Here is a 288,358-nt window from a genome sequence, read left to right as displayed (position 1 = left end):
CCCCATTTCAACATTGTGTCAAAGATGGGCTCTTGGGCAGCATCCAAGGGTTTTTGCTTATTTGTCTTTTGTAAAAAAGGACAACTATCCGAGCTGTGCCAAAGCACCCCAGGGCCTTAGATATGTGAAGGGCTGCTCTCCTCTCAGCTTGTACACAGATGTGTGTGCTGAGGGAGTCCGCTGTCTGAACCGAGCACAGATTAGTGATCCTTTTTTTCTATTCCTAATAAAGAAAGCTCATTGTGTGTGTGTCGGTGTGCGTGCATGTGTGTGTGGCATGTGTGAGGGGAAAATAACACCGCCCACCCGCTGATCAGAAGTGAATGGGGGAGCTTGGTGGCCACATATAATGCTGCTCTTATCATAAAATAACAGAACGTTTCATTTTAATTGTGGTTTACGTCTTAGGGTTTTGCCGAGGAGTTCAAAAAAAATAGTAGTGTTTTTCATATTTTTGACTTTTTCTGAATGTTTGGAGTTAGGTGCTTTAAATAGAGTTTCAATTATGGTCAACCACTTTCTTTCAGCAAATGTTTCCAGATATACAGTTTATTGTTCCAGTCTCACCAGAAAATATTAAAACAACCAATTTACCAGAGGGAGGAATGACAGCTAATGATGAAGTGGTGGCAGCGGATCCATTTCTCTTAAGTTGTTTTTGTACAGTAAAGTGCTTGTGTGTGTGTTTCTGTGTTTGTGTAATGGTGGTGTGTGTGTGTGTGTGTGTGTGTGTGTGTGTGTGTGTGTGTGTGTGTGTGTGTGTGTGTGTGTGTGTGTGTGTGTGTCTGTGTGTGTGTGTGTGTGTGTGTGTGTGTGTGTGTGTGTGTGTGTGTGTGTGTGTGTGTGTGTGTGTGTGTGTGTGTGTGTGTGTGTGTGCGCGCGTGCGTGTGTGTGTGTGACCTTGAACGGTCAGACATTGAGGACAGAGTAAGGAAACAGCTGTGTGAGAGAGGTGATAACTTCATAGGCAGGGCCAGGGGTGAGCAGGGAGGTGCCAGGAGTACCCCACACAGCCAGTCTCACTTGAGTGCAGCGAGCCCTAAACACCTTCTGATTAGATATTTCCCAGAGGGTAAAGAGGACAGCTGTGTATTTCAACTGTACCCACTGTACCCACAAGCCCAGTACTAATGTCTTCTGATGTCTCCTGAAGTGGGTCATAGGCTGCATCCCAAATTACACCCTATTCCATTTATAGTTCACTACTTTTGCCCAGGACGTATAGGGCTCTGATCAAAAGTAGTGCACTATATAGGGAATAGGGCATCATTTGAGACACAAGAGTATATTCATAGGTAGAATCACCACTGTGAGATGTTCTCTGGTACAGTAGGATGATGGCCTGCTATAAGATTTCCTCTGAAAGTTGAGGGGAAAAGCCATGATGAAAGGACCAGCCAATGAGATGACACGCCCTGTCTTGATAATTCACTGCTTCACTGTGAACAGAGGTATTAGTCATCTGTTTTTCACTTAGGAATCATACAATTCTCACCAGACAATAATGTTACGTGCATCACTCTCCTCAGGTGTTTCACACCCACATCAACAAGGACTTGGAAACATTATGAAATAGGAACATACTGTACTCTAGAACAGTGGTTCACAAACTGTGGGGCATGCCCCGTGGGGGTGGGGGGGGGGGGGGGTGGGGGGTGGGGGGCTTTCAACTTACTCTTGAAAGTTATAATAGTAAAATGCACAAGGTGCAATTTCGAAATTGGGTAGTGCATCATCAGTTTCTCTTGTCATATCAGTCATTGCATACCTTAGAGAGCTATTTATAACTCAGCTAACATTTTTTAGGCTTTAGGCTATAGATTTTGTTGTAATGTTTGAGTCACTTAAATATCACATGAATACACATTAGCCATGGCAAAATGTATTGAATTTCAAGAAAATTAGCTTTAAAACGGCAACAATTTCTCTCCACCAACAAGAGGGGTGTGAACAGTTTGTGTCATGAACAGTGACTGTGCCACAGAAATAGACGTGGCACGTGCACGCAGGGGGGGGAGAGGGTACCAACAGTGGTGTGCAGAAAGTAATCTCGGAGCGCACAACTCATCAGTCCTTGTCACGGATGGGCTATTGCAGCGACCACACCGGGTTCAACTCCTATCAGCTAAACACAAGAAGAAGCAGCTCTAGTGGGCACTCAATCACCAATATTGGACAATTGAGGAGTGGAAAAACATTGCCTGGCCCGACGAATACCGGTTCCTGTTGCATCATGCTGATAGCAGAATCAGTGTTTTGCGTAAGCACCATGAGTCCATGGCCTCATCCTGCCTGGTGTCAACAGTGCAGGCTGGTGGTGGTGTAATGGTGTGGGGAATGTTTTCCTGGCACACGTTAGGTTCCTTGATGCCAAATGAACAACGTTTGACCACCACACGTTGTAGAATCCATGCCCCAAAGAATTTGGCTGTTCTGGAGACAAAGGTGGTTCGACCCAGTACTAGATGGGTGTACCTAATAAACTGGCCACTGGGTGTATCTTGGTAAAATAGGTCATGTATGTCATGGTATGGAGTCATTTCTTCAATTTGCTTTCTATATATTGCAACTGTAGACATAATAATCTCCTGACCAACATTCTATAGTAAACGTATGGTTATGTTTATTATAGATCTGCAGTTTTAAAAAGAGCACACCCACCGTGACCCTTTTCTGGCATCTGACCCAAGTTTCTACATTCTCTATTTTAAATCAACAAGTCATTAAAAGAGCAAGAGAAGCAGTTATTCCAAACATAGAACCACAAAAGCATCAGACAGTGATTTGAGGGGAATCCCAACGCCTTTAGCTGCTAGTAATTAGTCACAGATAGAACATAAAATGTGATTGGGGATGAGAAAATAACACATAGATTGCAGACTGTGGTTTTGAATCCCAGATTCCTCAGGGAGACAGGAGTCTGTCAGGGAAGGAAACACTTGATTTAAGGCGTTGTTTCAGTAAATTACCTCTCTGAGAAAGACAGCACGGGAGTTTTTAATTGCTCACATGAAATTACAGAGCGAAAATGGTGGCGTTTATGTATTTAGGTAGAGACAGACGCTCACAGTTGTATTTTTAGTTCTGATATAGCTACACATGTGTTGCTATTATCGAGGTCTCTACTCTGGGCTTTTCTTGCTCTTTGGGGTCAAGACCGGATTACTATAAAAGCACATTGTGACAACTGCTGATTTAATAAGGGCACAATTCATTTTGATTGATGTACATTTTTAGCTGATCACTGATGAGTTCTTGCCAATCAGTTGTTCAGTAATATTTCTTATTGCTTCACGTTAGTACAGAAACCTTGTGAAATAGCTGACTCTCAATTTCCATTCAGTGAAACAATGATTCAGCGAACAGGTTTCTTCAGCACAACACCCATGAGAATGTTTGATTTATCCTGTTTAGACAAAGGCCTCACTGACAGATGTGAAATAAGACCCTGCTTATGATTTCCAATCAAATCCTTTTGTCTAGTTCATATTTTTTCTATGCTAAATGGGATCACCGAAGGACAGTTGGTATGTCTGAACAACATCTGACAAATAGCTGTATCAATTCCAATTTGAATCCATTTATTTGTCATTCGATTGCTTCTTTCGTAATCATGAAGGGTGACATTTTATCACTCAACTCCCATCCAAAACGACTCTGCATCAGTTTTTCTCCCCTGTTTGTAGATGATGGTGATGTGTTTGTCTGTTTGGACGTTATGGTGGTCGTGCTCATCATTCAGTGGCACCAAACAGACGACAGGATTTCTGTTCCTGCTCGCCTGGTGGTAGCTCCAGGGCCTGTGCTGATGATTCTGTGGACAGCTGTATGTGTGTGTGGTGTAGAGGGTGTGTGTGGTGTAGAGGGTGTGTGTGGTGTAGAGGGTGTGTGTGGTTTAGAGGGTGTGTGTGACAACTAACCAGCCCTGTTGTGGGGACAGGCTACGTAATGTCAACAAACAGCAACAACAACAGAAGTAGTGCTGCCTGCCTGCCTGCTGGTCTCTGAGCCTCAGCTATGTTGTAATTAGAATGGGATGCGAACACAGAGCCAAGGGTGATGGGCTCTAACCAGAACCAAACTGTTTCTCTGTACTGAGGCACTCTGAGGATTACATACAGTATATCAGAATGGGAATGTGGTCTCTGTGCATTCCCCCACTGACTGCCCTGTCATTGTATGCATCCCAAATGGCACCCTATTGCCTATGGGCCCTCGTAAAAAATAGTGCACTGTATAGGGAATAGGGTACCATTTGGGACACAACCTCTATCTCTGCCATGGCTCTGCTTTCTGCCTGGCCACTGGCCTCAGCCTGGTCACTGATCCACTGGCCTCAGCCTGGTCACTGATCCACTGGTCTTAGCCTGGTCACTGATCCACTTGCCTCAGCCTGGTCACTGATCCACTGGCCTCAGCCTGGTCACTGATCCACTGGTCTTAGCCTGGTCACTGATCCACTGGTCTTAGCCTGGTCACTGATCCACTGGCCTCAGCCTGGTCACTGATCCACTGGCCTCAGCCTGGTCACTGATCCACTGGTCTCAGTCTGCATGCTTCTCCTCCTCTCTGCCACTGGCCATCTGATCTGCTCTAATCTGGACTCCAGATGTGTCCTGTATTTCTCTTTAGTCACCCTGCTCAACCACTGCTTAGCTGGCCCTGCGTGTGGAAGTGTGTGTGTTGGTGTATGTGTGTGCATGTTTTTATGTACATGTGTTTGGGAGGAAGAAAGGAAGGGAGTGTATGTGTGTATGTATGTGTGTGTGTGTGTGTGTCCTTTTTCAAACCACATTATCTGCCAGTCTATGCTGCCTCCTACTGGTTGGGTGTGATATTACTAGACATGTTGGCCAGGGTTTTAGGAATACTTTCCCTGGATGCTCTAACAACAACGGAGACTCCTTTGACACTCAATACAGAGAAACCTAGAAGATATACAATTACAAGGACTTTGGATGTGAATATTTTTTCACTCATCAACTCTGGTCGATGTGTCCCTAGTCACAGGCGATGACAAACCTTTCAATAAATGGTTGTTCAGTTATGGGCTCCGCCACCATCTCCAGCTATGAGAGTATGCGTCCCAAATGGCACCCTATTCCCTATATAGTGCACTACTTTTGACAAGGGAATAGGATGCCGTTTGGGACACACACAAACACTACAACAGAGACATCTCTTGTAAACAGCAGACCATAATCATATGTAGCCTAAACTGAGACACGATTAATGGAAATTCCCCTGCCAGAATACACAAGAAATGCCTATGTTTTGGAAAGTGATCAAGATGGGTTTGTCTATGTGGAGTCTGGATATACATTGCACTAGCTAACTGCCCAATTATGTATAGAAGCACAGACCGGTTTCATCTAATTTGCAGAGTTGCTCAAGTTTCAATGAAACCATGCTCTGTTTATCCCCTGTAAAGCTCTATACAGGGGATTATAGTGACCTGTTAATTGTCCTCCTATACTCGTTTTCCCTCCCAGCACATCATGGATCTGACCTCTGTGTAACATCTTGATGATAGATATTTAACAGTTTCATTGGCTGCTATAAAACAAAACAAAGCCCTGCTTTGTTTTTCAGACACCCTGGCCAAATAAGAGAGAATGCTGCCAGATCAGCCAGCATTGTGAGCTGTGCTTGCTGTGACTCTGGGCTATGCTCCCCACAGGCAGGGAGGAGAGGGGGCTCCAGCTCTGGGAGCCTTACTCCTCTTCTCTTCTCCTCCCCTTGTCTCCCCCATCCAGCTCCCCTCCACCCCTCTCCATGTCCCCCTGTTCCACAGCCTCCCCAGGGGGTGGGTCAGGTGGGGAAGCATCCCCTCCCTTGCCCCAGAGGGAGGAGGGGGGTTTTCTATGCGGACAGAATGGTTTTGTCAGCAGCCTGTTGGTTAGGTTTGTTTGGAGCTTGTGGTCCCTGCTGGAATATGTAACCAAATTCCTTCTCCCGGTCCCACAATCGGAGTGTGCTGCCAGATTCCCTTGCAAAAAGGCCCTGAATTAGGGCCAGACCTCCTGCTCATCCCACAAACCCTTTCATGTTCCCAAACCACAGCCTGAGCGAGGCGCCTCGGTTTCAACAGCAGCAGACCAGCATATGTTTGCCTAATTCCTGAGACATGATGACAGTGGTCTCCCAGCCACGAAAAGATGGCTTCAGTTGTTTTTTTGTTTTTTTTACCATTGAATTATTAGTTTCTGTTGTTGATGACTTCCAATAGTCACTCGACGCCACATGTTTTCTCATTACATATGTTTTTATATGCCGACCCCACTCTTACCCCACACCCTCACATCCCCACCCTCCCTCAACATACCCACAATGCCTAGCCCCATGACCTGAGACCAGGGGAGTGGAAAAACCAGAGCCCAGTGGGTGAGGCTTTTCATTGGCCAATGGGAGATGGAATTATTGTTGGATATTACCCACAGGCCTCTACAGGGTGCTGGACAGGCTCAGTCTGCTGAGAGGTGGACACGGTTAGCCTTCCTGCCGCAGGTCCCGCTATATTACCCATAACCACCCCTGATGGTACAGACAGGGTGTCAGTCAGAGGAACCGTACCCAAAACATCACGCCATGATGCCTACAGTATATGACCTCTAGTTCACACTTGACTACCACTTCCTACAAGACTGTACAGTATCCTGGTAAAGGCTTATGTCAACTTCCGAAATGGCACCCTATTCCATTTATAATGCATTACTTTTGACCTGTGCTCATAGGGCTCTGGTCAAAAGTATTGCACCCTATAGGGAACCACCATAGTGAATAGGGTTCCATTTCGGATGCACATTTGTCTTTGGCTGGTGTGGGAATTCCAATGATAGTGTGAAGACCACAGCAGCCAGAGTTAAGTAGTCTTCTCTGGTCGACGTTGTTCATTGTGTGTTCACAATCTAGTGAGCCTTCTAATATAAACCTCAGGTCAGTCAGTCGGCAACCTACCTATTAGCTAGCTAGGCAGAACGACTCAGTCAGTAAGCTTGGTGGAGTCAGAGTAGAGATACTATTCAGCCAAGAGAAATAAGCAACAGTGTACATAGAAAATAATCTGAATTTAGTGGTACATCATGGTTTGCTCTGAAGGGGAAGGTATTGCTATATCTCTGTTGCTTTATTCCAGGTATCAGAAGCCCTGTAGCTCTCCCCCTTCAGGCTGGTGTTTGGGAGTTAAGACTCTTTGGCTGGCGTGGACTGCCTGTGGCTGTCATTGCATGTGTTTAGTTTCACCACCAGTTCCTATGGCTTATACTGCACCCCTGCTAGTCTCTGAGATGGCGTGTGACACACACTTATCCAAGGCAAATCTGCTCGTCCCGCTCTGCCAACTCAAACAGCTCTCTGTATATTACTGACGTCCAACCCAATATCTTTGGACTTTTAAAGGCGTGTTCTTTCTTGCTTTTTCATGTACAAATCTGACCATAGTTTCAAATACTCAATCATTAAATCCTCAGTGCCACTTGCTGAAACATTCAGAGTTTATTTTATTCCTGGATGTACAGACAGCCGCAATACATTTTTAGAAGCTGTGGCAGGAGCCATGTGTATTTTAACACGCTGGCCATATGCGGAACACTGACCCCTTCCATAAACACAACTGTCTGTCTGCTGCGGCCTGCACACCATAGGTCCACTTCACCACTCTGACAGGAGGGCTGGGGGTTTGTGTGTGTGCGTGTGCGTTTGTGTTATGCTGTAGCACGTTCCCTTTGTGGAGAGGTGGGCAGCTTGTTCCCTTTGTGGAGAGGTGGGCAGCACATTCCCTTTGTGGAGAGGTGGGCAGCTCGTTCTCTTTGTGGAGAGGTGGGCAGCACGTTCCCTTTGTGGAGAGGTGGGCAGCACGTTCCCTTTGTGGAGAGGTGGGCAGCACGTTCCCTTTGAGGAGAGGTGGGCAGCTCGTTCTCTTGGTGGAGGTGGGCAGCACGTTCCCTTTGTGGAGAGGTGGGCAGTACGTTCCCTTTGTGGAGAGGTGGGCAGCACGTTCTCTTTGTGGAGAGGTGGGCAGCACGTTCCCTTTGTGGAGAGGTGGGCAGATCCTTCTCTTTGTGGAGAGGTGGGCAGCACGTTCCCTTTGTGGAGAGGTGGGCAGCTTGTTCCCTTTGTGGAGAGGTGGGCAGCTTGTTCCCTTTGTGGAGAGGTGGGCAGCTTGTTCCCTTTGTGGAGAGGTGGGCAGCTCGTTCCCTTTGTGGAGAGGTGGGCAGCTTGTTCCCTTTGTGGAGAGGTGGGCAGCTTGTTCCCTTTGTGGAGAGGTGGGCAGCTTGTTCCCTTTGTGGAGAGGTGGGCAGCTTGTTCCCTTTGTGGCGAGTTGGGCAGCTTGTTCCCTTTGTGGAGTGGTGGGCAGCTCGTTCTCTTTGTGGAGAGGTGGGCAGCACATTCCCTTTGTGGAGAGGTGGGCAGCTCGTTCTCTTTGTGGAGAGGTGGGCAGCACATTCCCTTTGTGGAGAGGTGGGGAGCACTTTCCCTTTGTGGAGAGGTGGGAAGCACTTTCCCTTTGTGGAGAGGTGGGCAGCTCGTTCTCTTTGTGGAGAGGTGGGGAGCACTTTCCCTTTGTGGAGAGGTGGGCAGCACGTTCCCTTTGTGGAGAGGTGGGCAGCACTTTCTCTTTGTGGAGAGTTAGACAGCACTTTCTCTTTGTGGAGAGGTGGACAGCACTTTCTCTTTGTGGAGAGGTGCACAGCACTTTCTCTTTGTGGAGAGGTGGGCAGCACCTTCTCTTTGTGGAGAGCTGGGTAGCACTTTCTCTTTGTGGAGAGGTGGGCAGCTTGTTCCCTTTGTGGAGAGGTGGGCAGCACGTTCCCTTTGTGGAGAGGTGGGCAGCTTGTTCCCTTTGTGGAGAGGTGGGCAACTTGTTCCCTTTGTGGAGAGGTGGGCAACTTGTTCCCTTTGTGGAGAGGTGAGGAAGCACTTTCCCTTTGTGGAGAGGTGGGCAGCACTTTCTCTTTGTGGAGAGGTGGGCAGCTTGTTCCCTTTGTGGAGAGGTGGGCAGCTTGTTCCCTTTGTGGAGAGGTGGGCAGCTTGTTCCCTTTGTGGAGAGGTGGGCAACTTGTTCCCTTTGTGGAGAGGTGGGCAGCTTGTTCCCTTTGTGGAGAGGTGGGCAACTTGTTCCCTTTGTGGAGAGGTGAGGAAGCACTTTCCCTTTGTGGAGAGGTGGGCAGCACTTTCTCTTTGTGGAGAGGTGGGCAGCACCTTCTCTTTGTGGAGAGCTGGGTAGCACTTTCTCTTTGTGGAGAGGTGGGCAGCTTGTTCCCTTTGTGGAGAGGTGGGCAGCTTGTTCCCTTTGTGGAGAGGTGGGCAGCACGTTCCCTTTGTGGAGAGGTGGGCAGCTTGTTCCCTTTGTGGAGAGGTGGGCAACTTGTTCCCTTTGTGGAGAGGTGGGCAACTTGTTCCCTTTGTGGAGAGGTGAGGAAGCACTTTCCCTTTGTGGAGAGGTGGGCAGCACTTTCTCTTTGTGGAGAGGTGGGCAGCTTGTTCCCTTTGTGGAGAGGTGGGCAGCTTGTTCCCTTTGTGGAGAGGTGGGCAGCTTGTTCCCTTTGTGGAGAGGTGGGCAACTTGTTCCCTTTGTGGAGAGGTGGGCAGCTTGTTCCCTTTGTGGAGAGGTGGGCAGCTTGTTCCCTTTGTGGAGAGCTGGGTAGCACTTTCTCTTTGTGGAGAGGTGGGCAGCTTGTTCCCTTTGTGGAGAGGTGGGCAGCTTGTTCCCTTTGTGGAGAGGTGGGCAGCTTGTTCCCTTTGTGGAGAGGTGGGCAGCTTGTTCCCTTTGTGGAGAGGTGGGCAACTTGTTCCCTTTGTGGAGAGGTGAGGAAGCACTTTCCCTTTGTGGAGAGGTGCACAGCACTTTCTCTTTGTGGAGAGGTGGGCAGCACCTTCTCTTTGTGGAGAGCTGGGTAGCACTTTCTCTTTGTGGAGAGGTGGGCAGCTTGTTCCCTTTGTGGAGAGGTGGGCAGCTTGTTCCCTTTGTGGAGAGGTGGGCAGAACGTTCCCTTTGTGGAGAGGTGGGCAGCTTGTTCCCTTTGTGGAGAGGTGGGCAACTTGTTCCCTTTGTGGAGAGGTGGGCAACTTGTTCCCTTTGTGGAGAGGTGAGGAAGCACTTTCCCTTTGTGGAGAGGTGGGCAGCACTTTCTCTTTGTGGAGAGGTGGGCAGCTTGTTCCCTTTGTGGAGAGGTGGGCAGCTTGTTCCCTTTGTGGAGAGGTGGGCAGCTTGTTCCCTTTGTGGAGAGGTGGGCAACTTGTTCCCTTTGTGGAGAGGTGGGCAGCTTGTTCCCTTTGTGGAGAGGTGGGCAGCTTGTTCCCTTTGTGGAGAGCTGGGTAGCACTTTCTCTTTGTGGAGAGGTGGGCAGCTTGTTCCCTTTGTGGAGAGGTGGGCAGCTTGTTCCCTTTGTGGAGAGGTGGGCAGCTTGTTCCCTTTGTGGAGAGGTGGGCAACTTGTTCCCTTTGTGGAGAGGTGAGGAAGCACTTTCCCTTTGTGGAGAGGTGGGCAGCACTTTCCCATTGTGGAGAGGTGGGCAGCACTTTCTCTTTGTGGAGAGGTGGGCAGCACCTTCTCTTTGTGGAGAGGTGGGCAGCACTTTCTCTTTGTGGAGAGGTGGGCAGCACTTTCCCATTGTGGAGAGGTGGGCAGCACCTTCTCTTTGTGGAGAGGTGGGCAGCACTTTCTCTTTGTGGAGAGGTGGGCAGTACTTTTTCTTTGTGGAGAAGTGGGCAGCACTTTCTCTTTGTGGAGAGGTGGGCAGCACCTTCTCTTTGTGGAGAGGTGGGCAGCACTTTCTCTTTGTGGAGAGGTGGGCAGCACTTTCCCATTGTGGAGAGGTGGGCAGCACCTTCTCTTTGTGGAGAGGTGGGCAGCACTTTCTCTTTCTGGAGAGGTGGGCAGTACTTTTTCTTTGTGGAGAAGTGGGCAGCACTTTCCCTTTGTGGAGAGTTGGGCAGCACTTTTTCTTTGTGGAGAGCTGGGCAGCACTTTCTCTTTGTGGAGAGGTGGACAGCATTTTCCCATTGTGGAGAGGCGGGCAGCACTTTCTCTTTGTGGAGAGGTGGACAGCATTTTCCCATTGTGGAGAGGTGGGCAGCACTTTCTCTTTGTGGAGAAGTGGGCAGCACTTTCTCTTTGTGGAGAGGTGGGCAGCACCTTCTCTTTGTGGAGAGGTGGGCAGCACTTTCTCTTTCTGGAGAGGTGGGCAGCACTTTCCCATTGTGGAGAGATGGCCAGCACTTGAGTTGAAACTCTTGCTCATTTTGACTGAGACCTAGATATTCATTTTTATTAGAAGAGCCAGAGATCTCATCCTTATGTTCACCAGAAGATTGCTAGAATTAACTTTAAAAGGCTGTTCTCGTCCTTGGAACAACCACACATCATCCAAAACTAAACTATGACTGTTGCAATTTCAATCTTACATTCCCATAACCTCTCCTGTCAGGTGAAAGACTATAACAGCATTTAACTAACCTTGGGTTTTGTATGAGTAAATGGTTTTAAATGGTTTTATTAAAGGGAGTCCTTCATTCATGCACTGTAGAAAGTAATTAGTTCTGCAAAAATATAAAATAATTGTAAACCCGTTGCCTAGAACTTTTTGAGTAACCCAAATAAAAGTATGTCAGTGTTCAATACTTAAAGTAATAAAGAGACATCATTACCCATATGGTTATCTTTTTAAGTTGTTAATACCTTGACACTAAATTTATTATGTATTCTGAACTAGAACAATTTAAGTTACTTGAACATTAATATTTGTTCTAGGGAACATAAAAATGTACTTAAATTATTATCCTTCATTACAACTCTTTTTCAAGTGTAAGTATTTCTGATTAGTCATTTTCAGTGGTCATGTCTTAATGTTTAACGTTTTATGTATTTGACGATTTGTCATTTTAGCCCACCTTGACAGGCATTGTTGAGCACAGTGCTCATTCCTGTAGCAGTAAAGGGAGGTAGAGCTGTAACCAGGCATTGTTGAACACAGTGCCCATTCCTCTAGCAGTAAAGGGAGGCAGAGCTGTAACCAGGCGTTGTTGAACACAGTGCCCATTCCTCTAGCAGTAAAGGGAGGCAGAGCTGTAACCAGGCATTGTTGAACACAGTGCCCATTCCTCTAGCAGTAAAGGGAGGTAGAGCTGTAACCAGGCGTTGTTGAACACAGTGCCCATTCCTCTAGCAGTAAAGGGAGGTAGAGCTGTAACCAGGCATTGTTGAACACAGTGCCCATTCCTCTAGCAGTAAAGGGAGGCAGAGCTGTAACCAGGCATTGTTGAACACAGTGCCCATTCCTCTAGCAGTAAAGGGAGGTAGAGCTATAACCAGGCATTGTTGAGCACAGTGATCATTCCTCTAGCAGTAAAGGGAGGCAGAGCTGTAACCAGGCATTGTTGAACACAGTGCCCATTCCTCTAGCAGTAAAGGGAGGTAGAGCTGTAACCAGGCGTTGTTGAACACAGTGCCCATTCCTCTAGCAGTAAAGGGAGGTAGAGCTGTAACCAGGCATTGTTAAACACAGTGCCCATTCCTATAGCAGTAAAGGGAGGCAGAGCTGTAACCAGGCATTGTTGAACACAGTGCCCATTCCTCTAGCAGTAAAGGGAGGTAGAGCTATAACCAGGCATTGTTGAGCACAGTGATCATTCCTCTAGCAGTAAAGGGAGGCAGAGCTGTAACCAGGCATTGTTGAACACAGTGCCCATTCCTCTAGCAGTAAAGGGAGGCAGAGCTGTAACCAGGCGTTGTTGAACACAGTGCCCATTCCTCTAGCAGTAAAGGGAGGTAGAGCTGTAACCAGGCATTGTTGAGCACAGTGATCATTCCTCTAGCAGTAAATAGAGGTAGAGCTGTAAGCATTGCAGGATGCTGCATTAGCCTCTGTCATTAAGAGTGGAGTGCACAACTTTGTTCATGGTGGGAATGGCTTGTCTCATATTTGAAACTCACTTTACCCGCCGGTTTTGATATCCGTTAATCATGATCCATTACACCTTAATAGCACAACAATTTGCTTAATATTATTTTAGAGATATACTTTTCTTTCTTCAAACATGCATAATACATTGTGTAAAAGAATAATACAGTTCTAATATGTTGAATTACCCAGAAATAAAAACAGAGCCACGTGGCACTATTAAGTATTCATAACTTGCAAAAACGTAATAATCCTATATCAGCACAACACAGAAAAATGAAGTGTTTTTTACTCAAAGAGCAGTATGTCTGACTACTACTTTATTATTTCAAGTAAAGATGTGAAACATAATAGAATCAAGTAAGAACAACTTATTTATCAAAGATTAGATTGGCTTTAAAATATGAAATCATCATAACTTGCAAAAACTCAATAACTTTAGATTAGCTGAACACAAGTAAATAAAGTTATATTTACTTAATAACCTAATATTTGTTAACAGTGCTCAAAAACATTAAGTGATAAGAAATCTTATCGACATCTGAGTACCACTTTTATGATTTGAGTTCTACTGACCATTGGAGATGTTTGAGTAGTGACTTTTTAGAGTTTGTGGGTGGCCAGAGTTGAAAGGCGGCCGGTCAGTCTGAAAGGGGCCAAAGGGCCAGGGCCCAAGGGGTCTGGTCGGTGGAGTGTCCCCACTGGGCTGCTCTACCTGTGGGTATCAGGTGTTGTGGGGGTCTGGAGGTTGGGGTCTGGACGCTGGGCAGGCCTGGGGGGTAGGAGGGTAATGACGCATGCATGTGAGGGGAGGCTCTAAGGGTAATGAGGTTTGGAGGATGCCGCCATCTCTGCAGGTGGTCCTTCCCTTCTCTCTGACACTGATCCCCCTAACTCTCTGTCTGTGTGTGCTCACGCGAAACGCCTTGTGTCCACGTCCCCTCCCTCTCCTCCAGCCAGGGACAATTGGATAGGCTCAAGTGGGGCCTTGGAGTGGCGCCCGCCCTGGTTGGCTATCGCCCTCCCGCCTTCCACCCGACCTAGCCAAGCACTCCCGGAGTCCTGGACCACTCAGGGCTTTTCATCACATTACATCAGATCAAAAGCAATAAGCTAATTACAAAGGACTGTGGGCACACAAGCAGTAAATACAGAATCAACATCATTGATTTAATCCTCTCAGAGGCTAAGTGAAAAACTTTGTCAATGCCGATGTAAAAAATTACAGCTGTTTTCCGGAGCAACAGCGACAATCGGATGGAATAAAAGATCACATGGAGTTCATTCATGTGAGTCATGTGATGTGATGATGCTCGGCACAAAATGGAAGAAGATGAGAGACATTTAATCATAGGCCTTGGCTTGGTGTTACACTGAGCTGAGGACACATCTAGAGTTACTTGTTTATTTGTTCATCTCTGTTTCTTCAATCATTCATTGTGGCGGTTGGAGAAACAAATGTTTTATGCATGCAGCAATATGCATCTTAAAAGCAGAAGCATTAGGAAAGATACTGAAAATGTTAAAGGTTTCGTACAACGATGACTTATTCATGATGTTCTGAGAAAAGCAGCAGCATGTTTTAGAGCAAATCCATGTTATCATTGAAAAACCTCTCTCGTCTCTCTCAGTCCCATAATTCATTTCTCCACCTGAGAACAGGGTCTGTAATGACAGCTGGAGGTGGGGCTGCTATAACGCTTTTATACCCCTAACCTACACTTACATAAAAGGGTTCCAAAAGAGTTCTTTGGCTGTCTCTACAGGAAAACCATTTTTGGTTCTACTGTAGGTACAATCCTCTTTTCCAGGTAGATCCCTTTTTGGTTCCAGGTAGATCCCTTTTTGGTTCCATGTAGAGCCCTCTGTGTAAAAACCCAAAAGGGTTACACCTGGAACCAAAAATATTTATTCAAAGGGCTCTCCTACGAGGACAGCGGAATAACCCTTTAAAGTTCTAGATAGCACTTGTTTTTCTCAGAGTGAACATGCTCATAACATGTGTGATATCAAAGCATGGAAGGAAGGGGAGGAGCCTTTTCTCTCTATTTCTCAAGAAAGTTCTGCTGTAATAAGGCAATAAGTAATACAGCAATTCAAGCAGCCTGGTTTCCCTGTATCATAACCTGACCTAAGACATGCGTGCATGTGTGGGTTTGCGTGCGATCTGTGCGATGTTGGCTTGCCCCCTATTGTCTGTAGCTCTGTCTCTATGGTGTCAGCCCTCTCTCTGACCTCTCATATGTCACATATTGCTCCCATCCAGCAGCAGTGTTTCTCTGGAATATGTAGGCTAAGGCCTCATCTTGAACTTCACCCCAAACCCATCGTAGAAAGCAGTGTTTGTTGTGCAAGTAAGCCATCTAATGGACAACAATAGAACATGTTCTGGTATAATTCACCAATACTCTCCCATGAGCTCCAGAGATATGAGGGCATGTGTGTTTGTCTACCAGTTGTCAGCTTGTTTTTATCTAAGATTCATGATGTGGTTAGTTCAGTGACATTTGGCTAAGTCTCCCCAATATCATTTTTTCCAATCTGACCACAGACAATACTACAATACAGTGTTCTGAGTTCTGACTTTTCAAGTTGACAGTCTCAGTAGGATTAATACTCTGGAGTAGTGTAAATAGAGTGGGGTGTCTGTCCTGTACTCACTCCTCAGCAGGGATAACTGGCCCTTGTTACAGCCTCATTTCTCCTGTGTAAATAACCTCAAACGGGATGCATTTCCCCCAGTTCATCTGGCTCTGATGAATGTTTTACGGCATTCAATTAAATGTGCTGGAGACACAAACCGTGCATGGATAGGGCCCGGCTTCGCTAGAGAGAGAGCTGTAGCTGCTCATGGGAACATTCTATATTTCTTAACATGTCATCCACATAGTCCTATAACGGCTTCCATGTGTCATTGATCAGTATGGCTCTGTGGTGCGAGCGAGGTGGCAACAGATAATAACACAAATGAAACGCATGGCAGTTGGGGGACACTGTGCATGAGGCTGGAGAGAGACAGGCAGGGGTGCATGGTGATCTTACTGTACAACAGTCTCATTTGTAAGCACTGTGACTGTACACAAAGAGCATTTGACTGTAGGCTGACACTGGCCTTGACCGGACTGTTCTAGTTCTAGTTCTTGTAATCAGAATTTTATATCCACCTATCATATCAGTGTTTCTTTCTAACACCCAGTAGCAGGTGGCTAATGTCATCATTCAGGTTATTCAACACTAGAGTCCATTATAGTCGCTGAGCCGTGAGAAGACGGGGGAAGCGTTTTTTTAATGGAATCTTTAATTTCACAGAGCTCTCTTTCACAGATATCCCACAGCACTGGAGATTGTGTAACAGAAAATAGGAATCAAGCTCTTTTGAAAGCACATTAAGCAGAAAGCAATTAACTAACACACAGTAGTTAGTTTCTGTATTAATACTTCAACAGCTGGTGCAGATTGGTTCGTCATTTTATCCCCTCTCCAGCTGTTACTTTACTGACAAGAACATTAAAGAGGATTTGTCCGTTAATAAAGTAGAGCCATATATAGATACCTCTCTTAGAATGGAACCCCGAGGGAGACTAGATTTACATATGGAAAACTAAACTCAGGAAAACGAGAATGAACGTACATCTTTGAAATACCCTGCCGGTCAGGCATCTTTTCAGCACGGCGATCTGATGGGAGCGGTTTCAAAGGACTTTTTTCTTGTGTAGCAGAATGTTGTCGTTGGTGTACATTTCAAAGTGCTTTATTGGCTCTCTCCTCAGATGTGCTGCCTTCTCGCTCAGAGGAACATTTGTTATGTTGTGAATTGGGGACTAAAGGGTAGGCCCGGGAATGTTTGATGACCACTCGCTTCGCCTTCTACATCTGGCTAGACTGAATCCAATCAGACTGCGGTGTTCTGAGCTGTTGACTATCTCTGTTCTATTTCATAAAGCCGGAAGGCAAAAACTAAGGAAAAAAATCTAATTGAAGTTGTTGTGTTGTGTTTTTTCATATTCTAAAATGTATTTGGGCAACAGTTTTCCATATTTAAGGGATAATGTGGCTTCTATTTGTAGTTTCTGTAAACCAAATGTATTTTGTTATTGGATCAGCCCGATGCTAGTGCCAGTGCCTGCCCTCCGGGGTCGTAGCCGACTGTCAAAACAAACATACCAAGAACAACTTGAGAGAATCTGCCACTGGGGCCACATCCGTCCTGCCTTAAACCAGCTTAGACCACCAGACATGTACTTATGTGCCCAGGCAGTTGCCACACCATGCCACATGCCTGCTTGATTAAGTGAGTGTTGGGTACGGCTCATTGACTGACAAGCCCTGGGCTGCTGGGATGGGGAAGAGAAGCGAAAAGAACTCTCTCTCTCACTAGTGTTCAGTGGGCCCTCTAGGATGTCAGGCCCATGTCTACCAGTTTAAAGAGGTAAACCAGGATAGATTGGAAGCAGGTGGTTGCAACTTCTGAAGGGGCAGCAGAGTCTTTTAGTCCCTGATCCAGTCACTGGTCTCTGTTTGATGTGAGAGCCTAGATATAGATAAATGGAGAATATCTACACATCTATAATTAGAAATATCTCCATTCATTCCAAACTGAAAAGATTGAGGATATCTAAAAACATATATATATATATATATATATATATATATATATATATTTTTTTTTTTTTTTTTTTTTTTTTTAATACATGAAGCACAGTATACTGTAGGGCAGGGGTTCTTAAACTTTTTCAGCCTGGGACCCAAATTAGAAATTCTGTGTTTTCCTGGGACCCAAACCTATATGCAACTATACGTAAATATCGGAACATTTAATTTTCATTATGCCTAAAAGAAAATGCAATAGACAAAAACAAATAACAATGAAATACCCATAAATATCTTTTCATGTTTATTTTTTCCCATTAAAAACACTCTTACATACCTGACTAGGTTGGAACTGTTGCTGTTAAAATACAATAAATAATTTCATTCTGAACTGGAATAAACGGATTGATCACATCACACAGATGTATAACAGAACACACACACACACAGGCTTTTTGATCATGCAAACCTCTGTAACAGTACAGATTTGAAAATGGCCTACACTACATCTTACTGTATACATTGTTGTTGATAGAACGTCTAGGTTGGAACTGTTGCTGTTAAAATGCATATTTCTTATTCTGAACTGGAATAAACTGATTGATCACATCACACAGATGTAGCCCAGAAAACACACACACACACACACAGTCCTAATGCGGGGTGTGTGGCTGGTTGAAGTTTTCAAGAAGCATGTCTATTCTGGGCTCAGTTTTTGACAGTACAACACTGAGGTCTGGCTCAGCATTCTCACTGTTTCTGTATTAGGTATGTGGTGCCAAACTGGATCAGAACATCTACTGCTCAGTCAGGCAGGAGATGGCTTCCTGCTGCAGATGAGCAACCCAGAACTGTGTGAGTGTTTGTCTCAAAAAGCATCTTGCTTCATCAATCAGTTTATTCCAGTTCAGAATAACAAGTATTACTTGTAACAGCAACAGTTCCAACCTTTACTGTAGAAACAATAATTTCGACAGTAAAATGTACAGTAGGCCTGATCATTTTTCATCTTCATCTGTACTGTTTCTTAGGGTTGCACTCTCAGTAGCTAGTTAGCTTGCTTTGGCTAACGTTAGTTATTAGCTGTGTAACGCTACAAAGCCAGGGGATTATTTTAAAGAGAAACTCACATCTACTACTATGAGAGATAGTACTCCCTTATTTCTGCGTATCACCACCTGTTATAAAATGACAATGCCTTGCTAGTTGACTTACTTTTCCACGGTCGAAGCACTGTTTCCTGAAGCTTTCTACCCTGTTCTGAAAGAACTCTCTGGGTTTACCATCATGCTGTGGATGTTTGGATCAGGACGTGTCATTTTATTAATTTGTTCGTTTCAATAGACACATTACTAAGCACTTCCCCACACAAAACAGATTGTGGGCGCTCCTCGTTATATCTCAAAGTTTGTATGAAAGAGATAAAAAGTCATCACTGTATTTGCGTTTCATGAAGACTGAGCTCAGTCAGAACTTGTGGCTAGCAGGAGTCCATTTCATGACAGCGGTGAGTGCTGGCGAGCGGGAATAACAAGTCAGTGGCTTGAACGACAGCGCTGCAGCGTGTGGGTCGCGGAGTGATCTTCTAGAAAACTGCAGAAAAAAGATCCGGTAAACAGCGAAGCACACGGGCATCTCCCTCTACAACCTCTCCCCAAACTGAGACCGCTGATAAGCAGAGAGCGCACTGAACCGAGAACGCAGTTGCACTTGGCCAAATGAATTCAATTAATGAAATAATTATACATTTACGTCGCGACCAACCATTAACAGGTCCGCGACCCACTTTAAGAAACGCTGCTGCAGGGACTTTAGTGTGGCTCAAAGGATGACAATTAATATGATTTCAGGTAAAGTTTCCTGAATGTGAAGTCGACTAAAACAAAGGTATTGACTGAGCTCTGTTCCTCTCAGTTAATCCAGATGTGTATGAATGAAAGTCTAACAGATCTTATTACTTCGTCAGGTGGAATTTACATTTTTTTTAAACAGCTTTAAAAATCACTGCAGCATTTAGTCCAATTATAATCTAATCAAGTTTATTTGTCACGTTACAGTGAAATGCTTACTTACTGGATCTAACCAATTGTGCAAAAAAGGTATTAGGTGAACAATAGGTAAGTAAAGAAATAAAACAGTAAAAAGACAGTGAAAAATAACAGTAGCGAGGCTACATACAGTAGTGAGGCTACATACAGTAGTGAGGCTACATACAGTAGTGAGGCTATATACAGTAGTGAGGCTACATACAGTAGTGAGGCTATATACAGTAGTGAGGCTACATACAGACACCGGTTAGTCGGGCTGATTGATGTAATATGTACATGTAGATATGGTTAAAGTGATTATTACTATTCAATGTTATAAGCAGGAAAAAACAAATGCTTTTCACAACCCCATCCCACCCTATACCATATGTGTTTTGTTGCTTGGATACTTATTGTTAAAAAGAGATGGAGCGGTTTGAGGGGGGGTAGGAGAGAAAATCAAATGCATCACAGTTTGCAGCCAAAAAATAAGTGGCAAACATTATGAGTGAAAACCATTAAAACAAAACTCTTAATTTATGATTCTGGTCTGTTTGTCATTTGGCTTGGCTACTGCACTGTTCCGTAAGCCCATAAGAGTGGAATAATTACAGTATATTCATGGACACAGCTAGATGGGATTTATAATGGGCTGGTGGAAGAGAGGGAGGAGAAGGCTGAGGAACAACTGTGGCCCTTTGCTGCAGCCAGCGCCATGGCTCTCTCTCTGCTCTGGTCCAGATGTGATGTGAGGATGGGGCCATGGCCCTACGTGGTTCTACTTTATCACAGTGAGATAGGGAGGGACTAGGGAGAGGACAGGAGGAGAGGGAGAGGGATAGGGGGAGAGGGAGAGGAATAGGGAGAGAGAGAGGAAGAGGACAGGAGGAGAGGAATAGGGTGAGGAGAGAAGGAGAGGGATAGGGAGAGAGAGAGGAAGAGGACAGGAGGAGAGGGATAGGGTGAGGAGAGAAAGAGAGGGATAGGGAGAGAGAGGAATGGCCATGTTCTGTTATAATTCTGTTATAATCTCCACCCGGCACAGCCAGAAGAGGACTGGCCACCCCACATAGCCTGGTTCCTCTCTAGGTTTCTTCCTAGGTTTTGGCCTTTCTAGGGAGTTTTTCCTAGCCACCGTGCTTCTACACCTGCATTGCTTGCTGTTTGGGGTTTTAGGCTGGGTTTCTGTACAGCACTTTGAGATATCAGCTGATGTACGAAGGGCTATATAAATAAATTTGATTTGATTTGATTTTGATTTGATTTGAAGAGGACAGGAGGAGAGGGATAGGGAGAGAGAGAGGAAGAGGACAGGAGGAGAGGGATAGGGAGAGAGAGAGGAAGAGGACAGGAGGAGAGAGATAGGGAGAGAGAGAGGAAGAGGACAAGAGGAGAGGGATAGGGTGAGAGAGGAAGAGGACAGGAGGTGAGGGAGATGGATAGGGAGACAGAGAGGAAGAGGACAGGAGGAGAGAGAGAGGAAGAGGACAGGAGGAGAGGGAGAGAGAGAGGAAGAGGACAGGAGGAGAGAGAGAGGGAGAGAGCGAGAGAGGAAGAGGGAGAGGACAGGAGGAGAGAGAGAGGAAGAGGACAGGAGGAGAGAGGGAGAGAGAGAGAGGAAGAGGGAGAGGACAGGAGGAGAGAGAGAGGGATAGGGAGAGAGAGAGAGGGATAGGAAGAGGACAGAAGGAGATAGAGAGAGGGGAAGAGGGATAGGGAGAGAGAGAGGGAGAGGAGAGGAAGAGGGAGATGGTTAGGGAGAGGACATGAGGAGAGAGAGAGGGGAAGAAGACAGGAGGAGAGAGAGAGAGAGAGAGAGGAAGAGAGATAGGAAGAGAGAGAGGGAGAGGGATAGGGAGAGGAGAGGTAGAGGGATAGGGAGAGGAGAGGAAGAGGGGCTGCAGGCTGCCTGTGAAGTTACTCCAACATGTCCAGCTACAGAGGGTCATGCCATCTCATAATCGCAACGTGTCATGATCAAACACTTGGCCCGCGTTGTGTCCTATGTGTTGCAGAGCATATGTTGACCAAAGTGTGTGTGTATGTGCGTGAGTCGTGTGGATGATGATATGTTTATGGGGACAGCCACATGAGGATGGAGACAGTCAGGATATCTATGGAACATGTGGGAAGAGTTGTCATGATTTGTGGTTGACATATTACCTGATTTCACCCTGCCTTTACACAGACACACACACCCCTCACCAGTAGAGGCATTTGAACTGCTGCTGATATCATTGCTGTGACTCTGAAACCCTGTAAGATCCTCCATAGAGTCTGGCTAAGACTGCCCTCCTCAGCTGGCTGGGCTGTTTAAACACCTTCATACAGTACAGTCCTCCTGTACAGGATATCCTGCCTGCCTCGACTGCTGGGGTCCATGGGGCTCAGGGGAACAAGGTGTTACTTCCTCCAAACTCTTTCTTCTCCGTTTCCTCTCTCTTTATTCTCCCATTCCCCTCTCTTTATTCTCCCTTTCCTCTCTCTTTCTTCTCCCTTCCTCTCTCTTTCTTCTCCCTTTCCTCTCTCTTTATTCTCCCTTTCCTCTCTCTTTATTCTCCCTTTCCTCTCTCTTTCTTCTCCCTTTCCTCTCTCTTTCTTCTCCCTTTCCTCTCTCTTTATTCTCCCTTTCCTCTCTTTCTTCTCCCTTTCCTCTCTCTTTCTTCTCCCTTTCCTCTCTCTTTCTTCTCCATTTCCTCTCTCTTTATTCTCCCTTTCCTCTCTCTTTCTTCTCCCTTTCCTCTCTCTTTATTCTCCCTTTCCTCTCTTTCTTCTCCCTTTCCTCTCTCTTTCTTCTCCGTTTCCTCTCTCTTTATTCTCCCTTTCCTCTCTCTTTATTCTCCCTTTCCTCTCTCTTTCTTCTCCCTTTCCTCTCTCTTTATTCTCCCTTTCCTCTCTTTCTTCTCCATTTCCTCTCTCTTTCTTCTCCATTTCCTCTCTCTTTCTTCTCCCTTTCCTCTCTCTTTCTTCTCCATTTCCTCTCTTTCTTCTCCATTTCCTCTCTCTTTCTTCTCCATTTCCTCTCTCTTTCTTCTCCCTTTCCTCTCTCTTTCTTCTCCCTTTCCTCTCTCTTTCTTCTCCCTTTCCTCTCTCTTTCTTCTCCATTTCCTCTCTCTTTCTTCTCCCTTTCCTCTCTCTTTCTTCTCCATTTCCTCACTTTCTTCTCCATTTCCTCTCTCTTTCTTCTCCCTTTCCTCTCTCTTTCTTCACCCTTTCCTCTCTTTCTTCTCCCTTTCCTCTCTCTTTCTTCTCCATTTCCTCTCTCTTTCTTCTCCCTTTCCTCTCTCTTTCTTCTCCCTTTCCTCTCTCTTTCTTCTCCCTTTCCTCTCTCTTTCTTCTCCCTTTCATCTCTCTTTCTTCTCCCTTTCCTCTCTTTCTTCTCCCTTTCCTCTCTCTTTCTTCTCCCTTTCCTCTCTTTCTTCTCCCTTTCCTCTCTCTTTCTTCTCCCTTTCCTCTCTTTATTCTCCCTTTCCTCTCTCTTTCTTCTCCCTTTCCTCTCTCTTTCTTCTCCCTTTCCTCTCTCTTTATTCTCCCTTTCCTCTCTTTCTTCTCCCTTTCCTCTCTCTTTCTTCTCCCTTTCCTCTCTCTTTCTTCTCCATTTCCTTTCTCTTTATTCTCCCTTTCCTCTCTCTTTATTCTCCCTTTCCTCTCTCTTTCTTCTCCCTTTCCTCTCTCTTTATTCTCCCTTTCCTCTCTTTCTTCTCCCTTTCCTCTCTCTTTCTTCTCCGTTTCCTCTCTCTTTATTCTCCTTTTCTCTCTCTTTATTCTCCCTTTCCTCTCTCTTTCTTCTCCTTTCCTCTCTCTTTATTCTCCCTTTCCTCTCTTTCTTCTCCATTTCCTCTCTCTTTCTTCTCCATTTCCTCTCTCTTTCTTCTCCCTTTCCTCTCTCTTTCTTCTCCATTTCCTCTCTTTCTTCTCCATTTCCTCTCTCTTTCTTCTCCATTTCCTCTCTCTTTCTTCTCCCTTTCCTCTCTCTTTCTTCTCCCTTTCCTCTCTCTTTCTTCTCCCTTTCCTCTCTCTTTCTTCTCCATTTCCTCTCTCTTTCTTCCCCTTTCCTCTCTCTTTCTTCTCCATTTCCTCACTTTCTTCTCCATTTCCTCTCTCTTTCTTCTCCCTTTCCTCTCTCTTTCTTCACCCTTTCCTCTCTTTCTTCTCCCTTTCCTCTCTCTTTCTTCTCCATTTCCTCTCTCTTTCTTCTCCCTTTCCTCTCTCTTTCTTCTCCCTTTCCTCTCTCTTTCTTCTCCCTTTCCTCTCTCTTTCTTCTCCCTTTCATCTCTCTTTCTTCTCCCTTTCCTCTCTTTCTTCTCCCTTTCCTCTCTCTTTCTTCTCTCCATCAGGTTGGAGGTGGAAGCTGCTGTGGCCCAGAGGATGGAAGGCATTAAGGCTGCGCACATATGTGCACAGACACACACACACACACACACACACACACACACACACACACACACACACACACACACACACACACACACACACACACACACACACACACACACACACACACACACACACAAACATTAAAGCCGGTATGCCGGCTGAAACTTGACCGATTTGCCCAGCTGGTGGACATGAGAGCGCAACACGGCAAAACTTTTGATATTCTGGAAGTTATATCAAAAGCATAGCAACACATTTATTATGGCTATTCCCCTCCACACAAAAAAGAAACCACACTCAATTTAAACTGAAATAGTTGACCCTGTTGAGCACATGAAAGCCGTTGTTTATTTCGAAGTGTGAGTATTTAAATCCATAAGTACCAAAAAACGCTGATGGTTATGATAGTGATGGTACTGTTCCTTTACTGTCACCTATATAGTTGTTTCATGTCACTTTCATTGGCTGTATGGTTTTTATAAATCCTTTTATTAGCTCCCTTGTGCCAGTCAGTTCTCACATGCTAGCTCTTCTGAAACTAATAATAAAATGTAGGCATTGTGTTGTTGTGTGCTCCTGGGAAGTATCTCTGACACTGGTTACTGGTTACAAGGCACGACACACAACACAACACACAGGCATGTTGGGTATTCAGTTTACTGATGTCCCACTGCTTCATGTGAAGTATTGTGTTTTGGCTCCTTGCAACAAGGTAGAAATAAATCAAACAATGCAACATAATCCTGGCATCCATGAAGTGGGGTGAGAGTGGTGCAGCCACCCATACCACCCACCCACCTATACCACCCACCCATACCACCCATACCACCCATACTACCTATACCACCCACCCATATCACCCACCCAACTATACCACCCACCCATACCACCCATACTACCTATACCACCCACCCACCCACCCATACCACCCACCCACCTATACCACCCATACTACCTATAACACCCACCCATACCACCCACCCACCTATACCACCTACCCACCCATACCACCCACCCATACCACCCATACTACCTTTACCACCCACCCACCCATACCACCCACCCACCTATACCACCCACCGACCCATACCACCCACCCATACCACCCATACTACCTATACCACCCAACCATACCACCCACCCACCTATACCACCCACTCATACCACCCACCTATACCACCCCTCTCTCCCAGTCACTACCTAACTCTCTCTATCAGTCACTACCTAACTCTCTCTATCAGTCTCTACCTAACTATATCAGTCACTACTTCTCTCTCTCACAGTCACTACCTAACTCTCTCTCGCCTCCAGTCTCTACCTAACTCTCTCTCCCAGTCACTACCTAACTATCTCTCCCAGTCACTACCTAACGCTCTCTCTCCTCCAGTCTCTACCTAACTCTCTCTCCCAGTCACTACCTAACTCTCTCTCTCCCAGTCACTACCTAACTCTCTTTCCCAGTCACTACCTAACTCTCTCTCTCTCTCCCAGTCACTACCTAACTCTCTCTCCCAGTCACTACCTAACTCTCTCTCTCTCTCCCAGTCACTACCTAACTCTCTCTCACAGTCACTACCTAACTCTCTCTCTCTCTCTCTCTCCCAGTCACTACCTAACTCTCTCTCCCAGTCACTACCTAACTATCTCTCCCAGTCACTACTTAACACTCTCTCCCAGTCATTACCTATCTCTCTCTCCTAGTTACTATCTAACTATTTCTATCAGTCACTACCCAACTATCTCTCCCAGTCACTACCTAACTATCTCTCCCAGTCACTACCTAACTCTCTCTCTCTCTCCCAGTCACTACCTAACTCTCTCTCACAGTCACTACCTAACTCTCTCTCTCTCTCCCAGTCACTACCTAACTCTCTCTCCCAGTCACTACCTAACTATCTCTCCCAGTTACTACTTAACACTCTCTCCCAGTCATTACCTATCTCTCTCTCCTAGTTACTACCTAACTATTTCTATCAGTCACTACCCAACTATCTCTCCCAGTCACTACCCAACTATCTCTCCCAGTCACTACCCAACTATCTCTCCCAGTCATTACCTATCTCTCTCTCCCAGTCACTACCTAACTCTTTCTATCAGTCACTACCCAACTCTCTCTCCAGTCACTACATGCTGGTTCTCCTCACTCCAACATGGCACAGGACTATAATAATGTAATAATGCAAAGGAATCTTTGATGGGCCAAATCCCCACCAGTTGAAAAGGTCATTTATGTTCTAAGAGGCAGAACATGAAGTAAGAAATGAGAAACAAAGGACAGAGAGAAAGCTGAACATTTTGTTAGAAAAGGCTTTTCTTTGATTTTCCCATTTGGAAGTCTGGTATCATAAATAGACAAAGGGAGGGATGATGTACTCCTCTAGTTTATACATGCTGCTCTCATCAATGAAAAAGGCCCATATCCATAATAACTAGCACATGTCTTGCTTTTGTCTTTGTGGTTTTCATTCAGCTATAAATTGAATGTAGACACAATTTTTTCCCTCTACTTTTGGGTGACGTGTAAGACAGGTTTAAATGGGTGTAATTTGGCTTTGAAGAGACTGTGTGACTCATTAAATGGTGCCCGTTTGCGTGTACACAGTGGTTTTGGAATGGTGTGAGGGCCCTGTAAGTCACCCACCGCTTTCAGCCTGTGTCCTCGGCCCACAAAAGACATCTGGCGCCCATTCCCATAGAAACGGACGCGCGCCAACACGAACACATTAGGCGTTAGACCAAACACTTTCTTTCAACCCTCGTCTAGCACGGAGCGCATGACAGCCCAAAATCTAAACCTTTCGGAGAGGTTCAACATTTGCACTTCATTTCTTATTTCTTCTCACCAGAAAAAAAGAAATCTCTTCCTAGTCGCCAGTTCAACTCTCTGGAGCGAAATGGATCCTTATTGAATTCTGAATTAGACATCACATGACCATGTTGCACAGCCACTCTTAAATCCGCTGTGGTAGGGATAAAGGAAACAGTTCATTTTTTACAGCACACAGACTAGAGGTGACTTAGTGAGTGGCATATTGTCACTACTTCCCAACTGACCCGTATAACGACTTAGAAGTATGTTTCTCATTGGAACAACATCCCTTCCATACATAGTATCACAGAGTGGCTGCCCAATATAATTAAATAGAACAGTATTATACTCCATATCTCTCTGGGTCGCCATATATACATTGAATCTACATTCCCTAATGTTACAGTATATTACAGTAGATCAAAATAATAAGTATTTGCCTAATACTCCCACAGGCACGTTCCTGTTCCTGGGATATGTGTTTGTCATTCTCCTTACCTTGCAGAAGTTGTCTTGTTAACATTTACATGTTGTAGGTCTTCCTGGGGGAACAACATTCTCCCTATTCCCTACATAGTGCACTACTTTTGACCAGGCCCTAGTCAAATGTAGTGCATTATATAGGGAATAGTGGGCCATTTGAGATGCAGACTGACTATTAATTAGCTCCCTCACCACAGAAAACTGTAGCCAGTCCTTCCAGAACAGTTTGTGGTCCTGGACATTGCCATGTAGGGGGGACAGACTGTTTATAGAAAAGTATAATCCCTCATAAACCCTGGCTCCTCACATTCTGCTCATTGCCATCAAACACTTTCACTTTTTTGTTGAGACCATTAACTTTCCATTAGTTTATTATTTGAAAAGGCTAAATGGCTGTAGGAATACAACTGGTACATGGAGAGAATTCACACCAGAGGGAATTTCAGACCAGGGCTGTTTAAGCTGTAGCCCTCATTTTTGGGGCAGATTTTTAGTCCATGGTTCTGGTCAATAGACCGAATGGGTAATAGGGATGTTGGCATTTACAGGACGTCTCAAATGTTGTACTGTAGGGCAGATATAATGGACATAAGTCTGTACAGTCACAAGTCATAACCTTAACACAGTTTTAGATATTGTAATCTTCTTGGAATCAATATTTCCATTAAAAGACCATGTCTAGATATGACCAGGGGCAAACACTAATCCTCTGGGCCTGTACTGGAGTTTTACTGCTGTCATAAAAGCATTTAGTTGAAACTGGTGCATCTGGCAGTCACAGTTCTTCAACAGAGATGCTGTTACATCATGGCTGCTTCTCTTTGAGATCTAACTCAAGTAGAGGGACTCATTTTTGATAAACATCTGCGCCATAAAAGAGTGGCCTTGCTCCCCTCTCCTCAGTAATGATACTTTGAATATCAGTAATGCAACCAAGCCATTTGTCTGAGGAATATGAGGGAGAAGATCAAAAGCATATTGTACTGTAGTGTGATGTATTGGGTGCAGACTGGGTGAGCTCATTCACAGTTTCCATGTTGTACTATGTACTGATTAGTAATATCATTGTAATGATCTAATGTCCCTAATTGTTATTGTCTTCAGACCCATATTAGTATGGAGCAAGTTGGATTCTTGGTATTGATCTGAAGGCCAAACTACATTTTGGCCAAAGCAACATGGCCAAAGGGCCACAGTAACATGGCCAAAGCAACATGGCCAAAGTAACATGGCCAAAGCAACATGGCCAATGGGCCACAGTAACATGGCCAAAGCAACATGGCCAAAGCAACATGGCCAAAGTAACATGGCCAAAGCAACATGGCCAAAGTAACATGGCCAAAGCAACATGGCCAAAGCAACATGGCCAAAGCAACATGGCCAAAGCAACATGGCCAAAGTAACATGGCCAAAGCAACATGGCCAAAGCAACATGGCCAAAGCAACATGGCCAAAGCAACATGGCCAAAAGGCCAACATGGCCAAAGGGCCACAGTAACATGGCCAAAGGGCCACAGTAACATTCAAGCACTGTAACATGGCCAAAGGGCCACAGTAACATGGCCAAAGGGCCACAGTAACATTCAAGCAATATGGCTAAAAGGCCAATGCACTGTTACAAGTTGACAGTCACAAAAGAAGACTGCGAAGAACAGTTGATAATAGTTTTTATTTGTAGGCCTCTGTGTGTCTTTCAACATGTTCTTTCTCTCTAAGAGGTGGGTTTGATTAAAGCAAAAGAAAAGTACACCGTGTAAAGAACAGAGCCCCACATTTCACTGTCTGTTCTCTGTAGAGGAACTAAGATAAATTCCCCTCAGGAAATGAAAGGGCTTATAGCATTACGGGAACCCTTGGTGATTTTTTCCAGATCAATCCAGGCTAAAAAGGTTTAGTTAGATTGAGAAGTCAATAACATTACTTAAATGATGTTTGTTAAATGGGGATTGCATTGCAGCAGACCAATACAAACCACTGTGTCCTTCTCCCTCCAACCTCCACGACCCCAAATCTCTTACAGAACCATAATGACACACACATTTCCAAAACACTGTTCTCGCCAAAACCATTATCAATATCTGTCAACTTCTTTGTTTATTTATTTGTTTGTTTGTTCGTTAGTTGTTGCTCAGATGAATTTACAGTGCAGAATGTTTTTTTCAGGGATGTTTTGTGGTGTGGAGAGAGGTTGCTGCCTGGTTTAACTCAGTATTTAATAACCCAGAAGTCCCTGCGGAATTCTCTTAATGACGGTCCCAATGTGGAGCACTGCCGAGCTCGGTGCCGAGCCGACAACTCTCCTCCTCCGCCTTGCTCCTCCGCTCGCTGCTAGGAAAAGCTGCCTGTCTCTCTCTCTATTGCCAGCCAAGGCTGTTGTTTTACAAGTGGAAACCCCACTGCAATTAAGCCCCACTGGTTTGGTTTGGCTGAGCAAGATGGCAGAAGCTCTCTCCTGGCATTCTCCCCTCTGCTTGTGGCTTTCCACGATTAAACAAGAAAACAAACAAACAAAAACTTACACAAACCAGAGGTCTGAAATCTGAAACCCCATATAACAGCATGGAGACATGGGTGAAAGTTCCCATGACCGTCCGTCAGTCAGTTCGTCTGTCTGTCCGTCCTTCCGTCCTTCAGTCACTGGTTCCCCAGATCCAGCTATAACAGGTAAACAGCAGTGTTAGTGGCCGACCTTGGGAACACATGTGTGAAGGTGCAGGGAGCAGCAGTAGTGATGAAAGCTTGGCCCGTGCAGCAGCTGTGCGGTTGTAGGCACTGTTAGTCTCTTTGATCTTCTGTACTCAGGTGTGACAGTGCTTTGGCAGCTTGCGGTTGGTTCTGGCTTCAACTAGGGCCTCTCCTGGACAGGCCCATATGCTCACAGTGAGAGCGTGAGAAAGGGCACCTGCCATAGGCAAAAAGACGCTAAACAAAGTGCCGAAATTATTCCTCAAAGACTTTGAGGTAACTTTCCCATTACCACCTCTGGATATTTTATTTTCTGACTGATTTTAGATGACTATAGACTAGAGGCTATTATAATCATACTACTATTATTAAGGGCTACAGGCCCTTGTGAAAGTCATAACCGTCAGAGTTTCATATTCTGACCCTTCCATTGCCAATGACCAGTTAAGCTTCAAAGAACCGTAATATACCATGGTCTAAAACACATAGAGCCATCACCAACTCAGTCAGCAAATTTACAGATCGTCTGGAGAACCCTCCTTATGGTTTTTCAATAAATCAGTTCAAGCATGGATTTATGAAAATGAATGCTTGAGTGAACCCGGAGGTCAAACCCAAATTAATTTGGTCTTGGCAATAAATCTGGACCATTTCTATAATTGCTGTTGAATGTGCCTTTACAGTTGTAGAATAATACCGCAAGAATACAAGCTTATTCTGGTGATACATTAAAGGAAACCAAATATCATTTTTATGGCACTGTCTGCTGGACACACCTATTTTTAATAAAAGCGTATGTTTGATTTCGTCCCATAAACCTAAGTCTGCAAAATAGGAAATTAGCCTATTACCTCAATGGTTAATGAGTTGAGTATTTTTCAGGAATCCAGAGTGAAACTGTTATTTAGCCATTTTCTCATATTTTGGCGTCATGTGGTCATAGCTGTGTTGTATTATTTCTTATGGCCTAATTAAGACATTAGCCATTATAGAAATTCCTCCAACACTCCCAGTGGATTCAAGCCCTTGTCTTTTGTGTTGTTCCAACTCCCTGGTTGGTGCATCTGTGCTCACTGCTCAGGCCCAAGGGTTTGTTACATTACATTACAGATCGCTTTCTTTCTGAGATCTTTGGAAGAGAGACAGGAGCAAGTGACCTTTGTGAACTGTTTACCCCCATCAGCTTCCAATGCAGACAGCTAGCTTGCATGTCAGACAGTGCTTGACCCAGAGTCCATATCACCTTCATAACAGGTTGAGTTCTTTCAGTAAATATATTTTTTTAGATAACTGTATTTTATTTGAAAATGTTGATATCAGACAGGTAAAGGGAAAAAACACAACTGACCCTCCACCATCCCGTCTCTTTACAGTGAAACCTCAGCAAGGTATAGACCAGTAGAGCTTTATCACTAGCTTCCTTTCATCACTTCCTCTCTTCTCCAGCTTCTTCCTGACTAGAGTTGGTTCAGTCTCTAATTTGCTGTATGACTTTACAAAGGTCGCTGTCTGTGTATATTTCATTAGTATCTCTGCAGCGCTCGTTCTCCCGGAGTGGATAATGAGAACCATATAATGAGAACCACTGTAAAGAGCCTCCTCTCCTCAGCAGAGCTCAGAGCCCAGAAAGAAACATTCTAGTGTCAGCCAATGTCGCAGCTTGATGGCATATAAATGTAATTTATCAGCGTGTTTATGTTGCCGTTTTAGTAGGACATTTTTATGCCTCACTGGAGCAGGGATGCTGTGTCAGTGTATAATGACAATGTCACTTCTAATAACACACAGATCTGGTATTGGTATGGCGTCATTCTCGTAAACTAAACTCAATGCCATCTGAGGACTGTGATAACTTTATGGTTGTATTTTACTTTCTTTAGCATCACTTTTTGACTTTCACAAACTACTGCAATGACAGATTGAAGGATGTTGAACGTGGACATTTTTTGCTTGACCATTATGTTCGGTGTATCGGTGTATCTGATCTATCTGATGCCTTATTTCCAAGCTAGGTATGAGAGCATCTGTATCCATGATTGTAGCTCTTCCTTGCCATACTTGTTATGTGCCAGACCACAAATCACACAAGATGAGCTCAGATGCACCAACTGTCATGTGGAATGTACATGGTGAGGTAGATAGGGAGTGGTCCCTCTACATCATCTGTCTCATGTCATTTTTAGGCCTGGTTTGAGATGTGCTCTATAAATTCAATGTAGTTTAATTGATTGTGATGCTGATTATGTGGAAATACTACTTGTGTGTTTGGGTCAGTGTTTCTTGTTGTGTGTGTGTGCGCATGCGTGTGTCTGCATGTGTGTATGTGTTTGGGTCAGTGTTTCTTGTTGTGTGTGTGTGTGTGTGCACATGCGTGTGCCTGCACGTGTGTATGTGTTTGGGTCAGTGTTTCTTGTTGTGTGTGTGTGCGCATGCGTGTGCCTGCACGTGTGCATGTGTTTGGGTCAGTGTTTCTTGTTGTGTGTGTGTGCGCATGCGTGTGTCTGCACGTGTGTATGTGTTTGGGTCAGTGTTTCTTGTTGTGTGTGTGTGCGCATGCGTGTGCCTGCACGTGTGTATGTGTTTGGGTCAGTGTTTCTTGTTGTGTGTGTGTGCGCATGCGTGTGCCTGCATGTGTGTATGTGTTTGGGTCAGTGTTTCTTGTTGTGTGTGTGTGCGCATGCGTGTGTCTGCACGTGTGTATGTGTTTGGGTACATGTACAGATGTGTTAAGTGGTGGGAGATCATCAGCATTATCTCATAAATCAATCTGGGAACAGTCACCTCTCACATTCCTGCATCTCTCCTCTCCAACATGGCCGTGTATTCTGTTGTTGTTTGCAGTTTTCAGCGTTTATTGCTCCAGCTTTTAACAATGTGTTTCTGTGAAGGTTCTGAACTCTCCCCCTCCCACGTAATGACCGTGTGAGGAGAGAGTCTTGTTTTTATGGCAACTTTAAAACATGTTGGCTGTGCTTCTTCCATATCTTACCCTCCCAGAAAGAAACACATGGAATGCTTTGATACGATGTGGCTCAACATAACAGCTGCTATCACCAAGTTATTGTCAGACTTGATTCTTGTGTCTTTTAACCTAAAACCAAACCCCGGTAAATGACTGATTTCCAGTTTTCCTCGTTAATGTGATGTCCCCCGTTTAGATAGTAGGCCAAAAGAGCCCCCGTCAATGATGACACAGACTGACAGCCATGAAGAGTTAGCTAGGTGGATCCTCCTGTAACCCTACTTGTAAGTAGGGTTACAATTTGGCAAATGAGAATAGAAGAATTCATGTGGCCATAGTGAGCTAGATTGATGACATTGCTATTGGCTAATATTGACCAAAAGATCTGAGACACAGCACAGAGCCTCCATCTTTATCTGTGCTTGATTGACCTTGCCTGGCTACATTTATTAATAGAATAGGCCCAAAACTGTAAACCCGCCCATCTGGCAGTCCATGCAGGCTAGAGCAAACGCTACCAGTATTTGAATGATTTCACATATTATTTGAACCCAACTCTGTTGGCTAGTCACCATGGAAGAGCTAATATGATAAGAGGGCTAATTTGAATCTTCTCTCTCTTCTCGACTCCCATCAGGTTTTTCATGCCAGGTTATACATGAAGTATGCGTTTCCATTCTCTGTTGTCATCCTTGGTGTTAGGTGTCTTTCACATGGATGATTATATCAATATCAAAAACAGATTGCTCTAGAAATTATCACTTGCCTCTCCCAGTATCTGAAACGCACCAGAGGCCCACTAAAGAAAGGGGAAGGTGTGCTGTTTTGGGTGAAGACTCAAGACTTTAAACAGCTAACAATAATCCAGACGGATCATGAAGGGGTGGTGTGGGGAAAACATTTTGACTTCAGTCTTCTGTAGGTTTTGGATTTTCTTATTGAGGATTATTGTGTAACACAGGAGGGTCGGTTGTTTGATTCATCCCATATCTTAATATTATTTTTTTCCAATAATATTTGCACAATGTTGTCAATGGAAAAGAATAAAAGAAAAAACATGAATTTCAACCTCATAAACATATTGTTACACCACCACTAGATTTGCATGTTGTCGAGTAATGACAATATCAGACAATACCACTTTAGAAGACTAGCTAGGCTTGAGGTCGGAGCTCGACCACTGTCAGACAGATGTCCACTGTGAATAAGAATAGGCTCAACTCACAGGCTGTGTCCTAAATAGCACCCTATTCCATATGCAGTGCACTACTTTGACCAGGGTCCATAGGGCACTATACAGAGAATAGGGTGCCATTTGGGACACCATTTGGGACACAACTTCAGAGTCCAGCAGCAATTTGTTTGTGTCAACAAGTTCCTCTCAAACCACCAACCAGCAGCTCATAGCCAAGTCCTCTCCAGTCCTCTCCAACCTTCTCTAGTGACCAAGACAGCATGACCTCAAGTGGATGACATATTTCTAATGGCAGACCTTCACAGAGGAACAATATTTTCGTACAAGGGTGTAACTTCTAACCAGAGATCTACCATTCACCTAGGACTCCCTCTAAACCATCAATCATCATATTTACGAAGCTAACCTTTACTCTGACATCAGCTTGCTCCATACTGACTGTAATAATACATTGCTATGTTGATCAAATCTATTGTTCAGCTTGATTTTTACAAAGTTCTGTCATGTTGGCTATGAACTTTGTTGCCTGACCCCTGGTGTTAGAAATCCCCTGCCTCCATAACTTTGCCATGGTAAAATGTTACTGTCTGTTTCTGAAGTCGACTGTTTAGCTCAGGACAACAATCGCCAGAGCTTACGTTGGCCAGCCTCATACAAGCTGTCTGCTTTCAAGCTCGGCTGTAACACACATCTCTCATGTGCCTGCAGCGGTGTTCCCAGGCAGCAGCTAATGGATCAAAAAGACAGGAAATAGCAGGCTGGTTCAGGATTCTTCCTCTGATGGTGAAGATGCTCTGGCAACAACTGAGCTGGATAAATCAATACTCTCCATCTGCCAACACTGGCCCATTCACATTGGGCTGCCCCATGCCAGGTGGGTTACCGCAGTGGTTTGGGGTGGATGAACCAACAAATGTTTTAAGAGCATATTGTTTCAGACAACATAAAACGTGAAGGTATTTTGGGGTTAAGTGGAAGCACAACTCCTTGTTTATATCAACTTGTTTGTGTTTGTGCCTGAATGAAGACAGATACATTGATAAAGTATAGTGAGCCCCATTGCGTATATTACCTTGCCCAAAATGCTCAACACCCTATAAATAATGTATAACAGCAGTGGAAGTTCTGCTTAGCCTACCTGTGTACTCACACTCATAGAGAGCTGTGATAATACATGCAGTCGTAACAATGTGTTCTGTTGGAGATGAATCTTAACTAAGTGCTAAGAATTCATCAGTCCCTAGAGAAACGTCTCTCCACAATGAGAGAGACAGAAAGAGAGGTAACACAGAGGACAGAATGTTCTAGAGATTGTACTATTTGTCTAAATAGTGTATTTTTATCACTGCATTTTCATGTAGTTAAGTATTTCTTAGAATCCTTCATCTCTTTGTTGCACTTCTAAGAAAGATGCAAAACAGTTCCTGATGTTGCCTTTTGTACCTCTTGATACCAGTTGATGTTTACCATAGTAATACATGAATACACACCAGATACTACCAAAGGCACACTTGTATCCCTAGAAAGAATACAGATAGGTGTCTATTCTGTGTTGTGTTAGTACTGTTTTTAGTGATATTCATATGGGCTTTTAAACCCTAACTCCTATTGTTGCTACTTTAGATGAGAGAGTCTGAATGCTGACACCGTCTGGGATTCCATGTGATGTACCTTGTCACCTTTTGAACATATGAGTTGAGGCCTGCTGCTTTGGAGATTGATTGACCAACCAGGTGGAATGGTCATAAATGAGGACATCAAGCCCTGGGATAAAGGACAAGGGAATATTATTACCAAAGTAAAGGATATGTTCAAATTTGGTCAATGTTTTGAGATCAAAGACACATGTGTTTGGTGTCATGTTGATGTAACATGGCTTCCATATTCAGGTCATTTGCTCTCTGTAACTTTAGCTGTAATGGTGGCCACCCCACTGCTATGTACAGATACCTGTGGAGGTGGTTCACGGATCTCATTGCTCTTCTCAGTGTTGACCTATGATGACCAGAATAAATATCAGATGTGCCAGCCAGGTGTGTTCATTGCTAGCTTAGCCAGTCAGGGTTGATTTCTCAACTCCTCCTCTTGCACTTGTAGCTGTGTGGATATCCTCTGATGTATTTATTCATAATTCAGTGGATTTCAGTCATCATCTTCAGTGTCTATATTCTAACCTATCAAGACTGACGTCTCAGTTAGTTTCTGTTGGAGGATGTCTAGGTGATTCTGATGGCTTCTCTCTGATGAGCGATCAGTACACAGCTTCATAATGTATTTGATGTGTCTGTGTATGGCGGCTCCATGCTAGCCAATGACCAATCACCTGTAACAATAAACGAATGTGCTGCAGGCGTGACGGCGGCGTGGGGAGAGATGCAGCGGCAGCGAGCACGGCCACTCGCTGGACTAATTAACCAGGCGTATAGACAGGGCTCGGTGCCGCAACCCAAGACAATTCCAATCTGAAGAGCTGTAATTGAAGTGACAAGTTAATTACAGCCTGATTATTATCATGCTTTCATTGTAGCCCCCCTTCTCCCCCTTTCCCCCTCTTTTCCCTCTCTCTCATATCTCTCTGGATCTCCCCCTCTTTTACCCACTCTTCTGTTTTCTCTTTTTCCCACAGTCTCTCTCTCTCATTCCCCATTCTCTCTCTCTCTCTCTTTCCATGTCTCTTTGTATCTCTCTATCTCTTCTACTACTCTCTCCCTCTCTCTCTGGATCTCTCTTTCCATGTCTCTTTGTATCTCTATCTCTCTCTTCTACTACTCTCACCCTCTCTCTCTGGATCTCTCTTTCCATGTCTCTTTGTATCTCAATCTCTCTCTTCTACTACTCTCTCCCTCTCTCTCTGGATCTCTCTTTCCATGTCTCTTTGTATCTCTCTATCTCTTCTACTACTCTCTCCCTCTCTCTCTGGATCTCTCTTTCCATGTCTCTTTGTATCTCTATCTCTCTCTTCTACTACTCTCTCCCTCTCTCTCTGGATCTCTCTTTCCATTTCTCTTTGTATCTCTCTATCTCTTCTACTACTCTCTCCCTCTCTCTCTGGATCTCTCTTTCCATGTCTCTTTGTATCTCAATCTCTCTCTTCTACTACTCTCTCCCTCTCTCTCTGGATCTCTCTTTCCATGTCTCTTTGTATCTCTATCTCTCTCTTCTACTACTCTCTCCCTCTCTCTCTGGATCTCTCTTTCCATGTCTCTTTGTATCTCTCTATCTCTTCTACTACTCTCTCCCTCTCTCTCTGGATCTCTCTTTCCATTTCTCTTTGTATCTCTCTATCTCTTCTACTACTCTCTCCCTCTCTCTCTGGATCTCTCTTTCCATGTCTCTTTGTATCTCAATCTCTCTCTTCTACTACTCTCTCCCTCTCTCTCTGGATCTCTCTTTCCATGTCTCTTTGTATCTCTATCTCTCTCTTCTACTACTCTCTCCCTCTCTCTCTGGATCTCTCTTTCCATGTCTCTTTGTATCTCTCTATCTCTTCTACTACTCTCTCCCTCTCTCTCTGGATCTCTCTTTCCATGTCTCTTTGTATCTCTATCTCTCTCTTCTACTACTCTCTCCCTCTCTCTCTGGATCTCTTTCCATTTCTCTTTGTATCTCTCTATCTCTTCTACTACTCTCTCCCTCTCTCTCTGGATCTCTCTTTCCATGTCTCTTTGTATCTCTCTATCTCTTCTACTACTCTCTCCCTCTCTCTCTGGATCTCTCTTTCCATTTCTCTTTGTATCTCTATCTCTCTCTTCTACTACTCTCTCCCTCTCTCTCTGGATCTCTCTTTCCATTTCTCTTTGTATCTCAATCTCTCTCTTCTACTACTCTCTCCCTCTCTCTCTGGATCTCTCTTTCCATGTCTCTTTGTATCTCTATCTCTTCTACTACTCTTTCTCTCTTCCTGTGAGTTAATTGAAGATGATCACCCAATAGGTTCTGAGTCTGCGTATGTACACCCCCCCCCCCTCACCTTTTCACCGATGTTGGATGTATAATTAAACTGAGATAAGTTCACTTTGTCTCATTTCCATTTACAACATTTATGAGCTGTATTTTTAGAGTCGAAACATCCTTGCCCCCCCATCACCAGCACTCCCACCCTCCGACCCACCCAATCTCACCCAACCCCTCTCTCTCCCAGTCTCTGTAATTAGTGTAAGCATATTTCTTTAAACAAGCTACATAAAGTTTAGTGGCAGGATTAAATCGCATCATTACCATAATATGGCTGTGCGATTTGCCCCTATCTCTCTGCTTTTCCGCCACATCAAAGCTGGATGGAGCTCTGGTGTAATTGGGCCATGCCGCCTTGTCAAGATGATTCAGGCTGATGGCTGCTCCTCTCCTCTCCCTGCTCTCCCTGAAAACCTCCTGGGCATGATAATTAATGGAGAAAAAAAGTCAAGTTAACGTGAAGAAGAGAAGAGAAGAAATAAAAAACTTTGGACAGCTCTGCATGAATATTTTACATATTCAAGTTATCTAAAGTTAACATTAGTAATTTGATGTATAATGCATTGATTAAGAAAGAGCTCCCCTAGTTCCTGTTTCACGACATCAAAAATGGACATTTGTTTTGTCCTGGAGCTAGCTAGGCTTTTCTTTTCTCCTCCATCCAGATGTGTGTTTTCTTCTGATTATCACATTTCCATACCTTGGCCTTATGAGGGAGTCTTATCATGTACAGGCAAAGGTACAGTATATACGTTGGTGTTGGTTCAGTGCATTCTTTTTAAATTCATGTCATTGTTGACGATGTTCTTAACTAGGACAGGTGTCAGTCAAGGTGCTCAGATGTAGTGAAAGGTGAAGCCTCTTTCCCTGTAGACCTCCTATAACAAACACTGTCTAATGTTCCTGTAATCAGATCATCTCCCCCCATTGTCTCAAGAGACCTGGACCAGGGGCATAATCATAACCTCATCTTCATAGCGGAAATCACTTACTTTCCCTGATGAGTATTATGACACTAGGATTACAAAGAAACATCCATTTTCATTTGTTGGTTATTGTTCTGTGACACACTTTGGTAATGAATAAGGCAATAATAGTTGAAGTGCAGACAGATGCCAAGTGTCTCGCATCCTTCACAATGGATATCGTTGAGTGAAGTTTGCCTGGGTCACCGATGATTTGTTGGAAATGAGTCCCATATGTTTTATCTTTGTGTTTACATATGAATGAATCATAATGACAGAGAACACATAAGGGAAGGTTGGGGGGCGGGTGGAGTGGGTGATGGGCTGAATATCGATGAATGCTCTGTATTGGCGGAGCGAGAGAGCGGGCGGAGAGAAAGAAAGGGACATGCCATTCATCTGTCCATCATCTGTTCATCCAGCGGAGGAGAGCAGACAATGGCGGTGACAGGGGGTGACAGAGGCTGTCTCCCAAATGGCATCCTATTTCCTACATAGTGCACTATGTTTGACCAGAGCTCTATGGGTCCTGGTCATAAGTAGTGCACTATATAAGGAATATGGTATAATTTGGGACACACCCAGAGAGACAGCTGGCCGTCCCACTACTCCCACATGTGATTCGCCCGCCGCTCAGGGCGGTGACACCTCGCTAAAGGAGTGCTTGACTAATCAAAACAACAAGCCAGACGCCCTACCTGCACCGCGCCGGGAGAGAGGGGGGACGACGTGCCAGTAAGACGCCAGCGAGTGGCACGTCAGACAATACCTTCTCCATCACCACCCCCCTCTCCTCCTATCGCTCCTCTACCCCTTACCCGCCAATGTAGGGCACTGGGGGTTGTCAGCTAAACCAAGTAACCTTTCCTCCTTTTCATTTCTTTCTCCCCACATTTGAATATGAAAAGCCTTCTTTTCTTACGCAGTCAAAGGACCATCACTTTAATGACATTTGGCAGTCATTTGATTTATTATGTTTTTAGAAGGGAGAGAAATCCACTAAATATTTCATATGCCATGCTAATCCTTGTAATATTGCGGGCTGAAGCCATGTACCTGCATGGCAGTGGAGTGTGGCGCATGGATTTCTACCTCTGTCAGATGACTCTACTGAATAATACAACAGCCTTATTGAAATATTTAGACTTTGATTCCCATTAAAAGAATCTTTAAAACATGAGATTTACGTACATGTACAGTTTCCAGAAGAAAGGAACAGGGAGATAGTGTAGACAGCAATCACAACACACTCACACATGGAGCCTAGCGCCAGTCTGAGTACCTGGGTTTTCCTCTGCGCTCCTCTCTAAAGTGGGTGTGGGTAGAAAACATTGGGGATTCTTTAAAACAAAGGGCTTGCTAGCTACCCAGGCAGAACGAATGTCTCACAAGGAGTCGCTAGTTTGCATGAGGGCATGTGTTGTGTTTTTATGCGATGTGGAGGCAAAAGTACAAGCAATGAAAGACACATGTATGAAACATTGTGACACAAGTGGCTTAAGAAATCAAAAGAAATGGGAATCTAGTTTCAGCAGTTTTATCCTTTCCTCGACACGCCACTCAGCTCAACACTGACATTTACGGCCATGTTTGGCATCCAACAGCTAGACACCTAACACCATACTGAGCACGCCTGTCTTTGCCCTTTTTCCTTCAAAAGTCTGTACTGTCAATACCTGTATGATTGTACTGTAAAACATGTTTTATAATGTTCTCATGTTCCTTGACTGCATCCATTCTATTCACAAACTGGAAATCTAGAATTATAACGCTTGTTATTGAGACAGTGCTCTGTACTCAGGCCTATGGCCACTCCACAGGGCCTACTGAAGGCCTATGTTCAGGCTCTGTGGGCGTGTCAGCCTGTGTGTGCCACATGGTGTCTAGCTGCTTGCACTCTCAGGGCATAGCTGAGGTAAATGTGTTTCTTCCCACAAGCCTCTTGGCAGCCATCTTGCCTTCTCTTTCATATCCTTATATGTATAGCTTGACCCCACTGTGACATCATCCCTCTGGGCAGAGAGGCATCGTTGAGAGATAAGATGAAAGCATCCAGCCTGGGCCACCATGACAGCACACATAACAAAACCATCTTTGAACTCTCTCTGCCTCCCTTTGTTTGGTACAGCTAAAGGCCAGGGGTGGTCCGAGCAGAGAGCTGCTGCTCATCGTAATGTGGGTAACCCACGTGGCCACAGTCTGAGTAATGCTGCCTCTACAATTGGACTATGTCAAGAACCACAACTATCCAAAGACTGAAACAACAACAGCAACAGTAAAACAGTAAACAGCAGGAGATCTTACATTTTGAGCTAACCAACCCAATCCAGCTAGTATGTACAGTCCCAGATAATACACCACCATAGTCTTTATGCAGTACACCAATACACTAGAAACATGATACAGTAAATACCAGAGGCATTGTTAAACCTGTGATTGAGCGTCTCTTGACTGTACACTTCTCTCCAGAGAGACACTATGATCTACCATTTCCTTCTCCTACTCTTTACACTGAGAACAGTGGATATACTGTATCACAGTGGCACTTGTCATATCAGTGTGTATGATCACGAACGTATGCACTCAGAGTCAGGATCAACAAGTTCATGTACAGTGTGTGCTTAGGGATGCATATGCTGTGCATAGGAAACGGCAGAAACCCAGCAGAGAGTCTACACTCTAAAAATAACAGGTTCCTGGGGTATCCTTTAGGGGTCCTTCAAATTGAAACTGCGGGGGAACCCCTATAAGTTCTTCCAATAGAGCTCAAAGAACCCCTTTTAATGGATCCTCAAATAACCTTTTGAAGAACCTTTTGGGGCTAATTTTTTTTATCCCCCCCCTCCCATATTATGATTCATAATAATATGCATAACAATAACAATAACACTATATTTTAGTTCTCAGTGTTTATTATGATTTAAATGTCAAAGCAGAATAAAAAAATCTAAATATGAGGCAAACTCCCAGCAGAGCCCCAAGTCCAATGGGTATATCCTCTGATGTGTTGATGTTAATGTGTTGATGTTCTCCGTATCCACAGCCACAATGATTTTGCAGTACATGGTGATCAAACAGGTTTCCTGTTATACTCAGAGGTGTAGGGAGGGTGAAGTCTGTGGATCCAAAAAAAATAGTAATTATAAAGATGATTAACAAAATATGCACATGACAGTATTCATACCTTGGATTTTGTTCAGATACCTGCAGACAAAAAAGTAAGCAGTTCAGTCATCTGCACCCAATACAGCTAGCCTTCAACACATTCTTCTAGCCTACAGTACATAGTCTTACCTCTTTGTTGATTGATATCCATTGAATTGTGTCCATTTGCTGTTTTAGTGTCCATTTTCTGTATCATTATAAAACAATATAAATTTAGATCATAAACCTTACCTTAAAATTGAGGAGATCTTTACATGTTTCAGTTAAGTGCCTGCTCCTGCTGTCCTTTCAAATTCAAATCCAAATGTTTCAGTTGGGCAACAACTAAGGAGGTTCCTCGATGAACCTACTATGGGGTTCTTGGAAAAACCTTTGGGGGCAATTTTCAGTGCCAAGAACCCTAAGGTACTTCAAAGAACTCTGAGAATCTTAGATGAACCCTTGTTGAACCCCTAATTTTTTGAGTGTAGGTAAGTGGGCCCTATCAGCAGAGAGAGACAGAGAGAGAGAGACACAGAGAGAGAGAGACACCAAGAGAGACACAGAGATAGAGAGAGAGAGAGAGAGAGAGAGAGAAAGAGAAAGAGAGTGCAGGTAGTCTAAGTTGGAGGAAGCTGATCAGAGCTGCTGGGAGTCTAATTGGACATAACAGGCGTCAGTTGAGCGGGGTGGGTGGGGAGGAGGGGCCTCCTTGAAGGCGCAGGCAGGTAATTTGCACACAGTGATATTCACGCTTGACAACTGGAGGCAAACAAATGAGCCTGGGGAAGGAAGGGAGACAGGATGGGAGGCAGCCACCAGACACCAACCACCAGCCACGCTCAGTACCACTCTCTGTCTGTGTTTCAAATGACACCCTATTCCCTACATAGTACACTACTCTCTACCCAGGGCACATAGGGCTCTGATCAAAAGTAGTGCACTCTATAGGGAGTAGGGTGCAATTTGGAATGTAGCCTCTGCCTGCCCCACTTGATTTGCCAGCAGGGCTCAGTGAGCAGCCAGCCCAGGTAGCAGCAGCACCACAATTAGGCCTGTACACCCTGGCTCGGCTGTACCGCTCCCCAAATTGTGAAGAGGAGAGGAAGTGACACTCATAAGGCTGCACATTACCGTAATCCAATGTAAATGAAGGGCTATGCAGAACCAGGGAACCAGAGATCCCACCTGAGACAGGCTGGGAGGGATGTGACCGAGCGTGCCAGGCTGTCAGGATTGTGTCAACACGGCTGTTGGCTGTTCAGACCTGTTCAGTCCAACTCTGCATGCATAATGGGACAAATCATTACAATGTCAATGGTGATCATGTAAATAGGACAAGTGTGATGGTGGAGACTGGGGAGGACAGTGACGTGTATTCATGGATGCCAAGGGAAGCCAGGCTTCCCCAAAAAATGTACAAAGAAAAAAACAAAATAAAGTGGCTGAAAGTATCTCACCGGAGAAAGCATCCAAGCGTGTGAAACAGCGCCCCTCTGTCTCTGTATGTGTAGTCCATCTATCTGATCCAGTCTGGACAACAATAGTATGATATTGTTGCCGCCCATAGCATTGAAGCAGCGAGCATTTGGCCTCCCTTGATAAAAAATAAAATCAGTGTTGCGCTAAACTGAGCGAGCTCAACTGTGAATGGCCCTGGTGCACCAAAGAAAAGTGTTAAGGGAAGTCAGTTTGGATTTGGCTTCACACGAAATACATCAAAAGCTATATGTCATTGACAGAAGAACATTGAATTGTTGCATCTCGTTGTGTTGTTGTCCTCCAGTGGCTAGCTAGCTAAAATGGTCTCTTTCCTAAATTAGCCATGGATGGAGATAGTTATTTGGATGTGGTTTTACTTAATTATCCATAGGCCTACTGGCCAATGATTATAATGGCTATTCTGATCCAACCATTGTATCCCTTGGCTGAGAGGATGGAAGTTCAATGTGTAGCTAGAAGTAGTAGGCCAATGTTAACTAGCTGGCTCATCGTTGCCTATGAAAGGAAGTCAAGGTAGCAAGCAAGTATTTTAGCCAGGTAGCCTAGGACAACAAAAACTAAAAGCTTGTACTGCATGACAGAGTCATAGAAGGTTTCGGCAACATGAAAGAGAGGAGGATGGCAATGGCGTTTCTCTACAAGTAGAGTGAATCAACAACATGTTTTTTCTATTTGCAAGCACACACATTTAAAATACAAAAAAAGGCATAACAAGACAAATCTGAACTATAAGCATCAGATAAAGATAATTGTTCTGAACCGGCACGGCCATAAATTCCAAGCCCTTTTCTCAAAACATTTGAAAAGTCAAATAAGAAAACGGGGTTGTACAGACAGAATTCCGTACCATCGTCAGCCACATCATATTTAGCTTATGATAATTGGACTAAATTGTTTTTGGTATCTTTTAGTTGTCACTGTAATAGACTAAGCATAGGTGATTTGATGATGTTGAAATGGTACATTTGAAATGGTGCTGGAATAGTGGAGGCATCTTCTGTTTTCTTTGTGACTTGTGGTAGCCTAACTCTCCGTGGTTCTAAATCCATAGTTGTTTATTAGTCCGAAAATTTCTGCAACATTAACTTGCTTGACCATGCTGTAGGTCATGTAACCGTTGTTACATACAATATGCTTTGTGGACTTCACAGGACAGAGGTTGCTCTCTGGTTTTGTGATAAAACAAAGGTGTGGTTGAATTTATGCTGCCACTGTCTACTTATTGTCTCGGCCTTAGGCCTATATATCACGGTCACAAGGCATATATAACTATCAGGTTATAGACCAAACAACGCAATTATCACAACACAAAGGTTGTAATATGGCTATTTGTCCTGGCTTGGCTTCCCCAGTGATTTTACCAACACACCACTACTGGGGGAGGAGGGGAGGAGAGAGGAGACGAGAGGGAGGGATGGGAGGAAGAGTTAGCAGATAATGGTGGTGATGATGAAGACGACGACGAGGGTGAAGACATGGAGTATATTGGTGATCTAGATGATTGTGATTACAATACATTAAGACTTACTGAGACAAGTTGGACAAATGTGGTCACATACAGCGGCTTGCGAAGGTATTCACCCCCTTGGAATTTTTCATATTTCGTTGCCTTACAACCGGGAATTAAAATAGATTTTTGGGCGGTTATATAATTTTAGTTACACAACATGCCTACCACTTTGAAGATGCAAAACATGTTTTATTGTGAAACAAACAAGAAATAATTTTAAAAAACTGAAACTTGAGCGTGCATAACTATTCACCCCCCAAAGTCACTTTGTAGAGCCACCTTTTGCAGCAATTACAGCTGCAAGTTTCTTGGGATATGTCTCTATAAGCTTGGCACATCTAGCCACTGGGATTTTTGCCCATTCTTCAACACAAACCTGCTCCAGCTCCTTCAAGTTGGATGCGTTCCGCTGGTGTACAGCAATCTTTAAGTCCTACCACAGATTCACAATTGAATTGAGGTCTTGGAATTGACTAGGCCATTCCAAAACATTTCAAATGTTTCACCTTAAACCACTCAAGTGTTGCTTTAGCAGTATGCTTAGGGTCCTGCTGGAAGGTGAACCTCCGTTCCAGTATCAAATCTCTGGAAGACTGGAACAGGTTTCCCTCAAGCATTTCCCTGTATTTAGCACCATCCATCATTCCTTCAATTCTGAACAACAAATGTGTTTGCTTATTTTCTTCTTTAAGCAATGGCTTTTTTCTGGACACTCTTCCGTAAAGCCCAGCTCTGTGGAGTGTGTGGCTTAAAATGGTCCTATGGACAGATACTCCAATCGCTGCTGTGGAGCTTTGCAGCTCCTTCAGGGTTATCTTCGGTCTCTTTGTTGCCTCTCTGATTAATGCACTCCTTGTCTGGTTTGTGAGTTTTATTGGGCGGTCATCTCTTGGCAGGTTTGTGTGGTGCCATATTCTTTCCATTTTTTAATAATGGATTAAAATGCTCCTTGGGATGTTCAAAGTTTCTGGTATTTTTTATAACCCAACCCTGATCTGTACTTCTCTACAACTTTGTCCCTGACCTGTTTGGAGAGCTCCTTGGTCTTCATGGTGCCACTTGCTTGGTGGTGCCCCTTTCTTAGCGGTTTTGCAGATTATGGGGCCTTTCAGAACAGGTGTATATATACTGAGATCATGTGACACTTAGATTGCACACAGATGGACTTTATTGAACTAATTATGTGACTTCTGAAGGTAATTGGTTGCACCAGATCTTATTTAGGGGCTTCATAGTAAAGGGGTAAATACATATGCACACACCACTTTTCCGGGTTTTTTATTTGTAATAATTATTTGAAACAAGTTATTTAGTGTATGTCCATTACATGAAATCCAAATAAAAATACATTTAAATTACAGGTTGTAATGCAACAAAATAGGAAAAACGCCAAGGAGGATGAATACTTTTGCAAGGCACTGTAGGCCCACAGTCAGACAAACAGATTACCGGTCCCTTTCTCCCAGGTCTCAGGTCTCAGTCCATCAGCCTGGGCTAATGTCATAAGGAATGGCTGCTGTTATTTGGCTAATGGAAATTAATCCACCCTGGGGTTTATCAACAAGTATCTCTTTCTTTCTCTCTCTCTCTTTCTCTTTTGGTGGTTTCCTCTGTGTGTCAGGAGGGTATAATCAGTCATGTCTTGGTGGTGTGATTCAGGTTGAATAGCAGAATATTATCTTTGATAAAAATGAGATTTACCTGAAGGGCGGCCTGCGGTATAATTAATAGAGTGGCAGGGTTGAGCCGTGACTGTACACAACAAAGATGATGATAGAGCCGATGAGAGGGAGAACTTAATCATTCTGCTAAATCCATCGCTTATTGTCATGTCTTCAGCTGAAACTCTATACTCAGATATTTTGCAACATAATTAGTATGTATTTTTTGGAGGGTCCTATTTGCATATGTCAGCTCTGATTAAATCTATGAAGATGTCGCAGGGATTACGATGACTGCTCTCTTTCTCTGTTGATGTCATTTCTCATTACCTGCATCAGTAGTTTGTAACATGTGATGTAACATCACATTTGTGTTGTTCATAACACACAGCACTAACATCAGACTCATTAATCCTGCAGAGGGACAGTGAGGTTCCTTATTAAGTTTGAAACTGTGGAGGGATAGACATAGCCATTGTCAGTGATGTTCAACCCCAGAGCACAAGGTTCAGTGTTACAGTAAGCTCAGAGTCATATCAGCTATACTTGTACTCTTGGCTGGGAGGAGATGACACAGTGACACAGATAATCCCCACTGCCCATGTTGGCTCGTCATGTGTAACACATGTCAGTGGTACAGTGGCTCACTGTGGCGGGAGTTTGTGTGTGTTTGTGTTTGTAGCAGGGGGTTAAATCATCACTGCAGTCAGAGGACACGTGCTCCCTGCCACCCAGCATCATTATCAGAGCCTCCTGGTGCCAAAGGCATTAAACCCTCTCCACCACCCTGCACACATACACCCTCCCCCACCACAGCGATTGAGACTGCCACTGTCATTAACCTGAGCTGACATTTCTGCAGGCCACTCAGCCCGCCACCCCAGATCCCCACTGACAGACAGCAATACACTGCAAACCTGCTAGCGACATAGACGTCCACCTACATGGATCTTAAACCAGCCTTTTTCTGTCACCGCTAGGCTAGCTAGCCTTAGTGTTTCCCTGGCTATACTAGCAGGCTCAGAGTGGTAGGGTTTGGGAGGGGGCGAGTAAGGTGGTGAAGTTGGGTATCGAGAGGGAAATTGTTGGGGCTTTTGTTATATGTAATTTCCGTAACCCTACACTGGCCTGCTCATGAACTCTTTCTTTCTAAATAGCTCCTGCGGTACAGTCATACTGGCCTGGATGTCACCTCTGAGTGAGCAGTTTCTTTCCCTCCCTGTCACAGATGCTGCCAGAGGAAATAAAAGACCAGCGGCGTCTCTTTCTCTCTCTGAGAACGGTGGTGACACCCTTTTTAATGAAGCCATGTAACTTTGTACTGTAGGAGTGTAACACATGATTTACAGTACAGACAGTGATGTTTATTACAGGCTAGTTCCACAGTCTCGGGTCTGATGAAGTGGTGGTTGATGGGTAGTAGGAAGGAGAGCCAGTCTCCTGGGGCTCTGACCAGACATGTTGTCCCTCTTTTTTCCTCTTTATTTAGCCCAACAATTAGAAGAACCCATATTCTCCCAATCGTCTGATGGTTCCCTCATCTCTGCAGAGATATATTTATCTGAGGATAATTGGCCATTAAATCTTCACTTGACAACTGTGAAAATGCCACCCCTAGCTGCCAGAAAATGACAACGGTTGGCAGGGCTGTCGAGTCAACTGCTGCCGGCGAGCCACATCAGGCCTGGGCTGGCTGGATGGATCTATTCCAAGCATGCACACATACACACACACACACCATGCTTAGTTATATTAAACAGGCTATTACTAATCTGTTTCCACCATTCAGACCTGTTCACAACCTTGTGATTTCTGATGGAAGGAAACCTATTTATCTTGACTATGATCCTGATTAAAAAGACATATCAATGCTATAAAACAGTGTAACAGCATCATTTGAGATGTTTTTTGTCAGTACTAATGACAAATATGAATTTTGTTTAATTTATTTCCATTAACGTTACAAGCACAGGGCTTTAATAGTTGTATAGTTATATATTAAATTACTGGAAGAGAGAGTTCTTTGAGGGCTGTTATGTACAATTCGATTCCACTTAGCCTAGTGTCTGACTGATTCGGTCTCAACCTTTAAGTCTTTACTGAAGACTCATCTCTTCAGTGGGTCATATGATTGAGCGTAGTCTGGCCCAGGAGTGTGAAGGTGAACGGAAAGGCTCTGGAGCAACGAACCGCCCTTGCGGTCTATGCCTGGCCGGTTCCCCTCTTTCCACTGGGATTATCTGCCTCTAACCCTATTACAGAGGCTGTGTCACTGGCTTATTGGTGCTCTTTCATGCCGTCCCTAGGAGGGGTGCGTCACTTGAGTGGGTTGAGTCACTGATGTGATCTTCCTGTCTGGGTTGGCACCCCCCCTTGGGTTGTGCCGTGGCGGAGATCTTTGTGGGCTATACTCGGCCTTGTCTCAGGATGGTAAGTTGGTGGTTGAAGATATCCCTCTAGTGGAGTGGGGGCTGTGCTTTGGCAAAGTGGGTGGGGTTATATCCTTCCCATTTGGCCCTGTCTGAGGGTATCATCGGATGGGGCCACAGTGTCTCCTGACCCCTCCTGTCTCAGCCTCCAGTATTTATGCTGCAGTAGTTCATGTTTTGGGGGGCTAGGGTCAGTTTGTTATATCTGGAGTACTTCTCCTGTCTTATCCGGTGTCCTGTGTGAATTTAAGTATGCTCTCTCTAATTCTCTATATCTCTCTCTCGGAGGACCTGAGCCCTAGGACCATGCCTCAGGACTACCTAGCATGATGACTCCTTGCTGTCCCCAGTCCACCTGGCCGTGCTGCTGCTCCAGTTTCAACTGTTCTGCCTGCGGCTATGGAATCCTGAACTGTTCACCGGACGTGCTACCTGTCCCAGACCTATTATTTGACCATGCTGGTCATTTATGAACATTTGAACATCTTGACCTTGTTCTGTTATAATCTCCACCCGGCACAGCCAGAAGAGGACTGGCCACCCCTCATAGCCTGGTTCCTCTCTAGGTTTCTTCCTAGGTTTTGGCCTTTCTAGGGAGTTTTTCCTAGCCAACGTGCTTCAACACCTGCATTGCTTGCTGTTTGGGGTTTTAGACTGGGTTTCTGTACAGCACTTTGAGACATCAGCTGATGTACAAAGGGATATATAAATAAATTTGATTTTTGATTTTTGACTTAAGTTGATCCTTATCTGGAGGCTGAAAGCGTCAGAGCTTATCCACGTTTCCACGCTGTTGGAACCCCGGCCAAGGCATGTCAAAAGACGAGCACTTTGCAGTACATTTTTGGTCCTTTAGTCTGTTCAAGTGCCTTGACTATCGCTCAAGCTGCTAATGCACATCAGACAGAGTAGATAGCTGTAATTATACACAAAACGACAGAAAGGAAAACAGAGCTTGGATATGGTTTGAAATATCCAGCCCATTGTTTGCCCCCTGGGTGAACATTTTCCTTTATCACTATTTTTTCTTCTTTTAGTAAATTTGTACCAGATTTTTTATTTCAGTTGTAGGTTTAACAAGGGAGAGAGGGGATGAAAAAGATGGGATCACGGCGAAGCATTTGTGATTTATCCATTGAGAATGGAATGGTAGTGGTGGGTGGTGTTGTCGATTTGTTTTTGACGTTTTGGATGGGGTTGAGCCAAGCTAAGGTGTTTTTCTGGCTGCATTCAAAGTGATGACCGTGACAGAGTGATTACCATTGGAATGTGAACACTCATCACTCATCAAATCAAATCCAATTTTATTTGTCACATACACATGGTTAGCAGATGTTAATGCGAGTGTAGCAAAATGCTTGTGCTTCTAGTTCCGACAATGCAGTAATAACCAACGAGTAATCTAACCTAACAATTCCACAACAGCTACCTTATACACACAAGTGTATAGGGATGAAGAATATGTACATAAAGATATATGAATGAGTAATGGCACGATGCAGTAGATGGTATCGAGTACAGTATATACATATGAGATGAGTAATGTAGGGTATGTAAACATATAAAAGTGCCATTGTTTAAAGTGGCTAGTGATACATGTATTACATAAAGATGGCAAGATGCAGTAGATGATATAGAGTACAGTATATACATATGAGATGAGTAATATAGGGTATGTAAACATATAAAAGTGGCATTGTTTAAAGTGGCTAGTGATACATGTATTACATAAAGATGCAGTAGATGATATAGAGTACAGTATATACATATGAGATGAGTAATATAGGGTATGTAAACATTATATTAAGTGGCATTGTTTAAAGTCGCTAGTGATACATTTTTTACATGTATGGCAGCAGCCACTCATTGTTAGTGGTGGCTGTTTAGCAGTCTGATGGCCTTGAGATAGAAGCTGTTTTTCAGTCTCTCTGTCCCAGCTTTGATGCACCTGTACTGACCTCACCTTCTGGATGATAGTGTGGTGAACATGCAGTGGCTCGGGTGGTTGATGTCCTTGATGATCTTTATGGCCTTCCTGTGACATCGGGTGGTGTAGGTGTCCTGGAGGGCAGGTAGTTTGCCCCCGGTGATGCGTTGTGCAGACCTCACTACCTTCTGGAGAGCCTTACGGTTGTGGGCGGAGCAGTTGCCGTACCAGGCCGACAGGATGCTCTCGATTGTGCATCTGTAAAAGTTGCTTTTGGTGACAAGCTGAATTTCTTCATCCTCCTGAGGTTGAAGAGGCGCTGCTGCGCCTTCTTCACCACGCTGTCTGTGTGGGTGGACCAATTCAGTTTGTCCGTGATGTGTACGCCAAAGAACTTAAAACTTACTTCCCTCTCCACTACTGTCCCGTTGATGTGGATAGGGGGGTGCTCCCTCTGCTGTTTCCTGAAGTCAATGATCATCTCCTTTGTTTTGTTGACGTTGAGTGCGAGGTTATTTTCCTGACACCACACTCCGAGGGCCCTCACCTCCTCCCTGTAGGCCGTCTCATCGTTGTTGGTAATCAAGCCTACCACTGTAGTGTCTTCTGCAAACTTGATGATTGAGTTGGAGGCGTGCATGGCCACGCAGTCGTGGGTGAACAGGGAGTACAGGAGAGGGCTCAGAACGCACCCTTGTGGGGCCCCAGTGTTGAGGATCAGCGGGGTGGAGTTGTTTTCACCTACCCTCACCACCTGGGGGCGGCCCGTCAGGAAATCCAGTACCCAATTGCACAGGGCGGGGTCGAGACCCAGGGTCTCAAGCTTGATGACGAGTTTGGAGGGTACTATGGTGTTAAATGCTGAGCTATAGTCGATGAACAGCATTCTCACATAGGTATTCCTCTTGTCCAAATGGGTTAGGGCAGTGTACAGTGTGGTTGCGATTGCGTCATCTGTGGACCTATTGGGGCGGTAAGCAAATTGGAGTGGGTCTAGGGTGTCAGGTAGGGTGGAGGTGATATGCTCCTTGACTAGTCTCTCAAAGCACTTCATAATGACGGAAGTGAGTGCTACGGGGCGGTAGTTGTTTAGCTCAGTTACCTTAGCTTTTTTGGGAACAGAAACACTGGTGGCTCTCTTGAAGCATGTGGGGACAGCAGACTGGGATAAGGATTGATTGAATATGTCTGTAAACACATCAGCCAGCTGGTCTGCGCATGCTCAGAGGACACAGCTGGGGATGCCGTCTGGGCCTGCAGCCCTGCGAGGGTTAACACGTTTAAATGTTTTACTCACGTCGGCTGCAGTGAAGGAGAGTCTGCAGGTTTTGGTAGAGGGCCGTGTCAGTGGCACTGAATTGTCCTCAAAGTGAGCAAAGAAGTTGTTTAGGCTGTCTGGGAGCAAGACATCCTGGTCCGCGACGGGGCTGGTTTTCTTTTTGTAATCCGTGATTGACTGTAGACCCTGCCACATGCCTCTTGTGTCTGAGCCGTTGAGTTGCGACTTTACTTTGTCTCTATACTGACGCTTAGCTTGTTTGAAGGTGGAGGTCTAGGGTCTCTCCTGTTCCTCTTAAGCTCATTGTCTGTTTCACATGTGTGTGAATGGTCTGTACTGTAGATAGACGACTGAGGTGTTTGTCACTGTCAGCAGAGTGGGAGCATTTAGGGACAAGACGGCCACCATGTTGATCAGGGCCTGTATTCACAAAGCGTCTCGGAGTAGCAGTGCTGATCTAGGATCAGGCCCCCCTTCTTATTCATTATAGTTTAAAAGTGCTCATGTCCAGCCACTGGGTCTATTTTCATGACCATCCTAATAAAATACTTAAAGATATGTAAGATATGAATACACCTCAATGGCATGCTGTGGTGATCCCGTCCCTCGAGGGTAAAGTGCTGACTTCCACACTTCCAGACAGAGTTATGCATAGGTAAGGTTTAAAATCACTCAGGATGTGTTCCCTGTCTGTTCACATGTCATCTGTGTTGCCTTCCAAAGGTCACTTAAGCCACAACATCCTTCTAAAAAAAGTTTTTTGTAGAAGCACTCAGCCCAGGACCAGTCAGGAGGAGTTGAGAGCTCTCTGTCCCTAGTGTTGGTCTATATGCTGTGTGTGATCAGGGATGTCAGTGACAACTCCTCAAGATTAAATAGTAATAATACTGTTCTAATAATGTGTGCCCCAAAAAGGGAGATTCACTCTAAAAAGCTCCAGACTGTTGTTTATTCATTCAGAAACAGTGTTTCATTTTCACAATCCATGTAATAAAGAATTCCTGACATTGTCTTGAGTGCAATCTCATGTAGGAGCAATAATGGCACAGGGAGGATCGAGGAGGTGAATGGAAGGTATAACATAAAGTATTCACCGGAGAGGAAGATGGGGGGTATTTCTGTACTTCTACCTGGTGACAACAGCCCACTCACTGTAAGTACGTTTTAACAGTTTGTTGAAAGAAGGAGCTCGTTTGTTCATTCTCTTGTCCCCTCCCCCAGTTCTCCTCTCCGGAGGCTTCCTCCCTTCTCACAAACAACATCTCCCTCCTCTTCCCAGTCGAGTCTCTCTGTTTGATGACCTACATATTACATTCTCTTAGCATGGAGGTACACCAAGGCTTACATGTTGTGTGTGCATAAAATGTGGTGTAAATGACTAGAACAAAAGGGAAGAGCGTCTGTGTTGGGAAGGGAAATGAAAGCGTGTACCATTGTGGGGGACATGTTGCATCATGAGACGCTGCGTGTCGTCTAAACACCACCATGGAGGGATTTCCTGTTATTGAAGTTGGATCGTAGCATGGGTGGTGTGCTGCTGCTGCGTGCGTGATAGTGATGACTCTGTCCCTCGCACATGAAACACATCCCGCACCCCTCAGGGACCTCCCAGCCGTCACTTTCTGCTCGATCCTCTCCTCAACACCACAAACACATGAGCATGTCTCACTGGTAGAGCATTGAAGAGCACTGATCTACTGCTGCTGTCCCATCTCTACAACGGCATCCGCAGCAAATCGATGAAATGAGTCTCATCTGTGTGTCTCGTGGTGAGCAGAGTAAGAATACGTAGCTGCTCTTGGACAGCCCTACTGTACTTCATGTAGGCCTACCAGTCTTCACTTACTCGCTTCTGTACTCAACAATGCACTGAGCCTTTCCACAAGACCAACACAACAACCACAGATGTTAGCAGCGTGCACAGTATGGCAAACCTACTCCAGAGTGTTCTTCTGTTACACCGACCACATCTCAGTTTCCCTAAGCAGCAGATAGACCATCTGAATCTGGTGCCTTCACGTCTCAGCCACAGCTACAGCTACGAACCTTCAGCATGTCCCACATCACTCACTCCTGTACCACTTGTGTAATGTGTCATGTGAACGTCTGTTCATTTCTAATAAAACCTTGCTTTTCAAAGAGTCAGAAGAGGAATTAAGCCCTTCGTTCCCCTTCCTAAAAACTAAAAGTTTGGCGTTATCCCTGTAAGCGGAGCTAAATGAGAACGCCAGTTAAACCCCATTAGGGGCCTGTGTGGCTGTGACCATCTCATTGGAAGGAGCTGGATGAAAATTGCCTGGATTAATGTGTTAATCCAACTCTTTAAAATGCTAATGTCCATTTTATGCCCATTAAATCTCAGTGTGCGTTTTCTTTGATGCGTGCAATTTCTATCAATTAAATACAGAGCAGTGAAACAGGCAGAAGGGAGATTAGTTCCTTTGCTTCAAGCATGAATTTCTCCATTTGGATGGTTTCATATTTATCTGGAATGGAAGTATAGAGAACAGAGGGGGGATGTTTAGAATGGGTCGTGTGGAATATGACTGAGTAATGCTGTGATTTTATTACACTCTGTTTTGGGATTTCTGCTTTCCTCAGTTGAAAGACAAACACTGAAAATAATGTATCAGTAAATATAGTACAACATAGACTAATGTTTTATATGATTGATCAACTTCCTCCTTGTATGTGAGAACCGTACTGTATGGTAAATTCATTTTGATGTTGACTACAGCAGTATACCACCCGGTTTCATTTTAAATGTCATGTATTTGACAAATGGATTTCAATTCAGTTTTATGGTTTTACAAACACTGGATTTGTCTTTATTTTATGCAGTGCTATGCAATATCACCGCTAATACATTTGACTAAAGTTCTGCAGCAGAGCTGTTATGAAGAAAATAAAGATACTGTACATCATATCAACATCACAATATCAAATTCACTTTATTCTTTGATTCTATTTCTCAAATACATTTCTTAAGAAAATAACAATTCTTGACAATGCACCACAGTCACATTGCCAGACACATTAAATAGGAATATGTGATATAGAGATATCTTCTTATCGTTTAAATAATCAATTTCCAGATGATTGTGTTTGTCTGGGGTTAGCGCCAGTACAGTAAGTCACAGATATTGATAATGTATACCGCCACAGTCACGAATTAACCAGACCTTTCATGTGTCTGACTATAGCAGGCAGCAGGGAGAGAAAGAATAAGTACTTGGAGAGAAGTGAATGGTGTGATGGATGCTGTGGAATGTTACCGTCCCACAGATGGAACAATGGAACTCACAGATGGAACAATAGAACGTCGGAACCATGACTCTCGGATGCCCTCCATGTTGTGCAGTCCTAGGATTGACACAGTTTGTCAAATCACAGAGTGTGGTGTGGCTAGCCATAAACTGCTTCCAGATTTGTCACACACACTCACAGTACACACACAAACACACACAGACACACACAGTCTCATTGTTCACAGTTCAACTAGGTTCCAGTAAACTGGGAGCGTTTATCATGTGAGCGCTATTTTGAGTTGGAACATGAAGAATGATTTATGAAGGCATTTCTACTTCTCTCTACCTCACCCTCCATCATAAGGAAAATATATTGTCATAAAAGTAAAATGCACTTTGCATTACATGTTGAAAACGCACCAAATCATCTTTTATTTACTGTGTGCTATTTTGACATGAGTGTTCCACTGTGTTCCAACTTAGAGGGGGGGTGGGTTTGGGAGGGCAGGGGGTTATATACGGAATTTCAACCAGATAAACTCCTAAAAGTAATAGTCCATACAAGCCATTGAGAAGACTGAAGCAAACCCCATTGCTTAAATTGTCCCTCCATTGCTTATGAAGACACACCCGGCACCAAACAGAAGCATATCAGGCACTTCTATCAAGTTGTTTCCTGGGGGGTTTGCTGACTGTTGTCCCTCTAAACCCTCCTCAACCCTATCTTCTAACACGCATGTTAAAATAGCCCGCCCTCCCCATTGGCACATCCCCTCCTCCATGGTAAGCATATGTGGGCTATTCAACAGGATGGGTCATTTATTAAAATCAACCTAATTTTCCATGATATATTAAATCTCTGCCTCAGTAATCATGGCCAATTTCATTGTAGTGAATTAGGCGCTCGCTGCTTTGTGAGATCAGAGGCCTGGAAAATGAAGCCTGCGTCTCGTATTAGTGAGTGTTCACAGGCTGCTAATGGTCAGGAGACTGAATAGATCACCAGAAAATTCATTACAGTTCACTGGCAAAACTGAGCACCCAAATACAGTATGTGTGCATGGTCAGAGTGCCATCTGTGTAACAGCCTCCACACATATGAGGGCTCTGGAGGTCTCCATCATCTCCATCCCAATATTGATGTGTTGATGTACTGGGAGGGAGAAGGATAGTGTCTAGGCGACAATCTACCAAGGTGAGTGTTGACACTTTTCTAATTTGTATCTTTTTAAACTAGGTATGCACTAGGTGTACCTACAGAATAACATCAGTGTTAGTGCTATGACAATCCTACAACCCTAGCAGAACAGTACACTGGCAAACTTGTCCATGGTAAATCTAGTGAACAATATCTTGTTTGATACAGTTGAATAGAACTGGCATATCCCATCCCAGCCCTCTAAAGTGTGGCCAAGCCCAGCTTTCTCTATCTGACTGTCTTTTTCCTCATTCGATGTCTTTAAGCTAGACCCTAGACTGAGGAAGTCGGGATAAAGGCTGTCAAAAGCCAAACCTAGCGCCATCCTGCTGTCTGCACCCCAACATGTAAGGTACAAAAGAAGACAAAGTTGCTCCAAATAAATGCACATTCATGGACATATTACATCCAGTTTATTCTCATAACTACATTCTTATATTCCATCCAGTTTATTCTCATAACTACATTCTTATATTACATCCAGTTTATTCTCATAACTACATTCTTATATTACATCCAGTTTATTCTCATAACTACATTCTTATATTACATCCAGTTTATTTTCATAACTACATTCTTATATTACATCCAGTTTATTCTCATAACTACATTCTTATATTACATCCAGTTTATTCTCATAACTACATTCTTATATTACATCCAGTTTATTCTCATAACTACATTCTTATATTACATCCAGTTTATTTTCATAACTACATTCTTATATTACATCCAGTTTATTCTCATAACTACATTCTTATATTACATCCAGTTTATTCTCATAACTACATTCTTATATTACATCCAGTTTATTCTCATAACTACATTCTTATATTACATCCAGTTTATTCTCATAACTACATTCTTCTATTACATCCAGTTTATTCTCGTAACTACATTCTTCTATTACATCCAGTTTATTCTCGTAACTACATTCTTATATTACATCCAGTTTATTCTCATAACTACATTCTTATATTATATCCAGTTTATTCTCATAACTACATTCTTATATTATATCCAGTTTATTCTCATAACTACATTCTTATATTACATCCAGTTTATTCTCATAACTGCTCGACAATAACGGAACATAGAGTGGATAAGTATAAATCTGCAGTCTCTCAGAGTGAGCCAAACCCCTGAGACCATTTCGTGTGGAGACAGACAAAGCCTGGTCATTGTCATGTTGTTCAGCTTGTTTTGGGTTGAAACAAAATTAGCAGCTTCAGAGTTTTGAGGTCTAGGGAGTGGCAGGGACAGCACCCTCTCACGTAGTTCTGGGGCCGCCATTTGTAATTATGTAATTTGTCTGTGCTGTTTTCCAGCAAACAGGAAGTCCCCTAAACCAGTGGAGGATGTGGCGAGGGCCGGGTCTCCTCAGGAAGGATAATGGGTAACGGTTGATGCGATTGGACAGATCCAAGCTGGTGTGGTTATCTTACGGTCGGGAGGGATATTTTCTCTCTCTCTCTCTCACTCCTCTGTTTCTCTCTCTCGCTGATTGTACTATGCAACTGGCTTGGACAGCCTGCCAGAGATCCTAACCAGTCAAAGACATATCCCACAGAAACATTTTCATACCTGTAGTTCTTTGCCTCTGATTTCTCTTCTGAAACATGAATCTTGGTCTTGTTTTTTCTGGTTTAATAGCAGTGAGAGAAATGACATTTGGTGTATTACTGCTGCCATGTGTAGATAGTGTGATGGAGGCAATGAATGAGGTGATCCTAATATTGAGGCCATTCAACATTATTGACAAATGTCATACAGACAATGGTTCAAGACTCATTTTCATATGGTCCAAGATGTCCACAAACCCCTATGACTCCTCTCAGACTTTCTTACTTAGTAGACTGTATTGCATGGTGATAATGCTCAATATGTGCTATACCCCAACTACCAGTGAGAGTATTTGATCATAAAGTTCTCTATCCATATCAAGTAGAAGCCATGATAGCTGTCAGTATATGATGTGCCATGACACCACCATCTAGCAACATAATGTCACATAATGATACATTTGTTACAGAGCTTTACGTCATAGATATATGGTGGGGAAAAGACCATTATCCGCAGTATACACAAGTGTCAGAACTCCCAGTTGGCATGAAGATGATTAAGGGCTGAATGGTGTCCCTCATGCCTTGGCATCATAGGCCTATTTCTATAAATGACTCAATAATATCTTAGTGTCCTTTACACCAAGCCCCTACTCTTCTCTATCCTAACTCTGACAGCCATGGCTTACCTGACTCTCTCTTTGGGTAGCATACAGTAGGTCGTCCATGAACTTCCACGAGTGGACTCAGGGTTGTGTGATTTTCTTCACTTATTTCCTGGATGTTGTGACAGCCATGCTAGGGGCTTATCAGGTCCTGGCCCCTGTTAAATACTCCGGCTCCTAGTCACTACTGTGGACTGACAAAATAAGAGTATAAGTCAATGTAACACATTAAGTACATGTGGAATCATATCTGTGAGCTAGTGGACAGCCAAATGTGAGTTGGGGTTTTATGATGATGGGAAAGCAAAAATTTGACTTTTGGCTGCCAAAACAATGTAGTTAACCCTGTGTTCCAGCCATCTAACCATTTACCCTGCTCTGTCTACAACTCCCTCTATAACAGCACTCAAAATGACATTAGTATTCTTTGAGACAGACAGACCATCAGGCTCGGTTCCAGCACTCAGTGTTTGTAAGCATCAGATCTGAGATGACACAGCAATATCAATAAAATACCTAATTTCAACCTTAACAAGAACAACTGTACTTCTTTCAACCTACACTGTGGTGGGTATCAACTGTGTACTGAATAATGAAAGGTAATTATGTAGCTATACAAGCCCCATGGTAATGGGCCTTTGTTTTATTTTTGTAACTTGAAATGAAAATACATTTTGTGGCTGAGCAGCGTGTCTGTCTGTGTTCTTTTTCTGGTTCCTCTGTGGGTCATGCTCAGTACACATCACCACCACCACCACCAGCAGCCTTCCCTGTCTTTTTATTGTGATTATTCCCATCCAAATGAATTAGACACAAGGTGTATGTATGAATGATGTGAACAGAACAGAACAGTGCAGCCAGACAATACAGAACAGAACAGTGCAGCCAGACAATCCTGCTAAAACCTGGAGGAAAGGAAACAGGAGCAGGCTGCTCAGATTGTGTCTGTGGATTAATTATTCACAGCGTTGGGTTCTCTATCCAATGACCCCAGTAAAGAAGCACAAATTATTTAGCGAGCTGCCAGATCGGCGTTTGGTGTGAGGGCATGAAGCATCCGTTCCCACTGACTGAGGTATCAGAGGAGGCATGTGAGCCCTGCTTAAGGCAGACACACACACAGGCAAGCAGACACACACACACACACACACACATTGAGCTGCTGCATGACAAAGAGAGTGCATTCATGGTAGGATCAGATCAGGGTACAAGGATATGGTTTCCCTCCCTGGCCAATGTCCAAACACACACACAGACACACACACCAAATTAGATGAGATGAGTAGGGCATAATTGAACCGCTTGTTTGTTAGCAACAGTGACTAAATTAGTGTTTTTAGAAACCAGAATCCAGATGCAACAAGCTGAGACCTCGAAAGACCTGCTCTGTGATGGATGCTGACCTTATAACCTTTGCCACTGAGTTCAGATAGTAGTGTGACTTTTACTGATTACCTGTTACTTTTAAGAGGTGGAAAAGCTGCATGTAGGTGTTTTCCATTAGGTTCATTAGGTCACTATGTTTCTAAACACCAGACTAATTTGTGAGGTAAACAGGTGGAGTAAGACAGACCAACATTGTGTGTGTTGTTGACTAGTAATAACACATCATTTTAGTCCGTTTCTGCTTTCGATGTAGCAATCATTGCTTAGAACTTCAAGTGACAAAAGGGTGAAATCAGATGCCATTTCTAGAGAAGTATAATAGTCACCCGTCTGTGATGTTATTTATGCAGCACACAGTGACTTGAACCAAGCTGTATATTTTTCACAGCCACTCAAAAGGTGTCATAATTTCAGAGTGTTCCCATGAGAGAGAGAGCGAGAGAGAGAGAAAGAGAGAGGGGGAGAAAGAGAGAGAGAGTGGGAGCAAAAGAGAGAGCGAGAGAGAGGTGTTGGGGAGAGGAGAGTGAGTGTTACCCTTGATCTTGTTAGTGGTGATTGGGGTCTCTCAGACCTCACACTGGGCTGTGGGTGTAATTGCCTCTGGCAGGCCTTTAACATGGGTTAGGGGAGGAGGAGAGTGCCATGCCTTTGTTTGCGGCAGTCACCACATGTCTGCCTGTGTGGCACTGTACTGCCTGCCTGCCTGCATTCCCAGGCTTGGGAAACAGGGAGATGATCGTTATAGCACTGGTGTTGGCTTTTAAAGGGCCTTTTAAATGGGAATGCATTTTACAGGCGAGAGCAGCAAGGTTTCAGGAAACCAACATCACAGCACCACTGGGGCACAGGAGTTCCGCTCAGACTGAAGGAGCCTCCAACCGTGGATAAAGCCTGCCACCTACTGGTGATTGAGAGGATTATCAGGAGAGGCATTTGTTGACTCTATAATTATCACCATTAGCACATTTCAGTGCATTGTTATATTATAGTTCATTATAGATATTATATAATTGTGTATCTGTTGCATGGCAAAGTATTTCTAGTAGTCTATTACAGACCTATGTAAAACAGTTATTGTATGCTATAGGATAATGTCCATGTACCCACTGAAAGTAGATGTTATTTCCTCTTCTGTTTGAAAGAAATGACTTTGCTCTGACAGTATTGTATTCTAAAAATCACAATTTCTATGTTATGTTGTTTTAAGTCAGTCAACCACTGTTACCTCTCAGGGGCAGTGTAATTACACTGTTATGTTCCTGTTGTTTATAAGGCATTGGCCTAATTTTATATTTAAAAATGCTATATAGCCTCATACACAAACAACACATTGGCCATGTCGTCTGCGTGTAAACATGGTTGTAAAGTAATTACTAAAGTTCCCTTCAACACGTGACCTTTCTGTTTACCTATAGGCTCTTTCTTAATGAATGAATTATGGAGTAGCCTCTACAGATGAAAAGCATTTGCTGCCTAATGTGTTTGCCTAAATCATACTCAAGAGTAGGCCTACCTTTAAGTGGATAGTGTAGCCCTGTTCCGCCTGCGGTAAGTGTCTGGTTTAATTTAATTCAATAATCCCAATAGGCCTAGATGAAATAAATCCCTTATGGGACACTCATTTCTTGAGTAGTGAGATCATGTGAAATGAGGTTCACATAGAAAATATTAGGACATTATGGTTGATTGGGCTTTAACAAAAAGCACTATTATTAATACTGAGGTATTCTTTATGTTTATAAATTTGCTTTAATGAATGAAGGCAACCATGTGGAAAACAATCAGCCACCAAAATGGATGAGAATGATTGTGGGGCTTAGTGAGGGAATGAATTAGCATTTCACCCACTCCCAATGCAAATTGTTTCACTTAAACTTTTTAAATACCATTTTGTGTTCTGACTTAATTTTAATAAAACAGTTTTTAGATAAGAAGCATGAGGCGTGAAGTTAATGGGCAGACTGTCTGTATCCGCAACAGACGTACTTGTGATATATTGATTCAAGAGAGACAATGAGCTAATTAAAAAATAAAGAACAGTGTTATGATCTCCTCAGTAAAATAAGAATAGAGTTTGTGCTGAATTGATATTATTTCAACTATAGAAATAGCCTTATCAACCGGATACTTCAATCATGGATTTTATTTATGCATGGATTTTCTGTCACATGTTTCCTTTATTTAACCAGGCAAGTCAGTTAAGAACAAATTCTTATTTTCAATGACGGCCTAGGAACAGTGGGGTAACTGCCTTGTTCAGGGTATTGTCCAAACTCATCCTTCTCTTAACATCGATTTAAACAAGTGCATGCATATAACAATGTAAAAACATGTATGAAAGAAACACATTTCATTTTGAATTAAATAGCCCAATTAAAAAGGCCAGTTTGTGGTATTTTAATTTTAGTAAATTACATTGTAAAACATGGCCATTTGTAAATTAGGCCTATAAACAGAGATGTGAGAATATGGGCCTACTTGATTTATTTCTGACTCATTTAAAGGCGATCGGTCCACTCTCTACTATCCTCTGTTCACTATAGCTGACAACTGGGTATTTATGGAACTGGGTATGTTTTTATCATAACTGCAGCTTTGCATATCGTTGTCTTAGGGCGCCCTCCAGTGATATTGGATATTGCTACATTTCATAAAATGGCTTGATTATCAAAATAGAAACTGTCCACCACTAGGCACAGGTTGATATATCAAATTATATCTTGATAATCTGTGTGTTATTATAATATTTGATATGAGTCGCTCTCTCGCTCTCTCCGGTGTTCTCTATATTGGCACCAGTCACTACTCACTCTTAACTGAGTCAAATGGAATGAGTTGTCCTTCAACATCTGCTGTTCAGCCAACCCTCAAAGGTAATCACAGTAATGGACTTCTAAGTTATCGACATACACATATAAATAAATGTTTCCAAAGAGAATAGCTCAATGACTTGCCTGCTGCTGCTAACTAATCAATCGTAGTGGCTGCATCTGTTGATGAAAGTTTGTGGAAGTGCAGAGTAAGATATCGATGCCTGGCAGTTCGACTGCCCGTATAATGAGTGACAGTCACCGCTCCACCGGGACACAACTATTACCCACACAGACTAGCAGACTTCTTGGCAGTTGAAAGCATAGCGTGCGCAACATCACAAACAGATGTCACTCAATTTCCCCATGACACACAAGCAAGGAAATACATTGACAGAATGTCCATCCAACACAGCGAGGAGAAGCAGGTTTCATGCCACTGGAATAGACTGATAATTACAGGTCAAAGGTATGATCTAATTGATAAAAAGTCTTCTGGAAATGTCTTGTTCATCTCCTGTTCACCCAGCTGTCTTCCAGGATTGGAAATGAAAAGACCATAGCCTAATGACAGTAAAAATAACAGTGATCTTGGACTATAGACCATTATTCTACATTGACACATGTGTTTAGAACATGCCGTATTGCACTTTTTCTTTGGATGCATATTCTTGTGACTTGGCCTGTAGTGAAAGGTTCTGTCCAGACAGATCTACATTGTTTATGACATGAAAACAGCTAGTCCACAGGTATGGCTTTTCTTTATAAACCTCATATTAGAGTAAATGTATGATTTCGGAGAATCTCAGACATTACTTTTTTTTCTGAATCTCAACAGACACTCAAACTCAAATATTTTTAGTGCCTGGGCTTATGACAGCACAAGAACTGTCTGCATTGGAGATGACAGACCACTGAAGCTGGGCTTTTTGGATCACTCCTGCTGCCGAGCAATATTCATAAATTTAATTTCCAATCCGCTCTCCTTTTATTAGTTTGGGTGTTATTAAATGAGATTGCTTCATCTTAATATATTTCTAGGGCCGAGGAATGTGGCTGGGAGCTGATATTCAAATCCAATAACACGGCCTGTACTTAGTGCATGGCACTAATAAATGCCAGCCTAGCTGTGATGCATATGCAGTAGGTTCTCACTCGCTTGAGTCACAGCAAGCAATAATACTCATGGTGTCCTTCAGAGTGATCGTACTGGGCTGATGTCTCCCTCCACCCCTTTACATCTCTGCCCCCCTCTCCTATAGGTCTGAGGAAGCCCAGGTGACCTGAACAGGAAAAGCAGGTGTCTACACAGAAGTAGAGTCTATTTCCCATATTGATTTGGCTGGATTTGGCTCTGGACATGGTTTTTACACCCAGAGAGAAGACAGTGGCTTTGATCCTCTCCTTTTCAATATATGTCTGCTGACCTTTGAGACCTGCTATATTGGCATTTGGAAAAACAACACTGAGTGGATCATTCATTTCAGGACAATAAAATTGGCACTATGTGCCTCTGCTCTGTACTGAGTGGCATCAACTGAACATCAGTAGGCCTACTGCTTGCTAAGGTGAGACATATACCCCCCTCAGAGCAAAGAAAGCAGGACTGTAGAATGTTGGCTCTCCTCTTTGCCCCTTCAGGGTTAAAGCATTGACATGCTTCTCCCCCTCCCATTTTACCAGAGGAATCAAACAACTGCTCATGTAAAGGTTGCAGCTTAGGAAGCTTAGCAGTTTCACAGTGACCTTTACCTTTATTATGGATATCTATTTCATTATTATATAGTGTCATCTATGCACATGATCAGCACAATGGATTTCTTTTCATTATTATATAGTGTCATCTATGCACATGATCAGCACAATGGATTTCTTTTCATTATTATATAGTGTCATCTATGCACATGATCAGCACAATGGATTTCTTTTCATTATTATATAGTGTCATCTATGCACATGATCAGCACAATGGATTTCTTTTCATTATTATATAGTGTCATCTATGCACATGATCAGCACAATGGATTTCTTTTCATTATTATATAGTGTCATCTATGCACATGATCAGCACAATGGATTTCTTTTCATTATTATATAGTGTCATCTATGCACATGATCAGCACAATGGATTTCTTTTCATTATTATATAGTGTCATCTATGCACATGATCAGCACAATGGATTTCTTTTTCATTAGTTGTGTAAAATGCCAGTCAGTGAGTGTTAGGTATCAGGGGTTGACCCAGCAGATTACACTAACCCCCTTCCCCCATCTCTCCCCCACTGTCACGGCAGGATCTGACAATTGGAATTAATATGCATGGAGATCCTTCTCCTTCGTTTGCTGGCTGAGGCTCTTGCTGCCTGGGCAACTTTATCAGGGGTAACATTATCGAGAGCTTTGCCGGGAGCTTCTTCATCATGCTCACATCCGTGTCTGCCCAACACTTGTCACTGTCAATCACAAGGTGATAATACACAGATGATTCTCTCATTTGGTTTAATAAAATCTCCAGGCTTATTTGAACTGCAGTCATTACAGCAGATAATTGCTGCATTGAGATGTTAGCCTGGCCCTAGCCTGAGGGATAAGACAAGACTATTGCTATATGAAGGATCTGGTAGATTTTTTTGTGTGTGTGTGCCTTTTCCGCTCACCTTCCTAAAATGAATATTGCATTTGAATCCAGCTCTGGCTTTTCTTATTTAAACTAACATTGTTATTACTTATTATCTGGACGTGGAGTCATCCGTTCTCACTTTTTTATGTCTGTGCTGTCAAGGCAAATTTCACCGGTGGCTGACTATTGCAATTTTTAACTGTCATTTAAACCAAATTGCAGATCTGAATTGGCGGGTCTCAAACTCTCTGAAGGAATGGACTGACAGGAGGCATAACTACAGGACATATTTCACCTCGGTTCAAATTCAGGGGCTTACTTATTATACTGTTCCTCCTCTTATTGGAAGTTTATGTATATAGACTGACCATGACCATGTTAACACTAAATGTTTTATAAAAACACAATTAATAGATTCCTAAATAGAACCAATTATGTTTGTAAAATTTGACAAATAGTTACTGACACTTGCCAATGGACCTGTCTCAAACAGCTGTATTGAATAGTCCGATTTAAATGGTTCTGTGATGTTGGGTCGTCAGATCTGATGCATGTCTTTGCACTGTGTGTCTGTAGCCTAACTCACAGCTGCCCTTTAAACCACTGTGAAAAGGGGATCAGAATAGGCTACTCATGGTTGCCACAGTAGACAGGGGGATTTCATGGTACTTGATTAATGAATCACTAATGTGAAAGGATAACATTAGCTCTACAGACTAACTTTAGATTCATTGTTTTGTTGCTGTAATTGTTTCTTCCATAAGACTGAAAGGAAAATAATGTGTTAAAGTGATGTTGAAATCTATATCTGTAGTCAAGATTCATTTGATATCAAAGTAGTAGACAGGTCAAAGGACTAATCATTGTGTAACCATTTTCAATCTATCAAATGTCATCTAAATAACACTGACCATAGCAGCACTCTCCAGTCTTTCATGTCCTTACTAATGAAGGGCAACAGTTCTAGAGAATAACCATCGACCTGGTAGTGAGGGTCGGTTTGAGATAATTACGCAATGACTATTACCATACACATTATTATCAGTCGGGGAGATGCTGTCGTACTTTTAAGGGACATTTCAGGAAATGATTAAGCCCAATCTTTCTTCTCTGATTGTTTTAATGTGTTTGTCTAACCATGCAAAGGTCACAATAGTTGACTATAAAAAAGAATCAATGCCAAAGACAAAAAAGTCATTAGGAAATCAGTGGGGTAGATGTGCGACTTTCTCCATGTCTGAGATTATCTCAATGTTGGGTGATGGCGAAACAGACATCAAGTTATTTATGTAGTTGCTCTGGTCTTTGATTTGTATGAGTCAAAGGAGTCAGTGACCTTGTGTTGTTGACTGCCCCAATAAAGAAATTGAACGCTAATTGCCTTTGGCACTGAAGTGAACTTGAGGACAAAATAGAATCAGATAATATAGCAATAATGAAGTCAATAATTCGTTTTTAGTTTCAAACTTGGACAATGTAATTTCCTCTAATTAATTCAATCGGTGATGCATTAAATTTGTTTTTTTCTTCTGAATCATAATTAAGCTTAATTGTCAGCAAATCAATCAATCATCATCATGCAGCAATGGCTACTGAAGCGTGGACTAAAAATAAAACAATGTGATTACAAGCAAGAGGCTTGGATGTGTCAACCTCTCTGGACCAAGTCTGTGCATCACACTAGGACAAAATACTTTCTCCTATGGACTTTTATTTAATTTGTTTGTTTCATTTTTGGAAGCATGAATTTGTCCCTGTCCGATTCCACACTCAATGTCAGTTGTCAATCACTGTGACTTCATTAAAGGATTTAACAGGAGAAAAATGCACATACTGAATACCGGACAGGTGCAGTGAAATGTGCTCCAAATGTTAAATGTGAAATTAAATTAAGTGAAATGTGGGCAGCAGAGTGTTGGGCCAGTAACAGAAAGGTATCTGGTTTGATTACCCAAGCTGACACGGTGAAACATCTTTCGATGGGCTCTTGAGCAAGGCACTAATTTGCTCCAGGGGTGCCATACTACTATGGCTGACCTGTAAAACAACCCATTCAATTATCCTGTAGTCCATCAAAAGGTCAATGATACAGAAAGATCCATTCTGGGGGGCAATGGACTGTTGGAGTCACATAGGCAAAGATAGTAGGACTACAGTCTAGGTTCCTCATCACAAGAGACTTGGCCTTATGGACATAAACCAGCTAGCTAGCTAAACAACAATGTCTGCTCCTCTACTTTGTCAAACAAATCAAAATGCAAAATGAGCTATTCTCGTGTTATCTGTGCAGAGTTCTCTCACTTATCAACAGATTAATTTGAGATTATGTACACTAGCCACATTTATATTTTTTGCATTACATTGTTTAGAATTTACCTAGCTATGCCCTGCCACAACGTTTGCTAACTAACATTAGGTTAGCTAGCTTCTCACATTCAGCTAAACCAAATATTATGTAAACTCTCTGGCTAAATAAACTGGTTGACATCAATACATGTTCAATTCCTTTGTTGTTTCTAAAAATGTGTTTTTTATTGAGCTAGTGTAGTAGTACAATAATACTTTGGTTGGTTTCTACTTACACTGCCTAACTGCTGCCACTGTCTAACTGCTGCCACTGTCTAACTGCTGCCACTGCCTAACTGCTGCCACTGCCAAACTGCTGCCACTGTCTAACTGCTGCCACTGCCTAACTGCTGCCACTGCCTAACTGCTGCCACTGTCTAACTGCTGCCACTGCCTAACTGCAGCCACTGCCTAACTGCTGCCCCTGTCTAACTGCTGCCCCTGTCTAACTGCTGCCCCTGTCTAACTGCTGCCACTGCCTAACTGCTGCCCCTGTCTAACTGCTGCCCCTGCCTAACTGCTGCCCCTGCCTAACTGCTGCCCCTGCCTAACTGCTGCCACTGCCTAACTGCTGCCACTGTCTAACTGCTGCCACTGTCTAACTGCTGCCACTGCCTAACTGCTGCCCCTGCCTAACTGCTGCCCCTGCCTAACTGCTGCCACTGCCTAACTGCTGCCACTGCCTAACTGCTGCCCCTGCCTAACTGCTGCCCCTGTCTAACTGCTGCCCCTGCCTAACTGCTGCCACTGCCTAACTGCTGCCACTGCCTAACTGCTGCCACTGCCTAACTGCTGCCCCTGTCTAACTGCTGCCCCTGCCTAACTGCTGCCACTGCCTAACTGCTGCCACTGCCTAACTGCTGCCCCTGCCTAACTGCTGCCACTGTCTAACTGCTGCCCCTGCCTAACTGCTGCCACTGCCTAACTGCTGCCACTGCCTAACTGCTGCCCCTGTCTAACTGCTGCCACTGCCTAACTGCTGCCACTGTCTAACTGCTGCCACTGCCTAACTGCTGCCACTGCCTAACTGCTGCCACTGCCTAACTGCTGCCCCTGTCTAACTGCTGCCACTGCCTAACTGCTGCCAATGTCTAACTGCTGCCCCTGTCTAACTGCTGCCCCTGTCAAACTGCTGCCCCTGTCTAACTGCTGCCCCTGTCTAACTGCTGCCTCTGTCTAACTGCTGCCACTGCCTAACTGCTGCCCCTGTCTAACTGCTGCCCCTGTCTAACTGCTGCCCCTGTCTAACTGCTGCCCCTGTCTAACTGCTGCCACTGCCTAACTGCTGCCCCTGTCTAACTGCTGCCCCTGCCTAACTGCTGCCCCTGCCTAACTGCTGCCCCTGCCTAACTGCTGCCACTGCCTAACTGCTGCCACTGCCTAACTGCTGCCACTGCCTAACTGCTGCCACTGCCTAACTGCTGCCCCTGCCTAACTGCTGCCACTGCCTAACTGCTGCCCCTGCCTAACTGCTGCCCCTGCCTAACTGCTGCCACTGCCTAACTGCTGCCCCTGTCTAACTGCTGCCACTGCCTAACTGCTGCCACTGCCTAACTGCTGCCCCTGCCTAACTGCTGCCACTGCCTAACTGCTTCCACTGCCTAACTGCTGCCACTGCCTAACTGCTGCCACTGCCTAACTGCTTCCACTGCCTAACTGCTGCCACTGCCTAACTGCTGCCACTGCCTAACTGCTGCCCCTGCCTAACTGCTGCCACTGCCTAACTGCTGACTGCTGCCACTGCCTAACTGCTGCCGCTGCCTAACTGCTGCCACTGCCTAACTGCTGCCACTGCCTAACTGCTGACTGCTGCCACTGCCTAACTGCTGCCACTGCCTAACTGCTGCCCCTGCCTAACTGCTGCCCCTGCCTAACTGCTGCCACTGCCTAACTGCTGCCACTGCCTAACTGCTGCCACTGCTTAACTGCTGCCCCTGTCTAACTGCTGCCACTGCCTAACTGCTGCCACTGCCTAACTGCTGCCCCTGCCTAACTGCTGCCCCTGCCTAACTGCTGCCACTGCCTAACTGCTGCCCCTGTCTAACTGCTGCCACTGCCTAACTGCTGCCACTGCCTAACTGCTGCCCCTGCCTAACTGCTGCCACTGCCTAACTGCTGCCACTGCCTAACTGCTGCCACTGCCTAACTGCTGCCACTGCCTAACTGCTGACTGCTGCCACTGCCTAACTGCTGCCACTGCCTAACTGCTGCCCCTGCCTAACTGCTGCCACTGCCTAACTGCTGCCACTGCCTAACTGCTGACTGCTGCCACTGCCTAACTGCTGCCACTGCCTAACTGCTGCCACTGCCTAACTGCTGACTGCTGCCCCTGCCTAACTGCTGCCCCTGCCTAACTGCTGCCACTGCCTAACTGCTGCCACTGCCTAACTGCTGCCACTGCCTAACTGCTGCCCCTGTCTAACTGCTGCCACTGCCTAACTGCTGCCACTGCCTAACTGCTGCCCCTGCCTAACTGCTGCCCCTGCCTAACTGCTGCCACTGCCTAACTGCTGCCCCTGTCTAACTGCTGCCACTGCCTAACTGCTGCCACTGCCTAACTGCTGCCCCTGCCTAACTGCTGCCCCTGCCTAACTGCTGCCACTGCCTAACTGCTGCCCCTGTCTAACTGCTGCCACTGCCTAACTGCTGCCACTGCCTAACTGCTGCCCCTGCCTAACTGCTGCCACTGCCTAACTGCTGCCACTGCCTAACTGCTGCCACTGCCTAACTGCTGCCCCTGCCTAACTGCTGCCACTGCCTAACTGCTGCCACTGCCTAACTGCTGCCCCTGCCTAACTGCTGCCACTGCCTAACTGCTGCCACTGCCTAACTGCTGCCACTGCCTAACTGCTGCCACTGCCTAACTGCTGACTGCTGCCACTGCCTAACTGCTGCCACTGCCTAACTGCTGCCACTGCCTAACTGCTGACTGCTGCCACTGCCTAACTGCTGCCAGTGCCTAACTGCTGCCACTGCCTAACTGCTGACTGCTGCCACTGCCTAACTGCTGCCACTGCCTAACTGCTGCCACTGTCTAACTGCTGCCACTGACTAACTGCTGCCACTGCCTAACTGCTGCCACTGCCTAACTGCTGCCACTGCCTAACTGCTGCCACTGCTTAACTGCTGCCACTGCCTAACTGCTGCCACTGCCTAACTGCTGCCACTGCCTAACTGCTGCCACTGCCTAACTGCTGCCACTGCCTAACTGCTGCCACTGCCTAACTGCTGCCACTGTCTAACTGCTGCCCCTGCCTAACTGCTGCCACTGCCTAACTGCTGCCACTGCCTAACTGCTGCCACTGCCTAACTGCTGCCACTGCCTAACTGCTGCCACTGTCTAACTGCTGCCCCGCCTTTCTCCGCCATTATTTCATAAAGTTGGATCACGTGACCCTCAGGGCCCAGGTCAAGGCAGGCAGGGGTCAGTAAACCAGAGGTGGGGCAACGGTACCGGATGGCAGGCAGGGGATAATGGGGAAGATGGGCGACACCTGGAGGGGGGTGGAGACAATCACAAAGACAGGTGAAACAGATCAGGGTGTGACACAAATGTTTTGGTTGTAGAGCCTTTCTCCTTTCTAAATCCACCCTGAATGCACCCTTCCAGTGCGATCAAGATAATCCAGATTTTCAGGATCAAAACTATCCTTATTCACCTTTGAAAAACGCAAACACAACATTTGATCCTGATTAAAGGTCAGACAGTTTTCAATGGTGCTAACATAATTGCAAAAGGGTTTTCTAATGGTCAATTAGCCTTTTAAAATTATAAACTTGGATGAGCTAACACAACGTGCCATTGGAACATAGGAGTGATGGTTGCTGATAATGGGCCTCTGTGCGCCTATGTAGATATTCCATAAAAAATCTGCCGATTCCATTTACAATAGTCATTTACAACATTAACAATGTTTACACTGTATTTCTGATCAATTTGATGTTATTTTAACATTCAACATTTTTTGCTTTTCTTAAAAAAACAAGTACATTTCTAAGTGACCCCAAACTTTTGAACGGTAGTGTATATGGAAAACATATTGCATAAGTCAATATGCATTCCATAGAAAGTGATTCTCATTGTGGCCAATTGAATGGGTAGAGTAAAGGGCTAGCAACACTCCATACTATTCAGTGCCTCATGAAAAGACATCATATACAGTATACATTCTACAGAACCTATGGAGTATTCCATACAATACTTTTACTGCGGCACCTAGAATAGTTTTTGCTCTATAAGCCAATATGTAATCGATATACAGTGATTTGCATTGTGGCCAATGGAATGGGTGGAGTAAAAGGCCAGCAACACTCAGTGTTATTCAGTACCCCATGAAATGACACCATATACAAAGCCTTCGGAAAGTATTCAGACTCCTTGACTTTTCCACATTTTGTTACGTTACAGCCTTATTCTAAATTAGAACTCCTCAGCAATCTACACACAATACCCCATTATGACAAAAGAAAAACAGGTTTTTAGAAATGTTTGCAAATGTATTAAATAAAAACAGAAATACCTTATTTACATAAGTATTTAGACCCTTTGCCAAGAGACTCGAAATTGAGCTCAGGTACATTCTGTTTCCATTGATAATCCTTGAAATGTGTCTACAACTTGATTGGAGGCCACCTGTAGTAAATCAAATTGATTGGACATGATTTGGAAAGGCACACACATGTCTATATAAGGCCCCACAGTTCATGTCAGAGCAAAAACCAAGCCATGAGATCGAAGGAATTGTCCGTAGGGCGCCGAGACAGGATTGTGTCGAGGCACACATCTGGGGAAAGGTACCAAAAAATATTCTGCCGCATTGAAGGTCCATAGTGGCCTCCATCATTCTTAAAGGGAAGACGTTTGGAACCACAAAGACTCTTCCTAGAGCTGGCCGCCTGGCCAAACTGAGCAATCAGGGGAGAATGGCCTTGGTCAGGGAGGTGACTAAGAACCCGATGGTCACTAACATAGCTCTAGAGTTCCTCTGTAGAGATGGGAGAACCTTCCAGAAGGACAACCATGTCTGCAGCACTCCACCAATTAGGCCTTTACGGTAGAGTGGCCAGTGGCAGCATCATGCTGTGGGGATGTTTTTCAGTGGTAGGGACTGGGAGACTAGTCAGGATCGAGGCAGATATGAACAGAGCAAAGTACACAGAGATCCTCAATGAAAACCAACTCAGGACCTCAGATTGGGGCGAAGGTTCACCTTCCAACAGGACAACGACCCTAAGCACACAGCCAAGATAATGCAGGAGTGGCTTTGTGACAAGTCTCTGAATGTCCTTGAGTGGCCCAGCCAGAGCCGGGACTTGAACTCAATCGAACATCTCTGGAGAGACCTGAAAATAGCTGTGCAGCCACACTCCCCATCCAACCTGACAGAGCTTAAGATGATCTGTTGAGAAGAATGGGAGAAACTCCCCAAATACAGGTGTGCCAAGCTTGTAGCGTCATACCCAAGAAGACTCAATGCTGAAATCGCAGACAAGGTGCTTCAACAAAGTACTGAGTAAAAAGTCTGAATACTTATGTTAATGTCATATTTCCCTTTTTTTTTATAAGTAAGCAAATATGTATTTAAAAAAATGTGCTTTGTCTATTGTGTGTAGATTGATGAGGGGGAAAAAACAATTTAATCAATTTTAGAATAAGACTGTAACATAACAAAATACTTTCTGAAGGCACTGTATATATATTACACAAAACCTACTGAGTATTCCCTACAATAATTTTGCTGCTGCACCTAAAATAGTTTTGGGCTCTATAAGCCCAGCCTGGTCTCATAGACTAAATGTAACATAGTAGATGTAAATCAGGGGCAGTCAAATTTGTATGATATGTTAAGTTTGGTATGGTTACATAAAACAAGTGGTTACTTAAGGCAAAAATGAAAGAAGGTTGGTTAAACCTAACATATTATACTAAACGTAGCGTCTCCGATTATACATACAGAATAATACAAAATGCTCTGAGACCAGTTTGGGCTACTGCATAGCAACCAACCGTTTATATATACACTAGATAACAGACAGAGGGTGCTGTTTGGAAGCTAACACACCTCCATCTTGGCACTCCCCCACCATTGTAAAACATATTTTGGAAGCTATAGAAATGCATGTACTAATTTTAACATTTGTATTAGCCATAATGCATACTTAAATTATATTATGTGAGCTAAACACAAAAATAAAATATTTTTTTAAATCCTTAAAGTATAATTTTTAGAAAGTACTAATGCTACTGTCCCCACTACCGTTGTGAACTACAACACAAAAAAATACTTAAATACATGTAATTTTGTCCTTGAAACATCTAAAGGAAATACTGTAAAATACTGTAAAATTCCACTGCTTTTCTGATGAATGGCAACATGGTCGACCGGTGGCTTCAAAACCTCTCTTTGGCCAAAACATATCATCTGCAATCCAGGGTCTATTACGTCATAGGTAGCGACCTAGTAATACAAGAAGCAGACCTTGTTTTTTAGCATGTATACTGGTATTTCTGCAATAAAAAATAAAATATGAACGAGCTTACCATGAATACCTTACCCAGGTCTGTCCTAGAAAGCCTACATAAACTTTGATCGCCTGAAAGGCCAAAAATTTTTTTTTTAGATGTTTGGGCTCTAAAATGTGTTTATTAAGATCAAGTTTGATCCCCACTGTGAAATATTTTAAAGTTCACTACAAATCTAAATATTTAAATAAACTGTGATCCATTCTGACTACTGCATTTGTCATCACACAGGACCACGTGCTGACACCTCCAGCAGGCTATAACGATGCTCCCGGGTTGACTCTTTCATGCACGATGAAAACGACGACATTGACCACGAACCTTTGTTAGTTGCGGCCACTGTCTCCCTGTAGCAGGTGTTTTTCTTTTTGTTCTTTCACCCCCCAAGCAAGGAATTTTTGTATGGAGGTCAATGAGTGTCGAATTTGGTCAACAACTAAAAATATGGCTTATTTGCAACTTGAGGTTTATTTGATCGAATAGAAGTTTCATAATTCTTAAGTTAAGAGTGTACTGATTTAAGTAGGACAAGTGACATCCAGGCTACTTTGATAAAAACACTTTATATCGGAGTTGTCTCGAGGTGGCTATGCATATTCATGGCTCCCGAGTGGTGCAGCGGTCTAATGCACTGCTTCTCAGTGCTAGAGGCATCACTAAAGACCCTGGTTCGATTCCAGGCTGTGATTGGGAGTCCCAATGGGCGGCATGCAATTGGCCCAGCGTTGTCCAGGTTAGGGTTTGGCTGGGTTAAGCCGTCATTGTAAAGAATTAGTTCTTAACGGACTTGCCTAGTTAAATGACTAGTAGCATATCTTTTTTTATTTTAAGAAGCATATCTCTTGCCATTGAATACAGGCCGGTGACGTCAACAACCCTCATTGAATATTCAAAATACATTACCACAATGAGATGTATCCACCAATCCAAAGAAAGGATAGACAGGCGCGAGACAGCCCCCTGTGCCACTTTGTGGTCAACGACTCCCATTGTCAATATATCCGTAATCTTTGGTGCCATTCAGCAATATGGCACAATTGGGAATTTTACGTAGGAATTGTGGATGATGTCATAATCACGATCTACTGGTTTTAATGTCTAATGTTATACCTCAGAAATAAATATGTTTTGGATACCTTTACTAGGGCTTTTCTTTGTGATGATAGCCAAAGGGTTTCACTGGGTTGATATCTCTGGTCTGTTACTAGTGCCGTTTCAACTAGTTTTATCTTGTTCTTGATACCATGTCTTGTTTTGATGTGTTTTGACTGATGTCACTTCTGTGCTAATATGGCAAAAATTCACTAACTAACCAACAACGGTACAATGTATTTAACCCTTGTTTACCCTCGCAAGGCTTCTGGCCCAGATGGCATCCCTAGTCACGTCCACAGATCATGTGCAGACCAGCTGGCTGGAGTGTTTACGGACTTATTCAATCTCTCCCTATTCCAGTCTGCTGTCCCCACATGCTTCAAAATGTCCACCATTGTTCCTGTACCCAAGAAAGCAAAGGTAACTGAACTAAATGACTATCGCCCCATAGCACTCACTTCTGTCATCATTAAGTGCTTTGAGAGACTAGGAGCATATCACCATTACCTTATCTGACACACTAGAGCCACTTCAATTTGCTTACCACCCCAATAGGTCCACAGACGATGCAATTGCTATTGCACTGCACACTGCCCTATCCCATCTGGACAAGAGGAATAACTATGGAAGAGTGCTGTTCATTGACTATGGCTCAGCATTCAACACCATCGTACCCTCCAAGTTCATCATTAAACTTGGGGCCCTGGATCCTGTCGTGGCATTTTTCTGAATGACCAAATGGAGAGAGAGAGAGAGAAACTTCACACACCAGTCAGAGTTATACTTAAACTACATCTTTAATAACAATTAAGCTTTGCAATAGCATTTGACTTTCAACAATTCACTACCTTTAATGAACTGTTGAGAGTGCCACCAGAAAAGTACAAAAATCTTTTATAGCCAAGATACACCCCTCTCAACTTACATGATGACTCACATATCTTAGGAACAGTTCACAAATGTTAAGATTTTTATGAAAGATATCTATAAAACATAGCAGACTGTTACTACTGTGTCAACAGTTCTCATTGTAAAGACTAGTGTCTGGCCCCCTCCTACCCCAAACTGGAACCCGTCTCGCCCTGGTACGGTATAGCACAAAAACATTACCTTTGCTATCTGGAATGCTCTTTAGGCTTTATTACCCAAAGACATCATAAATCTCCTCTGTCAGTGCTATCTCATAAAAGCACATCCTCAGTGGAACACACACACAATACTCTATTCTGTCGAATGTAACAACTATTATAATGTAATACAAGCATTATAACAATCTTACAAGCACGAAAACATAATCTTGCAATTTTCCACGATAGTCCCGTCCTGTGAAACTGGTTCCTGGACTTCCTGACGGGCCGCCTACAGGTGGTGAAGGTAGGAAACAACAACTCCACTTCGCTAATCCTCAACACAGGGGCCCCACAAGGGTGTGTGCTCAGCCCCCTCCTGTACTCCCTGTTCACCCATGACTGCGTGGCCATGCACGCCTCCAACTCAATCATCAAGTTTGCAGATGACACAACAGTAGTAGGCCTGATTACCAACAATGACGGGACAGCCTACAGGGAGGAGGTGAGGGCCCTGGGAGTGTGGTGCCAGGAAAATAACCTCTCACCCAACATCAACAAATGAAAGGAGCTGATCGTGGACTTCTGGAAACCGCAGTGTGAGCACCCCCCCTATCCACATCAAAGGGACCGCAATGGAGAAGCTGGAAAGCTTCAAGTTTCTCGGTGTACACCTCACACAGACAGGGTGGTGAAGAAGGCGTAACAGTGCCTCTTCAACCTCAGGAGGCTGAAGAAATGTGTCTTAGCACCTAAAACCCTCACAAACTTTGACAGATGCACAATTGAGAGAATCCTGTTGGGCTGTATCACTTCCTGGTACGGTAACTGCACCGCCCGCAACCACAGGGCTCTCCAGAGGGTAGTGAGGTCTGCCCAACGCATCACCGGGGGCAAACTACCTGCCCTCCAGGACACCTACAGCAACCAATGTCTCAGGAAGGCCAAAAAGATCATCAAGGACAACACCCACCCGAGCCACTGCCTGTTCACCAGAAGGCGAGGTCAGTACAGGTGCATCAAAGCTGGGACCGAGAGACTGAAAAACAGCTTCTATCTCAAGGCCATCACACTGTTAAATAGCCATCACTAGCACCTTAGAGGCTGCTGCCCTATACACATAGACTTGAAATCACTGGCCACTTTAATAATTGGAGCACTAGTCACTTTAATAATGTTTACATATTTTGCACTACTCATCTCATATGCATATACTGTATTCTATTTTACTCTATTTTAGTCTATGCCACTTTGACATTGCTCATCTTAATATTTATATACTCCATTCCTTTGCTTTAAATGTGTGTGTATTGTTGTTAAATTGTTGGACATTACTTGTTAGATATTACTACACTGTTGGAGCTAGAAACACAATAATTTCGCTACACCTGCAATAACATCTGCTAAACATGTGTATGTGACCAATACAATTACATTTGTATTTGAGAGACCACAAGTGTTCATTGACCACATGTATTTATGTTTTTAATAAGCATTGGAGACGAAATATAGTTTACATGTTGTCAACAATCGAAGCCCGTAGTTGCGCATGCGTCGATGTTGTTACTAAACTAACCAACCCATCTCAACATGTTCTACAATCAGCAAGTCGGACATTTCTGAGTTTCCTATTTCCGACTAGTACATGAACGCGGCATAACAGCATGACTTAAGTGATAGAACGTCAGCGAATCATACTTTATCCACCCTTTTGTTATAAGCCAATAGAAATATCCCGCGGTGAATAGGAAACGCCCATCATGAGGTTTTTGATTGATTTCCGGTGTCTGTGAAATTACTTAGCTAGCCAGTTGCGGTACACCTTTTTTGTTTTGACCAGTGGTGATTGCAACGTCTTTAAAACGCACATTTTGAAATTGTTCACATAAATGGGCAATTTTTGAACAGGTACTTGTCTGAATTTTCGTTCAGGGAAGGTAAGTTGGCAACTGGATAGTAGCTAGCTAGCTACCTTTGGCTTTCAAGCTAGGTAACGTTAGCTGGTTAGCTTGCAAGCTAGCAGATCTGGTTGGTTTGCTAAGTTTGTGTTGTGAACGTTCTTGTCGTTCGTTTATCGAGTCGTAAAGTATACCTATTTCATTATGGATAATAAGCAACAATGCTAGATTCCATCGCAAATTATTATGTATACTTGATTTGTAATTGCAAACCTGGCGTCCAGCTAACGAACTGGACGTCTGGACGTATCTTGTTAACAATCTAACTAGCTACTGTAACGTAACTAAAATATCTTAACTAACTAGCTATGTGTTAAGTCATTTTGCAGAATTAGTTGCCTGCATAGGAACACGTGACCCAGCACGGATACAATGTCAACATTGCTAGTTGCCATAGTAGTTAGCTAAACAAAGATCTTAGTTAACTAACTTGTCAACTACTGTAGCCAACGGCAATAACAATGCCTTTTGGTAGTATGCGAAGTAAATAATTAATCTAACTGTGCTAACACTCAACCTCTATGTTAAACAACCATTAAACACCAGACATCACAAATGTGTATGTCTGGATTATTTCCCGGTGGGGTTGAAAGTGCTTGGCCTGGCAGAGACGTAAATTATACCTGTTTGACGTCATGACATGAATGAGGCACGACTGTCTGAGCAGCAGCATGGTCAGCAGATCAGCGATTCAGCAGTTGTCATTGAGGTCAGGTTGCCCCATTGTGTGTGTGCTCAGTAGAGGGCCTCATCAGTCATTTGGTCTCGTGTGGCTGTTGGTAGAGCATGGTGCTTTCAGCGTCAGAGTTTTGGGTTTGATTGTCATGGGGGACCAGTATGAAAATGGCTCTAAATGAATAAAAATGTAACATTTGTTCTGTCAATTGTATCCCCAGTGATGCCAGTGAATGGCACAGGCAACACTTGTTGTGGGACTGACCTAGACGGCGAAGTTGCACCTCCATGAGTAATGAACCTGAACCCTTTCTGGAGCATGTCTACCAATACTGTTCGTAAGGTAAGGGAGCGCTCTTCCTTTTCTGCACTGAAAGCCAACTTCTGTCAAGTTCACCCAACACACAAGCGAGAAGAGAGACAAAAAAACAGGATCTTCAAACGTTCCCAAAGAGACTCCCACACACTGAAAGTAAGGCTTGTGTGGTCTGTCTCCCTAACGTTTTCCCACAAAGACGGCATGGCTTCCTTGAAGCTTCATGCATTTTACTGCTGTTACCACCTGTCTTTTGTTTGAGAGGAATCTTGGAGGTCTGAAATTGTGGCATGGGAATGTCTAACTTAAGGTGTGTGGTGTCCTCTAATAACGCATTAGGCCTACTCATGCCTTTTCGCCAACTCCTTGCAAGGGACACTCCTTTGCAATCTCGTCCTGAAAGAGGGCAGTTTCAGGGTTGCCTTGTACTACCTAATGCTCTTTAAGACTATGACAATACTAGTATTGCAATATTTGACATGAAGCACACCTAACTCTATGGTCCTTTAATAACCTGCTGTATGTAAAATATTGTGCTTGGAAAATATATTTGTCTGGATGACAACTGATTGTTTCCAACGTTATGGCTGTTTTTCCTAAAAGTTTAATCTGTTTTGTTTCCTTGCCACTATACTAACACGTATCGTCCCAGCCTTAGTGCTCTGGAGGTTGCAGCTGCAACTATAGTCCAACATGACTTGTCACAACACATGTTTGTGGTTGTTGCAGGAGGAGCCTGTTGCTCCTGGGAAATCCACTTGGATTTGATGTTAAACTTCTCAACTTTTTTGTTTGCTAATTGCTAAGATTCAGTTGGGTGAAAGCTGTTTGCCATGTCTGCTGTTGCCATTCAGTGTGTTGCCTACGTACCTCAATGACTTCTGGGAGAAAGGGAGGCACCAACTTCCAGTTTAGCATACAGGCGTCACATTGCCGAAGTAGCTCTGCCAGTAGTAACATAGTTGTGACCACTCTCTGTCCTGCCTTGTCAGATGAATGGTTCACTCATTGCTCTGTGCCTCCTAAAAACATTCATTCTACAACATGGATTGTTTAATGGCACTCACTGTGTGCTGTCCGTTAACCTGAATTATTTCCTTAGTTGCAGATGGATAGGCCTTGAGGGTTTGTTGCTAATCTATTCCTTAGCTTACTGGCATCTCTCCTGCTTTGAACTAGCCTATCCTCCTCCCCTGTGCTTCCCACTGAGCTAGCATTGGTGGGATATGATGCGGGCTGTGTTTAGGGATGCTCTCTATTGGTGCTCTCACCTCCCATGGAACAAGGAAACTGATGCCAGACCAGAGTCTCTGAAACCTGTGAGGTTGTCACCACATGCCTATTGCCCAGGGCTCAACATGTGCTCCCACTGCTGTCTGTGTTGCCTTGTAGTTCGACAACAGAGCTTGCCGCTGTTTATGCAGGTAGATGTAACAGACTGGCTTGAAATTGGTCGTCTGCATTCTCTGCAACATGGTGAATAGTGTTTTGCTAAGTGGGTTAAATCTAGGCATACTCCCCTCTTGTAATAATCAATGCTACCAGTTTTTACTTCCTAGACATAGATATTGAGTTGTTAAATGCCTTTTGTTCACTCTTCTGCTGAGCAGAGATCTGACGGTGAGGAACAGAGTGGAGAGCAGCAGCAACCAAGAGCCAGTCCAGCCCGTCCTAGCTTTGGGAAGAAGCAGCTTCCCTCTATCCCCAAGAATGCAGTCCCCATCACCAAGCCTGCCTCTCCTGCCGCCATGGCCCAGTTGGCCAACGGAACACATGCCTCCTACGGTCCATTCTACCTGGAGTACTCGCTGCTGGCTGAGTTGTAAGTACTGGCCCCAGATCAAACTTTATTTTGGGTAGTGGATGTAGTAGATGCACTGGCTCTGTTTTGAATACCTTTTAAAATGCTTCATGCCTACCTCCTTTGCTAGAGGTAATCACTGATCTGTATGCGACTGGATAAGTGAAGGTATGATTTATTTTCACCAATCCAACATGTCAGTTCATTGATTAGCCTACAGAAAGGAAGGAGCATGCATCTTCAATGTATTTGCGCATAGGCCACTATGTTATGTAATTCATTTAGAGAAGCTGTTGAAAAAATGTGCTGTTAATTTCCATATCCATTTTCTGCTGCATTGATTTAATTCCATGTAACCATGTTACCCTGTGACCCACAGCACGCTAGTGATCAAGCAAAAACTGCCTGGAATCTATGTGCAGCCATCCTACAAATCAGCATTGAGTAAGAGCCTAATCTGTCCTCGTGTTTGACTGCATAATCTACACAAAGGGATCCTGAGATTCTTTTCTTTCCAGTGTGGTTCGGGGTCATTTTCATCAGACATGGCTTGTACCAGGATGGAGTCTTCAAGTTCACTGTGTATATTCCAGATAACTATCCTGATGGTGAATGTCCTGTGAGTATTTTTGTGGACCTGCTCTAACACTAAAGCTGTTTACACAAAATAAAGCATTTTCTTTGGCACATTTCAAAGGTTAGTTTGTTCAGCATTTCCTGCTTTGGTGGCTGAGACTGATTGGTTTGTGACAATCATACAGTTTATTTGGAAAGTATTCCCTTTTTTCCCACATTTTGTTACATAACAGCCTTATTCTAAAATGTATGTTTTTCTCCCCTCATCAATCTACACACATTACAAAACAGGTCTAAAAAATGTTAGCGAATTGATTTAAACTGTAATATCACATTTACGTAAGTATTCAGACCCTTAACTCAGTACTTTGTTGAAGCACCTTTGGCAGTGATTACAGCCTCGAGTCTTCTTGGGTACGACGCTACAAGCTTGGTACACCTGTATTTGGGGAGTTTCTCCCGTTCTTCTTTGCAGATCCCCTCAAGCGCTGTCAGGTTGGATGGGGAGTGTCACTGCGCAGCTATTTTCAGGTCTCTCCAGAGATGTTCAATCAGGTCAAGTCTGCTCTGGCTGGTCCACTCAAGTACAGAGATATGTCCCGAAGCCACTCCTGTGTTGTCTTGGCTGTGTGCCTAAGGTAATTTTCCCATTGGAAGGTAAAACTTCACCCAAGTCACGTCCTGAGTGATCTGGAGCAGGTTTTCATCAAGGATCTCTCTGTACTTTGCTCTGTTCATCTTTCCCTCAATCCTGACTAGTCTCCCAGTCCCTGCCTCTGGAAGAATATCCCACAGCATGTCTACCACCACCATGCTTCACCATAGGGATGGTATAGGTGAGGTGAAGAGTGGTGTCTGGTTTCCTCCAGACATGAAGCTTGGCTTTCAGGCCAAAGAGTTCAATCTTGGTTTCATCAGACCAGAGAGACTTTCTCATGGTCAGTCCTTTAGGTGCCTTTTGGCTAACTCCAAGCAGTCTGTCATTCCTTTTACTGAGGTGTGGCTTCTGTCTTGCTGCTCTACCATAAAGGCCTGATTGGTAGAGTGCTGCAGAGATGGTTGTCCTTCTGGAAGGTTCTCCCATCTCCACAGAGGAGCTCTGTCAGTGTGACCATCGGGTTCTTGGTCACCTCCCTAACCAAGGCCCTTCTCACCCGATTTCTCAGTTTGGCAGAGCGGCCTGCTCTAGGAACAGTCTTGGTGGGTGGTTCCATACTTATTCCATTTAAGAATGATGACGGCCACTGCGTTCTTGGGGACATTCAATGCTGTTGAACTGTTTTGGTACCGTTCCCCAGATCTGTGCCTCGTCACAATCCTTTCTCTGAGCTCTACGGACAAATCCTTCGACCTCATGGCTTGGTTTTTGCTTTGATATGCACTATCAACTGTGGGACCTTATATAGACAGACACGTGTGCCTTTCCAAATCATGTCAAAAAAATGGAATTTACTTCAGGTGGACTCCAATGAAGTTGTAGAAACCAAGGATGAGCTTTAGAAACAGGATGCCCCTGAGCTCAATTTCGAGTCTAATGGCAAAATGTCTGAATAATTATGTAAATAAGCTATTTCTGTTTTTATATGAATTTGCTAATTTCCAAACCTGTTTTTGTTTTGTCATTGAGGTATTGTGTGTAGTTAATCAATTTTAGAAATAAGCCTGTAATGTAACAAAATGTGGAAAAAGTTGAGTGGTTTGAAATGCGTGTATCTATTTATGCAGTATTCTAACAGTACTATTTTCTCTCCTTTACCCCCATTTAGAGAGTGGTGTTTGATATCCCAGTCTTCCACCCACTTGTGGACCCTGTTTCAGGAGAGCTTGATGTCAGGAGAGCCTTCACCAAGTGGAGGTCAGTGCATGGCTTCTATGCCCAGATCATTACATCAAAATGAATTAGGATTTAAAAATGGGTGTTTGTCAGGTACATGTGGCGTGATATTTTTCCAATAGTGTAATGTCTGCTCCACTATGTACTAGCCACTACTACACAGCCTTACACATCCCATGATAGGCTTAATGCAGTTACTACTTTTTGATCTATGATGTTACTGCTTCATGTTGTGATTGATATGTGTTCTCTCAGGATGTTGTTCTGGTGGTAAATAGTGATACAGTGCTGTCCCTGAGAGTTGAACTGTGTGGGGCTGTCTGTAGTGTGCCTTAGTTAGAATTGACATGCATTACATCAAGGCCCAGTGTTTATTCTGACTGCTGTTCCAGCTCTGTTCCTCATGGCCTGTTTCTTCAGCTGGACAATGACACAGCCATGTAAGGTCTTCTCCTCTTAAACCTCAGTCTCTATCAGCTGAAGGTGGATTTATAGGAGCAGAGCACTATGTTTTACTGAATGGGGAAAGTTGTCCAAGGTTTCCAGTGAGAATGTCAGTCTCATTATGGTGTATATGTCACACTTTAGCTGTGCACTACTGGTGTTTGAGCAGTGCTACTGTTGGGTATTTCACTAGTCTGAGATGAACCTGTGCACCATGGAATGCCTTTATGATACTTGTGTATTTACTGTGACTGGAGTTGTATTTGGTTTGCCATTATGTTGAGAGAATCATAAATGTCTCCCTGTGGACATGAAGGCGTAATCACAACCACATCTGGCAAGTCCTGATGTATGCACGCACGGTGTTCTACAAGATCAACACTATGGAACCACTCAACCCAGAAGCTGCTGTGCTGTAAGTCTGTACTTGTTCCCTTTCTCCTCACAGCCTTCCTTCTCTTACTCCTGTACTGGGTCATGCGTACGTGTGGCCTGGGTCAGTTTATATAGGTTAACAAGCAAGCTAGTCTTTGTGCTCCTATTGTGTACCCTGAAACTTCAATGAATAGCCCATACATTTATTTGCTTCAGTCACTGAACACAACCAGTGCTTATTAGATGGGCTTCTGTCTATTTGAGTTAAGTGTGTATTTCCTTAATAATGCACACAGCTATTGCACAAAATGTTGAAGACTACCAAATATGTATTTGTTACCAGTATAAATATAACAAATCAATCGCAGATCATACACCCTGATTTGGCACCATGGAGAACTTGAATTGTGGTGTTTTGATAGCGAGCAATGTTTTTAATGCACATGACTGGGATTATCAGAGCTGTGTCCATGGTAATGTCGTAAACAATGAATTTAGACCCATTGTTTATTTACTGAAATGTGTGCCGATGCCCGGCTACTAAAAGGGACAGGCGGCTGTTGAGACTAGCTGTTTAATTGAAATGTTGCAGTATTCTGAGTCTTTTTTCTTAATTCTCTGAGCTAATGAATTAGGTTGTGGCCAAGTTGGGGCAATTATCTCTCCACACTGTATTGACTGGCAAATTGCATGTATAATCAAATGTATTAGTCACATGTGCTGAATACAACAGGTGTAGACCTCACACAGTTTTTTCAGGTACGACAAGGATGTGCAGTTGTTCAAAAGCAAGGTGGTAGACAGCGTCAAACTATGCAACAGTCACCTCTTCGACCAGCCCAAGATGGACGATCCTTATGCAATAAGGTTGGTAGTAGGAAAAGCTCATTCCTGGAATTCCATTTCCCATTCTCATAGCTCACGAACAATCTGAACATTGTCTTTAAATTTAAGTAACCTCCTGCAGCATATGAAAGGAGATGCAATAAATGGTTGAGAATTTGTTTCTCTTAAGTGTTATTTTTTTATGCTAATTTTTCCAGTTTCTCTTCATGGAACCCAGCGATCCACGACGAGGCGAAGGAACGGATGTTCACACATAAAGTGAGTCTTCTAAACCCCAGCAGTGTGCTTTTCAGACTTATGTAAAAGGACACAAAGCTCTGAGTCTGTCTGCTATGGTCCAAGGACAGGTTCCCTCTGAGCTCACTCCCAAAAGAGGCTTGTTTACTTGAATGAGAGCCAGCAGGGCTGTGATTGGTCAAGCTGTGTGAGCGGCCATTTGTTTCCATGGTGCTAGTTGAACAGTGTGGTAATGTGTGTCTGTTATTCTAGAGACGGCCTGAGGATCACCAGAAGGGGCTGCAGGTGTCAGGACTGTCTTGGGTGAAGCCCGGATCCACACAACCCTTCAGCAGAGACGACAACCCTCCCCTGAGCTGAGCTGAACCTGCAGTCCTAGTCAGCAACCACTAGCGGAAGATGCAGAGCAGAATGCCACGCAACAGACTAGCTTCAGCAGCCGTTCAGTCGTTTGAATAGGAACTGAACAGGTTGAATGGACTTAATTTTACATTTCAACACTTGCACTCAGCTTTAAAAGAATTATAGGCATATTGTGCTCAAACAGCTATAGAACAAAATGTGTGTTATGTTAGTCAACCAGTTGTCATTGTTGATTCACTAAGTAACACTGGCTATAATGCAATCAGCGCTTTTCCCTTTATTTTCTTCTCTGCTCTTTGCACATGCTTGGGTTTGGTCTATGAAGATAACCACTCAAAGCTGGTTGGAAGGTGAGAATAAAAATGTGCATTAATTATAGGTATACTGTATGAGTGGACTATGGATTCATGACCGCTTGTTAAGGTGTGTTCAGGACAGTTAATTATTGGGACTTGGAATGTTTTTCAATGACTTCAGACTGAAGATGGACTCCAACCTTGGGTATCATTTTTTTCCCCCAAACATATTTGACTGAAATAAAATTAAACCAACACTACATTTTTGGGGTGGGGGGGAATTTGCATCCTTTTAGAATATGGTTTGGTATCTTTTATTTCCTTACTGTGTAAACTACAGGCAAGCTGGGTAATATATATTGCAGGTATGGTTTTAATGAATATGCTAAGTTAAATCACGGCTATCTTTACGTTGCTTTTAAATAATTTTGAATGTTCTATTTACCCTTATTGAGCTGATTAAAGGTTTGTCTAAATAAAAATGTGCTGTGGGAATGGCAGCCCTCAACAGACATTGTTTTGCTCAAGCTTTTGGCTACTTGGCACTATATTGCTGTGAAATGAAGTAAACACATGCTGTCTGGACTGTTGAATTTGGTAAAACAATGCATATGTGGACTTCTCATTTTAATGTTCCTACATGGAACAATCTTCAGTCAACAGTTTACGCTGTATAGGTAGTGAGTTTGGAAAGCTTTTCTTTGAAAGGAAATAAACATGACAATGCATACCAATGACTGTTTTAAATTGAGCCTTTATATAACTATGTAAGTCAGTTGAGAACAAATTCTTATTTACAATGACTGCATACCCCGGATGGTGCTGGGCCAATTGTATGCTGCCCTGTGGGACTCCCAATCATAGATGATACAGCCTGAAATCAAACCAGTGTCTCGTGACACCTCAAGCCCTGAGATGTAGTGCCTTGGACAGCTGTGATGTACATGTATATAGTGATTAAGGTTTGAGGTAAGCACTGTTTGCCATTGACAAGCTGTGGAGATCTAAGTAGCCTTTATTCATCACAGAAGGGTGTGTGGGTCATGTCGCACGACGTGTTAGAGCTCAATTTGGCCTTTGTGACTCTAGACTCCGCAAATGCGTGACACCATCCATACGGCGCTTATAAACCATATTTTCAGATCAAGCATACATTTGCTCTTAATAAATCAGCTAAACAGGTTGATAACCAGGGGTGAACTGAACATAACTTTCCCCAGTAATACTTTCTGAAATGAAGGCATGTTCTTTGATTTAACTTTCAGAATAATCAAAAGGAGCGAGTTGAAGTATGTGTGAAAAATCTGGTTGGATCTCATAGATTTTAGAAAACCTTTCCACTATTTCTGATCTCATGCTGTCAGGCATAGATTTATGGTTCACGTCAAGACCATACTGATTTGGTTTAGCAGTACTGTCAAGAGCCTCTGGGGGTCACAACACACTAACGATTGCCATGTTATTTTCCAACTATCTCGCCTGTCAGAGTCAACATTATCCGGGAGACTACAGGTTTGTGTTATCAAAGTAAAACCTCCGCGGATTGGCTTCAGATCTACCGCGGCCATCTTGTGTGTCATGCCTTTATAACCAATTTTGTCTAATATTTGTCATTTTATTTTTACATAGGAGTTATGGCACAAAATTGAAAATGAAATTTGTCCATGTGGAACCGGCTCCAAGTGTAATCTGAGATAAAAATTGAACGACTCCTCAATTGTCCAATCAGAGAGCAAGTAACTGATATGCAAATTGTGTCATCATCGATTCGTCACGTCAGCAGCAGTGGAACGGCTGTGGTCAACTAGTTTTAACTTCGCTCTTATAATTTTCAGTCAACGGATTTTGCGTCACTTCGGTAAGTAATAAAATAATTTTCTCGTCATAAATAGAAAGTATTGGCTCCATACAGAGCTTTGAACTCTGGGAGCAAACCGTCATTCTAATGACTGAGAGACAGTGACGCTCAGCTGTGGTCACTAACGTTACGTTAACAGTGAGAATCCCGGTCTGAAAAGCACCCAACTAGCTAACTACAATATCAGTCAAATGGCTCGCGGAACATTGTGAGTTATCCCATTTCCATAATGATTCTCCAGAGTTCGAATTATTGCATTCGTGTTACTAAAGTTATTGAAGGCGCTTCTGAACTGACAGCGACCCGCTGTGATGGGGTACGAGTCTCGAGCCAGCTCAGCATCGTTACCATGAATGTGCATGCAGAGGGTAAAGTGATATCAGTCGTGGGGTCTCAACGAAACTCGGTCGGGTCCATCAACAACTGGTTGAATTGTCTGTGGTCAATCTATTGCATTGTTCTTAATGAATGACTGTCGACCCCCATCCAGCTCTTCCCTCCTCTCCTACTCAGCAGAGGCGTCACGACACCACTGAAGTCGAGAGGAGAGGGGCTTGGATGAAAGACAAGTGGGGACACGTGTACGATTCGAGTCTCGAGAAGAACAGATGGTGGGAAAAAATCCCTAAGGCTTGCCACCTGACTTTCAGATTCAGAAAGTTAAGATTCAGCTAATTTCTCTAACTAGGTAGCTAGCTACCTGTTGTGACAGGGAAACACATCGAGTGCCAAGCAGCCTTTTACTAGGAGGTGCAGCAAGGCTATTGTGAAGATTCGATGCTCAGATAGCCACGAGCCATAGCTGCATTCAGAGGATGCTGAGGTTAGTGGCCATTACAGACGGGCTTCTTTCTATCATGGGTTCATTGTTACAGATTCTCGCTGTGCCACATAAACCAGGTGTGGTTAATTGAGGGATTCTAGAACCTATTCTAAAGTAAAATTCAACAATGCAATACGATACTTATTAACCTTTCTGACTTCGTAATAATACTGTTATTCTTGGGATTATTCTTATTTAGCGTCTTTACAAACGAGTGTAATCAGCAGCCAGTTGATTAAAGTCGATTGATGATTATCATGGATGTCCGTTGCACGTAGATGTAGTTTGTGCAAATTCTATTTTGATTTCTGAATCCATGATGGAGTTGGATCGTCGACAGACGACGGGTTTGTGAGTTTGGACAGTTTGATGCTGTATTGTTTCTGTCTCTATGTCGTTATTGTGGCTGCACTTGTTATTTGTATTTTTGTTGTTGTTGAGGGTGCTTAGATAAGTCACCAGGACTCTGAAATCGACGACGCCTATTTATTTGTTGTGTATAGTGGGTTGGCGATATCATGCTACTTGAGGCAAAGAGGCATAGACTCATGATAAACAAAGAAAGAAGCAAGCGGCAGGCATGCAGAGGTAGCTAGCCCACTGGGCACAGACTTCAATTCAACGTCTATTCCACGTTGGTTCAACGTCATTTCATTGAAATGACGTGTAAACAACGTTGACTCAACCAATGTGTGACTAGTGGGAGGAGGCTAAATGTAAGCAGGAAGCGCAGCAAAACACGAATGCATTTATATTACACTGACTATAGTGGGACCTGTTGAATGTGCTCTGGAATGGCCTTGATCAGTGAAATTAATCTCCATTGTCCAATGCTGTTTTTTTAACCAAATAAAAGTTTATTCAGGTGGGGGATCTTTCGTTATTGGTGGGCTGGTTATTACCCAATACTTTGAGGGTAGAGCCTACAGATAAACCAGCCAAACAAATAGTCTACATTCGATTTGGCTATGAATTCTGTTTTACATTTTAAAGTGGGTTTCACTCTTAACTCCAGATATTAACTAGAGCTAGTTTCACTGCAGATCTGGGTTCAACATCAATTTAAAGACTTTCAAGACTGCATAAAGTCTTCATAAGACCTACATAGATACTTCACAACCCTAGCATTTATAAGCAAAGTCATAGCCTACCTACTACATGTAATTCCCCCCCAAAACTGCCTGAAACTAGATCCTCAACATTCTGGTCATGATGAGAATAAAAATAAAATATATGTCTGGATCTTATGCATTGTTCAACCAATCAAGTAAATGTGAAGGAGGAGTTAATTTGGAGTGTCACCTTGTTAATGGAAGGGCAGTCCTGTCACAGGCTCTCTCTTCCATTTCCCCTGAAAACCGGAATTTATGGTTGTTGGCAACTCCGCTAAGGCTGCACTCTAGGGTAGTGCTATTTATAAACTGATTGACAGACGTTGGTTAAATTATTTGAATTGCATTTCCTATTTTTTTCTTCATCGTTGAGCTCAATGATCACATTGCACACTTTCTCTAGAGATAAATCAGATCCAGCCTGGACTGTGCGATGTAGTAGGGAGTTGTTGTTTCCAACAGGTCAATATTGGACATAGTTTAGCACATAAAATGTGGAAATTAACTAAAATTACCATAATCCATTACACATCTACTCGTCCAGTCTGTGTTTCTTTCATGCCTGCTACAGAAGAGACAGAAGAATGCGTGATTGTGAAGTGATATAGAGAGCAGCTGTTGCAGTATCTCTACCTGAAAATACATGATCTAAGTCATTGATAGTTGGTGTTCAGCAGTCATAAAAGTATGTCTTGTTTACTTTGAAGAACTACAAAATGGTGATTTTGTCAGACAGCATATGTAGCAACTCTATAGAGATGATGATGACTTGGAATAAAATAATAAAGCCATCAAATTAAACAAATGTAATATACACAATAAGTTAAATATTTTTGGAAAGCAAACTGGCGCTAACCAGAATAGAAAGAGGAATGGGAGGCCCCGGTGGACAACTGAGCAAGAGGACACAGGTCCTCAACTGGCAGCCTAGAAGGCCAGCATCCCGGAGTCGCCTCTTCACTGTTGACGTTGAGACTGGTGTTTTGCGGGTACTATTTAATGAAGCTGCCAGTTGAGGACTTGCGAGGCGTATGTTTCTCAAACTAGACACTCTTCGTATTGTCTGAGATCCCTAAATTATGGAAAGCTGCCACGGTCATCCCCCTCTTCAAAGGGGGTGACACTCTAGACCCAAAACTGTTACAGATCTATATCTATCCTACCCTGCCTTTCTAAAGTCTCCGAAAGCCGAGTTAACAAACAGATCACCGACCATTTCGAATCCCACCGTACCTTCTCCGCTATGCAATCTGGTTTCAGAGCTGGTCACGGGTGCACCTCAGCCACGCTCAAGGTCCTAAATGATATCATAACCTCCATCGATAAAATACAATACTGTGCAGCCATATTCATCAACCTGGCCAAGGCTTTCGACTTTGTCAGTCACCGCATTCTTATCGGCAGACTCAACAGCCTTGGTTTCTCAAATGACTGCCTCGCCTGGTTCACCAACTACTTCTCAGATAGAGTTCAGTGTGTCCAATCGGAGGGCCTGTTGTCCGGACCTCTGGCAGTCTCTATGGGGCTGCCACGGGGTTCAATTCTCAGGCCGACTCTTTTCTCTGAATACATCAATGATGTCACTCTTGCTGCTCGTGATTCTCTGATCCACCTCTACGCAGATGACACCATTCTGTATACCTCTGGCCCATCTTTGGACACAGTGTTAACAAACCTCCAGACGAGCTTCAATGCCATACAACACTCCTTCCGTGGCCTCCAACTGCTCTTAAATGCAAGCAAAACTAAATGCATGCTTTTCAACCGATGGCTGCCCGCACCCGCCTGCCCGTCTAGCATCACTACTCTGGACGGTTCTGACTTAAAATATGTGGACAACTACAAATACCTAGGTGTCAGGTTAGAGATGTAAACTCTCCTTCCAGACTCACATTAAGCATCTCCAATCCAAAATCAAATCTAGAATCGGCTTCCTATTTCACAACAAAGCATCCTTCACTCATGCTGCCAAACATATTCTTAAAACGGACTATCCTACCAATCCTTGACTTTGACGATGTAATTTACGAAATAATCTCCAACACTCTACTCAGCAAATTGGATGTAGTCTATCACAGTGCCATCCGTTTTGTCACCAAAGCACCATATACTACCCACCACTACGACCTGTATATGTTCTCTTTGGCTGGCCCCCCTTGCCTTTAAATTGTTTAACATGTGTCAAATGTTTCAGGTAGCCTTCCACAAGCTTCCCACAATAAGTTGGGTGAATTCTGTCCCATTCCTCCTGACAGAGCTGATGTAACTGAGCCAGGTTTGTAGGCCTCCTTGCTCACACACGCTTTTTCAGTTCTGCCCACAGATTCTTTTGTAGGATTGAGGTCAGGGCTTGTGATGGCCACTCCAATACCTTGACTTTGTTGTCCTTTAGCCATTTTGCCACGACTTTGAAAGTATGCTTGGGGTCATTGTCCATTTGGAAGACCCATTTGTGACCAAGCTTTAACTTCCTGACTGATGTCTTGAGATGTTGCTTCAATATATCCCCAAATATTCCTGCCTCATGATGCCATCTATTTTGTTAAGTACACCAGTCCCTCCTGCAGCAAAGCACCCTCACAACATGATGCTGCCACCCCTGTGCTTCACGGTTGGGATGGTGTTCTTCTCTTGCAAGCCTCCCCCTTTTTCCTCCAAACATAACAATGGTCATTATGGCCAAACAGTTCTATTTTTGTTTCATCAGACCAGAGGACATTTCTCCAAAAAGTACGATCTTTGTCCCCATGTGCAGTTGCAAACCGTAGCCTCTCTTTTTTATGATGGTTTTGGAGCAGTGGCTTCTTCCTTGCCTTTCAGGTTATGTCGATACAGAACTTGTTTTTACGATGGATATAGATATTTTGTGCCTATTTCCTCCAGCATCTTCACAAGGTCCTTTGCTGTTGTTCTGGGATTGTTTTGCACTTTTCGCACCAAAGTACATTCATCTCTAGGGGACAGAACGCGTCTCCTTCCTGAGCGGTATGACGGCTGCGTGGTCCCATGGTGTTTATACTTGCGTACTATTGTTTGTACTGATGAACGTGGTACCATTAGGCGTTTGGAAACTGCTCCCAAGGATGAACCAGACTTGTGGAGGTCTACAATTTTTTTTCCGAAGTCTTGGCTGATTTCTTTTGATTTTCCCATGATGTCAAGCAAAGAGGCACTGAGTTTGAAGGTAGGACTTGAAATACATCAACAGGTGCACCTCCAATTGACTCAAATTATGTCAATTAGCATATCAGAAGCTTCTAAAGCCATGACAATTTACTGAAATTTTCCAAGCTCTTTATTAAAGGCACAGTTAACTTAGTGTATGTAAACGTCTCTGACCCACTGGAATTGTGATACAGTGAATTATAAGTGAAATAATCTGTCTGTAAACAATTGTTGGAATAATTCCTTGTGTCATTGTCACGATTGTCGGAATAATTATCGGAACAAACTACAGTGCGATATGGTTTCCACATAACATTTATTTGAAAATGCACAAAACAACAAAGAAAGAACGAAACAAACAATGAACCGTTACCATAGAGGTGCTACATGCACTCACTCAAAACAATATCCCATAAAACACAGGTGGAAAAAATGCTACTTAAATATGATCCCCAATTCGAGACAACGATAGCCAGCTGCCTGTAATTGAGAATCATACCAAGCACCAAAATACATAGAAAATAATATAGAAAACCCCGCAGTCACGCCCTGACCTACTATACCATAGAAAAACAAAGGCTCTCTATGGTCAGGAGGTTCCGGACTGTGGACCGTCTCAGGAGGTTCCGGACTGGGGAGGCGCACTGGGGGCCTGATGCGTGGGGCCGGTACAGGTGACACCGGACTGGTGACATGCACCTCAGGGCAAGTGTGGGGAGCAGGCACAGGACGTACCTGACTGGGGACATGCACTTCAGGGAGAGTGCGAGGAGCAGGCACAGGATGTACCTGACTGGGAACACGCACTTCAGGGAGAGTGCGAGGAGCAGGAACAGGACGTACCTGACTGGGAACACGCACTTGAGGGAGAGTGCGAGGAGCAGGCACAGGACGTACCTGACTGGGAACACGCACTTGAGGGAGAGTGAGAGGAGCAGGCACAGGACGTACCTGACTGGGAAGGCGCACTTGAGGGAGAGTGCGAGGAGCAGGCACAGGACGTACCTGACTGGGAAGGCGCACTTGAGGGAGAGTGCGAGGAGCAGGCACAGGACGTACCTGACTGGGAAGGCGCACTTGAGGGAGAGTGCGAGGAGCAGGCACAGGACGTACTGGACTGGGAAGGCGCACTTGAGGGAGTGTGAGGAGCAGGCACAGGACGTACCTGACTGGGAACACGCACTTGAGGGAGTGTGAGGAGCAGGCACGGGACGTACCGGACTGGGAAGGTGCGCTTGAGGGAGTGTGAGGAGCAGGCACAGAACGTACCAGACTGGGAAGGTGCACTTGAGGGAGAGTGCGAGGAGCAGGCACAGGACGTACCGGACTGGGGACACTCACTTCAGGGAGAGTGCGAGGAGCAGGCACAGGACGTACCGGACTGGGGACACTCACTTCAGGGAGAGTGCGAGGAGCAGGCACAGGACGTACCGGACTGGGGACACTCACTTCAGGGAGAGTGCGAGGAGCAGGCACAGGACGTACCGGACTGGGGACACTCACTTCGGGGAGAGTGCGAGGAGCAGGCACAGGATGTGTACCGGACGTGGTACACGCACTTCAGGGAGATTGCGAGGAGGAGACACATGACGTACCGGACTGGAGAGGTGCACTTGAGGCCAAAAGAGTGGAACAGGCACAGGTTGCACCAGACTGCTAACCGGATCCTCTGGTTGGATGTTGAGCAGAACACACTTGCACAACATCTCTCTCATCTCACTCTCTCCCAACTTCGCCATTACCTCCCTGACAGTCTCTGGCTCTTCCCTCTGCTCAGCCGCCAGCTCCATGTGCCACCCCCCCCCGTTGTAACCGTTGTTACTTAAATATGATCCCCAATTAGAGACAACGATAGCCAGCTGCCTCTAATTGGGAATCATACCAAGCACCAACATAGAAAAACTAAACTAGAATCCCACATAGAAGACATAGAAGAAGATACTTATTTCCCACCATAATTTGCAAATAAATTCATAGAAAAATCCTACAATGTGATTTTCTGGATTTTTTTTCTCATTTTGTCTGTCATAGTTGAAGTGTACCTATGATGAAAATTACAGGCCTCTCTCATCTTTTTAAGTGGGAGAACTTGCACAATTGGTGGCTGACTAAATACTTTTTTGCCTCACTGTTTCTCCCTCCCTAACTTTAAGCATCAGCTGTCAGAGCATCTTACCGATTGCACCTGTATATAGCCCATCGTAAAATAGCCCACCCAACTACCTCATCCCCATGTTGTTATTTAAAAATAAATATTTTGCTCCCTGGTATCTCTACTAGAGGTCGACCGATTAATCGTAATGGCCAATTAATTAGGGACGATTTCAAGTTTTCATAACAATCGGAAATCGGTATTTTTGGGCGCCGATTTGCCCCAATTTTTTTTTCATTTTTATTTGTTATGACTTTGTCAGCTCGGGGGACCCAATCTTGCAACCTTACAGTTAACTAGTCCAACACAATAACGACCTGCCTTTCTCTCGTTGCACTCCACAAGGAGACTGCCTGTTACGCAAATGCAGTAAGCCAAAGTAAGTTGCTAGCTAGCATTAAACTTATTAAATCTTATAAAAAAACAATCAATCATAATCACTAGTTAACTACACATGGTTGATAATATAACTAGATATTATCTAGTGTGTCCTGTGTTGCATATAATCTGACTGAGCATACAAGCATACAAGTATCTAAGTATCTGACTGAGCGGTGGTAGCCAGAAGCAGGCGTGTAAACATTCATTCAAACAGCACGTTTGTGCGTTTTGCCAGCAGCTCTTCGTTGTGCGTCAAGCATTGCGCTGTTTATGACTTCAAACCTATCAACTCCTGCGATGAGGCTGGTGTAACCAAAGTGAAATGGCTGGCTAGTTAGCGCGCGCTAATAGCGATTCAAACTTCACTCACTCTGAGCCTTGGGTGGATGTTTCTCTTGCTCTGCATGGGTAACGCTGCTTCGATGTGGTGGCTGTTGTCGTTGTGTTGCTGGTTCGAGCCCAGGGAGGAGCGAGGAGAGGGACGGAAGCTATACTGTTACACTGGCAATACTAAAGTGCCTATAAGAACATCCAATAGTCAAAGGTTAATGAAATACAAATGGTATAGAGGGAAATAGTCCTATAATAACTGCAACCTAAAACGTCTTACCTGGGAATATTGAAGACTCATGTTAAAAGAAACCACCAGCTTTCATATGTTCTCATGTTCTGAGCAAGGAACTGAAACGTTAGCTTTCTTACATAGCACATATTGCACTTTTACGTTCTTCTCCAACACTTTGTTTTTGCATTATTTAAACCAAATTGAATATGTTTCATTATCTACTTGAGGCTAAATTGATGTTATTGATGTATTATATTAAGTTAAAATAAGTGTTAATTCAGTATTGTTGTAATTGTCATTTATTACAAATACAGAAAAAAAAGAAGTAAAAAAAACAAAAAAAACGTCCGATTAATCGGTATCGGGGTTTCTTGGTCCTCCAATAATCGGTATCGGCGTTGAAAAATCATAATCGGTTGACCTCTAATCTCTACTTGCACATTCATCTTCTGCACATCTATCACTCCAGTTTTTAATTGCTAAATTGTAATTATTTAGCCTCTATGGCCTATTTATTACCTTACCTCCCTAATCTTACTACATTTGCACACACTGAATATAGACTTTTCTATTGTGTTATTGACTGTATGTTTGTTTATCCCATGTGTTGTATGTGTCGCACTGCTTTGCTTTATCTTGGCCAGGTCGCAGTTGTAAATCATAACTTGTTCTCAACTGGCCTACCTGGTTTAATAAAGGTGGGAAAAAAATGTGTTAAAAAATGATGTACTTTTCCTCTTGCTCAGTTGTGCACCGGGGCCTCCCACTCCTCTTTCCATTTTGGTTAGAGCCAGTTTGCGCTGTTCTGTGAAGATAGTAGTACCCAGCGTTGTACGAGATCTTCAGTTTCTTGGCAATTTCTCTCATGGAATAGTCTTCATTTCTCAGAACAAGAGTTTCAGTAGAAAGTATTTGTTTCTGACCATTTTGAGCCTGTAATCGAACCCACAAATGCTTATGCTCCAGATACTCAACTAGTCTAAAGAAGACCCGTTTGATTGCTTCTTTAATCAGAACAACAGTTTTCAGCTGTGCTAACATAATTGCAAAATAGTTTTCTAATGATCAATTAGCCTTTTAAAATTATAAACTTGGATTAGCTAACACAACGTGCCATTGGAACACAGGAGTGATGGTTGCTGATAATGGGCCTCTGTATGCCTATGTAGATATTTGCCGTTTCAAGCTACAATAGTCATTTACAACATTAACAATGTCTACACTGTATTTCTGATCAATTTGATGTTATTTTAATGGACAACAAATGTGCTTTTCTTTCATAAACAAGGACATTTCTAAGTGACCCCATACTTTTGAATGGTAGTGTATATCGCAAGTAGTAAGTACATTTGCCGTTAATTCCTATAATTTCGAATCTACAATGTTTGTTTTGTTACGGTTATTTTTGTTAATGCTTTTAATATATTGTTACTTCAGTCTTTTACCGTTCTGATTGTTGGAGTGAACACGTTGTTTGCAGAGCGCACAACCTATGCTACACTTGTGAAAAACAAGTTTTGGTTTGTTTCATTCAATTGACTAGTTTTGACAATTTAGTCATTGTGTTTTGTTTGGAGCGCTCCTGTCATTGTTGAGTAAGGATGCGCATTGATAACTTCTTATCTCTTGTGCAAATAGCTTACAGCTGTGTCTGTTTGGAGCTCACTGGCAGGAAACTCTGAGCACCCAGAATATGTTATACATAGGTGCAAGTTTGCTAGCATGAGCTTCAGGCCACACCCTAGTTAATAGTTGATACAATGTTGTTGGTTTTATGAGCTGTTTTTACATAGTTGGCAATGGCAATAGAAGTAACTTTTTAGGTTTGTATCATTTTTATTAAGATTTGGATAGAATTTTGATTAACCACATGACAATGATTTTGACATACGTTATTATAAATTAAATCTAACTGTTACACGAAAATGTGCATATGAAAACCATAACTGGCATGCAGATCGGTAGAAATTGTAAGATAAAATGGCATTCCACATCAGAAAAGTTACCGACTCGTGTAGCCTATTACCGGCAACTACAGAAGATTAGCTGCAGAATCTGCGAAAGCCAGTAGGAGCGGGAGAAGGATGGTTAGGATGGTCAGGTTAAGTTTTTCTTCTGATTATCTTCATCTCTGGCACCCTCTTGAGTCATTTGTGTCTTATTTAATCAAAAACTGCTCTTAAAGTATCAGACAAACTCAATGCATATATAGTTGCTTTTATTTAATTACATTTGGTGTGTCTATATGTGGAGAAATGCACATTTATAGGCTGTCTATGGTTGAGACTAGGTCTGTCGCACACTAAATAGTATCTTGGTCTACCGAAAGTCGTCTGTTCTATCGACCAATCGATTGGTCAAAGCTATTATTTAGTGTGGGACAGCCCTAGTCTCAACCATAGACAGCCTATAACCGGTTGTATTGTACATCATATAGCTTAGGTTCTACAGTACATCATTGGTCCCAACTAATTCAAGACGAAGAAGCAGCAGCAGGAAAAACTATGCGGCTCAGCTAAGCTACCTAACCTACCCCTGATTACTCATTCAGTTTGTTGAGCGGCCCGGGTAGGATTCTGGTCTGATGTTACCTCTAATTGAGTGATCAGATTTTCCTGTCTGTTCGGGAGAATTAGGCCTGGCCATTCTGCTCATTGTCAGTTACAATGGAGCCCTGCTACGTGACTGAGAGCGATGGGAGTTCTCTTTTCATGCCTAGCCTGCCCTCAGCTGTAGGTCTGTGTTTCAAGAGAAGAGAATACTCTCCTACTACTGGGCTGGCTGCTTGTCACATGAGAACAGAGCTCTAGTATAGCCAAGAGCTGGGCATGGGATATGATCTGGCCCCTGCTATCTGGTGCTCCTGTTAAACACAGTTCTAACTGCTATAGCTGTCCATGTTGTTATGGAATGGAGGTCCAGCACAACTGTCATTTATGAAGATGAGTAAGGTTACATTAATGATTCACAGTAACCATGTTAGGGTTAAGTCTTGATGCTTCCTGTATGAATCTTGTGTATTGTCTTGGTTGTGTGCTTGTGTCATACTGGGCCTTTGTAACAATGAGTAAAAAGTAAGGTTTCATCATAGCCAAGGACAGCCCCACTACTAGGGCTGGGCAGTATGCAGATTTTCATATCTTAATACTGTTCTTCTCTCATCCCGAGATGTATAGTTTTACCATGGAGGCTGCTAGCTAAATATGCTAACAAGCGCAAATGGAAAAATATTTCAAAGACCGGCAGCCCAGCTATAAAGTTATACATACATAGGTAGGAGCTACTGAATGTCATTTTTGGTGAGTTTGGACATTTACAAGCGAATGTGACCGAGATACATTGTGCAATAAACAGTACTGGCTCTGGAGCAGCATGTGTACACGCTGTGTCTGTGGAGTCTCTAGGGCAACAAGCCTGCTTGCTCTGCTTACAGAAGAAGAGACAGAACACCCTTTCCGTTCTCGGCCTATCAGCTGACAGCATTCTGATGAAGCTACTTTTCTCGGTGTAGCCAGCCTACTTTGTTCCAAATTAACTTCAGGAAAAACATTAGGAAATGTAGCTACATTCTTTCTATAATAAACAGAAATATGATGGCCATGCATTGTTTTTGCAAAAAATACATTGCATGTTCATTGTAAGCTCATTTAGTCTACTTGTGTGACTGCCAGCCTAATAGCGTTGCGCTTCTGTTGTCATCTGATGAAAATGAACCTATATTCTGCTGAATGTGTTGCAGTAATATATTTTATGTGAAGAAAAACTATAGTTGCACATCCCTGATCACTCTATTGAAGCAAAAAAACACTTGACTTTCAATATAAAACTCAACCCCTGTCAATACACAGCTCTACTGCTCCCGCTTTGTGGCATTTACAAACAAACATGTGACTGGCTCAACTGTTCTGGGAAGCTACGGTGAGCTTCATAATGGAAAATAATGTGACAAGTGAAATGAAGAACGCTTTATCTTCTAACATATTGCCCAAGTTGACTGCAGGTATTTACTTACAAAGTAGCTACAAATATTAAAATATATAGAAAAATTTCAAATAGTTAACGGTATTTGTATTTGAAAAACCATCCCGTGGCTATTTCCAAATACCCCGCTATACGGTATACCGCCCAAGCCTACCCACTACCCCACTTAACCTTAGCAGAGGTTCACGAGTTGTGGTTGAAGCATTGGATCTCAGTTGTATGCCCCCCCCCCCTCTGTAAGACTTGTGAGAGCCATGACTGTACATTCAGGAAGGCATTCAGGAAGGCATGTCAAAGTGTTTGTAGTGAGGTGAGTATGAGTCAGCAGGCCTTGACCAACACAAGTGTTCCTTCATCTTCTATTGGTCATTGGTCTGTGGCTAGATGATTCCTGAGCCAACCTCCCTGGCTGTTGACACAAACAGCATCAGCTGTCTATCTGTCTGTCTGCACCTTCCTCCCACACCTTCAGTAGCTACTAGCAGACAGACGGCTCGATAGATAGCAGGCACAGCACAGCCACAGGGCTGAGGCTGATCACATCAGGGGGCTTTGAACCAAGGAAGACTAGAGGCACCTGGCTGTTGGTCTGTCTGGCAGTTGATTCAGTTTAGATCAGATCAGATGCGTTACCACACAACTACCTGCTGCCAACCAGAGATAATTGACAGTGCCAAATTTATCCCAGGCCTGTCTGACCTAGCCATTACTTGGCTTTTTGGCAGCCGCTGTTTTCACTGTTGACGTTTACGTGGCTGAGAGCGTCTGTTATGGTAATAAATTGTAGTGTATATGAGGTAGAGGTGTATGGAGATCTTGAAAACAACTAGAAGTTTATTGATTTGAATAACACAGGATGAACATCAAAAGGAGACGGGCTAAATTTCTTAAAATCTATTTGGCAACTGAAAATCTCTTTATTGTGCAGCCCACACACAGCTCAGTATGAACGAGACATGTTTAAAGATGTTTTTCCCATCTCTGTTAAATCTGACTTGAGGTTTTGTCTTAGTTTTTCTCTCCAGAGCCAGTCTGTGATGGACATACTGTAGCTCAGTAACACGTGGCGCTCCTCAGCACCAGCTAGAACCCAGCAGAGGTCCAACGTGGGGGACTGGTCTCCTGAAGACTGACCCTGGCCCCTGGGCCATGACAGATCCCATCATGGACTTCTTTGACGACCCCAACCTGTTTGTGGGAGGGCTGGACGGGTTGGCTGAGGAGGGCTTCCCCCCTGGACCCTCGCTGGTGGATGAGCTCAACCTCAGCGCAGGCTTTGAGCCTCTACAGGTGGAGCCGATGGGGTCAGGGAAACACCCTGGGATGATACCCACCTCCATGCCCTCCTCCACCCAACAGAGCATGGCTTATGGGCAGCAGATGGGGCATTTTCCGGGCATGAAGGCCCAGAACTCCATGAGACAGCCCTTCGCTGGCTCTGAGGGTGTGGGTGGTGGAGGGATGATAGCAGCACAGCATACCCAGTTCCATGGACGCTCAATTGGTCAGGCACCCCAATCCAACGCGTTGTTTTCCAACAGCAGCCCCATGTGGGGCAACCAGGACCAGAACGGGAACCTCTACCACTCAGTTCCCCAGCAACAACAACAACTACATCAACAACAGCAGCAGCAACTCCACAACCAACAGCATCACCTCCAACAGCCACAGCAGCAGCACCACCCTTGTCAACAACAACTTCAGCAACAACAACACCAGCTTCTGAACCAGCGGCAGCAGCAGCACCTTCATCAACAGGTAGTGAACCCTCAGTCTCTGCCCCAGCAGCACCACAGCTTCCCCTTCCACCAGGCCAACCAACAGCCAGCATCCCACAATCAGCAGCTTACCACCGGGGGGACCCAGTTCCACTCCAGGGCTGTGCCTAACTCAGAGGCTCTGGCCACAGCTAATGTGGAAACCCCCAATGCCTCGCTGGCTGGAACCCCACCACAGCAGGGTGGCTACCAGCTGGTGCAGGGGACTCAGGGGGCCTTTCCTGGGGTAGGGCCAGAGGACTCTAGCATGTCCTTCTCCATGCAGACCTGCTCCCCCATGGCTCACACCCTGTCCTCCTGCTCAGTGAGCTCCACCACCGCCTACCCTCCCTCCCAGTACTCCTTCCCTGGCCAGGGACAACCTGGCATCTCCAGCCTGAGCCAGCCTCTCTCTTTAGCCCCAGTGTCCATGATCCCCACCACCACTCCCCTGCCCTCCTCAGTGCCTGAACTCTCTCTCGTGGGAGCTGGATGTGCGTTTTTGTCTGCTCCAGGGATGTCTCAGCATCACCAGCCCGAGCAGGTCCCAGTCAGCCAGGCTGAGGACGAATGTCCCTTCCGGGCTCTGCGCTGCTCCAGGCAGACCTTAGGGAACTACGACTCATCTGAGATGTTTGGCCAGGCCATGAGCTGCTACCCCAGTGCAGTCAGCCAGCTCGTTCCAGACCAGCACCAGCTCCAGAACTGTGGATCTAACTTGGAAGTTACCAGACCTCCGTCCAGCACCACTACCAGTAACGGCTACGTGTCTCTAGAGGTTAGCCTGGCAGGGCTGCAAGGGGAGGTGGAGGCCCAAGGAGGGGGCTTTGAGGGCTTGGAGGCTCCGGACCTGCTGGCTGATGAGCTGCTGCCTCAGCTGGAGGCTGCCCTCAGTCAGCACGACCACCACGACTCCAACTGTTCCTGGACCAATGGTGGGGATGGAGAGAGGAATGGAAAGGGAGAGGAGGAAGAAGAGATGAAGGAGGAAGACAGGATCTCCATATCCATGGACTACAAGATACAGGTAAACCCATTGGGCCATTAACACTTGCTTTCAGTCTGAGGCTGGCTAGGCTGACATATGCTGACATATGCTGACAGAAAGGATGATATGGATGAAATGCCTAGTTATCCAGATTCCGCAGAGTTCTCCCTCATTCATCTATTTAAAGATGCACTATGCAGAAATCACTCTGCCATTTCCTGGTTGCTACAATTCTAATTTCAGTTTATGTGACAAAACAAGTAAGTATAGTGTAGAGAGTCATCGTACCATCTAAACCACTGTGAAATATATTTCCCATAACCCAAAATATTGTATTTTCAGCTGTTTGAAGCTTGTGTACAAAACTTTAAGTAAAAGATGCAAAAATGGAAACGGAAAGCGTAGAAATAGCCCACATAGAACAGATCTACGACTTCTTGCTTTCAATGAGAATGACAGATTTATGTCACATTTCTATGTGAATTTGGTCAGGTCATTCAAAAAGTTACATATTGCAGCTTTAATGTATGACTACAGGGGAAGAAATACACATTGCCAATGTATAGAATAGTTGTGGTTGTTGGTGCTAATAGTTGTCCTTCCACTTGACCACATGGGCAGGAGGGGATTGGTAAAGCGAATTGTCAAATGTCAAATTATTTCTCATTCCATTCCCATTTAAATCTATATCTGCATCTTATCCAGGTTGTTTTATCTATTCAGTTCCAACTATGTTGGAAAGTAATGGAAATAATTGACAGTGAGAAATGTATTTGTGACAGCTACGTTAATGGATACATCTCTTGCACTGACAGAGAGACTAGAGAGAGCCTTGCCATGCTTTCACTCCTCTCAGCAGCCAGACGCCAGCCAGCCACCCACCCATGTAATGTTTAACTAGCCCTGGAAGAGCATGAGCATATTTGGTGCACCTGCAATCAGGGGGGAGGTGGAGCAAGGGAGGGAGTGAGGGAGGGGAAGGAGGCTCAGCCCTCCTTTAAATGATAATAATACAGCCTATTCTAGCTTTCCTCTCAGTATTGTGTCCCAAATGGCACCCATATTTTACCAAAGCCCTGGTCAAAAGTAGTGCACTAATTAGAGAATAGGGTGCCATTTTGGGACATAGACAGACAACAGGTAATTACAGTAGCCTAGCTGTGTCCCAGGGCCTGATTAATAGTGGCAGCAGTGTCTCCAGGACTTACAGTAACTAAGCGTACTCAGGGCTATAGATGTGGGTCGGGGCAGGCTAGAGGCTAAAGACACTGCCTGTCTGTCTGTCTTGCTGCTGCGCACTGCACTCACTACATGGCTAGATAGAGTGTGGGGGTGGTTGCTGTTGTGGTTTTCTCTGTGCGTGTGTGTCTTTGAGTGAGAGAGAGGGAGAGAAGGGGGAGGGAGAGAGGATAGAGATGGACAGAGGGAGTAGTGAGTGAAGGAGGGGAGGGGGAGGGAGAGAGGATAGAGATGGACAGAGGGAGTAGTGAGTGAAGGAGGGGAGGGGGAGGGAGAGAGGATAGAGATGGACAGAGGGAGTAGTGAGTGAGAGAGAGGAGGGGGAGGGAGAGAGGATAGAGATGGACGGAGTGAGTGAGAGAGAGGAGGGGGAGGGAGGGAGAGAGGATAGAGATGGATAGAGGGAGTAGTGAGTGAGAGAGAGGAGGGGGAGGGAGAGAGGATAGAGATGGATAGAGGGAGTAGTGAGAGAGAGAGGAGGGGGAGGGAGAGAGGATAGAGATGGATAGAGGGAGTAGTGAGAGAGAGGAGGGGGAGGGAGAGAGGATAGAGACGGAGAGAGTGAGAGAGAGGAGGGGGAGGTAGGGAGAGAGGATAGAGATGGACAGAGGGAGTAGTGAGTGAGGGAGAGGAGGGGAGGGAGAGATGGATAGAGGGAGTCGTGAGTGAGAGAGAGAGAGAGGAGGGGGAGGGAGAGGGGATAGAGATGGAGGGAGTGAGTGAGTGAGAGAGAGGGGAGAGGGAGAGAGGATAGAGAGGGACAGAGGGAGTAGTGAGTGAGAGAGAGGAGGGGGAGGGAGAGAGGATAGAGATGGATAGAGGGAGTAGTGAGTGAGGGAGAGGAGGGGAGGGGGAAGGAGAGAGAGAGAAAGGAGGGAGGGAGGCTAATGACAGACACAGAGAGAGGTAGAGAGTGCATTAGTGTGCTGCTCTGGCTCTGACAGGCACAAGGCGGATCCTGGGGCAGAGCGGCCAGTAGCATAGCAACATCCATCCACACACCTCTCTTAGCCTGGTTCCACAGTGACGCAGACAGCCAGGCAAAGAGGACCGTCAGCAGCAGTCTGTACTGTATGTCAGACCTGGGTTCAAATACTATTTGTTTAGGTCAAATACTTAAACTGTGCTTGAGTAATGGAACCAATAGAATAGTCCCAAAACTACTAACCCCACCCATCTGGAACTCCAGGCAGGCTAAAGATTTCAAATAGTGTTTGAACCCACATCTGATCACCAGCAGGACAGTGTGTCTGTTCCCTTTCATGGCCCTAGTGCTGGCACATGCAGCTCAGCACTCATCAGAACTATCTCTGACTGGCTCTGTAAATTGTAAACAAGCACACACGCACACACCCACAAACACACACACAACTACTCTCTGGTGAATGGTGACTCACAAGTCGCTAGGTCTTTACCCTGACTCTACAGCATAGCTCTGTCCCTCTCAACTCTACCACTTAGACTAACAGGTAGGCTGAAATACTCAAGCACAGACTGGTGTTTTGACCCAGCAGCCAATTTGTCCAATTTGTCCATCCGCTAATTGAAATGGGACATGGAACACCAGCGAACAGGCCCAGCTTCCCTACAGTCTGTGTCAACATCCACCCTTGTGTTGATGCTTTTGGGTAGACTGCTCTATTCATGTCCACGGGTGTGTGAAGAGCCAACAGATACTGTGTTTGCTGAACAGGCAGGGCATCAGGGGATAGAGTGGTGCCCATCCCCCTGTCCTAGTCTCACTGCCTGTCTCTAGCCCTGTCTCACCCCCTAGTCCTGTCTCACTGCCTGTCTCTGGCCCTGTCTCACTGCCTGTCTCTGGCCCTGTCTCACCCCCTAGTCCTGTCTCACTGCCTGTCTCTGGCCCTGTCTCTGGCCCTGTCTCACTCCCTGGCCCTGTCTCACTCCCTGGTCCTGTCTCTGGCCCTGTCACACTCTCTGGTCCTGTGTCTGGCCCTGTCTCACTCCCTGGTCCTGTCTCTAACCCTGTCTCACTACCTGTCTCTGGCCCTGTCTCACTGCCTGGTCCTGTCTCTAGCCCGGTCTCACTGCCTGGTCCTGTCTCACTCCCTGGTCCTGTCTCTAGCCCTGTCTCACTGCCTGGTCCTATCTCACTCCCTGGTCCTGTCTCTAGCTCTGTCTCACTGCCTGTCTCTGGCCCTGTCTCACTGCCTGGTCCTGTCTCTGGCCCTGTCTCACTGCCTGTCTCTGGCCCTGTCTCTGGCCCTGTCTCACTCCCTGGCCCTGTCTCACTCCCTGGTCCTGTCTCTGGCCCTGTCACACTCTCTGGTCCTGTGTCTGGCCCTGTCTCACTCCCTGGTCCTGTCTCTAACCCTGTCTCACTACCTGTCTCTGGCCCTGTCTCACTGCCTGGTCCTGTCTCACTGCCTGGTCCTGTCTCTGGCCCTGTCTCACTGCCTGGTCCTGTCTCTAGCCCGGTCTCACTGCCTGGTCCTGTCTCACTCCCTGGTCCTGTCTCTAGCCCTGTCTCACTGCCTGGTCCTGTCTCACTCCCTGGTCCTGTCTCTAGCTCTGTCTCACTGCCTGTCTCTGGCCCTGTCTCACTGCCTGGTCCTGTCTCTGGCCCTGTCTCACTGCCTGTCTCACTGCCTGGTCCTGTCTCTAGCCCTGTCTCACTGCCTGGTTCTGTCTCTGGCCCTGTCTCACTGCCTGGTTCTGTCTCTGGCCCTGTCTCACTGCCTGGTCCTGCCTCTAACCCTGTCTCACTGCCTGGTTCTGTGTCTGACCCTGTCTCACTGCCTGGTTCTGTCTCTGACCCTGTCTCACTGCCTGGTTCTGTCTCTGGCCCTGTCTCACTGCCTGGTTATGTCTCTAGCCCTGTCTCACTGCCTGGTCCTGTGTCTGGCCCTGTCTCACTGCCTGGTCCTGTCTCTAGCCCTGTCTCACTGCCTGGTTCTGTCTCTGGCCCTGTCTCACTCCCTGTCTCTGGCCCTGTCTCACTGCCTGGTCCTGTCTCTAGCCCTGTCTCACTGCCTGGTCCTGTGTCTGACCCTGTCTCACTACCTGTCTCTGGCCCTGTCTCACTGCCTGGTCCTGTCTCTAGCCCGGTCTCACTGCCTGGTCCTGTCTCACTCCCTGGTCCTGTCTCTAGCCCTGTCTCACTGCCTGGTCCTATCTCACTCCCTGGTCCTGTCTCTAGCTCTGTCTCACTGCCTGTCTCTGGCCCTGTCTCACTGCCTGGTCCTGTCTCTGGCCCTGTCTCACTGCCTGTCTCTGGCCCTGTCTCACTGCCTGTCTCTGGCCCTGTCTCACTGCCTGTCTCTGGCCCTGTCTCTGGCCCTGTCTCACTCCCTGGCCCTGTCTCACTCCCTGGTCCTGTCTCTGGCCCTGTCACACTCTCTGGTCCTGTGTCTGGCCCTGTCTCACTCCCTGGTCCTGTCTCTAACCCTGTCTCACTACCTGTCTCTGGCCCTGTCTCACTGCCTGGTCCTGTCTCACTGCCTGGTCCTGTCTCTGGCCCTGTCTCACTGCCTGGTCCTGTCTAGCCCGGTCTCACTGCCTGGTCCTGTCTCACTCCCTGGTCCTGTCTCTAGCCCTGTCTCACTGCCTGGTCCTGTCTCACTCCCTGGTCCTGTCTCTAGCTCTGTCTCACTGCCTGTCTCTGGCCCTGTCTCACTGCCTGGTCCTGTCTCTGGCCCTGTCTCACTGCCTGTCTCACTGCCTGGTCCTGTCTCTAGCCCTGTCTCACTGCCTGGTTCTGTCTCTGGCCCTGTCTCACTGCCTGGTTCTGTCTCTGGCCCTGTCTCACTGCCTGGTCCTGCCTCTAACCCTGTCTCACTGCCTGGTTCTGTGTCTGACCCTGTCTCACTGCCTGGTTCTGTCTCTGACCCTGTCTCACTGCCTGGTTCTGTCTCTGGCCCTGTCTCACTGCCTGGTTATGTCTCTAGCCCTGTCTCACTGCCTGGTCCTGTGTCTGGCCCTGTCTCACTGCCTGGTCCTGTCTCTAGCCCTGTCTCACTGCCTGGTTCTGTCTCTGGCCCTGTCTCACTCCCTGTCTCTGGCCCTGTCTCACTGCCTGGTCCTGTCTCTAGCCCTGTCTCACTGCCTGGTCCTGTGTCTGACCCTGTCTCACTGCCTGGTTCTGTTTCTGGCCCTGTCTCACTGCCTGGTTCTGTCTCTGGCCCTGTCTCACTCCCTGGTTCTGTCTCTGGCCCTGTCTCACTCCCTGTCTCTGTCTCTGGCCCTGTCTCACTGCCTGTCTCTGGCCCTGTCTCACTGCCTGGTCCTGTCTCTAGCCCTGTCTCACTGCCTGGTTCTGTCTCTGGCCCTGTCTCACTCCCTGGTCCTGTCTCTGGGCCTGTCACACTGCCTGGTCCTGTGTCTGGCCCTGTCTCACTGCCTGGTCCTGTCTCTGGCCCTGTCACACTCTCTGGTCCTGTGTCTGGCCCTGTCTCACTGCCTGGTTCTGTGTCTGGCCCTGTCTCACTGCCTGGTTCTGTCTCTGGCCCTGTCTCACTGCCTGGTCCTCTGTCTGGCCCTGTCTCACTGCCTGGTTCTGTCTCTGGCCCTGTCTCACTGCCTGGTCCTGTCTCTGGCCCTGTCTCACTGCCTAGTCCTGTCTCTGGCCCTGTCTCACTGCCTGGTCCTCTGTCTGGCCCTGTCTCACTGCCTAGTCCTGTCTCTTGATTTCGGTTGGGCTTATTGTTTGTGCAAAATTGTAACCTATGTTTGAGACCAACGCATGTGAAGCACACCTGTGTCTCTCACAGAACTGAAACGGGATTCACTTCCTATGATCTCTCGCCCTCTTTGCCCTGATAGACATGAATGAGCCTGCAACGCTGATCTCTCCAGTGTTGCACTTCATCATTTATTTCCTTATAGAATCATAGCCGTGCGAAGGGTTCTGGAGGAGCTGCATCACCCCTGATACATTTGCCAAAGTTATAGAGTTACTGCTGTCTGTTCAGAAAGAAATTAAATAATTCAGAATAGCCTAGTACACCATGAGAAAGCATATAATTTAGCCACAGAGGAACATTAGCGTCTTTAAAAAAATAGTGCCTAGCTGTGAAATGTAGCCCAATAACAAGGCATAGCCTACAGTTGGGAACGCATGGGAAATCTGTCAGTTAATAAACAGCATGCATCAATACCGGTATATAGTATACCACCCAGACAGTTGTAGGCCTAGTCCTCAGGAGCTAGTGCTTGGCTGTTCACTGTTAGTCACACAGAGAGAATGACTTCTAGACAGAGGGCTTTTGTTCCCAGTCATTGTGAAGACAGCAGTATGATAAAGGAGCTGAGTATTTCTTTTTTTACCTTTATTTAAGTAGGCAAGTCTGTTAAGAACAAATTCTTATTTTCAGTGATGGCCTAGGAACAGTGGGTTAACTGCCTTGTTCAGGGGCAGAACAACGGATTTTTTACCTTGTCAGCTCGGGGATTCTGTAACGCTTGTCGTCTGGAGGAAGAGAGGAGGACCAATGCGCAGCGTGGTAAGTGTCCATTATTTTAATAAAACAACTGAACACTGAACAAAAACGACAAACAGTCCTGTAAAGGTGACGAAAAACACTAAACAGAAAATAATCACCCACAACTAAAATGGGGAAAACAGGCTACCTAAGTATGATTCTCAATCAGAGACAACAATCGACAGCTGCCTCTGATTGAGAACCATACCAGGCCGAACACAGAAATACAACAAAGAAAAAAGAACATAGACTACCCACCCCAACTCACGCCCTGACCAAACTAACACAAAGACAAAATAAAGGAACTAAGGTCAGAACGTGACAGTGCCCCCCCCCAAAGGTGCGGACTCCGGCCGCAAAACCTGAACCTATAGGGGAGGGTCTGGGTGGGCGTCTGTCCGCTGTGGCGGTTCTGGCGCGGGATGTGGACCCCACTCCACCATAGTCTTTGCCCGCTTCAGTGCCCGCTCAAGTGGCGCCTTTAGAGCGGTGAACATCGTTGCCGACCTCGGACTGGGGACCCTTGCAGCGGGACATGAATAGATGGGAGACTCCGGCAGCGCCTGACTGACGGGCGGCTCTGGCAGCTCCTGACTGACGGGTGGCTCTGGCAGCTCCTGACTGACGGGCGGCTCTGGCAGCTCCTGACTGACGGGCGGCTCTGGCAGCTCCTGACTGACGGGCGGCTCTGGCAGCTCCTGACTGACGGGCGGCTCTGGCAGCTCCTGACTGACGGGCGGCTCTGGCAGCTCCTGACTGACGGGCGGCTCTGGCAGCTCCTGACTGACGGGCGGCTCTGGCAGCTCCTGACTGACGGGCGGCTCTGGCAGCTCCTGACTGACGGGCGGCTCTGGCCCCCCAAAACGAGACCAAAATGTGCACCCAGGGGGGGTCCCAGGACCGGGTTTGGGAAACCCTATTATAGACAACAACTAGGCTACTAGAGGTAGTTGGCAGAGAACAATCTCACCACGGGTTGTGCATACCCTTATCTGTCCTCACACGTGATGCAGTCTTACTGCATGACAGCCCCATTACAAACAAATAGCCTTTTGATGTGGTCGTCTAAGCAATAGGCACACCCTGGTGGTTGAATAGCTGATGATGAGCTGCTGTGCTGTACAGCAGGTGCCTCCTGTCTGACTCAGTGCATCAGTAGTTTAGATTTATTCTTCGACTCCCCCGACCTCACTCTCCCCTCACCCCCTCCTCTGGCCTCTGGGGGCTTTGAAACTAAAGTGTGGGTGGGGGTCAGGGGGGCCATGTGTGTGAAGCCGACTCAGCCAAGAGTGTCTGTGGCTGTCAGCCCCCACTGAATTGCTGTCTTTGTTGCTTCCTGACCTTCCTGGGTGAGGTTTATGTAACTCCCAGCCAGTCAACCAGTCAGCCAGGCAGAGAGTGCTGCAGTCAGCCCTGAAACATGACACCAAGTCACTACTCTACTCTTTGGAGGGGGAGGGGCCCACTGCCGCTGGGAAACCTGCCCTCCACGAGGCTGAGAGATGATTGGCTGTTTCTCTGGCTGCGGTTAGCTCTCTCTCTGGTCTGCAGGTCTATCAATCTCTCTCGATCTCTCAATTCAATGTTCAATTTAAGGGGCTTTATTGGCATGGGAAACATATGTTTACATTGCCTAAGCAAGTGAAGTAGATAATAAACAAAAGTGAAATAAACAATAACAAATGAACAGTACACATTAGACTCACAAAAGTTCCAAAAGAATAAAGACATATGATGTCTATATACAGTGTTGTAATAATGTGCAAATAGTTCAAGTACAAAATGGAAAATAATTAAACATAAATATAGATTGTATTTACAATAGTGTTTGTTCTTCACTGGTTGCCCTTTTCTTGTGGCAACAAGTCACAAATCTTGCTGCTGCGATTGCACACTGTGGTTTTTCACCTAATAGATATGGGAGTTTATCAAAAATGTATTTGTTTTCAAATGATTTTGGGGTCTATGTAATCTGAGGGAAATATGAGTCTATAATATGTCATACATTTGGCTGGAGGTTAGGAAGTGCAGCTCTGTTTCTACCTCATTTTGTGGGCATTGTGCACATAGCCTGTCTCTCCCTAGCTCTTTCTGACTGCCTATCTCTCTCTTTATGACTGCCTCTCTCTGTTCCTCCAGTCATCCGGCCTCATCTGCCTGCTGGTAGTGGAGGCCTGCCAGGAGTGGGTGGTATCTAGTGGAGGTCAAAGGTGAACAGGAAGTCGGCTCTATTTAAAGTGGGGCGGTCTTTGCTGTGGACGGAAGGGGCGGGCTGTGGGGGGACACTAGAGGAGGAAATGGGTGGCTAGTTAGTAGAGGGAGGGGTGAGAGAGTTGTACTTGGATTTAGCCTAGACTGTGAGGAGCATGTGGGAGCCTTGCCAGCCCCAAACTGCACAGTAGGTCTGAATAAAAACCCATTCTCTTTTATTCTGCATTTTTTCTCTCTCTCCCGCTCACAGGGGATTAAATAGCTTTGACTATGTTGGCTGGCTAGGGGTTTGGAGAGGAGCGTGCGATAGCCAGCGGGTTCAGTGCTAACATGAGGTTTTGTGTGAGAGGAATGTGAGGGGTGACACAACCCAACGTGACCTCTTCCTTATACTGCAGTCAGGTTAACCTTTCACTGGCTGACAGGAATGAACTTAGCTCAACCACCAGGCAGGCTGCTGAACGCTAGCCTGCCTAGCATAGTCTGTCTCTGGGGAGAGAAAGTGGAGAACAGATTGACACAGTCTACTCTACAGGGACTCTAATGAGTCTTTCAGTGGCTCTCATTCCGTTAGACTTAGTTTAGCACTAAATAGGGCAGGGGGAATAGGGGAAAGGCATTTGGACTGTGGATCATGACATTATGCTTTTAGTCAGCAGATTTGGCCCACTTGTTACTGCTGCACTAAGGTCGGACAGCATAACTGTGTTGATCAAGACACCGGGGAGCTAGCACGAGATGGGGCGGCAGGGTAGCCTAGTGGTTAGAGCGTTGGAACAGTAACCGGAAGGTTGCAAGTTCAAACCCCTGAGCTGACAAGGTACAAATCTGTAGTTCTGCCCCTGAACAGGCAGTTAACCCACTGTTCCTAGGCCGTCATTGTAAATAAGAATTTGTTCTTAACTGACTTGCCTAGTTAAATAAAGGTAAAAAATAAAAAAAATAGCTTGGAAAACCTACCTCAATATAGGGATGAGAAATGCATTGCACTCCAAATTGTCTCATTATCCCAACTGTTACACCAGAAAGTTTGAACGACTGCTAGTTTTTTTTTGGAAAGCTGCCCTTTTCGTCCCCATGCTTGTTAGCAGAAGCCACACCAGCCATTTTGAAATGGCACTAGAATGTAACTATAGTCAGCCAATCAGGCTCCTTGCGGACTACGTCATCACGCTGTGGAAATGTAAAAAAAGAGTTGCGGGTGGGGAATGGTTTAGTATATTGCCGCATTCAAAAACACTGGAAACTCAGTGGGAACTCTGAAAAAATAGTTTTGAATGGTCATCCAACTCGGAATTCCAAGTCGGAAACTCAGGCATCTTTCTAGAGTTCCAAGATGTCTTGAAAGTACCATAGGTCAAGCTTGACCAAAACTATGGATGCTTGTCTGAAGTACAATAATTAATTGGTAATCCATGTCATTGTTGTCAAGGGTGGATTAACAATGGCAATAAACAGCCACACACTAGAAAGTTGTTGTGTTTGTCTTTCAATAGTTTATTTCTTTGTTCCAACAATTTTGCCTCTGTTAATGCACCCTTGACAACATTGACATGACCAATTATCAATTAATTATTACCAATTAATTATAACACTGGCTTACCAATAAATGATTACCAATTCATTATAATAATGGATTACCAATTAATTATTGTACAGACATCATTTTGGGAGAGTTTAACATGTACAAAGCCATTCCCCACACACAACTTTTATATTGACATTATCACAGTGCGAAGACGTAGGCTGACTATCCTTTGTTGTTCAACGCACGTGGCTTCTGCTACGTAGCATGAGGAGGAAAGGGCAACGTTCAGGAAAAGTAGCAGTTATTCAATCTTGTAACAGTTGGGATAATAGGACAATTTGGAGTACAACTAATTTCTCATCCCTGGATTGAGGTACATTTTCCAAGCTGGCTCCATGGTGTCTTGATCTACACAGTCGTTCTGGCTAATTGTTCTTTATGTGTCTGCTATACTTCATACAGTGTGCCTTTTTTGCCTTTATGTCTAAGGAACACTTGTTGGTTTGCGTTAGCTGTGTGTGTGTGTGTGTGTGTGTGTGTACACAGGAGTCTCAAAGCGATCAGACAGGTTTGTCAGGTAGCTGCTGGTTCCTAGCCGGTTATGTTCACTGGTTTCCATGGCGCTGGGCCCTGAGTCAAGGGTTTGTTTACACAGAGAAACACTTTCACAACATTACACTGACTCTGTGGAAAGGGACAAAATGTAGGCTAACACTATCCTCTGTCTGTCTGCCTTGGATAAAGTTTAGTTTTATACCTCTTGTCTACAACACATAAGTTCATGTTTTAACATTTCAAAGTACAAAATGGAGGGTTGCTCTTTTCTCTCAGAATGTGTAGGCATATGTCTTGCTTGGATCCCTGAGGTGAATATGTTGGAAGAATCCTGTGAATTCCTTCCTATTTAACTCAATCCTCTGTTGCTCAGTGCAATTACTAGGCTACAGGTTTCAATGTTTTCATTGGCCTATTGGTCTGTGGCATTTGGCCTTCATATACATTAAATCAATCTCTGTGGAATGTTGAATCACATGGTTGCTCTTGCTATACTGCCACAAATCTGCTGTTATTTTGTATGCCCTCACCTCAAGACTGTCCTGTCTGCTGAGTTGTCAGTATGAAAAGCTTAGTGTTGTGGCGTGGATCATTCATTTGATTTATAAAGACTTTCTTGACATTCCTGCTCAGAACAGAACTACAAGTCTGTCTGTTGTCATCAGTTGAATGTGTGTGGCTGTTCCCTGGGCCCTGGCCTCTGGTGACCCTATAATTTGGTCTCACCGCCATCATAGTTCTGGATAAGTCCATAGTTGGGCGATTCCACGCCAGCTTATTTTTCAACAATCTGATTGTTCTGGCAATTCTCACATAGAAAATTAATTGGGAGGAAGGATGATGGACGTGCTTTTAACATTTGTATCACAAATCATTTTCTTGAAAATCATTATGAAATTGGCAATTTCAGGCCCTTTTTAGACCTATGTCTCCTGTAAAACACTAAGATCTGTGAACTGTACATGATACAAGACAACATCTTGGTGTCATTATACTTCTTATAGTGTTATCTCAAATATGGAGTATGTCTGAAATACAAATGTTCACATTCATTTATTCAACGTAAAAATATCAATATAAATATCTCAAAAGTACCCTTTTTTTTAACGTATCGTTTAGAACAATATACTTGTCAAAAACGTCACATTTCCAGAGGGAGCTCTCTGGTACCTTTGTAAATATGATCCATTTTATACGTAGAAATGTACATTATAGGTCATTAACCAATCACAGCCCTTTCAATCCATTTTCCCATTCACTGTGTTGGCGGTGCTCATAAAATTTTATCATAACTTCCGAATTAGCACAGAACCCACTGGAAATGTCATGTACTTGTAAAGGGTACTTTTGAGGTGTTCATATGCCTGTTTTTTATATTGAATGAATTAATGTGAAAATGTGTATTTCAGAATCTAGACATTCTCCATTTGTTAGAGCCCACTATAAGCAGTATAATGAACAATATGTTGTCTGTATCATGTACGATTCAAGCATCAAGGTTTTACCGGAGCCATTTATAGGTCAAAAAAGGGGTCCTAAAATGGCCACTTTCATCATGATTTAAGAAAACAATTATTTGTGATACAAATGTAAAAAGCATGTCAAACATAATTTCTCCCAATAAAGTTTATATGTGAGAATTGACAAAACAATCTGAGATAGCAAAAATAGTTTCTCCGTTGTAGCACTGATGCCTGCTTTTTTGCTGCTAACAACCTGGCTTCTCCTGATTTAACCTCTTATTATTGAGAGCTATAGCATGAAGAAGACTGGTGATGAACCCACCGATTGCTCATTTGAATGCATAAATCATACTATTTTGTGTGTTACCACCAGGTAATGCTGATTCATTTCTCAGTTCTCAAGCCAGGAATAGGCCTACATTTAGAAATTTGTGACACTCCGTGTCAAAATAATGAATGAACAGAAGCAAAACATACAGTACAAACAAAAAAAAGATTGTACTCCTGCTGTGGTATGAATCTCTGTGAAACAACTCGGCACAGCTTCAAACAAGGCATTTCTGTGCATTATCAGCCATATTGTTACATTGTTCCTGCGACCCATTCAAAACCTCCCACAACCCAAATTTGTTGAGAATCGTTGGTCTAAGTGTAACAGTATAACTAACTAGCTTGCTGTTTCACATCTGTTACATAAGCTCTAAGGGAACCACTGTTGTTGGAATCCCCTCCCTCCATCTCTGCTCCCCAGTAAGTAGGCTGCTCATTGGCAGATTGTTTTGATGGCTATATTGAAAGTTATTCTGCAATGACCTTGAATGTGCCCATTGTAATGCTTGCTAGGATAATGTAATAACCATCCAGCTTATTTATCTGGAGAGGCCTAAAAACCTTAAGGTTTTGGGTGTGTCACTACACAACAAGGGGAACATTAGTTTGCCTGTATCATTGGGTGCTTAGCTCCTGACTTGTGGTGTATCGTACAGGCTCTCTCAGACCTTCCCTATACTGTGCTAATGACAGATATAGCATCATCTTCAATGACCCTAGACTGCCCTCTCCCCTCTGTCACCCCTCTGCTATCCTATAGAATCCCTAACGACCAGGCCCAAACCACCTTACCCTCCCCAGTCCCAGTCCATTCACCCATGAACCACTCCTATCACCATCCCTCTCAGAGATGCAAATGGCCATCGCATGCCTCTCTTAATGAAATGGAGTCAGTTAACTGAATGACTAATGGAAAGCTAATAGGTGGCTGTTAGTAAAGCTTCTTCATTGGGAGCTATTTGAGGATGTGTAATGGGTGTGATGGTGCAGCCCTCTCTCTCTGCCACGGCAGGTACGGCTAATGATATCATAACCTATGTGAATTGCTAATCGCTGCATTTGCAAGGAATTACATGCCAAGCTGTGTGTGTGTGTGTGCCTGTGTGTGTGCATGTGCCTGCGTGTGTGTGTGTCTTGGCCTGGGCCTTAGAGCTTTCTGGGTAATAACTATAAATATCTCCAACAGACCAGAGAGGGAGGCCCACACACACAGCCTAGCGTACTAGGAGTGTGTACTTGGTTGAAGCCATAGTTCTCCTGTGTATAGATCTACAGTGTTTAATACTATTATACCACCTAGTAGTGTAAGTGCATTTCTTAGGAAATGAGGCCTAGGCTTATACAGTATAATATGTAACTTTGGACTGGGAATCTAATGTTATTCATGTTTATACCATGGCATTGTTGAATACTTGTTTCTGATTAGCTTGAAGGGAATTCTAGAGTGTGAGTTATTTAAGTGATAATGCCGAGAAGCCGGTGTTTGGAGGATATATTGGCCCTGGTGTTGTTAGGCTCGAGACCAAGCCAATATATCCTCTAAACACCGGCTTCGAGGGGAGTATCACTTTTATACAACGAGTTACCAACATATTCAAATAATGATTGACATGTTTTCATTAAAAACATTATTTTTATGAATTTATTCATACTATTTCATCCTTCCACAAGATATAGTCACGACAAATCTAGGGTTGCTACCCAAGAAGGCTGGTCGTTCGTTCGTTCAATCGGTTCGGTTGCCTGAGACGCGACCCAGTCGTTCAGTCTTTTTGTTCTGTATCTATAGTATGGACGCGACCCAGTCTTTTTGTTCTGTATCTATAGTATGGACGCGACCCAGTCTTTTTGTTCTGTATCTACAGTATGGACGTGACCCAGTCTTTTTGTTCTGTATCTACAGTATGGACGTGACCCAGTCTTTTTGTTCTGTATCTATAGTATGGACGCGACCCAGTCTTTTTGTTCTGTATCTACAGTATGGACGCGACCCAGTCTTTTTGTTCTGTATCTATAGTATGGACGTGACCCAGTCTTTTTGTTCTGTATCTACAGTATGGACGCGACCCAGTCTTTTTGTTCTGTATCTACAGTATGGACGCGACCCAGTCTTTTTTGTTATCTACAGTATGGACGCGACCCAGTCTTTTTGTTCTGTATCTATAGTATGGACGCGACCCAGTCTTTTTGTTCTGTATCTACAGTATGGACGCGACCCAGTCTTTTTGTTCTGTATCTACAGTATGGACGCGACCCAGTCTTTTTGTTCTGTATCTACAGTATGGACGCGACCCAGTCTTTTTGTTCTGTATCTACAGTATGGACGTGACCCAGTCTTTTTGTTCTGTATCTACAGTATGGACGTGACTCAGTCTTTTTGTTCTGTATCTACAGTATGGACGTGACCCAGTCTTTTTGTTCTGTATCTACAGTATGGACGCGACCCAGTCTTTTTGTTCTGTATCTACAGTATGGACGTGACCCAGTCTTTTTGTTCTGTATCTACAGTATGGACGTGACCCAGTCTTTTTGTTCTGTATCTACAGTATGGACGTGACCCAGTCGTTCGTTCTAAGTGTTCCATTGCCATAATGACTGGCAAAGTTCGTATCCCTTGCTTGCTAGCTTGCAGAGGAGCAAGCCAACAACACAGCTAGCACAATTACTTCAAATTGAAGCTGGAAAGACTGCAAACTAGCTTAACTTTGACCTTTTTCAATTTACATTTCTTTGTATATATCCATAAAATGATGCCAACTGATTCATGATTTCTACTGGCTGAAAAACGCTGCCTGTCTGTCTGTCTCGTCTCGACTCCCGACACGTTCATTACTATGGGACAGCTGGACATCGAATTTGAATATTGAAGCAATCTTGCAAATGTCAGAGAGACAGACAGCAAGGCTTACACAAATCTCCACTGTTGAAATCTAAATGTTAGTCTAAAAGAAATGTGAGATAATGTCTAGATGCTTTTCATAGTGGAGATCAAGTTTCTAAATTGCTTGGCTGGGTTGATGAGACAATGGATTGCACTGTCAGATGGAACAGAGTATTAGGCATTTTAAAGTCATAGATTTAACCGGTGGTAACTTGTAGAATAAACACAGAATGGAATGCGGTTTTAACCAATCAGCATTCAGGATTAGACCCACCCGTTGTATAATTCCCTATATTAGCACGGTAGAACTCAATGGCTATAGTTCATTCTTACATGTTCTATGTTTGAGCTGCTTTTTAAAGCAAAACTTGAATTGAAAACTTTATTGGCATTGTTGAATCAGATTTTCATGGCAAGCTGGGACTGATGGTTTAGTTAGCCTAACTAACAAGTTTGTTTGTTTGGTTACCACAGCAACTACTGTAGCTATCTAGTAAACTTGCTAGCTACTTCAGTAGATGTCGAACACATTTCTACTGGAAAACGAACACATTTCTACTGGAAAATGAACACATTTCTACTGGAAAATGAACACATTTCTACTGGAAAATGAACATGTTTCTAGCGGCAAATGTGTTAAATTATAGCCGTGATATAAAAGAGATAATCAAATCAAATTTTATTTGTCACATACACATGGTTAGCAGATGTTAATGCGAGTGTAGCGAAATGCTTGTGCTTCTAGTTCCGACAATGCAGTAATAACCAACAAGTAATCTAACTAACAATTCCAAAACTACTGTCTTATACACAGTGTAAGGGGATAAAGAATATGTACATAAAGATATATGAATGAGTGATGGTACAGAGCAGCATAGGCAAGATACAGTAGATGGTATCGAGTACAGTATATACATATGAGATGAGTATGTAAACAAAGTGGCATAGTTAAAGTGGCTAGTGATACATGTATTACATAAGGATGCAGTCGATGATAGAGTACAGTATATACGTATGCATATGAGATGAATAATGTAGGGTAAGTAACATTATATAAGGTAGCATTGTTTAAAGTGGCTAGTGATATATTTACATAATTTCCCATCAATTCCCATTATTAAAGTGGCTGGAGTTGAGTCAGTGTCAGTGTGTTGGCAGCAGCCACTCAATGTTAGTGGTGGCTGTTTAACAGTCTGATGGCCTTGAGATAGAAGCTGTTTTTCAGTCTCTCGGTCCCAGCTTTGATGCACCTGTACTGACCTCGCCTTCTGGATGATAGCGGGGTGAACAGGCAGTGGCTCGGGTGGTTGATGTCCTTGATGATCTTTATGGCCTTCTTGTAACATCGGGTGGTGTAGGTGTCCTGGAGGGCAGGTAGTTTTCCCCCGGTGATGCGTTGTGCAGACCTCACTACCCTCTGGAGAGCCTTACGGTTGTGGGCGGAGCAGTTGCCGTACCAGGCGGTGATACAGCCCGCCAGGATGCTCTCGATTATGCATCTGTAGAAGTTTGTGAGTGCTTTTGGTGACAAGCCGAATTTCTTCAGCCTCCTGAGGTTGAAGAGGCGCTGCTGCGCCTTCTTCACGATGCTGTCTGTGTGAGTGGACCAATTCAGTTTGTCTGTGATGTGTATGCCGAGGAACTTAAAACTTGCTACCCTCTCCACTACTGTTCCAAAGAGGGGCTATGCGTTCTCAGGAAAATAATGCAACTGTTGAAGGTCAGTTCCACTTCGCTAGTGCATCGTGGAACACACATTCCACGTCATCCATTATTTTCCATAGAACGCATAGCCCCTCGTTGATTATCCTTCACAAATGGAATAAGAACACTAGATTTTTTAATTCAATACAACTTTATTGATAGTGTTTCTATACAGAATGGATAATTCCCTGTAGTTTCCCCCTTCCTAATCTGTAGGCCAAGCCTACCACACATGGTCTGCAGAACATTAGCCTAATTAGGCTATGGTATTAGACTTAACTCTGTAACATGTCCATCCTTCTGCCACCCACATTTCTCCACCTCCGCTCCTCCATCCAGATACAGGCAAGCAGTACCCTTTTCACACTGAGCCAAACTAATCTGAGCTGTACTGGGCCGGCCATTTGCCTGGTTACACATCCAACATAGAATAAGAAAAATAGTGGTATCAGAGCCAGACTGTAAGGACCGCCGCCGGACAGGAGAAGCAGGTAGAGTCAGACATTTATTCGGGAACAGACAAGGAAACAAGACAGGAACAGCATTGGAACCCGGGTAACACGGACATGAGACAATTAATCCCGAAGCAGGGAACAGAGTTTGGGAACAGACAGATGTAGAGAAGGTAATGACACAAGTAATTGAGTCCACGTGATTCCAATGACTGCTGATGCACGTGACGGGGGGAAGGCAGGTGTGTGTACTGATGGTGGTTTGAGTGCGTAATGCTGGGGATCCTGGCGCCCTCGAGGGCCAGGGGGAGGAAGAGCGGGATCAGGCGTGACAAACAGTATGGTTTGGGTCAACCCTATGTGAATACAGCCCAGTTAAATGCCATATATTGTACTACTGCAGCTCTGCCTAAGGCCCTGCTGCCATGTGACCTGCTAGACTGGCTGTGACAGCACAGGTCAAAGTGGACCAGGTCAGAGAGTGAGGATGGAGGACCTGTAAGCCCTGTTAGTCCACTGAGTGTCACTTCTGTTATTAGCCTCTCCCTAGGACAAGAGGTTAGCGCCAGCACACCTTGCCTTCCCTCTCCTACCCTGTGAAGGATCATTAAGGCCTGATGCTCTTTTTAACTGGTTCAGGAAGCATCGCCGTGCAGTGTGCCCCCTTTCATTTATCAACTACACCTCTCTACCCCCCCCTCTCTCTCTCTCTCACACACAAACACTCTATCGGTCTCTCTCTCTCTCTCCTCTCTCTCTACCTCTTTCCTCACTCTCCATGCATGACTTTAAATTGGCCCACAGCCATAGGCCTAATTAACAGGCCTAATCTCTTCCCCACCTCCTGACAGACTAATCTATATTCCATTAACCAGGCAGTAGGTTTGGTCTCTGATTAGGCTATGGTTGGGAACTGGGAAGGTGAGTAGTGTTGTATACTGCTGGTATTATCCCTCTCACAACACAAAGCCAAGAACTATTCTTAGCTGTGAGGAGTGATTTTAAGGAAGAGTCGACGTCAAAGGTTGACTTCTAGGTAGACTTCAGATATTTTTAAAAGGAAAATGTTTAGGCAAAGGCTGAAGTGAGAGAGAAGCAGTGGATCATCTCTATTATTCCTGTACTATACACTTTATTACTCATCAAAAGAAAAGTAGGCTGTCATTGATTAAAGTTCTAGGGACCAGTACCACACACCGTCTCCTATATTTGCTCTGAAGGAACACTATGTTCACTTGCTCAGCTCTCTGTTACAACAGCACTTTCCTACTAGTTTATACAACCAGCATTACAGCACTACCTAGTGGGTGAAAATATAGGCTAACTGTTGATATGGTGGGTCTTGTGGGCTCTACGATTGGCTATAGTGTGTGCACAGTTATAGTGCGAGCTCCATCCTGTCCTAGGATGATAAATGTCAATTTCCCTAACGGTGTGTTAGTGGAGTCCTACTCAAAGGGCCGCAGAGGGAGGCAGAAGTAAGAGTGGCAGGCACACTAATACAGGCTGAGTCTGTGATGAGGTTATTATGGACTGTTTAGAGACTCATACCTGTGCCTCTGGATCCCTCTTTATCTCTTTCTGTCTCTTTTACTCTCTCTCTCTCTTTTTTTTTTACTCCCCCCTCGTCTCTCACTTTAGAGGGAAGCCCCCCCAGCACACGAATTTCTCTGCCGGGAGGCCTATTTGCATGTTAACCGTTGGGTTGCCAGCCTAGAGAGACAATACACCCTGTGCAGAGTCAGTCGCTGGCAGCTAAAAGCCTTCCTGTGTATGAATCTACGTATACATGGGTGTTATTGAATCTCTTCCGAGCTTTCTCTATCTACCTCTATCTGTTGCTCCTACCTACCTCTCTCTCTCTCTCTCTCGTTGAACAGCCTGTTATGTAGTCTTTTGCATTATGATGTCGTCCCAGACTAAAAGGATGCTGTCTGTCCGTCCCAGTGAACCCCTCAGTGTACTATACATCAGCGCACTGTACTCCATATCAGGTGATCAGGTGTTCAAATGTTCATGCTCAACATGCAGTACATAACATGGTTGCATACCGTTTAGGCCTTGTCTCTGAAAGAACTGTTGTTAAAATATCTTCCTGAATTACTCTATAGATACAGTATTTTTAGCTGTTCTTCTTGACAGTGTTTTAACAGCTGTGAATTGATTGTTTTCAGGGGCTCTGTGAAAGTGAGGCTCTGTCTCTGTGAAAGCAAGGCTCTGTCTTTGTGAGAGTGAGGCTCTGTCTCTGTGAAAGTGAGGCTCTGTCTCTGTGAGAGTGAGACTGTCTCTGTGAAAGTGAGGGTCTGTCTCTGTGAGAGTGAGGCTCTGTCTGTGAGAGTGAGGCTCTGTCTCTGTGAGAGTGAGGCTCTGTCTCTGTGAGAGTGAGGCTCTGTCTCTGTGAGAGTGAGGCTCTGTCTCTGTGAGAGTGAGGCTCTGTCTCTGTGAGAGTGAGGCTCTGTCTCTGTGAGAGTGAGGCTCTGTCTCTGTGAGAGTGAGGCTCTGTTTCTGTGAGAGTGAGGCTCTGTTTCTGTGAGAGTGAGGCTCTGTTTCTGTGAGAGTGAGGCTCTGTTTCTGTGAGAGTGAGGCCCACTGCCACTACACGATAGTTTATTCCTGTTGTATGGGATGCTCCCATCTGGCATGAGACATGTTCTCGCTCCACTGCAGGGATGGTAATTGACATGTTGTGTCATTTAGTTCCCTTCGTTCCGTCTCTCCTAGAACAGGAGTCCATCTCCAAAGGCCTAGCCTGACAGCTAGCCTATGTCAGATGCCCACTCAAACATGGGGAGAACACGCATACAGTGGGACAAAAAAGTATTTAGTTTTTTTTAGTATTTAATTTATTTAATTAATTTATTTGCAAATTATGGTGGAAAATAAGTATTTGGTCAATAACAAAAGTTTATCTCAATACTTTGTTATATACCCTTTGTTGGCAATGACAGAGGTCAAACGTTTTCTGTAAGTCTTCACAAGGTTTTCACACACTGTTGCTGGTATTTTGGCTCATTCCGCCATGCAGATCTCCTCTATTAGCAGTGATGTTTTGGGACTGTTGCTGGGCAACACGGACTTTCAACTCCCTCCAAAGATTTTCTATGGGGTTGAGATCTGGAGACTGGCTAGGCCACTCCAGGACCTTGAAATGCTTCTTACGAAGCCACTCCTTCGTTGCCCGAGCGGTGTGTTTGGGATCATTGTCATGTAGAAAGACCCAGCCATGTTTCATCTTCAATGCCCTTGCTGATGGAAGGAGGTTTTCACTCAAAATCTCACGATACATGGTCCCATTCATTCTTTCCTTTAAACGGATCAGTCGTCATGGTCCCTTTGCAGAAAAACAGCCCCAAAGCATGATGTTTCCACCCCCATGCTTCACAGTAGGTATGGTGTTCTTTGGATGCAACTCAGCATTCTTTGTCCTCCAAACATGACGAGTTGAGTTTTTACCAAAAAGTTCTATTTTGGTTTCATCTGACCGTATGACATTCTCCCAATCTTCTTCTGGATCATCCAAATGCTCTCTAGCAAACTTCAGACGGGCCTGGACATGTACTGGCTTAAGCAGGGGGACACGTCTGGCACTGCAGGATTTGAGTCCCTGGCGGCGTAGTGCGTTACTGATGGTAGGCTTTGTTACTTTGGTCCCAGCTCTCTGCAGGTCATTCACTAGGTTCCCCCGTGTGGTTCTGGGATTTTTGCTCACCGTTCTTGTGATCATTTTGACCCCACGGGGTGAGATCTTGCGTGGAGCCCCAGATCGAGGGAGATTATCAGTGGTCTTGTATGTCTTCCATTTCCTAATAATTGCTCCCACAGTTGATTTCTTCAAACCAAGCTGCTTGCTTACCTATTGCAGATTCAGTCTTCCCAGCCTGGTGCAGGTCTACAATTTTGTTTATGGTGTCCTTTGACAGCTCTTTGGTCTTGGCCATAGTGGAGTTTGGAGTGTGACTATTTGAGGTTGTGGACAGGTGTCTTTTATACTGATAACAAGTTCAAACAGGTGCCATTGATACAGGTAACGAGTGGAGGACAGAGGAGCCTCTTAAAGAAGAAGTTACAGGTCTGTGAGAGCCAGAAATCTTGCTTGTTTGTAGACCAAATACTTATTTTCCACCATAATTTGCAAATAAATTCATTGAAAATCCTACAATGTGATTTTCTGGATTTTTTTTCTCATTTTGTCTGTCATAATTGAAGTGTACCTATGATGAAAATTACAGGCCTCTCTCATATTTTTAAGTGGGAGAACTTGCACAATTGGTGGCTGACTAAATACCTTTTTGTCCCACTGTATAGCCTACCAGTAGTAAAAACTAGAGGTCGACCGATTAATCGGAATGGCCGATTAATTAGGGCCGGTTTCAAGTTTTCATAACAATCGGAAATCTGTATTTTTGGGTGCCGATTTGCCGATTAAAAAAAATATATATTTTGAATTTAAATAAATGTTTTATATATTATTATTATTTTTTTTTTACACCTTTATTTATTCTTTATTTAACTAGGCAAGTCAGTTAAGAACACATTCTTATTTTCAATGACGACCGTGGGTTAACTGCCTTGTTCAGGGGCAAAACGACAGATTTTCACCTTGTCAGCTCGGGCGATTCAATCTTGCAACCTTACAGTTAACTAGTCCAACGCAATAACGACCTGCCTCTCTCTCGTTGCATTCCACAAGGAGACTGTTACGCGAATGCAGTAAGCCAAGTTAAGTTGCTAGCTAGCATTACATTTATCTTATAAACAATTCATCATAATCACTAGTTAACTACACATGGTTGATGATATTACTAGATATAATCTAGCGTGTCCTGCGTTGCATATAATCTGACTGAGCATATAAGTATCTAAGTATCTGACTGAGCGGTGGTAGGCAGAAGTAGGCGTGTAAACATTAATTCAAACAGCACTTTTGTGCGTTTTGCCAGCAGCTCTTCGACAGGGGGTCAAGCATTGCGCTGTTTATGACTTCAAGCTTATCAACTCCTGAGATGAGGCTTGTGTAACCGAAGTGAAATGGCTAGCTAGTTAGCTCGCGCTAATTGTCATTTTGTTGCTGGTTCGAGCCCAGGGAGGAGCGAGGAGAGGGACGGAAGCTATACTGTTTCACTGGCTTTACTAAAGTGCCTACAAGAACATCCAATAGTCAAAGGTTAATGAAATACAAATCGTAAAGAGGGCAATAGTCCTATAATTCCTATAATAACTACAACCTAAAACTACTTACCTGGGAATATTGAAGACTCATGTTAAAAGGACCCACCAGCTTTCATATGTTCTCATGTTCTGAGCAAGGAACTTAAATGTTAGCTTTCTTACATAGCACATATTGCACTTTTACTTTCTTCTCCAACACTTTGTTTTTGCATTATTTAAACCAAATTGAACATGTTTCATTATTTATTTGAGGCTAAATTGATGTTATTGATGTATTATATTAAGTTAAAATAAGGGTTCATTCAGTATTGTTGTAATTGTCATTATTACAAATAAAAATAAATAAATAAATCGTCAGATTAATTGGCATCGGCTTTTTTGGTCCTCCAATAATCGGTATCCGTATCGGCGTTGAAAAATCATAATCGGTCGACCTCTAGTAAGAACGCACACAGACACATGAGCACACACACAGCACAGGCTAATTTATCTAGATATGGGGACAAACACATGGGCACTAGATTGGAGTTAACACAACCTACTGTGTACATTGTGACCTCCCACACATACTCTATGTTGGACTTTAACCAGTCGTATGTTATTCTTACAGTTGTACAGTTCAATGTTTTGTCGTATTTGTAGTTCCAATGTTTGTAGTTCCAATGTTCTTCCACAGAGTTAGGTGTCTGGCAGGTTTTTTAAGAGAGTTGTGCTCAGACATCGGCTGGAGATAGCAGAGCCAAATGATATTGCAGCTAAGCTGTTGTTTATTTAGCTAGTCAGGAAGGAGGGCTTTCCTTTTAGCTTTCACCTTTGTTTGCCACTACTGATGAGAGGGTAAATACACCAGTCAGTCTCTCTTTATTTCCTACCTCTCTCTCCCCTTCTCTTTCTCTGTAGTTTCCCCAACGCCTAACGGAAAGTTAGGAATATTGACGTAGATTCTGACTTACTTAAGCCCTACTAATCATACTAGTCTACTTGTTAAACCGATAAAGCAACACAGATCAGCTAAGTGAACTAGGCCTTTGTCCTTAAGAGCTCAGTGCCCCTTTCAGCTATTTCCATGTGAGATAATTCTGCTCTAATATCATTAAACAGTGTTACATTTCAGCCAGGGAGAGAGCTGATGCTCTGCTGCAAATGTCCTTCCCTTAGCCACATAGCCATGTAGCCTTTAGCCTGTAGCTTACTAGTCTGTAGCTTCAGACCTGTTACTGTTATTTCTAACTAGCAGGGAGCTAACTATCCATCTCCAGGTACTTGGCCTCCCCCTAGCCACATAGCCACTGAGGCTAGCCATAGCCTGTTGCTTACCAACCTGTTCCCAGTTACTTCTGACTAGCAGGGAGCTAACAGTCAATCCCCTGGCTATGTAGCCCTTTGTGTAACCTGAGAAGGGGCTTATATGTTGTGCACAAGATTTCAAACGAGAGTTCAACTGTGAAAACACAGTCGTGCTTTTAGAGCAAGATGTATGGCTCCTTAAGTTTGTGAGTGTGTGTGAGCGCGTGCATGCGTCTTGTGATGTGTGTGTCTCCACTCTGGGACCTAACCCTGTGCCAGGCAGGCTCCAGGCCAGCCAGGCATGTCCGTGTGTTCCCCTCCCAGCACCATGTGCCTGCTGGAGCACATGGTCCTTGTGTCATGTTCCAGGGAGCCCTCTCCCTCTCTTCCATTGCCCCTCCAGTGACTGTCAGCCATGGAAGGGACAGAAGGCTCGTCACGGCCTGTCCTTTCACATCTTGCATACATTTGTGTGTGTGGGGGGCTATCCTGTCACCTCTTGCGAGAGGGATTCTCTTCCTGGTGGGAAGTGAACACGGCTGTGTGGCTGGGTGGCCAGCATCTGTCTACGTCTCTTTCCCCACCAGAGTGTGTCTGAGACCACTGCTTTACTGACAGTCTCAGGGAGTGAGCTCTCAGTGTGTTAGTGTGCTGTACTAGGGACAGTGCTGTGGCTTTTTAGCCTCATTGGTTGTATAATAGTGTATCGTTGAGTTTTTTCTCATAGTGGATTTTCATGTTATGATTCTGTACAACATAAAATGATGTCATTCAGTTTCTTGTGTATACTGTTTTATGTATAGAGCAATGTGCAACACATGCAAGCCTGCATTCCATTTATGTTAATCTCTGTGCTTGTGTAGAAATCCAGTGCTTTTGGGGTTAAGTTGTGAAAGTTAATGTAATAACTGCTAGCACCATCTGCTGGCCTACTTCCTCACAAAGAGAGAGTGAGTGAGAGAGTGAGAGAGAGAGAGAGAGCGAGAGAACGAGTCTGGATTTTAACGACATCTCTAATATTCATGCTGATGCATTTTGCTGCTTTGTGCTGCTTTCATTTTCCACCGCTCTGCTGCTGGAGACTCCAGCTCCTCGCCATACACACCCCAGCACGGGAGAGGGAGGGCAGAGAGGGAAGAGGAGAGGAAAACTAGTGGAAAAAGGAAAACAACCAAGCCCGCTAGCTAGCTCAAAACCCTTTTTGTGTACAAAGGAGTAGCCTACCTTACCCTGGGATGTAAGAGAAAGAGGCACGAACGAAGGGAGCAAGAAAAAGGAACAAGTAGAGCAAGTGGACGGAGAGAGCACGCGATTGCTGGCGGAGGGGAATCACTGAGAAGAGAGGTAGAGCGAGAGAGGGACGCTGACACTCACACCACGACCCGCCTGCCTGAGCCTGGACGGAGCTGAAGCACGCAGTAGCAGCAGAATGAGACGAGCTTCCTGGACTGCCACTGCTTCGCACCTCTTCTGGCGCAACCAGCCCTGCTCCCAGCTCTCCCAGTGATCTAACAGCCCAGCCCCATGCACTCCTACTGAGCCTGAGCCCTGCCCGCTAGGGGAGGAGAGGAGTGGAGAGGAGGTGAAGGAGAGGAGGCTCCACCGCCCGCCTGTACGCTGCCTGTGGAGGGGGGAGGGGGTGGACACGCAGCTCAAGCAAGACAAACTGTCGAACGAGAGAGAGTGAGAGAGAGAGACAAAAAACCCGGCGAAAGGGCAAGGCTTTTGTTAGGTGGTTGGAGAGAGAGGGGGAGGAAGAACAAAAATTGAAAAAAACATGTCTACAGTGAAGAGGCCAAGAGGAAGGGTAAGTGAGCTGCACAGAGAGAGAGGGGAGGAAGGGTAAGTGAGCTGCACAGAGAGAGAGGGGAGGAAGGGAGTGGAGGGAGGAGGGGCCACACGACAGGAACTGAACAACTGAACAACCTCCTCTGCTACTGGCTCATGCTGCCTGCCTGATGCAGCTCCACTGTCGCCATCTTGAACTCCTTGTTGCTGCTCTTTCCCATACTAATTTGCTTAGCTGTGCTAGCTATGCTCTCTCACATGTTTTCCCTTCACTTACCCCCCTCCTTTCACTTTATCCCTCGTTTTCTCTCACCCCCAAACCCCTTCTCTCCATGTATTCCTCCCCACCTCTGGTTCGATGCAAAAGGCGGTGTGTGTGTGTCACAAGATGAGTGCATCAGTCACACAGCGTTCTGCATGAGGGACTGAGGGAAGTAAGGGGTTAGTGAGTGAGTGAGCGGACTAACTGGCCCAAATGTCCTGGCTAGCTCTATCTCTCTGTAGTCTTTCCTTACTGTAATAGTGCAAAGTGTTTTCATGGGAGCGTGTGGTGGCAGAGAGAGAGATTGAAATCACTGCAGTGCTGGCAGCCTGTAATTTCAGTTATTTATAGTCGTATTACACAGCTGCAGAGCACTTGGTTTTGGTGCATTTTTCTTCTCTCTCCCTTTCTCACTCACTTTTTATACAAACTCTCATTCCTGCTCTCATTCCCGCCCTCTGCCCTTGCTCCCCTTTGCTCCTTCCCTCTTTTCCCTGTTCTTTACCTTTACTTTCTCTTTTTTTACCTTGAACTTGAATAATGAGAATATTTCAGTTCTGGGCAATGATTTCCACTAATAGCCTGGGCATCACAGCACATGTTAAACATAAACAAGAGCTGCAGCTACAGAATTCTATCTTCCAAATTAACTGTCATTTATATCTCCCCTCCCCCTGCTTTGTTTGTGGCAGTTCAAGATAATTCTCTTTATTTAGCAGTCAGGAAAGCAACTGGCTGTGCCGTGCTGTGGCTCGGCCTCGGGTCATGTAGCCATCCACTCTGACTGCAACACGTTGAGATTAGCTCATCCATTTATAGGCTCTGGGCCCACCCCAAGGGAATAAACCTCAGCCCATGTTTTATTCCCATTTTATCACGTATCAACCTTGTCTATATTATTTATTCTAGTTTGGCTGAATGTCAGTGTGCTGGTCCTGCCTGTCTCTGTTTCTTTGTGTCTGTTTAATGAAAGTTTGTGCTGCTGCAATCTATGTGACTAGGGGGGAAAATGTGTGGCTAGCAGAAAGTTCAGAGAGCAACACTTTCAGTATGTCTGTGAGGTAGTGGGGTAGAGACACAGCAGCAGATGGGATATTCTGGTGACTGGTTGTTTGTCTTTAAAAGGCTATCAAGCCTATATCAAGGCTATATCATTATTGAGCCTATGTCAAGGCTATATCATTATCAAGCCTCTGTCAAGGCTATATCATTATCAAGCCTCTGTCAAGGCTATATCATTATTGAGCCTATGTCAAGGCTATATCATTATCAAGCCTCTGTCAAGGCTATATCATTATTGAGCCTATATCAAGGCTATATCATTATCAAGCCTATATCAAGGCTATACCATTATCAAGCCTCTGTCAAGGCTATATCATTATCAAGCCTCTGTCAAGGCTATATCATTATCAAGCCTCTGTCAAGGCTATATCATTATCAAGCCTATGTCAAGGCTATATCATTATCAAGCCTCTGTCAAGGCTATATCATTATCAAGCCTATGTCAAGGCTATATCATTATCAAGCCTCTGTCAAGGCTATATCATTATCAAGCCTCTGTCAAGGCTATATCATTATCAAGCCTATATCAAGGCTATATCATTATCAAGCCTCTGTCAAGGCTATATCATTATTGAGCCTATGTCAAGGCTATATCATTATCAAGCCTATGTCAAGGCTATATCATTATCAAGCCTCTGTCAAGGCTATATCATTATCAAGCCTATGTCAAGGCTATATCATTATCAAGCCTATGTCAAGGCTATATCATTATTGAGCCTATGTCAAGGCTATATCATTATCAAGCCTCTATCAAGGCTATATCATTATCAAGCCTCTGTCAAGGCTATATCATTATTGAGCCTATGTCAAGGCTATATCATTATCAAGCCTATGTCAAGGCTATATCATTATCAAGCCTCTGTCAAGGCTATATCATTATCAAGCCTCTGTCAAGGCTATATCATTATCAAGCCTCTGTCAAGGCTATATCATTATCAAGCCTATGTCAAGGCTATATCATTATCAAGCCTCTGTCAAGGCTATATCATTATCAAGCCTCTGTCAAGGCTATATCATTATCAAGCCTCTGTCAAGGCTATATCATTATCAAGCCTCTGTCAAGGCTATATCATTATCAAGCCTCTGTCAAGGCTATATCATTATCAAGCCTCTGTCAAGGCTATATCATTATCAAGCCTATGTCAAGGCTATATCATTATCAAGCCTATGTCAAGGCTATATCATTATCAAGCCTATGTCAAGGCTATATCATTATCAAGCCTATGTCAAGGCTATATCATTATCAAGCCTCTGTCAAGGCTATATCATTATCAAGCCTCTGTCAAGGCTATTTTTTAAATATTTTTTTTAACCTTTATTTAACTAGGCAAGTCAGTTAAGAACAAATTCTTATTTTCAATGACGGCCTGGGAACAGTGGGTTAACTGCCTGTTCAGGGGCAGAACGACAGATTTGTACCTTGTCAGCTCGGGGGTTTGAACTTGCAACCTGTCAAGGCTATATCATTATCACTCCTATGTTAAGGCTATATCATTATCGAGCCTTTGTCAAGGCTATATCATTATCAAGCCTATGTCAAGGCTATATCATTATCAAGCCTATGTCAAGGCTATATCATTATCAAGCCTTTGTCAAGGCTATATCATTATCAAGCCTATGTCAAGGCTATATCATTATCAAGCCTATGTCAAGGCTATATCATTATCAAGCCTTTGTCAAGGCTATATCATTATCAAGCCTTTGTCAAGGCTATATCATTATCAAGCCTCTGTCAAGGCTATATCATTATCAAGCCTCTGTCAAGGCTATATCATTATCAAGCCTTTGTCAAGGCTATATCATTATCAAGCCTATATCAAGGCTATATCATTATCAAGCCTCTGTCAAGGCTATATCATTATCAAGGCTTAGAGGGTCTAATAAGAGAGGTACAGCCAACTAGCTAACAGTGTTGTTGTGACTTCTGCTGTGTGTGTTTTCTAGTCCAGCTGGCTGTTGTTTTCAGTGTTCTCTGTCTATGTCTCTCTCTCTCCCCACGTCACTAAGCAGCAGTGTAAGTATACAGCTTGATTGTTATGCACATGGGGGTTTTTCAGAGCTTCACTGATTCACTTTTGTAATCCCATTCCTTTGTGTTTACAACATTTCCTTATTGAGCCTGACTGGGTGACTTGACTCTCATTCCAGGCAGCAAAGCTGATATGGTACATTTCACACTTCTGTTCCTGAGGGGGAAGATGATGTGTGAGAGAGGCTGTTGAGGGTTAACTGAGGGGGAAGATGATGTGTGAGAGATGCTGTGGAGGGTTAACTAAAGGGCAAGATGATGTGTGAGAGAGGCTGTGGAGGGTTAACTGAGGGGGAAGATGATGTGTGAGAGAGGCTGTGGAGGGTTAACTGAGGGGGAAGATTATGTGTGAGAGATGCTGTGGAGGGTTAACTGAAGGGGAAGATGATGTGTGAGAGGCTGTGGAGGGTTAACTGAGGGGGAATGTGAGAACTAGGAGCTAAATGATCTAACTATTCAGTCTGAAATTCAGGAATGTCGGTTTGGTTTGGCTATATGAGAACATGAACATAGTGGGGGGGATTAGTGTGTGTGGGGTGGGGTGGGGATTAAGGTGTGTGTGTGTGTGTGTGTGTTAACGACCACAAGATCATCCGCTTTGCAGGAAATGACATTAAGATCAGGGCGAGAGTCCTTTGTAATACACAGCTCTTTCCAGTCTTGCTATTAATGCAGATGTATGTATGTTATAATGACATCATCCTGTTGGTATATGTGTTCCCTCAGTCTGATTAATATCCCCCCCTCCTCTCTCTCCTCTTCAGCCTCCCAAGAACAAGAATGCTAATGGTCCCAACAGCCACACAGCAGCGCGGGTCCTCAGCCCCCCGATGAAGAGCAGCTCATCCTCCTCGTCTTCATCCTCCTACAGCTCGTCGTTGGAGAAGCGGGCCCAGCGGAGGCTGGTGAAGGAGCAGAGGGAGCAGCAGCAGCAGCAACTGATGGAGGAGGCTGGGGAGGACAAGCAGCAGAAGGCTAACAGGATCATCCATGAGGCCATTGCTAAGGCCCGGGAGAGAGGAGAGAAGAACATCCCCAGGGTTATGAGTCCAGAGAGCTTCCCCTCTGGGAGCTCCTCAGCCCACAGGAGAGAGAGGGACAGAGACAGAGACAGGGAGAGGGACCGAGGCAACAAGACCAGGTCCAAGGCATCCAAGAAAGCCTGCATTGTGCCCTCGTCCAAGCCCAAACAGAAGGCCAAGATCGGGTAGGTGTCTCACTGACCTTGTTCTCATATGCCTCACTATGCCCTTATAACACCACAGCTGTATGGCATGACATAAGACCACGGTGTTGTATTTGTTTTGAAAAGTAATTTCAGTGGCCTTCCACATTAAATCTACCATTTTGTTTTTGCTCTGCATCCTGTCTAAAGCAAGTTGTGTCACACTGTCAATTCTCCTTTACGGCTTCGCTTCCTTAGTGCCCATTCATTTCTGGAGCACAATAGAATAGCTAGTTGACTATCTGCTAGCAGCTGCCAGCTTGACAGACATAGCTGCTCATAAAATAGTAGCTGCCAAGATGGCAGCTCAAAGTTCATTTTAAAATTCATGACACAGACAGACAGGAATGAGCAACAACGGCTGCCGTTAGCATTTAGGCTAGCTTGCTGCAGATAGGACAACAAGGTTAGGACAGAGACTAGTGGATATAGGGATTTAGTATATACTGTATCCAGTCCCCTTCTCCCTGTACAATAAAACTGTGATGTTATACTGTAAGCCACACCTAGTGTGAGCTCATGTAATAGCTGACCTGAGGTGGAGAAAGACAGGCAGCTAGGCTTGGAGACAGGAAGAAGGCTGGCTGGGAGTCAGGAAGACTGGCAAGCTGACTGGCTGGGAGGCAGAAAGACAAGCATGCAAGCTGGGAGGCAGGAGGACATGCAGGCAAGCTGGGAGGCAGGAGGACATGCAGGCAAGCAGGGAGACATGCAGGCAAGCTGGGAGGGAGGAAGACATGCAGGCAAGCAGGGAGACATGCAGGCAAGCTGGGAGGCAGGGAGACATGCAGGCAAGCTGGGAGGCAGGAGGACATGCAGGCAAGCTGGGAGGCAGGGAGACATGCAGGCAAGCTGGGAGGCAGGGAAGCTGGGAGGCAGGGAGACATGCAGGCAAGCTGGGAGGTAGGGAAGCTGGGAGGCAGGGAGACATGCAGGCAAGCTGGGAGGCAGGGAGGCAGGGAGACATCCAGGCAAGCTGGGAGGCAGGGAGACATGCAGGCAAGCTGGGAGGCAGGAGGACATGCAGGCAAGCTGGGAGGCAGGAGGACATGCAGGCATGCTGGGAGGCAGGGAGACATGCAGGCAAGCTGGGAGGCAGGGAAGCTGGGAGGCAGGGAGACATGTAGCCAAGCTGGGAGGCAGGAAGACTTGCAGGCAAGCTGGGAGGCAGGGAAACATGCAGGCAAGCTGGGAGGGAGGGAGACATGCAGGCAAGCTGGGAGGGAGGGAGACATGCAGGCAAGCTGGGAGGGAGGGAGACATGCAGGCAAGCTGGGAGGCAGGGAGACATGCAGGCAAGCTGGGAGGCAGGGAGACATGCAGGCAAGCTGGGAGGCAGGGAGACATGCAGGCAAGCTTGGAGGCAGGGAGACATGCAGGCAAGCTGGGAGGCAGGGAGACATGCAGGCAAGCTGGGAGGCAGGGAGACATGCAGGCAAGCTGGGAGGCAGAAAGACAGGCATGCAAGCTGGGAGGCAGGGAGACTTGCAGGCAAGCTGGGAGGCAGGAAGACATGCAGGCAAGCTGGGAGGCAGGGAGGCAGGGAGACATCCAGGCAAGCTGGGAGGCAGGGAGACATGCAGGCAAGCTGGGAGGCAGGAGGACATGCAGGCAAGCTGGGAGGCAGGAGGACATGCAGGCATGCTGGGAGGCAGGGAGACATGCAGGCAAGCTGGGAGGCAGGGAAGCTGGGAGGCAGGGAGACTTGCAGGCAAGCTGGGAGGCAGGGAAACATGCAGGCAAGCTGGGAGGGAGGGAGACATGCAGGCAAGCTGGGAGGGAGGGAGACATGCAGGCAAGCTGGGAGGCAGGGAGACATGCAGGCAAGCTGGGAGGCAGGGAGACATGCAGGCAAGCTTGGAGGCAGGGAGACATGCAGGCAAGCTTGGAGGCAGGGAGACATGCAGGCAAGCTGGGAGGCAGGGAGACATGCAGGCAAGCTGGGAGGCAGGGAGACATGCAGGCAAGCTGGGAGGCAGAAAGACAGGCATGCAAGCTGGGAGGCAGGGAGACTTGCAGGCAAGCTGGGAGGCAGGAAGACATGCAGGCAAGCTGGGAGGCAGGAAGACATGCAGGCAAGCTGGGAGGCAGGGAGACATGCAGGCGAGCTGGGAGGCAGGAAGACATGCAGGCAAGCTGGGAGGCAGGAAAACATGCAGGCAAGCTGGGAGGCAGGAAAACATGCAGGCAAGCTGGGAGGCAGGGAGACATGCAGGCGAGCTGGGAGGCAGGGAGACATGCAGGCGAGCTGGGAGGCAGGGAGACATGCAGGCAAGCTGGGAGGCAGGGAGACATGCAGGTAAGCTGGGAGGCAGGTAGGATGAATGTGTATATTGTCACTCAGGTCATCACCAGGGCTGTTATGGAAGCTGTGAAATGAAACAACCAGGGATAGAGAGAGACACTCTAGTTTCATATTCTCATCAAGCGAGCAGGGCTCAGAACAACATAATGGCCGACTATATTGTCTCCCTGCCTGCTTCCCTGCTTCATGATTAATGATTATATGAGCTCGGCTGCTGCATGTGGAAATGGCAGAAACAGATAATGGATTTTGCTCTATTTGTGAAAGATAGCGTGTTGCAGATGTTAATGAGGGAGAATAGACATCTGTCAGGAGGGTTGGGCTGAACCGGGTCTGTATGGTTCATCCTCAGGAAACCCAATGGGCCTGATGTTGAACACTAGAGATGGAGGTTTGAATTAATTTCACTATTAGAATAGTATCATGAATGTTTGTCAGATATTCATTATTAATATATATATATTTTAAAAGTTTTTAACCTGAGTACTGCTGCGCGAAGGAGAGAGGCTGGTGCTCTATAGCTGCAGCTGCAGAGGGGGCGGTGTTTGTGAAATGGGAGTGAGCAGACGGGCTGAAAGAAAGAGACAATCAAGGCGCCAACTCGGTTACAGCCAAGACTAGCTAACTTGTAGCAGCCACAATGTTATTTATCATCCCATATACAGTGGGGCAAAAAAGTATTTAGTCAGCCACCAATTGTGCAAGTTCTCCCACTTAAAAAGATGAGAGAGGCCTGTAATTTTCATCATAGGTACACTTCAACTGTGACAGACAAAATGAGAAAAAAATTGAGAAAATCACATTGTAGGATTTTTAATGAATTTATTTGCATAAATACTAAATACTTTTTTGCCCCACTGTAACAGTGCCGGTCTTGACTGGAGTAGCCTAGAGAAGCTAGCTAGCTGGGCTAATTGAGGCCACATGCTGTGCTTTCTCCCCAACCCCATTCAGATAAAACACTTATAATTCCCTGTATCACAATTCCAGTGGGTCAGAAGTTTACATACACAAAGTTGACTGTGCCTTTAAACAGCTTGGAAAATTCCAGAAAATGATGTCGTGGCTTTAGAAGCTTCTGATAGGCAAATTTACATAATTTGAGTCAATTTTTTACATTTTTTTATTTATTTTTTATTTCACCTTTATTTAACCAGGTAGGCTAGTTGAGAACAAGTTCTCATTTACAACTGCGACCTGGCCAAGATAAAGCATAGCAGTGTGAACAGACAACAACACAGAGTTACACATGGAGTAAACAATAAACAAGTCAATAACACAGTAGAAAAAAAGAGTCTATATACATTGTGTGCAAAAGGCATGAGGTGGAAGGCGAATAATTACAATTTAGCAGATTAACACTGGAGTGATAAATGATCAGATGGTCATGTGCAGGTAGAGATACTGGTGTGCAAAAGAGCAGAAAAGTAAATAAATAAAAACAGTATGGGGATGAGGTAGGTAAATTGGGTGGGCTATTTACCGATGGACTATGTACAGCTGCATGATCGATTAGCTGCTCAGATAGCAGATGTTTAAAGTTGGTGAGGGAGATAAAAGTCTCCAACTTCAACGACTTTTGCAATTCGTTCCAGTCACAGGCAGCAGAGAACTGGAAGGAAAGGCGGCCAAAGAAGTGTTGGCTTTAGGGATGATCAGTGAGATACACCTGCTGGAGCGTGTGCTACGGATGGGTGTTGCCATCGTAACCAGTGAACTGAGATAAGGAGGAGCTTTACCTAGCATGGACTTGTAGATGACGAATATGTAGCGAGGGCCAGCCGACTAGAGCATAGAGGTCGCAGTGGTGGGTGGTATAAGGTGCTTTAGTAACAAAACGGATGGCATTGTGATAAGTTTGCTGAGTAGAGTATTGGAAGCTATTTTGTAGATGACATCGCCGAAGTCGAGGATCGGTAGGATAGTCAGTTTTACTAGGGTAAGTTTGGCGGCGTGAGTGAAGGAGGCTTTGTTGCGAAATAGAAAGCCGATTCTAGATTTGATTTTGGATTGGAGATGTTTGATATGAGTCTGGAAGGAGAGTTTACAGTCTAGCCAGACACCTAGGTACTTATAGATGTCCATATATTCTAGGTCGGAACTACCCAGGGTGGTGATGCTAGTCGGGCGTGCGGGTGCAGGCAGCGAACGGTTGAAAAGCATGCATTTGGTTTTACTAGCGTTTAAGAGCAGTTGGAGGCCACGGAAGGAGTATTGTATGGCATTGAAGCTCGTTTGGAGGTTAGATAGCACAGTGTCCAAGGAAGGGCCAGAAGTATACAGAATGGTGTCGTCTGCGTAGAGGTGGATCAGGGAATCGCCCGCAGCAAGAGCAACATCATTGATATATACAGAGAAAAGAGTCGGTCCGAGAATTGAACCCTGTGGCACCCCCATAGAGACTGCCAGAGGACCGGACAACATGCCCTCCTATTTGATACACTGAACTCTGTCTGCAAAGTAGTTGCTGATCCAGGCAAGGCAGTCATTAGAAAAACCGAGGCTACTGAGTCTGCCGATCAGAATATGGTGATTGACAGAGTCGAAAGCCTTGGCCAGGTCGATGAAGACTGCTGCACAGTACTGTCTTTTATCGATGGCGGTTATGATATTGTTTAGTACCTTGAGCGTGGCTGAGGTGCACCCGTGAACGGCTCGGAAACCAGATTGCACAGCGGAGAAGGTACGGTGGGATTCGAGATGGTCAGTGATCTGTTTGTTGACTTGGCTTTCGAAGACCTTAGATAGGCAGGGCAGGATGGATATAGGTCTGTAACAGTTTGGGTCCAGGGTGTCTCCCCCTTTGAAGAGGGGGATAACCACGGCAGCTTTCCAGTCCTTGGGGATCTCAGACGATATGAAAGAGGTCGAACAGGCTGGTAATAGGGGTTGCGACAATGGCGGCGGATAGTTTCAGAAATAGAGGGTCCAGATTATCAAGCCCAGCTGATTTGTACGGGTCCAGGTTTTGCAGCTCTTTCAGAACATCTGCTATCTGGGGGGGAGCTGTTGGCCGAGGTTGGAGTAGCCAGGAGGTAGGCATGGCCAGCCGTTGAGAAATGCTTGTTGAAGTTTTTGATTATCATGGATTTTTCTGTGGTGACCGTGTTACCTAGCCTCAGTGCAGTGGGCAGCTGGGAGGAGGTGCTCTTGTTCTCCATGGACTTTACAGTGTCCCAGAACTTTTTGGAGTTAGAGCTACAGGATGCAAATTTCTGCTTGAAAAAGGTGGCCTTTGGTTTCCTGACTGACTGAGTGTATTGGTTCCTGACTTCCCTGAACAGTTGCATATCGCGGGGACTATTCGATGCTATTGCAGTCTGCCACAGGATGTTTTTGTGCTGGTCGAGGGCAGTCAGGTCTGGAGTGAACCAGGGGCTATATCTGTTCTTAGTTCTGCATTTTTTGAACGGGGCATGCTTATCTAAGGAGGTGTTTCAAGGCCTACCTTCAAACTCAATGCCTCTTTGCTTGACATCATCAAAAGAAATCAGCCAAGACCTCAGAAAAAAAATTGTAGACCTCCACAAGTCTGGTTCATCCTTGGGAGCATTTTCCAAATGCATGAAGGTACCACGTTCATCTATACAACCAATAGTACGCAAGTATAAACACCATGGAACCACGCGGCCGTCATACCGCTCAGGATGGAGACGCGTTCTGTCTCCTAGAGATGAACGTACTTTGGTGCGAAAAGTGCAAATCAATCCCACAACAACAGCAAAGGACCTTGTTAAGATGCTGGAGCAAACAGGTACAAAAGTATCTACATCCACAGTAAAACGAGTCCTATATCGACATAACTTGAAAGGCCGCTCGGCAAGGAAGAAGCCATTGCTCTAAAACCGCCATAAAAGTACGGTTTGCAACTGCACATGGGGACAAAGATCGTACTTTTTGGAGGAATGTCCTCTGGTCTGATGAAACAAAAATAGAACTGTATGGCCATATTGACCTTGGTTATCTTTTGAGGAAAAAGTGGAAGCCAAAGAACACCAAGCCAAAGAACTTGCAAGCCAAAGAACACCATTCCAACCGCAAAGCACGAGAATGGGAGCATTATGTTGTGGGGGTGCTTTGCTGCAGAAGGGACTGGTGCACTTCAGAAAATTGATGGCATCATAAGGTCGGAAACTTGTGGATATATTGAAGCAACATCTCAAGACATCAGTCAGGAAGTTAAAGCTTGGTCGCATATGGGTCTTCCAAATTGACAATGACCCCAAGCATACTTCCAAAGTTGTGGCAAAATGGCTTAAGGACAACAAAGTCAAGGTATTGGAGTGGCCAGCACAAAGCCCTGACCTCAATCCCATAGAAAATGTGTGTGCAGAACTGAAAAAGCGTGTGTGAGCAAGGAGGCCTACAAACCTCATTCAGTTACATCAGCTCTGTCAGGATTAATGGGCCAAAATTCACCCAACTTATTGTGGGAAGCTTGTGGAAGGCTACCCAAAACTTTTGACCCAAGTTAGACAATTTAAAGGAAATGCTACCAAATACTAATTGAGTGTATGTAAACTTCTGACCCACTGGGAATGTGATGAAAGAAATAAAAGCTGAAATAAATAGTTCTCTCCACTATTATTCTGACATTTCACATTCTTAAAATAAAGTGGTGATCCTAACTGACCTAAAACAGAGAATTTCTATTAGGATTAAATGTCATGAATTGTGAAATGTATTTGGCTAAGGTATATGTAAACTTCCGACTTCCAATTATGTTTTCTGAGGTCTTTGCTGATATCTTTTGATTTTCCTATGTCAAGCAAAGAGGCACTGAGTTTGAAGGTAGGCCTTGAAATAGATCCACAGGTACACCTCCAATTGACTCAAATAATGTAAATTAGGCTATCTAAAGCTTCTAAAGGCATGACATCATTTTCTGAAATTTTCCAAGCTGTTTAAAGGCACAGTCAAGTTAGTGTATGTAAACTTCTGACCCACTGGAATTGTGATACATAAGAATTATGAATTATAAGTTAAATAATCTAAACAGTTGTTGGAAAAATGACTTGTATCATGCACAAAGTAGATGTCCTAAACGACTTGCCAAAACTGTAGTTTGTTAACAAGAAATTTGTGAAGTGGTTGAAAAGCGAGGTTTAATGACTCCAACATAAGTGTATGTAAACTTCCGACTTCAATTGTACATAGGGTAGGGTTAAAGTGACTAGGCAACAGGATAGATTATAGACAGTAGCAGCAGTGTCTGTGATAAGTGTGTAAGTGTCTGTGTGGCGACAATGTGCCTGTGTATACGTGTTGTGTGAGTAAGTGTGTGTGTGTTCATGTGTATGTGTTGGAGTGTGAGCGTGTGGGTAGAGTCCAGTGTGTGTGTGTACAGAGTCAAAAAGGGTCAATGCAGATAGTCCGGGTAGCTATTTGGTTAACTATTTGTCCCATTCCTCCTGACAGAGCTGGTGTAAAAAGTTAACTATTTAGTTAATTCAACTGGGCCGTCCGCACTACCCTATGTAGTGCTTTGCGGTCGGATGCCAAGCAGTTGCCATAGCAAGAGCTGATGCAGCTTGTCGAGATGCTCTCAATAGTACAACTGTAGAACGTTTTGAGGATCTGACGGCCCTTGCCAACTCTTTTCAGCCTCCCGAGGGAAGAGGCGTTGTCTTGCACTCTTCATGACAGTATTGGTGTGTTTGGACCATGATAGGTCCTTAGAGATGTTGACACAGAGGGACTTCAAGCTCTCGACCCACTCCACTACAGCCCTGTTGATGTGCATGGGGGAGTGTTCAGCCTTCACCTTTCTATAGTCCACAATAAACTCCTTTGTCTTACCGACATTGAGGGAGAGGTTGTTGACCTAGCACCACACTGCCAGGTCTCTGACCTCCTCCCTATAGGCTGTCTCATCATCGTTGGTGATCAGGCCAGCAGTTGTGTCATCGGCAAACTTAATGATGGTGTTGAAGTCATGTGTGGCCACACAGTCATGTGTAAACAGAGAGTACAGGAAGGTACTAAACACGCACCCCTGAGGGGCCCCGTGTTGATGGTCAGCATGGCAGATGTGTTGTTGCAAACCCTCTTTTTCTTCTCTATATAAGCGTTGTTGTACATTTAAGACACTCCATTTCAAACAGTCAGCAATAATCTAATTCAGGGCTTGTGAAGTTATACTTAGGCTAAATGGAAGCCTTCCACAACCATAATACACAATAATAGTTGAATTATTTTATCAAAATAGTTTAACCTGCTTTTTCTTGCAACAATCACTAATCTGGCTTTCAAGTCCGTCTATGAAAATGCTATTTTTTTGTTACAAATTTAACTTCTTATGGGCAGGTGGGACGGTAGTGTCCCACCTGGCCAACATCCGGTGAAATTGCAGTGTGCGAAATTCAAACTACAGTATTATAAATATTTAACTTTCATAAAATCACAAGTGTAATAATTCAGATTTCAGATGTGTCAGATTTCAAAAAGTCTTTACGGCGAAAGCATACCATGCGATTATCTGAGGACAGCGCCCCACATGCAAGCACATGAAAAACATATTTCAACCAGGCAGGTGCGACACGAAAGTCAGAAAGAGCGATATAAAAAATGCCTTACCTTTGATGATCTTCTTCTGTTGGCACTCCAAAAGGTCCCAGTTACATCACAAATGGTCCTTTTTGTTCGATAATGTCCTTTATATCCATAAAAACTCAGTTTAGCTGGCACACTTCAGTCAATAATCCACCCAGTTTCCTTCCATCAAAATGCATACAAGATTAATCCCAAACGTTACTAATAAACTTTTCCAAGCAAGTCAAACAACGTTTATAATCAAACCTTAGGTACCTTAATACGTAAATAAATGATACAATTTAAAACGGAGAATCTTTATTGTCTTTACCGGAGAAAAATACCACTGAATGCGCTCTCTTCCACTCACTTGGAAAAACTACAATTTCTGGCTCATTTTTCCAAAAACCAGCCTGAAACTCTTTCTAAAGACTGTTGACATCTATTGGAAGCCCTAGGAACTGCAATCTGGGAGGACATGGTCTTACAATAAAAGTGATAGCCATTGAAAATAGTGGTAGGGCGAATTTCTTTTTTTGGGGGATGGTTTGTCCTCGGGGTTTCGCCTGCCATATCAGTTACAGACGTAATTGTAACAGTTTTAGAAACTTTAGAGTGTTTTCTAACCAAATATATGCATATCCTAGCTTCCTGGGCCTGAGTAACAGGCAGTTTACTTTGGGCACGCTTTTCATCCGGACGTCAAAATACTGCCCCCTACCCAAGAGAGGTTAACTAGAACCATGACTAATGCACATTCACTAATAACGACTAACTTCTTGTAGTTGGCATTTGGCTATAGATAATTAACACAGGTCTCATCATCAATCTCTCAAGTCCACGTGTTAGTGAATTGTTAGTGAATTGTTATGAACACACCCTTCTGTCTCCAACTGTTTAACAGCATGTTATCCTGTCCACTTTATTCAGATGTTGAAATCAAGTGGTCTACCTTATTTCTCAGAATGAGGTTGAGTTGACAGTTCTTTATATAAATTGTGTTTTATGTAGAGGTCGACCAATTATGATCTTTCAACGCCGATACCGATACCAATTATTGGATGACAAAAAACGCCGATACCGATTTAATCAGCCTTTTTTAAAAATTGTATTAAAAAATTAATTTGTAATAATGACAATTACAACAATACTGAATTAACACTTATTTTAACTTAATATAATACTTCAATAAAATCAATTTAGCCTTTAAATAATGTTTAAAAAAGTGTTGGAAAAGAAAGTAAAAGTGCAATATGTGCCATGTAAGAAAGCTAACGTTTAAGTTCCTTGCTCAGAACCTGAGAACATATGAAAGCTGGTGGTTCCTTTTTAACCTGAGTCTTCAATATTCCCAGGTAAGAAGTTTTAGGTTGTAGTTATTATAGGAATTATAGGACTATTTCTCTCTACACCATTTATTTGTATTTCATATACCTTTGACTATTGGATGTTCTTATAGGCACTTTAGTATTGCCAGTGTAACAGTATAGCTTCCGTACCTCTCCTCGCTCCTACCTGGGCTCGAACCAGGAACACAACGACAACAGCCACCCTCGAAGCAGCGATACCCATGCAGAGCAAGGGGAACAACTACTCCAAGTCTTAGAGCGAGTGACGCTTGAAACGCTATTAGCGCGCACCCCGCTAACTAGCTAGCCATTTCACATCACATCGTTACACCAGCCTAATCTCGGGAGTTGATAGGCTTGAAGTCATAAACAGCAGAGCTGCTGGCAAAACGCACAAAAGTGCTTTTTGAATGAATGCTTATGAGCCTGCTGGTGCCTACCATTGCTCAGTCAGACTGCTCTATCAAATAATAGACTTAATTATAACATAATAACACACAGAAATGCGAGCCTTAGGTCATTAATATGGCCAAATCCAGAAACTATCATCTCGAAAACAAGACGTTTATTCTTTCAGTGAAATACGAAACCATTCCTTATTTCATCTAACGGGTGGCACCCATCAGTCTAAATATTCCTGTTACTTTGCACTTTACTTTGTTACTTTGCATATTCCTGTTAACCTTCAATGTTATGTCGTAATTACGTAAAATTCTGGCAAATTAGTTCGCAATCAGCCAGGCTGCCCAAACTGTTGCATATACCCTGACTCTGCGTGCAATGAACGCAAGAGAAGTGACACAATTTTACCTGGTTAATATTGCCTGCTAACCTGGATTTCTTTTGGCTAAATATGCAGGTTAAAAAAATATATACTTCTGTGTATTGATTTTAAGAAAGGCATTGGTGTTTATGGTTAGGAACACGTTGGAGCTCTTCCGGCGCCGACAGAGATGGCCGCCTCGCTTCGCGTTCCTAGGAAACTATGCAGTTTTTTGTTTTTTTACGTGTTATTTCTTACATTAGTACCCCAGGTCATCTTAGGTTTCATTACATACAGTCGAGAAGAACTACTGAATATAAGATCAGCGTCAACTCACCATCAGTACGACCAAGAATATGTTTTTCGCGACGCGGATCCTGTGTTCTGCCTTACAAACAGGACAACGGAGTGGATTCCATGCAACAACCCAAAAAAACGACTCCGAAAAAGAGGGAAACGAGGCGGTCTTCTGGTCAGACTCCGGAGACGGGCACACCGTGCACCACACCCTAGCATTCTTCTTGCCAATGTCCAGTCTCTTGACAACAAGGTTGATGAAATCCGAGCAAAGGTAGCATTCCAGAGGGACATCAGAGACTGTAACGTTCTTTGCTTCACGGAAACATGGCTCACTGGAGAGACGCTATCCGAGGCGGTGCAGCCAGACAGAAACAAACATCTTTCTGGTAAGAAGAGGGGCGGGGGCGTATGCCTTATGACTAACGTAACATGGTGTGATGAAAGAAACATACAGGAACTCAAATCCTTCTGTTCACCTGATTTAGAATTCCTCACAATCAAATGTAGACCGCATTATCTACCAAGAGAATTCTCTTCGATTATAATCACAGCCGTATATATCCCCCCCAAGCAGACACATCGATGGCTCTGAACGAACTTTATTTAACTCTCTGCAAACTGGAAACGATTTATCCGGAGGCTGCATTCATTGTAGCTGGGGATTTTAACAAGGCTAATCTGAAAACAAGACTCCCTAAATTTTATCAGCATATCGATTGCGCAACCAGGGGTGGAAAGACCTTGGATCATTGTTACTCTAACTTCCGCGACGCATATAAGGCCCTGCCCCGCCCCGCCCCCCTTTCGGAAAAGCTGACCACGACTCCATTTTGTTGATCCCTGCCTACAGACAGAAACTAAAACAAGAAGCTCCCACGCTGAGGTCTGTTCAACGCTGGTCTGACCAAGCTGACTCCACACTCCAAGACTGCTTCCATCACGTGGACTGGGAGATGTTTCGTATTGCGTCAGATAACAACATTGACGAATACGCTGATTCGGTGTGCGAGTTCATTAGAACGTGCGTTGAAGATGTCGTTCCCATAGCAACGATTAAAACATTCCCTAACCAGAAACCGTGGATTGATGGCAGCATTCGTGTGAAACTGAAAGCGCGAACCACTGCTTTTAATCAGGGCAAGGTGTTTGGTAACATGACTGAATACAAACAGTGCAGCTATTCCCTCCGCAAGGCTATTAAACAAGCTAAGCGTCAGTACAGAGACAAAGTAGAATCTCAATTCAACGGCTCAGACACAAGAGGCATGTGGCAGGGTCTACAGTCAATCACGGACTACAGGAAGAAATCCAGCCCAGTCACAGACCAGGATGTCTTGCTCCCAGGCAGACTAATTAACTTTTTTGCCCGCTTTGAGGACAATACAGTGCCACTGACACGGCCTGCAATGAAAACATGCGGTCTCTCCTTCACTGCAGCCGAGGTGAGTAAGGCATTTAAACGTGTTAACCCTCGCAAGGCTGCAGGCCCAGACGGCATCCCCAGCCGCGCCCTCAGAGCATGCGCAGACCAGCTGGTCGGTGTGTTTACGGACATATTCAATCAATCCCTATACCAGTCTGCTGTTCCCACATGCTTCAAGAGGGCCACCATTGTTCCTGTTCCCAAGAAAGCTAAGGTAACTGAGCTAAACGACTACCGCCCCGTAGCACTCACATCCGTCATCATGAAGTGCTTTGAGAGACTAGTCAAGGACCATATCACCTCCACCCTACCTGACACCCTAGACCCACTCCAATTTGCTTACCGCCCAAATAGGTCCACAGACGATGCAATCTCAACCACACTGCACACTGCCCTAACCCATCTGGACAAGAGGAATACCTATGTGAGAATGCTGTTCATCGACTACAGCTCGGCATTCAACACCATAGTACCCTCCAAGCTCGTCATCAAGCTCGAGACCCTGGGTCTTGACCCCGCCCTGTGCAACTGGGTACTGGACTTCCTGACGGGCCGCCCCCAGGTGGTGAGGGAAGGCAACAACATCTCCTCCCCGCTGATCCTCAACACTGGGGCCCCACAAGGGTGCGTTCTGAGCCCTCTCCTGTACTCCCTGTTCACCCACGACTGCGTGGCCACGCACGCCTCCAACTCAATCATCAAGTTTGCGGACGATACAACAGTGGTAGGCTTGATTACCAACAGCGACGAGACGGCCTACAGGGAGGAGGTGAGGGCCCTCGGAGTGTGGTGTCAGGAAAATAACCTCACACTCAACGTCAACAAAACTAAGGAGATGATTGTGGACTTCAGGAAACAGCAGAGGGAACACCCCCCCTATCCACATCGATGGAACAGTAGTGGAGAGGGTAGCAAGTTTTAAGTTCCTCGGCATACACATCACAGACAAACTGAATTGGTCCACTCACACAGACAGAATCGTGAAGAAGGCGCAGCAGCGCCTCTTCAACCTCAGGAGGCTGAAGAAATTCGGCTTGTCACCAAAAGCACTCACAAACTTCTACAGATGCACAATCAAGAGCATCCTGGCGGGCTGTATCACCGCCTGGTACGGCAACTGCTCCGCCCTCAACCGTAAGGCTCTCCAGAGGGTAGTGAGGTCTGCACAACGCATCACCGGGGGCAAACTACCTGCCCTCCAGGACACCTACACCACCCGATGTTACAGGAAGGCCATAAAGATCATCAAGGACATCAACCACCCGAGCCACTGCCTGTTCACCCCGCTATCATCCAGAAGGCGAGGTCAGTACAGGTGCATCAAAGCTGGGACCGAGAGACTGAAAAACAGCTTCTATCTCAAGGCCATCAGACTGTTAAACAGCCACCACTAACATTGAGTGGCTGCTGCCAACACACTGACACTGACTCAACTCCAGCCACTTTAATAATGGGAATTGATGGGAAATGATGTAAATATATCACTAGCCACTTTAAACAATGCTACCTTATATAATGTTTACATACCCTACATTATTCATCTCATATGCATACGCATATACTGTACTCTATATCATCGACTGCATCCTTATGTAATACATGTATCACTAGCCACTTTAACTATGCCACTTTGTTTACATACTCATCTCATATGTATATACTGTACTCGATATCAGCTACTGTATCTTGCCTATGCTGCTCTGTACCATCACTCATTCATATATCCTTATGTACATATTCTTTATCCCCTTACACTGTGTATAAGACAGTAGTTTTGGAATTGTTAGTTAGATTACTTGTTGGTTATTACTGCATTGTCGGAACTAGAAGCACAACCATTTCGCTACACTCGCACTAACATCTGCTAACCATGTGTATGTGACAAATAAAATTTGATTTGATTTGGAGCAACGACAGCCCTTTTTCGCGAATGCGCACTGCATCGATTATATGCAACGCAGGACACGCTAGATAAACTAGTAATATCATCAACCATGTGTAGTTATAACTAGTGATTATGATTGATTAAGTTTAATGCTAGCTAGCAACTTACCTTGGCTTCTTACTGCATTCGCGTAACAGGCGGGCTCCTAATGAGGCAGGTGGTTAGAGCGTTGGACTAGTTAACCATAAGGTTGCAAGATTGAATCCCTGAGTTGACACGGTAAAAATCTGTCGTTCTGCCCCTGAACAAGGCAGTTAACCCACCGTTCCTAGGCCGTCATCGAAAATAAGAATGTGTTCTTAACTGACTTGCCTAGTTAAATAAAGTTTAAATAAAAGTGTTAAATTAAATAAAAATAAAAAATCTGCAAAATCGGTGTACAAAATTACCAATTTCCGATTATGAAAACTTGAAATCGGCCCTAATTAATCGGCCATTCCGATTAATCGGTCGACCTCTAGTTTTATGCTTATTGCACATTTATAAAACACAGACTAGACAGCTCGTATAACAGTCTGGCTAAAATTCTGCTAGCTGTACCCCAATGCCAATCGCGGCAAACAGAGCATACATTTTCTCCAAAATGTACCAAGGAAGTGAAGCTACAGTATTAGCATTTAAACCCACAGTATTTGTTGTATCTCTGGAAGTTGACTTAGGCCTATTTATTTGAACTTTTCTTTGAACTTTTATTTGAACCTTTTCTCATTGTGTTATTTCTTTGTCATGTCTGAGATTATTACTAACATCACTAAGTTAGTAGTATGCCCTAGCCTTACAATAAATAGCATATCATATAAAGTATGTAACCTAACCTATTTTTACACAATGTAGAACTTGTAAAGCAAAGGTCTGATTTGTGAAACTAGGCTAAACACAGAAGTAAACCTAGTCTTTCCACTATTGTTTCAATGCTTCTCTCATGAAGCGTGTTACGTCATACATTCCAGCCATTTTGAAATATCAAGGTAGGCCTAATTCATGTTGAGGAAAACTCTCTTACCTTACACAGTACAATTCACTGAACCAAACGGACCAATGAACTAATGGAATCTGAGAATGAATGGAAGGAATAGCTCCTTACTCTAAGGAGATGGATGGTAGGGAGGGGGTGGAGGGTAGGATGGTAAGGAGGGGTGGAGGGTGGGTAGGATGGTGTGGAGGGTAGGATGGTAGGGAGGAGATGGAGGGTAGGATGGTAGGGAAGAGGTGGAGGATGGTAGGGAGATGATGGAGGGTAGGGAGGGGATAGAGGGTAGGATGGTAGGGAGGGTAGGGAGGAGATGGAGAGTAGGTAGGAGATGGATGGTAAGGAGGAGATGCAGGGTAGGGAGGGGATGGAGGGTACGGAGGAGATGGAGGGTAGGGAGGGTAAGGAGGAGATGGAGGGTAGGAAGGAGATGGAGGGTAGGGAGGAGATGGAGGGTAGGGAGGGTAAGGAGGAGATGGAGGGTAGGGAGGAGATGGAAGGGATGGAGGGTAGGGAGGGGAGGGGATGGAGGGGAAAGTAAGAGCGTCATCTCTTACATACCTTAGCCTAAATTCATTATAGTTAAGTGTTTTGGCCTGTACATAATGTTGCTAAATAAAAAACATGCTTAGACCTGTCCTGCATCTAAAGAATGAACTTCCTTCAGTGCAGGTTGATCCATCCCAGAGTTCCTCAGTCTCCTCTCTGACTTGTAGGACTGTGCTAGTGATCCTATGAGACAGTCCCAAAGCCTTCCTCCCCAGGTGTCTAATTTACAGTAGTGTCTGTGGAGATCTGTCCAGAGCAGGGAGAGCAGAGAGGGGCTGACACCCCAGTGCCAGGCCATACACTAGAAAACCAGGCATGGACTCTGTCCGCTATAGGGAGGGATGGTCACTGTAGGGATGTTGTCTCAATGCAGAGGAGAGAAGAGGATGTTTTACTATGACCGACCCCTCTCGCAAGGCTTTTGCCTTTGTTTATATGTGTGTGTGTGTGTGTGTGTTGAAGACTGTTGTTCTACAGTGTGTCTATATGAAAGGATGTTTTCGTTGCTTTGAGTGGGTTGGCACAGTAGCATAGCATGTGTTTGTATGTTTGTGTCCTCTGTTCTGTCGTCGTTGCTACGTACCTGTAGGCCTATATGCAATGTGGTGAGTTTGTGTTTGTGCTTTCTGTTGTCGCTGTGTGCCAATGTGGCTAGTGTACATGTGTGTGCCAGTGCAGTGTGTGTGTGTGAGGTGCGGTGCAGTACAGTGTGAGGGATCATCATTGTGCAGGGTAATGAAGACAGCAGGAGTACATGGTGCTCTGGGGAGGTTTCATGCAGACAGAGGAACCACAGTGTGTGTGTTCTGCCCTCACAGGGTCTTCTCATGTAATATTAACGCTCAGCCTTCTCCCTGTCAGCACCCGCACTGCTGCAGAGGCACTTACCTTCCACAACAGTGCCTCTGCTATGTGGGTGTGTGTGTGCTCGTAATTATTTCTAGGTGTGTTCTTGAATGTGTGTGTTTATATGGTAGTTATACAGTATATTATAAGGGTGTATGTATGTGATTGTGTGGGACCGTGTGTGAGTATAATACACAATGTAAGCAAGCGTGTGTGTGTGTGTGTCTGTGTCTGCGTGCATGCATATGTGCCTGCATGTTTCTCTGCCATGTGACCAGCATGCTTGTCTGAGTGGGGGGTTGAGACTGAGCTAATAGTATTATCAGGCTGGCTGTAGGAGCCTGCAGGGGGGAGTAGCCTGTGTCTGTAAGACCACCCCAGCACAATGATTAAGGTGTCAGCATGCTTCAGCTCGGCTGGCTTCTAGTTGAACTCGGCTAGCTGAACAGAACGAGTGCGCTCACATACTCCCTTAAAAGAACTTCGGTTGAAAAACAAGAAAAAAATGAATTCAAATTCAAATTCATCCATTTTGAGATGCCGTAGCCAGTATTCACTTTGAAAATAGTCAGAATTAATCTAAGATAACTCAAGACATCTGTCATTCATTTCAAATTTTTTTGCAGAGGAGATAGATCTTAGTCACACAGTCTAACTAAGATGTTTGGTGCAGTATTTCTCCAGTAATTTTTTTGGCATGTAAATTAGGACCAGAGGACAGGGTGAGGGTGAGGGAGGGGAGGGGTATGGGACCAGAGGACAAGGTGAGGGAGGGGTATGGGACCAGAGGACAAGGTGAGGGAGGGGTATGGGACCAGAGGACAAGGTGAGTGAGTGGTATGGGACCAGAGGACAGGGTGAGGGAGGGGTATGGGACCAGAGGACAAGGTGAGGGAGGGGTATGCCACCAGAGGACAAGATGAGGGAGGGGTATGGGACCAGAGGACATGGTGAGGGAGGGGTATGGGACCAGAGGACATGGTGAGGGAGGGGTATGGGACCAGAGGACAGGGTGAGAGAGGGGTATGGGACCAGAGGACAGGGTGAGGGAGGGGACAGACTAAATCAAATCAAATCAAATTTGATCACATACACATGGTTAGCAGATGTTAGTGCGAGTGTAGCGAAATGCTTGTGCTTCTAGTTCCGACAATGCAGTAATAACCAACAAGTAATCTAGCTAACAATTCCAAAACTACTACCTTATAGACACAAGTGTAAGGGGATAAAAAATATGTACATAAAGATATATGAATGAGTGATGGTACAGAGCGGCATAGGCAAGATACAGTAGATGGTATTGAGTGCAGTATATACATATGAGATGAGTATGTAAACAAAGTGGCATAGTTAAAGTGGCTAGTGATACATGTATTACATAAGGATGCAGTAGATGATATAGAGTACAGTATATACGTATACATATGAGATGAATAATGTAGGGTATGTAAACATTATATTAGGTAGCATTGTTTAAAGTGGCTAGTGATATATTTTACATCATTTCCCATCAATTCCCATTATTAAAGTGGCTGGAGTTGAGTCAGTGTGTTGGCAGCAGCCACTCAATGTTAGTGGTGGCTGTTTAACAGTCTAATGGCCTTGAGATAGAAGCTGTTTTTCAGTCTCTCGGTCCCAGCTTTGTTGCACCTGTACTGACCTCGCCTTCTGGATGATAGCGGGGTGAACAGGCAGTGGCTCGGGTGGTTGTTGTCCTTGATGATCTTTATGGCCTTCCTGTGACATCGGGTGGTGTAGGTGTCCTGGAGGGCAGGTAGTTTGCCCCCGGTGATGCGTTGTGCAGACCTCACTACCCTCTGGAGAGCCTTACGGTTGTGGGCGGAGCAGTTGCCGTACCAGGCAGTGATACAGCCCGACAGGATGCTCTCGATTGTGCATCTGTAGAAGTTTGTGAGTGCTTTTGGTGACAAGCCGAATTTCTTCAGCCTCCTGAGGTTGAAGAGGCGCTGCTGCGCCTTCTTCACGATGCTGTCTGTGTGGGAGGACCAATTCAGTTTGTCTGTGATGTGTACGCCGAGGAACTTAAAACTTACTACCCTCTCCACTACTGTTCCATCGATGTGGATAGGGGGGTGTTCCCTCTGCTGTTTCCTGAAGTCCACAATCATCTCCTTAGTTTTGTTGACGTTGAGTGTGAGGTTATTTTCCTGACACCACACTCCGAGGGCCCTCACCTCCTCCCTGTAGGCCGTCTCGTCGTTGTTGGTAATCAAGCCTACCACTGTTGTGTTGTCCGCAAACTTGATGATTGAGTTGGAGGCGTGCGTGGCCACGCAGTCGTGAATGACTCAGTCAGTCTCCATTTGCAGTGTTACACAAGGGTCAGTAAAACGGGGGGTGCAGGGAGGGGATGGAGGGTAGGGAGGGGATGTAGGGTAGAAGGGTAGGGAGGGGAGTGAGGGGAGGGATGGAAGGGATGGAGGTGAAAGCCTCAAATCAAATGATCCTGAGGGGGTTTACAGCTAGAAGTCAGGGTTGGCTGATTACACACTGCTTTCTGAAATTGCATAGTGTTTTTATAGCTACCTACCTGGTGAAAAACAAGCTCATCAGGAGATGAAACCATTATTGTAAAGCACCTTCCTCTTTATTCCCATTCTCCTCTCCTCCCTCCCTCTCTCCCTAGTACATTTTCCTAAATATTCCTCCCCAGATATGGTATCTTCCTAACATACTGGGGGCTGTTAGCAGAAAGCTTCCTCCGTGTGTGTGTGTGCGTGCGTTCGTTCGTGCATGCAGGGCAGCAGGCGTGATCTGAATGTGCTGATACTACACTGTTGTCTACTGTGAAACATCTAACAAAATGGTGCAAGTGAGATCAATTACAATATAAAATGGGGGTTTAGGGTAGGCCTATAGACTACAGTAGAGTCAGTGTAGAGAGGGTTGGGTTCATATCTCCATGCCTGCCTGCCACGCAGTATAGTCTTCTTATCTAATCCTCTTCACTCACACTCTGATTAGAAAATCCCAAAGCTGTTTTCTTAATTAAGTGTTTTTTGTAATCCTTTGTGTGTGTGTGTGTGTGGGGGGCATGTAAATGTTGTGTGTGTGTGTGTGTGTGGGGGCATGTAAATGTGTGTGTGTGTGTGTGTGTGTGTGTTTGCGGGTATGTGAGCATATGCCGGCATATGGGTGGGTGAATGCTTTTGCTTCTGTGTGTGCATACGTGTGTGTGTATTTTTTCAATATGTTAGTTTGTCTGTGTGAGCTCATAAATCGACTGCATGCAGAAAGAAGCATAAATCCCTTGTGCAGATCTCTGCACTCAGTTGATATTTTCCATCACCAAGCTGTGTGTGTGTGTGTGTTGGGGGGGGCAGATTACACGGCCATTCATAAGGAGGGGGATTTTCTCACGGAGCCCAGGCAGCACAGAGCCAGCAGCACCACTGTCACTGTAATCCCCTCAGGATAGGTTCCACTGTGTTACACACACAACACACATTCTACACACTCCATCCGCTGCCGGATTCATTCATCTCAGTCCATCTACAAACATGTAGCCTTTTAGCTATACAGTTGTAATGTTATACCCTGAAAGGGGGAATATGAGAACTGATTCACACTGACACGTAGCATCAGTGACTGTTCAGTCAGTTCTAATGACCAATGACATAAAATCATCAAATCGTTACATACATCTTTTTCTCAACTCACATAGCGTTGACATTTGTATTCCTAGGTATTACTAATTAGTGATGCACCGACATTACATTTTTGGCCGATACCGATATTATCCTTGCCAAAAAAACCATACCGATATTTACAATTTTAGCGGCCTTTTAAGCATTCTAGTAAATAGTTATATATAGCATATAGTTATATAGTTATAAATAGCATTCAGTTAAATAGTTAACACACACGCATGGACGCAGAGGTCTAAGGCACTGCATCTCAGTACAAGAGGCGTAACAGTCCCTGGTTCGAATCCAGGCTGTATCACATCCGGCCGTGATTGGGAGTCCCATAGGGCGGCGCACAATTGGCCCAGCGTCGCCCGAGCCGTCATTGTAAGTAAGAATTTGTTCTTAACTGACTTGCCTAGTTAAATAAAGGTTACACACACGAACACCACGCTGACTAAAAAGTTATTTTGTTGGCATTTATGTATGTCCCCATTACCAGTAAAATGTAATCAAAACCTATTTCTTTCACTTACTTGCTGTGCTGTTTCGTTGTTCATTTGTTCAGTCATTTCATTCTCAACCAGGATTTCTATGGAACTCCATTTGGGTCTTTGCGTGTCAAAACAAAATTACACCAATCAGGACCTGAGTATGACTGCCTGCCACATAATAATTTGCGTTCATTCATTTTTTACATAGTTATAACACATTGATTACACTATCACTCGTATTTCACATGTCACATTGATTCATCAATACGTATACTATGATGCTGGTAAAGTTGTCTCGCACATCTACAGTGCTGGTCATAAAAAAAGCTAGCTAGCTCATGGATGCAAACAATGTTCTTCCCCAAAAACATAGCAAAACAACAATCTGTTTCAGTAGCTATAGTTAGCTAGCTAACTAACTATATAGCTAGGTGTCATCTAAAATAACCCTAATTTATAAGACCATTCTTATTTGATTAATGGTGGTCGGACCCATCTATGTGAAGCTAGCCACAATAAGGATTAGCCACAATAGTGGATTTTGAGGTTAGCCTTCAAAATAAAAGTATAGCATAATTCTACTATTTGTAATCATTTGCATCACTGTCAATGACACAGTTTTATTTTGAAGGCAAACTGCAAATTCCACTATTGTACCTAATCCTTATTGTGGCTAGCTATTTTTTGTCAAGAACTGAAGTTCAATTTCAATAGGCAAACAACAATTGGCAACCTTTCTAATACTTACTCACAAGGATTCCTAAATCATTGCTAAGAATAATGAAAATGACTGCAGTTTCTACTGGTCATTGTTTTCAGGCTGGTTGTATTGGTGCTTGCTAGGTATCAAGCTAAAGCCAGTTACGCCAGAAGTTGCGGTCAAATAAATTATGCTTTATTACCAACGCGATAATTGTAAACACATCGTTCGTGTCCGGTGTTTGCTTGTTAGCAGATTTTCTTTACAGCTTTGACAGCGCTACTGTATCTTTTTAAACACGCAAAGACCCAAACGGTGTTCCATGGTATGTATGTCGTGAAGCTAATAGCAGTGACACTATTACTGTGTATCTCCGGTAGGGCAACATCTGAAAAATAGCTCACTTGGTAGTGTGTACCGGTGCTCGACCAGTCAACGAAAGTCAACATCACCCACAATAGAGAACGGTTGATTGTCAAGGCCAATGAATTCCATTAACTTGGCTTTCATGGATTTAGCCTTTTGAGTTGTCTTTCTGAAACGTTCTTACTCTTTCAGATGATTGCTGGACTTGTTGACTGCTGAATCCACACAGCAGACATTGTAGGCTAGGTTAGGAATATTGTGTTGACCGTGTAGCGCAACATTTCTACGTGACGTCATTACGTCCTGTACCTACGTTATATAGGTATGCACGGCAGCTTTGACATCAGTTTATAACATCGGTGTTAAACTAGACATCGGCCGATACAGATGTTGACATTTTTAGCTAATATCTACCGATTCTGATATGTTCACCGATATATTGTGCATCCCTATTACTAATCAAGTGCCACACAAACAGACATCAATGGATCACACAGATGATCGTATTATCACTTTCAGATGAATTATTAGATTATTTCTTATGATTCTGTAATAATATCAGTGATGTAGTGGTAAAAAAGGTGGGTAATGGGTAAACTATAAACTCCAGTGGGAAATGGAGATAAGACGAACAACCACTGATATCAACAAAACCATATGACGTTTTTAGAGCTGTATTGTTTCCGTTATGATAGCATTTTAATGTAGGCCTGTAGGGAAGATAGACCATGCGGAGGTGTTCATATTGAAACATGGCTTGTTTTTTTAAAGTTCCTAACTTGTTTGATAAGATTAGTAAAAGGGATGTATGTTTCCCTTTCAGGATGATTCAATACGTATCTAGATACATGGGCTCGGATACAATACAGGAACGATCCGTTTTAGTTTAAAATGATTCAGTGGGATAAGGTTTGATAGAGCTGGGCCTCTCTGAGCTGGGTGTGTGTGAGTGTGAATGATGTATGTCTATAGTGTATACCAGGGGTACTCGACTCTTACCCTACCCTCTTACCCTAAGTCCGGAGCCTGATGGTTTTCTGTTCTACCTGATAATGAATTGCACACACTTGGTGTCCCAGGTCTAAATCAGTCCCTGTTTTTTACCTTTATTTAACCAGGCAAGTCAGTTAAGAACAAATTCTTATTTTCAATGATGGCCTGGGAACAGTGGGTTAACTGCCTGTTCAGGGGCAGAACGACAGATTTGTACCTTGTCAGCTAGGGGGTTTGAACTTGCAACCTTCCAGTTACTAGTCCAACACTCTAACCACTAGGCTACCCTGCTGCCAGAAGGGAACAATGAAAAAATGCAGTGGAACTGGCGAGTTGTGAGTTGAGTTTGAGGGGTTAGTAGCCTAGTGTATGTAGGGACCTGATCTGAGCCATAATGGAGACTAGGCATCTACCACCCCACTATCAGATTAGGAGAGAAATGTAGCCTATGTTTTTGTCCACCTTTTGGTTCTGAAATCACCATCACCCACTAATTAATTTGTAATTTATGCAGATGAAGTGTTTGAGCTAGTAATCAAGCAATATTTATCATTTACAAATTAGCAATGACATAGCCAATGAATATATAGCACAACTTTGGATTTCACCCCATCTCAAAATCAAATGTTTTTGACCATTTTGAAGTTTTTAGTTTGCTTCTTTTCTCCTCCTGCATTGGCATGCAGTGTGCCTTGCAAAAGTGATTCCTCGTTATGAAATTATCAGCTTTATTCAGTATATAAAAAAATACCGTACACTGATTGTTTAAAGCAAAACTACCAAAACTATTGCTGATGGTGAACCTGAACAATCAAGATAAAATAAATTGTAAGCCGGTATAGCCAGATGAGTGTTGTTTCCAGTAGCTTACTTTTATTCCAGTAAAACACAGTTTTCAACAGCGCATAGATAGCAAATTACATAGGTTGTCACTCAACTAATAACGCCTAATATCACGCAAGACATTTTAGCATTTGAATACTGAAGGTGCCGGGCAGATGTGCAAGAACAGGAACATGCCGCTTAATTCGCGTTTGTCAGCGTGCAGGCTGGACACAGTGTGAAGTTTGACTAGGCTACTGACTTTCTCTAGGGTTGTTTGGAATCCAAAATGACTTGTAGTTCAATAACTGTCAACACAGTTACATGCTTAGTTCCACACTGAAGGAGACGACGCATTAGTTGTAACAAAATATTAGGTGTTTTCTGAAGGTAGAAAGAAAGTATGAGCAGAAAATGTAAGTGAATCGATGGTTCGTAATGTTTCAATCGATTTTGTGTCCGACGCTGTCGTATCTTAAACATTTGAATCAAGGACCGATGTGTATTGATGAATCGTTACACTCCTAATTAGTATAGACTTTCTTAAGGTACCCTACTTGGGGCCCCGACCCCAAGTTTGGGAACCACCATACTAATCTCTCGCTCTGCTTGCTTCCTCTCTCTCTCTGTCTCATCTGCTTCCTCCTGCATGCATTTCAGGCTGCCTCAGCCTCACCTCTGAGTACCACCTCACTGTCTGTCTAAGTAGCCTACTCTCTGTATAGCAAAGTTAATATGAGAACTTAGTAGCCTATTTAGGTAGGCTCCTTTTAACCATCGCTTCTTACTGCATTCTTCTAGCTGGCTAAGTAACACTATCCAGAGCCCTTCAATGTTACTGCAATAGAAAGGCAAATCGGGGAAGAAAATCAGGGGGGAAATCCGTAGGATGCAGGGGAACAAACACACAAACCACTGTTCATGATTCTACTCATTCTCAGGTGTGATTAGGCAGGTGTGATTAGAACTCATTCAGAGGAAAGAATATAAGCGTTCTGATCTTTGAGGTGATGGCAGCAGATGAATGGCACAACAATGGGCCTCGGGATCTCGTCATGGTATCTCTGTGCATTCAAATTGCCATCGATAAATTGCAATTGTGCTTGTTGTCCTTAGCTTATGCCTGCCCATGCCATAACCCCAACCCCATAACCCCATGACCACTCTGTTCAGAATGTTGACATCAACAAAACGCTCGCCCACACGACAACATACACAGTGTCTGCCATCTGCCCAGTACAGTTGAAACCAGGATTCATCCTTGAAGAGCACTCTTCTCCATCGTGCCAGTGGCCATCTAAGGTGAGGATTTTCAGGTCAGACTCTGGTGAGGATGTCCAGCACGCAGATTAACTTCCTTCAGATGCTTTCAGACGGTTTGTGCAGAAATTCTTAAGTTGTGCAAACTCAGTTTCATCAGCTGTCCAGGAGGCTGGTCTCAGACGATCCCGGTGGTGAAGAAGCTGGATGTGGAGGTCCTGGGATGGTGGGGTTAGCACTGCCAAATTTTCTAAAACAACGCTGGTGGTGACTTATGGTAGAGAAATTAACATTAAATTCTCTGGCAACACCTCTGGTGGACATTCCTTCTGTCGGCATGCCAATTGCACACTCCCTCAAAACTTGAGACATCTGTGGCATTGTGTTGTGTGACAAAACTGCACATTTTAGAGTGACCTTTTATTGTCACCAGCACAAGGTACACTTGTGTAATGATTGAGCTGTTTAATCAGCTTCCTGATATGCCACACCTGTCGGGTGGATTAATTATCTTGGCAAAGGAGAAATGCTCACGAACAGGGATGTAAACATTTGAGAGAAAAAGCTTTTTGTGCGTATGGAACCTTTCTGGGATCTTTTATTTCATCTCATGAAACATGGGTCCAACACTTTACATGTTTAGGACCTCTGTGTCTTGTTATGTAGGTACGGCCCTGGCTACAGTGAACTTGGGGGTAACACTGGCACCTTGTGTAGGCTGGTCTGTCCCAAGTTCTCATTTCTCATGGGGGACCCTGGAACACGTCAGTGTGCCCTCGGCCTACAAAATACTGTCACACTGTTCTCTCTCCACAAACACAGAATGGTGGGTGGTGTGCCAACTAGGACAGGGCAGTGCTGGAGGGCTGAGCATGGAGAGGAGAATGCTGGGTTATTAGGCAGCAGGCAGGATGAGGATCTGCTCATGGGAGCCAAACCGGGCCACTGCCAGAACTAGAAGTACAGCTCTCTGGGAATCACTGTAACACTCCATCAGACTATCTAGCCTGTCTGCTGGAGTGAAGGCCAAACTCACCTACCATAGAGGGGACAGCTGGACTTGAGAGGAGAAGGACATGTAGAGAGAAAGAAGATGAGAGATGGCACCGCTGTAGTTAAGTATTGGGTGCCTGATTGGTGCCTGTGTGGTTTCAGTAATAGTGCTATTGGTCTGTTATTTACTCTATGTGCGTGTGTTGGTGCGTCCCTGTGTATGTATCAACTGTAATACCTATGAAATATCTGTAGTGGTGGTATTAGTAGTAAACTGTGGGTGGGAATGTATAAAGCCAGTCTGTGGTCTTGGTTGGGTTCTGAGGCTGTAAAGCCTGTGTGATGTGGGATGAGTTCCATGTGTGTGTCTGCGTCACGCCTCCTCCTCCGTTCTTCCTCGTCCTCCCATCATACTCTGTCTTGCTCTCTGAGGTCTTACTAAACCACCATATACATTCCAACAACACTGACACACATCACAGCTGCCAACCCATTGGATGCTTCCTCCCTCTCTCTCAAATCAATGATTTCACAGTAAAATTAACTGAAGAAGTGTCACTAATTTCACAGTTTAGTATTCCTGTTGGTTTACGTGTCATATGGTGGTTTTGAAGGGGGGTTGCTATAGTCCAGTATGCAATTGACAGTCAGCAGCATGGTTTGATAGCCTTGTAATGGCCTCGTTATATTAAGATAAAGCAAGTGCGTCTTGCTATAAATAGGTTAGCTCACAACGTCACGAAAACCATGTGCATGCTTCATTGGGGCAGAAGGCTGTGAGTTGTGTTTCTGGATGGCCAGATACCTAGCAACAATGACAAGAAACTGCCATGTGGGGAATCGCAGGTGACTTGTTTCAGCTAGTTTTATCTTGTTCTTGATACCATGTCTTGTTTTGACTGATTTTATGTCACTGCTAATATGGCTAACAGTAGCTAGCTAACAAACATCTGTAACAACGTATTTGAGAGACAACAAGTGTTCTTTGTGCAATGTTTTCAATAAAAATTGGAAATTAAATAGTTAAATAGTGTTGTCAACAATCTAAGCCAACCCTGTCTGTTTTGCCCCAGTTGCGCACGTGTTGGTTTTGTTGCTAAACAACCAACACGTCTCTAGGAGAGAATATAGTATGGCCTACTGTCTGATGATAGGAGATGAAATTGCTGTATCTCTCTTTCAGTGTTTCAGTCCTGCCTGTGTGGGAGAACATTCTGTTGTCCATATTTCCTTGATATTAGAGCGGTCTTGCCGTTTCTCATTCTCCTCAGCTGCTCATTGCGTCGCAGAGTAGAGTGTTCGCTCCGTTGCCACTCACAGGAAGTGATGTCACATCCACCGCCCACGCTGCCAACTATACCCCCTGGGGTGCGTTGCCAGGCAACCGCAAAGTGTCATTGTGGATAGGATTATGGAAGTGTAATATCATCCGGAGGAGTAAAGTGAGAAAGATAGCTTTAGTCCGTACAACAACACAACATGTTCAAGGAGACCATGAAAGCTCTAGTATTGACAGACAGTGGGAGAAACACTCAGCCTCCTACAGACCACAGTGTGTATGTGTGTGTACACATAAATGCATGGTTATTTGTATAAATAACTGTGTGCTGTGTGGTTGTGTGTGTATGTTTTGTGCCTTCTCTCTATTACCCTCTCTCTCCCTTTGGCTCCATCTAAACCACCACAGCCAATATCAGTCCTTATTTAGTGGGAAATGTCCAGGTGGGATAGTGTATCCTAGACCTAGCCTAGCGTGTGGCCGAGGACCAGTGTGTGAGGAAGAGACCAGCTTAGTGTGACTGAGACAGGCTAGGCTGTGATATTGGCTGTAAGCACTAGGCAGGATGAATGCCTGGCTGGTTGAATGACTGGCTGTGTTTGGCTGGATGACTGACTGGCTGGCTGGTTTTCCTGGCTCCACTGTACTGTATTGGAGCATAAGCCCAGAGGGAGTATTCTATCGCTTAACTAGAGACAGGCTAGCACAGTGAAGCATTTCTTCTTCTTTTGGCTCTATACTCCAAAAGTTTGGATTTGAACTCGAACAATGACAACAAGATTGAAGTGCAGACTGTCAGCTTTAATTTGAGGGTATTTTCATTCATATCAGGTGAAACATTTAGAAATTACAGCACTTTTTGTACATAGTCCCCCCATTTTAGGTGACCAAAAGTATTGAGACAAATTCACTTATACAGTATGTACTGAAGTGAGAAAGTTAGATATCTTCCTCCCACATAGAATGTTTCTAAACACTTCTGAATTAATGTGGATGCTACCATGATTATGGATAACCCTGAATTAATTGTGAATAATGATGAGTGGGAAAGTTACAGATATACAAATATCATACTCCCAAGACATGCAAACCTCTCACCATTATAATAACAGGGGAGGTTAGCATTTTATTGGGAGGTATGATATTTGTATATCTGTAACTTTCCCACTCATCATTATTCACAATTAATTCAGGGTTATCCATAATCATGGTAGCATCCACAGTAATTTAGAAGTGTTTAGAAACATCCTATTCTTAATTACAATTAAAGTGACTCCAAAGTGACACAATACATTATTTACCATTCATTTCTATTGGGCACAAAGTAATCAGAAACTCAACCAAAACAAACAGCAAATGCATCCAACAAGTTTCTAGAGTCACAAGCTTGATGTAGTTATTGCGTGCTATGAATATATACCAAATACTTACATTTAATACACATACTTTTAGTCCCTTAAAATGGGGGAGACTATGTACAAAAATGCTGTCATTTCAAACTGTTTGCCCAATATGGATGAAAATTAAAATTAAAGCTGACAGTCTGCACTTTAACCTCATAGTCATTGTTTGATTACAAATTCAAACTGTTGCAGTATAGAGCCAAAATAAAAAATAAAAGTCCCAATCATTACGGAGGGCACTGTAGTTAGCTATGTGTGCGTGTGTATGTGTGAGTACCTCTTTCAGAGTAGTTGGTGTTGTGTGAGAAGGAATCGACTTACTGCGTGTCTGCTTGTGTGAGCGTTGCCATGTTTTGGAGCATATCAGACAGAGCTAGAGAGCTTCTGTTCCTGTTGCTGTGTGAGGGAGTACAGGGAGGGGAGAGGGGTAGAGGAAGACAAGGTGAGAGATAATGTGCATGACAGAGGGAATGAGGGAGGAATGATCTGGAGCACACACAGAGAGAAGACAGGAGTACGGCCCCGGGAGGGAGGGAGCTGTTGTATTATCTCTGTGTGTCTGATCTCAGGTTATGTAGGGCGTTTAGAGCACTTAGAACAGACATTGAGTACAGACATAGGCCTGTACAATACTGACATATACAGACATATACGGTACATGTCTAGGCTGAGGACTTCACAGTAGAGGTCTTCCCGGATCCACCTGTACCACGAATACCTGAGACCCAATCCGGGACCCCAAGCTAAACGTGCCACTCTTTTAACGAGAGTGGCACGTGTAGCTTGCTGTTGTTGTTGGCCAATCATAAGTCATCAAAGCGGCAATAGGCTACAGCCATAGAGCCTCCGTGTTAGGAGATATTGAGTCAATGGAAGATGGAATTCAAATTCTGTAATTAAAAATGAAAGGAGAATGATAGGCTACAACGATCAAGAGCCAACAGCTAAGCTGCTACTTTATATTCTGAATGGAGTTGTTGTTGTTTAACTGTGCAGGATGAGAAAGCACATGCATTTTCAATTAGCCTAGCAGTTTGATGCAGTCAAGACAGGCTACATAATCATATTGGATGATAAATAACCTATCTATGGCAGCTATTAGTCTACTATAGCGCGAGTCTGTTTGGTTGGTTGCTGTCTCTTCCTCCCACCTCCCTGTTCCCGTGTCACTCGCTCACACTCTCAGTAGCCTACACACACAGCACAGCCCCTACCCGAGCTTCACCTATGTTTACCTCCACTCCCTCACACTTTATCAGCTCCAGTTAATTAATAAAGTAGCTTAAAAATATACTTTTCTGCTGCTTCCTTCACTCTGATCGGACGACCAGGTCTATATGGAACGGGTCTAGTTGTCCTCGAGGTCCTTTCGGAAGGGGTCTCTATATAATTTTTTATTTTATTTATGCATATCGGGTCCAGATGGGAAAGCCCCAGGTCCATTTCGAATGGGTCAATGTTTTTGGACCCGTGAACAACTCTATTTCACAGTTCAATGAGATGGATGTGCCACTGTGTTTTCCTTTTTTGTAGTTAGGTAACGAAGTTCGGACGAGGGAAGAGACACAGGAGTATTAGCATGGACTTATACAGTGCATTCGGAAAGTATTCAGACCCCTTGACTTTTTCCATATTTTGTTAGGTTACAGCCTTATTCTAAAATTGATTAAATATTTTTTTCCCTCATCAATCAACACACAATAACCCATAATGACAAAGCAAAAACATGTTTTTGAAAATGTATTAAAAATAAAAAATAAAAAACTATGACATTTACATAAGTATTCAGACCCTTAACTCAGTACTTTGTTGAAGCATCTTTGGCAGCGATTACAGCATTGAGTCTTCTTGGGTATGACGCTACAAGCTTGGCACACCTGTATTTGGGGAGTTTCTCCCATTCCTCTCTGCAGATCATCTCATGCTCTGTCAGGTTGGATGGGGAGCGTTGCTGCACAGCTATTTTCAGGTCTCTCCAGAGATGTTCGATCAGGTTCAAGTCCCGGCTCTGGCTGGGCCACTCAAAGGACATTCAGAGACTTGTCCCGAAGCCACTCCTGTGTTGTCTTGGCTGTGTGCTTAGGGTTGTTGTCCTGTTGGAAGGTGAACCTTTGCCCCAGTCCAAGGTCCTGAGCGCTCTGGAGCAGTTTTTCATCAAGGATCTCTCTGTACCTTGCTCCGTTCATCTTTTTCAGCGGCAGGGACTGGGAGACCAGTCAAGATCGAGGCAAACATCCCCACAGCATGATGCTGCCATCACCATGCTTCACTGTAGGGATGGTGCCAGGTTTCCTCCAGACGTGACACTTGGCATTCATGCCAAAGAGTTAAATATTGGTTTCATCAGACCAGAGATTCTTGTTTCTCATGGCCTGATAGTTTTTAAGTGCCTTTTGGCAAAATCCAAGCGGGCTGTCATGTGCCTTTTACTGAGGCGTTCCGTCAGGCCACTATCATAAAGGCCTGATTGGTGGAGTGCTGTGGAGATGGTTGTCCTTCTGGAAGGTTCTCCCATCTCCACAGAGGAGCTCTAGAGCTCTTTCAGAGTGACCATTGAGTTCTTGGTCACCTCCCTGACCAATGCCCTTCTCTCCCGATTGCTTAGTTTGTCCGTGCAGCCAGCTCTAGGAAGAGTTTTGGTGGTTCCAAACTTTTTCAGTTTAAGAATGATGGAGGCCACTGTGTTCTTGCGGACCTTCAATGCTGTAGAAATGTTTTGGTACCCTTCTCCAGATCTGTGCCTCGATACAATCCTGTCTCGGAGCTCATGGCTTAGTTTTTGCTCTGACATGCACTGTCAACTGTGGCCCTTATATAGACAGGTGTGTGCCTTTCCAAATCATGTCCAATCAATTTAATTTACCACAGGTGGACTCCAATCACGTTATAGAAACATCTCAAGGATGATCAATGGAAACAGGTTGCACCTGAGCTCAATTTCGAGTCTCATGACAAAGGGTCTGAATACTTATGTAAAAAAGTTTTTTTTGTTTTTTATACATGTGCAAAAAACATTTTTAAACCTGGTTTCGCTTTGTCATTAATGGATATTTTGTGTAGATTGCTAAGAGAAAAAAAATATTGAATCTATTTTAGAATAAGACTGTAACGCGTAACAAAATGTGAATGCAGTAAAGGAGTCAATAGAACGCAGACCATTCCATTGACCAGATTGGCGCACATTCAGCAAATTGGATCTAGCAAAGTGGATATTCCTCAAATCTGTCATGAGTTATGTATTGTAACAGGCCCACAATGCACTTACTTATGTCTGATTTTTATATATTTGGCTTTGTTCGCTGAATAACATTTATAAGTTTTCCGGCTTCAAAGAAGTAACTGTTAAACGCTAACTCCTGCTCGTATAAGCTGGTTAGCATAGCTGGCGCATACAGAAATCAATGGTGGTAGTCAAAGTAGTTTTTAACTAATGAAGTTGATTGGTGATGATGACATGAACATATATTGGGGTTGACATTCATACAGCATGATACTCTGATTTCTACCTCAACATAGTGTGAAATACACATATGAACAATATCCTAAATGTATGCTAATTTTGCTGGGATTCAGTGAGCAGACTCGGGATCTTTCCCCCACTCTATTCCATGGCAATTGAGTTCAATTGACCTCTTTACCGCATCTACAGTATTAGCCTGTTAGATCCAGCCACGCTAGTCTGTCTGCCTGCATGGGGATTTGGATTTGGAGAACTTGTGTAGGTTGAATCATATCCATGTTTATGTGTTTTCTGAGCCATAGAGGGAGGGGGGAGAGTGGAGAGGGATGGAGGGATTGGAAGAGAGAGCGATGGAGGAGAGACAAGATAGAGAGAACGGTAGGTGGCAGGAGGTGGAGACTGAAAGGGGGGAGAAAGAGAGCGAGACCAGAGAGGATGAAGTGAGGGGGATAACTGGGCCTAAAATCAGTCTTCTCCAGCAGGTGGCGGTAAAAAAAGTAATTATCGCTCACCAAGCGAGGTGTTTTTGTATGGAGTGTCGAATTTAGTTAACAAAAAAATGTAATGGCTTATTTACGGGCAGTCATTGTAAATAAGAATTTGTTCTTAACTGACTTGCCTAGTTAAATAAAGACAATTTGTTAGATGTGGCTTATTTTATCTGATAGAAGTTAGGTAATGCTTTTACCAGTCTAATGATATTAGGAGGACATGTGACATCCCGGCATCTTTGAGAAAAAACACTTTATCTGAGTTTTGCCTGTTGTTCACACACGTATCTGCCCTTTCATTGGCCAGAATGGTCCCACCTGATCTTGCCTCCTCCCGACTGCCTTCCATTTCTGAAGTCATTTATTTTCATTGTTAGATCGACCACTTGAGTATCTGGTCAATATAATGGATCATCTGTGGCAAGACAGAGAGCTAGAGACGGAGAAGGGAGGAGGCTCAGTCACTATCTATATCGCTCTGTTTTGATCCAATAAACATGTTGATAAGAACACAGCAGGCTGGGGCAGGCAGGCAGTCAGGCAGGCAGTCAGGCAGGCAGGAACAAGAGAGAGAGACTGTATCTGTGTCTCTCTCTCAAACTGTACATAGCAGAGATCTATTGTATCAGTCTACTGGTTCATATGTTCTCTGTCTGCACACGCACACACACACACACACACACACACACACACACACACACACACACACACACACACACACATACACTACATATTTTCTCCCTGAAAAATATCTCTGCATTCTGCACATGATGAGATATTGAGTCACCACAGTCATGGACATGTTAGAAGCTGATTCTCACACAATAACCAAGAGGGACATTATATTATTGAATAATAATTCAAAAAAGTGATAATCCCTTATTGAGGTCATTAGGTCATTCAGTATGCTAAAGTATTTATTTAAAATATGTGCTAATATTGTAGCTAATACTGTACTGCATGGTTACTTCCCATGAAAATGTATGTTTTGAAGTGCTATAACTTAAATGTACTGCAGCCTTCTTGAATCAGTCACTATTTGTATCTAGGTTATGAAAGTGCATTTAATAAGGCATTAAGCAACCATGGAAACAATTAAATCGTTCATTTTAAGTGAGGAAAAATAAACAGAGCTGGACTGGCAATAACAGTGAAACAAAATAACTATTCTTACTTAATTATAATTCTTTGTGTAATAATTCCTTTTTGCCTTTAAAAGATGCAGTGAGGAACACTGCATGTACTGCAGCACACACACTCCTGAGGTCATTTATTTAGCACAGCAAGGACAAGCTTTATATTATCGTTCATCAATTATTCAGAGACAGTTTCCATGAAACATAGCAGAGGGAAAGAGGAGAAAATAGAGTCCAGTTTTCCTATTTTGTCTCTCGTTTAACAGACGTTGATCCTTAATGTTTGTCCTGTTATCTTTATTTCAGGAAAATCGTCATTAAATTTGGAGGGATGAAGAAGAAGAGGGAGACAGAGTCTTCAGAGGAGGGGTCTGATGAAGAGTTTCCGCCTCGAAGATCCTTTAAAGACGATGACTCGGTGAGTCCCTCCCCCAGTCTCCAAGCTGCAGCACGCAAAAGCCTTATGACGGTGTTATAGTGATTATTAAAGGCATGGAGTCCCTCCCCGTGTCTCCAAGCTGCAGCACGCAAAAGCCTTATGACGGTGTTATAGTGATTATTAAAAGTTATAGTGATTATTAAAGGCATGGAGTCCCTCCCCGTGTCTCCAAGGCTACATGCATGTTCTTTATGGCTGCAGAACTCTTATGATAGTGTTTTTGTGATGTTTAAGGCAGGGGTAGGCAACTATATTTATTTATCTATTGTAGTATTATTATTAAAAGGCATGGAGAGACCATTTCCTCAGTCTGTAGAACGCAGGCCTTTGTGTTTAAAGATTCATGTCATATAGACTGGTTCTTATGACAGTGTTGTTGTGATAGTTAAAGCCATGGAGAGTCCCTGTCCTTGGGCTCTCTTGCTGACCATGCTGATGCTGATGCTGAGTGGAATACAGGAGTCACAGCTGTGGTATGGAGTCAAAGTACACCGGGTGGTTCAGAGTGAGTTCAGGACCTAACCAACTCAAGAACGAATAGCTCCAGTGTAATTTACTGTTGGTGTTGGTAGAGTTGAAGATTATGTAGGGGTAGGCCTCTCTCCCCTAACTCCCCTCTCCCCCTGGCTGTGTCATAGTATGGAGCGACTGGGGATTACCCCCCCCCCGCCTGCCCATGTGTGGGTATAATTATCCTCATTATCCCCCCCACCCAGTCTTAATCATAGCCGTCTGAAGATGTCATTTAGAATGATTCTCCATTCCTGTCTGTTGCACTATAAGTGATGGAGTATGTAGACAGACAGCTCTGAGAACAGCTACAGCATCATCACCACAGGGGACCCCTCAGCCTGGGAGGTAACCTGACAGGCAGGGAAGGAGGGACCACTCAGCCTGGGAGGCAGCCTGACAGGCAGGGAAGGAGGGACCACTCAGCCTGGGAGGTAACCTGACAGGCAGGGAAGGAGGGTCCACTCAGCCTGGGAGGCAGCCTGACAGGCAGGGAAGGAGGGACCCCTCAGCCTGGGAGGTAACCTGACAGGCAGGGAAGGAGGGTCCACTAAGCCTGGGAGGCAGCCTGACAGGCAGGGAAGGAGGGACCCCTCAGCCTGGGAGGTAACCTGACAGGCAGGGAAGGAGGGTCCACTCAGCCTGGGAGGTAACCTGACAGGCAGGGAAGGAGGGACCACTCAGTCTGGGAGGTAACCTGACAGGCAGGGAAGGAGGGTCCACTCAGCCTGGGAGGTAACCTGACAGGCAGGGAAGGAGGGACCACTCAGCCTGGCAGGCCTGAGTCTTTTATGGTCAGCCTGGGTTATTCTCATCCACAGACACGTTATTAGTTTCAACTGAATGGTATTTAGTATCTCATTAAACTGTGGCTGTCATTAGCAGGGTCTCTGATGTGTTTTCCTAATAATAAACACTAAGCACACTTCAATGCCACACCTATTGCTGCGGAGTGTATACAACACACAGACACATGCACACACACTATTGAGAATCGACAGGACTGCCTTCGATGGCTGCCTACATATTAACCCAGTAAAACATAGGAAAAGAGTTATACTGATATTTTGGCTGTGCTGATTTGTACAATACAAAACCTCCGTAATACTAAACCTCTTTCCCTTACCCCCCCGTAGACGCGTCGGTCGAACCGCCAGGTGAAGAGGAAGAAGTATGCAGAGGAGGGAGAGGCCAGGGTGTCTGATGAGGAGGTGAAAGTCATGGTTAAAACCAAGAAGACCAGCACTGCTGCAGCACGCAAAGAGCCAGCACAGCAGCTGTTTGTGGTGAGGAGATACTGACCTGGCCCAGGCAGCAATCAATAACTCTCAATAACATTCAGTTGTTCTAGACCAATTGTTTCCAACTCCAGTCCTCCAGTACCCCCAACATTACACATTTTTGCTTTAGCCCCAATGAGTGGAATCAGGTGAGTTTGTCTGGGGCCACAACAGCAATGTGTACTGTTGGGGGTACTGGGGGACTGAAGTTGGGAAACACTGTAGGACTGATAGCTTCTACAGTACCAATAAATCTCAAGATTACATTCTTCATTGCTCTAGCATAGCCCTATCTAGTCTAATATGTGTGTTATAGCAGTACAATGCATCTCAAGGCCATACTTCATTCTGATATACATTGAACATACATGAAACTGGTGTGTGGAGTATGAAGGTTGTACATGGAGCTGTTAAAGTGGTTTGTTTCCATCTTGTCAATGCTGCAGGAAAACCCCAGTGAGGAGGATGCTGCGGTTGTTGACAAGATCATGTCATCTCGAATAGTCAAGAACGAGGTAGGATTACAATCATTATCTTTAATGCCACACTCACTCATACCACTCTTTGTAGTACTATAGTATTTTAGTTTGGAGTAGTACATCTACAGTCGTGGCCAAAAGTTTTGAGAATGACACAAAAATGAATTTTCACAAAGTCTGCTGCCTCAGTTTGTATGATGGCAATTTGCATATACTCCCGAATGTTAGGAAGAGTGAATCAGATCAGATGAATTGCAATTAATTGCAAAGTCCCTCTTTGCCGTGCAACTGAACTGAATCCCCCCCAAAGAATTCCGCTGCATTTCAGCCCTGCCACAAAAGGACCAGCTGACATCATGTCAGTGATTCTCTCGTTAACACAGGTGTGAGTGTTGACGAGGACAAGGCTGGAGATCACTCTGTCATGCTGATTGAGTTTGAATAACAGACTGGAAGCTTCAAAAGGAGGGTGGTGCTTGGAATCATTGTTCTTCCTCTGTCAACCATGGTTACCTGCAAGGAAACGCGTGCACTCATCGTTGCTTTGCACAAAAAGGGCTTCACAGGCAAGGATATTGCTGCCAGTAAGATTGCACCGAAATCAACCATTTATCGGATCATCAAGAACTTCAAGGAGAGCGGTTCAATTGTTGTGAAGAAGGCTTCAGGGCGCCCAAGAAAGTCCAGCAAGCTCCAGGACTGTCTCCTAAAGTTGATTCAGCTGAGGTATCGGGGCACCACCAGTACAGAGCTTGCTCAGGAATGGCAGCAGGCAGGTGTAAGTGCATCTGTACGCACAGTGAGGCGAATACTTTTGGAGGATGGCCTGGTGTCAAGAAGGGCAGCAAAGAAGCCACTTCTCTCCAGGAAAAACTTCAGGGACAGACAGATATTCTGCAAAAGGTACAGGGATTGGACTGCTGAGGACTGGGGTAAAGTCATTTTCTCTGATGAATCCCCTTTCCGATTGTTTGGGGTATCCGGAAAAAAGCTTGTCCGGAGAAGACAAGGTGAGCACTACCAACAGTAAAGCATTCTGAGACCATTCATGTGTGGGGTTGCTTCTCAGCCAAGGGAGTGGGCTCACTCACAATTTCGCCTAAGAACACAGCCATGAATAAAGAATGGTACCAATACATCCTCCGAGAGCATCTAATCCCAACCATCCAGGAACAGTTTGGTAACGAACAATGCCTTTTCCAGCATGATGGAACACCTTGTCATAAGGCAAAAGTGATAACTAAGTGGCACGGGGAACAAAACATCGATATTTTGGGTCCATGGCCAGGAAACTCCCCAGACCTTAATCCCATTGAGAACTTGTGGTCAATCCTCAAGAGGTGGGTAGACAAACAAAAACCCACAAATTCTGATAAATTTCCAGCATTGATTATGCAAGAATGGGCTGCCATCAGTCAGGATGTGGCCCAGAAGTTAATTGACAGCATGCCAGGGCGGATTGCAGAGGTCTTGAAAAAGAAGGGTCAACACTGCAAATATTGACTCTTTGCATCAACTTTATGTAATTGTCAATAAAAGCCTTTGACACTTATGAAATGCTTGTAATTATACTTCAGTATTTCATAGTAACATCTGACAAAAATATATAAAGACACTGAAGCAGAAAACTTGGTGGAAATTAATATTTGTGTCATTCTCTAAACTTTTGGCCATGACTGTACTTACCTTTCGCAATGCGGGTTTGATTGAATTTAACCCTCTGTCTTTTCCACTATACACTGAATGTACAAAACATTAAGAACACCTTCCTAATATTGCACCCCCCTTTTGCCCTCAGAACAGCTTCATTTCATTGGGGCATGGACTATACAAGGTGTCAAAAGCGTTCCACAGGGATGCTGGCCAATGTTGACTCCAATGCTTCCCACAGTTGGCTGTTGATCTTGAAAAATCCTGCAGCGTTGCAGTTCTTGGCACAAACCGGTGCGCCTGGCACGTATTACCACACCCTGTTCAAAGGAAATAAAATATTTTGTCTTGCACATTCACTCTCTGAATGGCACACATACACAATCCATGTCTCAATTGTCTCAAGGCTTAAAAATCCTTCTTTAACCTGTCTCCTCCCCTTCATCTACACTGGTTGGAGTGGATTTAACAAGTGACATCAATAAGGGATCATAGCTTTCACCTGGTCAGTCTATGTCATGGAAAGATCAGGTGTTCTTAATGTTTTGTACACTCAGTGTATGAAGAGCTTTTAGTCTGTATTCTGTTCTATAATATTGGTTCCTCTTCTAGGTCGCTCCAGGAGTTATCGTAGAAGTGGAGGAGTTCTTTGTAAAATACAAAAACTAGTAAGGCATTCTTTTTCATTCCAGCTAAGATAATTGCATTCACATTTTTAAATGTTTGTATTCAACCGAAAAAGCCAAATACAGTATGTTAAACAGAGCAATGTAAGACACAGCTTGTCATTACTAGTTCTTGCACTACCACTTTGAGATGCCTTTGACTGAACTCACATGTGACCTCATTGTAGTTTCAGTAGAACAAAATCCAGGCCAGTCTGAAATGAAGACTAATTTGGTGTGTAGTAGATTGTAAATCCTATACAAATGTAAAATGTACAAAATGGCACACAAATGGAACATTTAAACAAAAAGTAAACATATATCCATTTGAAAGATGTACGGCGTCATAAAAGACATTCAAGGTTTATTTGAAGTTTGTACTATACGTGTGTGTTCTCGTGCATTCCTGACTCTGTGTGTTGTCCCTCGGCCTCTCTCAGCTCCTACCTCCACTGTGAGTGGGCCGTAGAGCAGCAGCTGGAGAAAGACAAGAGGATTCAGCAGAAGATCAAACGTTTCAAGATTAAACAGGCACAGAGAGCCCACTTCTTTGCAGATGTAAGACTCTTTCACACCTGTGTGTGTGTGTGTGTGTGTGTGTGTGTGTGTGTGTGTGTGTGTGTGTGTGCGTGTCAGTGTGTCTGTGTGTTTGCCTATTTAGCACAGGCGTGTTTGCATGCATCTCTGTAGTGTGCTTTAGGCCTTGATATGTTCATCCCATCCTCCCATACAGTCATACAGTGTGTTTTTCCCCCCTAGACTCCAGCTGGCATGAAGGCGGTTTACTATGTCTTCCTGTGTGTTTTAGATGGAGGAGGATCCCTTTAACCCTGACTATGTCTTCCTGTGTGTTTTAGATCCCAGGGTCCCTCCCTGACTATGTCTTCCTGTGTGTTTTAGATGGAGGAGGGTCCCCCCTGACTATGTCTTCCTGTGTGTTTTAGATGGAGGAGGATCCCTTTAACCCTGACTATGTCTTCCTGTGTGTTTTAGATGGAGGAGGATCCCTTTAACCCTGACTATGTCTTCCTGTGTGTTTTAGATGGAGGAGGATCCCTTTAACCCTGACTATGTCTTCCTGTGTGTTTTAGATGGAGGAGGATCCCTTTAACCCTGACTATGTCTTCCTGTGTGTTTTAGATGGAGGAGGATCCCTTTAACCCTGATTATGTGGAGGTAGACAGAGTACTGGAGGTGTCCTATTGTGATGACAAGGACACAGGAGAGGTACGAGGGGTGGGGGGCAGGAGGGGGCCTCTTTCATTCACAACAAATGACCTCCAATGGAGAGATGATTAGACTGCCTTTTGTTAGAAAGAGAGAGAGAGAATGAATGTGTATGTCTGAACATTGTGTGTGTGTGTGTGTGTCCTTGAGTGTGTGTGTGTGTATGTCCTTGAGTGTGTCTCATCTTCTCATTTGTAGAAGATACTATTGTAAAGAATGGGGTCATTCCATACATGTGTATTATGGTTGTTGTCTCTGTTACTTTAGCTGTGGGTGTAGCTACTAGTGTTGCTTGGTGTACCAGTACCACGGTAACACCACAGTAATACCACGGTATCAAAACCTCATGGTACTTATGATACCAACATTTTAGAATACCATAGTACCGTTTGATCTAAAGAACCTGCTGGTGCCAGTTGAATTTAAGCATCTAGTCTGTTGTATGAGCAGGTCCAATAATATCCACTTCACTTTCATCAACATATCACGTGGCAGCTGTAATCAGCCAGCCTCACCCCCTACCAGCCCCCACTGACCTGCTTCTCTCCGGCCCCTCTTCATGCTCATCTATTCCTCCATATCAGCTCGTGATGTCGACCCTGATGAGTCCTCTGTTGTTACATTTGTTACATTGGAGCAGCACGCAGAGCGAGCAGCAAAGTTTGTACATTATATAATTCCATCACCTGTTATAACCAAAAGCACAGGCCAGTTTGATCTGACTTTGCAAGTTCACTGTCATGCAGCCTCTGAGTGTCAGAGAGGGAAAATAGAGCAGCGCTTCACGACAGGCATGCTTACAACTTTACAGCAAAGAAAATGCTTGTCCCTAGGGTAACCATATGACCGCCACACCTAAGGTCACGAGACATGACGACAGTCAAATTCCACATGACCGTTTAGTTGCGGAAATTAGAGTTCTCCAAGCTCTGATACTTAGGCTCTGATACCATAAAAAAGCCAGCTCTGATAGTAGCCTACCAAACTGGCTAACTCTATTGTCCCTCTAATAACTCTGACATCAATGCAAATGTAGTTGAAAATCTAATCAGACACTTCATATGAACTCGTTGTGCAACATTTCAATAGGCTATGCAATTGCGTGAGAAAATAGTGATGGCTTCTCCTGAAAAGAGGAAGATCAGCTTTCTATAGGCTAGGCCTACTATACTATTTTTCAACTCCTAATATTAAGTACATTGCTTCTCTTTACAACAGTAGTATGGCCTACCTGGCTGGCATGAAAATGAACCACGGTAAAAATGTCCTCCATTCGCTATTTAAGGGCATAGGTGACGTGTATTTTTTCCCCTACCAGTTTCGAGACAGTTGCATGATAATGGTCCATTCTAAATCAAAACAAATGTCACACATATATTACTTAGTATACATAAAGATAAGATTAAATCAAGAATAGTCTGATGGGTGACAATATTAGCCTATCACTTGTGAATGATACCCAGCTTCAGGCAAACAGCGCATCATTTTTTAAAGACTTTTTCAAATCATATTCGCACACCTCATATAGCCTAGCACATAGACCTATATGTTTTGATAACATTTGTATCATAACTAAAGTGGCCAAAGTAACTTCTCAAAATTAAGCACATTCATCTACTTTACAATGGGTGTAGAGCCTAAATGACATACATACGCAGCGCTTGAGATCAAATTTGGGGAAGATAATTTTCACCATAAAAATGCACCTTTATAATAAAAACAATACATGCATAATCGCATTTGGGTTACTTTTGAGAGTGGTGTTTTCCTGCTAATGGAACATTCACACTTACAGTTGAAGTCGGAAGTTTACATACACTTAGGTTGGAGTCATTAAAACTCGTTTTTCAACCACTCCACACATTTCTTGTTAACAAACTATAGTTTTGGCAAGTCGGTTAGGACGTCTACTTTGTGCAAGACACAAGTAGTTTTCCCAACAATTGTTTACAGACAGATTATTTCACTTATAATTCACTAAATCACAATTCCAGTGGGTCAGAAGTTTACATACACAAAGTTGACTGCCTTTAAACAGCTTGGAAAATTCCAGAAATTATGTCAGAAATGATGTCATGGCTTTAGAAGCTTCTGATAGGCAAATTTACATAATTTGAGTCAATTGGAGGTGTATTTCAAGGCCTAACTTCAAACTCAGTGCCTCTTTGCTTGACATCATGGGAAAATAAAAATAAATCAGCCAAGACCTCAGAAAAATAATTGTAAACCTCCACAAGTCTGGTTCATCCTTGGGAGCAATTTCCAAACGCCTGAAGGTACCACGTTCATCTGTACAAACAATAGTACGCAAGTATAAACACCATGGGAAACCACGCAGCCATAATACCGCTCAGGAAGGAGATGCGCTCTGTCTCCTAGAGACGAAAGTACTTTGGTGCGAAAAGTGCAAATCAATCCCAGATTGAAGTTAAATTCAATATGTGTTGCATTGAGTAAAAGTGTGAATTTCAGTGGCAGGTTTTTGCGTAGCTAATGCGCAGGAGGTTTAGAAAACGGGGGGCTGGGCGAACAGGACGCTAGTGACAACACTAATAGCCACTAAAAGGTGAAGTTTCTATGTTTTTTTGTGTTAACTCACAACATCTCTCTCTCTTTCTCCCTCCCTCCTCCCCCTCTCTCCGTCCCTCTTCCCCAAGCAGGTGGTGTACTACCTGGTGAAGTGGTGCTCTCTGCCCTATGAAGACAGTACATGGGAACTGAAGGGGGATGTGGACCAGAGTAAAATAGAGGAGTTTGAGCTGCTGCAGGCAGCAAGGCCAGACTCCCGCAGGATGGTAAGCTCCCTTTATTCAACCTCCTTTCTCTTCTCTTCCTCTCTCTTCTTTTCTCATCTCTCTTCTCATCCTCTACCCCACAGGAGCGTCCCCCAGCCAGCCTGTGGAAGAAGAGGGATCAGTCGAGGGAGTACAGGAACAGTAACGTCCTCAGGGACTACCAGCTGGAGGGAGTCAACTGGCTCCTCTTCAACTGGTACAACAGGTCAGCAGGGCCCCCCTAAGGCTACACACACACACACACACATACACACACACATACTGTACCTGTATGCATGTGCAAACAAGCAGACACACAGTGTTCTACTGCCCTGAACAGATTCTGACAGTCAGAAACACAGGGTTGTTCCAGACTTCAAATCCTAGGTTTCAGCTCTGTGGTTGTAGCATACTGCATCCAGCCAGAGAGACAAGGGCTGGACTGTCAGATTGCTAAGTAGTGCAGAAGAGAAGCCAGTGAAGCAGTGAGCTGACAGCATGTCTGTACCGAGACAGGGAGACGCTTGCCCAGAACCTTCTGACTTCTAGCACGGTTTAGTATGCAAAACCTGTGAAGAATGTGGTTAATGTGGGTTTTGGGGCACCCTAAAGCTCAGAGGGGTGCGTGCTACGCCACTGCTTCTAACTATCAGTTAACTATCTAAGATAAATGATCTCCTGCTCATGGCGCCAGCTATGCATTTGGTTTAATAACTTGCTAGCTATGTGGCTAGCTTGCAAGATCACAGTTCTTGGTTACAGCAGAGACAATCAACCCCCTTGATCAAGATCCCTACTGCTTGAATGTTCTTTGTGCATAATAAAAAATAAATACATTAAAAAAATTATATATATATATATATATATATATATATATGATTTAATTATTTATTTTTATAAAATTCAGGCAGTAGGGATATATAGCGGCGGCAGGTAGCCTAGTGGTCAGAGCGTTGGGCCAGTAACCAAAAGGTTGCTAGATCAAACCCCCGAATTGACAAGGTAAACATCTGTCATTCTTCCCCTGAACAAGACAGTTAACCCACTGTTCCTAGGCCTTCATTGTAAATAAGAATTTGTTCTTAACTGACTTGCCTAGTTAAATAAAGGTAAAATATATATATGTGCACGCACACTACATGGCCAAAATTATGTGGACACCCCTTCAAATCAGTGGATTTGGCTATTTCAGCCACACCTGTTGCTGACAGGTGGTGTATAAAATTGAGCACACATTGGCAGTAGAATAGCCCGTACTGAAGAACTCAGTGACTTTCAGCGTGGAACCGTTTGTGTATGTACAGTTGAAGTCGGAAATCAACATACACTTAGGTTGGAGTCATTAAAACCTGTTTTTCAACCACTCCAGAAATGTCTTGTTAACAAAATACAGTTTTGGCAAGTCGGTTAGGACATCTACTTTGTGCATGACAAGTAGTTTTCCAACAATTGTTTACAGACAGATTATTTCACTTATAATTCACTGTATCACAATTCCAGTGGGTCAGAAGTTTACATACACAAAGTTGACTGTACCTTTAAACAGCTTGGAAAAATCCAGAAAATGATGTCATTGCTTTAGAAGCTTCTGATAGGCTAATTGACATAATTTGAGTCAATTGGAGGTGTACCTGTGGATGTATTTCAAGGCCTACCTTCAAACTCAGTGCCTCCTTGCTTGACATCATGGGAACATCAAAAGAAATCATCAAAGACCTCAGAAAAACATTTGTAGACCTCCACAAGTCGTGTTCATCCTTGGGAGCAATTTCCAAATGCCTCAAGGTACCATGTTCATCTGTACAAACAATAGTACGCAAGTATAAACACCATGGGACCACGCAGCCATCATTCACACTCATATCCACAGTAAAACGAGTACTGTATCGACATAACCTGAAAGGCTGCTCAGCAAGGAAGGAGCCACTGCTCCAAAACCGGGGGACAAAAATGGGGGGCTTGCAAGCTGAAGAACACCATCCCAACCGTGAAGCACGGGGGTGGCAGCATCATGTTGTGGGGGTGTTTTGCTGCAGGAGGGACTGGTGCACTTCACAAATAGATGGCCTCATGAGGAAGGACAATTATGTGGATATATTGAAGCAACATCTCAAGACATCAGTCAGGAAGTTGAAGCTTGGTCGCAAATAGGTCTTCCAAATGGACAATGACCCCAAGCATACTTCCAAAGTTGTGGCAAATGGCTTAAGGACAACAAAGTCAAGGTATTGGAGTGGCCGTCACAAAGGCCCGACCTCAATCCTATAGAAAATGTGTGGGCAGAACTGAAAAAGCGTGTGCGAGCAAGGAGGCCTACAAACCTGACTCAGTTACACCAGCTCTGTCAGGAGGAATGGGCCACCATTCACCCAACTTATTGTGGGAAGCTTGTGGAAGGCTACCCAAAACGTTTGATCTAAGTTAAACAATTTAAAGGCAATGCTACCAAATACTAATTGAGTGTATGTAAACTTCTGACCCACTGGGAATGTGATGAAAGAAATAAAAGCTGAAATAAATCATTCTCTACTCACTCTCTACTATTATTCGGACATTTCACATTCTTAAAATAAAGTGGTGATCCTAACTGACCTAAGAAAGGGAATTTTTACTAGGATTAAATGTCAGGATTTGTGAAAAACTGAGTTGAAATGTATATGGCTAAGGTATATGTAAACCTCCGACTTCAACCTTTTTGTGCCTGCCAGTAATACCACATACCCTGGTATGGTACAGGAACGGCATGAAAATACCATCCCTAGTGGTTAATATTTTTTAAAGGGAAGAACACAACGGCATAAACATGCAGTACAGGAAAACACTGCACTCCGCCACATAGGCTATATGAAAAGATCGAAAGGTTGTCTGTCTTGCTTTTCACAGTATCTTTGAAAAGAGGATGCTTTTATTGACTTAAGGATTTTTTGGGTTGTCTGTTTTGATTTGTGTCCTAGTCTTAAAAATGTTTTCCATGAGGACATTTTCATTCACTTATCTTGTTTGTTTTCGAGGCTTCGTCACTGCGCAGAGGTAGTGTAGATGTTAAATTATAAATGGTTTCCCTGTGTTGTGTTGAGATCATGCAGTGATTTGGCTGAGTTAACATTATTAACCTGTGTGCCTCTGAGGCTTGTGGATTGTTCACTGTCCTGCTATCAACATCCTCTTTGTTTACATTTTTATTTGACTAGGCATGTCAGTTAAGAACAAATTCTTATTTTCTATGATGGTCTAGGAACAGTGGGTTAACTGCCTTGTTCAGGAGCAGAACTACAGATTTATACCTTGTCAGCTCAGGGATTTGATCTTGCAACCTTTCAGTTACTAGTCCAACACTATAACCACTAGGCTATGCTGCCACTGGGGAAAGGGAAGAGGAGGAAGACAGAGAGAGAAAGATGGAGAGCGACAGAGGGAGATAGAGATATAGAGAGACCGATCAAGGGAGAGAGAAAGATGGAGAGACAGATCAAGGGAGAAAGCGAGTGAGTGTGGAACACATCCCAAATCATCTGTTTGCAGCCAGGCTGTAGTGTTGCTACTGGGACTGTGTTTCAGAGTGCTGTGAAGTTCTTAAAGGTCCAATGCAGCACATTTTAAAAATCTCTTATCAAATTATTTCTCGGTAACAATCAAGTACCTTAAAACGGTCAGAAAGAAACAAAAATAGCTTCTTAGCAAAGAGCAATTTCTCAAGCAAGAATTTTCCTAGGACTGTCTGGGATGGGTCTGAGTGGGGAAATCTGAAAACTAACTATTATTGGCAGAAAGGTTTGGAACTCTCTTTGTTATTGGTCTATCAACTAATTTACTGTGATGTTACCAGGCAGGCCAAAACAACATCCCACCAAAACAGGCTGAAATTTCAGCTGGTACTTTCAATCAGCTCTTACACTAAAAGGGCATTATCATAATTTTCACTATTTCAGAGTATTATTCCATCCTCATATTGTGGAAATATTTATAAAACATAGGAAATCCTGTTTTCGACTGCACTGAGCCTTTAAGATGAAGGAAAACAGTATACGAAGCAAGTGGGAGTATCTGCTCTTTGCAATTAATGTCAAGATTCACTGTAACACCCGCACCCTCTGGACAACCAGATTAATGTTCTGCCTGAATACTAGAGGAAGGATTCTGTTCAGCCCAGTCTCATCACTTAATATCAATATCAGACAGGACCACAACTACTCTATACATTTTTTGGGACTATAATGTCTCTCTCTCTCTCTCTCTTTCTTCCTCCAACCCCCCTCTCGCTTCCTCTCACTCCTTTCTTACTCCCTCCCTGCCCCCCACCCCTCTCTCTTCCTCCCTGACAGACGGAACTGTATCCTGGCAGATGAGATGGGTCTGGGGAAGACCATCCAGTCCATCACGTTTCTGGAGGAGATCTGGCGTGTGGGCATCAGGGGCCCCTTCCTCATCATCGCCCCCCTCTCCACCATCGCCAACTGGGAGAGGGAGTTCAGAACGTGGACCCACCTCAACGTCATTGTCTACCACGGCTCCATGGTCAGCAGGCAGATGCTGCAGCAGTACGAGATGTACTCCAGAGACACACAGGTAAACAACAACATAAATAAACCACCGGATAGCTGTACGAGATGTATAGTCAGGGACCCACATCAGGGACCCACAGATGAACAACAATGTCAACAACAGGTTGGTCCTTGACGTTTCAAAAAGTTGTTCTCTGATGAGGGGAGTTGGTGGTTGTCAAAAACAACAGCAAAAGGGCCTTGAAACCCGCTGGCAGCCAGCATCTCATAATGGGGACTAAGAACAGGAGATAATGTGATGCACATCATTAGCTGTGAAAGATGAAGTGAATCTCAGGTGTCTCTCTGTTCCATTAAAGTAATGACAGTATTTGTATCAGGGAATAGTGACATGATATCAGAGATACTCAGTCAGACAATGAGATTTGTCCAAGGAGAGCTTGCAGGCCACATAATGAGAGAGAGATACTAAGATTGAGTAGCATGACTGTCATGTTCCAGCATGCCTAGTCACCTTACCCATATACATATCTACCCCTAATGATCCAGTATCCCTTCACATTGTAAATATGCTACTGGAACCATGTTCTTCTTATTTCTTATCTTGTGTATTTTTGTTCTACCTTGTTATTTTTAGTATTACATTGTTATTGATTACTGCATTGTTGGGCCTTTCACTGTACTTGTGCATGTGACGTTAAAGCTTGAAACTTGAAAATCAGGACACAATTTAAAGGCACATGAGAAGGGTTTGAAGGGTGGTACATGTCAGGCGACAGCCCTGGGAAAATGTTTTTTCTGCAGTTGTTGGCAGAGTAATGTGGAATGACAGACAGTGGTTAGGAGATCTTAGTATGCAAATGTAACAGGGAGGAAGGGGAAAGAACGGAAGAGGGAGGAGTGGAAAGAGGAGCTGCCACTAGGCTGTCTCACTGGAAGACTGTGATACCACAGAGCTTATTCTTACAGCACGGCTCACCCCTTAACACACAGGGAATCACCTTAACACAGGGGCGGCAAGGTAGCCTAGTGGTTATAAAGGTTTAAAAAAATACAACATTTAAACACAGGGAGTCGCCTTAATACACAGGGAATCACCTTAACACACAGGGAATCATGTTATCACCTTAACACACAGGGGATCAGGGAATCACACACACTGCACAGGATGTCTCACTAGATATGAGAATGATATGAGGACCATCTTTATATTGTCTTCTCAAATGATTGAAATCACTGATATTTCTTTACAAGGCATTATACACTCAACCATTGAGAATGAGAAGAGCTGAATGAATGGAAGAGTTGTATTGACTCCCTGTGCATTTCTTCCTGGTTTCCCTCCAGGGTCGTGTGGTGCGGGGAGCCTACAAGTTCCACGCCCTCATCACCACCTTTGAGATGATCCTGGGTGGCTGTCCAGAGCTCAACGCCATTGAGTGGCGCTGCGTCATCATCGATGAGGCCCATCGCCTCAAGAACAAGAACTGCAAGCTGCTAGAGGGCTTCAAGCTCATGAATCTGGTATGTCCAAGTCACTGAGCATAATGTAGGGCAGAACTGAGCCAAGGGCAGAAATGCAGCCATTACAGCTTGAATGTTTGAGATCCTAGTGTGTCTCCAATCAGTACCTTGTTGGTGTGTGGAGAGAAGCAGTGAAACGTGCCCTAATGGTAACCATCACTGTACACCAATCTGGTTGGATCTTAAGATTGTTTGTGATTGAGGTCTCCCCTCTCTCTGTAGTTGTGTTCAGTGGAGGCACAGCTTGTAGGTTGGAGTTCCTATTCTGTGTGTCTTGTATTGTTTCTAACTCACATCTCTCTCTTCCCTCTCCTCTCTGTACAGGAACACAAAGCTCTCCTGACAGGGACCCCCCTCCAGAACACAGTAGAGGAGCTGTTCAGTCTGCTGCACTTCCTGGAGCCTCAAAGCTTCCCCTCAGAGAATACCTTCATGCTGGAGTTTGGAGACCTCAAGACTGAGGAGCAGGTGAGGTTGTGTGATTCTATCATGTGGTTGTTGGGTTCGTATCAAGTGTGTCGCTGTGAGTGTGTGAGTATTATGTTGTTGGGTTCCTATCAACATAGTGTGTATGTGAGAAATACTGTGTGTTATAGTTTAGTCTCTGCCTGTTTACCTGTGTGTGAGTGTGTGAGTATTATGTTGTTGGGTTCCTATCAACATAGTGTGTATGTGAGAAATACTGTGTGTTATAGTTTAGTCTCTGCCTGTTTACCTGTGTGTGAGTGGGTTCCTATCAACAAAGTGTGTATGTGAGAAATACTGTGTGTTATAGTTTAGTCTCTGCCTGTTTACCTGTGTGTGTTGTTGGGTTCCTATCAACATAGTGTGTATGTGAGAAATACTGTGTGTTATAGTTTAGTCTCTGCCTGTTTGCCTGTGTGTGAGTGTCCTTTACCATCACTGATCATAATGAATATGATTATTAATACAGAAGCTCATTTGTTTTCATATGGTGTCAGGGGACATGAGTGTGTTTTCCCCACTCACCCCACCTGGTGTTTGAACAGTGTGTCAGTGTATGGAGATAATGATCCTGTTGGTACAGATGGGACTCTGAAGGAGAATAGAGCTCTCACACACACGCACAGACAGACAGACAGACAGACAGACAGACAGACAGACAGACAGACAGACAGACAGACAGACAGACAGACAGACAGACAGACAGACAGACAGACAGACAGACAGACAGACAGACAGTGCTGTTTTGGTAAGTTATGTTATGTTAAAGTTCCTTTAGCATTATGCTGATGTAATTACAGTTATTTAGAACCCCTTCATCAGTCTGTTAAGTGTGAAAAATCCAGCAGCGTTTCAGTTCTTGACACACTCAAACGGGTGTTCCTGGCATCTACTACCATACCCCGTTCAAAGGCACTTAAATATTTTGTCTTGCCCATTCACTCTCTGAATGGCACATTCACAATGTCTCAATTGTCTCAAGGATTAAAAATCCTTCTTTAACCTGTCTCCTCCCCTTCATCTACACTGATTGAAGTGGATTTAATAAGGGATCATAGGTTTCACCTGGTCAGTCTATGTCATAGAAAGCAGGTCTGGATGAAGGAGAGGAGACAGGTTAAATAAGGATTTCTAAGGTGTACCTAATGTTTTGTACACTCAGTGTATTGTACTGGTTTGACAATCATAGTACCACTGACCGGCCCATGGTCAATCCCTCTTAATCCTGCTAATCCTTCAGCACCTCTGGTTAAAATCATGTGTGTGTGGGTGCGTGTGTGGGTGCGTGTGTGGGTGCGTGTGGGTGCGTGCGTGGGTGCGTGTGTGGGTGAGTGTGTGGGTGCGTGTGTGTGTGCGTGCGTGTGCGGGTGTGGTGCGTGTGTGGGTGGGTGCATGGGTGGGTGCGTGGGTGGGTGCGTGTGTGGGTGGGTGCATGTGTGTGCGTGCGTGTGTGGGTGCGTGTGTGGTGTGGGTGCGTGTGGGTGGGTGCATGTGTGGGTGCGTGAAAGAGTGCGTTTCCATTCCAGACTCTCCACATGTTAACCTGTATCTTCCATCTCCCTGTATCCGTCTCTCTGTGTCTCAGGTCAAAAAGCTTCACATATTACTGTAAACTGTGTATGTGTGCGTATGCATGCGTCCATATATGAACATGCATATCTCGGTCTCTCTCAGGTCCAGAAGTTGCAGGCCATCCTGAAGCCCATGATGCTGCGTCGTCTCAAGGAGGACGTGGAGAAGAAGCTGGCTCCTAAGGAGGAAACCATCATTGAGGTGTGTGTGTGTGCGTTGTGTGTGTTTGAGATTGAGTATTTGTGGTTTTTTGTTTTTTTTGTTTTGCTGACTGATGTGGTTTCTGTGTATTGTCCTATGTAATTGAATGTTTCTATATGATGTGGTTTCTGTGTATTGTCCTATATAATTTAATGTTTCTATATAATGTGGTCAGGTGGAGCTGACCAACATCCAGAAGAAGTACTACAGAGCCATCCTAGAGAAGAACTTCTCCTTCCTGTCTAAAGGAGTCGGCCAGGCCAACGTCCCCAACCTGGTCAACACCATGATGGAGCTGAGGAAGTGTTGCAACCACCCCTACCTCATTAAAGGTACAGTGATATTGCTACAATCTACAAAAGTTGTGGAACGCTGTATGTAGCCTCTTGATATATGGAAGGACAGTGTATGCAGTGTGGGGTAGGCTGATTTGGGTAATTCCCGCCCATACCGGTAGTAAAGAGCTCTATAGCAGCTCCGGGGCAGAATGAAAACCTCTGAGTCAGAGACGTCCTCATTCCTCACTATCTTTCCCTATGGCGCTGTCTGTTTCTCTCACCCACCCTCTCTCCTCCTCCCTCCATCTTTCTCCTAGCTGTGTCAGAACAGAGAAAGCAGGCCAGGAGGTTGAGGCTCTGGAACAGATAATGGACTAACTTCACATCTCCCTCCATCCCTCCGTTCATCCCACATCTTAAAGCTGCTGTGTTGGTCCATTGCTCTCCCTCTTCCTTGCCCTCCTTACCATAGCTGTAATATATTTATGTCACTGGTGTACTTGTGCTCTGGTTAATCTGGTTAATCACAGTGCTCTCATACAAGGCCAGCCTAGTGAACTTTTGGCCTGTGGTTTGACAGGTGCTTCTGTGTGTGTGTGTGTGTGTGTGTGTGTGTGTGTGTGTGTGTGTGTGTGTGTGTGTGTGTGTGTGTGTGTGTGTGTGTGTGTCAGTTTTAGTGAGGGCTAGGACAACTAAAGGATCAGCTTTAGAGTTGATAAACGGAAATATGAAATGCTTTCTAATTAAGCAGTAAGTCACAAGGGGGTGTGGAATATGTGCTCCTGAGTGGCGCAATGCTAGAGGCATCACTACAGACACCCTGGTTCTGATACAGGCTGTATCACAACCGGCCTTGATTGGGAGTCCCATAGGGCAGAACACAATTACAATTGGTCCAGCGTCATCCGGGTTTGACCAGTGTAGGCCGTCATTGTAAGTAAGAATTTGTTCTTAACTGACTTGCCTAGTTAAATAAAGGTAAAATAAAAAACACTGGTAAACAGTTTATAATAGCAATAAGGCACCTCAGGGGCTTGTGGTATATGGCCAATATACCACGGCTAAGGTCGTGCCTAAGAACAGACTTTAGCCGTGGTATATTGGCCATGTACCACAAACCCGAGGTGCCATATTGCTACTGTGATCTGGTTACCAACGTAATTTGAACAGTAAAAAAAAAAATCATACCTGTGTTATATGGTCTGATATACCACGGATGTCTGCCAATCAGCATTCAGGGCTGGAAGTACTCAGTTTATAATATCCACTCGTTTGTAGTATGTCAAATCAAAAAATTGGGTTGTTAGACTTGATAAGCATTATACTATATCCTAACTCTCATATTGTCTTTGACCTGCATACAGATTAGTGTAATTATGGGACCTTTCTTCATCAAATCACATTATTTGTCACGTGCACCGAATACAACAGGTGTAGACCTTACAGTGAAATGCTTACTTACAGGCTCTAAACAATAGTGCAAAAAAGGTGTTAGGTGAACAATAGGCAAGTAAAGAAATAAAAACAACAGTAAAAAAACAGTGATGGCGGGTGGTGGTTGGCAGGACACAATTCAGATGGCCCGGTAAGCCAATGTGCGGGAGCACTGGTTGGTCTGGCCAATTGAGGTAGTATGTACATGAATGTATAGTTAAAGTGACTATGCATATATGATAAACAGAGAGTAGCAGCAGCGTAAAAGAGGGGTTGGGGGGGGACACAGTGCAAATAGTCTGGGTCGCCATTTGATTACCTGTTCAGGAGTCGTCTTATGGCTTGGGGGTAAAAACTGTCCTAGACTTTGCACTCCGGTACCGCTTGCAATGCAGTAGTAGAGAACAGTCTATGACTGGGGTGGCTGGGGTCTTTGACAATTTTTAGGGCCTTCCTCTGACACCGCCTGGTGTAGAGGTCCTGGATGGCAGGCAGCTTAGCCCCAGTGATGTACTGGGCCGTACGCACTACCCTCTGTAGCGACTTGCGGTCGCTACCCTCTGTAGCGACAAAGCTCACAGCATAGGAATGAAACCTTTTAGATACCACGATTCGCTGGGATTGGATGCTAAGGGGGTCCGGCTTGAATTCACCCGCTGAGACACAGCTACTCATCCGTAGCTTGCGTAGAAAAATATTTCTTTGTCTTCAAACTTGTGTTGCGTTCTGGGTTTGTTGACTTTTTAGACCTTGGCTGCAGCTTGGGACACGTAGTCTTCTCTGGAAATTCTTTACTCACAGGTTTTATACCCTTGGGTCAGAAGTGGGTGTAACCGCCTTTAGGGCAATTCTCTGGGCGTACCAAGTTAATTAAGAGGGCAAGGTCTAGATTTTACTCAAATCCAATTTTAGACAACTAACTTCACATTTCATCTTCCCCAAAACATTCTCTTTGATTTGGATATTTTCCATACAACGTACAATGTATAAATATCTACTAGGAAAAATCTTCACGTTACAATGTTTTCGTAATAACGTCATCTATTAAACCTTTAAAAACAAAACTAAAATGACATACATTTTCATATTCCATCTATCGTCATGACCACTGTTGTGGCTGACGGAAACCATTGTTCCAAAGTCCCTTTATTTCATGTTTAATGTTCTGAGGCTGGTTCTCCATAGTAACAGGACAAAGGAATTTGGGGCGTGAGGGGTCATAAAACCCCCACATCTTCAGACCCCTAGATCTTTCCTCCTCTGTTGGGGTTGAGAGATAAGCTGTAGGGTTGTGGTCTCCTGTAACCTGACCTGATCAGGACAGTCATGACACTTGGTTACGTTGAGGAATAGGTTGTTTTTCTGGCACCACCGGCCAGGTTTCTGACCTTCTCCCTATAGGCTGTCTCATTGTTGTCAGTGATCAGGCCTACCACTGTTGTGTCGTCTGCAAACTTAATGATGGTGTTGGAGTCGTGCCTGGCCATGCAGTCGTGGGTGAACAGGGAGTACATGAGGGGACTGAGCACGCACCCCTGGGGGGTTCCAGTGTTGAGGATCAGTGTGGCAGATGTGTTGCTACCTACCCTCATCACCTGGGGGCGGCCCGTCAGGAAGTCCAGGATCCAGTAGCAGAGGGAGGTGTTTAGTCCCAGGGTCCTTAGCTTAGTGATGAGCTTTGAGGGTACTATGGGTGTTGAACGCTGAGCTGTAGTCAATGAATAGCATTCTCACATAGGTGTTCCTTTTGTCCAGGTGGGAAAGGGCAGTGTGGAGTGCAATAGAGATTGCATCATATGTGGATCTGTTTGGGCGATATGCAAATGTTAGTGGGTCTAGGGTTTCTGGGATAATGGTGTTGATGTGAGCCATTACCAGCCTTTCAAAGCACTTCATGGCTACGGACATGAGTGCTACGGGTCTTTCTTAATTTAGGCAGGTTGCCTTCATGTTCTTGGGCACAGGGACTATGGTGGTCTGCTTGAAACATGTTGGTATTACAGACTCAATCAGGGACATGTTGAAAATGTCAGTGAAGACACCTGCCAGTTGGTCAGCACATGCCCGGAGCACACGTCCTGGTAATCCGACTGGCCCCACAGCCTTGTGTATGTTGACCTTTTTAAAGGTCTTACTCACGTTGGCTACAGAGAGCGTGATCACGCAGTCGTCCGGAACAGCTGATGCTCTCATGCATGCCTCAGTGTTGCTTGCCTCGAAGCGAGCATAGAAGTGATTTAGCTCGTCTGGTAGGCTCGTGTCACTGGGCAGCTCGCGGCTGTGCTTCCCTTTGTAGTCTGTAATAGTTTGCAAGCCCTGCCACATAAGACGAGCATCGAAGCTGGTGTTGTATGATTCAATCTTAGCCCTGTATTGAGGCTTTGCCTGTTTGATGGTTCCTCGCACAGCATAGCAGGATTTCTTATAAGCTTCAGGGTTAGAGTCCCGCTCCTTGAAAGCGGCAGCTCTACCCTTTAGCTCAGTGCGAATGTTGCCTGTAATCCATGGCTTCTGGTTCGGGGTGTGTACGTACAGTCACTGTGGGGACGACATCCTCGATGCACTTATTGATAAAGCCAGTGACTGATGTGGTGTACTCCTCAATGCCATCGGAAGAATCGCGGAACATGTTCCAGTCTGTGATTGTAAAACAGTCCTGTAGCTTAGCATCTGCTTCATCTGACCATTTCTTTATTGACCGAGTCACTGGTGCTTCCTGCTTTAATTTCTGCTTGTAAGCAGGAATCAGGAGGATAGAGTTGTGGTCGGATTTACCAAATGGAGGGCGAGGGAGAGCTTTGTACGCGTCTCTGTGTGTGGAGTACAGGTGATCTAGAATTTTTTCCCCTCTGGTTGCACATTTAACATTTTGATATAAATTAGGTAGAACTGATTTAAGTTTCCCTGCATTAAAGTCTCTGGCCACTAGGAGCGCCGCCTCTGGGTGAGAGGTTTCCTGTTTGCTTATTTCCTTATACAGCTGACTGAGTGCGGTCTTAGTGCCAGCATCTGTCTGTGGTGGTAAATAAACAGCCACGAAAAGTATAGCTGAAAACTCTCTAGGCAAGTAGTGTGGTCTGCAATTTATCACAATATACTCTACTTCAGGCAAGCAAAATCTAGAGACTTCCTTAGATTGCGTCCTGCTTATTGAAGAAAAAATCTTCATCTAATCCGAGGTGAGTGATCGATGTCCTGATATCCAGAAGCTCTTTTTTTGCCGTAAGATACGGTTGCAGAAACATTATGTACAAAATAAGTTGCAAATAACGCAAAAAAAACACATAATAGCACAATTGGTTGGGAACCCGTAAAACTGCTGCCATTTCTTCCTGCACCATTTTATATCAATGCTGGTTTGTGAGTTCGAGGCAGTGAGCTGTGTGTGTGAACTGTCTCCTTGGTCATTCAGTTGCTTGGTCATTATCCTTCTAACCAGTGACCAGAGAGAGAGTTCCTTGTACCGTCACCTCACTCAGGTCCACACTCTTTTTTTCCAGTACCATATTGTACAAAATCTATTCCATGACAGAGTTGCTATTCCTGTCTGTCTTAAAGTAGGTACTGTATATGAACTGCATACAGATTAGGTGAAAATGGTAGCATGGTACCAGATTAAGTGTCATCCAGTATTTTCCCAATAGAAGCCAAACTGTAGTGGCAACAGCATTAGACAGGGGCCCGCCCTGCTTGTACAATTGTAGCAGAAACACTGATACCATCACTGACTTTATTTGCCTGTCCATTTCTCCCAGGTGCTGAGGAGAAGATCTTGGAGGACTTCCGAGAGGTGTACAGCCCTGTTGCCTTTGATTTCCACCTGCAGGCCATGGTGCAGTCGGCTGGTAAACTGGTCCTCATAGACAAGCTGCTGCCCAAGATGAAGGCCGGGGGACACAAGGTCCTCATCTTCTCCCAGATGGTCCGCTGTCTGGATATCCTGGAGGACTACCTCATCCAGAGAAGGTACTGCTGCCTGCCTCTCTTCTCGCCTTGTATTACTATGCTCCCAAGTACTCCACTCCAATAGAAGCCTGGAAATCAAGGTTCTCTCTCCTCAGATATTTCATATCTTTCAGCTAGGCTGATGCGGAAAAAGATGCTTGAGAGGGTAATAGACTTTGTAATTTCCATTTTTCAGCTCCATTTTCAAAGTGACGTATTTATGGTTTATTATCTGGTGTTAGCTAGCTAGCAGTTTGCAGTGCAGCAAAAGCTGAATCACTCCAGTACTTTCCCTTGTTAAATTGAATGTAGTTGAAGAGAAATGTTGAATATCTAAGCATTAGCCTCTCTCTTCAGTGACTGTCTGAGAAAGAGCCTTTTAAAGCCCCCAGTGCTCATCACTCCATAATGCTACCCAGAGCAGGGAGATGATAAAGACTGTAACAGAAGCAGAAGAATGTACCAAGACCCTTTCATTCAAGGTCTTAATCTCCTGGCTTAATGAGCTCCCTGTTTGCACGCTAAATGAAAAGGATATTATCCCAGCAGCCCGTCTAAGCTGTGGAAAACAGGCGACTGGCCTGGTCTGTGTGGTCTCTTTTCCCTGCCTCTGGATATTTCTGTCCTCTCTCTTCTTCTCCCTCTCGCTATCCTCTCTTGTCTCTCACTATCCCTTGCCTGGCCCTGTGTTCTTTTCCCCTCCATGCTTCTTTCTGGCACTCAAATTTCGAACCAAACCAGTGTAAACACACAAGGCGAGGTGCTCCGCTCAGTGGCAAGGCAAGGCTTAGCCGGGGTTCAGCGGCAGGTCACAGACTCCCTCGGAGCACTCCCACAGCAGACAGAGGGAGAGAGGAGTCTGGGCGGGTGGAGGGAAGTGGGTCACTGTAGAGGTGAGGTGTGTAAGGTGAAGAAGATTAGGGGTAGGATGTGGGGTGAGGCAGAGGCGAGGCCAGGGCCCCTGGAAAGAGGCTGCCCGAGAGAGGGGGAGGAAGGATGAAAGGAGGGAGAGAGAGCAGAATAGAGATAGGGGAAAAGAGAGACAGGAATGGGGGAAAGAAGGAGACAACTAGTGAATGTTGTTTGAAAGTGGATGACAAAAACAAATTCCTGGAAATATTGTGTGGCAATTGTAGGCCCCTTAATGCGTGATGGTTGGTGTTGTAACAGCTACTGTAAAACTCAGTGTCGTACTGTATGTAAATGTTGACCTTCATGATACTTGGATGTGACGCTAGAACATTTGTAATTATGTGTACTAGAAGATCCTACTCCAACCCTGCATGGTCCTGTGTTCCTCAGGTACCTCTATGAGCGTATCGATGGCAGAGTGAGAGGTAACCTGCGTCAGGCAGCTATAGACCGTTTCAGCAAACCAGACTCGGACCGCTTTGTGTTCCTGCTGTGTACCCGGGCTGGAGGTCTGGGCATCAACTTGACTGCTGCTGACACCTGTATTATCTTTGACTCAGACTGGAACCCACAGAACGACCTGCAGGTAAAGACACACACAGACATTGAAAGTGACTTCAGCCTCCACTGTAATACAATTAACAACGAAGGTGTGGTCTCTTTCTATTTCAATTCAGTCAATTCGGGAAGTCCTTGAATTGAGAAGTGTCTTTTATATCCTATTATAATAGTTTAACTTTTTAATTGACACAGCTTGGATAGTAAAATGTATGTATGCATGACTAAGTCGCTTTGGGTAAAAGCGTCTGCTAAATGGCATATATTATATTATTATAGCAGAGCAACGATCTTGATCCTGAAGTTATTTTTATTGGACAAATATAAAATGTATTGGGCTGGTCATAACCAAGTTATTTTCTATTATTCTCAGGCTCAGGCTCGCTGCCATAGGATTGGTCAGAACAAGGCGGTGAAGGTATACCGTCTGATCACCAGGAACTCTTACGAGCGGGAGATGTTTGACCGGGCCAGCCTCAAACTGGGCCTGGACAAGGCTGTGCTGCAGAGCATGAGTGGCAGAGAGAACAGCGTGCCGGGAGGAGGGGTGAGTCTGCTGTGTTCGTCATACACACACACACACACACTCTGCAGCACCTGTATCAGTCGGGTGGATGCTCTATGCATTCGGAAAGTATTCAGACCCCTTGACCTTTTCCACAATTTGTTACGTTACAGCCTTATTCTAAAATGTATTAAATCTTTTTTTTCTTCTTAGCAATCTACACACAATAACCCATAATGACAAAGCAACAACAGGTTTTCAGAGCTTTTTGCTAATTTTGTACAAATAAAAAACTGAAATACCTTATTTACTTAAGTATTCAGACCATTTGCTATGAGTCTCGAAATTGAGCTCAGGTGCATCCTGTTTCCATTGATCATCTTTGAGATGTCTCTATAACTTGATGGGAATCCACCTGTGGTAAATTTAATTGATTGGACATGATTTGGAAAAAACACACCTCTATATAAGGTCCACAGTTGACAGTGCATGTCAGAGCAAAAACCAAGCCAAGATGTCGAAGGAATTGGAGACAGGATTGTGTCGAGGCACAGATCTGGGGAAGGGTACCAAAAAATGTCTGCTGCATTGAAGGACCGCAAGAACACAGTGGCCTCCATCATTCTTAAATGGAAGACGTTTGGAACCACTAAGACTCTTCCTAGAACTGGCTGCCCGGCCAAACTGAGCAATCGGGGAAGAAGGGTCTTGGGCAGGGAGGTGACCAAGAACCCGATGGTCACTCTGACAGAGCTCTAGAGTTCCGCAGTGGAGATGGGAGAACCTTCCCATCTCTGCAGCACTCCACCAATCTGCCCTTCATGGTAGAGTGGCTTGACGGAAGCCATTCTTCAGTAAAAGCCACATGACAGCCCGCTTGGAGTTTGCCTAAAGGCACCTGAAGAGACTCAGGCCATGAGAAACAAGATTCTCTGGTCTGATGAAACCAAGATTGAACTCTTTGGTCTGAATGCCAAGCGTCACATCTGGAGGAAACCTGGCACCATCCCTACGGAGAAGCATGGTGGTGACAGCATCATGCTGTGGGGATGTTTTTCAGTGGCAGGGACTGGGATACTAGTCAGGGTCGTGGCAAAGATGAATGGAGCAAAGTACAGAGATCCTCAATTAAAACCTGCATCCAGAGCGCTCAGGACCTCAGACTGGGGCAAAGGTTCACCTCCCAACAGGACAACAACCCTAAGCACACAGCCAAGACAACACAGGAGTGGCTTCGGGACAAGTCTCTGAATGTCCTTGAGTGGCCCAGCCAGAGTTGGACTTGAACCTGATCAAACATCGCTGGAGAGACCTGAAAATAGCTGTGCAGCAACGCTCCCCATCCAACCTGACAGCGCTTGAGAGGAGTTGCAGAGGAGAATCGGAGAAACTCCCCAAATACAACGTTGTAGCGTCATACCCAAGAAGACTCGGCTGTAATTGCTGCCAAAGTGCTTCAACAAAGTACTGAGTAAAGGGTCTGAATACTTATGTAAATGTAAATGTAATATTTCAATATATATATATATATATATATATATTTTTATATTTGCAAAAAAAAACTTTATTTGCGTTGTTTTTGCGTCATTATGGGGTATTGTGTGTAGATTGATGATATTATCCATTTTAGAATAAGGCTGTAATGTAACAAAATGTGTAAAAAGTCTAGGGGTCGGAATATATTCCCGAAGGCACAAAATGTTAAGTCCATTCTACAAAATGAGAGTGTAGAAAGTGGACTAGTCAATATAATAAACACAGCTTTGAGATATCCTCTTAGTGCATCATCAGTGTGTAGGAGGAGCTTAGCTGTTTCTCTCTCTGGATTAGCTGGACTATCAGGAAGAAAGTGTTGAGCAGACATTATCACCACCAGCTGCATACTAACACACCGTGGGTCAGCTGAGGGTTGCTGCTACTCTTAAAGATTTAAAAAGGTCTGGCATGTGATCCAGTTCAGCTTCAGTTCAACTAACTGTCTCTCTCCTCTGCGTTTCTCACACTAGAGTGTCTGTCTGTTTTTGTGTGGTGTTAATGCGTAGGGATGTGTTATGCACATGTTTGCGTGTACAATGATGTAATGTGTAAATAGTCCAGTCTGTGATCTACTGTAGTCCATCATCAGTTCCCCAACACCCTCTCTGTTTCTCCTTCTCCCCCTCCCCTCTCTCCAGCCGACCCAGCAGCAGCTGTCTAAGAAGGAGATCGAGGACCTGCTGAGGAAAGGGGCTTATGGAGCTCTGATGGACGATGAGGATGAGGGGGCCAAGTTCTGTGAGGAGGACATCGACCAGATCCTTCAACGCAGGACCAAGACCATCACCATCGAGTCTGAGGGACGGGGATCTACCTTTGCCAAGGTACCAGTGACTGAAAGTGCACCACACAGTGGTCATTGTTTGAATGTTGCTATCCTTTTCCTTTCTGCATGACTAGCAGTAGTAACCAGTGTCTCCTGTCTACTCTCATGTCACTCTTCATCACAGACTCTCAGCTCTGTTAGGAGACTCAGACTTCTAATTGAAGGAGACTCAGGAAGGAACAGTGAATCAGATTAACAAGGTTTAACGTGATATAATGTCTTCTTCTCTCAGGCCAGTTTTGTGGCATCCGGAAACCGCACAGACATTTCTCTGGACGACCCCAACTTCTGGGACAAGTGGGCCAAGAAGGCTGAGATTGACATGGACACTGCCAATGGCAGAGTAAGTAATGCTTTAGTTTAAACACTGAACCTGCTCTTTCTGACCATGATGAGATATGTTATATAGGAGATAAGATCAATGCCATGTGTAAATTTGCTACAATAGTATCTGAGTATCTGTGTGTGTTCCTATTCCACAACAGAACAGCCTGGTAATTGACACTCCGAGGGTGAGGAAGCAGACCCGACCCTTCAGTGCCACTAAGGACGAGCTGGCAGAGCTGTCAGAGGGGGAGAGCGACAACGAGGACAAGCCCAAGCTACGCCGGCCCCACGACCGCCTCAACAGCTACGGCAGGACAGAGTGCTTCAGAGTGGAGAAGAACCTACTAGTATACGGGTCAGTGACAGTGACTGGACCACTTGTGTTCTCCTGTGCTCTCCTGTGTTGTCCATCTATATTGTACAATATTGTGTCTGTAATGAGACTCCTGTGTTATCCATCTATATTGTACAGTATTGTGTCTGTACTAAGGCTCTCCTGTTGTTCCATCTATATTGTAAAGTGTTGTGTCTGTACTGAAGCTCTCCTGTGTTGTCCAGCTGTGTTGTGTCTGTACTGAGGTTCTCCTGTGTTGTCCATCTGTATAGTGTGTGTACTAGAGGTCGACCGATTATGATTTTTCAACGCCGATACCGATTATTGGAGGACCAAAAATGTTGATTTAAATAATCTATTTAAATTTAAAAAATTGTAATAATGACAATTACAACAATACTGAATTAACCCTTATTTATCTTAATATAATACATCAATAAAATCAATTTAGCCTCAAGTAGATAATGAAACATGTTCAATTTGGTTTAAATAACGCAAAAACAAAGTGTTGGAGAAGAACGTAAAAGTGCAATATGTGCTATGTAAGAAAGCTAACGTTTCAGTTCCTTGCTCAGAACATGAGAACACATGAAAGCTGGTGGTTCCTTTTAACATGAGTTTTCAATATTCCCAGGTAAGAAGTTTTAGGTTGTAGTTATTATAGGACTATTTCCCTCTATACCATTTGTATTTCATTAACCTTTGACTATTGGATGTTCTTATAGGCACTTTAGTATTGCCAGTGTAACAGTATAGCTTCCGTCCTCTCCTCGCTCCTCCCTGGGCTCGAACCAGCAACACAACGACAACAGCCACCACATCGAAGCAGCGTTACCCATGCAGTACGCTACGGTTGTAAGATCGGGTCCCCGAGCTGACAAGGTGAAAATCTGTCTTTCTGCCCCTGAACGAGGCAGTTAACCCACCGTTCCTAGGCCGTCATTGAAAATAAGAATGTGTTCTTAACTGACTTGCCTAGTTAAATAAATATTAAATAAAGGTGTAAAAAAATAAATAATAATAAATAAATAAATAATCGGCATATCGGCGCCCAAAAATACAGATTTCCGATTGTTATGAAAACTTGAAATAGGCCCTAATTAATCGGCCATTCCGATTAATCTGTCGACATCTAGTCTGTACTGAGGCCCTCCTGTGTTGTCCATCTATATTGTATGGTGTTGTGTCTGTACTGAGGCTCTCCTGTGTTGTCCATCTATATTGTACAGTATTGTGTCTGTACTGAGGCTCTCCTGTGTTGTCCATCTATATTGTACAGTATTGTGTCTGTACTGAGGCCCTCCTGTGTTGTCCATCTATATTGTACAGTATTGTGTCTGTACTGAGGCTCTCCTGTGTTGTCCATCTATATTGTACAGTATTGTGTCTGTACTGAGGCTCTCCTGTGTTGTCCATCTATATTGTACAGTATTGTGTCTGTACTGAGGCCCTCCTGTGTTGTCCATCTATATTGTATGGTGTTGTGTCTGTACTGAGGCTCTCCTGTGTTGTCCATCTATATTGTATGGTGTTGTGTCTGTACTGAGGCTCTCCTGTGTTGTCCATCTATATTGTACAGTATTGTGTCTGTACTGAGGCTCTCCTGTGTTGTCCATCTATATTGTATGGTGTTGTGTCTGTACTGAGGCTCTCCTGTGTTGTCCATCTATATTGTATGGTGTTGTGTCTGTACTGAGGCCCTCCTGTGTTGTCCATCTATATTGTACAGTATTGTGTCTGTACTGAGGCCCTCCTGTGTTGTCCATCTATATTGTACAGTATTGTGTCTGTACTGAGGCCCTCCTGTGTTGTCCATCTATATTGTATGGTGTTGTGTCTGTACTGAGGCTCTCCTGTGTTGTCCATCTATATTGTATGGTGTTGTGTCTGTACTGAGGCCCTCCTGTGTTGTCCATCTATATTGTATGGTGTTGTGTCTGTACTGAGGCTCTCCTGTGTTGTCCATCTATATTGTACAGTATTGTGTCTGTACTGAGGCCCTCCTGTGTTGTCCATCTATATTGTATGGTGTTGTGTCTGTACTGAGGCTCTCCTGTGTTGTCCATCTATATTGTATGGTGTTGTGTCTGTACTGAGGCTCTCCTGTGTTGTCCATCTATATTGTATGGTGTTGTGTCTGTACTGAGGCTCTCCTGTGTTGTCCATCTATATTGTATGGTGTTGTGTCTGTACTGAGGCCCTCCTGTGTTGTCCATCTATATTGTATGGTGTTGTGTCTGTACTGAGGCTCTCCTGTGTTGTCCATCTATATTGTATGGTGTTGTGTCTGTACTGAGGCTCTCCTGTGTTGTCCATCTATATTGTATGGTGTTGTGTCTGTACTGAGGCTCTCCTGTGTTGTCCATCTATATTGTACAGTATTGTGTCTGTACTGAGGCTCTCCTGTGTTGTCCATCTATATTGTATGGTGTTGTGTCTGTACTGAGGCTCTCCTGTGTTGTCCATCTATATTGTATGGTGTTGTGTCTGTACTGAGGCTCTCCTGTGTTGTCCATCTATATTGTACAGTATTGTGTCTGTACTGAGGCTCTCCTGTGTTGTCCATCTATATTGTATGGTGTTGTGTCTGTACTGAGGCTCTCCTGTGTTGTCCATCTATATTGTACAGTATTGTGTCTGTACTGAGGCTCTCCTGTGTTGTCCATCTATATTGTATGGTGTTGTGTCTGTACTGAGGCTCTCCTGTGTTGTCCATCTATATTGTATGGTGTTGTGTCTGTACTGAGGCTCTCCTGTGTTGTCCATCTATATTGTACAGTATTGTGTCTGTACTGAGGCTCTCCTGTGTTGTCCATCTATATTGTATGGTGTTGTGTCTGTACTGAGGCCCTCCTGTGTTGTCCATCTATATTGTATGGTGTTGTGTCTGTACTGAGGCTCTCCTGTGTTGGCCATCTATATTGTACAGTATTGTGTCTGTACTGAGGCTCTCCTGTGTTGTCCATCTATATTGTACAGTATTGTGTCTGTACTGAGGCTCTCCTGTGTTGTCCATCTATATTGTACAGTATTGTGTCTGTACTGAGGCTCTCCTGTGTTGTCCATCTATATTGTACAGTATTGTGTCTGTACTGAGGCCCTCCTGTGTTGTCCATCTATATTGTACAGTATTGTGTCTGTACTGAGGCTCTCCTGTGTTGTCCATCTATATTGTACAGTGTTGTGTCTGTACTGAGGCTCTCCTGTGTTGTCCATCTATATTGTACAGTATTGTGTCTGTACTGAGGCTCTCCTGTGTTGTCCATCTATATTGTACAGTATTGTGTCTGTACTGAGGCTCTCCTGTGTTGTCCATCTATATTGTACAGTATTGTGTCTGTACTGAGGCCCTCCTGTGTTGTCCATCTATATTGTATGGTGTTGTGTCTGTACTGAGGCTCTCCTGTGTTGTCCATCTATATTGTATGGTGTTGTGTCTGTACTGAGGCTCTCCTGTGTTGTCCATCTATATTGTATGGTGTTGTGTCTGTACTGAGGCTCTCCTGTGTTGTCCATCTATATTGTACAGTATTGTGTCTGTACTGAGGCTCTCCTGTGTTGTCCATCTATATTGTATGGTGTTGTGTCTGTACTGAGGCTCTCCTGTGTTGTCCATCTATATTGTATGGTGTTGTGTCTGTACTGAGGCTCTCCTGTGTTGTCCATCTATATTGTACAGTATTGTGTCTGTACTGAGGCTCTCCTGTGTTGTCCATCTATATTGTATGGTGTTGTGTCTGTACTGAGGCTCTCCTGTGTTGTCCATCTATATTGTACAGTATTGTGTCTGTACTGAGGCTCTCCTGTGTTGTCCATCTATATTGTATGGTGTTGTGTCTGTACTGAGGCTCTCCTGTGTTGTCCATCTATATTGTATGGTGTTGTGTCTGTACTGAGGCTCTCCTGTGTTGTCCATCTATATTGTACAGTATTGTGTCTGTACTGAGGCTCTCCTGTGTTGTCCATCTATATTGTATGGTGTTGTGTCTGTACTGAGGCCCTCCTGTGTTGTCCATCTATATTGTATGGTGTTGTGTCTGTACTGAGGCTCTCCTGTGTTGTCCATCTATATTGTACAGTATTGTGTCTGTACTGAGGCTCTCCTGTGTTGTCCATCTATATTGTACAGTATTGTGTCTGTACTGAGGCTCTCCTGTGTTGTCCATCTATATTGTACAGTATTGTGTCTGTACTGAGGCTCTCCTGTGTTGTCCATCTATATTGTACAGTATTGTGTCTGTACTGAGGCCCTCCTGTGTTGTCCATCTATATTGTACAGTATTGTGTCTGTACTGGGGCTCTCCTGTGTTGTCCATCTATATTGTACAGTGTTGTGTCTGTACTGAGGCTCTCCTGTGTTGTCCATCTATATTGTACAGTATTGTGTCTGTACTGAGGCCCTCCTGTGTTGTCCATCTATATTGTACAGTATTGTGTCTGTACTGAGGCTCTCCTGTGTTGTCCATCTATATTGTACAGTATTGTGTCTGTACTGAGGCCCTCCTGTGTTGTCCATCTATATTGTACACCATTTGTCTCCAGTATTGACCCTCTCCTCTCCTGTGTCGTCCAGGTGGGGTCGTTGGAAGGATATCCTGCTCCATGGTCGTTTTAAGAAGCAGCTGACAGAGCGTGATGTAGAGTCTATCTGCAGAGCCCTTCTGGCCTACTGTCTGGTTCACTACCGCGGTGACGACAAGATCAAGAGCTTCATGTGGGACCTGATCGCCCCTTCCGAGGACGGACAGACCAAGGAACTACAGAACCACCTGGGTACGTTACAACCTCACAATGACCAAACCTCAGGGGTCCAACCACAGATTAGAATCTGGTTCCTCTCAAGGAATTCTTCCTTTAAAGGGCATTTCCCCTTATCACTGTGCTATTGGTTTACTGTCAATGTTTTTTAATGTGGGTTTATAAACCGGTGTCCATAACCACAAATTGTATCTGTGTTCCTCCCTCAGGTCTGTCGACCCCGGTCCCCAGAGGCAGGAAGGGGAAGAAGATGAAGACTCAATCTAGCACGTTTGACATCCAGAAGGCTGAGTGGATCAGGAAGCACAACCCAGAACACATGCTGCAGGACGAGGGATACAAGAAGCACCTCAAACACCACTGCAACAAGTAAGAAGCTACTCTTGGTACAATAGGCCTATAGTATTAAATATATTCAGTACACTTTTAGATTTTTTTTTAATGGTATTGTTGTCTAATAGTTACATTGGAACAAACAACGTTTGTAAATGTGTCTTAGCTTGGTTTTTATTGATGTTGGAAATAAACATAGGTTCTTGTCTCTGTCATATATAGAGTTGAGGTAAAATTTATTAAATCATATTTTGTATTTCCCTCAGTTTACTTCAGTGTATTGACGCTAGCCTGTGTCAAAACATAATTGTATGTTTTTGTCAGTAGCAGAGACTCCTGCACATCATCACCACTGTCTGGAATTAAGACAAATTGAAGCAGCCATCTTCTCCATCTGTGGCTTTCCTCTATAATGACTGTGAATCAGATTATAGATTACACTGCTGAATGATAATCATCTGAATGGGATTTTATCACAAACTAATAGCTGTCATTGATCTTTTATTGACAGATATAAAAAACAGATTACACTACAGCCAGGGATTTATTATATTTTATATAAAGCTACATAGATGATGGGAAGAAGAAAACAACTCTTACATCCAATGAAATGGTTTGAAATATGAACCTATAAATTAGCAGATGATGGTTGTTGAGATATAAAACTTAGCCAAATAGATGATGGTGAAATGTGTTAAACTACAGTAAATAGATTTAGGTTGCTGTCTTTCTAAAGGGGGTTGTTTGGGGGTTTGTCTCCTGCCATCCTGCTTTAAACATGCAGGGCTTCCACAGAAAGTTCCCCATTGTTCCCAGAGCAGTAGTGCTGAAGCCAGGGATCGTCCGATGGGAGGCTCTCTGGTCAAACGGGGACACACTCTGTGGCTTTGCTGACCTCCGCGTTTTCCCCTCAGGGAGGAATGTGGACTGACGTGGGGATGGGGCATGCACAGGCATGGCCCCCTACTGTCCCTGTCCCACACAGAGATCCAGAACCCTGTCCTATGATAATGACATTTAGAAGATGTGTGTTCAATACTGTGTAGCTACTAGTACTGGCCTGTTAGGAATGTAAGGTTAAGACTGACGAGGCCTGTGTTCTGTTGGGATATGTGTAACATTCTCAGTATGACTTGTGCTAGTACATGTCATATATATGATCTGCATGTGATTGTGGGTGTGTGTTTACCTTTATGTATCTAACTGTTTGTATCTGTGCTTGTATAGTAAGTACAGTATGTACACGAGGGTATGGGTATTTTGTGTGTGTGTGTGTGTGTGTGTGTGTGTGTGTGTGTGTGTGTGTGTGTGTGTGTGTGTGTGTGTGTGTGTGTGTGTGTGTACTCACACTCATGTGCATGTATGAGCTCCATGTCTGGGGCTGAGAGGTTCCCTTCTCCGTCAGATACCTCCCACACTCCAGGCTGTCTGTCTGAGTGTAAGAGAGAGAGAGAGGGAAAGAGTGATGTAGGGACTTGCTGACAGCCACAGGAAACAGCAGCTGCTGCGGGGAGACCCAGGGCACAGCCCTTCAGAGGCAGGGAGGGAGGGGAGAGGGCTGGACCTGAGCCTCAGCACTGGAGCTCACAGCTCTGCCTGCAGAGGGGGTGTTCTCATGTCACTCCCTTTCCACTAGTATCATACTGGATGTGTAAAGCTAGGGCCACACACACCACCTGAAGAAATCTACACGGGACTTTTTAACCTGCCACACTGTTAGACAGATAAAAAAACTAGATTTTCTCAGACCCTAGCTTGAGAGAGGAAGGGAGACTAGAATGTATGCCAGTCCATCACAGATCAGGCATACCATACTCCACCCACCACCCTCCACATTCCACCTCCTGACTGATGCCTGGCTGGGTACGTCATGGAAACAGCATCTCTCCTCTGACTCAGCCTGCCCCTCTCTTCTCTCCTCTCCCTGCCAGCCCAGAGATGACATCATATCACACCACTCATCTCTATGGCACAGACACTGTCTTACTCTCTATGGCACAGACACTGTCTCGCTCTCTATGGCACAGACACTGTCTCGCTCTCTATGGCACAGACACTGTCTCGCTCTCTATGGCACAGACACTGTCTCACTCTCTATGGCACAGACACTGCATCAGGGACTGACTACACAGTGAATGTACTGACTGCATATTTTCTATCCCACTCCATTTTGGGCATGTGTGTATCATTGAAGACAACATTTATACAGTATATACAAGAATACAAAATGTTTCCCTTTGCATGGACAGTTGATCTACCGTGACGAGCTAGGCACCGTGTTTCAGTCATCTACCGTGACGAGCTAGGCACCGTGTTTCAGTCATCTACCGTGACGAGCTGGGCACAGTATGTCAGTCATCTACCGTGACGAGCTAGGCACAGTATGTTAGTCATCTACCGTGACGAGCTAGGCACAGTATGTCAGTCATCTACCGTGACGAGCTAGGCACCGTGTTTCAGTCATCTACCGTGACGAGCTAGGCACCGTGTTTCAGTCATCTACCGTGACGAGCTAGCCACCGTGTTTCAGTCATCTACCGTGACGAGCTAGGCACCATGTTTCAGTCATCTACCGTGACGAGCTAGGCACCATGTTTCAGTCATCTACCGTGACGAGCTAGGCACAGTATGTCAGTCATCTACCGTGACGAGCTAGGCACCGTGGTTCAGTCATCTACTGTGACGAGCTAGGCACCGTGTTTCAGTCATCTACCGTGACGAGCTAGGCACCGTGTTTCAGTCATCTACCGTGACGAGCTAGCCACCGTGTTTCAGTCATCTACCGTGACGAGCTAGGCACCATGTTTCAGTCATCTACCGTGACGAGCTAGGCACCGTGGTTCAGTCATCTACCGTGACGAGCTAGGCACAGTTTCAGTCATCTACCGTGACGAGCTAGGCACCGTGTTTCAGTCATCTACCGTGACGAGCTAGCCACCGTGTTTCAGTCATCTACCGTGACGAGCTAGGCACCATGTTTCAGTCATCTACCGTGACGAGCTAGGCACCGTGTTCAGTCATCTACTGGACAGTTTCAGTCATCTACCGTGGTTCAGTCATCTACTGTGACGTTTCAGTCATCTAGGCACCGTGTTTCAGTCATCATCTAGCCACCGTGACGAGCTAGGCACCATGTTTCAGTCATCTACCGTGGCGAGCTAGGCACCATGTTTCAGTCATCTACCGTGGCGAGCTAGGCACAGTGTTTCAGTCATCTACCGTGACGAGCTAGGCACAGTGGTTCAGTCATCTACCGTGACGAGCTAGGCACAGTATGTCAGTCATCTTCCGTGACGAGCTAGGCACCGTGGTTCAGTCATCTACCGTGACGAGTTTCAGTCATCTACCGTGGCGAGCTAGGCACAGTATGTCAGTCATCTACCGTGACGAGCTAGGCACAGCATTTCAGTCATCTACCGTGACGAGCTAGGCACAGCATTTCAGTCATCTACCGTGACGAGCTAGGCACCGCTGTTCAGTCATCTACCGTGACGAGCTAGGCACCGTGTTTCACTCATCTACCGTGACGAGCTAGGCACAGCATTTCAGTCATCTACCGTGACGAGCTAGGCACAGCATTTCAGTCATCTACCGTGACGAGCTAGGCACCGTGTTTCAGTCATCTACCGTGACGAGTTTCAGTCATCACGGAGGAAAGTGAGAATGTGTGTGAGAGAGAGTGATATTTTAATTTTGTGTGTATATGCGTGAGTTTGTATGCCCGCGTGTGTGTGTGTATTTACGGATATGAGTGCGTGTGAAAGCCGTTCTGCTCTCTCAGCGTTTGTGTGTGCTGAGGCTTTGTGGTGACCGTGGGCGGGGCTGTGTCTGTGTGCAGGGTGTTGCTGCGGGTTAGAATGCTCTACTACCTGAAACAAGAGGTGATGGGAAGCCAGTCACAGAAGATACTGGACGGCGTGGACTCCAGGTGAGCTGAACTTTCACCTCTTTTATAACCAAACAGCTCTGAACATTGACAGACACCCTTAGAGTGGCGAACACAACATTTCCAAAGCTCACTGATGCTCTCTCTGTCTATCCTCTAATTGGTAATTTCAGTTATTAGATTATTTGAAGAGGACTACACTATTTAATCCATTATTTTGAGATGGTCGGATTGATCGGTGGCTATTCAGGCTAGACTGAATGTTATGCCAACCAGTTCAGCCAGGCTGCCAGCACTATGCCAGTATTTGTTTAAGTTTGGGATTTCTGGTAAGCTGCTGGCATGCAAATTCAGCTGACACATCGTTTTAGAAGGTTCCGTTTACATTCACTTTTTAAATAGAAACCTGTTCATTCATAGGCCCATGTTGTTCATGTTTTCCATAGTAAGGACATAAACCATACATGACAGGTTGTTCCCATACATACTGTAGCTGTCTCTATCTATCACCATGTCTGAAGGAGGGCACAGCTAGTCAGACTCAGGGAAGGAAGGTCCATGTCTGAAGGAGGGCACAGCTAGTCAGACTCAGGGAAGGAAGGTTCATGTATAACGGGGGGCACAGCTAGTCAGACTCAGGGAAGGAAGGTCCATGTATAACGGAGGGCACAGCTAGTCAGACTCAGGGAAGGAAGGTCCATGTCTGAAGGAGGGCACAGCTAGTCAGACTCAGGGAAGGAAGGTCCATGTCTGAAGGAGGGCACAGCTAGTCAGACTCAGGGAAGGAAGGTTCATGTATAACGGAGGGCACAGCTAGTCAGACTCAGGGAAGGAAGGTCCATGTATAACGGAGGGCACAGCTAGTCAGACTCAGGGAAGGAAGGTCCATGTCTGAAGGAGGGCACAGCTAGTCAGACTCAGGGAAGGAAGGTCCATGTATAACAGAGGGCACAGCTAGTCAGACTCAGGGAAGGAAAGGCCATGTCTGAAGGAGGGCACAGCTAGTCAGACTCAGGGAAGGAAGGTCCATGTCTGAAGGAGGGCACAGCTAGTCAGACTCAGGGAAGGAAGGTTCATGTATAACGGAGGGCACGGCTAGTCAGACTCAGGGAAGGAAGGTCCATGTCTGAAGGAGGGCACAGCTAGTCAGACTCAGGGAAGGAAGGTTCATGTATAACGGGGGGCACAGCTAGTCAGACTCAGGGAAGGAAAGTCCATGTCTGAAGGAGGGCACAGCTAGTCAGACTCAGGGAAGGAAGGTCCATGTCTGAAGGAGGGCACAGCTAGTCAGACTCAGGGAAGGAAGGTCCATGTATAACGGAGGGCACAGCTAGTCACTCAGGGAAGGAAGGTCCATGTCTGAAGGAGGGCACAGCTAGTCAGACTCAGGGAAGGAAGGTTCATGTATGTCTGAAGGAGGGCACAGCTAGTCAGACTCAGGGAAGGAAGGTCCATGTATAACGGAGGGCACAGCTAGTCAGACTCAGGGAAGGAAGGTCCATGTATAACGGAGGGCACAGCTAGTCAGACTCAGGGAAGGAAGGTTCATGTATAACGGAGGGCACAGCTAGTCAGACTCAGGGAAGGAAAGTCCATGTCTGAAGGAGGGCACAGCTAGTCAGACTCAGGGAAGGAAGGTCCATGTCTGAAGGAGGGCACAGCTAGTCAGACTCAGGGAAGGAAGGTCCATGTATAACGGAGGGCACAGCTAGTCAGACTCAGGGAAGGAAGGTCCATGTCTGAAGGAGGGCACAGCTAGTCAGACTCAGGGAAGGAAGGAAGGTCCATAGTCAGACTAAGGTCCAGAGGGCACAGCTAGTCAGACTCAGGGAAGGAAAGTCCATGTCTGAAGGAGGGCACAGCTAGTCAGACTCAGGGAAGGAAGGTTCATGTATAACGGAGGGCACGGCTAGTCAGACTCAGGGAAGGAAGGTCCATGTCTGAAGGAGGGCACAGCTAGTCAGACTCAGGGAAGGAAGGTCCATGTCTGAAGGAGGGCACAGCTAGTCAGACTCAGGGAAGGAAGGTCCATGTATAACGGAGGGCACGGCTAGTCAGACTCAGGGAAGGAAGGTCCATGTCTGAAGGAGGGCACAGCTAGTCAGACTCAGGGAAGGAAGGTTCATGTATAACGGAGGGCACAGCTAGTCAGACTCAGGGAAGGAAGGTCCATGTCTGAAGGAGGGCACAGCTAGTCAGACTCAGGAAACGAAAGTCCATGTCTGAAGGAGGGCACGGCTAGTCAAACTCAGGGAAGGAAAGTCCATGTATGAAGGAGGGCACAGTTAGTCAGACTCAGGTCAGGAAAGTCCATGTCTGAAGGAGGGCACGGCTAGTCAGACTCAGGGAAGGAAAGTCCATGTATGAAGAAGGGCACGGCTAGTCAGACTCAGGTCAGGAAAGTCCACGTATGAAGGAGGGCACGGCTAGTCCGACTCAGGGAAGGAAAGTCCATGTCTGAAGGAGGGCACAGCTAGTCAGACTCAGGTCAGGAAAGTCCATGTATGAAGGAGGGCACAGCTAGTCAGACTCAGGGAAGGAAAGTCCATGTCTGAAGGAGGGCACAGCTAGTCAGACTCAGGTCAGGAAAGTCCATGTATGAAGGAGGGCACAGCTAGTCAGACTCAGGTCAGGAAAGTCCATGTATGAAGGAGGGCACAGCTTGTCAGACTCAGGGAAGGAAAGTCCATGTCTGAAGGAGGGCACAGCTAGTCAGACTCAGGTCAGGAAAGTCCATGTATGAAGGAGGGCACAGCTTGTCAGACTCAGGGAAGGAAAGTCCATGTATGAAGGAGGGCACAGTTAGTCAGACTCAGGTCAGGAAAGTCCATGTCTGAAGGAGGGCACGGCTAGTCAGACTCAGGGAAGGAAAGTCCATGTATGAAGAAGGGCACGGCTAGTCAGACTCAGGTCAGGAAAGTCCACGTATGAAGGAGGGCACGGCTAGTCCGACTCAGGGAAGGAAAGTCCATGTCTGAAGGAGGGCACAGCTAGTCAGACTCAGGTCAGGAAAGTCCATGTCTGAAGGAGGGCACAGCATGTATGAAGAAGGGCACGGCTTAGTCAGACTCAGGTCAGGAAAGTCCATGTATGAAGGAGGGCACAGCTTGTCAGACTCAGGGAAGGAAAGTCCATGTCTGAAGGAGGGCACAGCTAGTCAGACTCAGGTCAGGAAAGTCCATGTATGAAGGAGGGCACAGCTTGTCAGACTCAGGGAAGGAAAGTCCATGTCTGAAGGAGGGCACGGCTAGTCCGACTCAGGGGAAAGTCAGTAGTCACTCCACCTGCTGTTTAAAGATGGATCAGCAGCTTCTCAGAACCAATACTATTGAGGAGGGTATACAGAAGTGGGTGAGGAAAAACGTTGAGTATTTTTAGTCCCCAGAGACATTTTCAGCCTTGATGCTGACCTAAAAGTCTTATCGGAGCTCATGGTTTTGGGTGTACCACGCTGTTGCTTATCTGAGAATCTATGTTGGGATGGAAACCCAGCTGTCATAGTACCCATGAGTCCCCTATGCTGTTGTACCCATAAATCCCTGTTCCTCCTGTCATGTTGTGTTCTGTCCACACCCCCTCCTCATCAGTGAGATCAAGATCTGGGTTCCTGAGCCCGACAGCTCTGAGCTACCAGCCCTGTGGTGGGACAACATCTCTGACAAGTGTCTGCTGTTGGGGGTCTACAAGCACGGTGAGTCAACAACAGGGACCAGGGATGTGCTAACTGACCCACAGGCCTGAGACATCTAGAATGTGTGATACTAATGTGTGATACAGTCATTAAACTATGATGTATTGGGCATATATTCTAAGTGAGTTTACTAGAATGGATATAGGAACAGAGCCAAGTCAAATGTAGAGATTGAAAAAGGGTCAGGGGGAATTCATCAGATACGGTGTAGTATGTACAATTCTGAGTTAGTGTCATGTGGAAAATGTACTGTATGTGTTTTCATGTTCTTCCACAGGGATGTAGTTAACACTGGATGGCAGCTGTCACACTCACCTTTGGGGGAAAGTGGCCAGCTGTATGTTTGTTTTTTATCTCTTCATGTTTCCAAGTTCTAACCTCTGTTTGCTTACCTCTCCACTGTGGTCCACTATACAGGTTATGAGAAGTATAACACAGTGCGTGCAGACCCTGCCCTCTGCTTCCTAGAGCGGGTGGGCCGGCCAGACGAGAAGGCCATCGCTGCTGAACAGAGAGCCAATGACTTCATGGATGGGTAGGTAACATTACACATCATGACTGACTGACTTGAGTCAGGTAGTTAGCTTGTCGGTCTCCTCCACTGACTCAGACAGGGCTTAGACACACAATGACACACTTAAAAAGTTTCAGTTGTTGTATCGCTTTTTATAACCAGTCATAAAACTATGATAGAAAAGGAAGAAACCAGACACTGATATTATTGTAAAAACCTTTTCTGAAGTGAGTCTGAGTCCGTGTTTAGTTCAGAGCTGTTAGGAGCGGCCTGCAAGTTCCCCTGTCTGTTACCTTGTGTGGCCCTTGCTGACTGACTGAATAACTGGCTGACTTACTGACTGGCAGGCTGGCAGACTGACTGACGGTTGTTATCTGTGTTTGCAGGGACGTGGATGACCCAGAATACAAGCCTGCCCCAGCCTTGCTGAAGGACGATATGGAGGTGAGGCCACAGTGAACGGGGGCAGAACAGAGCCAGCACAGCAACAGATAAGGCTGCTGTACACACTGACTGGCATGTGTATTCTCTGCCCCTGTAGAGACTAGACAATACAGGTTGTTTTGAGTGTTATTGTGTCCAGTTCTGTGTTCAGTGTTTTAACACACTTCTCTCCTCCATAGGATGACGCCTCCTCTCCTGGAGACCTGGTTGTCACAGACAACCCTGGAGGTCAGTTACATCTTGCTATTCAGTCTCTTTCTACTCAGCTTTTGTACTATCACAACCAATACACATCGTATTACAATATCTAGTACAAGTCACTACTACCAGTCACTACTACTATTACAAATATTGCTACTACAAGTCACTACTACTCCTACCAGTCACTACTACTACCAGTCACCACTGCTACTACTACTACTACCTGCCACTACTGCTACTACCAGTCACTACTACTACATGTCACTACTACAAATATTGCTACTACAAGTCACTACTACTACTACCAGTCACTATTACTACCAGTCACTGCTACTACTACTACTACTACTACTACAATTACTACTTCTACTACTACATGTCACTACTACTACTTCTACTACTACATGTCACTACTACTACTACTACTACTACCAGTCACTACTGCTACTACTACTACCAGTCACTACTGCTACTACTACTACCAGTCACTGCTACTACTACTACCAGTCACTGCTACTACTACTACTACTAACAGTCACTGCTACTACTACTACTACCAGTCACCACCAGTACTACTACTACTACCAGTCACCACCAGTACTACTACAACTACTACTACTACTACTACTACCAGTCACTGCTACTACTACTACCAGGCACCACCAGTACTACTACTACCAGTCACTACTATTACAACAACAACTACTACTACTGCTACTAGCACCAGTCACTACTATTACAAACAGTCACTACTACTAGTGCTACTACCACTGAAACTACTACAACTTCTTCCACTACTATAAAACAACTTAAAAAGCATTCTCCCAGGTTAAACAATGTGTGTGTTGTGTATGTGTGCTCTCCAGAGGGTGCACCAGTGATGATGGAAGGGTCACTACTACTACTACTACCAGTCACTACTACTACTACTACTACTACTACTACTACTACTACTACTACTACTACTACTACAACCAGTCACCACTACTACTACTACTACTACTACTACTACTACTACTACTACTACTACTACTACCAGTCACTGCTACTACTACTACCAGTCACCACCAGTACTACTACTACTACTACTACTACTACCACCAGTCACCACCAGTACTACTACTACCAGCTACTACTACTACTACTACCAGTCACCACCAGTACTACTGCTAATACTACTACTACTACTACTACTACTACTACTACTACTACCAGTCACCACCAGTACTACTACTACTACTACTACTACTACCAGTCACCACCAGTACTACTACTACTACTACTACTACTACTACTACCAGTCACCACCAGTACTACTACCGCTGCTGCTACTACTACTACTACTACCAGTCACCACCAGTACTACTACTACTACCAGTCGCCAAAAGTACTACTGCTACTACTACTACCACTCACCAACAGTACTACTACTACCACCACCAGTCACTGCTACTGCTACTACTACTACTACCAGTCACTGCTACTGCTACTACTACTACTACCAGTCACTACTACTACATGTCACTACTACTACTACATGTCACTACTACTACTACCAGTCACTGCTGCTACTACTACTACTACTACTACTACCGGTCACTGCTACTACTACTACCAGTCACCACCAGTACTACTACTACTACTACTACTACTACTACTACCAGTCACCACTACTACTACTACTACTACTACTACCAGTCACCACCAGTACTACTACTACTACTACTACTACTACTACTACCACCAGTCACTGCTACTGCTACTACTACTACTACCAGTCACAACTACTACCAGTCACTGCTACTGCTACTACTACTACTACTACAACCAGTCACCGCTACTACTACTACCAGTCAAATCAAATCAAATGTATTTATATAGCCCTTCGTACATCAGCTGATATCTCAAAGTGCTGTACAGAAACCCAGCCTAAAACCCCAAACAGCAAGCAATGCAGGTGTAGAAGCACGGTGGCTAGGAAAAACTCCCTAGAAAGGCCAAAACCTAGGAAGAAACCTAGAGAGGAACCAGGCTATGTGGGGTGGCCAGTCCTCTTCTGGCTGTGCCGGGTGGAGATTATAACAGAACATGGCCAAGATGTTCAAATGTTCATAAATGACCAGCATGGTCGAATCTTAATAAGGCAGAACAGTTGACACTGGAGCAGCAGCACGGCCAGGTGGACTGGGGACAGCAAGGAGTCATCATGTCAGGTAGTCCTGGGGCATGGTCCTAGGGCTCAGGTCCTCCGAGAGAGAGAAAGAAAGAGAGAAGGAGAGAATTTGAGAACGCACACTTAGATTCACACAGGACACCGAATAGGACAGGAGAAGTACTCCAGATATAACAAACTGACCCTAGCCCCCCGACACATAAACTACTGCAGCATAAATACTGGAGGCTGAGACAGGAGGGGTCAGGAGACACTGTGGCCCCATCCGAGGACACCCCCGGACAGGGCCAAACAGGAAGGATACAACCCCACCCACTTTGCCAAAGCACAGCCCCCACACCACTAGAGGGATATCTTCAACCACCAACTTACCATCCTGAGACAAGGCTGAGTATAGCCCACAAAGATCTCCGCCATGGCACAACCCAAGGGGGGGCGCCAACCCAGACAGGATGACCACATCAGTGAATCAACCCACTCAGGTGACGCAGCCCTTCCAGGGACGGCATGAGAGAGCCCCAGTAAGCCAGTGACTCAGCCCCTGTAATAGGGTTAGAGGCAGAGAATCCCAGTGGAAAGAGGGGAACCGGCCAGGCAGAGACAGCACGGGCGGTTCGTTGCTCCAGAGCCTTTCCGTTCACCTTCCCACTCCTGGGCCAGACTACACTCAATCATATGACCCACTGATGAGATGAGTCTTCAGTAAAGACTTAAAGGTTGAGACCGAGTTTGCGTCTCTGACATGGGTAGGCAGACCGTTCCATAAAAATGGAGCTCTATAGGAGAAAGCCCTGCCTCCAGCTGTTTGCTTAGAAATTCTAGGGACAATTAGGAGGCCTGCGTCTTGTGACCGTAGCGTACGTGTAGGTATGTACGGCAGGACCAAATCAGAGAGATAGGTAGGAGCAAGCCCATGTAATGCTTTGTAGGTTAGCAGTAAAACCTTGAAATCAGCCCTTGCTTTGACAGGAAGCCAGTGTAGAGAGGCTAGCACTGGAGTAATATGATCAAATTTTTTGGTTCTAGTCAGGATTCTAGCAGCCGTATTTAGCACCAACTGAAGTTTATTTAGTGCTTTATCCGGGTAGCCGGAAAGTCACTGCTGCTACTACTACTACTACTAACAGTCACTGCTACTACTACTACCAGTCACCACCAGTACTACTACTACTACTACTACTACTACCAGTCACCACCAGTACTACTACAACTACTACTGCTACTAGCACCAGTCACTACTATTACAAACAGTCACTACTACTAGTGCTACTACCACTGAAACTACTACAACTTCTTTCACTACTATAAAACAACTTAAAAAGCATTCTCCCAGGTTAAACAATGTGTGTGTTGTGTGTATGTGCTCTCCAGAGGGTGCACCAGTGATGATGGAAGGGTTAGGTGGAGGAGGAGGAGATGCAGCCTACTGGCCCTCCTCCTCAGTACTAACAGCCAGACTGAGACGTCTGATCACAGCCTCTCAGCGCTACACCAAGTCCAGACAGATCCTCCACATCCACCAGACCCAGCACACCACCCAGGTCACGCCCTCACTGTGTCCCCTGCCACCCACCCTCAACGACACTATCAACCCCAAGATGGCCGCCAAGATAGAACGCCAGCAGAGGTGAGTGAAGCTGCAAGGCCTGGACAGAAACGTAAAGTTAGCCACGGTCTATAACTTATACCACTGTCTCATTCTCTCTTCCTCTTTCTGTCCTTCCTCTCTCTGTGTATATCTCTATCTCTACCCCTGTTTTTCTTTCTCTCTGTTTCTCTCTCCCTCCCTCTCCCCAGATGGACGAGGCGAGAGGAAGCTGATTTTTACCGTGTGGTATCTACCTTTGGTGTGGTGTTTGACCCAGACCTGGGCCGTTTCGACTGGACCAAGTTCAGAGCCATGGCTCGGCTGCACAAGAAGACAGACGAGAGTCTGCAGAAGTACCTGTGGGCCTTCACTGCCATGTGCAGGAGAGTGTGTCGCCTGCCACCCAGAGAAGGAGGTGAGAGAGATACTGTTCATCTGTGCTGTGCCACCTGTAGAAAGGGTGTGGAAGTCAATATACTTGTAAGCTGTATACTGTGTTGTTTATTAGAGGAGTTGTGCTTACTAATACCTGCTGATAATGTGCTACATACACTATGTATGTCAAGGTTAATGATTTAAGGAAGTGCTGGGGAAACAAGCATGTGATAAGGTTAACGATCAATGGAAAGTTAAACAGTGAGTGGAATGAGTCCACAGAAAATGCAAACACAGATGTATGAATTATGCAGGACAGCCTTATTCTCTCTCTCCCTCTCTCTAGACACAGCGGTGGACCCCTCTCTGTCCATTCAGCCCATCACAGAGGAGCGTGCATCTCGTACCCTCTACAGAGTAGAGCTGCTACGCCAGGTCAGGGAACAGGTCCTGCGCCACCCCTTGCTCTATGAGCGCCTGCCCCTGTGCCAGCTGGGCTCGGACCTGCCCGTGTGGTGGGAGACCAGTACCCACGACCGAGACCTCCTAATTGGGGCCGCCAAGCACGGCGTCAGCCGCACAGACTACCACATCCTCCGAGACCCAGAGCTCTGCTTCATGGCTGCCCAGCGTAACTACAGCCAGAATAAAGGAGTCCAACTGCCATCCCAGACCCCTACTCCGCTCCTGAACCCCCAGTACCAGGCTAGTAGAGACCCAGCCTTGGCAGAGTGCCCTGTGCCTGCCCAGAGGGAGTGGGAGGACATCCCGGGGGCAGTGCCCAAAGAAGAACCTTTCTCGGAGGGGGTGGAGCGCATGGAGAGAGGGGAACAGGTGGAGAGGTGGAGTCCCCAGCCTGCCCCTCTCACCCCTACAGGGATAGAGGAGAAGCCTGACCTGGGGGTGGTGAAAGTAGAGAACGAGAGCCACATGGTGGCGGCACGGACCAAGCCACTCACACCCAACTCAGCCGCCAGGAAAGAGAAGAAAGCCAATAAAAGAAGTCGAAGAGAGGCCAGACGAGCCACCTCCGCAGCATCAGACTCCGACTCGGACGGCTCCTCGTCCAGCTCTTCATCACGATCTTCTTCATCATCGTCATCGTCGTCCTCTTCCTCCTCGCGCTCCGGATCCAGCTCCTCTTCATCTTCATCATGCTCATCAGGCTCCTCATCTTCCTCTTCCTCATCTTCATCTTCCTCTGTTAACAGTGAGAGTGAGGGAGAGGAAGGAAAGATCAAGGGTGAGTGCTGCTATTATTCTTTTGGTTCTTGCGGTGAAAGACTTTTACAGTACCGTTGAGGCAATCAAAGTTGTAAATATGCCAAGGTAGTTAGGCTGTCTGAAGTTGTGTTGTATATTTTGAGGTTTTCTGAAGTAGAGTTATATTGCATGTTCTTCCAGTCCCGACAGTGGCCATCGTGAAGGGATTTGATGAAGACAGTGTGGCGTCTCTCAGCACCACTCAGGATGAGATGCAGGACAGTCACGTGACAGAGAACGGCAGCAACAACTCACACCACCACCCCTTCCAGGGAGGATACATGCTGGCTGCATCCTACTGGCCCAAGGTAAACACACACACCAAACCTCTTAGTGTTTCAGTTCTAGCCTGAGTTAGTTTCCTGAGAATCCCAACCATGTTGAAACAGCCCTTAGGAGGGTGCTGTTCATGTTAATCCAGTTTTATTTCATCCTTCCACCAGATGATATAGTCCGGGCAAAAGCCAATCAGCATCCAGGATCCAAACAACTTGTTTTATAATGTCCCCTGTCCCCCTGTAGGACCGTGTGATGATCAACCGTCTGGACAGTATCTGCCAAGCAGTGCTGAAGGGGAAGTGGCCGGGGGCCCGGCGGTCGTACGAGGCAGGAGGGGCCGTAGCCTCCTTCTACACCACCAAGCTCCTGGACAATGCAGCTGCGGCCAACAACAGCAGCAACCTCTGCTCAGCTTCCGCCTCGGCCTCAGAGGACCCCTCTGCCTCCCCTCAGGGTTCAAAGGTGAAGAAGCATGTTGCAGGAGAAAAGGAGTTCTCAGTGAAAATGAATGAAGTATGTTGATTTCCGTTACTCCCCTCTCGTAGGACCCCACACTACTCCAAAGCCTAACTGTGGTGTTTCAGCATGTTTTGTTGGGGATTTAGATTTTGCTGTTTTGGCTGCTGCCTACAACACTGATTTGTTTAATAGTAATACCCTCTTTAATTTCTACCCACTCCATGTGGATTGGGATCTGGGCTGTAATTACATTTTTACATAAATCAGTCGTTCATGGATGGGAAGCTAATAAGAAGCTTAGTGTGGGGAAACACTGGGGTTTGAGAGGGTTCATCTGATTGAGATGGGGCTCTAGTACTGTGGGTGTTCTGTCTCTAATGGGGCTGATAGCAGCTGGGCTATTAACCATGCAGGCCTGCTTCCTGCTTGCTTTGATACTACAGTAGCTAGCTATGAGCCTACTTTGCCATAGCAACAGAGGGAGGAGCATTTGTGTCAAATATTCAATAAAATGGCCACTGACTGCTGAAAGCCGCAGCCTTCCCTGTGACATAGTCCTTCAGTAAACTCCTGACATTGCATAGACAACTTACCCTACACGCTTCTAGCTGCTACAGTATATGCTGTGTCCCTACCCATAACTATCCCTACTTCCAACTTCCAAGAATACAGAATGCTCTTAGAGCGAAGCCTTACAAGCCAACAAACTATTGCGCCAATGCAGTGAAAATCAAAACAAGCACTTAGACCCCCTCCCTTTTTCTGTTATGTTTTGGTTCGTTTTTTTTTTCTGTAGAAGGGGCTCCAATGCCATCAGACAGTGTGACCTTGTGTTTCTGTGTAATTGACTGACCGCCCCTCTCTCTGCAGCAGGAGGGGGGTCTGAAGCTGACCTTCCAGAAGCAGGGGCCCGGCCAGCCCCTGAAGAGGCCCCTGGAGCCTGAGGAGGGGCCCCTTAGCCAGCAGCAGTACCTTACAAAGCTCCATGAGCTCCAGAGTGCCTCAGACACCAGTCTGGCTGACTTCACCAAGCCCCAGGCTGCAAGCTTCCCACAAGGTACATACAGACTAGGGCTGACCACAAAGTCCTGTTTTAACAGCAATGTATTGTTAGTTTATACAATTGAAAGTTCATTCCTGTCTGGTAAAGAATACCCTTCATGAGAAATCTCAAAGCTAAACTGTGAGCTTTTTATTTGATATCACTAGATGGCAGCAAAGATACATTTCCCCATATGTTGTACATTCATGATCGTGATGGTGTGTATTGCTTTAGTCTTCTGTTTTAATCTGGGACACGTTGTTTGTGTGTTTCCAGCCTCTACAGGTCTGGCAGGTCAGATGAAGCTGAATGGAGGTATGGACGGCCAGCCGGTGGTGAAGAGGAGGAGAGGAAGGAGGAAGAATGTGGAGGGGATGGACCTGCTCTTTATGAACAGGAAAAGAGGACCAGCCGTGCCTGAAAGCGTAAGATCTTAATTTACCTTTCTCTCTTCTCTTTGGGGCTCTATGTCTTCCCTGTCAATCCTCTCACTCCTATCTTGCCATCTTAGGTCCTTCAAACATTTAGTCCTTAAACACTGGATACTGGAAAACTACATGTGATTGCATGGTTTTAAGAGATATTTAAAGTTTGAAGAGTATGCCTAAATGTGTTTACCTAGCAATTGAAAATTAAATATAGGATTTACTGTGTGTACTGAAGTATAGGAGGCCGTATGAAGGGTGTGCTAGCATGCCTATACAAATACTAGCCACTAGAAATTCACTGATGGGATGATGTCTACCCTGCATCTCCAGGTGCCCCCGGCGTGGGGTGGTATGAGTCAGGCTGGCACTGGGCTGTCTATTGCCTCAGGGCAGGGTAACCCCCTAGGGGCCCAGGGCCCTATGGACACAGAGAGCAGGGTCTCTGTCATCAACCTGAAAGATGGGACCCGTCTGGCCGGAGACGATGCCCCCAGGAGGAGGGAGCTGGAGCTGTGGCTCAAAGAACACCCAGGCTTTGTGGCTGACACAGGGGCCTTCATCCCTGTGAGTCCTTCCTCTTCCTCACCCTCTGATTCTCCATTCCTCTATCCCTAACCCAGGGTTTAGTAAGGGCTGTGAATATACTGTACAACTACAATAGACATCCGTCAGGGTTACGGACAATTATATTCAGTCAGGTCATGACATAAACAGAAATGCCATTTGCATTTTGAATCAAAATGCAATTGACCCCAACCATGATTTCCATTGACAGTAGAAATGGTTTTGGATGTAGTCCTGTAGTTGAACCTGTGTATCCCTGACCCTCTCTTCACCACCTCAGGGAGTGAATAAGAGGCAGCTGGAGCAATTCCAGCAGGATGGTAGACCCAAGCAGAAGAGGCATCGCTGCAGGAACCCCAACAAGATCGATGTCAACAGTCTGACAGGAGAGGAGAGGGTCCAGATCATCAACAGGAGAAATGCACGCAAGGTGAGTTGTGTGTGTGTGTGTGTGTGTGTGTGTGTGTGTGTGTGTGTGCGGGTTGTACAACTTCTACTTTGTCTCATGTTGTCCTCCCGTCCTCTCCCCAGGTTGGTGGGGCCTTCGCCCCCCCTCTAAAGGACCTGTGTCGGTTCCTTCAGGAGAACCCAGAGTACGGGGTTCCACCAGAGTGGGCCGACGTCGTCAAGCAGTCGGTAAGTCTGATAGCCTTTACCTCCTTCATATGCTGTAGAACACCCCACAGGTCTACTTCACGTGTATAAAAGAGGAATAATAGAACTACATGTATCTAGCTTGGCTAGTTGTCAGTGCAGTAACTGTGGTATAGTTAAGCAATAAGGCCGAGGGGCTGTGGTATATGGCCAATAAACCACGGCTAAGGGCTGTTCTTATGCACAACGCAATATGGTTTGCCATATACCACAAACCCCTGAGGTGCCTTATTGCTATTATAAACTGGTTACCAACGTAATTAGAGCAGTAAAAATACATGTTTTGTCATACCCATGTTATACGGTCTGATATACCACGGGTGTCTTCCAATCAACATTCAGGGCTGGAACTACCCAGTTTCTAACTGTAGTTATGTAATGGTTGTTGATTAGAGTGCTAACCCTGTGTTTCTCTGTCTGTGCTTCAGGGCTACCTCCCAGAGAGCATGTTTGACCGGATCCTGACAGGACCCATCGTACCAGAGGAGGTGAGTCGGCGTGGACGGAGGCCCAAGAGCGCCCTGGCCAAGACTGCAGCTACAGCCAACCAGGGGGCCCCATCCCTGGGCCTCAACCCCCTGCTGGCCAACAGCCTCCTCTCTGGCATGGATCTATCTAGTCTACAGGCCTTCCAGCAGAACCTCCAAAGTCTCCAGTCACTGCAGCTCACTGCCGGCCTCATGGGCCTGCCCACTGATGCTAACAACCTGGCCGCCATGTTTCCCATGATGCTCTCTGGCATGGCTGGGCTTCCCAACCTCCTGAGCATGGGGAGTCTGCTGGGCAAGCCCCCACAGGACGCCATGGGGGGAGCTGAGCAGAGGAAGAGGAAGAAGGGAAGCAGAGAAGGAGGTGGAGGGGAGCCCTCATCTGCCTCCTCCAAAGCCCCCTCCTCCTCCCACTCCCACGGCCTCTCCCACACCGCGGACACCAAAGGTGAAAGGACAGAAGGTCAAAGCAGGGACGGGGACGGCCACGTCCCCAGTGTCCATTCCCCCTCCAGTTCCTCTGCCACCACCTCCACCACCACCCCACTAAGTGCTTCTGCTGCCCAGGCAGCCTCCAGTCACCCTCTGTCTCTTAACCCCTTGTTACTCTCCAGTATGCTTTACCCAGGGATGCTTCTCACTCCAGGCCTTAACCTTCCTGTGTCCACCACACAGCCACCACACAGTGACTCAAACAGTGACCTCAAACCCCACAAGCCCACTAAGACCTCTAAGACCGCCCCCTCAAAACCTCTGTCGCCAAGGAGAACACCAGAGTGTCAGGAAGAGGAGGGTCTTGGTGACAAGAGGGAGGAGTCAGGGGAACACAAGGAGGAGAACAGTGGTCCAGAAGGCTCGGGGAAGGCGGAGTCATCTTCTTCATCAGAGTCTGGGAGCTCTTCTTCATCATCTGATGGGTCATCAGACTCCAGCGATGAAGACTGAGCCTAATGAAAATATAAATCTATTTATGGATCTATTAGAAATGTACACACATACAGTACCAGCCAAAAGTTTGGACACACCTATTCATTCAAGAGTTTTTCTTTATTTTTTACTATTTTCTGCATTGTAGAATAATAGTGAAGACATCAAACATATGAAATAACACATAGGGAATCATGTAGTAACCAAAAAAGTGTTCAACAAATTTTAGATTCTTCAAAGTAGCCACCCTTTACCTTGATGACAGCTTTGCACACTCTTGGCATTCTCTCAACCAGCTTCTCCTGGAATGCTTTTCCAACAGTTGAAGGAGTTGTTGGCTGCTTTTCCTTCACTCTGTGGTCTAACTCATCCCAAACCATCTCAATTGGGTTAGGTCAGGTGGTTGTGGAGGCCAGGTCATCTGATGCAGCACTCCATCACTCTCCTTGGTCAAATAGCCCTTACATAGCCAGGAGGTATATTTTGGGTCATGGTCCTGTTGAAAAACAAATAATAGTCCCACTAAATGCAAACCAGATGGGATGGCGTATCACTGCAGAATGCTGTGGTATCCATGCTGGTTAAGTGTGCCTTGACTTCTAAATAAATCACAGACAGTGTCACCAGCAAAGCACCCCCACTCCATCACACCTCCTCTTCCATGCTTTACGGTGGGGACCACACATGCAGAGGTTATCTCATCAGACCAAAGGACACATTTCCACCGGTCTAATGTTCATTGCTCGTGTTTCTTGGCCTAAGCAAGTCTCTTCTTCTTACTGGTATCCTTTAGTAGTAGTTTCTTTGCAGCAATTCGACCATGAAGGCCTGATTAAGTCTCCTCTGAACAGTTGATTTTGAGATGTGTCTGAAGGAAGCATTCATTTGGGCTCTGATCTGAGATGTAGTTAACTCTAATGAACTTATCCTCTGCAGCAGAGGTAACTCTGTTTCTTCCTTTCCTCTGGCGGTCCTCACGAGAGCCAGCTTCATCATATTGCTTCATGGTTTTTGCCACTGCACTTAAAGAAACGTTCAAAGTTCTTGAAAATGTCCATATTGACTTCATGTCTTAAAGTAATGATGGACTGTCATTTCTCTTTGCTCATTTGAGCTGTTCCCCCCCTACCATGTCACAACACAACTGTTTGGCTCGAACGAATTACAAATAAATAAATTCCACAAATGAACTTTTAACAAGGCACACTTGTTAATTGAAATGCATTCCAGGGGACTACCCCATGAAGGTGGTTGAGAGAATAACAAGAGTGTAAAGCTGTCATCAAGGCAAAGGGCGGCTACTTTGAAGAATCTCCAAATATAAAATATATTTTGATTTGTTTAACAATTTTTTTGGTTACTACTTGATTCCATATGTGTTATTGCATAGTTTTGATGTCTTCACTATTATTCTACAATGTAGAAAATAGTACAAATAAAGAAAAACCCTGGAATGAATAGGCGTGTCCAAACTTTTGACTGGTACTGTATATATTACACATATATATGGATTTTCCTGCACTTACATTGTGATTTCTTTTCATGTAAATACAGAAAACGAACTAAAATGTTGTGTAATAAAGACTACAAAAGTGAGACAAGAAGAACCATGACCTAGGAGAAACTGAAATGAACTTTCAGTGTTTGTTCAAAAAGGTACAATCTTGTTTTGAGAGACATTTTGCATGTCAAACTTTAGTAGATTTCTGAACTTTGTGAACTTGTATTAGGCCTACACACATTGATGTACAATTGCAACAAACTGAGAAAAAGAAATCAAAATGGCATTATTGTAATTATCATGTTGGGATTTAATTTTATTAAAAAAGAGGAAATAAATATGCGCTCTCTGCTGAGCTGTACTGTTAATATATTTTGTAGTGGGAGGAAAATACCTTGAATATTTAGCTTTCCTTTGTAAATACTTTTACAGGTTTTCTTCTTGACACTTACAGTATACTTTGCAGATCATACGTTTGGAAAAGTCAGCAATAACTCGGGCAGCTAATGAATGTGACTGAAGCTGTAGATCCTTCATCAGCCATGCTTCTCACACAAGGGAGAAATGTTCAGTCTCTGTTCCAATGTCCACACTAACACAGTTATTCAAATGAAGAAATGTATTGGACATTCATTCTAAGTAGTATGTTAGTGTGCATTTTGGAATGTAGTCTCCCCTGCCTGTCTCGCACAACCAACACACATGGTTCTTTTGACACTGAGGTGCACTTTAGTTTCCCATATTACACTCGCTAGCACATAACCAGTTGGGTCTACTCCCCTAAGGACTGAAAGGACAGCAAGCTGCGCCAAATGCTGCTTTCGCTGGGACAGAAAAGACACTAAATTCCACCCCAGTGTTTTTGACTGCATCGTTACCTCAGCAGAGTATAGAAGGGATTGAGTTCACTGCAAATACATCCTGTTGTGTGTGTATTGGCAAGGCTGGCTCACTCGTCCCCGCTGGGTTCTGTGTTCTTCATGGCATACTCTTGAGAGCTTCCACTCGTTTAGTCTCTTCCAGTGCCTCGAGTCTGCGAGACTACCACTCACTGTGTTCTGGCTGTGTGTGTTTGTTTGCGTGGGCGTTTCTTTCCGTTTTGGCTGAGTCCGTGTGTTCTTCAGGCCATGTACTGATTGTGTCCCATGCGGTGCAGCATCAATCGGGCCATTGTGTATGGTGGTGTGTATTGGGGAGGCTAGAGCATTGGGTTCTACAACCAAAAGTGAAGTCGCATAAACAGTGACTGCTGGTATAGTCGACATAGTGTACTCAACACCCCCTGAGTCATCTTTAATACTTTAAAAGCCCATCAGTATCTGTGTTCCACTCGTAGTGCCGCCTTCTGCTATCGAGTGAGCTGAAGAATCTCCAATGAGCTCTGATTGTGGGTGATGTCTGTAGTCTTCCATTCTGAACACAGTGTGTCCCTGTTGTGTTGAATTACCTTGCTATCATAAACTAGTAATTAAGTAGCTATGTGTATTGAGGGACCACAGGGGTTTGTATTGTCTCTGATATAATTGTAGATTACTGAGTCATCAAAATTATTTTCATAATTGACTGTAGAAAAGCATAGTTTATACATCGATTGCAGTGATTCTGAATAGTATTGGGTTGGCTATGGTAGGTTAAGTTTAGGCTTGAGTAAGACTGAATATCCAGACCTTCCTTTAGAACTGAGCTGCTTTGCTGACTATGATCTCTCTGATTCATGGGAATTGGAGGCTTTTAAGTGTTAATTTCTAACCTGGAATCTAAACTGATATGCTGTTTCATCACTAAACACATCGTTCAGTCTGATTTCACCAGGCTAGTTCATTTCTCCATATGTCTTACTGATCAATCCACTGATGACTGGATCGGCAGACAGACTGATAGATGTAGAAGTGTCCTTACGCTCGCTGTACCTCTGTGTATTTCACACCCTCACTTTCTCACTCAACTTCCAGTCAGTATCTGATGTGATTTAACAGATAGATGTTTTATGTTCCTTATTTTCTACGGCTCAATGGTGGTGTATTTTTTCATTACCATATGACATGGCTCATCTGTGCTCATCCTCGTGGTAACCAAGGGAGACACTGAGACTGGAATTCAGTATACCCTAAGTACCTGTTGTAATTATGTTTAGTGGAACAGTGCTTTCCGGATTGATACAGCACCGTGTAGGAGAACTGTCGGTACACGTTGGACTGCTAGGCAGGCTTACATTTGGAAATGATCTTGAAGATGAATGAGACGTTTTATTTTACATGGTGACAATGAAACGTCACAACAGGTTACATCTGTGGTAGAGACATTCATTTAGTCTCTTTCAGCCTTCATTTAGCTGTTCACTGAGCCTATATTGAACCCATTCATCAACGTATACAAGCCCACCAGACAGACAGCCCTGCCCTGTTGTCTAAACCAAGACTGATGAAGAACCTCCACTCACTGAAATAACATTTACTTTAAAGATGTTTTGTTTTCCCCATTCACCTATGATGTCCTTTACCATGGTTTCTGTGTGTAAACTCAGAGACAGCCAGGTTGTTACTCTTCCTGAAAGTCAACCTAAATAGATTTAACATTGTCAGTTTGCCACTTTAGTTTGGGCTGGTTCCGACCACTAGGTCCCACAAGCCTAGTGAATTCAATAGAACAACCTTCAACTGTCATTTTGTTCCACTTCATACCTAGTCTATCCCTAAATCTACCAGTGCCCTTAGGCAGAATCCCAGCCTTTGCTGCTTCCAGGTTACAATATTCACCCAAATATGATTGTTTTAGCAGGCTTTATTTTCAGACCCAACAGGCAGACAACAGGCATGGATTCATTCCTACTAGTGTGACAAGAAGCCTGCTTAATTTGCTATAGACAGACCCATAGCTCTGTTTAAGTTGAAATGTTAGTACTGAGGGGAGAGCTGGATTTGACTAAAGATGGAACAATGTATTTGCTTTTATTATGTATTTTGATGAGATATTTCTGGTAGTTTGTTATAGGTCTCCCTATGTCACATACATCTACAGTGCTGAACTGACTGATTAGAAGCAGTCATAGACTCGCCTCACTGGCACAATGAAATGACCAATATGCAACATACAGAGACGAATAAAGCACACACTACTACACGTTAATTAGAATTTTCATTTTGGGTAAAGTCGGTGCTGAAATGACGAAAATTGATTACAAGTTGTGGTCTGTTTGGTGGAATAAGACGTTATGTAGTGGGGAGGACAAGTTGTGGTCTGTGTAGTGGAATAATACGTTATGTAGTGAGGAGGACAAGTTGTGGTCTGTGTAGTGGAATAAGACGTTATGTAGTGGGGAGGACAAGTTGTGGTCTGTGTAGTGGAATAATACGTTATGTAGTGGGGAGGACAAGTTGTGGTCTGTTTGGTGGAATAAGACGTTATGTAGTGAGGAGGACAAGTTGTGGTCTGTGTAGTGGAATAATACGTTATGTAGTGGGGAGGACAAGTTGTGGTCTGTGTAGTGGAATAATATGTTGTGTAGTGGGGAGGACAAGTTGTGGTCTGTGTAGTGGAATAATATGTTGTGTAGTGGGGAGAACAAGCACCTTAAAAAGTCGTGTAATTTATTGGATTACTTTCTATGAAGTTATATAGAGGAAATTGAAGTTTAATTATTTTTATTAAACATATTCTGACTATCCATGAAGCCTGTCTTACTCTATTCTTTCACATTGACCCAGTTACAGGCACTTCAAGGTATCCAGAATTACAATGTTATTTATTGTTCACTGGCGATATACAGTTGAAGTCGGAAGTTTACATTCACATTAGCCAAATACATTTAAACTTAGTTTTCACAATTTGGATTAGGATCACCACTTTATTTTAAGAACGTGAAATATCAGAATAATAGTAGAGAGAATTATTTATTTCAGATTTGATTTCTTTCAACACATTCCCAGTGGGTCAGAAGTTTACATACACTAAATTAGTATTTGGTAGCATTGCCTTTAAATAGTTTAACTTGGGTCAAACGTTTTGGGTAGCCTTCCACAAGCTTCCCACAATAAGTTAGGTGAATTTTGTCCCATTCCTCCTGACAGAGCTGGTGTAACTGAGTCAGGTTTGTATGCCTCCTTGCTCACACACACGGTTCTTCAGTTCTGCCCACAAATGTTCAAAACGATTGAGGTCAGGGCTTTGTGATGGCCACTCCAATACCTTGCCTTTGTTGTCCTTAAGCCATTTTTCCACAACTTTGGAAGTATGCTTGGGGTCATTGTCCATTTGGAAGACCCATTTTCAACCAAGCTTTAGCTTCCTGACTGATGTCTTGAGATGTTGCTTCAATATTTCCCTGTAATTTTCTTGCCTCATGATGCCATCTATTTTGTGAAGTGCACCACTCCCTCCTCTAGCAAAGCACCCCCACAACATGATGCTGCCACCCCCGTGTTTCACGTTTGGGATGGTGTTCCTCGGCTTGCAAGCATCCCTCTTTTTCCTCCAAACATAATGATGGTCATTATGGCCAAACAATTCTATTTTTGTTTCATCAGACCAGAGGATATTTCTCCAAAAAGTAAGATCTTTGTCCCCATGTGCAGTTGCAAACCGTAGCCTTGCTTTTTTATGACGTTTTGGAGCAGAGGCTTCTTCCTTGCTGATTGGCCTTTCAGGCTATGTCGATATAGGACTCATTTTACTGTGGATATAGATACTTTTGTACCTGTTTCCTCCAGCATCTTCACAATGTCCTTTGCTGTTGTTCTTGGATTGATTTTCAGATTTCGCACCAAAGCACATTCATCTCTAGGACGGCTGCGTGGTCCCATGGTCCCATACTTGCATACTATTGTTTGTACAGATGAACTTGGTACGTTCAGGCGTTTGGAAATTGCTCCCAAGGATGAACCAGACTTGTGGAGTTCTACAGTTCTTTTTCTGAGGTCTTGGCTGATTTCTTTTGATTTTCCCATGATGTCAAGCAAAGAGGCACTGAGTTTGAAGGTAGGCCTTGAAGTACATCCACAGGTACACCTTCAATTGACTCAAATTATGTCAATTAGCCTATCAGAAGCTTCTAAAGCCATGACATCATTTTCGGGAATTTTCCAAGCTGTTTAAAGGCACAGTCAGCTTAGTGTATGTAAACTGCTGACCCACTGGAATTGTGATACAGTGAATTATAAGTGAAATAATCTGTCTCAACAGTTGTTGGAAAAATTAATTGTGTCATGCACAAAGTAGATGTCCTAACCGACTTGCCAAAACTATAGTTTGTTAATGGAGTTTTAATGTCTCCAACCTAAGTGTATGTAAACTTCTGACTTCAACTGTAAATATAGGATTATAAGTTCTCAGTTAATAGTGTGGTTAAAAAGTCATTTTCAAAACTGATTTAGTATATATTGTTGTAAAGTATTACTTATTAATGTACTGCTATTCTTCTGCTTCCTTTATGCCCTATTACGTTCCTACTCCACCCCAGGGGGCGCTTGTTGCTCTGTGAGTCTCAGCCTTCAGGCCTCTTATCATAGCAACCCATTGCAGATGACAAGTTGGGGCTTGTCTGTTGTGAGCTGTGAGCCAATGGGCTGAGCCAGAGCTTCAGCTTCCTCTCTGTCTCAGTGCACTGCAGCCTGCTGCTGCCTGCCTGTAGACTTATAGTAGCGCTCACTGCTCTGTGCTGCTCTGATGCTCACCCACACACCCACAGCTGTTCAGCCTGGCTAGTCCCACAGAGAGAGAAGCAGAGAGGCAGTGTGTCTCCAAGCCTCTACAAAACAGAATCAGATCCTTCTCACGAGCCTCTGTAAGTAGCTTGTTGCATCACTGCAGCTCTTTTGTCTCTCTTTGTCTCTGTAACACTACAGGAAATAACATGTCACAGGATGTTGTTTGTTCTGGGTTGATGTGTGTCTAGCTGATGTTATTATGGATGATGATCATGTATGATTTGTGGCTGGTAGGGGTTGTTAGATTGCCAAGATAAAATGCAACATTGTTCTGTTCCATTTCTCTGAAATAGATGCAAAGCACTTTAGTTGTATATGTATTTTGAACGATGTGTGTGCCCCAAAAAGACTGTAGAAAGTACAAGTATTCTGGAGGTTGTCACTGAAGCTGTAGTCAGTCAGTTCTAAAGATATTGCAGTGTGACAGAGAGCCAACATGGGAACAGCGAGAGGTGTGGTGGTGGTGGTGGTGGTGGTGGGTAAGATGATATAAACTGATTCTGAAGGAGTTGGCAGCTGGTGACGCATGTTGTCAGTTGGTGGGCCACTAGCCCACATCCGGTGTGTAGCCCACATGGGTGAGAGCATATGCATAGTAATATTAGTACCCAGCACATGGCTCATAGTAGCTACCTCTCCCTTATGACTGTAGCTTGCTCTCAGGAGGGATGTTACAGTGACAGAGTTAAAGCCTTACTATAACCATCAACTTCCACAGAACAGATAGGAAGGTTGAATTGACTCAGTGGGAGGTGAGCTAAATCCATTTTCCTGGTAGTGGATGGGAGTAGAGCCAAGCCAACCAAGGCTTCGTCCCAATACTGCAGAGTGAGAGAGGGATAGGTTGGCCAGCAGACCTGGATTCATATGCTATCAGAAATCTTTCAAATACTTTTAGTGTTTGCTTTAGAACAAGGCTGTAATGCCATATGAGCAGGGTTTGCACTTATATGACTATTCTATTGGTTCAATTGCGCCATGCAAGCTCAATCAAGCCCAGCTAAAGTGTTTGAAAGATTTCAAATAGTATTTGAACCCAGGCCTGTTGGCCAGTGTCTGGGGTTGGAACAGTAAGGTTTCTCGTAGGGAATGAATGGAAGGTATTTTTAGATTCAATGTTCGTGGTGTACTGTGTGACAGTGCATAGGAACACAGTGTACAGGTTTGACTCTGACAGAACACAGGAATTGATGTGGTTCAACATTGGCCTGTCCAGCCTCAGCCTGGCTCTGGCTGGAATTTACAGGTGTACAGTTATGAATCACGTCAGAATATCGAGAACTTCACCTGGTATAACCTTACATTTTAGATTGTAGCCCTCTATTTCTCTCTCTGTTGCTCTTTCTCTCTCTACCTCTCTGTTGCTCTCCCTCGCTCCCTCTCTGTCTCTCTCTCTGTTGGTCTTTCTCTCTACCTCTCTGTTGCTCTCCCTCCCTCGCTCCCTCTCTGTCTCTCTCTCTGTGTTGGTCTTTCTCTCTCTACCTCTCTGTTGCTCTCCCTCGCTCCCTCTCTGTCTCTCTCTCTGTGTTGGTCTTTCTCTCTCTACCTCTGTTGCTCTCCCTCGCTTCCTCTCTGTCTCTCTCTCTGTGTTGGTCTTTCTCTCTCTACCTCTCTGTTGCTCTCCCTCGCTCCCTCTCTGTCTCTCTCTCTGTGTTGGTCTTTCTCTCTCTACCTCTCGTTGCTCTCCCTCACTCCCCTCTGTCTCTCTCTCTGTGTTGGTCTTTCTCTCTACCTCTCTGTTGCTCTTCCTCGCTCCCTCTCTGTCTCTCTGTCTCTCTCTCTGTTGGTCTTTCTCTCTGTTGGTCTTTCTCTCTCTCTACCTCTCTGTTGCTCTTCCTCGCTCCCTCTCTGTCTCTCTCTCTGTGTTGGTCTTTGTCGTTCTCTCTACCTCTGTTGCTCTCCCTCGCTCCCTCTCTGTCTCTCTCTCTGTGTTGGTCTTTGTCTTTCTCTCTACCTCTCTGTTGCTCTCCCTCGCTCCCTCTCTGTCTCTCTCTCTGTGTTGGTCTTTCTCTCTCTACCTCTCTGTTGCTCTCCCTCGCTCCCTCTCTGTCTCTCTCTCTGTGTTGGTCTTTCTCTCTACCTCTCTGTTGCTCTCCCTCGCTCCCTCTCTGTCTCTCTCTCTGTGTTGGTCTTTCTCTCTACCTCTCTGTTGCTCTCCCTCGCTCCCTCTCTGTCTCTCTCTCTGTGTTGGTCTTTCTCTCCTCTCTCTCTGTCTCTCTGTTGCTCTCCCTCTCCCTCTCTGTCTCTCTCTCTGTGTTGGTCTCTTCCTCGCTCCCTCTCTGTCTCCTCTCTGTTGCTCTCCCGCTCCCTCTGTCTCTCTCTCTGTGTTGGTCTTTGTCTTTCTCTCTACCTCTCTGTTGCTCTCCCTCGCTCCCTCTCTGTCTCTCTCTCTGTGTTGGTCTTTCTCTCTCTACCTCTCTGTTGCTCTCCCTCACTCCCTCTGTCTCTCTCTCTGTGTTGGTCTTTCTCTCTCTACCTCTCTGTTGCTCTTCCTCGCTCCCTCTCTGTCTCTCTCTCTGTGTTGGTCTTTCTCTCTCTACCTCTCTGTTGCTCTTCCTCGCTCCCTCTCTGTCTCTCTCTCTGTGTTGGTCTCTACCCAAAGTGGCACTCCTTAGTGTGGACAAAGTAAAACTGATTATCACCTGCAACCCATAACGACAGTCATTGCTAGCACCATCCTCAAATACCTTCCCAATACCTCTCTGTTGCTCTTCCTCGCTCCCTCTCTGTCTCTCTCTCTGTGTTGGTCTTTCTCTCTCTACCTCTCTGTTGCTCTTCCTCGCTCCCTCTCTGTCTCTCTCTCTCTGTGTTGGTCTTTGTCTTTCTCTCTACCTCTCTGTTGCTCTCCCTCGCTCCCTCTCTGTCTCTCTCTCTCTGTGTTGGTCTTTCTCTCTCTACCTCTCTGTTGCTCTTCCTCACTCCCTCTCTGTCTCTCTCTCTGTGTTGGTCTCTACCCAAAGTGGCACTCCTTAGTGTGGACAAAGTAAAACTGATTATCACCTGCAACCCATAACGACAGTCATTGCTAGCATCATCCTCAAATACCTTCCCAATAACCACACCCAGCGTATCTCACTGACTTACCATAACTTGAATGATTCCTCAGATATAGTACACAACAAGTTCGGAATCAGCATCCACCTCCCCACGCACTGACATATCTGGTTTATATACAAAACCAGTTTAACTTCATTTTCACACACTCAGAGAGAGATCCTCTACCCCAGGCAGCATCTGTGCACCACACACTCACACAGACTGTGATAGTAACTTGGCATTGTAGAGAAATGGAGAACACGTGCAAATGATTATCGCTGTGGAGAGGAGACTGAGTTACCATTGAATCAGCACAATCTCTATTTTACTCCCTCAATTTCAAATCAATTCAAATGTGATTATTGGCATGGGAAACATGTTTACATTGCCTAAGCAAGTGAAATAGACAAACAAAAAGGAAAGGGAAATAAACAATCAGAAATTAACAGTAAACATTACAAAAGTTTTAAAAGAATATAGAAATGTTATATTGCTGGCTATGTACAGTGTTGTAACAATGTGCAAGTAGTTGAAGTACCAAAGGTAATATAAATAAGCAGAAAAATATAGGTTGTATTTACAATGGTGTTTGTGCTCCACAGGTTGCCCTTTTCTTGCGGCAACAGGTCACAAATCTTGCTGTTGTGGTGGCACACTGTTGTATTTCACCTAATAGATATGGGAGATTGGATTGGTTTTCAAATTCTTTGTGGGTCTGTAATCTGAGGGAAATATAGTGCCTTCAGAAAGTATTCACATCCCTTGACTTTTTCCACATTTTGTTGCGTGACAGCCTGAATTTTTATTAGGAGGTTTTGTGTCACTGGCCAATGCACAATACCCTATAATGTCAAAGTGGAATTATGTTTTTAGAAATGTTACCAAATTAATTAAAAATGAAGAGCTGAAATGTCTTGAGTCAATAAGTATTCAACCCCTTTGTTATGGCAAGTCTAAATACATTCAGGAGTAAAAATGTGCTTAACAAGTCACATAATAAGTTACGTAGACTCTGTGTGCAATAATAGTGTTTAACATGAACGACTACCTTTTGAATGACTACCTCAGCTCTGTAACCGACACATACTGTACAATTATCTGGAAGGTCCCTCAGTCAAGCAGTGAATTTCAAACACAGATTGAACCACAAAGACCAGGGAGGTTTTCCAATGCAAAGAAAGGCACCTATTGGTAAATGGATCAAATAAAATAATCAGACATTGAATATCCCTTTGGATGTATCAATACACCCAGTCACTACAAAGATACAGGCGTCCCTCCCAGCTCAGTTGCAGGAGAGGAATGAAACTGCTCAAGAATTTAACCATGAGACCAATGGTGACATTAAAACAGTTACAGAGTTTAATGGCTGTGATAGGAGAAAACTGAGGATGGATCAACAACATTGTAGTTACTCTATAATATTAACCTAAAGGACAGAGTGAAAAGAGGGAAGCCTGTACAGAAAAAAAATATTCCAAAACATACATTCAGTTTGCAGCAAGGAACTAAAGTATAACTGCAAAATGTGGCGAAGAAATTAACGTTATATCCTGAATACAAAGTATTATGCTTTGGGAAAATCCAGCAAAACACATGGTGGTGGGTGCATCATGTTATGGGTATGCTTGTCATCAGCAAGGGAGTTTTGTAGAGTAAAAAGAAACAGAATAGAGTAAAAATATATATTTAACCAGGCAAGCCATTTAAGAACAAATTCTTATTTACATTGACGGCCTAGGAACAGTGCCTTGTTCAGGGGCAGAACGACAGATTTTTACCTTGTCAGCTCAGGGATTCGCTCTAGCTACTTTTCGGGTACTGGCCCAACGCTCTAACCACTAGGCTACCTGCCCTTAAGCACAAGCAAAAACCGAAAGGACAATCTGATTCAGTCTGCTTTCCACCAGACACTGGGAGACAAATTCACCTCTCAGCAGGAAAATAACCTAAAACAAAAAAGCTAAATATACACTGGAGTTGCTTACCAAGACAACATTAAATGTGGCCTAATTACAATTTTGAAAATCTCTGGCAAGACATGAAGATGGCTGTATAGCCATGATCAACCAACTTGACAGAGCTTTAAATAATAATGTGCAAATGTTGTACAATCCAGGTGTGGAAAGCTCTTAGAGATTTACCCAGAAAGACCGTAATCGCTGCCAAAGGTAATTCTAACATCTATTGACTCATGTGTTTGAATACTTATGTAAATTAGATATTTCTGTATTTGATTTTCAATAAATTAGAAAGCATTTCTAAAAACATGCTTTCATTATTGGGTATTGTGTGTAAATCAATTTAATCCATTTTGAATTCAGGCTGTAACACATCAAAATGTGGAATAAGTCAAGGGGTATGAATACTTTCTGAATGCGCTGTATGTGACTCTAATATGGTCTTACATTTGGCAGGAGGTTAGGAAGTGCAGCTAGGTTTCCATCTCCTGTCTTCTCTTGAGAGTCAGGTCTGCCGATGGTGACCTTTCGATAGCAAGGCTATGCTCACTGAGCCTGTACATAGTCAAAGCTTTTCTTAATATTGGGTCAGTCACAGTGGTCAGGTATTCTGCTACTGTGTATTCTCTGTTTAGGGCCAAATAACATTCCAGTTTGCTCAGTTTTTTTGTTGATTCTTTCCAATGTGTCAAGTAATGATCTTTTTGTTTTCTCATGATTTGGTTGGATCTAATTGTGTTGCTGTCCTGTTGTGAACAGAGTCTCAGTACCCGCTGGCTGAGGGGACTCTTCTTCAGGTTCCTCTCTCTGTAGGTCAAGGCTTTGTTATGGAAGGTTTGAGAATCTCTTCCTTTTAGGTGCTTGTGGAATTGAATTGCTCTTTTCTGGATTTTGATCATTAGCTGGAGTCGTCCTAATTCTGCTCTGGATGCATTGTTTGCAGTTTTACGTTTTACATTGAGGATGTTTTTTCATAATTCTGCATAGAGTCAATTTGGGCTTTGTGAATTATTCGTTTGTGAGAGGACCCCGGACCTCACAACCATAGAGGGCTTCTGTGGTGCTGGTGTGTAGGTCAAGGTAGGTATATTGTTTTGTGTGATCTAGGGCAACAGTGACTAGGTGGAATTTGTATTTGTGTGGCTGGAAACGGGACCTTTTTTGGAACACCATTATTTTTGTTTTACTGAGATTAACTGTCAGGGCCCAAGTCTGACAGAATCTGCAGAAGATCGGTGCTGCTTAGTTGGGGACAGGAGCACCAGATCATCTGCAAAACAGCAAACATTTGACTTCAGAGTCTAGTAGGGTGTGGCTGGGTGCTTCAGACTGAGCCCTCGCCAGTTTGTTGGTATAAATGTTGAAGAGGGTGGGGCTCAATTTTTTGGGCTAATTTTAACTGCATACATGTACACATTGTTTGTGTACATGTTTTCCCCCAACACCGCATTCCATAAATTTGTATAGGTGGGGTGTCAGTGGGCTGACTGTGAACGCTCTGAGAGACTCTGGGTTGAGGTCGGTGATAAAGTAGTTTACAGTACTGCTGCCAAGACATGAGCTGTAGGTGTACCTACCGTAGGAGTCCCCTCGAAGCCTACCATTGACTATGTACAGACCCAGCGTGCGACAGAACTGCAGGAGTTGTGTGACCCGTTTTTGTTGGTTGTTTTGTCCTAGTTGTTGGGCATATTGGGGAGGGAATGCTGCCACCTCCAGGTAGGTTTTTGTCCCCCTGTGTTCTGAGTGTCAGGTTCTTGTTCAGTTCAGGCGTTTAGGTCTCCTCAGACTAGAACATTTACCTGGGTCTGGAAATGATGATCTCTTTGCAAACTGGAATCCATTTATCCGGAGGCTGCATTCATTGTAGCTGGGGATTTTAACAAGGCTAATCTGAAAACAAGACTCCCTAAATTTTATCAGCATATCGATTGCGCTACCAGGGGTGGAAAAACCTTGGATCATTGTCACTCTAACTTCCGCGACGCATATAAGGCCCTGCCCCGCCCCCCTTTCGGAAAAGCTGACTACGACTCCATTTTGTTGATCCCTGCCTACAGACAGAAACTAAAACAAGAGGCTCCCACGCTGAGGTCTGTCCAACGCTGGTCCGACCAAGCTGACTCCACACTCCAAGACTACTTCCATCACGTGGACTGGGATATGTTTCGTATTGCGTCAGATAACAATATTGACGAATACGCTGATTCGGTGTGCGAGTTCATTAGAACGTGCGTTGAAGATGTCGTTCCCATAGCAACGATTAAAACATTCCCTAACCAGAAACCGTGGATTGATGGCAGCATTCGCGTGAAACTGAAAGCGCGAACCACTGCTTTTAATCAGGGCAAGGTGACCGGAAACATGACCGAATACAAACAGTGCAGCTATTCCCTCCGCAAGGCTATCAAACAAGCTAAGCGTCAGTACAGAGACAAAGTAGAATCTCAATGCAACGGCTCAGACACAAGAGGCATGTGGCAGGGTCTACAGTCAATCACGGACTACAAGAAGAAATCCAGCCCAGTCACGGACCAGGATGTCTTGCTCCCAGGCAGACTAAATAACTTTTTGCCCGCTTTGAGGACAATACAGTGCCACTGACACGGCCTGCAACAAAAACATGCGGACTCTCCTTCACTGCAGCCGAGGTGAGTAAGACATTTAAACGTGTTAACCCTCGCAAGGCTGCAGGCCCAGACGGCATCCCCAGCCGCGCCCTCAGAGCATGCGCAGACCAGCTGGCCGGTGTGTTTACGGACATATTCAATCAATCCCTATACCAGTCTGCTGTTCCCACATGCTTCAAGAGGGCCACCATTGTTCCTGTTCCCAAGAAAGCTAAGGTAACTGAGCTAAACGACTACCGCCCCCGTAGCACTCACTTCCGTCATCATCATTCAACACCATAGTACCCTCCAAGCTCGTCATCAAGCTCGAGACCCTGGGTCTCGACCCCGCCCTGTGCAACTGGGTACTGGACTTCCTGACGGGCCGCCCCCAGGTGGTGAGGGTAGGCAACAACATCTCCACCCCGCTGATCCTCAACACTGGGGCCCCACAAGGGTGCGTTCTGAGCCCTCTCCTGTACTCCCTGTTCACCCACGACTGCGTGGCCACGCACGCCTCCAACTCAATCATCAAGTTTGCGGACGACACAACAGTGGTAGGCTTGATTAACAACAATGACGAGACGGCCTACAGGGAGGAGGTGAGGGCCCTCGGAGTGTGGTGTCAGGAAAATAACCTCACACTCAACGTCAACAAAACTAAGGAGATGATTGTGGACTTCAGGAAACAGCAGAGGGAACACCCCCCCCTATCCACATCGATTGAACAGTAGTGGAGAGGGTAGCAAGTTTTAAGTTCCTCGGCATACACATCACAGACAAACTCAATTGGTCCACTCACACAGACAGCATCGTGAAGAAGGCGCAGCAGTGCCTCTTCAACCTCAGGAGGCTGAAGAAATTCAGCTTGTCACCAAAAGCACTCACAAACTTCTACAGATGCACAATCGAGAGCATCCTGGCGGGCTGTATCACCGCCTGGTACGGCAACTGCTCCGCCCTCAACCGTAAGGCTCTCCAGAGGGTAGTGAGGTCTGCACAACGCATCACCGGGGGCAAACTACCTGCCCTCCAGGACACCTACACCACCCGATGTTACAGGAAGGCCATAAAGATCATCAAGGACATCAACCACCCGAGCCACTGCCTGTTCACCCCGCTATCATCCAGAAGGCGAGGTCAGTACAGGTGCATCAAAGCTGGGACCGAGAGACTGAAAAACAGCTTCTATCTCAAGGCCATCAGACTGTTAAACAGCCACCACTAACATTGAGTGGCTGCTGCCAACACACTGACTCAACTCCAGCCACTTTAATAATGGGAATTGATGGGAAATGATGTAAATATATCACTAGCCACTTTTAACAATGCTACCTTATATAATGTTACTTACCCTACATTATTCTTCTCATATGCATACGTATATACTGTACTCTATATCATCGACTGCATCCTTATGTAATACATGTAACACTAGCCACTTTAACTATGCCACTTTGTTTACATACTCATCTCATATGTATATACTGTACTCGATACCATCTACTGTATGCTGCTATGCCTATGCTGCTCTGTACCATCACTCATTCATATATCCTTATGTACATATTCTTTATCCCCTTACACTGTGTATAAGACAGTAGTTTTGGAATTGTTAGTTAGATTACTTGTTGGTTATTACTGCATTGTCGGAACTAGAAGCACAAGCATTTTGCTACACTCGCATTAACATCTGCTAACCATGTGTATGTGACAAATATTTTTTTTTTTTTTTTTTTCCCCCTCTAGGATGGAGAAGCTGTCTTTATTAAAGGATGGGGGATTCTAGTGGAGGGATAAACAGTACTGTACACTCTTAGAAAAAAAGATTCCAAACGGTTCTACGGCTGTCTCCATAAGAGAACCCTTTTTGGGTCTGGAAAGGGTCCTACATGGAACCCAAAAGGGTTCTACCTTGAACCAAAAATGGTTCCTCAAAGGGTTCTCCTATGGGGATAGCCGAAGTACCCTTTAAGGTTCTATAGCACCACTTTTTCTAAGTGTAGGTAGCACACAGGACAATATTTGAATCTGTTGAGATTATTTCCTCATTTATTTTAACCAAATGTAAAATGTTCCTGTTTTGATTTATTTAATAATGGTGAAGTCTCTCTCTCTGAATCCTTCCACAGCAGAACTGTAGAACTGCTAGACAAACTGAGAAACAGATTCAAAAACGCTAAATCTGAATATTCCTCTTCAACAGGAAATATCGTATTTTGTAGTTCATCATCGTTGTCATCTCATAGCTGAAGGCCAGCCCCCTCCCCTCCCTCCCCACACACACACACACATTAACCTGACTCTAAATAGAGTACACAAGCCTTTTGGGCCCAATTATCTCTGAGATGACTTAATATCATTACTGTGTGGTTCGTGTTGTAAATTTAAACTGTTGTTTCACATGTTTCTCATGCAAGGAAGAAAATGATGATCCTATTTATACGGTCTCATGTACCGCTCTAAAGGGTTTTCAAACCTCTGCCTGGTGTATGTATTATGTACAGGTGTCCACTGCTACTCCACTGACTGACACGGAGCTGTACTCTACCAGCGGAGGTGCTGTGAGCGGCTGGAGGTCGTCATGGCAACCCAGAGACATGTACCCAGTGACAATCTGGCTAGAACATTCAGGTCAGCTATGGTGGGCATGTGTCTGTGTGGGCCTCATACGTAACTGTAGTAGACTGTAATGTGCCGCAGGGGAAATGTATTTGGGCCTGTAGCCTATGATAGAGTACACTGTGATCTATGGTCAGTGTTGAGTTTGTAGAAGAGTAAGAAAACACATGTTGTTTTACTATGTTACACATTCTTCCTATTAAGGAGTTGGTTCTGATTTGGAGGAAGCTTATCCTAGATATATACCTATTGGTGGGCAATATCTATCAGTAGTCTATGGGGGTGGGAAAGTGCCTGTATGGTTCTTTAAGGTGTATTTTGTTTAGGTCCTGTGCCAGAAACCCTAGTGAGGTCATCTCCACTAGACTGAGAGACATGCTCCACACCTTCATCCAGCACTACCAGGAACCATGGGAAGAGAACCGCAGCCTAGACAGAGGTGTGTGTTTGTGTCTGTGTGTATGCATGTGTTGATATATTGACATTTCAGTAACTTCCTGTTGTTTGTAGACAGAGGAGTGAAGTTCTCCAGCCAGACAGAGGCTTTGTACTACAGGGTTCTAGAGGCTGTCATCAATCAGGAGAGGAAGAGGCTGGGAGCCAAAGACCTTTCAGTGAGTCCTCTGCCCTCTGCTGTGTATGACTGGAACTGCACTGTTTAGTGTCATTACGCGTTCACGTTACAATTCCCTCTGGGGGCACTGTTGTATAGACATGTATAGTATAGAGGTTGTCATTGATGACTTGTTTCTTGGCAGGGCATTCTGGAGCATGATCTGTTCCAGCGCTCTCTAGTGGCCTGTTGTCTGGAGATGGTAATCTTCTCCCATCAGCCACCAGGCAGCTTCCCCCTGGCCATTGACATCTATAGCCTGGCGCCATTCGACTTCTACAAGGTAACATCTACACAAAACACCTGCAGTACATGTCATACTGTAATGTAACATCGTAGGTTTTGTGTAAAGGAGGTGGTTTCATGTGATAAGTAACCTTACCTGAAAACTGAAGCATTATGTTAGCTCCTCAAGCTAATGCCTAGGCTTGGGCTCAGAGGGCTTACACAAACTTGGGGCATACAGGCGTCCTGGGTTCAAACACATCTACTGTAATCTTAGTGATCTATTTAGGTGCTGTTTAACCCACTACTGTATGTGGTGTGTGCCAGGTGATAGAGCTGGTGCTGCGGGCTGAGGAGGGCTTGCTGCCGGGTGTGGTCAGGCATCTGACCCATATAGAGGAGCAGGTCCTGGAGAGTCTGGCCTGGAGGAGAGACTCACCACTCTGGGACCAGATCAGAGCTGCTAAGGGTCAGGGACAGCTGCCTGCATACCATCAGGTCAGTGGGCAAAGGTTTAAATTCACCTATTTGTCAACTGGGCAAAATATACAGTGCACCCTCTCAAAATATATAGAGCAACACCGCTGGCGCACTCAAAACAAGTTGGTCTAATATGGCAGCATGGCGGCTGTCGTTTCATTCAATAGAGGAAACAAAATGATCCCAAACTTAAGGTAACAGATGGTTCTATGTGTGTTCAAGGTGATGCTCCCCCAATACTCAGAGGACACAGACAAGATGGCCAAGGTCCCTCCCAACCCTTCACACTTGACCCCAAGCCTTGTGAATGGGATCCATGGAAATGACCTGAACTCCCCGATTACCCACCATGAACACTACAGCTCACCCCCTGCTGGCTCAAAGACGGCTGCTTGCCCTGCCACCCCAGTCAGCCCATCCCAGTCCTCCTCTGTCATTGTTACTGGACAGACTGTAGTCACCATGGCATCAGCCACTGTCACCACCAACAATGACCAGTCAGTCACCATACCGGTTCGAGGTAAAGACTATCCCTCAGATGAAACCCAATATGGCCATAGAAATGACAACCCTAATAGAATACTGACATAATGTAATACATCTTATAATAAACATGTTATATACCTTGTTTACATATCACAACAACCAGTGCTATTTGTTAAATTAAACCTCTTCCACACCCAGGCATTGCCAACGACCGGGGAGCCATCACATTTACCCTCAGTGTTGTAGGTCAGCCCATTCCTCCACAGCAAGTCTCCAGCACCTCTACCCAGCAGCCCCAGAACCCTCTACCCTCTACCCAGAGTAAGGGCTCCATCTCACTGTTCCTCCGCAAGGTAGGCTTTACTCAGATTCCTACATACCTGAGCTGGCCTGAATGCTATGAGCCTAGATATTTAGTTACAAGATCCACAAGACAAAGGCCATACTCCTTCCCTCTGTCTCAGGTCTACCACCTGGTGAGCATGCGTCTGAGGGACATCTGTGTTAAACTGGACATCTGTGAGGCGCTGCGGCTGAAGATCTGGACCTGCGTTGAACACTCCTTGGTCCACTGCACTGACCTCATGCTAGACCGACACCTGGACCAAATACTCATGTGTGCCATCTATGTCATGGCCAAGGTAGCACTATTTGCTTTGCCTCTAGACGTTTTGCTATACTTCCTTAATGCAGATGGTTTTATGACTTGGGTGATCGACAGTAAGGCATTCAGCCTTCTATACCTCTTCAGCTGTGTATTGATAATTATAATGTAATATATTACCTCATTTCCATGTTTATGCTGTGTGTTGCTCATGCAGGTAACCAAAGTGGACATGCCCTTCAAGCTCATCATGCAGTGCTACAAGACTCAGCCTCAAGCAAGCAACTGTGTAAGGAGATCAATGTTTTGCTTGCTTTTGTGTGTGTGAGTTAAATCCAGCTTGTTTGTTATTGTGTAGTTGATGAAGTCTGTATTGTCCTTCTGTCAGGTATTCAGAAGTGTTCTGATCTCAGGGAGAAACACCAAGACCTCACAAAACTCTCCTGGAGGATCCAACAGAGAAAACAGTTAGAAAAATATATACATTCACATGGATATGTTTGCATCATAATATGCATGAATTAACTAATTATTTAATGAAGAATGATTTTTGAATGTGATGCTGCTCTGTTTTCCAGTTGATGTAGACCCCAGCAGTAGCTTGCTTACCTACCAGAGCCCTCCCACCCATCCTACAGGACGCAGAGCTCCCTGTAGACAGGACCAGGAGGAGAGAGGACACCTCATCTATTTCTACAACACCGTCTATGTCAAACAGATGAAGGACTTTGCCCTGCGCTACACCTCCAGCTCTTTGACCATAACCGGGGTGAGGGGACATTTTCATATACTACCTAATGGAGTCAGTAGTCGTCATACACAATACGTAGGAAACACTTTACCAGTGGTCTCAAATATGTCCAAACTGAAGTATAACATCACAGGTTGATAGAAGTAAGAGCAGTCCTTGTACAGATACAGTGCATTGTTCCTAGGCCCAGTGCTTTCATCACTGTCCAGAGATTCTGACGACATTCTGGTCATTTTTCCATGCACAGGTTGAAACCCCTCCCCTTTCGCCATACCCCATCCAGCGTATTGGATCCTTGCGCAGACTCCGCCCCTCCAACCACCATTCCCTCTACATCTCCCCCCACAAGCCTAGCACACACCCCTCCCCCCGCACTGGGTTCCTCTACTACGTGAGCAGAAGCCCCTCAAAGGTCAGAGGTTGGACATACCTCTCTAACCCTGCTAACGGTTCCCTAACTGACCCTCTTCTATACTTCCTGTCTGAAACCTAACTAACATTACACATATTTTAACTTAAATTACTGTGAAAAGCAAAAGGCCTGGTCATCGTAAATACACAGTACACATCTAGTCATGTGTGTTGCTAATCGTTGTATCCCAACTGTATCCCACAGCGTCTGAGAGAGATCAATGACATGATGAGGACATTTCAATCACGCACCAGGAAGCGCTGTGCAGCCCAGCTGCAGGAGGACGGTGAGGAGGAGGGTGGGCCACTTGTGAAGAGACCCTGTCAGGATAGACCTTCAGACTGGCAGAGAAAGCTCAGGGACCTCGGCCAGGACTTCAACCAGGCACTGACCAGGGCCCAGAACCAGCAACAATCCCAGACCAGGGCCAAGGCACAGCACCAAGCAACGGCACACAAGGGGACACATTGATGACATCTCACTTTCGTTGACTTACCGTCATGCTTCATACTTCCATCATCAGTGTCTGTGGTCCATATTCTTCAAATAAGTGTAGACCTGCAAGGAGAATGGATGATGTGGATCTACAATGTTAGAAAGAATTGGCATCATTAGCACTCAATGTTCATGATTAGAAAAGCTGATTTGTAATAATAATTAGGGTATTGTTATAATCTGAGTGTAACTAGGGCTCTGTATCAAATATCATATTATACATATCATATACAGTATATATTTCAACATTTTAGTCCTCTGTGAACCATGTCCTAGTTACCTAAGGAAGCAGTAAAGGATTTGTGTTGGTACTGAGCACTGTGTACAGTTTGTTTTTGGTGAGAGGGAGGGGTCTCTCTCTGGAACATACAGTAGTAATTACTTTCAATTTTCAAGTTTAATTTGTCACATGCACAAGTACAGTGAAATGCTAAACTTGTAAGCCCTACCCAACAGTGCAGTATTCAAAGTATTCAAAGTATTCAAAAGTAGAACTAATTTAAAACATATCAGACACAGATATAGGACATATTGGTGAGCCTTTTACAATGATTATACATGTATCTGTTGGACCAGATGTTAGATCATATTTTTAAATTATTAAACAACGTAATGTATCTGTTGGACCAGATGTTAGATAATATTTTTAAATTATTAAACAACGTAATGTATCTGTTAGGACCAGATGTTAGATAATATTTTTAAATTATTAAACAACGTAATGTATCTGTTAGGACCAGATGTTAGATAATATTTTTAAATTATTAAACAACGTAATGTATCTGTTAGGACCAGATGTTAGATAATATTTTTAAATTATTAAACAACGTAATGTATCTGTTAGGACCAGATGTTAGATCAAATTTTTAAATTATTAAACAACGTAATGTATCTGTTAGGACCAGATGTTAGATAATATTTTTAAATTATTAAACAACGTAATGTATCTGTTAGGACCAGATGTTAGATAATATTTTTAAATTATTAAACAACGTAATGTATCTGTTAGGACCAGATGTTAGATAATATTTTTAAATTATTAAACAACGTAATGTATCTGTTAGGACCAGATGTTAGATAATATCTGTTAGGACCAGATGTTTTAAATTATTAAACAACGTAATGTATCTGTTAGGACCAGATGTTAGATAATATTTTTAATTATTAAACAACGTAATTAAGGACCAGATGTTAGATAATATTTTTAAATTATTAAACAACGTAATGTATCTGTTAGGACCAGATGTTAGATAATATTTTTAAATTATTAAACAACGTAATGTATCTGTTAGGACCAGATGTTAGATAATATTTTTAAATTATTAAACAACGTAATGTATCTGTTAGGACCAGATGTTAGATAATATTTTTAAATGATTAAACAACGTAATGTATCTGTTAGGACCAGATGTTAGATAATATTTTTAAATTATTAAACAACGTAATGTATCTGTTAGGACCAGATGTTAGATAATATTTTTAAATTATTAAACAACGTAATGTATCTGTTAGGACCAGATGTTAGATAATATTTTTAAATGATTAAACAATGTAATGTATCTGTTAGGACCAGATGTTAGATAATATTTTTAAATTATTAAACAACGTAAGGTAACTGAGCTAAACGACTACCGCCCCGTAGCACTCACTTCGTCATCATGAAGTGCTTTGAGAGACTAGTCAAGGACCATATCACCTCCACCCTACCTGACACCCTAGACCCACTCCAATTTGCTTACCGCCCAAAAAGGTCCACAAACGATGCAATCTCAACCACACTGCACACTGCCCTAACCCATCTGGACAAGAGGAATACCTATGTGAGAATGCTGTTCATCGACTACAGCTCGGCATTTAACACCATAGTGCCCTCCAAGCTCGTCATCAAGCTCGAGACCCTGGGTCTCGACCCCGCCCTGTGCAACTGGGTACTGGACTTCCTGACGGGCCGCCCCCAGGTGGTAAGGGTAGGCAACACATCTCCACCCCGCTGATCCTCAACACTGGGGCCCCACAAGGGTGCGTTCTGAGCCCTCTCCTGTACTCCCTGTTCACCCACGACTGCGTGGCCACGCACGCCTCCAACTCAATCATCAAGTTTGCGGACGACACAACAGTGGTAGGTTTGATTACCAACAACGACGAGACGGCCTACAGGGAGGAGGTGAGAGCCCTCGGAGTGTGGTGTCAGGAAAATAACCTCACACTCAACGTCAACAAAACTAAGGAGATGATTGTGGACTTCAGGAAACAGCAGAGGGAACACCCCCCTATCCACATCGATGGAACAGTAGTGGAGAGGGTAGTAAGTTTTAAGTTCCTCGGCGTACACATCACGGACAAACTGAATTGGTCCACCCACACAGACAGCATCGTGAAGAAGGCGCAGCAGCGCCTCTTCAACCTCAGTTTCTGAAGAAATTCGGCTTGTCACCAAAAGCACTCACAAACTTCTACAGATGCACAATCGAGAGCATCCTGGCGGGCTGTATCACCGCCTGGTACGGCAACTGCTCCGCCCACAACCGTAAGGCTCTCCAGAGGGTAGTGAGGTCTGCACAACGCATCACCGGGGGCAAACTACCTGCCCTCCAGGACACCTACACCACCCGATGTCACAGGAAGGCCATAAAGATCATCAAGGACAACAACCACCCGAGCCACTGCCTGTTCACCCCGCTATCATCCAGAAGGCGAGGTCAGTACAGGTGCATCAAAGCTGGGACCGAGAGACTGAAAAACAGCTTCTATCTCAAGGCCATCAAACTGTTAAACAGCCACCACTAACATTGAGTGGCTGCTGCCAACACACTGACTCAACTCCAGCCACTTTAATAATCGGAATCGATGGGAAATGATGTAAAATATATCACTAGCCACTTTAAACAATGCTACCTAATATAATGTTTACATACCCTACATTATTCATCTCATATGTATACGTATATACTGTACTCTATATCATCTACTGCATCTTTATGTAATACATGTATCACTAGCCACTTTAACTATGCCACTTTGTTTACATACTCATCTCATATGTATATACTGCACTCAATACCATCTACTGTATCTTGCCTATGCCGCTCTGTACCATCACTCATTCATATATCTTATGTACATATTCTTTATCCCCTTACACTTGTGTCTATAAGGTAGTAGTTTTGGAATTGTTAGCTAGATTACTTGTTGGTTATTACTGCATTGTCGGAACTAGAAGCACAAGCATTTCGCTACATTCGCATTAACATCTGCTAACCATGTGTATGTGACAAATAAAATTGGATTTGATTTTGATTTGATTTGTATCTGTTAGGAACAGATGTTAGATAATATTATGTTTAATTGGCACTTTCAGTTTCACATGTTGCTTTTCTCTACCAGTGTTTCATTTGTACTGATCTGTGGTACAAATCCTTTACTTCTTTGTTTTGTGATGTTGGATAAACACAACTCAGTTTTTACATCTCCTTACCCCACCGTCAACATTACCACAACATAGTGAGAGCCACTGTGGAAAAGAAACGTAGCTCCATGTTGAATATATTGTCACTCATAGACAACAAGGTCATAAACAGCATGTGACATACCAGTCTTGGTATATTAGTCTCATGTCGATATAGTAAAATGGTTATTTAGTTAATTTTCAAAATGGCATATTTTGAAAAACATCCGAACAAATGGCCATTTACTTTTCATAGTGGGGAAAATTGGTTTCCATGACGGCCTAGTGATTGAGTAACAATACCCATACTGTTTATCAGTAACTATGTGCTATGGGAAGTTCATTCTTAACTGATGTTGCTTGGCAAGCAAATCACAATAATCCTCTAAGAACCAATCAGCAAAGGCCTGTAAACTAAAACCCTGAGAGGACAGTATAGAAAATAGAATCCCTAGAATGGGGAAGGCCCTCAGACCCATTAACTTGAATCGGAATGTCCGTTCTAGGGATTCTATTTCTATGGTTACACAGGTGCCCATGCAGGCTCAGCCCTATAGGAAGTCTCCTGGTCGTCATGGAAACCAGGGGGACCTGCTTCCACAACAGTTATTTTCAGACTTCATAAAAAACCAACAACCTCAACAGGACGTCTGTTTTAATCAGTCTCCCACTGGACAGAACCATGGGGTGCAACACCAGCAGGGGTGCTGTCGTGGTGGACCCTTCTAAAAAGCCAGAGACCAGACCAGCGTCGGCCAGCTCGACCAGTAAGGCCACCGCTGAGGAGACTAAAGAAACAACAGAGAAAGACAAAGATGAAACAGAAGGCATATCAAGCTGCGACTGACCTCCATCTTCTTAACCCAAACTCCTCAAAGTAAGATATCTGTCATTCTGCCAGTTACACTTTTATGCTATCTCATCACCCAAATATGGGCAAATATAATTATCTGTATTATGTTTTGGGTCACTTGCTTTAGTCAATCAAATGGAAGTTAACTATTCTAATGATTAAGCCATAAACAAGTTGAACAAATGATGACTATCCCATTGGGTAGCACTATGATACAATCACCTCTATTACTTCTCTGTCTGTCTGTGGCTATTTGACATGACCAGATGTGATGTATAGCTAGTGAGATGGTCTCTCTCTCTCTCTCTCTCTCTCTCTCTCTCTCTCTCTCGCTGTGGCAGCATGCGTGCGTGTGTGTATGTGTGTGTACAGATTGGGCTTTCTGCAGGTGAAGGTGGACCTGTCTGCAGAGAAAGGCAATGCTGCACAACTGTCCATCAACCCCTGTGTCATCTGGTACCAGACCAGCCACACACCCCGCTCCACTCTGTGATGTAGACCTACCAGCCACACCCCCGCTCCACTCTGTGATGTAGACCTACCAGCCACACCCCCGCTCCACTCTGTGATGTAGACCTACCAGCCACACACCCCGCTCCACCCTGTGATGTAGACCTACCAGCCACACACCCCGCTCCACTCTGTGATGTAGACCTACCAGCCACACACCCCGCTCTGTGATGTAACCTACCAGCCACACACCCTGCTCTGTGATGTAGCCTACCAGCCACACACCCCGCTCTGTGATGTAGCCTACCAGCCACACACCCCTGCTCTGTGATGTAGACCTACCAGCCACACACTCCGCTCTGTGATGTAGACCTACCACCCACACACCCCGCTCTGTGATGTAGACCTACCAGCCACACACCCCGCTCTGTGATGTAGCCCACCAGCCACACACCCTGCTTTGTGATGTAGCCTACCAGCCACACACTTTGTGATGTAGCCTACCAGCCACACACCCCGCTCTGTGATGTAGCCTACCAGCCACACACCCCGCTCTGTGATGTAGCCTACCAGCCAGACACTCCCCTCTGTGATGTAGACCTACCAGCTAGACACTCCCCTCTGTGATGTAGACTTCCTGCCACAGGTTCCTTACTCTGTCTACTGTTGCTGGTCCAGAACACTCTCTCAATCTCTCAACTGGACCTTCAGTGTCCACAGTGCCATGTTTATATCCTGTTAATGTGCCAGTATGGTCATTGTAACAACAATGAGACATGGTAGTAAATGTACAGACTCAATCTGATTAATGTCCTTTATTGTTCTTACCTCCATCTCTATCTCACTCTCTATCACACACCTCTGTTCTAAGGTGGCAGTTACAATCAGTTATTTCAAAAGCTTCCAATCCTGCCGCAGGCTAAACCAAACAGCAGCCAAATCAGTAGGCTTTGAAGGCAGTTTTTTTTTCTCCAGCTGTACAGCATATTACTGACCACTCCAGCAGTCCTAGGCTCCAACACTACATAACACTGCATCAGGAAGCTGTTACAGCTCTGTGTTTGGGTAGACAGCAGCCTGCTTGTTATTACCCATAAAGTAAATGGTTCCCAAAGATACAAATACATTATATTGCAATGCCCCTTTCTGCCACCAGGGGGCATATAAACATACCAACAGTTCTGTATGTCACCACCAGGGTGCAAAAGTGATCCATCAGTATTTGGTGGACTGTCCAAGGCCCTGGTTCATTTGCTCAAGACATTTAATCTGAAATATATTGTAAATTTATTACCAGCGAGTGAATAGAGCTAGAAGGGAATAGCCATTTCACAAAGCCCATATCACAAATACTCATCACAGAGGAAGCGGGAAATTACATGAAAATATTACCATTATACAAATGGAAAGTGTGATTGAATAATGTGTTTTAGAAGATAAATGAAAAGCACTTTGTTGGAAAATGTGGTTCTAAATAGCTTTTTAATTTCAGATGTGGGATAAAACAAAACACATTTTTACCCCATTTTCACCGGCAATTGATTAGTGGTGCCACACCTGTAGCGAGAAGGGCTCTTATCTTCTCATTATCAGTTAATTAATATGCATGCACACATGTCTATTATCTTTCCTCTGCCATTTTGCAGAATTGAGACATTGATGTTGTAATGGCCTTGGATGACTTCTCTCTCTGTTGCTTTAAGGAGAAATAAGACACATGATTAACATTGTCTTTAATTGTTGTAAGAGACAATTTAATTAAAATAAAATAAAAAGGAAAAATATGTCATCACCATTTCACTCTGGGAGGTGTATCTATAAACACAGCAACTCTTATTTGATTGGATGTATTTAAGTTAGCAGCTATTCTATGGTACTGTAGCTTTACGAAACAAGCCATTTGGTGCTGTCATTTGGTGTGATTTGGGTGGGCATTCTAGTTTTCTATTTCTTTGTTGGCCGAGTAGAACTTTACGTTCGTTTATCTTTTGTTGTTTTTTTGGCATTCATTTTTGTCACGCCCTGACCTTAGAGATCTTTATTATTCTCTATGTTTGGTCAGGTCAGGGTGTGACTTGGGTGGGAAAGTCTATGTTTTCTATTTCTTTGTTTTGGCCGAGTGTGGTTCCCAATCAGAGGCAGCTGATTATCTAGCGTTGTCTCTGATTGGGGATCACATATAAGTTGCCATTTTCCTTTTGGGTTTTGTGGGATCTTGTTTTCTGTTTAGTGTTTCTGCCTGACAGATCTGTGCGCTTTCGTTTTCGCTTTTGTTATTCTTGTTTGAGTGTTTTTGAAATAAAAGAATCATGAACGCTTGCCACGCTGCGCTTTGGTCCACTCTTCCTTCTACCAACGAGAGCCGTTACAATTTTAAATAAAGATGATGTACACTTTCCATGCTGAGCTTTGGTCTCATTCCGACGACGGACGTAATAGGTGCACTGTGTATACCTAAGAAAAAGATGTATTGAAGAGTGATAGGGAAATGTTTTACTTGAAAGACATACAGAAGGGAATAAGATATTAAATTCCTCACTCTGCCAGGGTTTGGCTATTACAGAATCCAAGGCCTCACCCGTTGAAGCAAAACCTGGGTGAAAGTCAAATTAATTTATGTCCTGATCTTCAATGTTCCACTGCCATAAGTGCATATTGTATTACCAGTGAAATATGAAGTCCTATAGAAACTAGTCTGACTGGATATCTTTGCAGTTGTGCACAAATGGCCCTCGGCATGTGTTCTGTATTATGCACATTACACAATGTCATTAGCTTTTTATCTTTATGGTTTGAGCCAAATTTCACAAAGCAGTGGATGTTGTTATGGTTGATCGTATGATTGTACATTAGAAAGAGACACTACATGCTTCATGACTAAAACAAACATTATAGAGGATGATTATGTCACTAAACCATAGTGGTTCAGAAGTCTAGCTGTTGATAAGGGAATATTGTGAATATTAGGTTTACAAACATCATTTTCAAACAGAGAAGTGCTAACCAATAAAGGCTAGCCTGGCAGTCTAAAATGAAAAGGGGCATCTGAACACTACGCTGGGGTGTAATCTGCTCCTCTTGTAATGGGACATTTATATGATTAGTATAATGGTCTGTCATTAGAATAAGTATTCATGTTATTTCCTGCAAGCCAGTCTTTAAAGATGTGTTCTTCACAGGCCTCGTTTGTGAATATATGATCAGAACCCTGACAGACAGAGAGCATCTTTAATCTTTCTCTGGCCTTGAAGAATGTCACTGATCTCCCTGTAACTGCAGGGAGCAGGGCTGATCAAATCCACATTGTGTGTGCGTGTGTGTGTGGATCACATCTACTGATTTTTTGTGGGGACTTTATTTCACTATGAAATCACCCAGATATTCATAATTGTTTGTCAAAGCCATCTGTTCTGAAGTGTCACAGTGGTTCCTTTGGAGCGGCCTGTTCACGTCGCCAGTTGATTGATCGCAAAAAAAAAACAGATTTGTGCCAAGAGAGGTCAACTTTCATTTAAAGAAAAGTCAGATACAGCGTTTTCCCCCTTATTTGTGATTCTGGAAGCATATGTATACACCCCAAATGCTGTCATGTATGATGTAGGAGTTGGAGACAGATGTAAGCATTAGGTTTCTGCCTTACAGAATGGGGATGTTTAGACCATCTTTATTTGGTCTGCACGGTGGAAGCATGGTATTCAGAACAAACTCTGACTCATTTTACGTGGAATTTCTTCCAACGAATAAGTAAACAACTGTTAACAGAAGCTAATGCTTCTAAGTGGTTGTGTCATACTTTCTCTGACTATACACAAATAAAACCTGTATGAATCCCTCACATACTGCAGTGCATGCTCTACCTGATAATGGTGTTTAGCCCCTTTTGAATCTACAGTACTTCATTTTTCTGCTCTCTCTCTCTCTCTCTCCCCTCTCTCTCTCATTTCTCTCTCTCTGTTTCTCCTCTCTCTGTCTCTCTCCCTCTCTATGTCTGTCTCTCTCTGTCCCTCCTCTCTCTCTGTCTCTCTCTGTCTCGCTCTGTCTCTCTCTCGCTCTCTCCTTCCTCTCTCTCTGTCTCTCTCCCATTCTCTGTCTCTCTCTCTCCTTCCTCTCTCTCTGTCTCTGTCTCTCTCTCTCTCTGTCTCTCTCTTGCTCCTTCCTTCCTTCCTCTCTGTCTCTCTCCCTCTCTGTCTCTGTCTCTCTCTCCTTCCTCTCTCTCTCTCTCTCTCTCTGTCTCTCTCCCTCTCTGTCTGTCTCGCTCTGTCTCTCTCTCTCCTTCCTCTCTCTCTGTCTCTCTCTCTCTCTCTCTGTCTCTCTCTTGCTCCTTCCTTCCTTCCTCTCTGTCTCTCTCTCCTTCCTTCCTCTCTCTCTCTCTCTCTCTCTCTGTCTCTCTCTCGCTCCTTCCTTCCTCTCTCTCTCCTCTCTCTGTCTCTCTCCATCTCTCTGTCTCTCTCTCTCTCCTTCCTTTCTCTCTCGCTCCTTCCTCTCTCTCTCTCGCTCTCTCTCTTCCTCTCTCTCGCTCCTTCCTTCCTCTCTCTCTCTCTCCTTCCTCTCTCTCTCTCGCTCCTTCCTTCCTTCCTCTCTCTCCTCTCTCTGTCTCTCTCCCTCTCTCTGTCTCTCTCTCTCTCTCCTTCCTCTCTCTCTCTCGCTCCTTCCTCTCTCTCTCTCTCGCTCTCTCCTTCCTCTCTCTCTGTCTCTCTCCCATTCTCTGTCTCTCTCTCTCCTTCCTCTCTCTCTGTCTCTCTCTCTCTCTCTCTCTCTCTCTCTCTCTCCTTCCTTCCTTCCTTCCTTCCTTCCTTCCTTCCTTCCTTCCTTCCTTCCTTCCTTCCTTCCTTCCTTCCTTCCTTCCTTCCTCTCTGTCTCTCTCTCTCTCTCTCTCTCTCTCTCTGTCTCTCTCTCGCTCCTACTAGCCCCCTACTTCCCTCCTCTCTGTCTCTCTCTCCTTCCCTCTCTCTCTCTCTCTCTCTGTCTCTCTCTCGCTCCTTCCTTCCTCTCTCTCTCTCTCTCTCTCTGTCTCTCTCTCGCTCCTTCCTTCCTCTCTCTCCCTCTCTCTGTCTCTCTCTCTCTCCTTCCTCTCTCTCTCTCTCTCCTTCCTCTCTCTCTCTCGCTCTCTCTCTTCCTCTCTCTGTCTCTCTGTCTCTCCTCTCTCTGTCTCTCTCTCTCTGTCTCTCTGTCTCTCTCTCACTCTCTCCTTCTTCTCTCTCTCTCTGTCTCTCTCTGTCTCTAAAGTAATGGTAGAAAAGGAAAGGTCACCATGGAGATGACAAAGAAAATCCCTGCTAGAGAAAACACTTAGAGTTAGCTGGTGATTCGTCAGCTTTAATACATATTTATGTTTTTTTGAGAAGATCCATAGACAGACAGTGCTGTTTAATGGAGCTTGTGTCCAGAAGGTAATTTCTTTAGACTTCAAAGAAATGGGGCCTGAGACCCTGAGTGAGTGAACATTCACTTCACATGTATATCCTCAGAGGTATAACCTACTATATCCTACAGTATCCAGTCAAAGTCAACCTCAAAATGAATCATATCGCTGATCTTACCATTAGGTTTTCGTTAAATGTCATGCCAATGAAACGTCTGTAGCAAATAGATTATAAAGGAGTATAAATGCTTGGAAGGCTTGGACATATGGACTACGATAATGTGATTATTCTGGATAGGAAACACAAGAAGATACGTTGTTTTTGTTACAGGGCAAATCAGTATTTCAAGGTAGCATGTTGATATGGTTCACTGTAGGTACACTGTTATCAATGTTGTTTGTGGTAAAGACTAGTATGTGCTATAGAAATTCTACCTACATAGCATCCATTTTTGCACAACACCTATGAGTACATGATGTGAAAAGCATTATTGTGTTCACTGGGATAATTCGAATCCATTTGTTTTACCCATTGGCTCATGATTATAGCAAGGCGTCTGTGGGCTCATTTGAGGTTTACATTTAGTAGGCCCTACTTACACTCTTTACACAGTTGTTTACTCTATTATGAGTGGGCATTGTGAATCACGTTGTGTTGTGTTCTAGCTGTTTCTGTTTCTAAGAAGCATGTTGTTGAGCCTGACGTTCTTTAAGGTGAGGGTTGGATTGTGAGTGAGGGGCTGAGGCCGAGGCAGGCAGCTGTTGTGTAATTATGGGAGACCCAGTGAAGTACAATACAAAAGCTACAGTGGCAGGTGTAGCTATTCATCTTTCCACATTTGTTTTGATTGGTGCAGTGTGCGGGGGTAGAGAGAGAGAGAAAGTCCTTTCAAAGCAAATGGAGAAAAATAGGAAAATGTAGTCTAAATGTCATTCATTCAGCACCAGTGTCGAGGTGACCTTAAAGAGAATCATCTCTCCCTTTTGTAAATGCGGAGAAGTGGATTCTGCAAAATATCAAATTTGATAAGAAAGGGAGTCCACGTGATGGAGCCTTGTGATATGGTGAGCAGAATGTGGCTGATATGGGGGAGGTGAACTGGTTCTGGAGCCTCTCTATGGTTCAACAGTCTGTTCTGTTCTCTGGTCATGACCATCTGAATGTTTCACTATGTTTATTTGCACAAATAGAAGGACAATTTGTACACATTTACAAAACAACATAATGTGCAGGAGGCAGTTTCCCCAAGTGTTAGTACATACATTACTGCTACAGGAGCATACTGCATATCACCCTACATCATAAATTACTAAGTATGTCAAAGGGTTATTGTGTTCGATGTCCCTTGAGAGAGTGCTGTCATCTCACTGTATGCCCTGCAATATGAGTTATGATAGTTTGATTATGTGATATGATGATTTGGAGTTCCTTTTACCACATTATGAAGCCAGTCCTTGACGGATCTACATGTACATACATTGATTTGTATTAGAATATGCCATGTATTTTATTTTCTATTCACTGAAAAACAACCTACCCATATGTAACCATCCATATCACGGAGTCAACATTCATAGCTTTCACCATGACAACTGGGACAACCATCAGGGAACATTACTGAGGCATTTAGATAATGGTTTCCTTGTAGACATCCAAGAGGAGGGAAAACAACCTAATAACAGCTTTACTGCTTCATGTGTCATCATACCATAGAAACAGCACCGCATGGTCTGTGGAAGGAAAATAAACTACGATGCCTTAATACACTGCAATAGGATTGCAGTCATCATCGTGTTTGTATAACTCCTATTCATGGTTAGGTCTTTGTGCTTGTATATTAACATGTTTAGATTTGTGTTTAGTTTGATAGGATTATGACTAGAGCTGGAAGGCTGAAGGGAGCTGGCTGTATATTAGAGTGCATGTTTGTTTGTTTGTCTGCAGATTCAAGATAACAAGCCTGGGCTTCTCTTCATGACTGGGCGCTGGCTGCTGGGTCTGACCTCATCTCAGTGAAAATAATTAGAGCTGCTCCTGTGTGTGTGTGTGTGTGTGTGTGTGTTCTGAATGCCCCACTCCCAGCTGCAGCCCTAAACACAGAGAATTTACTGTTCTATAACTATTAGTCCCCCTAAATATGTATGTCTCCTCTTCAGGAAAATAATATTAATGAGAGCGCTAAATACAAACCAAGCCCGTGGCCCGTCAACCGATAACTACAAATACAGTGAGATTATTCATAAGAGGGGCATGGATATATTTTCTACAAGCTGTAGGTTCCTTAGGGGGTGTGCTTCACGTCCCAAACTTCCAAACAGGAAGTGGAAATTCTGGGGCTGGTTGATTTTCAACTCATCGCCTATTCACATCCCAGTAAGATATGGATCTGTTCGCACTTCCTACACCTTCCACTAGATGTCACCAGTCAGTAGAACGTGGAATGAAGCCTCTAGTGTGATGTGGGACCCGATGGCAGCTATTTCAGTCAGTGGTCTGGCAGAATGCCAGTTCCTGGTCAGGATATCGCTTCTCATGATATCGCCATGCGTTCCATTACTCTGTAGACAAAAACGAATGCTCCGGTTGGAACGTTATTGGATATATATGATAATAACAAAGAAGATTGATTCTCTACTTAGTTTGACCAGTTTAGTCGACCTGGAATATAACTTTTTGAAGTTTTCGTCCGACTTCGCCTGGACCGGCGCCAGCTTTTGGACATGTGAACTAAACGTACTAGCAAAAGTAGCTAATTGGACACTAGTAATGGACATTATTGAAACAAAACAACATTTTTTTTGCGGAACTAGGATTCCATGCACTGCATTCTGATGAAAGATCATCAAAGGCAAGGGAATATTTATGATGTAATTTCGTATTTCTGTTGACTCCAACATGGCGGAGAAATGTTGTGTATTTCTGAGCGCGTCTCAGATTATTGCATGGTAGGCTTTTTTCGTAATGTTTAAAAAAAAATCTGACACAGCGGTTGCATTAAGAACAAGTGTATCTTTAATTATATGTAAAACATGTATCTTTCACCAAAGTTTATGATGAGTATTTCTGTTTTATGACGTGGCTCTCTGTAATTACTCCGGATATTTTGGAGGCATTTCTGAACATGGCGCCAATGTAAACTGAGATCTGTGGATATAAATATGCATATTATCAAACAAAACATAAATGTATTGTATAACATGATGTCCTATGAGTGTCATCTGATGAAGATTATCAAAGGTTAGTGATTCATTTTATCTCTATTTCTGCTTTTGTGACTATCTTTGGACTATCCATTCTAACCACGACAGAGAGAGCGAGAGGACGGACACTCTCCAACAGAAACAAACTTTTCAACAGAGACCCCGACGACACACTGAGCGTAAATATATATATTGATTGCAATTGTTCCCGAATGAGTGAGTGTTCATGTGCAAAGGATTAGCATTTCAAATGTTATAATTATCAACTCTGTAGTGACTTCTCAGCTGACCCCCACTCCCCTTTTGTCTAACAAGCCGCCATGTCGGTTGAGCCCACTAGGGCATATTCCCCTATCATTTCTTGTAACCATATTTTCTTTGTTTGTTTGTGTGTGCACTTCTGTGATGGTTTAGTTAGTTAATAAATAAATGATTTAAGACAATTGATGTATGAATGACTCATAGTGAAGACTGGGTTTGTGCAGATAACCAACAATTTATGACGTTTGGAATGAGACTAACGTGAGGTAAAATAAACAAGTCATTAATCAGAAGACTAATTGATCAGAAATAAATTATCTGAAAAGCTATATTAGGAAAATTATAACTTTGTAATCTGAATATTTTCCTTGGTGCCCCGACTTCCTAGTTAATTACATTTGCCTGATTAGTTAACCTTTCTAGGATAGAGGACGCTTGCGTCCCACTTGGACAAAAGCCTGGGAAAATGCAGCGTGGCAAATTTAAATAAAATGACATAAAAATCTAACTTTCATTAAATCACACATGTAAGATACTAAATTAAAGCTACACTCGTTGTGAATCCAGCCAACATGTCAGATTTTAAATGGGCTTTTCGGCGAAAGCATAAGAAGCTATTATCTGATGATAGCACAACAGTAAACAAAGAGAGTAGCATATTTCAACCCTGCAGGCGCTACACAAAAAGCAGAAATAAAATAAAATAAAACATGCCTTACCTTTGACAAGCTTCTTTTGTTGGCACTCCAATATGTCCCATAAACATCACAATTGGTCCTTTTGTTTGATTACTTCCGTCCATATATATCCAAAATGTCCATTTATTTGGCATGTTTGATTTTTAAAAAACAGCTTCCAATTTGCGCAACGTCACTACAAAATATCTCAAAAGTTCCCTGTAAACTTTGCCAAAACATTTCAAACTACTTTTGTAATACAACTTTAGGTATTTTTAAACGTTAATAACCGATCAAATTGAAGACGGGTCTATCTGTGTTCAATACAGGAAGACAACAAACCAACGCTACTTTTCAAGTCTTGCGCAACTCTCAACCGTGTTACCCAGTTCCTAGATGGCCGTACTTCTTCATTGCACAAAGGAATAACCTCAACCAAATCCAGTGGAAGTGGTAGGAACTGAAAACAAGTGCCTAAGAAATAACGTTTCCCAATGAGAACTCACTGAACAGACAGAGCCCTCAATTTTGTTTTTATTCTGAACGGTTAGTCCTCAGGGTTTTGCCTGCTACATAAGTTCTGTTATACTCACAGACATGATTCAAACAGTTTTAGAAACTTCAGAGTGTTTTCTATCCTAATCTACTAATAATATGTATATCTTATATTCTTGGCATGAGTAGCAGGAAGTTGAAATTGGGCACGCTATTTATCCAAAAGTGAAAATGCTGCCCCCTATCCCTTAAGAAGTTAATCACGTAATTCTAATTACAGAGAATCTTTGATAAAAACTAAAAGTCTTCAGTTAATGATAGTAAAGACACAACAAGACTGTTGGAAAAGCATTCCAGGAGAAGCTGGTTAAGAGAATGCCAAGAGTGTGCAAAGGGTGGCTACTTTGAAGAATCTAAAATCTATAATATATTTTGATTTGTTTAACACTCTTTTGGTTACTACGTGATTCCGTATGTGTTATTTCGTAGTTTTGATGTCTTCACTATTATTCTACGATGTAGACAATAGTACAAATAAAGAAAAACCCTTGAATGAGTAGGTCTGAAATAAGAGAAACTTGACAAATTATCCACTTTTCAATCCCTACTGTTCAACCTCCTATTCATTATCTCCAGCAACAAACCAGTGTCTACATGTAAAAACAGCGCATTTCTATCTGTGGTTAAAAAGATAAAAAGAAACGTCCTCATTTGTCCTCACAGACAAAATGAGAAAAAAAATCCAGAAAATCACATTGTAGGATTTTTAAAGAATTTATTTTCAAATTATGGTGGAAAATAAGTATTTGGTCACCTACAAACAAACATTTTTTTTTTCTAATTTTGTCTGTCATAGTTGAAGTGTACCTATGATGAAAATTACAGGCCTCTCTCATCTTTTTAAGTGAGAGAACTTGCACAATTGGTGGCTGACTAAATACTTTTTTGCCCCACTGTATATATATATACAGTATAGAGATAGAGAGAGAGAGTGCGGTATATATATATCTGAGTGCTAACTGTGATCTCTGGGCAGAGAGATAGTAACAGAGCTAGAGAGAAATAACAAGAGAGGCAGCAATAGCAGTCTGAAGCTGAAAGAGAGAGAGAGGCAGTAATTGCAGCCTGAAGCTAGCTCTCACAGCCATTCCCACCCCTAATTGCATAACCATCATTAAAATGCTAATTCATAGTGTTAAAGGGGCAATTAAAAGGGTCATTAAAAATGCTTTGTTCCACTCCTCTACCTGTGTGAACAGCGTAGCCATTACTGTGCTCCTTCTGAACTAGAGTATTTACATTGTGCCTACAGACTAATCCCTTTATCAAGGTTCAACTGGGAGCCAGGGCAGTGGTAGTGTGGAGGGAATCATTATAATTAGAGAGGTGATAGAACAGGATGTGATGTCATCTCAGCTGTATGCTGCTGTTGGATCCAGAGCTATAGATAGAAAAGTGTACATAGTGTACATACTGTAGTGCTCTTGTCAGAACATAAACGACTGTCCTTATTATGATGCTAACATGGATGTGGATATGATCTGATATACTCTATGCAGCATTTTAAAGGGTGCCTGAATGCACCGATTTCCGCTTGTGTTTTTCTGATTCTCATTAAGAAAAATGTGATATTGGTCTTGGGAGTGTGGTTAGATTTTAAATGTTTTAAATTGAATTTGATTTATTTCATCTTTATTTAACCAGGTTAGCTAGTTGAGAACAAGTTCTCATTTACAACTGCGACCTGGCCAAGATAAAGCAAAGTAGTGCGACAGAAACAACAACACAGAATTAGACATGGAATAAACAAGCATACAGTCAATAACACAATAAAAAAAGTCTATATACAGCGTGTGCAAATGGCATGAGGAGGTATGGCAATAAATAGGCCATATTAGCAAGGTAATTACAATTTAGCAGATTAACACTGGAGTGATAGATGAGCAGATGATGATGAGCAGATGATGGTGTGTAAGTAGTTATACTGGTGTGCAAAAGAGCAGCAAAGTAAATGAAAACAATATAGGGATGAGGTAGGTAGATTGGATGTTCTGTTTACAGATGGACTATGTACAGCTGCAGCGATCGGGTTAGCTGCTCAGATAGCTGATGTTTAAAGTTAGAGGGAAATGTAAGTCTCCAGCTTCAGAGATTTTGCAATTCGTTCCAGTCACTGGCAGCAGAGAACTGGAAGCGACCAAAGGAGGTGTTGGCTTTGGGGATGACCAGTGAGATATACCTGCTGGAGCGCGTGCTACGGGTGGGTGTTGTTATTGTGAGCAGTGAGATGAGATAAGGCGGAGTTTTACCTAGCATAGACTTATAGATGACCTGGAGCCAGTGGGTCTAGCGACGAATACGTAGCGAGGGCCAGATGACTAGAGCGTACAGGTCGCAGTGGTGGGTGGTAAAAGGCGCTTTGGTAACAACATGGATGGCACTGTGATAGACTGCATCCAATTTGCTGAGTAGAGTATTGGAAGCTATTTTGTAGATGACATCACCGAAGTCGAGAATCGGTAGGAAAGTCAGTTTTACTAGGGTAAGTTTGGCGGCGTGAGTGAAGGAGGCTTTGTTGGGAAATAGAAAGACGATTCTAGATTTGATTTTGGATTGGACTGGATGTTTGATATGAGTCTGGAAGGAGAGTTTACAGTCTAGCCAGACACCTAGGTATTTGTATTTGTAGTCCACGTATTCTAGGTCAGAACTGTCCAGAATAGTGATGCTAGTCGGGCAGGCGGGTGCGGGCAGTGAACGATTGAAAAGCATGCATTTGGTTTTGCTAGCGTTTAAGAGCAGTTGGAGGCCACAGAAGGAGTGTTGTATGGCATTGAATCTCGTTTGGAGGTTAGTTAACACAGTGTAGAAAGAAGGGCCAGATGTATACAAAACGGTGTCGTCTGCGTAGAGGTGGATCAGGGAATCACCCACAGCAAGAGCGACATCGTTGATATATACAGAGTAAAGATTTTACACACTGTACTCTGTCTGCGAACTAGTTGGTGAACCAGGCGAGGCAGTCATTTGAGAAACCAAGGCTATTGAGTCTGTCGATAAGAATGCGGTGATTGACAGAATTGAAAGCCTTGGCCAGGTTGATGAAGATGGCTGCACAGTACTGTCTTTTATCGATGGAGGTTATGATATCGTTTCGTACCTTGAGCGTGCCTGAGGTGCATTGGTGACCAGCTCGGAAACCGGATTGCACAGCGGAGAAGGTACGGTGGGATCCGAAATGGTCGGTGATCTGTTTGTTAACTTGGCTTTCAAAGACTTTAGATGGGCAGGGCAGGATGGATATAGGTCTGTAACAGTTTGGGTCTCGAGTGTCACCCCCTTTGAAGAGGGGGATGACCGCGGCTGATTTCCAATCTTTAGGGATCTCGGGCGAAACGAAAGAGAGGTTGAACAGACTGGTAATAGGGGTTGCAACAATGGCGGCGGATAATTTTAGAAAGAGTGGGTCTAGATTGTCTAGCCCAGCTGATTTATAATGTATTTATTTAACTAGGCAAGTTTAAAAAAAAATGTAACTAGGCAAGTTAGTTTACAATGACGGCCTACCCCAGCCAAACCCTCCCCTAACCCGGACGACGCTGGGCCAATTGTATGCCGCCCTATGGATGTGGTTGTGTTATGTTCGCATATTGTACCCTGGCAGTTACTATTGTTTGTCCATCTTGAGGCACAGTAGCAACAACATAGCCACTTGACTACAACTACCTCAAAATAGTCAAAATTGATCTAAGATAGTGCAATTGTACATCTAGCTGGTGTTTAGTGCAGTATTTCTCAAGTAAATAAAATTGCATGAAAATGTCAGTGCACTGCAGACAGTATAAAGCGAGTCAACTGTTTCTGGCTGCGCTCAGAACTGATTTCTGAGAACTTGTCTACAACTTCATCATCAGCAAGCTGTCGAACTATGGTAAATAAAGTATCTCAGTTGTCCTTTTGTCCTAAACAGTGGCAGACTGGGATCCCTATCAAACACATCTCAGTTGTCCTTTTGTCCTAAACAGTGGCAGACTGTGATCCCTATCAAACACATCTCAGTTGTCCTTTTGTCCTAAACAGTGGCGGACTGTGATCCCTATCAAACACATCTCAGTTGTCCTTTTGTCCTAAACAGTGGCGGACTGTGATCCCTATCAAACACATCTCAGTTGTCCTTTTGTCCTAAACAGTGGCGGACTGTGATCCCTATCAAACACATCTCAGTTGTCCTTTTGTCCTAAACAGTGGCGGACTGTGATCCCTATCAAACACATCTCAGTTGTCCTTTTGCCCTAAACAGTGGCAGACTGTGATCCCTATCAAACACATCTCAGTTGTCCTTTTGCCCTAAACAGTGGCAGACTGTGATCCCTATCAAACACATCTCAGTTGTCCTTTTGTCCTAAACAGTGGCGGACTGTGATCCCTATCAAACACATCTCAGTTGTCCTTTTGCCCTAAACAGTGGCAGACTGTGATCCCTATCAAACACATCAGCAAGTAGCCTCTCCATAAGGTTTTTCCCTATTATGGGATGATTATTTGTAATGGCTGTCAATGGTACATGCCTATGATTAAGAAAATATGGAAAAAGACAAGGAAAGAAAAATAAAAACAAATCCATAAACATTTTAATAATAAAAATAGTTTAGTCCCCCAAATGTTTGGGGTTGGAGGTGGGTTGAAAAAAAATAAGTCTTAGGGGCCTAGTGTTCCTTCAACATAACATTGGCGACGTGTTGTCTTATGTAAACAAGTCAGAGTCCGAGGCACTGCCTAATAGACAGGTCTGTCTCACTGTCTGGAGGCTACGATTGGATAGAGCACAGTCAGCGCAGCTGTTCATCTCGTGTTAGTGGGCATGATTGTAATCCAAACCCCGACCCTCGTGTAAGGCGTGACAACCTCAGTTACACAAATCTCACAATAATATACTGCTTTTATCACCAAAATTATCATTCCTTTTTTGTACATTTTGCCACTGGAATAAATGTTTTTGACTAATATTGGTGCCACATACTGTATGTCATTTTCAATCAGATAAGTCTTTTTTTGCATTCGTTTGCTCTTTAATTAGCCACAGTCATACATACTGAAGATATACACTGAGTGTACAAAACATTAATATTGAGTTGTAACCTCTTTTGTCCTCAGAACAGCCTCAATTTGTTGGGACATGGACTCCACAAGGTGTTGAAAGCGTTCCACAGGGATGACGATCCATGTTGACTCCAATGCTTCCCACAGTTGTGTTAAGTAGGCTCGATGTCCTTTGGGTGGTGGACCATTCTTGATACACACAGGAAACTGTTGCGCAAGAAAAACAGCAATGTTGCAGTTCTTGACACAAACTGGTGCGTCTGGTACCTACTACCATACCTCTTTCAAAAGCACTTAAATATTTTGTCTTGCACACATATACAATCCATGTCTAAATTGTCTCAAGATTTAAAAATCCTTATTTAACCTGTCTCTTCCCCTCTATCTACACTGATTGAAGTGGATTAAATAAATGACATCAATAAGGGATCATAGCTTTGACCTGGATTCAACTGATCAGTCTATGTCATGGAAATACATAATGTTTTGTAGACACAGTGTACAGTAGGTTTCATGTTTATAGTGTCTTTAGCTCGGCCAGAAGTACATGGTTTCAGTTTCACCAAGCAGTTTAATAAAAACCACATCTTTCATGATTCTTTCAACATTAGTTACGGTATAATAACAATTCAACATCTTCAGATGTCTTCCAACAATAGTGTATAATAACAATTCAACATCTTCAAAACCAGAGAAGACCAGATTTGAACTGGAACACACTGATGTTCAACACAATTGCATTTTGGCGTAGAAGCAGAAAATCAGCTGTGGCACCAGCTAATGTAAATAGTTAGTGTTTGTGTGTACAGTGTACTGCAGCTGCCAGGATTCCCATCTGGGATTCTTTCAATCCTATGCTCAGTCAAAGTATGTTATTAGTTGATATCATATACAATTGACCCATTGTATAAAACAAGTCTGTATGTATCCATTAAAAAGTCCACTGTTGATCCCGACACTGTTGATGAACATTAGCTGCAGATGAGAGAAGACCAGCAACTAGAATGAGAAATGAGGGATTCACTCCAGCTTGCTAGCTGCCGATGCTGCAGGCCCATTTGCTTTCAGGGCTGGTGAAGTGTCAGTGGTTTAATTTTATAGTGTGTAGTTTTCCCTGATTTCCCTCAGGAACAGAGCGCTGCCGGTAGAATGGAGAAACATCTGCTGCCACTCAGAGAGATACATATAAAAACCATCATTTCCATCAGCGTTGCTACAGCAGAGTGAGGACAGAGAGCCAAGCAGCACATTAGAATGCCTGCCTGTCTCCTGTCTCTGTCTGATGCTGACTCCTGGGGATAGGCAGGAATGAAACCCATTAAAGGATCCTGTGTTGCCAGAACCCAGAGGCAATGCGGGATAAGGTAGCCTATCTCACAAACCAGTGTACAGTAGTTTATGAAGTCTACAGATTATATGTCATGATCTTATTAACGTATGCTGTATTACCTTGATTCATACATAATATCAGGTGGGTATTTTTTGCACCTCTTTTATTTTAATAACATGTTGTACGTGTACCGGTATGCAGAATTACTCAGTATATGAGGTTGCACTGTGTCCCTAACCACATAAGAAGCAATATTGCAGAAAGACAATTTAGAAAAATAATTTCCATTCTGGTATCATAAACAACTTTAATCATGTCATTTCTCTGTAGTCTGATTGTGTTGTTTGGCTTTATTGTTTTTTGATTGTATTTCTTGACAGTTTTTGTCTCTGTTTTTCCATTTGATATTTATCTGCTGTAGGCTACTTTACACAGAACATAATGTATTTCTTACTGTGGAGCTGAATTGAAGTCATTTTTTCTGTCATGCCTGCTATCATTTCTTGCAAATGAGATGGAGGAGCCTTCAAGTCATTATATGATAATGAAGCAATAGACTGTGAAATGTAACAAAGTACAAAGAGAGAAAAGCAAACAATGACCTTCACTGAGAATACAGAACGGAATGAAGTTAGACATGTCTCTATTGATCATCTGAGTCCAGAGCAAAGACTGCCCCTGGGATATCTCACTGTCTGTCTGTACATACCTCTTTTGTTTCTCTGTCTTTCTTTCTTTCAGCTTAGATTCTGTATCCATTTCTCTCTGAGATCACACGCCTTTGGAACCATGGGATGTTTGAGTAAGAGCTGCTGCCATACTTGAGGTTGCTCACTCTACCCCTACTTGGCACGGGGACTCAGCCAAGTGTAATTTGGACCGGATCTCTCAACCCGAACCCAAACCCCTCTATTGGCGGTCCAGAGATGCGTTAGCAAATGTCAGATTGGTCATGGCTGCAGATTGGGGAGAGAGGAAAAGGAAAAACAAACAGACAGCTGTTTGCAATTATGGTTTTACTAGGCGCTGATGGGCCAGTAATTACAGGATTAGAGATGTGTAACTGCACACAGCCTTGGGTCCTGCTCTGCTCTGGGAGTCCTTCTGGGGGGAGAGAATGGCTGGGTCCAGCCAAACAGTGATGTTTGCACATTACTGCAATGGGCCTCTTAATGTCACTCATTGTGTCCGTTGGCCAGGAAGCTGCTGAGGCAGTGGCTGTGCCATTTGAGTGGTTTCATAGTGTGGGAAAGGGGCCGGCGGGAGGATGGCAGGCAGCAGGCTCTGGTCAGGTTACTAGCAGCAGATACACCTACTTCTGTCTCTCTGTTCGTCACTGTGAGACAGTTGAGAAATCAGAGCCGTGAGGGTCCACCATGATTTATGCTGCAGTAGTTTATGTGTCTGGGGGCTAGGGTCAGTTTGTTATATCTGGAGTACTTCTCCTGTCTTATCCGGTGTCCTGTGTGAATTTAAGTATGCTCTCCCTAATTCTTTCTTTCTCTCTCTCGGAGGACCTGAGCCCTAGGACCATGCCTCAGGACTACCTGGCATGATGACTCCTTGCTGTCCCCAGTCCACCTGGCCGTGCTTCTGCTCCAGTTTCAACTGTTCTGCCTGCGGCTATGGAATCCGGACCTGTTCACCGGATGTGCTACCTGTCCCAGACCTATTATTTGACCATGCTCGTCATTTATGAACATTTGAACATCTTGACCATGTTGGCCACCCCTCATAGCCTGGTTCCTCTCTAGGTTTCTTCCTAGGTTTTGGCCTTTCTAGGAACTTTTCCTAGCCAACGTGCTTCAACACCTGCATTGCTTGCTGTTTGGAGTTTTAGGCTGGGTTTCTGTATAGCACTTTAAGATATCAGCTGATGTACGAAGGGCTATATAAATACATTTGATTTGATTTTGATTTGATAACGCCAAGTGGGCGATCATTTGGCATTTTCTGTCTGGCCTGTGAATTCAGGGGCATGTCGATCATAATCATGCTCCTCCTGGTCTGCTATAAACAACACTGTAAAAAAATGACTTAAAGTGGTTACAAGTAAATAAGTTAGGTTTTCTCAATTGAAAACCAAATATATGATTCAATCAATGTCAATTGTTGTATTTGATTATTAACAAACCTGTTTTTCAAGTTACAACTTATTTCTTTCAACATTGAACTTACTTTTCCCCTTTTGTTAAACCTAATAAATAACATAAATACAAACTAATATTTCATGTAGATACACATTTTTCATCCTGTTCCAAATTGATTTTAAACTTTGGAATTACCTATTCTAATTTCTTCAAATGGGTTACAAGCAATTCAATAAATTCCCTGTAAATCAATAAATGAAGTTGGTTCAATAACAGGAAATAATGACTCCAAACATATTTTTTACATTACTTTTTCAACTATATTGTAGCCAAATGGTGACTATCTTAAAAATGGAGACCTTATCAGACTCTTTAGTATCACATGCAGTTATACAAGTATCATTATGGATTCAGTGCTGGCAATGTACAAGATTAACCTTGTCTAACAAAGAAAAGAGAACACATTAATTGGAATGATATTCACTATCACGGGTGGCCAAAACAACAAACTGAAAGCCACTCTCCCAATAAGCCACACCTACAATTATTCTGATAGGCTGCCACCGCTACATTGCCCCCAACATTACGAAATGCACATGCGCATGAGGTGTTGAAAGCAATTTCTAAAAATTGGATGTGTGGCTTAAATGTATGATTTGATTTCAGACAAATGTAATCGAATAGATCGAGTAAAAGCACTTCAGAGGAACAATAGCACCGTCTCACTTTTTACAGTGAAGGGCAAGTGCCTCTCCATCCTTCTCTCTCTCCTCTCCCACCAGCACCAGCTCCAGATGTTAATAATGACTTGAGGGTGAGGATGACGTCAGTGGTATGGACATGCCCAGTGCCAATGCAGACAGAGGTGTCTAATTGATTCCAGGGTGTGGACACAGAGATGTCTGTAGGGTGCCTGGTGCTGCTTGCTGTTCTAATGGTACAGATAAGGTGAGGCCACTGGTCTCTGTCAGGAGCACTAGAACTGATCTCTGTGATCCATGGTGTCATGTAGAGTTAACAGAGGCATGGCATTGGCAGACACACGGAGGGACAGCGAAGGGTATGAACAGGGGGCTACGATCAGTCTACAGTGACTTCACTAGTGATGGTGCCCCTGTCCACTTCACTCTGATCGTCTCTAACCTGCTTTGCCTCCACCGCTCTTACCCCTCCTCTTCCCCCCTGTCCCTCCTCTTTCCTCCCCCTTTTTTCTCTCTTCTCTGTGTGGAGGTGTCGGCTGAGTAGACCGGTACCGTCTGGTCGTGAGCAGGGAGATGGACAAACCTGTGACAGCCCCCTTCCAGCCCCTCCGAGAACCCCCCACCCATCACCCGTGGCACCAGGACCCACCGCAGTGTTGTCCCCCTGGATCAACTCACACCCAGAAGCCTGACATGTGGTAGAGGTCAGTGTTCAACATAGTTAGGAGGAGAGCTGGAAAGGACCATATGTTAACAGTGACCTACATGCATATGTACGCAGGATCACGCACATACATGCATGCATGTGCGCGCGCACACACCCACCAAACAATGGCTGGACCAGAGAGACACACAAACAAGCTCCAGCCCACAGCAGCACTGCATTCCCTCATTGCCTCATTCCCCACACACTGAAACAACAACACCATAGAAACCAACTGGATTAAATCCAACATAATATGTATTAGATTTCATCGAGTCAAAGCCCTGGCCGTGATCTAATTAGGTCTAATGTATTTGTATTTGTGTTGTGCGCTGGTGATTGCAGTCTCGGTGGACTGGAGAAGGCTAACGCTGACATGATGAGGCCAGTGTTTTGGCTGCTCAGCGGCTCCTGGTAATTGAGGGCTGTGAGTTAGTGCATTGGTGCTTTTGTATTTCGGTAAAACAAGCCACGTAAACACAGTAGGCAGAGGTAGAGTAAAAGCTGTTTGACCAGTGGTATAGATGTAGGATCTTAATTTGAGGTCTGGTTCATTCTTGGGAGCAATTTCCAAATGCCTGAAGGTACCATGTTCATCTGTACAAACAATAGTACACAAGTATTAACACCATGTGACCACGCAGCCGTCATACTGCTCAGGAAGGAGACACGTTCTGTCTCCTAGAGATGAACGCACTTTGGTGCGAAAAGTGCAAATCAATCCAAGAACAATAGCAAAGGACCTTGTGAAGATGCTGGAGGAAACAGGTACAAAAGTATCTATATCCACAGTAAAACAAGTCCTATATCGACAAAACCTGAAAGGCCGCTCAGCAAGGAAGAAACCACTGCTCTAAAACCGCCATAAAAAATCCAGGCTACTGTTTGCAACTGCACATGGGGACAAAGATCTTACTTTTTGGAGAAATGTCCTCTGGTCTGATGAAACAAAAATAGAACTGTTAGGCCATAATGACCATCGTTATGTTTGGAGGAAAAAGGGGGGGGGGGCTTGCAAGCCAAAGAACACCATCCCAACCGTGAAGCACGGGGGTGGCAGCATCATGTTGTGGGGGTGCTTTGCTGCAGGAGGGACTGGTACACTTCACAAAATAGATGACATCATGAGGTAGGAAAATTGTGGATATATTGAAGCAGCATCTCAAGACATCAGTCAGGAAGATACAGTATAGCTTGGTCACAAATGGGTCTTCCAAATGGACACTGACCACAAGCATACTTCCAAAGATGTGGCAAAATGGCTTAAGGACAACAAAGTCAAGGTATTGGAGTGGCCATCACAAGCCCTGACCTCAATTCTATTCAAAATTCTATACAAACCTGACTCAGTTACACCAGCTCTGTAAGGAGGAATGGGCCAAAATTCACCCAACTTATTGTGGGAAGCTTGTGGAAGGCTACCCGAAACGTTTGACCCAAGTTAAACAATTTAAAGGCAATGCTAATTGAGTGTATGTAAACTTCTGATCCACTGGGAATGTGATGAAGGAAATAAAAGCTGAAGTAAATCATTCTCTCTACTATTATTCTGACATTTCACGTTCTTAAAATAAAGTGGTGATCCTAACTGACCTAAGACCTCATTTTTACTCAGATTAAATGTCAGGAATTATGAAAAACAGAGTTTAAATGTATTTGGATGTATGTAGAGATGTATGTATGTAGATGTATGTAAACTTCCGACTTCAACTATACGTGCAGTATCATCCCTGCTTTGGTTTTCTGTTGTTGGCTTAGATTAATTCATATTTCATTCCATGTATGAATTTTGGCTTCTAGTTCTTACTTAGCACACATAATATATATTATTTGCAAAGGGTATATTATAAATTATACCTAAACCTAACAAATACCCATCATCATCATCATCTCCACAACCACCACAACCATTCACAACATCACACAGAATCTCCATCACAGGGTTATTGATGGAACCACAGTTCTCTGTCAGATCCTAACCCTTAATAACAGAGAGTGCTCTGCTGGACATACTCTGTCCACTCTCTGCCTTGTAAAGTACAGAGTGACATTTTGCAAGGTAACAATCCTTTTTGCTCCATTGTCTCACTCACCTGTAAAACATAGCCGTACTTTATTGGCTTGTTACTGCCACCGGGTTACTCTTTTATTTATTTGCTGTCCTGCAGTGAGTGAATTGGTAGGTTTCTCTCTGCGATGTGAAGCTCTTGAAGAAATCTTGATTTCTACACTGGTTCTATCAGGCCTAGGAAATTATTATAATCCTACTGCATCTGCTACAATCAGTTCTGAGAGGCCTACAATGCTGGGTGTATGTACTGTATATGCATTAAAAAGCATATTTGTGGTGTTTCATTGGCTCATACTGTACACATGTTGACATTGTTCTTAATGTGGAAATATGTTTCTATTAACAAAAAATTGTAATGTTGACAAAACAGATTCTGCCACAAACAATTATACAATGAAACTAGTGCTTCAGTAATGTGAACGATTCCAACTAAGCAATATGTACTGCATATTTCTTAAATGTTCATGATATCCTGGCTCAGTCAGTGTGCGACCTTTTGATGGGGTGTAGACTGCTGTGTCTGGACCTACTGTACATGTCTGGATACCATTGAAGCCCAGTGCATTGAACTCTCAGATAAACAATAAAAGAGTCTAATCTGCACTAGCACGGGATCCTGCCTCCTCATTCTCTTTTCCATAGCAGTCTCTCCCATTGTACCAGGATCAGTTCCTAACTGGCACTCAGCAGTTGTTTCCATTTGATCTGCACTTCTGGTCATGCAGCAGAACACAATAATGGTACCAGCTATAAAATATATTATTCTCTGACTGTCATGGAATAGTCACTACCTTCACCATAGCGTCAGATTGCATTTTGCAACCAGACAGTGTTCTTGACTTGGACAGAGAGAGTGAGTGAGAGAGAGCTAGAGGATTGAGGGAAGAAAAAAAAGGAGGAGAAGAGATTATAGTGCACTCTGTTCTCTGCGATAATGAATGCTTTGTCAGGGAGAATCAATCAACGGTCACCGTGGGGGGAGGAAGTTTCAGGGAAAGTTAGGGTTTGTTGGTTTTTAACCCACGTGGCTCAGCCCTGTAAAGTATTTGAAGTACAGAACATGTTATGTTGTAGTACTTCATCTATTTGTTTAGCTGTCTTCCATGATAAATATAAATGTTGCTGTGGCAACACAACACGCAACAAGTAGGGTGTCTTTCTTCAGACTCTGCCGAAGCTGTGCTTTGCAAAGTGTGGGTGTAAGGGGAATAGCTACACAATGAAACATCACCTGTCCCGCATGCTACACACAGAAAGCAGCATTCTGAATTAATGTTCACACTCCCATTTGTGATCCTCTTTCCTGTGTTCATGATAGAAATGACAACAATGTCTCTGATCTAAAACCCTATCCACTAGCCAAAACGTTTAAAAAAAATAAAAAAAATTCCACGTCATTTCAATGTGATGAATTTGAATCAATGTGGAAAACTGATTGGATTTAAAATAAGTAATCAACGTAAGGGAATTTTTTTGTAACCAGTGGTGGTCAGTGTCGTTTACAATTTTTCTTTCTTGAGCATTGGCTTATTTCTATTACAGCATATTGGATGACTGTCAGTCATATTTCATTCACTCAGTTCAATGTAACGGCGATAGGTTTAGGTTACTACATGATACTCGAATTTCCCTATACCCATCATGAGGTTGCTACAACCTAGCCTACGAATGAATGACAGTTGTAGGTGCACACAGTGTAGGTGCACACAGGTCAAGAGACAAATTTGAGGTGATATAGCTGATATAGAGTGTAATCATTAGTCCAACGGTTGCAAACGAGAGTTTGTACACATTCATGTATGGCAATAAATGAGTAAAACCAAAAGCTTACCTTGACTTGGAAGAGTTCGAGTGGTGTGTTGGATAGTCATAGTCAGCTAGCTAACATAGCATCCCTCTGTTTGAGCAGAGTGTTTCAGTAGGCTAAACTAGCTAGCTGCATTTGCTAGCTAAGTAAGTGAAAGTGAAAATAAATTATAAAATTCCTCTCTATTTCTCTCTCTTCTCCCACATTTTGGAAGAAATGAATGTGTTCAAAACTGTTCAACTACTGTCTTTCTTTGTCCTTGAGGCAATTACTCAACACATTTTAAGCACTGCAGGGCTAGTTAGCTGTAGATTATGCTTTCAGTACTAGATTCATTCTCTGATCCTTTGATTGGGTGGACAACATGTCAGTTCATGCTGCGAGAGCTCTGATAGGTTGGAGGACGTACTCCGGAAGTTGTAATAATTATTGTGTCTATGGAAGGGGGTGAAAACCATGAGCCTCCTGGGTTTTGTACTGAAGTCAATATACCCAGGGGAGGACAGAAGACAGATGTCCTCCGGCTACACCATGGCTCTAGCCTCCACTGCTTGTAATTTAAAAAAAAATATTTTTTTTTATTTCACCTTTATTTAACCAGGTAGGCCAGTTGAGAACAAGTTCTCATTTACAACTGCAACCTGGCCAAGATAAAGCAAAGCAGTGCGACACAGACAACACAGAGTTACACATGGGATAAACAAACGTACAGTCAATAACACAATAGAAAAATGTATATACAGTGTGTGCAAATGTAGTAAGATTAGGGAGGTAAGGCAACAAATAGGCCAAAGTGGTGAAATAATTACAATTTAGCAATTGAATACTGGAGTGATAGATGTGCAGAAGATGAATGTGCAAGTGGAGATACTGGGGTGCAAAGGAACAAAAAAATTAATAACAACATGGGATGAGGTAGTTGGGTGGGCTACTTACAGATGGGCTGTGTACAGCTGCAATGATTGGTAAGCTGCTCTGACAGCTGTTTCTTAAAGTCAGTGAGGTAGATACAAGACTCCAGCTTCAGTGATTTTTGCAATTCGTTCCTGTCATTGGCAGCAGAGAACTGGAAGGAAAGGCGGCCAAAGAGGAGTTTGCTTTGGGGATGACCAGTGAAATATACCTGCTGGAGCGTGTGCTATGGGTGGGTGCTGCTATGGTGACCAGTAAGCTGAGATAAGGCAGGACTTTACCTAGCGAAGATTTGTAGATGACCTGGAGCCAGTGGGTTTGGCAACGAATATGAAGTGAGGGCCAGCCAACGAGGGCATACAGGTCGCAGTGGTGGGTAGTATATGGAGCTTTGGTGACAAAACGGATGGCACTGTGATAGACTGCATACAATTAGCTAAGTAGAGTGTTGGTGTCTATTATGTAAATTACATCTCTGAAGTCAAGTATTGGTAGGATAGTCAGTTTTATGAGGGTATGATTGGCAGCATGAGTGAAGGATGCTTGGTTGCAAAATAGGAAGCCAATTCTAGATGTAATTTTGGATTGGAGATGCTTAATGTGAGTCTGGAAGGAGAGTTTACAGTCTAACCAGCCACCTAGGTATTTGTAGTTTTCCACATATTCTAAGTCAGAACCGTCCAGAGTATTGATGCTTGACAGGCGGGCGGATGGGGGCAGCGATCGGTTGATTCTCTGCTCAACTGAGGGACCTTACAGATATGTGTGGGGTACAGATACTGGATTGTAATCTACAGTGCCTTCAGAAAGTATTCCTACCCCTTGACCTATTCCACATTTAGTTGTGCTACAGCCTGAATTAAAACATTTATTCAATAGATTTTTCTATATCACCCATCTACACACAATACCCCATAATGTCAAAGTGGATACATATTTTTAGAAACGTTAGAAATTTATTTAAAATATATATATTTTACCTTTATTTAACTAGGCAAGCCAGTTAAGAACATTAAGAACAAATTCCTGGGGCGGCAGGTAGCCTAGTGGTATATATATTGACAAATATCATCTCATTTACATTATCTAAATTACTTAAGTATTCACACCCTGAGTCAATACATGTTAGAATCACCTTTGGCAGCGATTACAGCTGGGAGTCTTTCTGGGTAAGTCTCTAAGAGCTTTGCACACCTGGATTGTACAATATTTGCCCAATATTATTTTTAGAATTCTTCAAGCTCTGTCAAATTGGTTGTTGATCATTGGTAGACAACCATTTTTAAGTCTTTCCATAGACGCATACAGTATGTCTTTGTAGTGACTAGGTGTGTTGATACATCATCAAAGTGTAATTAATATCTTCATCATGCTCAAAGGGGTATTAAATGTCTGCTTTTCTTTTTATACAAGGAGTACTGGTACCAAGTCAATGTGCGGGGGTATGAGGCAGAGGCAGTTGAGGTAATGGAGGAAATATGTACAGTACATTTATGTACAGATTAGACAAACAGAGTAGCAGCACTGTACTGTATGTGTGTGTGTGTGTGTGTGTGTGTGTGTGTGTGTGTGTGTGTGTCTGTGTGTAGAGAGAGTCCGGTGAGTGTGTATAGAGCCTGTGCAAGAGAGTCAGTTTAAAAAAAGGGGGTTACTGCAAATAGTCTAGATAGCTGTTTAGGAGTCTTTTGGTCCCAGAATTGGTGCTCCGGTACCATTTGCTGTGTGGTAGCAGAAATAAAAGTCTATGACTTGAGTGGCTGGAGTCAATTTGTAGGGCCTTCCTCTGAAACCGCCTGATATAGAGGTCCTGGATGGCAGGGAGCTCGGCCCCAGTGATGTACTGGGCCATACGCACTACCCTATGTAGCCCCTTGGGGTTAGATGCCGAGCAGTTGCCATACCAAGCGGTGATGCAGCCAGTCAGGATGCTCTCAATGGTGGAGCTGTAGAACTTTTTGAGGATCTGAGGGCCCATGCCAAATCTTTTCAGCCTCCTGAGGGGGAAGAGGTGTTGTCATGCCCTCTTCACAACTGTGTTGGTGTGTTTGGACCATGATAGATCCTTAATGATGTGGACACCGAGGAACTTCAAGCTGTTGACCCTCTCCACTGCAGCCCGTTGATGTGAATGGGGAAGTGCTCGGCCCTCCGTTTCCTGTAGTCCACAATCTGCTCCTTTGTCTTGCTGACGTTGAAGGCGAGGTTTTTGTCCTATCACCACACTGCCAGGTCTCTGACCTCCTCCCTGTAGGCTGTCTGATCGTTGTCGGTGACCAGGCCTACCACCGTCATGTCATCGGCAAACTTAATGTAGGACTCTGGGACTAAACACCTCCCTCTGCAACTGGATCCTGGACATCCTGACGGGCCACCCCCCAGGTGGTAAGAGTGGGCAACAACACGTCTGGTATGCTGATCCTTAACACTGGGGCCCCTCAGGGGTGTGTACTTAGCCCCCTCCTGTATTCCCAGTTTACCCATTACTGCGTGGCCAAACACGACTCCAAAACCATCATTAAGTTTGCTGACGACACAACAGTGGTAGGCCTGATCACCGACAACGATGAGACGGCCTATAGGGACGAGGTCAGAGAACTGGCAGTGTGGTGCCAGGGCAATAACATCTCCCTCAATGTGAGCAATACAAAGGAGCTGATCGTGGACTACAGTTAAAGACGGGCCGAACAGGCCCCATTAACATCGACGGGGCTGTAGTGGAGCGGGTCGAGAGTTTCAAGTTCCTTGGTGTCTACATCCCCAACGAACTATCATGGTCCAAACACACCAAGACAGTCGCGAAGAGGGCACGACGAAACGTTTTCTTCCTCAGGAGGAGGGAGAGTCCCTAGATACTCAAAAGGTTCTACAGCTGCACCATCGAGAGCATCCTGACCGGTTGTATCACCGAGTGGTATGGCAACTGCTCGGCATCTGACCGTAAGGCGCTACAGAGGGTAGTGCGAACGGCCCAATACATCACTGGGGACAAGCTTCCTGCCATCCAGGACCTATATAATAGGCGGTGTCAGAGGAAAGCCCATAAAATTGTGAGAGACTCCAGTCACCCAAGTCATAGACTATTTTCTCTGCTACCGCACGGCAAGCAGTACCGGAGCGCCAGGTCTAGGACCAAAAGGCACCTCAACAGCTTCTACCCTCAAGCCATAAGACTGCTGAACAATTCATATAATCGCCACTGGACAAATTACATTGACCTCCCCTCTTTTTGTACACTCGCTGTTTGTCTGTTACTGATGTATAGTCACTTCGCCCCCACCTACATGTACAGATTACAACTAGTTTGTACCCCCGCACACTGACTCTGTATACTTTTTGTGTTAATTTTATTATAACTTTTTATTTTAGTCAACTTGGTAAATATTTTTTTATTCTTGAACTGCACTGTTGGTTAAGGGCTTGCAAGTAAGCATTTCATTTATTGTATTCGGCGCATGTGACAAATACAATTTGATTTGATTTAATGGTGTTGGAGTCGTGCACGGCCTTGCATTCGTGGGTGAACAGGGAGTACGGGAGGGGAGAAATCATACACTCTGAGGGGTTTTCACGTGTTAAGGATCAGCTTTGCTGATGATTTGTTACCTACCCTCACCACCTGTGGGCGGCCCGTCGGGAAGTCTAGGATCCAGGTGCAAAGGGAAGTGTTTAATTGCAGGGTCCTTAGCTTAGTGATGAGGCTGAAGGGCACTATGGTGTTGAACGCTGAACTGCATTTTCACACGTGTTCCTTTTGTCCAGGTGGAAAAAGGACAGTGTGGAGAGCAATAGAGATTGCATCATCTGTGAATCTGTTGGGGCGGTATGTGAATTGGAGTGGGTCGAGGATGTCTAGGATGTTGATGTGAGCTATGACCAGCCTTTCTAAGCATTTCATAGCTACAGATGTGAGTGCAGATAGTCATTTAGACAGGTTACCTTGGCGTTCTTGGGCACAGGGACTATGGTGGTCTGCTTGAAACATGTAGGTATTACAGACTGGGTCAGGGAGAGGTTGAAAATATCAGTGAAGACACTTGCTAGCTGGTCAGCGCGTGCTCTGAGTACACATCCTGGTAATCCGTCTGAATGTTAACCTGTTTAAGTGTCTTACTCACATAGGCTACGGAGAGCGTAATCACACAGTCGTCCAGAACAGCTTGTGATCTCATGCATGGTTCAGTGTTTCTTGCCTCGAAGCTTGAGTCACTGGGCAGCTCGCGGCTGAGTTTCCCTTTGTAATCTGTGATGGTTTGCCACCTCCGATGAGCGTCAGAGCCGGTGTTGTAGGATATGATCTTGGTCCTGTATTGACGCTTTGCCTGTTTGATGGTTCATCGGAGGGCGTAGTGGGACTTCTTATAAGCGTTTCTTTTAAGAATCCAGAATATGTCTCAAATGTCCCAAATGGCACCCTATTCCCTCTTACTTTTTTGAGGTATTTTCTTAAAACTGCATTGTTGGTTAAGGTCTTGTAAGTAAGCACTACACCTGTTGTATTCGGCGTATGTGACAAATAAAATTTGATTTATATAGTGCCTGGTCAAAAGTAGTGCACTATAGAGTGAATAGGGTGCCATTTGGGACGCAACCCCAGGCTTTCTGTTTCTCGCTTTCTGTTTCTCTTCTCAGCCAGAGGCTATAACATTCTTCTTGTGAGTAATGGGAGAGTTTGAGAGCATTTATCTTCTAGCTATTCAGTGTACTGTTTGACTAGCCTGCCTCCACAATGTAAACTGTAGGATTCTCAGAGCTCACAGGGATCACGAGTGGTATTTATTTATTTAGCCAGAAAGAGAGAAAAAAAAGGGAAATATTTCACTTCAGCTGTAGATTAAAATACAAAAAATAAAAAGATTTATGATTTCTGTGGCTGGCTCTGTGGAAATGACCTGTCATGGTCTGCAATGTCACACTCTCAAAGCACTGAGCCTGGCCTGTCTATTCCCATCCTTATACTGTATGTTGAAGCTGAGCACAATGATCTGATTCAAGTATTATGATTGGGCTGAAAAAGATTATTGCAATCTTGAGTAATTGTCCCATGGAATGAAATTGATTCACACCCGACCGAGCGTGAAATGACATTGGCAGATGACATTGCCTGTTGTGCTGTTACAGTTCCTGGAATACAACACATTTCTGAGACGAATAATCAGCACCTTTACAGTGAGAAACATACACTCACACATGCGCACACACACACAGAGGCACTCACGCTCATGCGTACATATACACGCACACACACACACACACACACACACACACACACACACACACAGAGGCACTCACGCTCATGCGTACATATACACGCACGCACGCACACACACACACACACACACACACACACAGAGGCACTCACGCTCATGCATACATATACACGCACGCACGCACACACACACACACACACACACACACACACACACACAGAGGCACTCACGCTCATGCGTACATATACACGCACGCACACACACACACACACACACACACACACACACACAGAGGCACTCACGCTCATGCGTACATATACACGCACGCACGCACGCACACACACACACACACACACAGACACACTCGCACTACTTCTAAGCAATTATTACAGGTAAACTGTCTGTCAAGCATTGTGTGTCTGTTATGGATGAATTTATAAATGGAGCACACAGAAGGAAATACACTGATTCTACAAAACATTATGAACACCTCTCTTTCAATGGCAGACTGACCAGGTGAATCCAGGTGAAAGCTATGATCCATTGTTGATGTCACTTGTTAAATCCACTTCAATCAGTGTAGATGAAGGGGAGGAGACAGGTTAAAGAAGGATTTTTAAGCCTTGAGACAATTGAGACCTTGTGTATGTGCCATTCAGAGTGTGAATGGGCAAGACAAAAGATTTAAGTGCCTTTGAACAGGGTATGGAAGTAGGTGCCAGGCGCACCAGTTTGAGTGTGTCGAGAACTACAATGCTGCTGGGTTTTTCATGCTCAACAGCTACCCGTGTGTATCAAGAATGTTCCACCATCCAAAGGACATGCAGCCAACTTTACACAACTGTGGAACGCATTGGAGTCAACATGGGCCAGCATCCCTGTGGAAGGTTTCAACGAATTGAGGCTGTTCTGAGGGCAAAAGGGGGTGGTGCAACTCAATGTTAGGAATGTTTCATGTTTTGTACACTCAGTGTATATAATTGAATTCATTACAGTTGAAATGAGTGATTTCTATTTACTGTGTGAGTGATGAGGATGTTGATTATTTTCGTTGTTTTATGTCATGTGAATGCTTTCTTTTCCACCAGACAATTTGTACTTTCATCTTCACGGATTAGACTAAGAAACAAAAACATGTTAATATCTGAAAATCTGTTTTTGAATTGATTCTCACTCTTACCACAGTAATAAACACATACTGTATTCTGTACAAATTGCACATACTACATTGATGTATGCAAAAAGCTAGATTCTTGAGCTAGGCTCTTGCATAATCATTGCAGAATTTCCTGAACCATACAGTACTGACGCTCCATATTATGCCACAAGATCCACTGTGAAGCCTTATGTAGTGAGCTCCTGGGTGGTAGCTGATACATGTTGTCGTGGTCTCTCTATGGTCCTTTCAGTCTGTTTCTCCCTCTGAACAACGATATTAGCTCAGTGGATCTCTGAGGGTATGGACGACGACACTGCAGCTCAGTAAACAGGGTGACCTAATTCTGTGGCCTCTGCCTCTGCTCTACAGCCAGCCAGCCTGCTGAACTAACACTCACTGACTACATCACAAATGGTACCCTATTCCCACATAGAGCACTACTTTTGACCCGGACCCATAGGGTTCTGTTTAAAAGCAGTGCACTATATAGGGAATAGGGTGCCATTTGAGACGCAAAACTCATTACATGCTGAGCATTTATCTGGACCCGCCTCCCTCCATCTTTCTTCTGTCTCACCAACTGCCTGGGTAAATATAACTGTTTGTCCAGAGAAAGGCCTGGCAGTTGATGTAAATTATGTGAGTACAGATCACAAACCAGGTTTCAGTGGAAATCAATAGAGATGGATTAACTACTCTTAGGAACAATTTGCTGTGGACATATTTAGAATGTGAGTAATGTAAAATGATGAACACTGCAAATCTGAAATGGGAGCATGGAATTAATAATGCCATTTTGCAGGAAGAGTTGTATTGGATAATCAAATTGTAAAAGATAAAGCTTATTTTGTTCTGATTAAATTATTTAGTAATGTATAGTAAAATCAGTCAACAATAACGAGTAAGAAGAAAACTTATTTTCCGATCTTCAAGAGATGTTTGGGTCAGTTGGTAGAGCTGGTGGTCCTGTATGAATCAGTTGGTAGAGTTGGTGGTCCTGTATGAATCATTTGGTATAGTTGGTGGTCCTGTATGGGTCAGTTGGTAGAGTTGGTGGTCCTGTATGTTTCAGTTGGTATAGTTAGTGGTCCTGTATGAATCAGTTGGTGTAATTAGTGGTCCTGTATGGGACAGTTGGTATAGTTGGTGGTCCTGTATGAATCAGTTGGTGAAGTTGGGGGCCCTGTACATGTCAGTTGTTAGAGTTGGTGGTCCTGTATGTTTCAGTCGGCAGAGTTGGTGGTCCTGTTTGTTTCAGTTGGTATAGTTGGTGTTCCTTTATGGCCCAGTTGGTGTAATTAGTGGTCCTGTATGGCCCAGTTGGTATAGTTAGTGTTCCTGTATGTTTCAGTTGGTATAGTTGGTGGTCCTGTATGGGACAGTTGGTATAGTTGGTGGTCCTGTATGGCCCAATTTGTGGAGTTGGTGGTCCTGTATATGTCAGTTGGTAGACTTGGTGGTCCTGTATGTTTCAGTCGGCAGAGTTGGTGGTCCTGTATGGGTCAGTTGGTGTAATTAGTGGTCCTGTATGGCCCAGTTGGTATAGTTAGTGGTCCTGTATGTTTCAGTTGGTATAGTTGGTGTTCCTGTATGGCCCAGTTGGTGTAATTAGTGGTCCTGTATGGCCCAGTTGGGTATAGTTAGTGTTCCTTTATGTTTCAGTTGGTATAGTTGGTGGTCCTGTATGGGCCAGTTGGTATAGTTAGTGGTTTTGTATGTTTCAGTTGTTATAGTTAGTGGTCCTGTATGAATCAGTTGGTGTAATTAGTGGTCCTGTATGGGACAGTTGGTATAGTTGGTGGTCCTGTATGAATCAGTTGGTGAAGTTAGTGTAATTAGTGTGGCCCAGTTGGTAGTTAGTGCCCTGGTCCTGTATGGCCAATTTGTGGAGTTGGTGGTCCTATATGTCAGTTGGTAGACTTGGTGGTCCTGTATGTTTCAGTCGGCAGAGTTGGTGGTCCTGTATGTTTGTTTCAGTTGGTATAGTTGGTGTTCCTGGTCCTTATGGCCCAGTTGGTGTAGTTAGTGGTCCTGTATGGCCCAGTTGGTAGTTAGTGGTCCTGTATGGCCCAGTTGGTATGTTAGTTCAGTTGGTATAGTTGGTTATGGCCCAGTTGGTGTAATTAATGGTCCTGTTTCAGTTGTTGGTATAGTTGGTGTCCTGTATGTCCTGTATAGTTGGTGGGAATCAGTTGGTATAGTTGGTGGTCCTGTATGGCCCAATTTGTGGAGTTGGTGGTCCTGTATATGTCAGTTGGTAGACTTGGTGGTCCTGTATGTTTCAGTCGGCAGAGTTGGTGGTCCTGTATGGGTCAGTTGGTGTAATTAGTGGTCCTGTATGGCCCAGTTGGTATAGTTAGTGGTCCTGTATGTTTCAGTTGGTATAGTTGGTGTTCCTGTATGGCCCAGTTGGTGTAATTAGTGGCCCTGTATGGCCCAGTTGGTATAGTTAGTGGTCCTGTATGGCCCAGTTGGTGTAATTAATGGTCCTGTATGGCCCAGTTGGTATAGTTAGTGTTCCTGTATGTTTCAGTTGGTATAGTTGGTGGTCCTGTATGAATCAGTTGGTGTAATTAGTGGTCCTGTATGGGACAGCTGGAATAGTTGGTGGTCCTATATGAATCAGTTGGTGAAGTTGGGGGCCCTGTACGTGTCAGTTGTTAGATTTGGTGGTCCTGTATGGCCCAATTTGTGGAGTTGGTGGTCCTGTATATGTCAGTTGGTAGACTTGGTGGTCCTGTATGTTTCAGTCGGCAGAGTTGGTGGTCCTGTATGGGTCAGTTGGTGTAGCTGGTGGTCCTGTATGCATTAGTTGTTATAGTCAGTGGTCCTGTATAAAGAGTTGGAATAGTTGGTGGTCCTGAATGAATTAGTTGGTTGAGTTGGTGGTCCTGTTAGAATCAGTTGGTATAGTTGGTGGTCCTGAATGAACAAGTTGGTAGAGTTGGTGGTCCTAAATGAACCAGTTGGTAGAGTTGGTGGTCCTGTAAGAATCAGTTGGTAGAATTGGTGGTCCTGTATGTATCAGTTGGTAGCGTTGGTGGTCCTGTATGAATCAGTTGGTATAGTTAGTGATCCTGTAAGAATCAATTGGTCGAGTTGGTGGTCCTGTAAGAATCAGTTGGTATAGTTGGTGGTCCTTTATGGGTCAGTTTGTTGAGTTAGTGTTCCCGTATAGCCCAGTTGGTATAGATGGTGGTCCTGTATTGGTCAGTTGGTAGAGTTGGTGGTCCCGTTTAGCCCAGTTGGTATAGATGGTGGTCCTGTATTGGTCAGTTGGTAGAGTTGGTGGTCCCGTATAGCCCAGTTGGTATAGATGGTGGTCCTGCATGAATCATGGTATAGTTGGTGGTCCTGTATGAATCAGTTGGTGGTCCCGTATAGCCCAGTTGGTATAGTTGGTGGTCCTGTATGAATCAGTTGGTGGTCCCGTATAGCCCAGTTGGTATAGATGGTGGTCCTGTATTGGTCAGTTGGTAGAGTTAGTGGTCCCGTATAGCCCAGTTGGTATAGATGGTGGTCCTGTACTGGTCAGTTGGTAGAGTTAGTGGTCCCGTATAGCCCAGTTGGTATAGATGGTGGTCCTGTACTGGTCAGTTGGTAGAGTTAGTGGTCCCGTATAGCCCAGTTGGTATAGATGGTGGTCCTGCATGAATCAGTTGGTATCGTTGGTGGTCCTGTGCGGCACAGTTGGTATAGTTGGTGGTCCTGTATGGGTCAGTTGGTAGAGTTGGTGGTCCTGCATGAATCAGTTGGTATAGTTGGTGGACTTATATGAATCAGTCGGTATAGTACGTGGTCCTGTATGAATCAGTTGTTATAGTTGGTGGTCCTGTATGGGTCAGTTGGTATAGTTGGTGGTCCTGTATGAATCAGTTGTTATAGTTGGTGGTCCTGTATGGGTCAGTTTGTTTAGTTGGTTGTCCTGTATGGGTCAGTTTGTGGAGTTACTTTTCCCATATGTGTCAGCTGGTGGAGTTGGTGGTCCTGTATGAATCAGTTGGTAGAGTTAGTAGTCCTGTATGGCCCAGTTGGTGTAGTTGCTGGTCCTGTATGAATCAGCTGGTATAGTTTGTGTTCCTGTATGAATCAGTTGGTGTAATTAGTGGTCCTGTTTGGCCCAGTTGGTATAGTTAGTGGTCCTGTATGGCCCAGTTGGTGTAATTAGTGGTCCTTTATGGCCCAGTTGGTATAGTTAGTGGTCCTGTTTGGCCCAGTTGGTATAGTTGGTGTTCCTGTATGGCCCAGTTGGTATAGTTAGTGGTCCTGTATGGGCCAGTTGGTATAGTTGGTGTTCCTGTATGAATCAGTTGGTAGAGTTAGTGGTCCTGTATGGCCCAGTTGGTATAGTTAGTGGTCCTGTATGGCCCAGTTGGTATAGTTAGTGGTCCTGTATGGGCCAGTTGGTATAGTTGGTGTTCCTGTATGAATCAGTTGGTAGAGTTAGTGGTCCTGTATGTTTCAGTTGGTATAGTTGGTGTTCCTGTATGAATCAGTTGGTATAGTTGGTGGGCCTATTTGGGTCAGTTGGTATAGTTAGTAGTCCTGTGTTGCCCAGTTGGTATAGATGGTGGTCCTGTATGGTTCAGTTGGTAGAATTGGTTGTCCTCTATGGATCAGTTGGTATAGTTAGTAGTCCTGTATGGGTCAGTTTGTGTAGTTGGTGTCCTGTATTGGTCAGTTGGTTGAGATCGTGGTCCTTTATGGGTCAGTTGGTAGAGCTGGTGGTCCTATATGAACCAGTTGGTAGAGCTGGTGGTCCTATATGAACCAGTTGGTATAGTTGGTGTTCATGTACGGGTCAGTTGGTAGAGTTGGTGGCCCTGTACGTGTCAGTTGTTAGAGTTGGTGGTCCTGTATGAATCAGTTGGTAGAATTGGTGGTCCTGTATGAATCAGTTGGTGGAGTTGATGGTCCTGTATGAATCAGTTGGTAGAGTTGATGGTCCTGTATGAATCAGTTGGTAGAGTTGATGGTCCTGTATGAATCAGTTGGTGGAGTTGATGGTCCTGTATGAATCAGTTGGTAGAGTTGGTGGTCCTGTATGAATCAGTTGGTAGAGTTGGTGGTCCTGTATGAATCAGTTGGTAGAGTTGGTGGTCCTGTATGAATCAGTTGGTGGAGTTGATGGTCCTGTATGTATCAGTTGGTATAGTTGGTGGTCCTGTATGAATCAGTTGGTAGAGTTGGTGGTCCTGTATGAATCAGTTGGTAGAGTTGGTGGTCCTGTATGAATCAGTTGGTAGAGTTGGTGGTCCTGTATGAATCAGTTGGTATAGTTGGTGGTCCTGTATGAATCAGTTGGTATAGTTGGTGGTCCTGTATGAATCAGTTGGTAGAGTTGGTGGTCCTGTATGAATCAGTTGGTAGAGTTGGTGGTCCTGTATGAATCAGTTGGTAGGGTTGGTGGTCCTGTATGAATCAGTTGGTGGAGTTGATGGTCCTGTATGAATCAGTTGGTAGAGTTGGTGGTCCTGTATGAATCAGTTGGTGGAGTTGATGGTCCTGTATGAATCAGTTGGTAGAGTTGGTGGTCCTGTATGAATCAGTTGGTGGAGTTGATGGTCCTGTATGTATCAGTTGGTAGAGTTGATGGTCCTGTATGAATCAGTTGGTAGAGTTGGTGGTCCTGTATGAATCAGTTGGTGGAGTTGGTGGTCCTGTATGTATCAGTTGGTAGAGTTGATGGTCCTGTATGTATCAGTTGGTAGAGTTGGTGGTCCTGTATGTATCAGTTGGTAGGGTTGGTGGTCCTGTATGGGTTAGTTGGTAGAGTTGGTGGTCCTGTATGTATCAGTTGGTGGAGTTGGTGGTCCTGTATGTATCAGTTGGTAGGGTTGGTGGTCCTGTATGTATCAGTTGGTAGAGTTGGTGGTCCTGTATGTATCAGTTGGTGGAGTTGGTGGTCCTGTATGTATCAGTTGGTGGAGTTGGTGGTCCTGTATGTATCAGTTGGTGGAGTTGGTGGTCCTGTATGTATCAGTTGGTAGGGTTGGTGGTCCTGTATGTATCAGTTGGTAGAGTTGGTGGTCCTGTATGTATCAGTTGGTGGAGTTGGTGGTCCTGTATGTATCAGTTGGTAGGGTTGATGGTCCTGTATGTATCAGTTGGTAGGGTTGGTGGTCCTGTATGTATCAGTTGGTAGAGTTGGTGGTCCTGTATGTATCAGTTGGTGGAGTTGGTGGTCCTGTATGTATCAGTTGGTAGGGTTGATGGTCCTGTATGTATCAGTTGGTAGGGTTGGTGGTCCTGTATGTATCAGTTGGTGGAGTTGGTGGTCCTGTATGTATCAGTTGGTAGGGTTGGTGGTCCTGTATGGGTTAGTTGGTAGAGTTGGTGGTCCTGTATGAATCAGTTGGTGGAGTTGGTGGTCCTGTATGTATCAGTTGGTAGGGTTGGTGGTCCTGTATGTATCAGTTGGTAGAGTTGGTGGTCCTGTATGAATCAGTTGGTGGAGTTGGTGGTCCTGTATGAATCAGTTGGTGGAGTTGGTGGTCCTGTATGTATCAGTTGGTGGAGTTGGTGGTCCTGTATGTATCAGTTGGTAGGGTTGGTGGTCCTGTATGAATCAGTTGGTAGAGTTGGTGGTCCTGTATGTATCAGTTGGTGGAGTTGGTGGTCCTGTATGTATCAGTTGGTAGGGTTGATGGTCCTGTATGTATCAGTTGGTAGGGTTGGTGGTCCTGTATGTATCAGTTGGTAGAGTTGGTGGTCCTGTATGTATCAGTTGGTGGAGTTGGTGGTCCTGTATGTATCAGTTGGTAGGGTTGATGGTCCTGTATGTATCAGTTGGTAGAGTTGGTGGTCCTGTATGTATCAGTTGGTGGAGTTGGTGGTCCTGTATGTATCAGTTGGTAGGGTTGGTGGTCCTGTATGTATCAGTTGGTAGAGTTGGTGGTCCTGTATGTATCAGTTGGTTGTGTTGGTGGTCCTGTATGTATCAGTTGGTAGGGTTGGTGGTCCTGTATGTATCAGTTGGTAGGGTTGGTGGTCCTGTATGTATCAGTTGGTAGAGTTGGTGGTCCTGTATGTATCAGTTGGTGGGTTGGTGGTCCTGTATGTATCAGTTGGTAGAGTTGGTGGTCCTGTATGTATCAGTTGGTAGAGTTGGTGGTCCTGTATGAATCAGTTGGTGGAGTTGGTGGTCCTGTATGTATCAGTTGGTAGAGTTGATGGTCCTGTATGTATCAGTTGGTAGAGTTGGTGGTCCTGTATGTATCAGTTGGTAGAGTTGGTGGTCCTGTATGTATCAGTTGGTAGAGTTGGTGGTCCTGTATGGGTTAGTTGGTGTAGTTGGTGATCCTGTATGGGTCAGTTTGTAGCACATGCTGCTTGCACTGTCTCTGTTATGGGTTCGATTCCCTGGGCCACCCTTACCTAAAATGTATGTAAGTTAGGATAAAAGTGGCAGCTAAATTGCATAGATATTTATATTATATTATTATACATGTACATTATATTATATTATTATACAGTATATTACTTACTTATGTAAACGTGTTGTTATTAGAATATGACAGCTTCTTATCCCAGGCCTACAGCAACAGAACCGTCAGTGTGATTTTGTCTTGAATGCTGGTAGTTTGTACAGTACACACTGTATCTCTATCAGCCAGAGAGTGCTAAGGATGGGCAATCCCATGAGCCTTCACGGCAGTATTCCTATTGTCTCCAGAGGGAAATTAGCGAGAGAAAGAATTAAGAACAAGGTTAATTAAAGATGAGCTTAAATCACAAATGCTAATCAGTCTGACTTCTCAGTGAAGAGCAGGACAGTAGCTCTCCATCTACAGTCAGTTTTGATGAGAGGGAGGGGGAGAACAGATAGCTCCATAGAACAGTGTTTGGTTGAAACAACAGTTTGAGAGGTTCATACAACTGCTGTCATTACTTGATGTTTTCCTTTTTAGGACTGAGTTGTAATACTTATAAATTAAATCTATATTAAACAATTCCACCTCCTCTAAGTTGCTTCTTGGTTTAATTAAAGTTGACATTGTATAATGGTTTTCATACATTTTCACGTCATTAGTTCCGTTCAGCAGCAGGCTGAATACAGTGGAGATGGGATATGCTATTTGTACATGATTAGGCAGATCTCAGATCTGCATCTGCTTTATGGATGAAGCCATTATAGAGGATAATCCACACCCGATATTACTTCAGGTGTATCTGTTAGTGTGTGTGTGTGTGTGTGTGTGTGTGTGTGTAGGCCTATATTTGAGAGTGTGTGTTGGCTTGTGTGTCTACATTTGTGTGTGTGTGTGTGTTGGCTTGTGTGTCTATATTTGTGTGTGTGGGGGAGGTGTATGTATATTTATATGCCTGAACTCCCTGTTCGTGACAGGTGCGGTATCAACAACAACATCTGGTCTGACATGGCTAGTGTTGGCAGAGTGACCTTTATATGTACAATGAAAGCATATTAAAGGGAAGATGTCCCTGTCAGCCCAGGAGGTCTTCATCTACAGTATCTGATTCATTCACTTTGTCTTGTGAACAGTACAACAAGTGTCACCGTTGTTTATGTAGGTGTATATCCAGGTGGGTACGGAGCCCCTGGGAAACCTGCTGTCCTCCTACACAAGTATTCTCAAGGCTGGCAGCAGGGTTTTGTGCCGTACCAGCTGCTCCATCCCTCCATCCACCAGTGTGGGAAATTCATCCGGGCTAATAGAAAACAAACACCTCGTAGAGTGGCAGAGATACCACGAAAACGATTAAACCATGACCTACATACTGTTGTGTCTCTGGCCTTTCAATAGGCTGAACAGAAAAGAACAGTAGGGGATCTCATCTGTGTGAAACAACACAACACTGGAGAGAGAAAACACAGGATACTAATGAAGACAATCATTCTTATTCTCCCCAGGTGCTGCAACACACTTTATGGTATTATAGGCTTAAGCAATTAAGGCATGCAACGGCATTCTGCACTATCAATTATTATATAGAATAGATACTGTAAATTGTAACATGCTATAACAGGCTACCACAGCTTTACTAATGTGTAATAGAGGAGGTGTTCATGTAGGGATCTGTAGATAGCGTTCTCAGAAGAAAGGCTTGATTCTGAAGATACATATAAAACAACTGGTTAGTTTCAAGGGTTGAATTACACCGTGTTTATCTTTATTGCGATTGATGCTGGAGCTCAATGGGCTGTATTTTCTATATTCCCCCATCTTGTTTTTCCCTCTCTTTCTCTCTCTCTCTCTCTCTCTCTCTTTCTCTCTCTCTCTCTTTCTCTCTCTCTCTCTCTCTCGCCCTCTCTCTCTCTCGCTCTCTCTCTCTTCTCTCTCGCCCTCTCTCTCTCGCCCTCTCTCTCTCTCTTGCCCTCTCTCTCTCTCTCGCCCTCTCTCTCTCTCTCTCTCGCCCCTCTCTCTCTCTCTCTCGCCTCTCTCTCTCTCTCTCTCTCGCCCTCACTCTCTCCCCCCCTCTCTCTCTCTCTCTCCCTCCTAAACCCTAGATACATGGAAAAAAGGAACCTTTTTATCTCTGGGCTTTGGCTCCAGCTGGGCTCTCTGCGGCTGAATCAAAACCTGAATTGACTCATATCTGACTGCTAAAATTCTAATTGCCAAAGTGTTTGTTGCATTTTGTGTACACTTATATAACTCTCTACACAGTCGATATAGGCCTGGGTAAAACACAGACACAGGCTCTCAGAATCAGAATGGGGGGAAATGGGGACCCTGGTAAAGTTAATGAATCCCCTTGATGTGTTTCAGTGTTATTACCCGTGTGTGATAGGACTCTGGGGAGAGGCTGGGGAGAGGCTGGGGAGAGGCACTCAGATCCCAGTAGGGAGCACAGCAGGAGGCTCCAAGACTCCGCTGTGATAAAGTCTCATTAAAGAAGGACATCTGATGCTTTGTGCTTCAGATCATCTCGGAAGAGGCCTCAAAAAGTGTCCTCTCAATACCACAAAACAAGAGGGTCTCAATGTAGACTTCTGTACGTGGTCATGGCATTTAGAACATATGGAGAAGAATAAAGCTTTGTCATCTTTATATTGGTTGAATCCTATACCCTGTCAGTATGTTCTTCTGTAGGAGCTTTGACATTCACACTGGTCCACTGCTCTGTGAATATGGGAGCACAAATGTGTGATGTCTTGAGATCACAGTCAAGAATCTAGCCATGATGAATTCATTCAGCAAAGATTCATGGTACCCATTCCAATGTGTTCCTTTTGGCCCTCCTGCCATACGTGTTTGGAATCACCGGGCATAGTGCTGTTACAGTGATGACCAGCAGGGGGCACTGACATGTTACAGTCCTATCCCGATCCGTTCTGCCTTGCTGGCACACAGAGATGTTTGCAGTAATTTAGTTCCAGTGCCAATATATAAATAGGAATTCTGCTGTTAGCACAAAAGAGCAGAGGGGGGGAAACATACTGACGAATGAATGTGAATTGCTCCCCTGCTCCCATTTCAACATCAAAGTAATCAAGGAAAACAAGCTTCTTTAATCGAAGGGATGCAATTAGAATAGAGCAGAACTGTCCTGGCTGCATACACTGCCAGAGAGGAAAGACTAAATGAGAGAGAGAGAGAGAGAGAGAGAGAGAGAGAGAGAGAGAGAGAAAGAAAGAGAAAGAGGTTATCATCAGCTTACTGCAGCATAGATAGCACCTCTCATTTCTGCCCTATGATAGCCATACTGTTCAGCCAGTTTGACTCAAGACTGACTCAATGCTAAAGGCTTTAGGGCGGAGGTAATGGCGATCAGAGATCGCTAACCTACAGAAACATGTAAGCGTGAAAACATGGGTTCTTGTTAAATCCAAGAACCCATGTTCCCATGTTAAATTGTAGCAAATTGGGGTTAAAACAATGACAAACATTTGACTGCCATATGAGGCTCTGGACAATGGCTGCACTAAAACTAGCAAACAGCTGTAGCCTACCATGCCCTGCACTCACCAGAGACTGACAACATTGAT

General features: G+C 44.3%; 3 protein-coding genes across 13 annotated transcripts; all 3 read left to right on the top strand.

The window, feature by feature from the left end:
- The first annotated feature begins 78,677 nt into the window (after positions 1-78,677).
- Positions 78,678-87,377, top strand: LOC112263785 (AKT-interacting protein). Of its 4 annotated transcripts, none has more exons than XM_024440377.2 (11): positions 78,678-78,830; positions 79,777-79,898; positions 81,482-81,693; positions 82,052-82,116; positions 82,191-82,291; positions 84,015-84,103; positions 84,475-84,522; positions 84,843-84,941; positions 85,652-85,768; positions 85,945-86,005; positions 86,237-87,377. In XM_024440377.2, the coding sequence occupies exons 2-11, from the start codon at positions 79,851-79,853 to the stop codon at positions 86,342-86,344; spliced, it is 948 nt and encodes a 315-aa protein (XP_024296145.1). In that variant the 5' UTR covers positions 78,678-78,830; positions 79,777-79,850; the 3' UTR covers positions 86,345-87,377. The 4 variants fall into 4 exon arrangements, with proteins under 4 accessions (XP_024296145.1, XP_024296149.1, XP_024296144.1 ...); XM_024440376.2 differs by having other exon boundaries at positions 78,685-78,859; XM_024440381.2 differs by lacking the exon at positions 84,475-84,522 and having other exon boundaries at positions 78,679-78,830; positions 85,661-85,768.
- Positions 87,378-88,362: 985 nt separating this feature from the next.
- Positions 88,363-220,246, top strand: LOC112264215 (chromodomain-helicase-DNA-binding protein 9-like). Of its 8 annotated transcripts, none has more exons than XM_042331025.1 (40): positions 88,363-88,501; positions 101,693-103,464; positions 133,591-134,033; positions 168,383-168,494; positions 170,162-170,311; positions 170,752-170,820; positions 173,047-173,102; positions 173,540-173,657; positions 174,240-174,326; positions 176,987-177,121; positions 177,205-177,326; positions 181,423-181,666; positions 182,950-183,126; positions 183,451-183,594; positions 185,266-185,364; positions 185,540-185,696; positions 190,832-191,042; positions 192,324-192,519; positions 192,865-193,038; positions 195,171-195,356; positions 195,591-195,701; positions 195,844-196,040; positions 200,593-200,792; positions 200,987-201,146; positions 204,949-205,038; positions 208,584-208,687; positions 209,105-209,222; positions 209,588-209,645; positions 209,825-209,873; positions 213,391-213,646; positions 213,817-214,022; positions 214,329-215,225; positions 215,387-215,553; positions 215,768-216,037; positions 216,854-217,040; positions 217,302-217,450; positions 217,784-218,017; positions 218,298-218,447; positions 218,549-218,653; positions 219,100-220,246. In XM_042331025.1, the coding sequence occupies exons 2-40, from the start codon at positions 101,830-101,832 to the stop codon at positions 220,102-220,104; spliced, it is 9,228 nt and encodes a 3,075-aa protein (XP_042186959.1). In that variant the 5' UTR covers positions 88,363-88,501; positions 101,693-101,829; the 3' UTR covers positions 220,105-220,246. The 8 variants fall into 8 exon arrangements, with proteins under 8 accessions (XP_042186959.1, XP_042186961.1, XP_042186960.1 ...); XM_042331027.1 differs by lacking the exon at positions 88,363-88,501 and adding an exon at positions 89,044-89,324 and having other exon boundaries at positions 215,768-215,986; positions 216,857-217,040; XM_042331026.1 differs by lacking the exon at positions 88,363-88,501 and adding an exon at positions 89,044-89,324 and having other exon boundaries at positions 215,768-215,986.
- Positions 220,247-227,146: 6,900 nt separating this feature from the next.
- LOC112264064 (retinoblastoma-like protein 2) lies at positions 227,147-241,898 on the top strand. The gene is made up of 14 exons (XM_042331013.1): positions 227,147-227,366; positions 237,403-237,529; positions 237,844-237,956; positions 238,028-238,131; positions 238,276-238,413; positions 238,683-238,853; positions 239,058-239,355; positions 239,520-239,674; positions 239,786-239,962; positions 240,143-240,214; positions 240,314-240,392; positions 240,504-240,694; positions 240,924-241,088; positions 241,293-241,898. The coding sequence occupies exons 2-14, from the start codon at positions 237,480-237,482 to the stop codon at positions 241,557-241,559; spliced, it is 1,980 nt and encodes a 659-aa protein (XP_042186947.1). The 5' UTR covers positions 227,147-227,366; positions 237,403-237,479; the 3' UTR covers positions 241,560-241,898.
- Positions 241,899-288,358: the final 46,460 nt, after the last annotated feature.

The sequence above is a fragment of the Oncorhynchus tshawytscha genome, linkage group LG12 (genome assembly GCF_018296145.1).
Source record: "Oncorhynchus tshawytscha isolate Ot180627B linkage group LG12, Otsh_v2.0, whole genome shotgun sequence".
In the NCBI taxonomy this organism is placed as follows: Eukaryota; Metazoa; Chordata; class Actinopteri; order Salmoniformes; family Salmonidae; genus Oncorhynchus; species Oncorhynchus tshawytscha.
Note: the sequence above shows the minus strand (reverse complement) of the source record. Positions and strands in the feature narration are given on the sequence as shown.

Excerpts from the sequence above, each read along its gene's own strand:
- LOC112263785 (XM_024440377.2), top strand. The coding sequence starts at position 79,851 with ATGAACCTGAACCCTTTCTGGAGCATGTCTACCAATACTGTTCGTAAG. Across the intron at positions 82,117-82,190 it reads ATCCTACAAATCAGCATTGA|TGTGGTTCGGGGTCATTTTC; the intron begins GTAAGAGCCTAA and ends TTTTCTTTCCAG. Across the intron at positions 86,006-86,236 it reads AACGGATGTTCACACATAAA|AGACGGCCTGAGGATCACCA; the intron begins GTGAGTCTTCTA and ends CTGTTATTCTAG.
- LOC112264215 (XM_042331025.1), top strand. The coding sequence starts at position 101,830 with ATGACAGATCCCATCATGGACTTCTTTGACGACCCCAACCTGTTTGTG. Across the intron at positions 209,223-209,587 it reads GCCAATGACTTCATGGATGG|GGACGTGGATGACCCAGAAT; the intron begins GTAGGTAACATT and ends CTGTGTTTGCAG. Across the intron at positions 217,451-217,783 it reads GACCAGCCGTGCCTGAAAGC|GTGCCCCCGGCGTGGGGTGG; the intron begins GTAAGATCTTAA and ends CTGCATCTCCAG.
- LOC112264064 (XM_042331013.1), top strand. The coding sequence starts at position 237,480 with ATGGCAACCCAGAGACATGTACCCAGTGACAATCTGGCTAGAACATTC. Across the intron at positions 237,530-237,843 it reads AATCTGGCTAGAACATTCAG|GTCCTGTGCCAGAAACCCTA; the intron begins GTCAGCTATGGT and ends TATTTTGTTTAG. Across the intron at positions 240,393-240,503 it reads AGGATCCAACAGAGAAAACA|TTGATGTAGACCCCAGCAGT; the intron begins GTTAGAAAAATA and ends TCTGTTTTCCAG.